The following is a 288358-nucleotide window of genomic DNA, read 5'->3' as shown; positions in this document are numbered from 1 at the left end:
GTCAACCCTGTAAGCCGTGTCCTCAGTCGCCCCTCCCTGCGTCAGAGCAACGGCAAATAATCGTGCATCTGAGTTGAGAGTGCTGTCCAGAGCAGTCACAATGGAGCACTCTGATTGGGCTAAAACATTCTTGCGGGTGGTTCTGGGTACATATTGTCCGGCTCCCGTTCCCTCCCTCCCTCCGTGAAGGCAAGGGCAGACAATCGTTTCGCGCCTTTTTTCCTGAGTTACCTGTGCGGACGCCATACCACAGCAAGCATGGAGCCCGCTCAGGTAACCGTCACCGTATGTCTCCTGGGTGCTGGAAGACACGGTACGGCATTGCTACACAGTAGCAGCAACCCATTGCCTTCTGGCAGCAGACGGTACAGTACGACTGGTAGCCGTCCTCGTCATGTCCGAGGTGCTCCTGGTTGCCTGTGTGAGGTCGATCAGGAGCGCCTAGGCAGACATGGGCGCAGGGACTAAATTTTTAGTGATTTGACCAGGTCATTCTCTTAAGTCCGGCAGTCAGTCCTATTGAACCGTCTTATGGTGAGCAGGCAGGCAATATGGATTGCTTAGCAGTCCTATTGTACCGTCTTCTGCCGAGCAGCCATGAGATGTCGATGGCATGCAGTCCTTCTGCACCGTCTGCTGCCAGCCAAAGATGTAAAAGATAGATGGAGTGGATCAAAACAAGAAATAAACCGGATTTGTTTTGTACTCATTTGCCTCTTCCCCTGTCTAGGGGACTCATTCCTCTAGGTCACACTGCAGTCACTCACAGAGAAGGTGCAGCGAGCTAAATCTAGCCATGTATCAATCAGAGGCCAGGCTAACCTCCTTGTTCCAATAAGAACAATAACTTAGGTGCACCATTTCTTATTGGAACCCTCCGTGAAGTCAACCCTGTAAGCCGTGTCCTCAGTCGCCCCTCCCTGCGTCAGAGCAACGGCAAACAATCGTGCATCTGAGTTGAGAGTGCTGTCCAGAGCAGTCACAATGGAGCACTCTGATTGGGCTAAAATATTGTCGCGGGTGGTTCTGGGTACATATTGTCCGGCCCCCGTTCCCTCCCTCCCTCCGTGAAGGCAAGGGCAGACAATCGTTTCGCGCCTTTTTTCCTGAGTTACCTGTGCGGACGCCATACCACCGCAAGCATGGAGCCCGCTCAGGTAACCGTCACCGTATGTCTCCTGGGTGCTGGAAGACGTGGTATGGCATTGCTACACAGTAGCAGCAACCCATTGCCTTCTGGCAGCAGACGGTGCAGTATGACTGTTACCCGTCCTCGTCGTGTCCGAGGTGCTCCTGGCCACGTCGGCTGGGAGCGCCTGGGCAGACATGGGCGCAGGGACTAAATTTTTGGTCACTTGACCAGGTCATTCTCTTTAGTCCTGCAGTCAGTCCTATTGAACCATCTTATGGTGATCAGGCAGGCAATACGGATTGCTAGCAGTCGTATTGTACCGTCTTCTGCCGGGCAGGCAAGAGATGAGGATGGCTAGCAATCGTATTGTACCATCTTCTGCCAGGCAGGCAAGAGATGAGGATGGCTAGCAGTCATATTGCACCATCTTCTGCCAGGCAGGCAAGAGATGAGGATGGCTAGCAGTCGTACTGTACCATCTTCTGCCGAGCAGCCATGAGATGTGGATGGCATGCAGTCCTTCTGCACCGTCTGCTGCCAGCCAAAGATGTAAAAGATAGATGGAGTGGATCAAAACAAGAAATAGACCAGATTTGTTTTGTACTCATTTGCCTCTTCCCCTGTCTAGGGGACTCATTCCTCTAGGTCACACTGCAGTCACTCACAGAGAAGGTGCAGCGAGCTAAATCTAGCCATGTATCAATCAGAGGCCAGGCTAACCTCCTTGTTCCAATAAGAACAGTAACTTAGGTGCACTATTTCTTATTGGAACCCTCCATGAACTCCTGCCTGAACTACTCCTTGATTTAAAGCCACCCCCTTTGTGGATTTTAGCTCCCTGAAGCCAACCCTGTAAGCCGTGTCGTCAGTCGCCCCTCCCTCCATCAGAGCAACGGCAGGCAATCATTCCGCGCCTTTTTTCTGTGCGGACGCCATACCAAGGCAAGCATGGAGTCCGCTCAGCTCACTTTGGCAATTAGGAGCACATTAAACACCACACGCATTATCCAGCAGTATATGCAGCACCAGAACCTGGCAAAGCGCTACCGGGCGAGGAGGCGACGTCAGCGCGGTCACGTGAGTGATCAGGACATGGACACAGATTTCTCTGAAAGCATGGGCCCTGCCAATGCATGCATCATGGTGCTAATGGGGCAGGTTCATGCTGTGGAACGCCGATTCTGGGCTCGGGAAACAAGCACAGACTGGTGGGACCGCATAGTGTTGCAGGTCTGGGACGATTCCCAGTGGCTGCGAAACTTTCGCATGTGTAAGGGCACTTTCATGGAACTCTGTGACTTGCTTTCCCCTGCCCTGAAGCGCATGAATACCAAGATGAGAGCAGCCCTCACAGTTGAGAAGCGAGTGGCGATAGCCCTGTGGAAGCTTGCAATGCCAGACAGCTACCGGTCAGTTGGGAATCAATTTGGAGTGGGCAAATCTACTGTTGGGGCTGCTGTGATGCAAGTAGCCCACGCAATCAAAGATCTGCTGATATCAAGGGTAGTGACCCTGGGGAATGTGCAGGTCATAGTGGATGGCTTTGCTGCAATGGGAGTCCCTAACTGTGGTGGGGCCATAGACGGAACCCATATCCCTATCTTGGCACCGGAGCACCAAGCCAGCGAGTACATAAACCGCAAGGGGTACTTTTCAATAGTGCTGCAAGCTCTGGTGGATCACAAGGGACGTTTCACCAACATCAACGTGGGATGGCTGGGAAAGGTACATGACGCTCGCATCTTCAGGAACTCTGGTCTGTTTCAAAAGCTGCAAGAAGGGACTTTATTCCCAGACCAGAAAATAACTGTTGGGGATGTTGAAATGCCTATATGTATCCTTGGGGACCCAGCCTACCCCTTAATGCCATGGCTCATGAAGCCATACACAGGCAGCCTGGACAGTAGTCAGGAGCTGTTCAACTACAGGCTGAGCAAGTGCAGAATGGTGGTAGAATGTGCATTTGGACGTTTAAAGGCGCGCTGGCGCAGTTTACTGACTCGCTTAGACCTCAGCGAAACCAATATTCCCACTGTTATTACTGCTTGCTGTGTGCTCCACAATATCTGTGAGAGTAAGGGGGAGACGTTTATGGCGGGGTGGGAGGTTGAGGCAAATCGCCTGGCTGCTGGTTACGCGCAGCCAGACACCAGGGTGGTTAGAAGAGCACAGGAGGGCGCGGTACGCATCAGAGAGGCTTTGAAAACCAGTTTCATGACTGGCCAGGCTACGGTGTGAAAGTTCTGTTTGTTTCTCCTTGATGAAACCCCCCGCCCCTTGGTTCACTCTACTTCCCTGTAAGCTAACCACCCTCTCCTCCTCCCTTTGATCACCGCTTGCAGAGGCAATAAAGTCATTGTTGCTTCACATTCATGCATTCTTCATTCATTCATCACACAAACAGGGGGATGACTACCCAGGTAGCCCAGGAGGGGTGGTGGAGGAGGGAAGGAAAATGCCACACAGCACTTTAAAAGTTTACAACTTTAAAATTTATTGAATGACAGCCTTCTTTTTTTTGGGCAACCCTCTGTGGTGGAGTGGCTGGTTGGCCGGAGGCCCCCCCACCGCGTTCTTGGGCGTCTGGATGTGGAGGCTATGGAACTTGGGGAGGAGGGCGGTTGGTTACACAGGGGCTGTAGTGGCAGTCTGTTCTCCAGCTGCCTTTGCTGCAGCTCAACCATACACGGGAGCATACTGGTTTGGTCCTCCAGCAGCCTCAGCATTGAATCCTGCCTCCTCTCATCACGCTGCCGCCACATTCGAGCTTCAGCCCTCTCTTCAGCCCGCCACTTACTCTCTTCAGCCCGCCACCTCTCCTCCCGGTCATTTTGTGCTTTCCTGCAGTCTGACATTATTTGCCTCCATGCATTCGTCTGTGCTCTGTCAGTGTGGGAGGACAGCATCAGCTCGGAGAACATTTCATCTCGAGTGCGTTTTTTTTTCTTTCTAATCTTCACTAGCCTCTGGGAAGGAGAAGATCCTGTGATCATTGAAACACATGCAGCTGGTGGAGAAAAAAAAAAGGGACAGCGGTATTTAAAAAGACACATTTTATAAAACACTGGCTACACTCTTTCAGGGTAAACCTTGCTGTTAACATTACATACATAGCACATGTGCTTTCGTTACAAGGTCGCATTTTGCCTCCCCCCACCGCGTGGCTACCCCCTCAACCCTCCCCCCTCCCTGTGGCTAACAGCGGGGAACATTTCTGTTCAGCCGCAGGCAAACAGCCCAGCAGGAATGGGCTCCTCTGAGTGTCCCCTGAAGAAAAGCACCCTATTTCAACCAGGTGACCATGGATTATATCTCACTCTCCTGAGGATAACACAGAGAGATAAAGAACGGATGTTGCTTGAACGCCAGCAAACATACACTGCAATGCTTTGTTGTACAATGATTCCCGAGTACGTGTTACTGGCCTGGAGTGGTAAAGTGTCCTACCATGAAGGACGCAATAAGTCTGCCCTCCCCAGAAACCTTTTGCAAAGGCTTTGGAGTATATCCAGGAGAGCCGCGAATGCCAGGGCAAAGTAATCCTTTCACATGCTTGCTTTTACACCATGTATAGTATTTTAAAAGGTACACTCACCGGAGGTCCCTTCTCCGCCTGCTGGGTCCAGGAGGCAGCCTTGGGTGGGTTCGGGGGGTACTGGCTCCAGGTCCAGGGTGAGAAACAGTTCCTGGCTGTCGGGAAAACTGGTTTCTCCGCTTGCTTGCTATGAGCTATCTACAACCTCCTCCTCATCATCATCTTCTTCGTCCCCAAAACCTGCTTCCGTATTGCCTCCATCTCCATTGAAGGAGTCAAACAACACGGCTGGGGTAGTGGGGGCTGAACCCCCTAAAATGGCATGCAGCTCATCATAGAAGCGGCATGTTTGGGGCTCTGACCCGGAGCGGCCGTTCGCCTCTCTGGTTTTCTGGTAGGCTTGCCTCAGCTCCTTCAGTTTCACGCGGCACTGCTTCGGGTCCCTGTTATGGCCTCTGTCCTTCATGCCCTGGGAGATTTTGACAAAGGTTTTGGCATTTCGAAAACTGGAACGGAGTTCTGATAGCACGGATTCCTCTCCCCATACAGCGATCAGATCCCGTACCTCCCGTTCAGTCCATGCTGGAGCTCTTTTGCGATTCTGAGACTCCATCATGGTCACCTCTGCTGATGAGCTCTGCATGGTCACCTGCAGCTTGCCACGCTGGCCAAACAGGAAATGAGATTCAAAAGTTCGCGGTTCTTTTCCTGTCTACCTGGCCAGTGCATCTGAGTTGAGAGGGCTGTCCAGAGCGGTCAAAATGGAGCACTCTGGGATAGCTCCCGGAGGCCAATACCGTCGAATTGTGTCCACAGTACCCCAAATTCGACCCGGCAAGGCCTATTTAAGCGCTAATCCACTTGTCAGGGGTGGAGTAAGGAAATCGATTTTAAGAGCCCTTTAAGTCGAAATAAATGGCTTCATCGTGTGGACAGGTACGGGTTTACATCGATTTAACGCTGCTAAATTCGACCTAAAGTCCTAGTGTAGACCAGGGCTAAGGTGCCACAAGTACTCCTTTTCTTTTTGTGAATACAGACTAACACGGTTGTTACTCTGAAAGACAGGAAGCTGGCTCTATGATGGCATGTCATGTGCCAGCAATGTTCATTGGCCAAACCGGACATGCCATCGTGTACCAGCAATTCCCCTCTGCCATATACATTGGCCAAACCGGACAGTCTCTACGTAAAAGAATAAATGGACACAAATCTGACATCAGGAATCATAATTCAAAAACCAGTAGGAGAACACTTCAACCTCTCTGGCCACTCAGTAAAAGATTTAAGGGTGGCAATTTTGCAACAGAAAAGCTTCCAAAACAGACTCCAACGAGAAACTGCTAAACTTGAATTAATATGCAAACTAGATACCGTTAACTTGGGTTTGAATAGAGACTGGGAGTGGCTGCATCATTACACATATTGAATCTATTTCCCTAAATTAAGTATCCTCACACCTTCTTGTCAACTGTCTAAATGGGCCATCCTGATTATCACTACAAAAGTTTTTTTTTCTCCTGCTGATAATAGCTCATCTTCACTAATTAGCCTCTCACAGTTTGTATGGTAACTTCCAATTTATCTGTATGTATGTATAGATAGATAGATAGATGTTCCATTCTATGTATCCGATGAAGTGAACTGTAGCTCAAGAAAGCTTATGCTCTGATAAATTTGTTAGTCTCTAAGGTGCCACAAGTATTCCTATTCTTAATGAGATTGATAATCTGGCAAAAGTATTTGCCATGAATATTAATGAGAATCAGAGGGCACCAGAACGAACTTGGTTTCTTGACTGAACCCACCCCAAAAAATTACCAGCAATAATAAAACCTTTTCACCTGAATGCTGAACAGACTACCATCAACAGAAGATATGACCAATATGCAATGGATTATGCTACCCCGAATAGTTCTACAAGCAAAGGACCACTTTTAATGGCAGTACAGTAAAGTTTGCATTTCCTAATTCATGTACGCACACACACACACACACACACACACACACACACACACACACACACACACACACACACACAAAATCTATATAAGGAGTCAGGTTTTAGCCCAGGACACTCCCGCAGATCCAAATTACAATAAAAAGCAGGAATGTGCCATGCAACCCCAGTTAGTTTCTTGGCCGGGCTCAGGGCTAAGGAAGACTGCAGTTAATCAGCTTTCTTCCGCCACTAACTGTCACTGCAAACAAAGGAATTAGCAGTGAGGTCTGCAGGGAACGCTGAGATAATTTGGCTCAAAAGCGAGGTGGGGGAAGAAAGCAAAACAAAATTACCAACAAATTTACTCACACTGACCGCGCCATAAATATTTAGATATAATCATCATTATCTTAGAGTAAATTAAGTTATAAACAGGCTTACATGACAAATGCCTGTCAGCACAGGAAAGCACTTTATTGCAAGTTAATGTGGAAATGGAGCACTTCAATCAATCAGGAGGCAGAAGTGCTGTCTGATGATATCAGCCCATAGAAACCTATTCCTATTGGACGGCATATGCTCATACCCACCCTGTACTTATTATACTGAACAGTGATAGATAGGAACAGGTATGGGTGTGTATGAAACTGAAATAATGAATCAAGTACTTACACCCCCTTAGGAGTTATTACTGTGTATTACACTAGCACCCACAGGCCCTGAGATCAGGGGCCCATTGTGCTAGGTGCTGTACAGACACACAGTCAGAGACAGTCACTCCCGAAAAGAGCTTACACTCGAAACAGAGACCAACAAATGGTGGTAGTAAGGAATAAGTATCATTCAACCCTGTTTTATAGATGGGGAGCCCTTCCAGCATGCCCCAAAGTAACCAAATTCAGGCTATTTCACACCAGGGGAGTGTGAAATTCTATGGCTCGTGCAATAAAGGAGGTCAGACTGGAGGATCTAATGATCCCTTTGACCTTAAAATATATGAAAGCCTTTGCCTTAGAATCAGCCCTCATTTAGCTCGCCATGCTGATAGGCCCCGATTCAACAAACTCCTTAAGCACATGTGCAGTCCCACTGAAGTCATTAGAATCACGGACAAGTTTCAGGGCCTTGCTGAATCAGGCCTTCATAAAGAGTTGAAAATGCTCCTTGCCAGAGATAGTCTCTGTTGTCATCGCTATTAGCCTCAAAATAAGGCAGACTCCCCTTGTCTTCAAGATGAGCCTTTGTTTGCCTTTGAGTATTTCGTATGTTGTGTCATAGTAGGTCTGTTCCACTGTTGCAGTAGCTGCTGTTACTTTCTCTGATTTGTGGGTGGGAGGGAAGGGAAGTTTATACTTTGCAATTGAAATTATTTAGCCAACTCCCAATGTCTGTCCTTACGCTGGCCACAGTGCTGTGGAGTTCACGGTGTAACCCATTCTGCCTGGGCCAGCAGCAGGGTTTGAATTGGTACCCGTGGAGCCGAAAGTTTGAGTCTCCTCAGTTTGGGCTAAAGGAGTAATTCTATTAGCTTGCAGCTGTAGCCGGCTCCTATTATTAGTAACTATTGCCTGCGGGACCCTGGTAGGAGTGGGGCTGGGGCTGCTGTTCAGTGGCTTTGTTCTTTTCAATCAGAGATCTTAATGGGTAGTCGTGGGACTTTGCTCCTCTTCCCAAAGCACTCCCCGGGGTGGGGTGCTGCAGGTTGCCATGGTGTCATCCTCTTTGTTCAACATCTATATGGGCCCTTATGAGGGTTAATAAGGAGCCGGGAGGTTCGGTGTTTCCAGCGTGCTGATGACACCCAGCTGTGTGTCTGATTTGGATGATGAGGTTCCATGCCTTACCCAGTGTAAGGTTGATACTGGGCCATGGATGAGAGTGGCTGAAGCTTATCCCAGACAAGACTGAGGTGGTGATGATGGGTTGGGGGAAGCAGCCAGAAGAGATGGTGGAGGTAATATCAAGGAGTATGTTTGCTATTAATTATTAGTATTCACAATTTTATGGTTGTTTTAGGCTCCCAGCTGCTGTTTGAGGATCATATTACAGCAGTGACCCAGTCAGCTTTCTATCATCTGCGCCTGGCCAGGCAGTTGCAACCTTTCCTTGTGGATGCAGACCTTGCCACTGTTATCCCTGCTTTTGTCCCCTCAAGACCAGACTATTGCAATGCTCTTCACATGGGGCCACACCTTAAAACCATGCGGAGACGAAAGCTGGCGCAGAATGAATGCAGCAGCTCCCTTACTGATCACATGACCCCAGTGCTCCAGGATCTGCATTGGCTGCCCATTGGTAGGTGTTGATCTTGACTTACAAAGCCCTAAATAGCCTGGGACCAGACTCCCTGAGGGATTGTCTCTCTCCCCACACCTTACTGCCACAGCTGTGGTCAGTGGGGCGCGTGAGCTGGATCCCTCTCATCAGAATGGAGAGAGGGGCTGGCAGAGCATTCTCCGTGAGGCGTCCAAGACTCTGGACCTTGCTCTGCCTCCTTCCCTTCCCCCAGTGTGAAATAGCCCTAATTTGTTTTGTTTTCCCCCTGTTTTGAACCCACTAACTTGTGCTTGGCTAAAGAATTTCTTCCAGAAAGGCACCCAGTCTTCATCTGAAGATTCAAGAGATGGAGAATCCACCACTTCCCTTGGTGGTTTGTTCCAATGCTTGATCACCCCCACTGTGAAAAATTTGTGTCTTATTTCTAATTTGAATTTGTCTGGTTTTAACTTCCAGCCATTGCTTCTTGTTACGTTTTTCTCTGCTAGTTTAAAGAGCCTTTTAGTACCTGGTATTTTTTTCCCCAGAAAGGGGAGAATTTCCATCCCCCAGGGACCATTGCAGCGTTTCCTCAGTCGCCCAGGATGGTAGATCTCCTAGCTGCCCATGAACATTAGTTCTGCTGCTAGATCTTCAATCTATTCTTTCATTTGGGTGAATATCACTCTCTCCTGTGGCTCGTATCTCCTCCCATATAAAACTCACAACATCAGTTTCTACAGAATAGCTGTAAATCTCTTCGTGAATTCGTCATTGGGAAGAAAAAAAAAGAATCAACAGATGAAGTGACAGAGAAAATAATTAAGATAAATAAGATTCTTCTCAGAAGCGTATGTTTATAGAGAGAGGTGGAACCTAGACAACACTGTGCTGTCTGCCCTTTGCCCCACTATGAAGTGAAAACTGAATACTCCTTTTCTTCTTTCTCCCCATGAGATGTCCTGCAACTGGCCTGCTAATCACTAGCCGAAGCAATGGAACCTTCTAAAAAGAAAGAGACATCTTTGGATGTTTTTTCATCTCTGAAATATTCCATGTGCCACATGAACTAGACAGTTTCTTTTAACAAAATGCTGTTTCTCCCCGCAACCCTATCCTTAGAGCAATAATGCACCCCGCACCACAGTAATCCAGCCCACTAAATTATTGCAATTAAACTCCAATTCCTGTCACACACCAAGGACAGAATCCCAACAGGGTTTGTAATGTATTCATGCGGATGGGCAAGCAGAAGGCCAAGGTACATTTTGTTAAATGGTGTCTCACTCCCACTGAGCTTCTGTGTGGCTGAGAGGGGAGGGAGGAAATAAATTCACTAAATCTTTTGACTCAAAATAAAGATTTCTATAGATACCAAAAATCTGTTGACTGGCTCAAATAGAGAGCTTTGTAATTGAGTGAACAATGTTAACTACTGACTTCTCCTAAATCCTGCAAGACCAAGAGGGTTTCAGATTTCAGGTATTTAGCTAAAATCCAGTCCTCAAAGTACGCCACCCTAAACAGCAAATATTCTAGCAGTTAGTTTGGGGTTATTAGACTGATGGGGCCAGTCAGGTGGCTTTATGGGAATCAGGCATTGCTCCTCTTTCTTTTAGGGAAATCCTAAGGGAATTATAAGTGGCTTTTTTATTTTTAAAGGTGTGGAAAGGTAAAAAAAGAAAAAGGTGTTTCTAGAAAATAAAAAGATCAAAGCAAAAGCGTTTGGATGGATAAAAGGTTGTAGAGATTATTACATTTTAACATATAAATTACTCAAATCGCCCCCATATGTCTGCACTCTGCTGCCGCATGAAAAAAGGAGACTGAGTGCTTAGTTCCCAATACATTAAATCCTAATAAATCCACCTCTGTTTTAAGTTATAATACATGAAACACTTTTCTCTGAAAATTCATCTGTGGTGCCATGGAAGTAGAGGCTGGAGTTGTAAAGCGTGTTTGTTATGGAATCAGAAAACAAGGGATAACACTGCAAGGCAAAGGAACATATCAACAGTGAGAGATTGCTACAAAGGCAGAAACTAAAAAAGTAATAATGGTGTGATATGAAGACAGGAGGAAGCAGTTTACCTAAGGGAGCAGCCTTGCTGGGGAAAATACAGCACAGACTACGGTCACGCAGTTTATTAGATGAGTAAGTTGGCGGAGTTTTCTGGGGAGAAAAAAAGGAGTTTGAGTCTTGTAATTGTTTTGAGCCAGATCCTCAGGTGACGTAAATTGTCACAGTCAATGGGAGTTATTGAAATCAATGGAGCTGCACTGATTTTCACTTGCTGAAGATCTGACCTTTATTTTTAATGTTCACTGATGTTTTTCTATTGGGAGATGCTAAATCTTTTCTGAAATGTTGATCACATTTCTCTTATGCCAAGCTGCATCCTACTATCCGACTAGCCAATGAGCATCGGTTGAGACGCCCTTCAGAGACATTCAGCAATGTTCCAGTCAGCCTCAGGTTTCATGGGTCCAACTCTCATTCATGTTAATGGGAACATCTTCACTGACGTTTGTGGGAGCTGGTTGGGACCTGAGATGAGCCACGAGAAACTCCCCGACAATTCATAGAAATCATAGAAATGTAGGACTGAAAGGGACCTTAATAGTCGCCTAGTCCAGTCCCCTGCACTGAGGCGGGACTAAGGATTATCCAGACCAACCCTGACAGGCATTTGTCGAAGCTGTTCTTAAAACCCACCAATGACAGAGATTCTACAACCTTCCTAGGTAATTTGTTCCAGTGCTGAACTACCCTGACATTTAGGAAGTTTTTCCTAATGTCTGACCTAAACCTCCTTTGCTGCAATTTAAGCCTGTTATTTCTTGTCCTGTCCTCCATGGTTAAGGAGAACAATTTATCACCCTCCTCTTTATAACAAACTTTTATGTACTTGAATACTGTTATCATGTCTCTCCTCGGTCTTCTCTTCTCCAAACTAAACAAAACCAGTTTTTTCAATCTTTCCAATAGGTCAGGTTTTCTAGACATTTAATCATTTCTGTTGCTCTTCTCTGAACTTTCTCCAATTTGTCCACATCTTTCCTGAAGTGTGATGCCCAGAACTGGACACAAAACTCCAGTTGATGCCTTACAAGTGCTGAGTACAGTGGAAGAATTACATCTCATGTCTTGCTTACAACACTCCTGCTAATACATCCCGGAATGATGTTTGGTTTTTTTGCAACAGTATTACATTGTTGACCCATATTTGGTTTGTGATCCACTATGCCCCCCCAGATCCTTTTCTGCAGTACTCCTTCCTAGGAAGTAATTTCTCATTTTGTATTTGTGCATTGGTTATTCCTTTCTGGGTGTAGTACTTTGCATTTGTCCTTATTTAATTTCATCCTATTTAATTCAGACCATTTTTCCAGTTTGTCAAGATCATTTTGAGTTCTAATCCTGTCTTCCAAAGTGCTTGCAACCCCTCCCAGCTTGGTATTCTCCCCAGATTTCATAAGTGTACTTTCTATGCCATTATCCAAATCATTTATGAAGATATTGAACACAACTGGACTCAGAACAGATCCCTGCTGGACCCCACTTGATATACCCTTCCAGCTCAACTGTGAACCATTGATAACTACTCTCTGGGAATGAAGAAAAGGAGTAGTTGTGGCACCTTAGAGACTAACCAATTTATTTGAGCATACTTGTACACTATAGGTACACTTATCTAGTACCTTTCATCCAAAGAATGCAAACTTTGGTCTGAATCATGGCTGTCCACATGTGGGCGCACTAGAAGGGAGAAAAAGTGCAGAGAGTCCTTCCCCACAGTTCACCTACTCAGGGGGCAACTGTAATTTGGCTCTCAGGAATCAGGTGTTCGAAGAGGGAGTTGGCCGGTAGCTCTGGTAACATGAGCAGCCCAGAGAAATTGTGTGTCTGGATGGAGGCCCGATTACACACACACACACACAGATGATTGCTCTGGGAGAAACATTGGCTACACCTTTGTATAGGTTACCAAACACATATAGACAAAGAAGGAAAAATAAAGCCTCACTCACCACTGCTAGGCAGCCACCTCGAGGGTGCAACATGGCAGCTAATTAACAGTACTCACAGCAACTCTGTGTAACAGTTAAGGATCGGAGAGGAAGGAGCGACGTAGGTGGGCAGAATGTCATGACCTCCATCAGACTCTGGCCAGGCTTAACACCCCTGCTACGTGAGAGATGGCTTAGTAGCGCTAATTACTTCCAACATTCAGTGCATCCATAGGACGACACATTACAGCAGCACAGCACCCCCTAATGGCACGCAGGGGAATTGATTTGGTACAGTCCTCAAGGATGCGCTCCACCAACTGATCAACTAATACAGTAATACAAGTGCAACACAAAGGTGGAGTAGAGCACTGGTAAGAAAATCAGCTTTATTTCCTGGCACTGGTACAAAAGCTAACACCCCTATCCCTAGGGGATCGATATTCACTAACTCCAGTGGCCACTCTTACAAACACCACTGTGATAAGTGCCTTAGATGTGCTTCTTGTAGCACTGGAAAAAGTCCCATCCAAGCACTAACCAGAGCCCATATATCAACTCTCACAAACAGTGTAAAGATCACAGCCTGAGATGGCATGGCTACATGCCATGGATACACAGAGCCTGCTTTATTGGAATCCTTCCTATTAATCTGCTTGTTATTCTTGACCATAACAAGAGAAAGCATTTATTCAGGGTCATCTGAATGTGACACACCAAAAGATCCTTGCTTGGCAGTCCAGCTTAACATAGAGTTAAAAATGCAAGGGCAGCATTCCCTACACTGGTTCTCAGTCTTGAATCTTACTTTACATCTTGAATGGTGTATGAGACATCTGCACAGCATGCTGGGAGAACAAATCCGCCAGTAAAATGACCACCCGGGGATAAATCCATCCCTGTTATAACAGCAATGGAGTTACACTCGGGCATGATTTTGGCCTGTTGCTTCCCAGAGGGAGAAAGTGGATTCAAAGCAGGTAAGCCTTGATCGTCTACCAAGGAGACAAGTGAATGACTAAAACAGTATAGTTGTTGTAACTGTATGGTTTCATCTCTCTCACCAATAGAAGTAGGCCCAATAAAAAATATTACCTCACCCACCTTGTCTTTAAAATAGTGTAAGTAGAAACAGAAGTGCCTATTCAGTATGCTAAGATGCATTGGCCAGACCACGGCGGTGGTCGTCACACCGTGTTTGGATTCAAATTACCACTGATCAGTTATGCCCTATACAAATCCTTCCCCCATAAAAAAAAAAAAATCTTAAAACCTATCTTGTGTTATGCCTTCTGGGCAAATTTGCTTTTATAAGCATGAATAATTCATGCATGTTCATTTATTATTAATTAATATGCCATGAACATGCATGGTTTATTCACCCAAACAAAAGCAGCGCACCCTTCACACTCTCTGGCAGCATTAGATTAACCATTAGTAGCCAGTCTGACCAAAGCACGTGGATCTATTTCATTTTTCACCCCTTTTTCTCTGTGTGTAAGTGAAATTGTTCTCTGTCCTTCTCCCTTGTCAATGGCTTTCTCCATTCCATAGTGATTCCTGGAGTGGGGCCATTTAACTTATCAGAGCTTAAGCCTTTAGGATCATTTGAAAATAATACATTGTTGTTGCTACAAGGAGGAAAGAATGGTAATTATTAATTTGCAATATACTGTACACTTAAATACCATGTTATGTACAATTTCACACGCAAGAATGATGAAGACAACTCTGGAAACAGCTGACTTGGCTACCTCATAAGTAGGCTTACTGTTCAGCAGCATTGCGGAGGGGGATTTATGCCTGAAACTGTATAAAAGCCACTATCACTTATGGCAGCATTTTCCAGATGAAACTATCTCCCGGCACTATTGAAATGCCCCCAAAAGCTTCTGCAAATCACAGCCTCACACTTATTATAATTACTGTAATAATTTGTACCATGGTAACCAATTGATATCAGGACCCCATTGTGCTAGGCACTGTACAAACACGCAGTAAGAGACAGTCCCTGCCCTGAGGAGCTTACAATCAAAACAGACAAGGAAGTATTCTTTCCTTCTTTTAGGTAGATAAAGAATAGAGGCAAGGAGAGATTCTGAGTTACACTAAACCCCTTAACACTGCAGTAAAGTGACCCTAGTCTTCAAGCCAAAGTGACTTGCCTAAGATCACACAGGAAGTCTGTGGCCAAGCCAAGATTTGAACCCAGACCTCCTGAGTCCCTGAGCCTTACCTGCAAGATCATCCTTCTTCCATTGCCAGATACCAGTGTCAGTCCATACCATGGACAAGATGTAGTAGTCTTCTCTTATCAGTATTGCCCAAGAAGTACAAACTTGGTGAATTTGTTTTCCCCCTATGTCTGTGGCTCTAGTACTACAAAATGGCATCTCAGTTTAGGAAATTATAAACTAATTCCAATTCAATAAAGCCACCTGGTTTGAGACCCGCGATCCCGAACTTACAGTACTAACTATCCTAGTTTAAGGGATAGCTCAGCAGCAAAGCTCCATTCATTATATGCTTAACTTGAATCCCTATAGGAAAGGCGAAGTCTGCCAATCAGCTACTCTATACCAGCGGTTCTCAACCTGTGGGCTGCATGCAGCCCAATGAGCACACAGTTGCAGTCCAGCTGTGTGCTAAAGGCTTTGCAGCAGGGTCCAGGTTCCCAGCTGCCCAGCCCAGCACGGCAGGGTCAGGGTCACCGGTCTGGGGCTGCTGGCTAGCCCCACAGGGTCAGGGTCTGGGCTGCTGCCTGGCTGCCCTGCCACTTGGCCCCATGTGACCAGGTCCAGGGTCATGCTGCTGCCCAGGCCACCCCCCGCTCAGGGCTCCATTCCTGACCCCACTCTGTGGAGGGGTCTCTGGGCAGGAGGTGCTAGGCTTAGGGCTCTGTGTGGGGGGAGGGCACTGTGGTTCTCAACCTGCGGCCCAGATAACACATTGTGGGCCGCACATGCTGCCCACAATGATAAATAGGTTGAGAACCACTGCTCTATGCTGTAATAGACACACACACAGGGTAACTGTCTTTGGTCATTCCCATTGCCAAGGACCAAGCAGACACAGACCCATGCTGAATCCCTGAATGAACCAACTCTGCTAGACTTCGGGGAAGTCTGGATCCAGACTGGTGCCCTGATATGACATGCACCAGCCTCACTTGGCTCTAGTGTCCATGCAAAACCCCATGCAAAACTGTGGTCAGGGTGGGATGGTGGCCTTAGAGACTAAATCTGCAGCCTGGCCCATCTCCAGCTCCGAGGAAATAAGCAACTGGTGAAGTACAAAGTGGTGAAACAAACTCATTTGGTTCAATTATTTTCAATGTCCCCAGCAATTCTGACTGTCATTTTAAATACTCCTTGCATTGTATAAATGGCCCACTGTTTTAGACAGAGCTTTGATCTTCACTTTTTAGGGGTGACCTGTTGCAAGACACTCAGGTCTGTGCCACTCACATACAGCATTATGATTTCCCTAACTCGCAGAGACAATCCCATATAAGACTGTAAGACACAGTGCAGAGATGTGGAGAGACCTATATATTTTAAGGTCATATTCCCATATACAACCCCTTATTTCAAGCATGAGGACAACAAAAAGGGATCATACAAAAATTCCAGTGACAAATACACTACAGCTGCAAATCAGGGTTCAGTAAAAGCAATTGGAGGAGGCGCAGAGCTGGTCACTGACCGAGGCCATGTCTATACAGAGTTAGGTCACAGCAAGCTGGAGTGTAAGTCTACAGTGCTCCAGCCTGCCATGCACTAGCTGGCCATGTGGACCCTGCTTTTGCACATTAAAAGTTCCATTGTGTGCTTTGACCTACTGCTAGTTCACAAACGTTTCAATAGCAGTATGTCAAAACACATTACAGAGCATTTAATGTGCAACAGCAGGGTCCACATGGCCAGCTAGTGCATGGCAGGCTAAAGCACTGTAGCTTTACACTCCAGCTTGCCATGTACTAATTCTCCATGTATACAATCCCTGAGAATGGACAAAAAAGGCTTTTGGAGAGAGAGAGTGTGCAAGCAAGGACTGTCCTTTAGGATATTTGTACAGCACCCAACACCACGTGGCCCCAGAAACCCCTGGACTTGGTTGAGGCTCTAGATGTTACCTACAGTAACATTAATGGAGACGAGTGAGTGAATGGAGAGGAAGAAGGAGTCAAAAAAATAACACAAGAACTAAACTGTTCAGTCCTCTTAAATAGTGATGTATCCAAAGCACAACTCAATATCCAAACCTCCCTCCCCTGTTGAAGAGGGAGGGCAGGGGGAAGGGAATGATTTGGAACCCTACTCAGATCCGGGCACAAATTGCACGGTTTCCTATGTAATGATCCAAACCAAGATAACAAGTCCATACTCCCCAGCCGTTGGTGTATTCCAAAACCATATCCAAAACAGAATGGCGTGTCTCCCACCTTAAATGCTTCAAACACCCTCCCATTAGGTCAGATTGCTTTACAAACAGAGAGATGTTCTGGAACATGAACACTTGGAGAGTTACAGCCAATTTAACACATAGGGACTGCTCTGGGAAAACTTAACACTGTCATAATTCATCCTTCCCCTCCCCCCAAGTCCAGAGATGAAAGATTAAACCTCAGAAGATTTATTAAACTGTCACTTTAATAGAATTTTTAGACTTTCTCTGTTAATAGTTTAAATGTAATTGAATTCCATCAAATGTGGGGGAGGGGGAAAGGTTGACGTTTCTCCCCAGCCGAAGAACGTTCTGAAACAGAAGCAGAGCTCCAATGCATCTTTTAGGCTTATTTGCATGGCATAGAACTGGATTGGACAAACAACACATATCTCACTAATAGTGACAGAAATGCCTCCACAACCAAACTTCAGCACTGGCTCAGCTACCATGCGACAAACTGCCCTGAGTTCCAAACACGAGACAGACGACGCAAAGGAGAAAGAATAAAACATGTCACCCCTCGCTTCTCAAGGAGAGGGAAAGAAAGAGAAACAGAAGGACTAGGATGAATAACTCTAGCACTTGACACGGCAACAATTAACTTGCTGAGGGCAGAATAATTCTTATGGTACGTCTCCGGCCTTGGCAAGTTCCCAACTTGGGTAAGGGAGAGATGTAATGAGCACAACGGACTGCCAAAGAGTTTTCATAAATCCCAGCTGACGTCAGTTTTGATTTATGAGATTTGTGTGAAAAAATGGAAAATCCAGGTTTCTCCAAATGCATATGTCATCAGCTGCCACAGCCCTGCTGGTCTCCAGAGGTAACTCATCACACAGACAGCAGTAATCTAGTGCTTCATAATCACACCGAGCTTCTGTACTGCATTCTTAAAGGTTAGACGTTCATTCCTAATCAATACCCGAAGTAGCAGACTCCCCCCACCCAACTACATTGTCTTACATTATTTACAACTCGTCAGCTTTGTCCAGTAATTACTTTCAATCCCATCATTTGGGGACACAAAGCAGAGTCTCTTCAGACATTGAAAAGAAGCGGGCACCAGGCTCGCACAGCCAGTCACTTTGTTCTTCACCTAAGGAACAGTCACAAGCCAGGCTGCAATATTCTGAGATTCAAATGTATCTTGTTTTCCCATTCAAAAGAAAGGTGCTATAAAAGGATTTAAAACCCAAGTTCCCACCCCAGTGAGCTCTATTTGGGAGCGTGGAGGAACAGGCATTAGGAACACAGAGGCGATCTGCAAGCTGCGCTGAAGGCTGAGTTAAGAGCTTTATGTTAATGTGAATGGGTGCAGTTTAATATCACAGCAGCTGGAGGACATTCTAGCGCCGAGCTTTCACCCTCCCTCGCGTTCTGATGCACACAGGGTGACCAGATGTTCCGATTTTATAGGGACAGTCCCTATATTCAGGGCTTTTTCTTATATAGGCGCCTATTACCTTCCACCCCCATCCCGACTTTTCACACTTGCTCTCTGGTCACCCTAAAGACACACCATGCTCAAAGGGGAAGCAGCAGCAGCTGGTATTACCCTGTTTATGATTTTAACACCACTGCTGCTGCAATACAGAACATGCAGGAGTCTGCCCCTGGAACACACCACTACAAACAAATGCACCCTCCATTTCCATGCACAATGGCACCATGGGTAACCCGTGCCTGCTTGATATGGCACCTTCTGTCCCCTTCGATGGGGCACCTAGACCAGCGTGATGAGTCTACCACAGCCTTAGTTAGGAGAGATGCATCTTTTAGCTCATGGAATAGAGGCTTATGCATTAAGCACCAGAGGTCCCAGGTTTGATCCTGGTTGACGATAATTGGGGTCTATCAGCATTATATATGCACTCTACCCGACTCCTGAGACTACCCCAGCACACGCACAGACCCAGCCTTTGTATTTTTTTGTTTTGTTTTAAGCTTTGCAGTGTGTCTTTAAATGAGGGCATGTACCCCCCCTTACCTACCTCACAGGGTTTTTGGGAGGCTTAATTAATTAGGGCTAGGCCAGAACAGGTGCTGCAGGTGGGGAAAAGGGCACCTGTGCCGTGCTCCTGTGCAAGAGGCAGCCCTAATACCGTTGCAAAGTGTTTGGGAGCTCAAGGGGGAGGCCAGCCTGTAGTGTTCAGTGATAACTCAGTACTTAAGGTGCATGCAAGAGCTGTGCTGTACTCTGTTCCCCTGGGCTGTGCACAACAGGAGCTTCACAGGGCCTCACTCAGCCTCTCCATCTGGGAAGCTTAGCCCTTAAAGGCAATCTAATTCCACCGCTTCCAAGCCAACCTTACTATAGCAGACATTTACAAACAGTGATAACCAGCCGAATAACCAGTGGTGAGCTGGAGCCAGTTCGCGCGAACCGGTTGTTAAATTTTGAAGCCGGTTTAGAACCAGTTGTTAAAGGAGTGGGCTTACTCCCCATGTGGGCCGCGGGACCCTCCCGTCCGTCCCAACTGAGCTCTCAGCTGGGGAAGCTCCCCTGAGAATTTTTACACACCCGGTGGCCCTTTGGGCCTTCTAAATGTTTATCCGTGTTCAGTTAGTCTCTGAGGTGCCCTGTGTGTTGCTTGGACCTGCAGGTCTCCCTGGAACATTAGCACTACTGCTAATCCTCTTCTTCTGGTTGTGCCCTATCCTGGGGCTCTGTTGTCTCAACCTGCTGTTGCCTGTCTGAGACCGTCCCAGGTAAACGGCAGAGTCAAGGCCCCTTATCTCCCTTCCATTTGGGATTTGGAGAAGGTGTCACTTATTCCTCTGTGGCATGTGTCCATCTGGTTGACAACCTCATACGATCATAGGGCAACTTCTTGTGATACAACAGCTGTTTGCGACCACTGTTTCCCATCATAGAGACACACGGCATCATTTTCATGGAGTGGTGGCAGCTCCCAGACCCCAAACCATATTGATTTTTTGTTTTGCCTTCTCTCTCTCTTTATATATCTTCAAGAGAACTCCTCCTTAAGGTGATAATCAGGGCGGGGAAGATGCTGTTTCAGCCACTTTGTGCTAAAAGGTTTAATTTCTTTCTGGAGGTGTCATCCTGAGCAGTAGCTCTGGCAATGACAGTCCACATTTCATCTAAGACTGGACAGATTTTTTTTAATCTTATTTACCTATTCAAAATCTAGCTCTAGACTTTGCTCCTCTGCACTTTTGTCAAATGCTCTAAAGAATGTGTTTGCAATCACCACATCTCTCCCAGGTTTTCATTCAATTTACAAATCACAAAGCTGAAACAATAATCTCTGTATTCTTGTGGGGGGGGGTATTGCAATGGCAATAAGTGTTTTATGATCAGTTTCAACTAATGCAGACCTCCCATAAATAAAGACATGAAACTCTGTACAAGCATGGACTAAGGCCAAAGCCTTTTCCTCTTCCATTTGAGCGTATTGACACTCAGTTTTTGTTAGTGCCCATGACACATAAGCCCCAGTCTCCAGTTTTGGCCATGCTGCTGTAAGAGAACTGTGCTAACACCATCCTTGGAGGTGTCCGAGGACAACTTAGTTTTGTATTACTGTCATAGTACCTTAGGACAGGGGCCTCTTCAACTCCTTTACTTTCTCAATTTGCATCCCATGTCCATTTGGACATCTGTGCACAGTAGTGCTCTCGGGTTCCTGGTTTGAACAGCTGGCATGGGCACAAATTTCTCTACATAGGAAATCTTTGTACTCCCTTCCTCTCCTGTCTTTTGGGGCAGGCATATTGGTGATGGCCTCAGCCTCATTGTGATCTGCTTCTACACCTTGCTGTGTTAACTCCTCTCCCGGGTCTGTTATTTCCATCACACAGAATTTACATTTTTGTTTGTTCAGTTTTAACCCAGCTGCTCTGGTTCTTTCCAGAGCCATCCATAGCCTCTGCTCATGCCCTTCTACTGGTTTTTCCCCAGATCAAAATATAATCTATGTGAATCTGAGTGGCCTGTAGACCATCAGACCTGTGCTGTATTTTCTGGTGGAACACCTCAGGAGCCAAACACAACCCAAATGGCAGCCTGAGGAAACTGTCTCCCCCAAAGAGGGCATTGAATGTGCATGTAACAGACTGTACCCTGCATTAACCGCTTGCACACTATTGTAATAATCTTTGTACAAAGTATGCCTTGTGAGAAATAATTTGAAAACTCATAATTTTCTGGTCATTATTGTCCTGGTAAAATATGTGTAGCAGCATTGTATGTAAAGTTATACCTTTCTACTCTATGGTCTTACTAAAATTTGTTCGAAGTCTGGGGATTGGACAAACCAGAGACAAAGGGCAAGCTGACACCGCATCCAGGTGTAAACCAGGCCAATGGTCACCATGATCCCAGCTGGAGATGTTTATCAAAGCGGGGAGAGGACTATAACAGGAAAGGGGAAACACCTCAAGGGACTCCTTCTTCCTCTCTCTCTGTCCATCTATTCACAGCACCAGAAGAACGAAGGAGGCAGCCATTATATAGAAAATGGGTCCTGGCCTAAGAAATCTGGCAGTAATAATGTTGTGAGCATGTGCTGAGAAAAACTTGACTTTGAATTTGACACAGTTTGTTAAATTAGGCATTAGTTGCATTTTTTTCTTTATTTTTCTTGTAACCACTTCTGACTTTTAGGCCTCATTACTTGCATTCACTTAAAATCCATCTCTTTGTAGTTATTACTGTTTCATCTAAACCAGTGTGTTTGAATTGAAGTGTTTAGGAAACTCCATTTGGGATAACAAGATTTGTACATATAATTTCTATTAATAAAATGACAGACTTTAAATGATCATGTATTGCCCAGGAAAGGGCTAGGCAGTATAAGACATACATTTCTGCGGGGGGGAAATCTGGAACTGGGAGTGGGCTGGCGTCACCCTGCATTATGCTTCGGGCTGGTTAAAGCCTGGGTGAGATTGGCAGGTTGTAAGTGCACACAGACATAGCTGGGAGTGACTTTCCCTAGGAGCTGTTTGTGAGCACTCCAGGACCAGTGGCAACAAGAGCAAAGCAGTGTAAAGGGCACCCCAGGTGCAGGGGTGATACAATTACTCACTAGCCTAGATTGTACCCTGGGTATGTCACCATGCACAAACATGTGCTCTGTTTGTCTAGGAACTCTGCTCAAGCATCCAACATAGAAAAATATTTGGCATCAGCCATCTTCCCAAAAAATTGCCCCCGGGTAGGAAGTGGAAAATTTTCCCTTTTTACATTTTTATTTAATTCTTTTGAGTCTACACACAAGTGAAGGGCGCCGTCTTTTTCTCCTCCAGTGACTAAGGAGTGTCTCCACTCTGTTGGTTCTTCTACTCACTCTGCGATTCCCAGAGCAATGAGACTATCTAGCTCCTCCTCTTGCCTCTGCTTTAGGGTGAGGGGAGCTTTCATAGGGGCATGAATTGTGGGGTGATTGGGCTCTTTCAGCTGTATGCTGTTGAGAGCTTCCCTGGAAGACATCCTCAAACCCTTCCTCAATTGTTTTGGTCACCTGCCCCTCCAACGAGTGCACTCTCTTCATGAGACCAAGGGTGTGACGCTTTTAACCCAATAAAGGGTTCATTTCCCTGGTACTATTACAAATTGTGTCTTTTCCAGGTTGTTATTTGCTCCATATATTTAATTTGAATATTGCGTTAGTGGGTGGATAAGCTCACCACTGTAAGCCCTGAGTTTACTTTTCACTATCTATGGCTTTTTAAAAAAATGTTCATACTATTATTTCTGGCAACATATTAGCTTGTGCACCAGTGTCCAACTTTAAATTAATAGATGTCCCATTTGCTTTCCATTGCTCCTACGACAAATTCATCTGAGCTAGTTGCGCTGTTGTAGTCCTCTTTGTTCATGCTGTGCACATGCACACTCTGCTGGTGCTTACAAACTCTTGCAAAGTGATGTGACTCATTGCATTTCTTGCAACTTTTCCCATGTGCTGGGCATTGTGCCAGTTGTCATGGCATGTGCAGCTCCATGTTCTTGCTTGATTTTGACTGTGATCTCCACATGCCTTTCTGCCTTAGGTCTTTTTTCTTGTGATATTTTGGATTCTCAATCATGTCTACAGTGTCAGAGCACTGTCCACCTTCCATAAACTTCATTACGGACTGAGTGACTTCTGTTGGTGGGCAAATTCTAATTGTTTTGACAAGGATTAGTTCTGGGTCTTCCACCACTCTCTCTCTCTGAGTTTTTGGTTCCAGATTCCAACCATGATCTGGTATTTTATCAGGGACTCAATTAGTCCCCTAAAACTGCAGGACTGACCTTGAGTCTCAGATCAGTCACAAACTCTTGTATAGTTTCATCTTGCTTGTACCTTGTGATTCTTCATATGTTCCATTTTTACCTGGAGTGCAGTACTCCTCAAATTTCTGTACCAGGTTCACAATTAGCCTCCTCTGCCTGAGTTAACTGAAAACTGTTGAACACAAAGTATTCCTGAATGAGCCACTGTCGAAAATAAAGCTACCTTCTGAATTCCTTCCTTTTTACTAGCACACATTGCTTGCAGATAAGCAGTGAAGCACTGTATAAACTTCCTCCAGTTGTTCTCCACATTTACAGAGAGTTTCAGCTTCGATGGAGCTGAATTACTCCATTCTTCCACCTAGGGCATTTTCTTAGGCTATGTCTACACTGAGCCTCCATGAGGACTATGGAGTGTGAATTGCAGATCACACCCCAAAGTGTTCTGTGCTAACTGCCCCAGTTGGATGCTGCTGGTGTGAACTAAAAGGTTCCTAGTCTACGTTAACACAGTCCTCTGTCAAACTGGACTATGTAAATGCCAACTAGGTACCTCTTAGGTCGCCCCAGCAGTGTCCACACCCAGGGGCAATGGCAGCATTACCAGTGCCCAACCACCTTTCACAGAGACAGTTACCTAATTACCTAGTTATCTAATTACACTGTAAGTTCTTTACCACCCTGATTTTACAGAGGTGATTCTTTTTACCTTTTGTTATATTAAAATTCTTCTTGTAAGAAACTGAATGCTTCTTTTCATTGTTCTTAAGATCCAAGGGTTTGGATCTGTGGTCACCTATGCAAATTGGTGAGGATTTTTATCAAACCTTCCCCAGGAAGGGGGGTGCAAGGTTTTGGTGAGGATTTTGGGGGGAAAGACGTTTCCAAACGGCTCTTTCCCAATAATAAACCCGGTTAGACGTTTGGTGGTGGCAGCGGAAGTCCAAGGGCAAAAGGTAAAATAGTTTGTACCTTAGGGAAGTTTTAACCTAAGCTGGTAAAAGTAAGCTTAGGAGGTTTTCATGCAGGTCACCACATCTGTACCCTAGAGTTCAGAGTGGGGAAGGAACCTTTCCCCATGTTTATTCCACACCCCCCCCCCCCCCCACTGTTCCTCAGACGTTCTTGTCAACTGCTGGAAATGGCCCACCTTGATTATCACTACAAAAGGTTTTCTCCCCCTCTCCCCCCCCACCCCGCTCTCCTGCTGGTATTAGCTCATCTTAAGTGATCACTCTCCTTACAGTGTGTATGATAACACCCATTGTTTCATGTTCTGTGTGTATATAAATCTCCCCACTGTATTTTCCACTGAATGCATCTGATGAAGTGAGCTGTAGCTCACGAAAGCTTATGCTCAAACAAATTTGTTAGTCTCTAAGGTGCCACAAGTCCTCCTTTTCTTTTTAGGGACAGTACAATTATTCAGCACAAGAGCATTACATAAAACAAAGCATCATAAAACTACAGTCTACACACATGCGAGCTTACCACCCTCTGCCTGGGAGCCTGCTATGTCCATACACAAGTTTGTCAGTTCGTTTTTCAAGAGTGCGTCACTCCTGGGTCAGCTCAGGCTGGCCCTTTGTACAGCTTGAGGTCTTTGTTTGGTAGCTGTCATGACCCTGTTCAAAACCAGTATGTGCATCCCCCTGCCCCCCTCAGAGGGTGGTACTTCGATAGCTACGAGTGAGCGCAATCAAGAAGTGCTGGGATGTAAGTACCAGAAGTGCCATGAGATGCTGTTCCAGCTGCTTCAAAAAATGCCAGAACAGCATCCCAGCAGGACTCCAGGAAGGTTCTACAGACCTGTTCACCAGCTAGGGATTTACAGTAATTTCCCCCTAGTGATTCCAGATTCCACAGGAAACCCACCCAGCAAGCCAGCAATACAAAGATAGATATACCACTTATTGATATAATCATTGAAGTTTCCACATTTCCAAGATCTCACGTCAATCACACTGCTTATCTCATCATCACCCTCACTGGCACTCAGCAGCCATTCTGCCTTACACAGCACTTGGGGATGGACTGTATAATGAAATGCTAAACTGTATTATACATTCAGCCACTAGGTGGCGTTGTGTATAATATACCTTATTTAAGCTAGTCTCAACCATACCTGGCAGTACACTAAAGGACCTTATAGTGAACACATCTGGTGTATCTCTCTGGGAAGGAAGCTCTGTAGACAGTCCATATTTGGTACAGGAGCTTGACCTGCTAGTAGCAGCCCTGCAACCTACCGTGTACAAGATGCACATGACATGGTGTCAGGAGTAAACTAGTGCCAGAGGAGAACAAAACTTAAGGAAAGCGCAACCAAGGTTGTAAACAGAAGGAACAAAGCTTGCAGGATTAATCTTATCATCATGCCATTCTTCAATGCCCCAGAGAACTTCATTTTTGATAGACCTACAGAATGGACAAACTGGAAACAACATTTTCCAAGTTTTTGCATTACAACCAAAGTCCACAAGGAAGCTAGAGACATTCAGATATGCTCTTTAATTTATGCTCTGGGGAAGCAGGCAGAGCATATCTTTAAATATTTTACCTTTACTGAAGAGAGTCACAAAGATTAAAGGGGTGTGGTGATGTTTGATGCATACTGTATACCTCAGAGAAATGTGGTTTATGAAATGTCATGTTTTCACCTGAGAATTCAAGGACAAGGGGGAAATGTTGAATTTTGTACAAGAGCTCTACATACGTTGGATAAAAACTGTGATTTTTGAGACTGCAAAACATTAAAATACCAGAGACAAGCTCGTTATTGGGATAACAGATAAAAATATTTCACAGCAGCTACAATTAAAAACAGACTTATCCCTAAACACAGCTATCCAGATAGCAAAATAGACAGAACTATTGAAAAAGCAAAACAAAAAAAGACAGGAAGCAGTAAAGAAACTCAGCATGACTGCTAGAAGTCATTATCATAAGACCCCTGAAGCTAAGAGGGACAAATTTCAAGCAAACACCAAAGCCTTTCAGCCTAAGTGTACAAGGTGCGGAAAATTTCACCTCTGTCCAGCTAAAGGTGAAAAATGTAATAAATGCACAAAATGTAGACATATTTCAGCTGTTTGCTGCACCAGAGCAGTCAGCGAGTTGACTAATATTTCAGACAATCAAGAGCTATCGTTTCTGGGCTCTATCACATGTGATGACACCGAGTCTCCCTGGAGAGCAAAACTGAATATTCATGAAAGGACTATTGACTTTAAAATTGACTCAGGAGCAGATGTCACAGTCATCTCAGAAAGGACTTACAATCACCTTCAACTCCTCCCTGAGCTGAAGTCAACAGACACAGCTCTGACTAGCCCTGTAGGTACTCTGAATTGCATGGGCCAGTTCACCACAGAAAACGACATACAAAGACAAAAGCTATGCATTCAGCATGCATGTGATCAGAGGATCAAAGACTGATAGCCTTCTTAGCTATAGCGGGGCAACCATGATGAGCCTTCTGAGAAAGGGAGGAAAACTCAGAGGCTTTGATAATATTGGACTTTTAAAAGGAGATCCAGTACAAATAACCTTATGAGACAATGCTCAGACTTTGGAAGAGTCTAGCTGCAGATTTATGCAAATTCAAAGGACATCATTACCTGGTCATATTCCATTTTCCAGGTATATAGAAATAATGTACTTGAAAGACATAACATAAGATGTCACAGAATTATCGAGAAACTGAAGTGCACTTTTGCTCACTTCGGTAATCCAGAACAAATAGTGACTGACAAAGGATCACATTTCACTGCAGCAGAATTTAAGTCATTCAGAACAAAATATGATTTTGATCATATTCCTAGTAGCCCACTTTACCCACAAGCGAATGGAGAGGCTGAGAGAGCTGGACAGACAGTCAAGAAAATCCTACCACAGAAAGATCCATTCCTTGCTCTTCTGTGTTACAGATCAACACCAACAGCAACTTCTGGATATAGTCCAGCACAGTTCCTGATGGGAAGACAACTCAGAACTACTGTTCTGACTTTGGAAAAGAATCTATCTCCAAAGTGGCCAGATGTGAACAGAGTAGCCAAATCAGATAAAAGGAGGGGGGAAAAAAGCTTACAACACTTGTATAACAGAGATCACAGAGTTAGAGAACTTCCAGGTCTAGAACCTGGTGACATGTTTGTGTCAAACTGAATGGAGAAATAAGATGGACAACTTCAGCTATCATAAAGAAAAAGAATTCAGTGCCCAGATCATATATGACCAAGACTGACAATGGAGAGTTTAACAGAAACAGTCGACATCTACAGTTTGTTCCTCAGAAAGAAAAAATCAACAGAGCAAATTCTATAGGTGGCAGATGCAGATCAAGAAGAAGAAGACCCAAAGATTGCAGACTGACCACAGCCATTTGTTGCAACTAATGGACAGCCAGATATCCAAGCTGTTACCTATTTGGGCTGTGTAATTAAAAAACCAGTATGATTCAGACACACTTAACAGACTGATATGTACTGAACTTCAAATATAGCATAATAGTGTAAATTTTGTAAATGGTAGGAATGTAAGAAACTTAAAAGGGGAGATGCAATGCAATACGAAACATCATTATACTGTTCAGCCACTAGGTGGCAATGTGTGTAACATACAGTACCTTATTTAAGCTATACCTGGCAGCACATTAAAGGCTCTTTCGGTGAATACATCCGGTGTATCTCTCTGGGAAGGATGTTCTGTGGTCAGTCCATATCTGATATGCTAGTAGCTGCGCTGCAACCTACCGTGTACAAGGTGTACATGACAGACTGTGCATCCTGCCCCAGGCTCTCTAGAACCAGAAATGTAGTGGGTATATGGTGCTTGACGATCCCCAGAGAGATGTATAAATGCTTATAGTATTGTTATCTTCCCCGTCTCCACTTGTGAAGGTTCTGTGCTACAGTCCTGCTTGCTCCTCACTGGTTGGAACTTTTGTCACCAATTCTCCATGACCGTTTGCTATAGGCCTTTCAGAGCTTTTCAGGCCATTTTTTAAAGTGCCTTTGTATTGGAATGCTTCAGTTTTGGAGTCCTCAGCTTTAGAGACACAGCATGTTCAGAGATGCTGAGCTGTGTGTTCCCCCTGACTTGGAGTTATAGGTACTCCAGACTGCTGGTAATCAGTCCTTAGCGAACCAGTTGGGTGCCCAGAAATAGAGGCCACGTGAATATTTGCCATCCAAAATCAGGTGCCACTTTTGAAAAATCTGTTTTTCTCCTCCCTGTGCAATGCAACATACCCTGAGTTCAGCTGACTATGCTGGGTCCACTGTGTATTGACATACCAGATTTCATCGATCTACAAATCAGGATTCTTCAGCCCTTAGAGTAAACTCATACAGCCCAAGAATAAAATCCTCCTCACCCAGGTAACCAGTCCTTTCAGGGATCCACTTTACCAGAGGATTCTCCAAAGGCTCCTCCAGAGATGAAGTAACTTGCTTCTCCAGTCCCCACCACTGGTAAAGCAAGACTTACACGCATTTGTGGTGTCATACCAATTCATTGGCAAAGGGAAGCTGATGAATATCCACTTCTGCTGAGTTAGAGGGTCCCCTGACAGTTATAGAGCATGAATAACATTTTATGCAAATGAGTGGCTGCGTAGGGAATTGTGGAACTCAACTAAAGTTGAATATGAAAGAGGTTATTCCTAAGGCACATTTGAAACATCTGTTGATTGTCTCTAGTTTAATGCTGATGGCGGGGGGGGGGGGGGAAGAGCTGTGTCAAAGCCCAATGAGCTCATCAGTCAGCATAGGGCGATGTGTCACTCTTCCGATCTCCAGTCTGATCTTGCTGTGATAAAAGGGAACGGGGGTTGGGGGGGAGGAGATAGATGTGTCTCTGCATACAATAAGGGCTGCAAGATTCACATCATAAGCTGCTCGGTCTGTCCAGCAGTTTCTTTTTGTTATGGTTCCTATGCAAGTAGATCTGGCTGGGGGTGGTTTCTCATAGAGGAATGCTTTCCCCACATATGGCCAGTCTGTTCAATAAGAATTTCTGTTATTGTTTACGGTAGCGCCCAAGGTGTGGTAGGTGCTTCCCAGACATTCAGGAAGGGATGGTCCCTGTCCTGAGGACCACATACTCTTAGCGAAGAGCAGACAAGTAGACACTGGTTAAAGGAAAGGCAGAAACAAATAGGAAACATTTATACAGACCAACTGATTTTCACTGTAAGCAGCATGAGAGAAGCAGGTCTTTAAGAGGACTTAAATGCAGGCCAGATATATATATATATATGCTTTGTCTGCTGCGTGCCTTATTCTACTTATGCATTTCTTATGGCACTGGGTGTTTCTTTGCAGCTACCAATAAGGAGTGGAATGTGCTCGTGGTTAGAGCAGAAGACTGGGACCCTGGAACTCATGGCTCTGATGCTTATGGATCTTGGCCACATCTTGTGACCTCGCTGCCTTGATTTCCCCATCTGTCAAATGGGGTGGGCTAGCAGTCAGTTTGCAGCCTCCCAAAAGTGGGGGTGAGGACTGGCTGACTAATGGTTTTTAAAGGGCTTTGAGAAGGAAGGTTATTGTTGTTTGAGAAGGTTATTGTTACAATGTAACATCGACTGTCAGGATAACCGGGACCAGCATCATATGAGAAACGAGCAATACTCAGATACACACAACTCTCACCGCAGAAGTTGTCCCACCAGGCCAGGGCTGAGACACATTGTCAGGTCAGCATGTAGGAGCGTTTGCCCAACTGTAGTCCATCCCGTGTCTGTTCTTGGGATAAATAGAAGGCATCAATCTCCAGCCGGGTTGCACAGCCAGCCTTTCATTCACTTTTAACAGTTATAAAAAACTAAAGCAAAGCAAGTGCCTTGGCAACAGGTCACATTAGATGGTACAAATGCCACATCAAGAGAGTGATGCTGGTTCTGTGCTTATCATCTCGATAGCGCTGAGTGTAGCCATGCATGTTTCGTTACCAAGGCTTGTTACAAATGCACCGGCGACAATGTACAACCTTCTGTTTGCCCAGGCAAAAAAACCAAAAGACAAATTAGTCACTATAGATGCTGATCATTTCAGGTAAAGGAAAATAAAGAGGGGAGAAACAGGGACTCAACCTGCAGCCTTCATCGAAACTGAAACAAAATGTCAGCTGCCTCACAGCAGCCAGGAAGCCGCTCTCACATTTACAGGTGCAATCAGAAGGAAACAGAATCACCTCTCATTTCAGTTACATGGCTACATACACCACAACCGGCCTCCTTAGCAGGTGTTTTCATTTTCCTCTTAAGGATCAGGGCTTAGCTCTCTGCCAGATGTAGGGTTCTAGACTCAGTGGGCTGGGCACAAGACGGATCTAGAGTGCCTTGTATCCTATATTCTTAAACTGACATGGATGACAAAACATACCACCTACCAAAGCCTGCCATGAGTATGACAGCGGGTGGGGGACAAGACTCAGGGAAATGCTGTAATAATGGAGATGGGCCCCGACAGTGGAGTTCAAAAATTCAGGGTCATGGTTTCAGAACCAATGTTCCATTTCAGATCCATCTCAATAAAAAAGAGACAAGAAGAGACGGTGAAGGGAGGGTTCCCAGTTAATCCCTGGGTAGTGTAAATGCTCTGGAGCTAAACTCTGTGCTGGCATGAGTGGGTGCAAGTCCATCAGTGTGGCCCTGTACTTTTATTCTTTCTATGTTTGTAAATTTTTGGAGAGACAAGGTGGGTGAGGTCTTTGGCTGACCTCTCTCAGCAGCCTTACTCTGATCAGCCAGACACTGAGCTGGGCTACTGTATGTTTATTTTCCCGCAACAATTAAACATCTCTGATCAGCTCAATTAATTAACTGTACACTAGCAGTTACTCACTGACAGCACCTTCTGCACCTTTACCACCTGTTACCAGACAATCAAACAAAACAACTGAGCAAACAATGGCTCCATGTCTAGTTGGCAGCCGGTATCAAGCGGAGTACCCCAGGGGTCTGTCCTGGGGCCGGTTTTGTTCAATATCTTCATTAACGATCTGGAGGCTGGCATGGATTGCACCCTCAGCAAGTTTGCAGATGACACTAAACTGGGGGGAGAGGTAGATATGCTGGAGGGTAGGGATAGGATACAGAGGGACCTAGACAAATTAGAGGATTGGGCCAAAGGAAATCTGATGAGGACAAGTGCAGAGTCCTGCACTTAGGATGGAAGAATCCCATGCACTGCTACAGACTAGGGACCAAGTGGCTAGGCAGCAGTTCTGCAGAAAAGGATGTAGGGGTTACAGTGGACGAGAAGCTGGATATGAGTCAACAGTGTGCCCTTGTTGCCAAGAAGGCTAACGGCATTTTGGGCTGTATAAGTAGGAGCATTGTCTGCAGATTGAGGGACGTGATCATTCCCCTCTATTTGGCATTGGTGAGGTCTCATCTGAAGTACTGTGTCCAGTTTTGGGACCCATGCTACAAGAAGGGTGTGGAAAAATTGGAAAGAGTCCAGCGAAGGGCAACAAAAATGATTAGGGGGCTGGAGCACATGGCTTAAGAGGAGAGGCTGAGGGAACTGGGATTATTTAGTCAGCAGAAGAGAAGAATGAGGGGAGATTTGATAGCTGCTTTCAACTACCTGAAAGGGGGTTCCAAAGAGGATGGAGCTAGGCTGTTCTCAGTGGTACCAGATGATAGAGCAAGGAGTAATGGTCTCAAGTTGCAGTGGGGGAGGTTTAAGTTGGATATTAGGAAACACTATTTCACTAGGAGGGTGGTGAAGCACTGGAATGGGTTACCTAGGGAGGTGGTGGAATCTCCATCCTTGGAGGTTTTTAAGGTCAGGCTTGACAAAGCCCTGGCTGGGATGATTTAGTTGGGGACTAGGACCTGCTTTGAGCAGGGGGTTGGACTAGATGACATCCTGAGGTCTCTTCGAACCCTAATATTCTATGATTCTATGAACTTTCTGGGAAAGATACAAAGAACTAAGAAATCCCACAACAGTTATACCCACCTTGAGGGCTAAAATGCACATAAAGAACTAAAAATTAGACAACCTACCTGGTTACCTTTGCCCCAGTCTATTCTACAAAAACTTAGCTAGAATCCTGCAGTCAGTGAGACATTCCCTGGTGTGCTATAGGAGAGCTTTAGCTTTTGCAGAGAGAGGAATTTAAAATACATTTAAATAACGTAGGGATGAGCCTGAAGGCAAACATCCTGGTTTAGCTAGAGAATAGTATAGTTCTGACTCCAGATCCAAACATAGCTAAACGTGGGATGAACTCAAGCCCTCAACCTTCCCCATCTCCTCCAACCCCCCCCCCCACACACACACACACACCAACAAGCTCCAGCACACCCAGGTTTGGGGAAAGTTTGGCTCCAGATCTCAACTTTTGGGCTCAGGTCCATCTCTAGAAAAAGAGAGAGAGAGAGAGAGAGAGAGAGAGAGAGAGAGAGAGGTGTGTAAAGCCTGACAGGTGCATAATTGCAAATATGGGCACTAAGACTTTCACTGGCACCTTTTCCAGCAATCCCTGCGAGGGGGCCCAGGACTGAAGGACCCCTGGACACCGAATTGTCTTCTCAGCCTTCCAGGCCCACGTTCACTCCTGTCAGCAAGGCAATGACGGGAAGCTCGCTCCCCGGCCTCTCATGCTGTACCAACCCTCTGGGTCAGGGAAGTGCTGCATTCTCCAGGGCACTCAATCCAGGAGCATCATGGCCAGGACTTTCAGACATGCCAGTTAGTTTGGGTGCCTCCATTCTCGAGGGCCCATACAACGTAAAGGCCTGTCTTTCAGAAAACGCTATGCACTCACTCTCTGAAAATCATCTCCTCTCATGGTGTCTCAAGTTGGGCTTCCAAAGTCAACAACCACTTCGGAAAATCTCAACCTAAACGTACACACACAAAAAACCAAATACTGCAGAGGGTATAAATTGCAGGTCACATACAAATCAACAAGCCAAACCAAAAATGCCCCCAGATATACAGGATGGAAGAAGGGATGGTATTCATTCCTCTGAAAGCAGGCTGAACAAAGAGGAGCTCCCAGTATGTGCGGGAGAGCCCTGAAGTGCTGATGTAAAGTATCATGCAGGTTCTTTCATTTTTGCAAGAAAAGAAAAAACCCTAAATTGTACCATAAAAACCTTGTGTTACAAAGAACTGATTAACATTTGACTCTGCTATAGAACCTGAACAATGGCCAAGGCTGTGAAGTGGCTGCCCAAAAAGGCTAAGCGAAACAATACAATAATACAAAGAGCCCTTGTGCATGGCAGGAAGCATGATATACCATCTACCCTCCTGGTCACTGAGAGTGCTTTAGTGTTCATCTTGACTAACCAAGCCACAAGAGTTCCCATGCTACATATTTTGTTAAAAAGTCCCTGGGTAAAGAGGGTGCACAACAAAGTCATATTGCACATCCTAAGTGTCATAAGTGTTTCCTTGGTTACAATAGACCGTTAGCACTGTGAAACCAAGCTGTTCCTATGTTCCTTCTTCCCATCTTCAAAGCACTTCACGTCCATCCACTAGTTCTCACAACGTTTCATGAAGTCAGCCAATAATATTATCCCCATGTTATTGGGAAACTGAGGCAGAGAAAAGACGGACTCAGAGGGACCACAATTTGAACTCAGGAGTTTTTGGTCCTTAGTCACTTTCTATGGTTAACAAAATGTTAGACAATTAGACCCAAATACTCAACTGATCTAAATCAGCCTAGCCTCGTTGACTTCTATAGAGATGTGCCAGTTTACAACGTCTGAGAATCTGGCCCTTGACCTGTCTCCTGGGGACAAACTGAAATTTTACTAATAGCTCCTTTTGTCCCCATTTATGCAGGTCTGCTTAAAATACTTCACGCCATCTACGCTAGAGTGTGATTTTTACTTTGATGTAGGCAGACCCGAGGAGGAGATGATCCTGTGAACTGGATGCAGTGAGATTTAGTTTTAACTCACGTACTTTTGTAAATAAATTCAAGGCTGAAATCCATCTGAGTACAAAGTAGTTGTATGTGATTTACTCCATCATCTGTATGTCCATCAAAAGCAAATTTTATATACAGACATTTTTGGAAGGGGGGTGTCATCTTCAAGCATCATCATCATCTTCCCTTTCATTTGCTTATTTTGAATATCAGAAATATCAGCTCCTCAATCCCCCCCTGGGTTTGCTGGAGTACTTTGACAAGTTTTTAGAAGACCTCAAGAGGAATGTCACATGAAACTGTAACCTCGGATGCACACCCCCTTCCCCTCCAGCTGAGCTCTTTGGTAGAAGCAGCAGAGTTGTAGACTACCTCTGGCAGCTGGGGTGGGAAAAGAAAGCTGCAGTTTAGGATGTAGCCTTGTCCACCATCACTATTCTAATCCTCCAAAAATATGGGTTAGGCCAAAGTAGAGCAAATTGCAATAATCATTCTCAAGGCAGCAAAGTTCCAACTTCAAGGAGCAGCCCTAGGCCCACATCTGACAGCAAGAAGAGAGGAGTCTTGGCCAGATGACGGTGGAAGAAGGCATTCTCGTAGCTGTTTCTGCCTGAAAATCCATGTGAGGTGAAGAGTCTGGCAGGCCTCAAAGTTTCAGGCCACCTTGACAATCAAAGGGTAAATACTGCCGATATCTGGGGAGACCTTCTTTGCCCATTAGGGTAATTTGTTTTACCTGGATTAATTAAACGTCTGTTTTGAATAGCTGGTCCAGCACCATCCTCTGCAATCAGTCGGCTAGGCGGTAGTGAAATCAGTTTAATGCATCCAGCATTAAACTGCAGCCTGCCACATTCGGTCCCACAAATGGATCAGCAGCAACCTGTAATCCACTGCTTTGACAGATCAAACAGCACTAGCATGGACATCCTCCATCATGGCTGGAGCAGACTGAAAGAGCTAACAAACAGGAGTGGTTAACAGAGGAGTTTTGTGAGGGAGTTTAGAGGGAGAGTGTGAATGGGAGCTAGATACACTTAACATTAAAACTTAAAGCCAAAAACACCCCCAATAAAAGCAAAACATCAATAAAGAAATGAGCTGCAGGAGTAATAAGAGAATGCAGGCAGAAGTCCAGTGACAGAGCGGGGGCTACCCAGTTTATTGCACACAATGCAGCATGTCTGATTACCTGCCCTATGGGCAGGTGGCATATGTGTGCATTTGGTGCAAGGAGCTCCTGGCCCTCAGAGACCATGCATGGGCTTTGGAGACCAGAGTGGCTGAACTGGAGGACCTAAGGGAGACAGAGAGGTACATAGATGAGATTTTCTGGGACACAGTAGAACAGTCCCACCCTTGGTCTGACAGCCTCTGTGCTGCTGAGGAGGATAAAAGTCTCAGGGAAGGAGACCATCCAACTGGAGCAGAGGGAAACCATCCCATAGTTGGGACCCTCCTTCCAGAAGATGTCGTGGTATCCTCTTGCACTGAGGAAAACTCTCTGGGGGAGGGAACTCCAGTTATTAGGAAGAGACAGGTAATAGTTATGGGGGATTGGATCATTAGAAACATAGATAGCTGGGTTTGCAATGACCGGGAGAACCGCATGGTGACTTGCCTGCCTGGTGTGAAGGTTGTGGATTTCTCGAGACATCTAGATAGACGTATGTGTAGTGCTGGGGAGGAGCCGATGGTTGTGGTACATGTAGGTACCAATGACATAGGGAAGGATAGGAGAGAGGTCCTGGAGGCCAAATTTAGGCTGCTAGGTAAGAGAGTGAAGTCCAGGACCTCCATGGTAGCATTCTCTGAAGGGCTTCCAGTTCCACACTCAGGGCCAGTTAGACAGGCAGAACTGCAGGGTCTCATTGTGCGGATGAGACGATGATGTAGGGAGGAGGGGGTTAGATTTATTAGGAACTGGGGAAACGTTTGGGAAAGGGGGAGCTATACAGGAAGGATGGGCTCCACCTAAACCAAAATGGAACCAGATTGCTGGCACTTAAAATTAAAAAGGTCGTAGAGCAGCTTTCAAATTAAGGGCTGGGGGAAAGCCAGCCGGTGCAGAGGAGCACGTGGTTCGGACAGAGGCATCCCTTAGGGGAGGATCTATTAATGGAAAGGAATAAAGAGGAGAGAATGGAAGATGATCAAATACAGGTAGTATCTGATGAGAAACAGTCAAGTGACAAGTTTTTAAAGTGCTTATATACAAATGCTATAAGTCTAAATAATAAGATGGGTGAACTAGAGTGCCTCGTATTAAATGAGGATATTGATATACTAGGCATCACAAAAACTTGGTAAAAATCTTAAATGAAGCAAACTGTACCATAGAATCTCTATGGATAGAAATTCCATGCTTGAATAATAAGAATACAGCAGTAGGGATGTATTACAGACCATCTGACCAGGATGGCGATAGTGACTGTGAAATGCTTAGGGAGATTAGAGAGGCTATAAAAATCTCAATAATAATGGGGGATTTCAACTATCCCCATATTGACTGGGTACATGTGACCTCAGGACGGGATGCAGAGATAAAGTTTCTTGACACCTTAAATGACTGCTTCTTGGAGCAGCTAGTCCTGGACTCACAAAAGGAAAGGGAGGCAATTCTTGATTTAGTCCTAAGTGGAGCACAGGATCTGGTCCAAGAGGTGAATATAGCTGAACCACTTGGTAATAGGGACCGTAATATAATTAAATGTAACATCCCTGTAGCAGGGAAAACACCACAGCAGCCCAACACTGTAGCATTTAATTTCAGAAAGGGGAACTATACAAAAATGAGTTACTTACACAGAAATTAAAAGGTACAGTACCAAAAGTGAAATCCCTGTAAGCTGCATGGAAACTTTTTAAAGACACCATAACAGAGGATCAACTTAAATGTATACCGCAAATTAAAAAACATAGTAAGAGAACCAAAAAAGTGCCACCGTGGCTAAACAAGAACGTAAAAGAAGCAGTGAAAGACAAACAGACATCCTTTAACAGGTGGAAGTTAAATCCTAGTAAGGAAAATAGAAAGGAGCATAAACTCTGGCAAATGAAATGTAAAAATATCATTACGAAGGCCAAAAAAGAATTTGAAGAACAGCTAGCCAAAGACTCAAAAAGTAATAGCAAAATTTGTTTTAACTACATCAGAAGCAGAAGCACTGCTAAACAACCAGTGGGGCCACTGGACTGTCAAGATGCTAAAGGAGCACTCAAGGACGATAAGGCCATTGCAGAGAAATTAAATGAATTCTTTACATCGGTCTTCGTGGCTGAGAATGTGAGGAAGATTTCCAAACCTGAGCCATTCTTTTTAGGTGACAAATCTGAGGAACTGTCCCAGATTGAGGTGTCATCAGAGGAAGTTTTGGAATAAACTGATCAACTAAATAGTAATAAGTCACCAGGACCAGATGGAATTCACCCAAGAGTTCTGAAGGAACTCAAATGTGAAATTGCAGAACTACTAACTGTAGTTTGTAACCTATGATTTAAATCAGCTTCTGTACCAAATGACTGGAGGATAGCTAATGTAATGCCAATTTTTAAAAAGGGCTCCAGAGGTGATCCCAGCAATTACAGGCTGGTTAACCTGACTTCAGTACCAGGCAAACTGGTTGAAACTATAGTAAAGAACATAATTGTCAGATACATAGATGAAAATACTTTGTTGCGGAAGAGTCAACATGTTTTTTGTAAAGGGAAATCATGCCTCACCGATCTGCTAGAATTCTTTGAGGAGGTCAGCAAGCATGTGGACAAGGGGGATCAAGTGGATATGGTGTACTTAGATTTTCAGAAAGCTTTTGACAAGGTCCCTCATCAAATGCTCTTAAGCAAAGTAAACTGTCACGGGATAAGAGGGAAGGTCCTCTCATGGATTGGTAAATGGTTAAAAGATAGGAAACAAAGAGTAGGAATAAATGGTCATTTTTCAGAATGGAGAGAGGTAAATAGTGGTGTCCCCCAGGGGCCTGTACTGGGACCAGTCCTATTTAACATCTTCAGAAATGATCTCAAAAAAGGGGTAAACAGTGAGGTGGCAAAATTTGCAGATGATACAAAACTACTCAAGGTTGTTAAGACCCAAGCAGACTGCAAAGATCTACAAAAGGATCTCACAAAACTGGATGACTGGGCAACAAAATGGCAGATGAAATTCAATGTTGATAAATGCAAAGTAATGTACATTGGAAAACATAATCCCAACTATACATATAAAATGATGGGGTCTAAAATAACTGTTACCACTCAAGAAAGATCTTGGAGTCATTGTGGGTAGTTCTCTGAAAACATCCACTTAATGTGCAGTGGCAGTCAAAAAAGAGAACAGAATGTTGGGAATCATTAAGAAAGGGATAGATAATAAGACATAAGATATCATATTGCCTTTATATAAATCCATGGTATGCCCATATCTTGAATACTGCATGCAGATGTGGTTGCCCCATCTCCGAAAGATATATTGGAATTGGAAAAGGTTCAGAAAAGGTCAACAAAAATTATTAGGGGTATAGAACGGTTTCCATATGAGGAGAGATTAATGAGACTGGGACTTTTCAGCTTGGAAAGGAGATGACTAAGGGATCTATAGAGGTCTATAAAATCATGACTGGTGTGAAGAAAGCAAATACAGAAATGTACTTACTCCTTCCCATAACACAAGAACTAGGGGTCACCAAATGAAATTAATAGACAGCAGGTTTAAAACAAACAAAAGGAAGTATTTTTTCACACAACGCACAGTCAACCTGTGGAACTCCTTGCCAGAAGATGTGATAAAGAACAACACTATAACAGGGTTCAAAAAAGAACTAGATAAGTTAATGAAGGATAGGTCCATCAATGGCTATTAGCCTGGATGGGAAGGGATGGTGTCCCTAGCCTCTGTTTTGCAGAAGCTGGGAATGGGCGACAGGGGATAGATCACTTGATGATTATCTGCTCTGTTCATTCTCTCTGAAGCATCTGGCATTGGCCACTGTCAGAAGACAGGATACTGGGCTAGGTGGATCTTTGGTCTGACCCAGTGTTGCCGTTCTTATCAGAATGTTGTAGTAGGAGAGGTGCTGCCTCCTGCCAGTGATCATATTCAGGAAGGAGAACTTCACGACTAGGCAGAAGCTGGTGAGACTGTTTCCAGGAAGTGCTGGCTTTTGAGCATAGGTTGTGAGTGTTCAAGGACTGTGTGTTCAAGGGCTGCTGGGAGTGCGCCTTGTCTGAGTGACACACTGGCAATCTCTGCCAACAGCAGTCCTTGGAATTCTGTGTTGGCTTCCACTAGCCACAAGCAACATGTGTCTGTTAGGACACTGCCGGGAGCTCAGCCAGGGAAGGTGGTAACACAAGGAAGGGAATGGAACAAACAGACATTAGCATATTTATTTTTCTGCACCAAGCTGAAATGGAGTTGAGGCCACTGGCCTTTGTGACTTCCATGCACCAGACCATAGCGTGGGCTGAAAATGTAACATGCTGTTTTGTCTCTGTGTGTGATATTTGGCTTTTCACTTCCTGAGTGTGTCTCCTGTGCAGTGTTTTTCTTTTGCTGATAAATATTTATGTTGTATGATTTTGATTTATATTTTGGGGGTTAAATACTGTAGAGCTGGAAACATCCAAAGTAAAACAACATAAAACAGAAAGAGAGTAAAAGGGACCGACTCTCTGCCAAGGGTTCTGCTTCCTCCAACGGCGGAATTTTTCCATAGAAATGACCCCCAAAAGAGGCACAAAACTCATCCCCCCTGGTCTATGCTTTATGATCATGACTCCAAAAACGTGTGCAGCAAATAGGAAAGGTGTTTGCAGAATCACCAAGGTTACTAGAGTGAAAACATCGCAAACAGCATTTGCATGATTGTCCTTCCAAATCTCAACTTGTAGCAACAGTGCATTTTAAATGAAGGTGATTTATAACTCAAACCAGCGTGCTAATCATATTCTGGATAATAGGATTTATGAGATAAAAAACAACAACCTATCTTTGGAGACAATGAGCTGTGTCTGTAGAAAGGGAGGCAGCTGAGCTTCAACCCCACCCCCACAAACATTTTGGAGGGATTCAGAAATATTCAGGAAGGTTATCCGTTTTCAGTATGATTCACAGTCTAGCAGGCATTAGCCCCTTCCCTGCTGAGGGACGAAGGGTATGTCTTTTCTGCAGTCATGGGGCAGCTCGAGTAGACATACCTGAGCTAGCTTTAATGGAGCTAGAGCGGGGCCCAGAGTGGTGAAGCCACAGCAGCGTGCGCTTAAGCGTCAGCTAGCCACTCAAGTAAATTACCCAGGGCTCCGGGCAGGCTTGTAAAGCCTTCACTGAAGCGAATGCTGCCGCACCTTCACTGCTCTGGGGCTGAGTTAGATTACAGCTAGCTCGAGTATGCCTACTTGAGCTGTAACCACACCCCATAAGTAGGGTTACCAGGCATCCAGTTTTCGACCAGAACGCCCAGTCAAAAAAGGACCCTGGTGGCTTGGGTCAGCACCACTGACCGGGCCGCTAAAAGTCCGATTGGCGGCGCAGCAGGGCTAAGGCAGGCTCCCTGCCCACCCTGGCTCTGCGTAGCTCCCAGAAGCAGCCAGCATGTCTAGCTCCTAGGCATAGGGGCAGCCACGGGGGCTCTGCACGTTGCCCTAGCCCCAAGCGCTGGCTCCACAGCTCCCATTGCCCGCTAACCACAGCATGGGCAGCGCACAGAGCCCCCTGGCCCCTCCGCCTAGGAGCCGGACATGCCAGCTGCTTTCCAGGAGCCGCCTGAAGTAAGGGCTGCCCAGCTGGAGCCTGCACCCCACACCCCCTCCTGCAACTCAATCCCCTCATGCACCCTAAACCCCTCATTTCTGGCCCAGAGCCCAGACCCCGCACGCCCAGTCGGAGCCCTCACCCCCTCCAACACCCCAGCCCCCTGCCCCAGACCAGAGCCCCCTCACACACCCTGAACCTCTCATTTCTGGCCCAGAGCCCGGAGCCCGCACCCCCAGCCAGAGCCCTCACCCCCTCCCACACCCCAGCCCTCTGTACTACCCCAGTGAAAGTGAGTGAGGGTGGGGGAGAGCGAGTGACAGAGGCAGGGGGCATGGAGTGAGCGGGGGCAGAGCCTCGGGGAAAGGGTTTCAGTTTTGTGCAGTTAGAAAGTTGGCAACCCTACCGATGACTGCAGTACAGACATACCTTAAATCGAACACCCCAGCCCACTGAGCGAGTTCAAACAACTGTCATTTTTTAAAAATTAACCTGTCACAAAAAAAGCCAATTGTAGATCTCTACAACCTGCCCTCTTTACAACAACTGTAGAATTCCCAGCCCCCAAATACGCTGCATGAGGTGTGAGACAGACAATGTTCATTCCTGCACCAAGGATAGGGTTTAAGGTCCAATATCTTGCACCGAAGCAGAACTGGAAATGAGAGCTTTATGCCATTTGAAAGCAGATGCCCATGTTCCCAATGAGCTCAATAGTCCTGGATGCTCCTAAGATAGCTAACTTTACAGCCACGACACATTTACGTGGTGAAAAGCTCATTGAGATCACACTTTTGAAGGTGTTTTGGCCCAAATCCTCAACAGGTATAACTTGAAATATGCTGATTTACATCAGCTGAAGATCTTGACCCTCAGTTTTAATTTCTCTCTATGAGCCTCATACAATTGGACTCATAATAACTAATCACCAGGCTTGACAGATGGAAGGATACAAGAAATTGTTCTGAGAACCAAACTCTCTAAAACATTTGTAAAATAGATTTTCTGTGCAAGATGCGGTTTACAAGGAGCACACGATGGAATGGAGTGGTAGAAATGTCCTAATCGACGCTTGTATGGGACGGTCAGGCTGATTCACTCAGGGTTGTGCCCAAACTCATCTCAACAAAATTATGTCACACCACCTTATATATTATATATATATACACACACACACACACATATACACACAATAAACATTCATATAAAATATGTCACCCTGTAATCTGTCAAATAAATCTGACATAATAAATATGTCAATTTATTTAACAACTGGTGCTGAAGAGAAATAGGCAGAGTGAAAGAAATAAAGACAGGGCTTAGTAAAAACACTGAGGAAGGCAGAAATTAAAGCAATCAATCAAATCCTCATGGAATGCCTACATCACTTGAAATAATATTTTATTGTCAGCTATTGATTGGCTCCCACTGAACGAAATTGCAAACAATGAATCTGGGGTTATAAACAAGAGTCACAATAAGAATAACTTATTTCAAAATCTTGGGCGCACATCAATTTGTGCTTTGCAGAATGAGATGTGCAGAGAGACTCACCGGTAGCCCTTGGGCATTTGGCTGCCTTGCCATTTTAACCTCGGAAGCCATCACCGTTCAGTAACAATGGAAATGTTTTTATGAAGCACCAGTAAAAATAAAAACCCACTCTCCCCCCTCCCAGGTTTAAACTTTAATTTGTCAAGTGTCCAAACGTCTCTAGGATTAGCGCTAAGGCATGGGATGAAAAAGAAAAGTAGCATTTGTTTCAGCTGATGAGATTCCCTTTCAGAGGAGGGCTGGGGGGGAGATCTTGACATTCAGTCTCATGGCACCACCAGTGGGATTGACAGTTTGCCCAAAGCAAAATAAAATAAATCAGAGGTGCAAAGAATGCTTTAGGAGCAATTTGAGCAGCTGGTGCACATTCCAGGCCCAGATCATTAATGATCTGGAGGATGGTGTGGATTGCACCTTCAGCAAGTTTGCAGATGACACTAAACTGGGAGGAGAGGTAGATACGTTGGAGGGTAGGGATAGGATACAGAGGGCCCTAGATAAATTAGAGGATTGGGCCAAAAGAAATCTGATGAGGTTCAACAAGGACAAGTGCAGAGTCCTGCACTTAGGACAGAAGAATCCCATACAATGCTACAGACTAGGGACCAAATGGCTAGGCAGCAGTTCTGCAGAAAAGGACTAGGGGTTACAGTGGACGAGAAGCTGGATATGAGTCAACAGTGTGCCCTTGTTGCCAAGAAGGCTAATAGCATTTTGGGCTGTATAAGTAGGGGCATTGCCAGCAGATTGAGAGACGTGATCGTTCCCCTCTATTCGACATTGGTGAGGCTTCATCTGGAGTACTGTGTCTAGTTTTGGGCCCCACACTACAAGAAGGGTGTGGAAAAATTGGAAAGCATCCAGCGAAGGGCAACAAAAATGATTAGGGGACTGGAACACATGACTTATGAGGAGAGGCTGAGGGAACTTGGATTATTTAGTCAGCAGAAGAGAAGAATGAGGGGGGATTTGATAGCTGCTTTCAACTACCTGAAAGTGGTAGCAGATGACAGAACAAGGAGTAATGGTCTCAAGTTGTAGTGGGGGAGGTTTAGGTTGGATATTAGGAAAACCTTTTTCACTAGGAGGGTGGTGAAGCACTGGAATTAATTACCTAGGGAGGTGGTAGAATCTCCTTCCTTTGAGTTTTTTAAGGTCAGGCTTGACAAAGCCCTGGCTGGGATAATTTAGTTGGGGATTGATCCTGCTTTGAGCAGGGGGTTGGACTAGATGACCTCCTGAGGTCCCTTCCAACCCTGATATTCTATGATTCTATAATCTTTGTACAGACAGGGGAAACAGTTTCCATTGCCCCTTGACAAGCCCCTTGGCCCCAACTCTCCTCTCTCTTGCATCATTCTTACCCGGGTGTAATTCCATTGACTGCTGGTTTACACCAGTGGAAGAGAGAGGAGAATCAGGCCCTGAATTTTCCCTACCCTGCTAGAAAATGATGTGTGCGATTAGCCTTAAGTTAAACTCTTTCTGACCTGGATTCTGTTATCCTTTGTCATTCCTTCCTTCCCAAGTCGCGCCACTGAAATGAATCTGGAGTAGTTGGGTCTTGTGAAGGAGCAGAGAGACTGCAGCTGGGCACTGCATGGGTTAAAGAAAACCTGTGGGCTTAGCTAGCACTGCCCCATTATACCTTCAGCCAATGCCAGGCCTGGAGGGAGTCGAAAAGAAAGGAGCCTGGCTTGGTCAGGGGCTGACTGGTGAAGAGGCAGGAGCTCTCTGTATGCCTGCCTGAAGGCACAGACCAGCAACCTGCCTACCAGCGCAGCCACTGGAGGCAAGTAAGTCTCCCCTTGCCAAGGGGAACCTGCAGACAAGTCCCAAATGCGGGGAAACTGGACTAGCAGGGCCATGCCCCAAATGAAAAGGTCTGGCATAGAGAGCAGCCCAGGAAAACAGGTCCTGAACCCCCTCTCACGGCTGGGAGAAAGGTCCACCTCCCCAGTTTAGGGGTGAGCGACAGGATCCTGGGTCCGGACCTGAGGGAGAAGGAGATGTCAGGTCCCCTTTCAGTCCCCCCTAACCACCGATCTAGCCACGAGGCTGCCCAGCCACTGAAGGCCCTATCACAGGTCTACTCAGAATGAGTGAGGGTAATCGAATCCGGCCCCATTGGATTGAACTGAAAAGAGGAGCATTTACTAATTATCACTTATTACCAGAATTGCAGTAGCGCTTACAGGCCATAACCACATAAGGGCTCCACTGGGCTAGGTAGTGAATGGCTGTTTTAAGGAGATATACATTTTTGGCAGGCTTTGGGAGAAAAAATCCACTTCTCTCGTTCTCCTTCGGCTTGCTGACTAGGAAGGTTTGACTCCAAGGGTGTTTATCAAGTTAAAATTAAAGGATTTAGAACCAACCACACTGGGTCCCTTTTCTAGCTCTCCCTCACACTTACTCATACTCCCCACCTCCAAGGAGAGCTCCAGGCATAGGCGCCCACTCCGTGGGTGCTCCAAAAATGGTGGGTGCTTAGCATCTCTCCCTCCCCCCACTGCCTCCTGCCCACTGGCTACATGATAGGTCTCAACATGTAATTGTAAATTGGGAATCATCATCGAGTGGGTGTGTTTCTAATGGGTACGCGCAAAGATCAGTTCTTGACCCCATGCTATTGAATATTTTATTAATGACTTGGATGAAAACATAAAATCATCACCAATAAAGTTTGCAGATGACACAAAAATTGGAGGACTGGTAAATAATGAAGAGGACAGGTAGCTGATAAAGAGCAAACTGGATTGCTTGGTAAGCTGGGTGCAAGCAAATATTGTGTGTTTGAATATGGCTAAATGTAAATACATACACCTAGGAACAAAGAATGTAGGCCATTTCTACAGGATGGGAGAACTCTGCCCTGGGAACCAGTGACTCTGAAAAAGATTTGGGGTCATGGTGGATAATCAGCTGAACATGAGCTCCCAGTACAATGCTGTGGCCAGAAGAGCTAATGTGAAACTTGGATGCATAAACAGCATAATCGCAAGTAAGAGCAGAAAGGATATTTTACCTTTGTATTTGGCACTGGCATGACTGCTGTTGGAATACTGTGTCTAGTTCTGGGGTCCTCAATTCAAGAAGAACGCTGAAAAAATGGAGAGGGTTCAAAGAAGAGCCATGAGAATGATTAACAATTAGAACACATGCCTTCTAGTAATAGACTGAGCTTGAGTCTATTTAGCCTAAGAAAGAGAAGGTTAAGGCCTGACTTAATTACAGTCTATAAGTTCCTGCATGGGTAACAAATGTTTGACAATGGTCTCTTTAGTCTAGCAGAGAAAGGTATAACATGATCCATAGGCTGGGAGTTGAAACTAGACAAATTCAGACTGGAAATAAGGTGTACATTTTTAACAGTGAGAGTAACCACCATTGTAACAATTTACCAAGGGTCATGCTGGATTCTTCATCACTGGAATTTTTAAAATCAAGATTGGATGTTGTTCTAAAAGATCTACACTAGGAATTATTTTTGGAAAGTTCTATGGCTTGTGTTTTTCAGGAGATAAGGCCAAATATATCCATAGTGTAAATTCATTGATTTCCAATGGAGCAGCATTAGGGGCTAATGTAGCTTTAACAAAGTTCTAATTTACATTTTTGACGGTGCTTAGCATCACTTCTAAGCTATCTATAAGTTACCTTGCAAGGGGAGAGAGCTAATGTACACACTAAGGTCTGGTGCAAGGACGATAGCAGTCACGTATTGCCCAAGAGTAAAAGTAGTTCCTGCACCTGTAGAATCTAGTCGATCTAGCCTGAAGCAAAGCTTCAAGCAATATTCCCCCCATCGAGGACATTTTCCCCCGCTACTGCTCTTGGAGTCAGTTAGTATTTGTTTTACCATCAGGTAGATCTCTCTCTCTTTGTCTTAGCATTTTATACTGCTACCTGTCATCACAGTATCTGAGCACCTTCCCCATAAAATCAATAGCATAGTCCCTAGTGAGTTTCATGGAGTCTCTGGCACTTCTCTGTCTGTGGGGTAAAATCCCTGCTTGGGGAAGTGGGCAGTTGGTTTTGATTTTTTTAGATCTGTATTCGCTAGATAAATGATCCCCTCTCCTACATTCCCCCATCGCCAAACCCCTTCACATGTTGTAAGGTCTCCTTCCCCGCACTAGGTTAGCAGTCATCAACCTTCAGGTCCTCTATTCAGCAAAACAGAAGCAATTTTTGGTGTAGTCATCAGCCCACAGAAACCAACCAATGCTGGTCTCTAACCAGGACATTTTGCACTACCTGCTGTACCTCCAGCCGTTGGGGCTTGCTTTTAATTCACTGCAAGTGCATCTGGAAGTAATATCGACATTACAACCCCTCATTCAGGGAAGATCAGTTTTCTCCAATGCCATGGTTGCAAGATTCCTAGAAAGGCTCCTTCATCTACATCCTATGGTCCAAGAGCTGGTTTCTCTGTGGGACCTTAATGGGACCTCCGTTCAAGCCCCTGGCATCTCATCCCTTTCCGCTTTTGTGTCACAAAAAACCTGCGTTCCTTGTAGCAATAACATGCACAAGGAGAGTGTGAGAGTTGCAGGCTTTGATGGCGGAGCCTCCTTAAACACAGTTCTCCAAAGACAACATGATTTTATGACTGCATTCAACATTTTTGTTGAAAGTGGTTGCTCGGTTTCATTTGAATCAGGCGGTATTTTTACCTGTGTGCTTTCCCAGGCCACATTCATCTCCGGAGAAGCAGCATCTCCATACATTAGATGTCAGGCGATGTCCAGCCTTTCAATCTGGACAGGATTAAATCATTTTGTGCTTCACCTCATTTATTTGTGTCATATGCGGATCGCAGGAAAGGTTAAGAGGTCTCTTTGCAGCCGATCGCCAACTGCATAACATCCTGCATCAGGACTGCATATGAAACATCTTCTGCTACGCCTTGTGAGAGAGCACGAGCTCATTCTACGAGGGTGCAAGCTACGGCCACAGCATTCTTTAGTGACATTTCCACATTTGCAGGGCTGCTACATGGTCGTCAATACGTACGTTCACAGACCATGACACCATAACTGCCTCTTCCAGGGTGGATGCAAACTTCGGGAGACTGGTCGTGCAGTCCTTGTTTGGGTAGACTGCGAGCCCCGCCTCCTGGGGTGGGTCCTGCTTGTGAGTCACCTAAGTGGAATACACAGCTGCATCTACCCGAAGAAAAAGAAACGGTGATTTACTATAACTGTGGTTCTTTGAGATGTGATGGAGACTTGTATTCCACGACCCACCCTCCATCCCCTCTGCACTGAAGTCTCATTTCCATGTGTTTGGGGTGAAGGAACTGAGGGAGGGTTGGGGCAGTGCCACCTCATATAGCCAGGGGAGGGGCTACGACCACTAGGCCTGAATGCTGCCCCTCTCTGGGTACTGCTAGTCAAATTGCTCCGGCTCCAGTGCACTAGGCACACGCACACCTCAGTGGAATACACAGCTGCATCTACTCAAAGACGAACTAACCGATCACAGGGCTCAAAACAGTTAAAAGTGACCTATTCTCGGGACAGCAGGGTGATCAAAAGGACCAAGCTGCTTTTAAAGGGGACTCTCCCTAAAGCAGGGGAAAAGAACTGGTTTGGGAGTTGAGGGAACGGACTCGGCCAACCAGACACTAGAGGTCTCATGGAGGGGTGGGGGTGATATGAAGGTTAGGGCCCCGAGGATTGCCATGGAGAAGATGTCTAGACACCTAGTAAGCCAGACATGTGTACAGACTGTTTTTTTGTTTTAAGACCCATTTTCATTCTAACAAATACTTTGCTTTAAAAAGACTGTTTAGTTACTGCTCCAAGAGGGAACAGACTTGCAGGTGCTGGATTAAAGTCAGCCCTGCTGAAGTAATCACAGCTGATACACAGGGGACTTCAGCCAGGGCCCAGTCGGAGTAGGAGACTCATATGATTCCCCCACAAGCCAGGTGACAGCTAGGGGCCTGATCCCGGAGAGGGGGTGCAGTTAGCTCAGTAACTCACAGCATCCGCCAGCATTTCTTCCCCTCCCACCACACTTGCCAAGGCCCCTCACATCAGCAGCGCATCCCTACTTCCGACCAGGAGGCTGCTATATTTGGAGTCCATCAATGCTTCTCTGAGTGCAAAGTCTGGGCTGGAGGGGTGCTTTCCTAAATGTATAATTTTTCTACTGATTTCTGCTTTGGCTAAGAAAACAAAGCACATCTCTGCTGCAAGAAGGAGCTCTTAGGGTGGATGTGTCATGGAGTTCTGGGCATTCACTGCCCTGCTGAAGACCAATTAGCAGTGGGTGATTAAACAGTAATGCAGCACACATAATGAACCATTCAGAGGAGAGCAGAATGAGTGATCAAGATGTACAGAGCAGATCCCTTCAAACACAGAAGTGAGCCCTGCAGAGAAAGGGGAACAGCAGCTGCTGCATGCTGAAGGGAAGAAAAGAATCCTTGGAACAAAGCAATTGGGTACCCTCTAGTGGCACAAGCTGGGAAGCAGTCTTCCCTCTGTCCTGACCCCTTCATTGTATCTCATCCGATTATATTTTACTATACAGTTACAAACTCGTAGGCTTTACGTGCCCCCAGGCTCTCTCTCTTTAACCCACTTTAATCACCATCTCCTCTATCAACACATCAGATCCATTAGCGTGAGCAGTAACGAGTCACCCTGAGCTTGTCAGATGTTTTTATCATGAGAGCATACCATATGCCAGGCCCAGAGCTTAGCAGACGCACAGGGAGGCATGGAGGGACCATGAGAACCTTAAAAAAATCACAGTAACTTTGGGGGATCATACACAGTGAAGACTAAACAAATGCTGAACCTCCTGGCACTGCTGCCTAGAAGCAGCAGGTTAATCTCTGTCACATGCAGTGACATTTATATTGAGGAAAAAAGAAACCAGAGGTGGTTAGGTGCCAGTTTAGGGGTGCAGGGTGAGCGATGGCAGGGCTGACGATAGTTTCTCTATTGAGCTTTGGTGATATTGCTGTCCTTTCTTACAGAAAATAATCTGACGGTATTAGCTGAGTTAGAATGCACGATGGCCACCATCTTGGTGGGCACACTGGGGACTGAACTGGGGGACTTCCAGAGCTAAAAGCACAAGCTGCTACAGCTTGAATTAAAGAGCCAAACATCCTTTGGACTCATATCCTCCATGGAAAAGGCACAGAGGGCTCCTATAACACGCTCATCAGCAGGTTACATAGGGCCTTCATGCCCCCACAAAATTGAGGCCTTGCTATAAGAGGCTGTGTATGAACAGTGAAGTCCCTGTTCTGAAGAGCTTATGGTGTAAATGGAGAAGACCAAGAAAAGGCTGGAGAAAAGCAGCATCACCATCTCTGTCTGACAGATGGGGAGCCGGAGGAAGGAGAAAAAGAGTGAAAATTTAGTCAAAACTCTTCTCTTTACTTTTTCCTCCATCTAAAAATAGAAATTTGGAAAATTTCAAGCAGCTCTAGCTTTAAAGCTGGTGTGGGTGAGATGGAGACTGGGTTCTCATTGACATTTTTAATATACAAAATCTTGTTTTCAAAGGTAAACCATTCAGAGCCCAGTACTGTGTTGGACTATTGGTCTGAGAACAGAGGGTCCCATGCTCTGCTTGGTTGTGCCCCTTCAGTATTTGTGTTCCCCTCTTTCAGGGATCTTGCTCCCCAGCAAATACACTGCATATAGCAAACGACAGGGGTCCCAGCAACAGCAGGAGGAGAGAGAACAACACAGGGCCAAAATTCTCTGCTGGTATTGCCCAAGCCCCTGTGGGAAATTTACTGCCGTGCCTTTCTCAACAGAGCTGGATGAAGACTGCCCTTCAGAGAAATCAGAACACAGCTGTAAAAGAATCTCTCTCCTTTTATTACTTGGCTCTCAATCTGTTCAAAGAAAAACAACTTTTTTTCCTTCTTAATCACCTTCATCAAACTCCACTGAACTTTGGGATAATGTATGCTGTGTCATTGGTGCAGCACTGCTCAGAGAATGGTAAATAGGCTCCCATGTATTTCTTAGGATGACAGTTCACATTATCATTGAGAGCAAGGAAGCACTGTGCCGCACTGAACAAAAGGAAATCAGAATACCTGCACCCCGAGTGTGCCTTTCCCTCCGAGCCTCACAACATGGCTGTGGGCTAAGGAAGGAAGATTATGTCCCTGTTTCAATTAGGGGTAAACTGAGGCACAGACTTACTCAAGGTCAGATGTGGTAGAGGCAGAAATAAAACCCTGGAGTACTGACTACGAGTCCCCTGCTCTAATGACTAGCCCCTTCTCCCTCCCTCTTACTTGCTGCTCTACTGCAGTTAAGGTGCTCACATGGTATGTGCCTCTGGCCTTTATAAGGAATGACAAAGGAGAACAGGCTCCAGCCCAAGAAAGCAAAGAATAAAAATTCTCATTGGAAGCAATGTTTTCACCTATACAAGGGAAATTAACAAAGCCACCAACGGGAGTTAGACACCTAAGGGAATTAGGCATCTAATTGTCATTTGCTTCTGAAAATCTCCCTTCTAATGGTTATTCCTTTGGTTCCTGAATCTTTAAAGCCCTGAGGGCTCTGCTGTTTGCAGAGAGAGGCAGCCATTTTGTGTTCAGTTAAGAACAGACTGTCACACAAAGACATGCTGCGCTCTTTCACGATGACTTCAGTTGTGTTCTTTCTTGTCACCTTAGTCTAAAATAAAGGTAATTGTGCGCAACTTCTTCAGGGAATCTACTTTCAATTTATCTCCTCGTCCCTTCTTGTGTCCCCAGTTAGCTCCCTTCTGAATGTGTTGCTGCAGCTTTCTTCATCTGACAGAAACTTTCAGTTAAAGGAAAAAGGTGTCAGTAATGTAAACCAAGACTCGTGTCCCTTCTCCAGTTCTGGTTAGATCTTCATTCTCTTTATAAAACCCATCTAGCAAGGAAGTTCACCATCCTTAGATAAATACAAGAGGCCATGACACTTTCCAGGTGTGTGAAAGGAGAGGAACTTAGTTACACAGATTCACTTGTTGCCTCAAGTTAGTGCTGATGACAGAGAGGAGCACAGAGGACTAGCTAGACCCTGGATGATGTAAGCAGGTGCTATGCAAGCTTCTCCCCACCCCCAGATCGGCCACTGGAACCCCTTTGTGACCTTTAAGCAGAGACTGCCTGTCGTAGTAAATTGCGTGGTCATTTTGTAATGTATATACATGTCCACAAGCGACTAGGACGAGACCATCACAGTGACAGATTATAGCTCACGTCTCCTAGAGACTTGAAGTTCAATAGGACATGCAATTTATACTTTCAAATACTGAAAATGGATAAACTGAATGTCTTGGGCTGACGTTTTTGGAAATGGCCAATCAATTTGTGCCTTGAATATTGTGTTTACAAATAAACGCCCCAGCTAGGCCAATTAGGGGAAATGTCTCATGCCCTTTGGGAAGTGAATGTCTAAACTGCGGAATTGCACACACACACACAGGCAGGGTTTTCTGATGCAGCTTCCAGCTTTCCTTGTGGGTACAAAATAGGAGTCTTTCTGAGCGAGCACATAATTGCAGTAATCTCTTATTTACCATCCAGATCATCACATAAGCAGCTCTTGTCAGGATGCAGCTTAAAAAGTGGTCTGAGCACATGATTGGCACCTAAATTAAGGACCAGGACCGTACTGTGCTAGGCTCTGTACGAACTCAGAACAGAGTCCCTGAAGCCCTCTCCTATTTTCCCTCTACTCCTTCTTAATTTTTCTCTATAACAAATGTGCAGCTAAAATTAATCACCCCAGAGTTGAACTGTCCAGAACCCCAGAGTTGAAATTGTTCTGTTTCTCATTGTCTAAGCTTTTCAGCAGGAAAAAATAAAAAGCAACCAATCATCATCCAGGGCCAGATTTCCAATTAGGCACAGTAAGCATGTGCCTTGGGGCACCAGCTTTCTAGGGGTGCGTTACCTCTCTAAAACTGTGTGCAACACGAAGGTCAGCTGTAGGCAGGGGGAGCGCTGAAGATGCTGGGCCTAAGAGCACGTAAGGTGTAAATCTGGCCCTGATATCATCATAAATGTAATAAAAAGTAAACTTTAAAATTAAATCATTTATTTTAAAATTTTATTAGTAACAGGCAAAGTTTTAAAAAATATTTTATATTTATGACGTGTTTTTACTAATTTGTTATTTAACCATCAATTAATTCAGGCTCTGAGCCAGAAAAGCACAGAAGACCATGCTTAGTTTTAAACATATGCTGAAGCCCATCTCTCTTCAGCAAAGCAATTAAGCACAGGCTTAACTTTACGCCTGTGCTTAAATCCCATTTAATGAGAACCGCCAGCTTAAGTGTTTTGCTGAATAGGGCCCCTCAATCATTTTGAATGTTGTAGCTCTTTTCAGTATAAGAAAACTGCAACAGCATAATTGAGCAACTATGGTAAATCAGTGGGTCTGTCTGGCACTCAGCAACCAGCAAGGAAAAAACCAACAGAAGTGCAAAAAAGCATTCTTCCCCCAACTGTGCCCCCCTCCTTTAAAAACAGCCAACAGGAAAAAGATGTATAATTTAGTGGAATGGTTTTATTTGTGCACTGGATTATTTTAAACATCAGCTGAAGTTATGTTCTCGTCTTCAGAGCTACTGGGTGTTGCTTCAAAGTCATTCTGAGTCACTGCGCTCAGTCTTCATCTGCTGATGGGCCCGCAGGTAGCGATGGAAATATAACTTCCCTTGACACAGATAACCTCCAACAAATGAGCAAGTTCCCTTTTGACAGGGTGATTATAATAAATGGGGTGGGGGTGGGGGAAAGAGATCACCCAGCTCTTTAAAAGGAAAGAAAATGGGCCATATTCTGCTCTCAGCTTCCATCGGGTCATATGGGTGTAACTCAAAGCAGGATTTACTCCGACATGTTTGCAAAGCAGCAGAAATCTCATTAGTCTGTTTCTAGGACCACTGATGGAAAAGCAGTTTTTTACCTGCAGTTGCTTATTCTACAGCAAATGGATAACACATTGGTACATGCCAGTAAACCTTAGGCCTTGGAGACCTATGGATCTAGGAGTCTGACTAACTGAGGTACCTGGCCTTTCTCAGAGCCCAGTCAAAAGCCAACGCTTCTGATAATCAGGAGATTAAATATTGGCCCCAATTCTGATCTCAAAGGTTTTACATTAGTGTGACTCCACTGACTTTAGTGGAGATACTACAGGTTTGCAGAGGTGAGAGATCAGAATCAGCCCCTAAGTTCACAAGATATCCTTCAACCTGCTTTGCACAAAAAAGGCTTTGTACACCCAAAAGTTGAAGTGAGTATAAAGGGCCTGATCCAAAGCCTGCTGAAGTGAATGGAAAGATTTAGTTACTTCAGTGAGTCAGAATGCAGCCTGGACTTCCAGAAAGTATTGTCTTTGCTTTCCAAAGGGTTCTTAATGCCAGCCAACCCCTACACTCTGAGCACTGCCCTCCTATGCCATTCTGGGGTGACTTGATTTACCGCAGTTCACCCTGCCCTGCTACACTGATGGTGCCTCTCCTTAGGGCATGTGGCCCTGGTCTTTCCTTTCCCACGAGAGAGCATTGATTAACCCTCTCTCTGCTAGCCCCTGCATGAAGTCTGTGCTCATCACGTGTATTTTTCAGATAGCACCAAACACTGTCATTAACACACACAAAAAGCTGAATTCAGCGCTCTTTCTGTAAAACGGATGGTGAATCCTTAACAATGCTAGTCTCTCCTGGGAATAATAGATTATGAGGACAAATGGCAGAATCATTATCAGTTTCAATAGCCAGTCATAAATAGTCTTATAAGAACACTGAAATGATGGGGTTTTATTGCACTAGGTATCACTTGCCATTAATTACAGCAAGAAACTTTTGTACTTTGATGAAAGGCATTTTAGCCAGCTGAGTTATAAATTCGAAATAATCTTAAAACAAAAGTCACCTCAAGTATTCCCCCCTCCCCCAGACCTGAATGCAAAATGGCATTTTAAGCCCATAATGACACAAAGTTTTATAAAAGCTTTCTTATTGCACTCTGCTTCGGTGCTTACAAGAGACATTGAGTACAGATGGCTTATTTTTTTTTTTCCTATTTACAGTGTTTTGTAGTTCTGCTTCAAGTATTTTATCTTTTGGCTTGGTCATTTATGCTACAGTAGCCCATAGCATCTAGAACAGAGAAACCCACCGCACTAATTTGAAGTCAATGGGAGCTGTGGGAGCTCAGCACCTGTGAAAGGTAAGGACACTAATTGAGCCGCACTCCAGCAACTTCGTACACATGTGCACTTAACCTGAGTCCAGCTGCCTTCAGTGGGAACGGACCATATGAGCATATGTGTGTCTGTAAGCAAACAAGTGTTTGCAGGATCAGGGCTTTGGATGCCAAAGGCTCTGATCCTTCACACACTTCTGCACCTGAGTGGCTTTATGCCTGGGAAGCACTATTGAGTCCAATGGAATTACTCTGATATGTATTGGCGGGACAGGGGCTGAATAGTTAACTTCTGGCACCCAGGTTTGAAGATGTTGACCTTTGTCTTTATATTTGACTGCAAAGCACATCTATTATTCTCATCATCATTGTTATTTATTATTATGTGTATTACAGAGCCTAGGAACCGCACTCATGCACTAGAGGCTCAGGCCTGCAAGATGCAGCATGCTCTTGGCTCCTGTTGAGGTCAGTGGGAGCTGAGGGCAAGTGACATCATAGGACTGCTCAGCACCTTGCAGGATCAAGCCCTAGATAAACAATAGAAGAATGGTCCTGTGGTATTACCATTTGCTTCTTGTTGCCTTAAATGACCTGTTTATATTTTTCCTTGTGCAGGCATCATGGTTTTTTCCTACTGCCTATCCAGTTAAGACCTTATTTGGCAATCTGAGAGTTTAGCTCCCCAGTGCACTTGCTTAAAATTTAACAGATGGCTTCTAATAAGTAAATTGAAAAGTGCAAATAAGGTTAAAACAATTTTTCTTTATTGAATATCATTAACTTCACGGCTGCCCACTCCAAAATGCTAATTAAACTTCAATTCCTTTTGTAGGGTCCTAGTGAAGAAAAATTGCTGTGGGGTAAATTAATCTTGGTTGCAGAGGCCTGGACCAGAAGGTCTGATGCACAGATGTTTTGTATTGCATAACCTTGCAGAGACTATTTGAAACTTTCCACTGATCACACTTTGTCAGACTAGATCCTTTCCCAAAATAATATAATCAAGAGGGGAGTTCTGGAGGATCTGATAAGAAACTTTGGTCCTTTCCACAGTATAGTAAGGAATTGGACAAAACGACAGGGTCTATAAACAATGGTGCTGCTAGGTCGCCTCTAACAGTTTGTTTGACTAGTGTGGATGAGGATTTCTAAGAACCATGTTATAACCTTGTAAAAATTGTGCTTCAAACCAAAGGTACTTGGCTGCTGTCTCTAGAACCACATACAGCTCTTGACAAGAAGAATGCCTTAACCACAACAGCAGTAGACTCATGAGCTGTGGGTTCAGTTCTCTCTCTTTCAATACTTACATGGTTCTCATAACCGGAGTATCTGAGCACCTCACAATCATTAAAGGGCTTTATCCTCACAACACCCCTAATATGTCAGTAGGTCTTACTCCATTTTACAGAAAGGGACGTGAGACACAAGGGGTTAAGAGACTTGCCTAAGGTCACAGGAAATCTGTGGCAGAGCAGGGAACGGAGCCGCAGTCTCCTGACCCTCACTCCAGTCCCTGTTCACTTAGGCCAAACTTCCTATGCCCCTTGTCACAGACTGGTCCCCTGAGAATCCTTTCAGGACTTAATCACAGACCACAACCGCTCCAGGTCTCCTTCACCACCACCACCACCATGTTTTATTGTATTCTTCCAGCAGGCCGCAGCCTGTAGTGTTGTTTACATGTATTTACAGCCCCTCGCCAGCTTCCCCACTTGTGTCTGGAGAAGGGAACAGTACTAGGCAGCATCTAGTCCTGCCTACTTCAGCCTTCCTTCAGGCTCCCAACTCTTCCAACACTTCCTTCCTATCAATGTATATACCCCCAACAGGCTGGGGTTGCTTCTCCCTCAACCTGTAGCTCTTCTCAGTTAATTGAAGCCCTCCCTCAACTACCTATTTTCCAATTAGGTCCCAATGACTATATACTGGTGGGTACTAAAGTGAGACGGTGCTGAATTAGCTCCGACCCAGCACACCCTGCTACACTCCCTGGGCAAGTCACTTAATCTCAGTGTGCTTCAGTTTCCCAACTGTAAAATGGGAATAGCATGACATTCTCAGACTGTCATATCTATTTAAAGCTGTTTAGGGCAGGGATTTCTCTTATTATATTTGCGTAGTGCCTAGTCCAAATGGGGCTCTGATCCCGAATGAGACCCGCAGTTGCAGCTGTAATGCAATAATGATAATAGTGATATCTATGGTCCTGAATCAAGTTCCACACACTCTGCTTCGTTTCTAACGGGGTGAGCTGAGTGCTGCCCCCAGGCACACTGCCAGATTGACACAATGAGGCCAGAGCTAGAGCAACGAGCACGAGTCACCAAGGTCCCATCCCATTCCTGGATGCAAAGGGTAGAGAAGAGAGAATCTCTTGCTCTCAGCAGCCAGGAAAGGTGGGATTGTGATGAGGGAGAGAGAAAATATACAGAAAGCCAACAGGAATCATGGCAGGGCATTCTCAGGAGTATTAAGGCTTTTAGAATGGCACCTCAATACCACAGAGAATGGTGCCTGTACTTAAAACTGTTAGAAGCAATTGCAGCCAGAGTTAGTTGGAGACTAAACCAAAGAATGAAGTGGACTGGCTGCAATTTATAACAAGGACCTGTTTCATTGTTGCTGTCATTTTCATCCACTCAACATCATTGTGGTTCGAAGGCAGGAGTGGTTTATTTGGCTCTGAAGCCGTAACAGTATAGTGTCAACTACAATAGGGACAGAGCCTCAGACTTTCCATACTGCAAAGATATTGCAGAGGAGCTCTCTTCTCCATTAAATATGCGATTCCCACTAATCTGAAAAGTTGGATTTGCTTCTACACTTAAAGATTCGGAGTATAAATTGTAAACTTTAAAAAATGGGGAATTTGACGTCAATTATCTGGCCAGTCTCACCATAGTCATTTCTAGTCTAGACAACCAGAATGAATATCAACATCTTGGCATCTGCCTCTCAGCCCAGAATATTCATTGCAGGGAACACCCACTGTCCAACACACCGATTGCAAAATCATTCTAACTCCCAGACCAGCCATTGCATCCATGATGGTTAGAGAGAGTGGAAGTTGTGTTGTGACTTTCATTCCAGTCTTTAGATGAAGTAATCAGAACAGTAGCAGATTTCTTTCTTTTAACTATGGCAGCTACTGAATCAAATTCCTGTGCCAGCTTGTAGCCATCCCTATCCCCACCCCTGTTGGGTTCAAGCTGGCTGAGGAAGTTGTTAGCAATAGTTGTTTTAAGAATAACTGGTCCACTTATAAGTGGACCTAAAATGCCCACAAAACAGATCAAAGTGAGACTCTATTCACTGGGCAAATGGCAAAATGGATCTAGTCAGAAAGCAATTCTGTTTGTGACTCAAGTGTGTTGTTAAGGCAGTGAGATGGAATCAAGAGAAACAGTGTACCATGTTTCCTGAGTCAGCCATTCCCAGAAGAAATTGGTTAAACATCAAAGAGGGGTCTTGAAGTGCAGCATATTTGCTAATTCGTTTGGCTGAACTGTCTGACTAAATTGCATATTGTATTAAGTACCACTGATGGCAGGAATCATAATAATTAGGTCAAGAAAGGGAAAACATATTGTCGTCTTTCAAGGATATCTTTCTTGATCAAAGGGGCATTTCTGCTATAAGCTACTCTCCTCAGACTGAGTCAGTTAGGGCGGGAATCTAATGAAAGGAATGAAACCATGAGTGACATGGGGAATGTCCCACTCTGACCTAACAAGCTACAGCAGCAGTATCAAGAGATGCTCTCAGGAGACATAAGCAGTGACATCAAGGTTTTGCCAGAACTCTTTGCTTATTTGTTTTCTGTAACTTGTATTTCATTCTAAGATAAAAGCCTAAGGTAGGAAGTCATCTTGCGGTGACTGTAGAAGCCCTTTCATAGCATGGTTTATATTTTTAAGAGTATTCCATCTGCAAATAAAGCAACATTTACCAGCTATAGAATGTCTGGAGTTCCAGACTGCCTCTCACTCCCTGTCCATATGAGGAAGTGTTAGGAGAGTCCCCAACAGCTGGTAAAGCGGTGCACATTATATTATGCAACACCTGTCAAAATCTCAAGGGAGTCTTGTTTTACCTAACCCCAGGAACTGGGCTTGCAGGCACAATATGAATGTCTGGAAGAGTACAGCTGAGCTGCAGTGGTAAGCACAGACAAGGGCACACAGCAGAGAAAGAGAGAGGGCAAGATGATGTAAGTAACAAAGTAACCTGTCTGTATCTGCAGGATATCCCTGTACAAATGGATTAAGAGGATTTTCTGATGGGAGTTTGTGACATGCCAGGTGAGCCTGAGGCAGGTAGGAAGCAAATCCCATCTAGTTAGGAGGAAAAATAAAGGAGTATTGGACCAACCAGGAATTAAATGAAGTCTTCTGGAGCTTCTGTACAGCTAGCTACAGAAGAATATCCAAGTACCTCACGGGTGGCTTCCTTCAGCCCAAGGCCCTCCTCTTCCTGAAACACATGATCAAACATAAACCAGGCAGGAGGTTTCTGCTAGCCAGGGCATTGGTATTCGCCAGTTATTATTAACAACATTACAGAAGTACCTAGAAGCCCCAGCCAAGATCAGAGCCCTTTGAACAGCACCTAGCACCAAAACACAGTAAAACAGACCCTGCCCTGAGGAGCTTGCAATCTAAACAAATAAGACAGACAAGGGAATCATCATCATCTCCATTTCACATGGGGAAGCAAAGCACAGAGAGATTAAGTAACTTGCCCAAGGTCACTCAGGGAGTCCTGGGAAGTAAACCCATAGTTCCTGAATCCTAGTCCAACATTTAAGCCACAAGACTTTCCTTTCTCTCTAAAGAGATGCTCTGACTTCTAGGACAACCTCACATGCTTGGGGTCTAACGGACTGGCATATTTGGGGTCAGGAAGGAATCTCCCTCCAGGTCAGACTGGCAATAACCAAGCGGGGGAGGGGCTTCTATCTTCATGTGGGTGTGGGTCACTTGCCAGGATTATCTAGGTGTATCTCATATCATCATCTCCCTACCATTGCAGGGGCCTCAAGCACTGGTGCACCTGGGTCTTCCCTATTCTCTTGCCCGGTGCACTGGTCTCCTGTGGGCTGTAATTCTTTGGTCTAAGTTTGTTTGTTGGGCTTAGTGTGCGGGTGCTTGGTGGTGTTGGTGGCCTTTGGTAGATGGGAGGTCAGACGAGATGATCTAATGGTCCCTTCTGGCCTCAAGCTCTGACTCTCAAGTTATAGCCAATTCCCCAGATCATACAGCTCCTGTGGTTTTCTGGAGAATTTTTTAATTCACCCCCAGTTGGGCCCAGCTAAACTTTCCTCATGACCCAGAAGCTGGTGTTAACCTATACACCCTGTAATAGAGCTGTATGCAGGAATAAGGTGGTCAAGCCAGTTATAACATTTTTACCCAGAGTTAAAGTGAATTCAGTCGGAATTTTTCACTTGCCCCCAACAAACAAGAGAGCATGTGCTGCAAGGGAAAGGCAACAACGATAAAGCTTTGAGATACTCAAGCAAGAAATAGTTGATAATAATGACTGAATAATAAGGATAATGTACTTCAAATAATACCAGTCAACCGAGGATCTAAAAGCGATATGCAAACATTAAACAAGCTTCATAATTGGTATGTAATTGGCATTATCTCCATTGTACTAATGTGTAACTGAGGCACACAGAGGGTAAGGCACTTGGTCAAAGGTCACAACGAACCAATAGCAGAAAACAAACAAACAATCTAGACAGAATGACACTTTATCCCCCGTCCTAACCTCTGAGCCACAGGCTTCACGGGCCCTGAACAAAATGAACTAGCATGCACAGTGGTCAAGAAAGAGCCAGCATTTCTTAAAGAACAATTGCCAAAGTTTCATTATATTTGTCAAGGACTTGTTTAAGACACTCCAGAATGGCAGAAAGACAAGGCAAGTAAAAGTAATATCAAGAATGGGTCTTAACCAGAGGAAGGTTCACTCAATGAAACATCAAACAGGAAGAGGCGTCTTCGTGCCTATGAAGAAGTGGGGGCAACAGCCCATTTCCAGCAAACTCCAAAGGTGAAAGCAGCAGCAGAACATGCTTAAGTCCCGGTCAGACTGCGAAGAGCTACAAGCGTCTCTCAAAACTGGGTGACTGGGCAACAAAATGGCCGATGAAATTCAATGTTGATAAATGCAAAGTAATGCACATTGGAAAGCATCATCCCAACTCTACATATAAAATGATGGGGTCTAAAGTAGCTGTTACCACTCAAGAGAGAGATCTTTGAGTCATTGTGGCTAGTTCTCTGAAAACATCCATTCAGTGTGCAGCGTCAGTCAAAAAAGCAAACGGGATGTTGGGAATCATTAAAAAAGGGATAAATAATAAGACAGAAAATGTCATATTGCCTCTGTATAAATCCATGGTACGCCCACATCTTGAATACTGCGTGCAGATGTGGTTGCCCCACCTCAAAAAAGATATATTGGAATTGGAAAAGATTCAGAAAAGGGCAACAAAAATTATTACGGGTATGGAACGTCTTCCATATGAGGAGAGATTAAGACTGGGACTTTTCAGCTTGGAAAAGAGACTACTAAAGGGGATATGATTGAGGTCTATAAAGTCAGGACTGGTGTGGAGAAAGTAAATAAGGAAGTATTATTTATTCCTTCTCATAACACAAGAACTAGGGGCCACCAAATGAAATTAATAGGCAGCAGGTTTAAAACAAATAAAAGGAAGTATTTTTTCACACAATGCTCAGTCAACCTGTGGAACTCCTTGTCAGAGGATGTTGTGAAGGCCAAGACTATAACAGCGTTCAAAAAAGAACTAGATAAATTCATGGAGGATAGGTCCATTAATGGCTATTAGCTAGGTTGGACAGGGATGGTGTCCCTAGCCTTTGTTTGCCAGAAGCTGGGATTGAACAAGAGGGAATGGATCACTTGATTACCTGTTCTGTTCATTCCCTCTGGGGCACCTGGCATTGGCCACTGTCAGAAGACAGGATACTGGCCTAGATGGTCTGGTCTGTCCCAGTATGGACATGCTTATGTAACATATTGACTCTCAGAGGCAGAAGTTGTGGAACTCTTGATAGACAAAAGAGATCAAGTCTCTGGAAAGAAATCTTAAATTCTGATAGGATCGCTCAAAGCGAAACCACTGTGGACTACATGGGTCAAAAAGCCCTGATTTAAGGAGTGCTGAAAGCATGCAGAGTGGATAGAGGCTGTAATTATTACTATCCTAAGCCAAGAGAGGTACATTACATAGATGCATCAGAAAAGATGTGTTTAGCTATAAGCTTATTACAGAAATACTTGGCCCGATTCTCCACTGCCTGGCACATTGTGTTGTCATTTATGCTTATGCAATACAAAGCAATAGGGACTACCATTCGGATTTTATAGCATTTTATGCCCACTTTACACAGGTGTAAATCACTATGCTAGGGGCCAGGCTGTGCAAAAATCAGGCCCACTGTCTATGGGTATCTTTGTTTAAATGGATTTTGGCCCTTCATAATGTGGATGTAAAATCTTAACCACAGTTTCTGTTAAGAACTTTTCATATAGGCCCAGAGTCCACAGCTTGGCCTGGGGCATGAGGGCTAGCTAACAAAGAACAATACATGGCTAAAAGAAAGCTGGGGTAGACAGACAACCCTGTGTGTTTCAAGTCGATGAGCGGAGTCAGCATAACTCCAGATGGTGAGCCGTAATTGGGTGTCCTATCGCGTGTTACAGATACACGAAGCGCTGAGAAGGTCCTCCAAGTGAACTCCCTGGTGCAGGAAGAAGATAGTGGTACAATACCCCTCAGATGCCAGACAGAGTTCAGGCAGAGGCACAACATGATTGACATGAGTTATGACATCCTCCCCTCACAGATGTATGCCAATCCTAGTTCACAGAAATGCAAGGGTAAAACTATAAACAATTGTTATTGTTAAATACTAATTACTGCTTCTTTGCTTTAAATCTCCAGGAATGTACCTGTTGGTCAACCAGGAGAGCTGCCACCTCATTCCCCGGGACCCCAAAATTTGGATTTAACCTATACACTTTAATAGGAATCGTTTGAGGGTAATTCCCTGTGTATTAGCAATATGTTAACCTGAGTCAGGGGTGGAGCCATTATGTAATCTTTTAGACTATTGGCTTCTTGTGCTTATCTTGTCTTGCTGCTAGAACCTATCCAGGGGCTCGGGAACTCCCACCCTGTCACTTCTCTCCGCCCAAGGAGCACCCTATATAATCTATTGTAATTAATTGTGCTGCAGTGTCTCTGAGCCTAATAAGCAAAGTGACACTCCAGCAGCGCTGTGCATAATAAACCCTTGTGCTTGACTCTACACCAGGGATTGGCAACCTTTGGCATGCAGCATGCCAGTGTAAGCCCCCTGGCGGGCCGGGCCGGTTTGTTTACCTGCCGCATCCGCAGGTTCGGCCGATTGCAGCTCCCACTGGCCGCGGTTCGCTGCTCCAGGCCAATGGGGGCTGCGGGAAGGGCAGCCAGCACATCCCTCAGCCCGTGCCGCTTCCCGCAGCCCCCATTGGCCTGGAGTGGTGAGCCATGATCGGCTGCACCTGCGGACGTGGCCGGGCCAGGGGGCTTACCCTGGCGGGCCGAACGTTACCGATCCCGGCTCTACATGATGTCCATTTCTGTTCCTTCAGTTTATATATCATATCATTATTGTGAGACTTTACTGCCTGGTTTCTTTATTTGTATTTTGAATCTTTCAAATGTTATACATTGCTTCCATTCCCCAGCCAACTGGGGCGCAAATGGAAATAAGGCAAAGCATGTGCGTGAAGTGCACTTTGGGCTTTTCTGCTGCTTTAGACACGTATCCTGCACTGTGTTACTGTTTAATTTGGTGAATTTGCCACAATTAAAAATGAAAAGTAAAAAGGATTTCACAGGGGTCAAAAAAGGTGGTATTTGGGTCAACTACTACTTAAACCATGGACAGAAAGTAGATGTTTTCAGTGTGTTATTTATTCAGTCAGAGCTCTACCTCTTTGAAACTGAACCTTTCAGCAAACCCAAACATCTTTTCTTGTTCTTTTCCACGTGCGCCATAAAGTGCTTTTTTCATTGGATCACTTTATTGGAGAGTCATACCTTTCTCAGATGGATTGAGACTACAGTTAGGGGGCCATTCCATTAAAGGGCATGGCTGCAGCCTGGGTCTTTCCTTGTACTCCATGACCCATAAGGCTCCAACCTAGAGGGTCTTTGGCATGGGAGTGAGAAGTAATGCAAGTCAAAGCAGCAAACCCGTTCCCCACAGCTAGCAAACTTCACTGCTGTTCCAATGGCTGGGATCAGTCTTCTGTGCAGTCTCACTGGGTTTGTCTAGATTAATAAAAAGGTTGTGGATTGGTCAGGGTTATTTAATACAATAGCTAACCCTGACCTTTCCTTAGTTTAGCTGCAGTTTAACATTTTGCCTGTTTTTAGCTAGTCAAGGTCACTGTAGCGAAGAAACCTAGGGTCAACCTCAACCAAATAAATCCAGGTAGAAGGTGTCAACCTGCAGCTAAACTAGGGGAAAGATTGTGAGTCGGCTGGGATTAGCTAGTGTGTTAACTAACTCTGACCTCTTTCCTAATCTGGACAAATCCACTGTGATAAACAAGGAGCCTGAACAATGTGAAATAGGAAATCTGGTTGGAAATTCAAATGCAAGACACATTAAATTTGAAGCAAAGGGCCCCACATTCCTGCATCAGTGGGTTTGTGGGAAGGGATGTGTACGTATGAGACCTGCGAGTCCTTGCCAGACTAGCCTGTATGCCTGGAAAAGAGAAAACAAAAGGGCGGACTGAGTCTTACAACAGCATTTCTTTACCGGACTTTCTTGATTTACTGAGTCTTATTCCATCTGACACTAGTCAGTGAATAGTTGTGACTTTGGTGAGTTGGAAAAAAAAGAGCTTGTCTATAAATTCTTATACACCAGACACCAATCCCTAGAGGTCACCCCTAATAAACCCATCACCACAGCAATACTATAACTCAGTGGTGCTCAATCTGCAGGCCCTCACAGCCTTACATGTTTCTCTCATCTCAGGGTTGTGTAAGGCTTCCTGCAGCAACCTGACAATGCAACAGTCGCCTTGAGGAAAATGACAATTTGAAACAAACACCAAACGGCAGACATACACACGCATGTTGGAGCCAGGATTGGTACAACCAGGCTTTTTATCGCAGGTGACATACATCAAATGCATCAAATACATCAAAGGTCTCTCACTCACCCAAAGGGATATTGCACAAAATGTTCCCTTTCATTACCGACTTTGAGTTATTAATGTACAAGAAATTTTCTCCATACACTTCTGAATTCCAAACATACTAATACTTTGCAGTTCCCAGCACTTTCCATCACAGAACCTCAAAGCACCATCTCATAAATGAACTGAACTTCACAGCACCAGTGTGAGATAAAGCAAATATTACCCATACACACAGAAAAGGAGGCACAGGGTGGTTAAGTGACTTGCCCCATGTGACACAGCATGTCTAAGGACAGGTTTCAGAGTAACAGCCGTGTTAGTCTGTATTCTCAAAAAGAAAAGGAGGACTTGTGGCACCTTAGAGACTAACCAATTTATTTGCGCATAAGCTTTCATGAGCTACTGATGCATCCGATGAAGTGAGCTGTAGCTCACGAAAGCTTATGCTCAAATAAATTGGTTAGTCTCTAAGGTGCCACAAGTACTCCTTTTCTTTTTGAGAATGTCTAAGGTAGAGCTGGGAATAAAACTAAGGATTCCTGATTCCAAGTTCTGTGTTTTAACTACAAGACATTGCTTCCCCTCATGTGTAATTAATATTTTTAATTCTTCTGCAGCTCTGTTGGATAACAAGATGGCTGTTAAAGGTGGAGGGCTATTGCTATAATAAGTGGTTCATGTTATAGCATTGTACTTGGGGACACAGACTAATGAGCACATAAAAAGAGAGGAAGGAATGCACAGAGATAAACGTGTACTTATGCCACTTTTGAAAGCAATTGCTCAAAACCCCCCCTTTTAAAAACATGAACATGTAATCCCGAGCTTGTTTATATCAAGAACAGTTCTAATGGTTCAATCATGAACAAAAATGGCATTGTTCATATTCACAAAGTATTTAAAACACAAAATGAATAAAACAAACGTTCCTTTATAATGCACAATGGACAACATTTCGTTGAAGCTGCTCTTTACACAAAGTCATATGCTTGCGTCATCTTCTAGTAACGTTCTTGTATTGAAATTTACTAATATGAGGCCCAAGTCAGGAAAACATCCTGAATTCACTTAGGCATGTGCTGAACAAAATGGGATGTAAATACATGCTAAAGAAATGTCATAATATGGATGGTGTCATGGGATTGCTGGCCCCGCTAAGGGGAGTCCAAGCCAATGCCACCTGTGAAGAGCTATCTTAATCATAGAATCATAGAATATCTGGGTTGGAAGGGACCTCAGCAGGTCATCTAGTCCAATCCCCCTGCTCAAAGCAGGACCAATCCCCAACTAAATCATCCCAGCCAGGGCTTTGTCAAGCCTGACCTTAAAAATATCTAAGGAAGGAGATTCCACCACCTCCCTAGGTAACGCATTCCAGTGTTTCACCACCCTCCTAGTGAAAAAGTTTTTCCTAATATCCAACCTAAACCTCCCCCACTGCAACTTGAGACCATTACTCCTTGTTCTGTCAACAGCTACCACTGAGAACAGTCTAGAGCCATCCTCTTTGGAACCCTCTTTCAGGTAGTTGAAAGCAGCTATCAAATCCCCGCTCATTCTTCTCTTCCGCAGACTAAACAATCCCAGTTCCCTCAGCCTCTCCTCATAAGTCATGTGTTCCAGCCCCTAATCATTTTTGTTGCTCTCCGCTGGACTCTTTCCAATTTTTCCACATCCTTCTTGTAGTGTGGGGCCCAAAACTGGACACAGTACTCCAGATGAGGCCTCACCAATGTCGAATAGGGGGGAAAGATCATGTCCCTCGATCTGCTGGCAATGCCCTTATGTATACATCCCAAAATGCCATTGGCCTTTTTGGCAACAAGGGCACACTGTTGACGCATATCCAGCTTCTCGTCCACTGTAACCCCTAGGTCCTTTTCTGCAGAACTGCTGCCGAGCCATTCGGTCCCTAGTCTGTAGTGGTGCATGGGATTCTTCCGTCCTAAGTGCAGGACTCTAAGGAGCCACCTAGGCAGTTAATTGTATAACAAGCACCAGGGCCTGATGAAAGGCTTCCAGGGCTCACTTACTTGGGGTGCTCATCTTGAAAGAATCTCTCCCAAGGGAGAGGAGCTCCCAGGATTGAGACCCATAGGCCCCAAGGATGAGGGCTGTGCAACCTCTGAGCCAAAGGGAGAGTTAATTCAAGCGTATTTTGAATTTAATAGAGTAGAATCCCAGCAAGGATATTATGTCTTGCATCGCTTTGGAGTGTGGAGTTCTTAAAGGGCCCTGAGAAAAGGGAAACAGAGGCGGGGGGTGCCTGCGGCACCGCACCAGCTCAGCAGGGTCGCTACCGGCAGGCATTCCTATGATAGATGGATTTAAGCATGTGCGTAAGTGCTTTCCTGACTCACACATGGCCTTAGATACTAGGAATGGCTTTGAAGCACAATGTTTGGAAAGGTTCCAGTTCTGGGTCTGAAGTACAATGTGTTCAGTTTAACTGGTCCACGGCAAGGATCTGTTTCAGAGTAACAGCCGTGTTAGTCTGTATTCGTAAAAAGAAAAGGAGTACTTGTGGCACCTTAGAGACTAACCAGTTTATTTGAGCATGAGCTTTCGTGAGCTACAGCTCACTTCATCGGATGCATAGCATATCGTGGAAACTGCAGAAGACATTATATACACACAGAGACCATGAAACAAAACTTCCTCCCACCCCACTCTCCTGCTGATAATAGCTTATCTAAAGTGATCATCGAGTAGGGCCATTTCCAGCACAAATCCAGGTTTTCTCACCCTTCCCCCCCCCCCCCCCACACACATACAAACTCACTCTCCTGCTGGTAATAGCCCATCCCTCTTTGAAACCTCTCTTTATAATGCGCATGATAATCAAGGTGGGTCATTTCCAGCACTAATCCAGGTTTTCTAACACCCCCCCAACACCCCCCTCCAAAAACCACACACACAAACTCACTCTCCTGCTGGCAATAGCTCATCCACACTGACCACTCTCCTTACAATGTGCACAGCAATCAAGGTGGGCCATTTCCAGCATAAATCCAAGTTTAACCAGAACTTCTTGGGGGGGGTTTAGTTATAGGCGCGATTGGTAGCACTACCTTTTATTAAACTTGCCTGACACTTCCCTTTTTAAGTTAGGCCTATATAAATCTCAGGGTGTTTTTAAAAAAAAAAACAACAAAAAATCCCACCACATCATAGCCAGAGCCCAGGCATTGGACTTTCACAGGATAGCCACAGCCACCAAGACCCCACTCCCACCCCCTAACTACTGCAACCTTTTCCAGTAGCTGGGAGGTGAAACCAGGCATATCAGCTCGCGCCTCCCTGCTGAGGCCATGGCTGCTTGTGGGGGGTTAGTGGGCTGCTCCGATCTCAGAGGGGACCAGGTAGATAGCAGGCCAGTCCTGTCCCAGGGAGAGGGCGGGGCAAGCGGGGTGCATCTCACCTTCAGCCAGGCTGCTGCAGCTTCCTGGTCCGACCAGCCAGTGGGGAAAGGGGGTTGGTGCTGACAACACGCAGCCATTAGGAGCCCAGGCCTGGACCACTGCACAGTGGCCCCCGAGGGCCCTGCAGGAAAATCGGGGTTTTCCAGGTTCCATCCCCCAACCCTAATCCCCCCACCAGGGCAGGGCCCCTCTCACCCATGCTCATGCTCCAAGCCACAGATCCTCATCTCAGCTCCTGCAATGTCTCCCCTGGGCCTCCTGTGGGGTGGGGTGGGCCTCCCAATTGCAGCACATTGTCAGCACTGCCCCCCTCTCCTTGCCAGTTGGCTGGACAGAAAGCAGCAGTGGCAGCAGCCTGGGCTAGATGGTTGGTGCCATGTGGTGAGACATCCTCACCCCCCAGAGCAGCAGAATTAGCCCAATACTGTGATTTTTCCAACAGCGGGGAGGCAGAAACAGACATTCCTACTTCCACCTCTCCACTATTGCAAACATCACAGTATTGGACCAATTTCACAACTCCTGCACAGTCTGTGAAATCATTATTTACACAGGGCCTTATTTATAAGATCCTGTTTTCAGTTGCTGCTAACTTTGCCAAACTTTAACCACTTGGGCTGAAATTTTCCATGCTGGCGTCTGCCTAAGTGTAACGGGGTTCACTCACCATTCTGGCACCTCCTGCTGGCTGTCTTGGGGATTAGCTCTGCATGTTAGTGCGCCCTCTTCATGTGGTGCCTCGCCCCTGCTCTAGGACCCACATCTCTCCAAGGACCGTGGTGTCCTCTTCAGCGACACAGCCTTCTGGCCGGGCCACACACTGTGCTCCCCCATTGTCAGGGACCTGCAGTCTGCTCTTCAGCCACTTCCCCTAGTGCCAACTACAGCAAATTGTCTGGCCACTTCCTTGTGGCCCCAGCATCCTCTTTACCCTTGCCTCAGGCCCTCAGCCTGCAAACCCCAGCAGCCAGCCAGGATGGTCTCTTGCTCCCCCGGTCACAGCACTGCTCTGTCCAGGATGCGGGCACTTCTCTTAACCCTCTAGAGACACAGTCCTTCCTCCCTCGGCTCCCAGCAGAAAACTGCCCTCCCCTGCCCTGCAGCTCCCTTTTTATATGGGCCTGCTTGGCTGCTGCCCTCATCCCTTCTCTGATTGGCTGCCTCCTGCGCAGCCTCCCTAGGGCTCTATTAACCGCTTAGAGCCCAGGGTGGGGCAGGCACCCCAGCACACGTTTTTGGAAATATGTCACCAAGATGGTTTGGCCATTTCCAAGAAAAAGGCTAGGGAAAAATGTTTTCCCCCCCATTAAAAAATTCTCCTCACCTTTTCTTTGAAGAGTTCTAATGCCAACATGCTTTGGAGCAGGGACTTTAAGTTTGGGAAGGGAATGGGCCTTTGTGTTGGGGATGTGTCTCTTGCCCCACAAGTCGTCATAAAAATCCATCCAAATTTGGCCAAGTTATAAGCCTTTGAAAAATTACAGTTGCACGTGCTGAGTAGAAACAGCTTATATTTTAGCAGCTATATTCCCTGAAGATTCTGTCCACACTGGATATGCTCCAGTCTGGGATTGAACAGGACTTTCCCTGCAGTTACATCTCTGGGCTTCTGTGGGCCATGCTGGACCCAGGTCCAGGAACCTGAACTGTGTGCAGAGAGACTGTCTCTAGAATACTTTCAATGATAACCCTGCTGACCCCAGGCAGTGTGGAGGAGGAAGCTGATGGATTAAAATGCAGAGTTGGACTTGCAAGGGGCAGGGGAGTAGATTGGGACAAGGAGTCTGTGGGAGGGGAGATTCTGGGACTGCCTGGACAAGGAGACTGGGTCTGGTAGCCAGGGGTAGAAACTGGAACTGAGATGGTAAGAAGACTGGAGCCAGGGGACTATGCGATGGTCTGAGCAAGGGGACTGGGACATAGTCCGGGACAGGAACACGGGGGATGGGGAGCCGGTTAGAGCTGGCACTAGGCATAAGCAGACTAAGTAATTGCTTAGGGGCCCAAGCAGCTCAAGAGGGCCCCCTATTAATTATTAGTATGTGTTGTGTGTGTGTGGGAGGGGAAATATTCTTGCCTAGAGCCCCCAGTATGCTAGCACCAGCACTGGAGCCAGTAGCTGGGGGAGAGACTAAGGTCAGATGGGATGACAGGAGGAGACTGGGACTGGCTGCGTAAGGAGATTGCGACTGAGAAACAGCGGGATGTGGGGAAGATGAGGGCAGGAGGGGACACCAATCTAATGAGGAGCTGGGTCATGGGGAGGAGAACCAGCACTGGCTAGGTAAAGAGCCAGGAGGTGGGGACTGATTGGATGAGGAGACTGGAGAGGGAGATTGGGACTGAGAGCCAGTGGGGCTAGGGAACGAGGGGAAGATGACTGGAGGCCAGGGTGGGGAAGGAAAAGAAAGAGATCAGATGAGGAGCAGGGACTGGCTGTGCAGAAACAGGATGGGAAGACAGGGAGCCCCAAGGGATGAGACCAGGACTTGCAGGGACTGGAAGGAGAAGCCTGAAGAGTGCAGACTGAACTAGGGGAAGAATATAGGACTGGGCCAAAGGGATCACGCTTGGGGAAAATGGCAGAAGAATCTACTCACCAGAGCACAAAGCCCTCCACAGCCTGGAATGGAACACAAGATTCCTGAGTCTTGCCCTTCCTTTGCTACCAGCAAACGCCTGTTAATATACCACACAAGTGTCTCGTTCCCCTCTAGTGCTGGTCCGCGTAGAGGATGACAACCTACTGCTGTTATCGGCTACTCAATGAGTCCAAGCAACAGAGGTCTGTGCAGTGGATCTAAAGGTTTCAACTCTGATAGCCAATGGGGTGTCAAAATAATGTCACATAATGGAGGTTGGTTTAAGTGGCATGGCTAACATCACACAGGGACACAGGCAGGGATAGAATCCAATTCTCTAGGGTGGCATTCAACTGCCTTAACTTTTCGCTTCCTTCATTCTCCTGCCTCATTCCCTACACTGTCACAACAAACAAAGCAGGGGTCCTACAGACTACAGTTTCTTTCCCTATACAACCCTTGATTCATCTCCAGACCAAGTCCATCCTATGCACTGAATGAGGCAGGGATCCTATGTGATGATGTAACTGCAGACTGTTTATAACACATATGCACAAAAATGACGAATGAAGGTTCCACAGGGAGCCTGAGTTCTGGCATTTCCCAACTCTGGAGTGCTTGATTTTGCAATCTTAATGCTCTTTTAATAGTTTTTTGTTTGTAATATGTATATATTACAGTTGCTGTGCACTGTACAAACACATGCCCTCAAAGGATACAGAGGTTCAGATCCAATGCTCTGACTTTTGCTTTTCTCTGATAGGAAGATCTAGTGGTTTGTATTTATCTGAGAAGATTCTCTCAGCTAAGTTTATTGGGTTTGGTATAAAAATATTGGAGGTGGAAGAATCGTAGTTCAAATAAGACAGTGCTGGAACAATATAACCCAGAAATATTCATGGGTGTCATCAAAATGGGAAAAGCTGGTTGAATCAAGTATGTGGGAGACAGGAACTGCGAGGGTAGGGGTGAGGCTGAGCTGCACTGTTGAGCCTCACTCTCTGACTGGGAGTCTCGAGCAATCCCTCCAACTCCTGCCCAAACACTCATAACGGTGAGCGGAGCTGAGTGCAGCCAGAACAGCCAGTGCAGTGGTGGGCATGAGGGAAACAACATTCCCCAAAGCCAGCGAGCTGGGGGAACTATCCCTCCACTTTTAGCAAAGGTTCCACTTTAGCCCCCTTTCTTTCTCGTTTTGGAAGCTCTACTGTCAAACACAATACAGTACAGAGGTGATAAGTGTACCTCACAGGTCAAGTTCAGCCTGGGGAACTGCAAAGCAGCCTGCACGTACCCTGCTCTATACTATACGGCAGGCTTCGCTGACGTGGAGAGGCCCAAGTTAAGACAAAACACGCCTGAACAAGTAACTGCTGAACAAGCTGCTCATGGAGTTCACTCACTCCTGTGAGTGCCTCCTCCTGGCAGTTCTGGGGATTAGCTCAGTCAGGCTGACACTCCTTCCAGCAGGTTACACCCTGAAAGTTTCTCCTCTGCAGCCCCTCTCTTGCTCCTGGAACCATAGAATCCCCTTTGTGACTCACCCTCCAGCCAGGTCACTCTTGTGGTTTTTCCCCCTGTGAGGGAGGGAGAGCGAGAGCGTGTGTGTGTGTGTATAGCAGGGAGAGACAACAATCAAAGCTCCTGCTCTCCAGCAGTCTTCCACTTCACTGCCTCACAGTACCACTCCCACAGCAGCTGGCAGGGGAACCTGCGCCCCCTCCAGGTTCTGGCTCAGGGACCCTACACAGCAGCCAAGGTCCATTCCCTGCACCTGGCTGCTTTTCCCTGAGCCACTTCCATGTCTCCTAGCTCTCACTACTCCTCTGGGTTTGCCAGTCTCTTCACTGATCTCAGCAACATCCCCATGACATGACTACAAACTTTTCCCTACCACCCCTCTGCTTCCAATTTCCTGTCTTTTTTTCACCTGTCCCTCACTGGTGAGCTTCTCTCTAATTAGGTTCACCAGCTTAAAGCTCCCGCACCACCATTTGCAGCCAAATTTAGCTGACTGAGTCCAGCTGGCCCAATTCAGCTCTTGCAGGGCCAATGTGGGGAGCACTCCCTATCAAAGTCTGAGCAAGTAATTGCTGAAACAACTAACTGTTGTGACAATGTTTATATACAATAAGGAAGCAGAAACTAACTAAACTAATTATTGTGGGTATGTTTATAGTAAACTAAATAGGCAGAAATACCCTGAAATGATAAGTTTGCCTTACACAATCTCCAAAGCAATTGGTCTGTATGCAATCTGCAAAGTGATTGGTCTTTACATGCAAGAAGTACAGAGGTTAGTAGCTAGGCAAGATGTATATAAACTATATGGTGTGTGACATGAATTGGAATTGTGGTATCACCCTGTACCTAAACCACTTGTGTCTGGACCTGGACAGAATGGGCAAAGAGCTGTTGCAAGCCTAATAAGTAACCTGAGTGACAAGCTAGAGTCAAATTGAGTTTTTTGGATCCCATAGAACTGGATGAAGTGTTCTCCCCGAACTGGACAAGGTGTTCTGGAGGATGGGTCCATCAATGGCTATTAGCCAAGATGGTCAGCGATGCAACCCTATGCTCTGAGTGTCCCTAGCTTATCATAGAATAATAGAATATCAGCGTTGGAAAGGACCTCAGGAGGTCATCTAGTCCAACCCCCTGCTCAAAGCAGGACCAATCCCCAACTAAATCATCCCAGCCAGGGCTTTGTCAAGCCTGACCTTAAAAACCTCAAAGGAAGGAGATTCTACCACCTCCCTAACTGATTCCAGTGCTTCATCACCCTCCTAGTGAAAAAGTTTTTCCTAATATCCAACCTAAACCTCCCCCACTGCAACTTGAGACCATTACTCCTTGTTCTGTCAACAGCTACCACTGAGAACAGTCTAGAGCCATCCTCTTTGGAACCCCCTTTCAGGTAGTTGAAAGCAGCTATCAAATCTTCTCTTCCACAGACTAAACAATCCCAGTTCCCTCAGCCTCTCCTCATAAGTCATGTGTTCCAGTCCCCTAATCATTTTTGTTGCCCTCCGCTGGACTCTTTCCAATTTTTCCACATCCTTCTTGTAGTGTGGGGCCCAAAACTGGACACAGTACTCCAGATGAGGCCTCACCAATGTCGAATAGAGGGGAACGATCACGTCCCTCGATCTGCTGGCAATGCCCCTACATATACATCCCAAAATGCCATGATGCTCCAATTGGATACAAATGGACTTCCAGTAACAGCACCTAATAAGAATGTACTTCCTCCAAGGATCTCAAAGAGCTTCTACAATCATTCATCAGCTTTTATAAATATCTAAATGGCATTAGACCCATGTTAAAGATGGGTATGATGAGGTACAGAAAGGTGAAGTGATTCAGATCAAGACCTGTATTCCCTACCCATAGGATGCATCCCCATACCAACGATATGAGCAGTTCCAATCTGCCCCATTTTCTGTAAATTAGATCAGACTTTCAGACCTTTAATAAGCAGACTATATAGCACTCAGCTAGACATCGTTTGGGCACCCCCGGATGTAACACACTGTAAGCACATACAGGCACTTTCTACAAGAAGACTCATTTCCAACAGATCCTTTATTTGTTTTAACACTCTTTATTGTCTGTAGCACATTTAGCCAGAGGCCACAGCCATTACTTACAGATAAATTGCAAAAGCACTGAGTTCACATTTCAGACACTGGGCCAAACTGCCCTCTTAGTCATACCCAGGCAACCCTTCAGTGTGCTTGCACAGGCATAAGTTATGGCGGGATTTGATCCAATGCAGCCAACACAGTACTTTGTAATAGCAGATAATACTCACTAAGGCATTTCCACAAATGGAAACAGAACATCACCGGGACTGAAGAAGGGAAAATTAAAAAGTACTGTCTTTAATATTAATAACTGCTTTCAGAGGAACATAATTCCCTGGATATTCATACACCACCTTCTGTTTTAGAATAATCTAGCAGCTTCATAAAATACCTATATGTTAAGGAAAGAGAATCCAAAATCAATGGTGCTTAGATTTTTGTGGACTTTACGTAATTTCTGTAAGGCAGCACCATAATAAACATGGTATAACATGGTATAAAAAAACAGATTAGAGACTTATAGAAAGATAGTTATGACAGATAAATGGATATAACAGACAGATAAAATAGATACGATACAGACAGACAGATATGGTAGACATATAGCTAGAGACAGACATGTAGACAGAGAAAGACATGGGTAAATGGATAGATAGAATTAACCTGACTATTGTTACCCAGCTATTACAAAATACCAATTACAATGCTGAAAAGGATCTGAGAAAAAAAAATGATGCTGTGGACACAAAAAAACACTTGAATGGTTTAAGTAAGATTTCAATCTTTCAGCAACTTTTCCAGAAACACCTTTTTAAAAAAACATTTTAATATGTATTAGACCTTGTTTTGGCCACAAAATACGAAGAATGCCTTAAACAACTGCAGTAAATTCTGTCAACTTTCTTCTGATCTTCACCCTGGCAGTCAATTCCTTGGGCTAGTGTTAGATTTTTCTTTTTCTTGCTATTTAGCCAGATGAGAGGAGACTGGACTGTAGAGAACCTTTTGTTCAAGCTCTGCATATCTTTTCAGAAGGGGCTGGTAGAGCTAAAAGAAAGAGAAAGTTACATGTGTATGTTTAAAACATGGATTTTAAAATTTTGCATTTCAAACCACCCCCAGAACCAACCAGAGTGTTAGGAGTCTTTTAGAAATGTCCTCAAGAACATGCACTGCTATTCTTCATTCTGCTTTTAATAGCCCTTGCTAACAGTTCTTTTACAGCTTTAATTTTGACACTCTCAGACAGTTTCTATTGTAGTGGTGTGATAAGATGTGTACATGTTAGTTCAGTGTTCTTGTGATGAGCATAATTCATTACGTCAAGGTGAAGTAAGCAGTCATCTCTATTAAAATCACTGTTTTCTCGCAATTTGACACATCCTTCTCTGTAACATTTCTAAAACCCAGCCTGGTCTTCCTAGCCACACAGCCAAAACTCTTGTCCCGGCCTTCCTCATCTCCCCCAGTATTAATAATAACTGCATCATCCTCAACCTCTCCGGCCTACATGCTCCCTGCACTGATGCTATTCACCGGCAGGGCGGTGTTATGCCTGCCTGCTGGCACTAAGGGGCCATAAAGCCATAATAAATCAGGCCCAATAACTGGAAACGCTTATCCGTAGTAACCAGTAAGTAAGACCCAGTATTTAAGTGAATGTCACGTTTTCCCAAATAAGGACTCCAGTCTGCAATCCTTACTCAGACAAAATTCTAAATGGCTTCACCCTGAGTTTTTCATGAGTAGAAGTATAGGCTTTGTGAGAATACAGAAAAGCAGAACTGCCCTTTATTCAGTTAAAAGTACAGTACCTCATGGCATCAGTGTTTAATACACACTCAACTGGAATAAAATAAAATCTCCCAATATGATCACATCTTCTCAGAAGAGAACACATTTATAGTTTTTGTAGGATTTTATCACCTAACGTCCTACAAAAAAAAGTGATGGTGTTTTGACCTTGTGTTTCCATTCATTTCAAAATCTTCAGTTTCTGAATCCCCTTCTCCCTGAATAATTGTTTCAAATTGAAATTCTCTCTTTGTTCCTGGAATGTAGTCAAGAATTGTTGACTAAAGAATTGAATTATTGGACAAATTCAGCAACAGAGGAGTATGCTTTGATTAATTCTACCCATCACTAATAAGCTGTTAACAGCAGTTAAAACAAATTTCTATACTAAATTAAAAATATCAGGTGGAAGTCTAAGGAATATACAAGGTAAGTATACAATATATCTATGGTATGTGAGAATATACATTGTACACTTCACTGAAGTCCTGTCAAGTAAATGAAAATAGGTGTTTTAATACATGGTAGCTAATAAATTTTAACGTTTTTAAACACTCTCTTCCAGTGATAGAGCTCAGACTAGGTGACAGGAGACCTAAGTTATACTCCTACCTCTACTGCTGACTGACTGTATGACCTTGGGCATCTTGTTTAATCTTTGTGCCTCAATTTCTCCTGGCTGTAAAATGGAGATAGAGATCTATTGACAAAAAGGACATGAAACTGCAGAGTACTGTTATGATGAGAGTCATTCAGAAAGCGTCCAGCCTGACCTATTTAATTATACAGTAGGGCCCAATATATTTCCCAGACCAAAGTACTGATATTTTGTGTTTCTTTGTTAGCAGCCATTTTTCCCCATGCAGAACTTGTACAAGGATGTGTTGAAGTGAGTAAAGACCGAAGATTTGAAAAATGGAGAAGAATGAAGTCATAGAGGTGATCAAGTACCTCTATAAGGCTTGACTCCAAAGGAAATCCATGAGGACATGGTTGCAACACTGGGGAATGATGCCCATATGCCACAGTAAAAACGCTGGGCTGATGAATTGTTGAATTTAAGCAAGAGAGAATCAGCACTGAGGATGAGCCAAGGTCAGGATACCCTAGAGAGGCCAGAATACCAGAAAAAGTTGATGCGGTCCACAGGATGATGATGAATGACATAAGATGAACAGTCAGGCACATAGCTGAGACACTGGGCATCTGCAGTGGGTCAGTGCATGCCAGCCACCGTGAAGACTTGGGCCTGAGAAAGGTTTCAGTAAAATGGGTGCCCAGAATATTCAGCACTGATCAGAAAAGAGTGTGATAACATTTCCAGGAAACTTTTTGCTTCTCCAGGACAGTGCATCATCGCACACATCCCAGACTGTAATGACCATAGCAGCCAAATGTGGCTTTCAGCTGCTTCCCCATCCAGCCTATTCAACATATTTGGCTCCTTCAGATTTCTGCCTGTTCCCCAAGTTGAAGGAAGACCTTTGGAGAAAGAGTTGCAGTGATAATAATGAGGTGATCACAGAAACTGAGGAGTTTCTGGGCATGCAAGACAAGGACTTCTATTAGACAAGCATAGCCAAACTGCAGCTGTCTATTCTGCAGCTGCACTGGACCAAGTGCATTGATGTCATGGGGGACTATACTGAAAAATAAACAAATGCAAATTATGACTCTCTTTGCCAGGCTAGAAATTTTCTAAACACTCCTCATAGCACATCACAGAGCATATGATTTTAACTAACTACATGAATGCCTTAGGTGTGTTGTGTGCCAAAGTGCTGTCAGTACCTGTGGAATACCGGAATTGCCATTACACATCCTGAAGAATGCTATTGCTCCTATTTTTCTTAAATATATATATAGAAGAGTAAACAAAATACCGAGCAAACACTCATGGGCTGTATTAGGAGCATCAATATGTCAGACAAAAATAGATCCTTCATTTACTGAAACATCTATAGTTATGCCTCACTAATTCTTGCTTTGCTAACCTGTAAACTTGATAAACCCTGGCTGCTTTACCAGACTCCTCGGCAAAGATTTAATAGCAGAGCGCTATATTGCTAAGAGCGCTGTATTTCTAAGATAGCGTTCTCATATTACTACACGACATTTTTACAATATATACTACTGCACATTTACTAGCACAATATGAAGAGTACTGTGAATACATCACTCTAAATTAAAAAGCGTCAAAATCAATGAACAGCCACGTCAACCGATACAGTGTCCTTGACTATTTTATTGACCTTGAACACTTAACTTGCCAATTTGCAAAATCCAGGCATCTGCAGTGGGTCTCCCAGCCATCAGTGTGAATGAGTGCTGTAATATATACTGCATGCACATGGGAAAAATCAAGACCATCCCCCCTACTTTATTTCCTTACAACGTGGGTGAAATTCACCCCCCTGTGCAGAGGCCCAGCACAAAGTCTGTGAACTATGTATGTTCTTCTTACCCCCTTTTTTGACTTCATTGGGGAGTTCTGTTTAAATACTCGTGGCACAGCATGGCCCCCTATTACTGCAGGCTGTAGTGATTGGTATTTTATATGCAAACACACACACGGTGAGTCAGAACTTCAAATGGTGTAAGAAACAGTTACTTATTGTAACTGTGGTTCTTCAAGATGTGATGCAGATGGGTATTCCACTTGGGTGTGTGTGTGCCCAGCACACCAGAGCCAGAGAATTTTGCTTAGCAGTATCCGTAGGAGGCGGAAATAGCACTTTGTTCTCATGGCCCCTCTCCAGCAATACGAGGCAGCACCACCACAACACCCCTCAGCTCCTTCACCCAGAACACCTGGAAACAAGACTCCAATGCAGAGGGGACGGAGGGTGGGTTGTGGAATACACAGCTGCAACTCAAAGAACCACAGTGACAATAAGTAACCATTTCTTCTTCTTCAAGTAGACGCAGCCATGTATTCCACTTAGGTGACTCACAAGCAGTACCCACCCCAGGAGGCGGGGCTTGGAGTCTATCTAAACAAAGATTGCAGGACTGCACTACCGACGTTTGCATCCGCTCTGGAAAATGCAGCAATGGCATCATGGTTCGTAAACATATATATCAACAACCAGGTGGCAGGCCTGCAAATGTCCAATATTGAGATGACACTGAGGAATCCTATTGACATAGCTTGCACTCTTGTAGAATGAGTTCGCACCCACTGAGGAGGCATGGTTGAAGCTATTTCATATGCAGTCTTGATACAAGATGTTATCCACCCAGGGAACAGACTGCTTGTCCCTTCATACATCTGCATATAACACAAACAGACAAGTCGATGCATGAAAAGATTCAGTTCTATCCAGCTAGAAGGTTAGACAATGTCTCACATCTAAAATATGGAGATGCTGCTCCTCCAGAGATGAATGTGATTTAGGAAAGAACACAGCTAAATATATTGCCTGGTTCAAATGAAAACTGAAAAACCACTACAGACAAAAATTCATAGTAGCTGGTTTCCATTGACATTACCTTGGATAACTCCTCCTAAGAGATTTCAGGAGTATTTTTCCAGAGGCAATTATATGGATTTATTTTTATAATTGATGTCCACAGGGAATAAAGAACACTCAGTGATGCACAAAAGCTCAGGAACATAAATTCCCTCTTTGTAATACCCTCAAAAAGTAACGTATCAAAGAGTGATATTTTTAAAAAGTAATTATGTGTGTTATAATATGAAGCTTGTAATTGCCTATAACGTAACGGTCATCAATATATTACTGACCAATCTCACACATTACCAGGGCTCAGCACGTAAATAAGAAAACAAAAGATAACAAATTGTTAAAACAAAATACAATATAACCTAGACTGAGACTACTACCTTCCATGCAAGAAGTGCTCACATCAGTGTTACCTTGTCCTCCGTTCCCATCCGTCTGTTGCATCCTGTTACAAACCTAGATTGTGAACTCTCTAGGGCAGGGACTATCGTCTTACCAATTGTTTGTACAGTCGAGCCCTGACCCAGTCCCTGGGTACTACTTAGGGTGACCAGTTGTCCCGATTTTATAGGGACAGTCCTGATATTTGGGGCTTTTTCTTATATGGGCACCTATTACCCCCCACACTCTGCCCCAATTTTTCATACTTGCGGTCTGAATACTACTAACTAGACTACTACTAACATTAATAAAGTCAACAATACAAACAGCCCCCTTGTCACACACCTATCATGTATTATATAAGCCAATGCTGACTATATCAATGCAAAATTTATGAATTAAATAGAAGTAATTAAAACCTATGCACTTAAGTGAAGTGGACTTCCCTGCACCTTCCCTACACAAAATCCTATATAACAGCACTAAACCAAATCTTATACCATTGCATAGGTACATGCCTTGTAACACGAGAGATGGGATTATCTCCAGATAATCATATTCTTTCTCATGCCTTTTTGCTTAATTAGCCAATAAGCCAAGCATCTCCGTTTTTAATAGACTTCTAAAACTGAGCTGCATTTTAATGCTGTAATAATGGTTTCTTACTGTCAGTTAGCATATACATATTGTTATAAGGTCTCCCAGTTATTTCTGTCATGCCTAGTGGTTCTGTCAGGCTGCAATCTAGGAAACTTCAGTGTCCAGAGCTCTATTGTGCCTTTCCTGCACAATCCCAGTTCCTTGCCCCAACAGGAACTATGGAAGGCATCATGTTCCCCAATGTGAAGGGGGGCACAGCTATTGCTCTCAGTATGGCTGCAAGTCATTGCTGAGGGATAGGCAAGTTGAGGGCCCATGCTCGTCCCTGCCCCTCCCCCTCTTTGGGATGGCTGGCAAGTGAGTGCAAGGACTGGTGATGGTCCTAAGCCCCTGCATGGAAGCACAAAAGGAAAGTGGTTCCATGCACCCTCCCCACATCCTTCACATCCACATGGGGCACTAGGCCAAATCTGACCCTACAATAATACAGAACACATTAGGATAAAAGTTGTACTTTTGATTCTTGAAATTCTATTGTACTCATAGACCTTCACATTCAGGATTCAAATACAGCAAGCTGTAATGTTTTATTGCAGTCAGAAACAGGCTTTCCTCCCTCTAGTGATCTGGTCCTTGTTGCTTCCAACCTATACTGGCAAAAGAAGGAAACCAGACTAGATTCCCTAGCTATGACCCGCTTTCCCTACACTGCGAAGATCTGGCTCTTGCAGTCCAAAAGTGATATGGGCAACTTCACATTGGTTAGCAAAGCTGCTCTACAAGAGCTCCTCAGCAAGACAGAGCTTAACCTCAGGATGACTTTGAAGTTTATAAAAAGAACCATCATTTAAGCGAAAGCCACTAAACACAACAGAATGAAACTGGATGAACAGGGAGATGCAGCCCTGTAAAAAACAGAACCAAACTGACTCATCACATTATGAATTTTCACTGCACTGTTCATGCTCACTGTATTACTGACAGGCCCTCTGGCTTTCTGCAGTTTCACAGCCATGAAACTAGCCAAGGAATCCACTATCAACTGTAGAAGTATAGAACAGGAGATAAAAAATTGAGTGGAATTTATAATGGAAAGAAACTGCTTTTAATGGGATGCAGCTGGCATGCTAAATGGGGGTGCAGAAATAGTCATTCCTCAGCTTGTTGTTTAGCTGCTATGGTCTCTTTAATGACTCCGTTTCAAAGGGAGCAATAATTCACTGCCTCGATATCATTTAAGACCAATAAAAAGATGTGCAATGATAGCCAGGTCTAACCAAGTGAGAAAGGAGGAGAAAAGTATGGAGACAGAGACAATTATTCTTTTAGTTGTCAGGACATTGTATGCCAGTAAAATGTAAAAGACAAAAGAATTCACTGTTGATACTTTGAGCCAGGCACTGCCTACCCCTGCACGGAAACAAGGATCTCACCCTCCCTTGCACATCTTTGCAAGCGGAAACTAGAAGAGCACTAGACAGCCCAAAAGAAGTGAACTGGTGGTTCACCATTCCACAGAAGCCAGCAGAGACAAACTGCACAGGGAGCACATATTACACACTTTCAAAGGGTATCGCAACTCCCACTGGTATCATGTCCCTCACTCCTTCCAGAGACATTGCGGCTGAGTCAGATGTCACTGTGGACTGCTACTGGGGCAGAGTGTTTCTCCACCCTTCCCATATCTCCTGGCAGCTCGGATTATAAAAACCAGAACACAGATCTTTTAAAACAAGGGGAAACAGGTATCACAAAGTTGAGCAAATGAGATCAGATCATCTGATTTTAAATTGACTGGCTTAATATTTCTGATCAGGACTTGTTTGATCACTAAGATTTTCCAGTTCTGTAATAATTAAATAATATGCTGGTATGTACTATGCCACTATGTAGCATAATCATTTCCATTATTACTGTTGCTGATGTCTGGTCCTCCAATACCCTTTTAGCTGGAACCTAGTAATTTTGGTAGTTTCCAAGAGTTTAAATAAAAGCTTAAAAGCCTTGATGTCTGCAGTTATGGTGTGTGATGTTCTATCACTGAAGTATGACCATTCATAACCTTGATATTGCCACTGCAACAAATCTTGTACACAGTATGTCATGTAAGGTGTCAATGGAAAAGTTATGATTTGCTAAGTCTGATTATCCAATTGTATGCATGTATCTTTTTTTCTGAAGTTATAAATATTGACTATGTACTGGCATCATACATATATGCTGTATTCCTGGGTAAAACCCACCAGGTAAAATCTACAATGAAGCCAGACAGCTTTGCATTGATGACCCATTAAAGACACTTAACTGTTGCAATGGGCCACAGAAAAAACTCATTCCACCAAGATATCTCTTCCTACAGAAGCCTCAGCCTCAGCTACCATCTGTAAATCAACAAGCCATGAAAGGACATGAGATCTGCTCATGTGAACCTTGACTCCATCTTGTGCCAGTAACTTTCCACAAATTGGGCTATGAACTTTGATTGAAATAGAAAATTTTCAGGCCCATGGTCAAGGGTATAAAACATCCATTTTGTCTCTTTCCTGCTCTGATTCTCTGGACTGTGCATTTACAACTAAAAGGAGCATACTGAACTATGGATTGAGGACCTTCCAATACTTTGGAAGTTACCAGGGAGACTTTACAAGCCAGCAGTCTGTAATATCACTGCTACAAACCAGATATAAGAACATTGCCACTATTGTATGTATATGATCTATTCACCATTATAACGCTCTTCTTTTTTTTAATTAATAAACCTTTATATTTTAGTTACTAGAAGACTGGCAGCAGCATGATGATTATTGGATAAAATCTGAGTTATGTAATGACCTCGCTAAGTGGCTGATCTCTTGAGATTAGAAGGACCTTATATGTGATGAAATTGGTTTTCAATAACCACTCCTCAGAGTCCAGTGTCTGGGAGGTGAGATAAGGGCTGGGATGCCGAAGGAGACTGCATTTCTTACTTCCTGTTAACCAGTGTGGTGAGACAGAAGTTTACTTTTGTTACTGGCTTGGTATAATCTGATGATAGAATAACCATCAGTTTGGAGTGAGTCTGCCCTATTTCTCAACAGCTTGTCCTGAATATGGCATTCTCAGCTGTGACCCACTGAGGTAGAGACATGCTGCATCCAACGTATTATGCAACATGCCAACAGACTAAATTAATGTAGAAGAAATCTGTACATAATTAAAGTTAGTGGAAGTAGAAGGTATTTAGATCCTACAACTAAGTTACTATTGTACAGTATTCTTGCTGCATTACACTGTTCATTTATTGCATGATATTAAGTTATATGTAAAAAGCTGTAATAGAGCTACAGTCTTATGGAACTCCAGATGGGAACAAATTGCCTTTAATGGGAAATTGGAAGTCCCAAGACAAGTTCTTTCCTTGGTTTACATGAACTATGTGGGTCTGTTGCCTACTTGGTTGCCTAGCCACGTGGTCCCACAAAACACAAGTTTCTTGTTTTGAGAGAATTGTAGAACTTTAGAGGATGTGTATGTATGTAGTGAAAACTGGTTCTAGTAAGCATTATTTCTAATTAGTGACCATTTGGCTGTTCAGACTGGAAGTTATCAGTGAAGATGTGTGTGCCTTTCATAAATGATTGCTGATCAATATTAAGAATCAGGCAGGCAGGGATATTTCTGATGTTTTCTAAACAGAGAAAATAACTTCATTAACATTTTTCCAACTAGCACTTTGCTGGAAGTAAAGACTACTTTGTCAATATTACCAGTCAGAACCCAAATGACCATTAAACCCAAGTTATAATACTTTCTATCCTTGAAAGATGACAGTTTTTCCTCTCTGCATGTATCTGATTGGGGAAATTTACTCTTTTATGGGTCTGAATATTGTGATCACTCAGATATTGTATCATTACAAGAACAGAGATTTCCTCAATTCAATCCTAGTGCCTCCCAAGTTACAAACACATCCATTTTATTGGCAAAAAACAAACAAACAAACAAACCAAACAAACAAACCATTTTTAAAACATACAGAAAATAAAATGAAATGAAATTGAAAATGCTGAAATTCCAAAGCTACTCACCTGGTCTGCCCCAGTGGTTGGTGTAACAACTAATCTAGGTTCTGGTGCTAATTTCACTACATCTACCAAGGACACACTTGTTTCTGCCACAAGCCCTGCAGAGAGAATCACAATACTGATCAATGCTCAAAAACAAGATGAGGGATGTGCCTCGACTCACTGGCAAATTAATACATTATATTGATCCTCCATCACCAGGTCAGCATTCAAAAGTGAAGGATAAATGGCAAAGGTCTTAGATTCCAATGCACTAATCTGGAAAGTGGGGACTCTGAGATTGAGTTTTTGTCAATCATTCAATTTGTACCTTATGGTGGAATAGCAGCAGAGATGCAGTTTCAAAAAATATCAGTAATCATGTATAGACACCAATAATACAGTAAGCTGCAATGAAAATATGCAGAAGCAAGGAATCCAAGGACAAAGTGTAACCAAAATAAAAAGCACAGCTAGAAAGATAGGGATGAGATGTGAAAACCGTATTAAGAAAATGTGTACTACAAATACTCATTAAACTATGATGATATACAAGGCAGCTGAACAGTCAGAGGGAATCCCATTACTACAGCATTCTCCCTTGCAGAATAAGCTACAGCATTTCAGGTATTCTTTGTTATTCCTGCCAAACAACCTAGACTAACCATGGAATACTGTATTTGTAGATTATAAATTGTAATGTTGTTAAGGGGCCCTTATCATCAATATTTCATTTATATTAGCAAGTCTTCATTTTTACACAATTCCTCTGCTCAGCCAGAGGAGTGAGCCAGCTGAACAGCATCAATCAAAAATGCCACTGAAAAAAAAAACCACAGCATGCCCGGGGGGGGTTAGGCAGCAGCATACCTGAGCAAAGATTTCATATACCATACTGACAGAGGGAATCCCCATCTTCTGGCCATATGAAATATCTGCATAAATCTTAATGGAAGCTGTCACCTCAAGCTATATTCAAGGGCAGAGAATCCAGCATGTACGGGAAAAGTTCAGGATGATTTTGAAGTATAAGGCACATTCTGAGTAAAACAGAGGAAGGATTTGGTCCCTAAAAAGTGTAAAAATGTCCTCAGCATACTTCACTCCTACTGATAGTCTGGTGCTGCTATTTCCACTCTCCTAAATGCTGTGCTGATGGCACCATTGTGTCTTCTTTGGAAACAAAGTGGAAGCATATTTTGTGTGTTAAAATTACTGACTCCGGTTCTCTGCTGCACAGAGTTTCTGCTTTGTCTTCAGACCTGTGAGTGCAGTCAATGTAGGTGTACCATGTAGCTGAAGGCAGAATTTTCTTCTGAAAATGAAACCTGGATGCTTTTGTGATGATCTGCACTGTCTTCACCATGCTTCTGTCTCAATGTTATGACCCTGCATGAACCTGGACACAGGCTGTCCATTGCTAAAATGTCGAATTGAGGCCTATGGGAATTTTGCCTAAGTACTTGGCCCACAGCTTTGAACTTCTTTAACAGTAAAATAGCCAGGAAATGATGCTATTAAGGCATTCCAAAATACGTGAAGACCACCTTCCTGGGATTCAACATCATTTAACCTCTGAGAACCTGTCATTAACATACAAGTTTTTGCATCAATACGCAAATTAATTGACAGCTTTACTTCTGGGACTTTGGCTGTTGCATTACAACTGGTGATGTACTGCAATAAATGAAATGACTGAGCAAGAGATTTATGCATTCACAACATGAAGAGTACACAGCTTGAACGTGGAGCACAGCACAGCTTGTATATGCTGATAGATGGTTTGTCATTTAAAAATGCCAAGATTTACACAGAAGATTTATTTTAATGTCACCCGTTTGGGCAATATTTATTACTAGGCTGGTTTTCTCTAACTACTTCTCTCTTCCTCTGTGGGTTCAGTCAGGAGAGGGGAGCTTTAATTAACAAATGGGTATCTGTTGGTGGAGGATCAGCGCATCAAAGCTGCACACCCTTCCCAGCAAACCTCATCCACTTCTAGAGATGTACTTGCCATCTGTCCAGGTCCCACTCCTGTCTGAGAGGAGGTTGCTGTAGTTTGTGCTGCTGTACCCTACATTACCCTCTAGGCAGACAATCTGCCACTGGGAGCCCAAGCCGAAATTCTGCTGCAAGAAGTGAGAGTGAGTGAAACCCTAAAAATTCACTTTTATTCTTATTGGGCATGATCCAAAACCCACTGATGTCAGTGGAAATACTCCCTTTGACTTCAGTGGGCTATAGACCTGGTCCACTGTGCTTTATATACCCTGCACTTTTTTTCAGAAACTTTAATCATGGGTATTGGGTGCATGAAAATTAAATGTTCAGGTAGACCAAAGGACTTTGCTTTACAGCCTTACCATGAATTGCTCTGTAAGCACATCCTAAACAAGCAGAGTTGGCGGTGTCAATAGTATACACTGGTGCGCTAAACACATCAGACAGGACCTGGGAAGTATAAAAGCATCTGTTACATATGACTGTGAAACACAGGCAATAAGTAATTCCTTATAATTGCTGAGGCAAGCAAATGGTTCCTGCACGTGATAGCCAAATGTTTGTGCAGGCTTTGTACCAGTTACCTCTGGGGTCAATGTGTACTGACCCTTTTCATGTGACACAGTACTAACCTTTGGCAAACTTGACCCAGGTCAGGTGACTGGAGCCAGGAAATAAAGATACATTTCTTACAGTGTTGTCACTCCTTTATTACAAAGGTTCTGTATGCGGTTATTATCTCTCCAGCAAGTTCTCAGAGTTATCCCCCAAGACTTGTAAGGGGCAGATCTGTTCACTCCTGAACCAAGAAATGGGGGGCCAGATTCTCTGCTTCACCAAGTTTATGCTCAGCAAAGTAGAAGGAAGGAGGGGAGAAGTGAGGGAGTCAGCTGCAACTCCCCAATTCTCTGCTCAGACATGACCATGGTTAGAGCAGCCTGGAGGCCCAGAGCATTCCAGCTATTCCTCCTCTCTCTCCCCAACATAGCCCTTGTTCTTGGGTCTACAGGGAGGGTGGTATAGGAGTCGTGCAATCCTAACAGTATCCCAATGCAAGAGGACAGAGGGCTAAGTGATATCTCGTAGTGAGTTTCAGCTGGCCAGATCACTTCAGTGAACAAGAGGCTGCTCGGCAGCTCTCCAACACCACTTTCTACAAGCCATTACCCTCTGATCCCACTGAGAGTTACCAAAAGCATCTACAGCATTTGCTCAAGAAACTTCCTGAAAAAGCACAAGATCAAATCCGCACAGACACACCCCTGGAACCCCGACCTGGGATATTCTATCTACTACCCAAGATCCATAAACCTGGAAATCCTGGGCGCCCCATCATCTCAGGCATTGGCACCCTGACAGCAGGATTGTCCGGCTATGTAGACTCACTCCTCAGGCCCTACGCTACCAGCACTCCCAGCTACCTTCGAGACACCACTGACTTCCTGAGGAAACTACAATCCATTGGTGATCTTCCTGATAACACCATCCTGGCCACTATGGATGTAGAAGCCCTCTACACCAACATTCCACACAAAGATGGACTACAAGCCATCAAGAACACTATCCCCGATAATGTCACGGCTAACCTGGTGGCTGAACTTTGTGACTTTGTCCTTACCCATAACTATTTTACATTTGGGGACAATGTATACCTTCAGATCAGCGGCACTGCTATGGGTACCCGCATGGCCCCACAGTATGCCAACATTTTTATGGCTGATTTAGAACAACGCTTCCTCAGCTCTCGTCCCCTAACGCCCCTACTTTACTTGCGCTATATTGATGACATCTTCATCATCTGGACCCATGGAAAAGAAGCCCTTGAGGAATTCCACCATGATTTCAACAATTTCCATCCCACCATCAACCTCAGCCTGGTCCAGTCCACACAAGAGATCCACTTCCTGGACACTACAGTGCTAATAAACGATGGTCACATCAACACCACCCTATACCGGAAACCTACTGACCGCTATTCCTACCTACATGCCTCCAGCTTTCACCCTGACCACACCACACGATCCATCGTCTACAGCCAAGCTCTGCGATACAACCGCATTTGCTCCAACCCCTCAGACAGAGACAAACACCTACAAGATCTCTATCAAGCATTCTTACAACTACAATACCCACCTGCGGAAGTGAAGAAACAGATTGATAGAGCCAGAAGAGTTCCCAGAAGTCACCTACTACAGGACAGGCCTAACAAAGAAAATAACAGAACGCCACTAGCCGTCACCTTCAGCCCCCAACTAAAACCCCTCCAACGCATTATTAAGGATCTACAACCTATCCTGAAGGATGACCCAACACTCTCACAAATCTTGGGAGAAAGGCCAGTCCTTGCCTACAGACAGCCCCCCAACCTGAAGCAAATACTCACCAACAACCACATACCACACAACAGAACCACTAGCCCAGGAACCTATCCTTGCAACAAAGCCCGTTGCCAACTGTGCCCACATATCTATTCAGGGGACACCATCACAGGGCCTAACAACATCAGCCACACTATCAGAGGCTCGTTCACCTGCACATCCACCAATGTGATATATGCCATCATGTGCCAGCAATGCCCCTCTGCCATGTACATTGGTCAAATCTTAAAGCAAAAAAACTTCAAATCCAGACTCCAGCGAGAAACTGCTGAATTGGAATTCATTTGCAAATTGGATACTATTAATTTGGGCTTGAATAGAGACTGGGAGTGGCTAAGTCATTATGCAAGGTAGCCTGTCTCCCCTTGTTTTTTTTCCTGCAAAACCCCCCCCAAGACGCTCTGGTTAAACTTGGATTATTGCTGTGCACATTGTAAGATGAGCTGTTGCCAGCAGGAGAATGAGTTTGTGTGTGTGGTTTTTGGAAAAGGGAGGGGTATGGGGGGGTGAGAAAACCTGGATTAGTGCTGGAAATGACCCACCTTGATTATCATGCGCATTATAAAGAGGGGTTTCAAAGGGGGATGGGCTGTTGCCAGCAGGAGAGTGAATTTGTATGTGTGTGTTGGGGGGGGTGGGGGGAAAGGGTGAGAAAACCTGGATTTGTGCTGGAAATGGCTCTACTTGAGGATCACTTTAGATAAGCTGTTGCCAGCGGGGGAGTGAGGTGGGAGGAAGTTTTGTTTCATGGTCTCTGTGTGTATATAATGTCTTCTGCAGTTTCCACGATATGCTATGCATCCGATGAAGTGAGCTGTAGCTCACGAAAGCTCATGCTCAAATAAACTGGTTAGTCTCTAAGGTGCCACAAGTACTCCTTTTCTTTTTAAAAAGGTATAATGTAAGACATCAATAGTAAGCTAATAACATACTGATCATTAATAGTATTGTGTGGTGACAGATGACAAATTCAAAATTACAAACATATTGTGAATTATGTTCTTAAAGTGTGTCTGCTGGGCAGGGCTGAAGTTACCCCACTCTAGACAAAGGAATGTGGTTCTGCCACCTTGAAGGTACTTCCAAGGTGCATTAAGAGACAATGGAAATGCAATTTACAAAAAAGATAAACAGAACTATCAAGGCAACAAGGGGAGGAGATAATCACTCAGCATCACGGCACGGGGAGGAGACTGCAGAAAAACAGATTAATTGGCATTTTAGCAGATGATACTAAATTACTCAAGATAGTTTAAATCCAAAGCACACTGTGAAGAGCTAGCAAATCTAAGGGGAAAAACAACTGAAGACAGTTGGCAGTTTTTCAAAAAGACATTATTAAGTGCAGAAGAGTAAACTATCCCACTGTGTAGAAAAGATAGGAAGTATGGAAAGAGACCATCCTGGCTTAACCAGGAGATCTTCAATGATCTAAAAATCAAAAAAGAGTCCTACAAAGAGTGGAAACTAGGTCAAATTACAAAGGATGAATATAAACAAATAACACAAGTATGTAGGGACAAAATTAGAAAGGCCAAGGCACAAAACAAGATCAAACTAGCTAGAGATATAAAGGGTAACAAGAAAACATTCAAATATATTAGAAGCAAGAAGACGACAAAGGACAAGGTAGGCCTGTTACTCAATGAGGAGGGAAAAACAATAACAGAAAATGTGGAAATGGCAGAGGTGCTTAATGACTTCTTTATTTCAGTTTTCACCAAGAAGGTTGATGGTGATTGGACGTCTAACATAGTGAATGCCAGTGAAAATGAGATAGGATTAGAGGATAAAATAGGGAAAGAACAAGTTAAAAACTACTTAGACAAGTTAGATGTCTTCAAGTCACCAGGGCCTGATGAAATGCATCCTAGAACACTCAAGGAGCTGATTGAGAAGATTTCAAAGATAATCATGAATGGCTCAGATAAGTCATGGAAGACAGGAGAGAGTCCAGAAGACTGGAAAAGGGCAAATATAGTGCCAATCTATAAAAAGGGAAATAAGGACAACCCAGGAAATTACAGACGAGTCAGCTTAACTTCTGTACCTGGAAAGATAATGGAACAAATTAAGCAATCAATTTGCAAACATCTAGAAGACAAAGTGGTAAGTAACAGTCAGCATGGATTTGTCAAGAACAAATCATGTCAAACCCACCTGATAGCTTTCTTTGACAGGGTAACAAGCAGTGTGGATGGGGGTTCGGGGGGCAGCAGACGTGGTGAATCTTGACTTTAGTAAGGATTTTGATACTGTCTCACATGACCTTCTCATAACAAACTAGGGAAATGCAACCTAGATGAAGCTACTATAAGGTGGGTGCATAACTGGGTGGAAAACCGTTCCCAGAGAGTAGTTATCTGTGGTTCACAGTCATGCTGGAAGGGCATAATGAATGGGATCCCTCAATAAGGGCAAATGCAAAGTACCCCACTTAAGAAGGAACAATCAGCTGCACACATATACAATGAAAAATGACTGCCTAGGAAGGAGTACTGCGGAAAGTGATCTGGGGTCATAATGGATCACAAGCTGAATGTGAGTCAGAGTAACACTGTTGCAAAAACAAAAAAAGTTACAGAAAAAGAGCAACAGAAATTATTAGGGGTATGGAACAGCTTCCATATGAAGAGAGATTAAAAAACTAAGACTATTCAGTTTGTAAAAGAGATAACAAAGGGGGGATATGATAGAGGTCTATTATACCATGAATGGTGTGCAGAAAGTGAATAAGGAAATGTTAATTTATTCCTTCACATAACACAAGAACCAGGGGGTCACCTAATGAAATTAATAGGCAGCAGGCTTAAAACAAAATGAACAGTCAACCTGTGGAAGGTGACCAGATGTTCCTATTTTATAGGGACAGTCCCGATATTTGGGGCTTTTTCTTATATAGGTGCCTATTACCCCCACCCCCTGTCCTGATTTTTCACACTTGCTGTCTGGTCACCCTACATGGATCTCATTGCCAGGGGATGTTGTGAAGCCCAAAATTGTTACTGAATTCAAAAAAGAATTAGATAAATTCATGGAGGATAGGTCCATCAATGGCTATTAGCCAAGATGGTCAGGGATGCAATCCCATGCTCTGTCCCTAGGCCTCTAACTTCCAGATGGTGGGACTGGACAACAAGGGATGGATCACTTGAGGATTGCCTGGTTCTGTTCATTCTCTTTGAAGCATCTGGCATTGGCCACTGCCAGAAGACAGGATACTGGGATAGATAAACCCCTTGTGTGACCCAGTATGGCCATTCTGATGTTCTTCACAGATATTCCTGAGTGTTTAAAATAACCTTTGGTATGTACAAAATGAGGGATTGTGAATACAGTTTATTAAGTGGCAGCTTTCTATAGCCCCAGAATGAATTATCCAAAAGCGATGACAATAACTTGAAAACACTTTGTTTCCCGAGGTTTTGATTAAATTTTAAAGAATCCAATTAACCAGTGATTAAATTAAAGGAATGGCACTATATTGATCATATTATTTTAAGACACTTCTAAAAAGTTTTAACAGCAGCTTTATTATACTTAAACAGCAAGTTCTGTAACTTTATTACCCCCTCTCTAAGTTTGTTTCACTGTGTATAAATGTATTGTGAAAAACATCCAGTTCCTTGCCTAGATATAACAGTGAGGAGGTTCTACAAATGTCTCTAGGGTGTATATATAGCTTTAGAAATTAAGGTTTCACTCCCACTAAATGTACTGGCCCAAGTTCAACCCTGGTGTTGCCTTAGTGGAATTACACAAGCAAGGATCAATCTGGCCTAGTTTTTAATCTTCCTTATGTCAAGTTATTGACTAGAATAACCAGAGCAGATACAACAGACAAAGAGAAATAACAGCAACAAGCAACATGTGTCAATTTTTTCTCTTGTCCCAATCCACTTTAAACACTATTGTCATACAAAACTGAGAAAAGGGATTCTGGATGACTTGGGAAATATGGAGCCTTTCACTTCTAAGTCATGAGCTCAAATCTGGATCAATTCCGTAATGACCAAGTCTGTGATGGGGTGTACAAACCCCACATCAGGCAAAACTGCCTATACAACAACTTTGGGCTCAGGCAGCCTTGCCTCACCACCCCTGAGAGGCATGCTCATCTTGCAGGAGCCCAGTTCAGAAGGTCCCAGCCCTGGGAGGTAGAGAGACCTCTCTTCACTGGCTCCCAGGAAGGGAGGAACAAGCTGGCAGAGGCTTCCTGCAAACACTGTGCAATAGCTCTGAGGACACTGAAAAGAGGGAGGCCAGGGACACGTTTGGACTGTTGCTGTATTGTGCTTTTCCTTTGTTACCTTTCCTCTGAGGCCTGGAAGGGGTTGGGGAAGAAGGCCTAGAGGCAGACTGCAGTAGGTAGAAGCCCAGGGAAGAAGCAGGAGGTCTGAAGAAGCAGATCTCAATAGCCTGGTACAGGGGCCCTAGGCTGAAACCCAGGATAGAAGGATGGACTTGGTTGTCCTATAGGCCACCAGTGAAAGGACTGGTGACCAGACAAGGGTCAAAAGGTCTAGTGGGCCTAGAGTGAGGCTGGAGCCTTGGCACAAGGTTGCCAGACTATATCTGGACAGGACTCTCACTTACCTCGAAAGTGGTGAGACTCAACCATGGCCTGGCCAGAGAGTTGAGTCACAAGACAAAAGTGGCACCCAGCAGATCCCAATGGTGTGTCACCGAGACGACAGTGAGGAAAACCCTAACCACTGTCGCACCAAACCACAAGGCGGCACATTGGCTGGTAAGTCATTTTGTCTAAGACCTTTGTACTCTCAAAGCTGTTCTGGTGCTAGTGTGAAATAAATTAGCAAGATCAGTCCACTTTCTACTGGACAACTGTCCTTGTCACAAATACTACCACCACAACTAGCACTAATGATCAGTCTCAGGAGAGAGGTTGATGACTAAATGGGCCAGGGAGACTAAACTACTTTATCACCTAGAGGTTGTCCCTTCACAATGCGACTGAGGTGCATTGGTGGGGCAGTATGCTGTAGATTGCACTGATACTGCCTATGCTGTATGTGTCCTGTGGGTGAATAGAGGACTTCCGCCTCCAGCGCTCCCATAGGCATTACGGCTGAGATTTTCAAAAGTGTTCAGCATTGGCCTAACTTTGCTCTCATTGACATAAATGGTCCAACGTTGAACATTTTTTAAAATCTCACTTTAAATGCACTCTTACCAACAACTCTTTGGTTTGGTTGCTGAAATGATGTGACTTAAGTTATGAGACTTGGAGGTCATCACCATTTCAGATACTTTCACAAAACTAGTAAGTTGTAAATACTCTTCAGAGAACTCAACTTGAAATTAGCATTGGATTAACCTGTAAAACATGTGGAGAAATTATTATAATTTTGTTAATATGCTCCACACAATATCTCAAAATTTGAACAACTCTTAAAATCTCAAAAACTCTCAATCTTATGTGCAGCTATAGAGGCGGCAGACTCAGCACACGGATATAAAACTCTACTGCCAAAGCTGTTAATATCCAGTGCAATGTAATTTTCTTAACAAACTCAGCAGTCTGCACTTACCTGTAAGATCTCTTTATTATATGATGCTCCACCAGTGGCCAAAATCCTTGTTCTTGGCACTACAACACAAAGGAAAGGTCAGTTAAATAAGTATCATCAAGATATATGCTATTTAATTGGGCAATTAGAGCATGCAAGTGGGAATAAGACTACATGGTTCCTATCACTGACTTTATCACTGGCTTACTGTGTGACTCTGGGCAAATCCATAAGCTACCTCTCCCTCAATTTTGCAAGCAGTAAAACGGAGGATAGCGCTGCTTAGCCACTGTTATAAAGCATGTTACTATCCATGGATAAAAAAGGCAACATAAGTAATGTAACTCTAATATTTTGGTACCAAAATCAGAAAGCTCTATTGAAGAGGGATACAGTAACAAAGGCAAGATGATGATATGCTATAGTTCCGATTTGAGGTCAGCCTCAGTTTGGATCTCAGTTATGTACGTGCAAACTGACAGACAGCTTACAAAATCAGCAAAATTCTCAAAACACATCTCTTTGTGATGTTCACAATCACTAATCAGAGAAATTAGTGGCAAACTCCATCTGCCTGAATGATAAGAATGTGTTTCAAAGAATAATAATTAGGGAGTTACTAACAGATTCTGATAAAATAGTCTTTTTGAACCTTCACCCAAAACAGGAAAGAATGGTTACTTTCCTTGCAATAACTGTGACTCTCCATACATATTTCACTTTTGGTGCACATGTGCCCCATGCATTCAACACAGCAGTGTCTGTGGAGGCCATGTCTGCACTGAGTTCCCTCTCACTTCCCATAGATGAGAGCATAAAGGGCAGGGCAGCCAGAACCTGCACTCAGGTTCTTTGCTAATAAGAATCCCCCACAAGCAGGACACCAATCAGTGGGGATGAAAGGCAAGATTCAGAATCTTTGTGGAAAACCCATCTGGAAGAATCATAGTTACTGCAAGGTAAATAATTCTTTCTTCTTTGATAGGATTGTCCACACAGTTTCTACTCTTGGTGACTAACAAGCTGTTAAACCAGTGCTAGGAGGCTGGTATGCAGAGGCCCGTTTCAAGAGTGACTATAGGATACCTAACTGAACTAGCAACTGCTCTGAGAATAATGAGTAGTACCAGAGAATAATGAGTAGTAAAGGCCTGGATAAAACTTCACATTGCTGATCTACATATCTCTGCTGTGGGGATGCTACCCAAGCAGGCTGTGGAGGCCAGTCACCTGAACTCTGGTGGAATGAATTCTAATCTGTCCAGGTGGCTCTTTCCTAGCCAAAACAGAGCAACTCCTGACACAGTCCAAGACCCACTTCATCTCTGTGAAGACACAGGCTGCCCCTTATCCCTTCCAGCAAATATAATGAAGTGTCCAGGTGTACACCTGAATGGATTGGCCTATTCAAGTAAAAGGATAATGCTCTCACAGCATCCAACATGTGAAGTCTCATTTCACTTGCTGTGGAATGTGGTTAAGGGCTTCAGGGCTCCACCTTGCAGCCATGGGAGGTAAGAAGGAACTGAGTGAAGATTATGGCTGCCCTGTTCTTTATGCGCACTGTTATGTGGAGCAAGACGACACTGAGAGCACAGGCATAGCCCCCAACAGACACTGCTGTTGAAAATAATCCAATCTTATGCTCATGTGCACCAAGAGCAGAATCTGTGTGGACAATATCTTGAAGAACTGAGCCCATACCTTTTGGGATATTAAAAATAGCACCCTATTCATCTTTGAATCAACATTTCAAGAAATGCCTCCTTCTCTTCATTAATAATTCCCTCACTGTCCTGTGTCTTGTCATTTGTTTTAATGCTTGTCAGAGCACAAAATCTGTCTTTATGTCCATAACCCCAATTCAGCAAAGTACTTAAGTATATTAGTAGTAGAGCTGGTTGCAAATTTCACAATGAAATTGTGTTTCATTGAAAAATGCAAATTTCTCTAAACCAAAACTTTTTTTGGTCCGTTTCAACAAAAGTATTGTTGGGAAGCTTTCTCAGGTTTAGGATGAGATTTCTGGGCAAAATGAGAGCAAGAGACTAGCCCACCTCAGACAGCCTTATGGTCAGGGCACTCACCTGGAATGTGGGAGACCCAGGTTTAAGTCCCTTGTCCTCAACACGCAGAGCAAGGACTCAAATCCAGGTCTCCCACTTCTACGTGAGCACCCTGCCCATGGGGCTATTCTGGGCATGCTCTATGGTTTTTCACATAAAATTTCATAAGGTCTTAGTTTCATCCCAATGCGGAATGGGAACATTTTTGAAACCTTGAAAATTTTCAATGGATAGGAAAACCATTTCCTGCCCAGATGTTGTGGGTAGTCCCATTGACTTCAAAAAGACTATTCATATGCTTAAAGCAAGCAAATATTTAAATACCATTGCTGAAGTGGGGTTCATGTTTGTAATGTGCAGCATGAATTTATGGAATTAGATGTTTTGTAATAATCAATAGTAACTACTATAGTGTTTGGTACTGTTAAATGCTATAATGCTGAAGATCCCTCCCAAAGAGATATTTCACTGATTACATCTATATATCAGCCTCAATTTGGCCTGAGCTGAAGACAAAACACAATGGAAAAGGTGGTCAAACAGCTCTGGAGGCTACAAACCACTCTTTATATTCTACCTTTTAGAGAATCTGTAGTCAAAGCCCTGAACATAAAAAACAACAACAAAATGAAGATGTAGATTGCATAGGGTTCTCATACAATTCCTGAGCCTACAGTGACTTGCTCAGGTAGAGACTTTATGACACAGCCAAAGCACTGCAAAGAGAACCTCACTTTACCAATACATTAATCTTATTTTCCTTTTTGGTGCATATTCAGTGATGCACAAATTGAGTTTTAAAAGACATTAAGATCTCCGTCAATGTCAGTAAACAAATCAACCAAATGGCAGAGTGATTCCTCAGGGGAAACAAGTTTCAATTATACCTACATAGAGTGACAGATCCCTGCCAAGATTATCAAAACAATGTAATGCTGAAACAAGTGAAAAATAACCAATAAATCACTGTGCCTGGAAACAAATCTGAACTCTTTATGGTTTGCCTATTAGTTAAATTTCTCTTTTGCTACACCTTCGGCATGATATTCTCAAAAAAACATCACATCCAAGATAAAAGCACCGCATTTGAAAGTCATCCTGCAAAACAGACAGAAGTGAAAAACAGAAATAAGTTTACCTCACTTTGCCGCATGACAGCGACCAATTCAAAGAATGAGGCTGGCTTCTGCCTCCAGCCACATGGGGAATGCATCATACAATGCCACTATACCAAGGTCATGGAAGAACAACGTAGAAAATAAAGGTGATAAGGGCAAATAGGAGTCCAAATGAAAATTGCAACCACTTCTTGGGTAAATTGCTTCTTTCAGCTACTTCTACCCATGCACACTCCAGCCCTTTGTCCTTTTCTATGCTTTTGTTATGCAAGCATCCAGCTTTGGATCACTGTAATAATATAAGAATATGTTGCTGTATATTTTAATTGACCAAGGTAAACATTGGACTACAAATTGCTTGTTTTGTGCATTATCCAGATTTGTATTAAGTGACGTCAGTGTCTATACAGAAGACAATTCTTCTGTGTTGGCTCAGGGTCTCATGGCCATCATGACTCATCGCTGAGTTACCTCTGAGCCTTCTCAAATGCAATGAGTCATCAATTACGCGCAGGGTTCAGCCAATCCACAGGTGAGGTTCCATCCTTGTGATCCCAAGGCAGGTATATAGGCTCCTGAGGGAAACAGTCTCTCCAGTATGCTCGTCACTAACTGGCCAGGAACACTCCTCCTGCCAGTAGTTTCAACAGACTATCTTTGCTCCTGCTCCTGCCCATGTCTGTTCCCACTCCAGCCAGACCCTGTTCCAGCTTTCATCTGCTTCTGCCTCACCTGGCCACTCTGACCATTTCACCAAACTGCCCTTTTTCCATCATGCTTGCAGAGATGGAAACCTCTGTCACACCTGCTACTGAAATGTTGGAGTTAATTCAGTGCCTCCAGAGTCAACACCCTCTCTGCTCACAGATCCCGACAACCTCAGTACCCCCAGTGCAGCCAGATGCAGTACCTTTAGAACAAGGCCTGAAGGTCCTGCCACCAGGGAAGTTGGATGGGAACCACCAGAAGTTCTGCAGGTTCCTCAACCAATGCCATCTATTTTTCCTGATGTGCACTGAGATGTAACCCACTGATCAGGCCAAAGTGGGGCTTGTTATCAGTTTATTGACTGGTGAATGTGGGGGGAGGGATAGCTCAGTGGTTTGAGCATTGGCCTGCTAAACCCAGGGTTGTGAGTTCAATCCTTGATGGGGCCATTTAGGGATCTGGGGCAAAAATTGGGGATTGGTCCTGCTTTGAGCAGGGGGTTGGACTAGATGACCTCCTGAGGTCCATTCCAACCCTGATATTCTATGATTCTATGAAGCTCTAGACTGCACCTTGCCTCTCCTAGAACAGTCAAGCCAGGTACTTGGCAAGTTTGACAAGTTCCTCCATGCCTTCTCACTCATATTCGATGGCCCAAATCATGCTCATACGACCAAAGCTGCCTTGCAGTTTCTTAAACAAGGTGTTGCTCCATCTTGGCATATGCCACCCATATTCAACGTTTGCTCACTGACATGCAATAAACAAGGAGGCACAGATCTATCATTCTCGTCAGGGTCTAATAGATGACATAAAAATGAGTTGGGCTGAGTAGACCCCCCCCTCAGACCCCTATGGTGCTGAACTCAGATACTGAACTATGCATACAGATTGAGAACCAACTGTTCAAATAGTGCCAAAGGAAAAAAATAATGCCATGTTCTACCCCAGTCTAGTCTGGTCCCATTCCAGCCACTACCACAGCCAGTCCCAGTGTGACAGCCTGTGAAGATCAAAGTGATGCAAAGACACCTCATGGACTGGGAAAAGGAGTATTGGCAACATAACAGCCTTTACCTATACTGTGGTGAGCAAGGCTATTTTGCCACCAAATGCTCCCTCAAATCCAGACCTGCGGCAGATCAGAGTAACAACCACATACAGCCCCTTTAGAAGGGTCACAGCTGGACATAATCACCAGATTGAGTCCCCCAAGCCAACCCCCTCTTCTATCAAAATGTATTTTAACAGCTGTGGACTGCTGACATCCCCACCTGCAAGTCTTGCTCCATCTCTATGTCCTGTCTACAAATGAGGTGAACTGCTCCCAATTTGTACTTGTGGATTCTGAAGTCTCCAGTAATTTTATAGATGCTGGATTTGATAAGACTAACCAACTTCTGGTACAAAGAAAGCACACCTCAGATCTGGTGGAATTGATTGATACTGTTCTCTGGTCCTGTTACCAATGAATCTATGCCCCTTTTGTTTGAAATCCAAAACCTCCAAGAAACCCTGTAATGTAACTTGATCAATTCACTCTACTTCCACATAATACTTGGCATCCCCTGGCTCATGATCCAAATATCTTTTGGAAGATTTGAGGTACAGTGTGAGTCGGGCTATTGCCAGCAGTGATGTTTAGCCAAGTCAGGCACCAAGGAAACAAGAAACAGCATGGGGAAGACCACTTCCTTCTGTGTCCAGCAAATTCAAGGAGGTAACAATTTACCAATCCCTGCAAAATATTGAGATTTTGCCAATGTGTTTGACAAAAGAAATGCTGATATCCTACCCCCACATCACTCCTGCATCTGCCCCAATGATTTACAGCCCAGGGCCAAAATTCCATTTGAATGGATTTATCCCTTGTCAAACCAGAATTCCGAGCCCTACAGGAATACCTTGATGAGAACCTGGCAAAAAACTTTACCTGTCTTTTGTCAATGTATAGGTGAACAATGATTTATTGTCTCTTGTGAAGTCTTTCCTGCCTCAATCCATTTGCGGTATTACTGTTGTTGACCACTATACACCTGGCCCCCAACTCAAACTTCACAGTCAAGAATGGGGTTCTCCCATTAAAAGATCGGATCCATGTCCCCAGTGGCCAAGCACATCTAGCTCTACTCCAGCTATGTCACTACTCATCCCTGGCTGGCCATTTCAGTCACTGGAAAATGATGAAGTTAGCCTCTTGTAATTTCTGATGGCCAAAAGTACATCAGTCTATGAAGTCTTACATTAACTCCTGCAACATGTGTGCTTTGACAAAAACCTGGGCACTTTGGTTTCACTGATGGCTCTATCCCAGTGCTGGTCATCTCTGTGGACTTTATTATTGATCACTCCAATTTCCAAGGCCACGTGGCCACAATAGTTATCATTGACCTCCTCATAATGATGTCTTTTTTTATGCCCTGCAGGAAAATCTCTACTGCAGAGGTGACAGCCCAACTATTTTTAATCACATCTTCAAGCTCCATGGTTTACCATTGGACATTACATCTAACCAAGAATCGCAGTTCATTTCCCATTGTTGGCAGGAACTGTTCAAGCTCTTGGATGTTAATTTGTGAGCCTCCTCAGCCTATGGGAAGACAGAACAAGTAAACCAAATTCTGGAGCATCATCTCTGCTGTTTTATCAGTTACCATCAGAATGATTAGGTGCCACTTCTTCACTTTGCCAAGTTTACATACACTAGTTCTGACCACAAATCAATCCACCAGAGTCCTTTTTACACCAACTATGGTTTCCAGCCTTGGTTTCACCAGTTTCTCACATTCTGACAGCCTCTAAGCACCCACACCACAACCATGAAGAATTAAAAACCCACTCAGACTCCTCCATGACTCCACCAATGTACAAACAATACACAGACCTCAGTTGTCAGAATACTCCTCACATTGTGGTCTGGGATAAGGCATGGCTCTCAAAACAAAAACACCTTGTACCCAGCCCTCAAGGAAGTTAGGACACCAATATCTCAGCCCATTCCAGGTCATCCAATAGATTAAGCTGGTGGCTTTCAAATTCCAGCTACCCAAGATGACAAAGGCTCATATAAGTTCCATATTCCCATGCTGAAAAAGTGCAACTCCTTTTCTGGATGGATGAAGTCACCTCCTCCCCCTCTCATGGTCCAGTGGCAAGAAGAATGCCTGGTGAATCAGATCCTGAACTCCAATATTCTCCAAGGGAAACTCCTATTGCTCACTGATTGGGAGGTCTGTGATTCAGTTGATCGCTCCAGAAAGCCAGCCAACAACATACATGCTCAACCTACTTTTGGAATTCCATTGGTCACACCCCAACAAACCAGGCCCCACAATGCCTGGTATGTATCTTTTGAGGGTGTGTGATGGGATGGCTCATCCCTAAGTTATCTCTGAGCCTGCTTAAGTGCAATGAGTCATCAATTACCTGCAGGCTTCAATTAATACACAGGGAAGGTCCCACTCAGGTGTTCCCAAGTCACCTATATAGGCTCCTAAGTGAAGCAGCCTCTCCAGATGACTCAGGATCACCAACTGGCCAGGAACAATCCCCATGACAGTAGTTTCAACAGACTACCCTTGCTTCTGTTCCAGCCTGCTCCTGCTCTAGCCTTTGACTGTTTCCATTCCAGCCAGCCCCTGTTGCAGCCTGCATCTGCTCCTGCCTTAGCCAGCCACCCAGTGACTCTGACACTCTGTATAGAGAGCTGGTGACTGAGAGTGAAGATTACACCTTTGCAATTACCTCTTGCAATATGAAGTTAACGGAAACTTCTACTCCTTTTGGATCAGAGGACGTATTTCATTTGTAGAGACTATTAGATCTGATTGGGATTCAGCCATTAAAGGAAAATACACTTCCAATGGTAATCCATTCTATCAGTGACTTGGTAGAACATAAGGACCTTTGGTTCTTGAATAATTCAGTAGTTCAGAAGTAAAAGCAGGTTGACATATTTCCAATTAAATGTTTTTAAAATAAAAAATGGTCTTTCAAAAATATTTTTAAGTGGATGTTAATTATTTTTCTTTTTCACTTAATATTTCATACCTTTTATGCCTTTTCATATTTTTGTGATTCCCCCCCCCCCCACACACACACATTATTAATATTTTTGGCTTATCTAAAACCTTCTGTGAAAACGGTTGATATCTAAATGGTTTTCAACAATTTTTGATAAGCCAAAATGTAATTGTTTTTGAAGAAAATGTCAATAAAATATTGTGAAATTTTGAAAAAGTAAGAAAGAAAAAAAAATGGTTGTTTCGAATACTTCAAAATAAAAACCGAACCAACATTTTGAAATTTTTGCAGAAACAATTTTTGGATTTTTCGACCTCTCTATTTCAAAGAGTTCTCTCAGGTCTCCTTGCTCTATAGTTGATCTATAGACTAAACCAATGTAATGTATGGAGTGAAGTTTAGAGAGCATGTGGCACTTATCAGAAAGTTTCTAGTAGTTGACAGCCTGGTAAATTCTAGGTGTCTCCAACAAAGTCTGATCTACTTGTCTATCTATATTGCAGTAAGATGGATCAAAGTAAAATCTGCTTGGCTGCTTTTGTGGAGGCAGATCTGTATATGGAGGCAAAGACTACCCTTCTTGGGTTTCAGCAAGTTATGCTCATTGAGGAGGTAAAGGTTTCAAGAGAATGGGTCTGAAAAAGCCTGAGTTTTGATGACTTTTAGGTTATGACAGGTTTCAGAGTAACAGCCGTGTTAGTCTGTATTTGTAAAAAGAAAAGGAGTACTTGTGGCACCTTAGAGACTAACCAATTTAACCAATCATCTGGACCCATGGAAAAGAAGCCCTTGAGGAATTCCACCATGATTTCAACAATTTCCATCCCACCATCAACCTCAGCCTGGTCCAGTCCACACAAGAGATCCACTTCCTGGACACTACAGTGCTAATAAACGATGGTCACATAAACACCACCCTATACCGGAAACCTACTGACCACTATTCCTACTTACGTGCCTCCAGCTTTCACCCTGACCACACCACACGATCCATTGTCTACAGCCAAGCTCTGCGATACAACCGCATTTGCTCCAACCCCTCAGACAGAGACAAACACCTACAAGATCTCTATCAAGCATTCTTACAACTACAATACCCACCTGCGGAAGTGAAGAAACAGATTGATAGAGCCAGAAGAGTACCCAGAAGTCACCTACTACAGGACAGGCCTAACAAAGAAAATAACAGAACACCACTAGCATCACCTTCAGCCCCCAACTAAAACCCCTCCAACGCATTATCAAGGATCTACAACCTATCCTGAAGGATGACCCAACACTCTCACAAATCTTGGGAGACAGGCCAGTCCTTGCTTACAGACAGCCCCCCAACCTGAAGCAAATACTCACAAGCAACCACATACCACACAACAGACCCACTAACCCAGGAACCTATCCTTGCAACAAAGCCTGTTGCTAACTGTGCCCACATATCTATTCAGGGGACACCATCACAGGGCCTAATAACATCAGCCACACTATCAAAGGCTCGTTCACCTGCACATCCACCTATGTGATATATGCCATCATGTGCCAGCAATGCCCCTCTGCCATGTACATTGGTCAAACTGGACAGTCTCTATGTAAAAGAATAAATGGACACAAATCAGATGTCAAGAATTATAACATTCAAAAACCAGTTGGAGAACACTTCAATCTCTCTGGTCACTCGATTTCTGATCTCAAAGTGACTATCCTTCAACAAAAAAACTTCAAAAACAGTCTCCAAGGAGAGACTGCTGAATTGGAATTAATTTGCAAATTGGATACAATTAATTTAGGCTTGAATAGAGACTGGGAATGGTTGAGTCATTATAAAAAGTAACCTATTTCCCCTTGTTTATTCCTCCCCCCCCCCCCCAGTTCCTCAGACGTTCCTGTTAAACCCTGGATTTGTGCTGGAATAGCCCACCTTGATTATCATACACATTGTAAGGAGAGTGATCACTTTAGATAAGCTATTACCAACAGGAGAGTGGGTTTGTTGCGGGGCGGGGGGAGAAAACCTGGATTTGTGCTGGAAATGGCCCACCTTGATTATCATACACATTGTAAGGAGAGTGATCACTTTAGATAATCTTTTATCAGCAGGAGAGTAGGGTGGGGGGAGAGAAAACCTTTTGTAGTGATAAACACCCATTTTTTCATGGTTTGTGTGTATAAAAACATCTTCCGTATTTTCCACAGTATGCATCCGATGAAGTGAGCTGTAGCTCACGAAAGCTTATGCTCAAATAAATTGGTTAGTCTCTAAGGTGCCACAAGTACTCCTTTTCTTTTCAGGTTATGGTCCATCTCTTCTCTCAGTCTCTCTTCTGAAGGTGAGGTGGCTGGGTTGTTATTCATTTTAAAGATTGTCCTTTTTTTATTTGTACAAATTGTGTATTTTAGTGAATGATATGCATGTAATTGGGTACATGTTATAAACAACCACCCAATCATTTATGTACAAAGAGACCCAAAGACATCATTCATCCATCATTATCAACTGTTTTCAGCTGACTGTGGTTGAACTTGTCAGGGGCTGCCATCCGTCCCTTATGGCAGTGCACAAAAGGTACTTAAATGAGTGCTGCTGAAATAACCTAACAACTGTAACAAACATAATTCATGGATTAAATCTTTTGACAGTTCATGGAATTGGTTTAAACATCTTTTTAATTAAGGCCCCATCTACAGTACACAAACACTGATGTGAAGAATTGTAGCTTTTTAGAGGGTTGATACACAATATTTTCTCCTACTGTGTGCGTGCTAGCACTGCTAGGTGTAATGTAAGATCTATGAAAAGAAGGACTCCTGCAGGGTACACATCTGCTACACATATCTTATCTGCTGTAAGAAACATATTGGCTTTGTTTTAATATTGGTTAAAACAGTAATGCCTGTAGAAAAAAGAAAGAAGCAAAGATAGCATCAGTTTACCGGTGCAATAGGTAGGAGTGACACACATTTTCCTATACAAGTTCTGTCTGTGTCTATCTACTTTGAATGGAATCCTACTCTGCCTAAGGAATGCCCTCTCGGACCTCAGACCTCTAGCCGTCATCTCTGAGGGCAAGGACCTATGTCCCTTCTCTCTGCAGACTGTGGTTTTAGGCCGCAGTCCCCTTATAGTCACTGTGATGCTCTCCAAGCAGGTCTGACTAAGCATCTAGCCTCTACACTTTGCTTTGTGTCCAAGGGCTATGACCAGGGAATGCCAGTGACTACAAGTAACCCAAACAGGTTTTTCAAAGCAGAGTACATTTAAGGACAAAAGCATACAGCGAAAAAAACATAGAACAAAACAAATGTCAAGACACATACTAAATGTGCCAGAAGTCACCCATTTTCCACAGCGGGGAGTCTGGCAGGCTGAAGTCCTTCCAGCCCTCCAGCAGATTTGGGGTCCTTTTATTCAATCAAAAGAAGGCTTCTCTGTCAGGATAAACTCAGCCTTTTAAAATAGAACTCTTGCTTTGTCACCCAGCTTCCTGACAACAGGTAAACCCAGTCACAGCCCCTTCCTCCCCAGAGGTCAAGCCTCAAAAGGCTGGGTATCTGCATACCCAGCTTTGGGATTTTGCATTAATTATCTTCTAGTGATTCCAGATTCCACAGGAAATCCTCCAGTGAGCCAGAAACATATAAATACATACAACATGTATTGATACAAAAGACCGTGAATATTCTAAAGGCTCACATTTTTCTGGCCCATTTGAATAGAATAGTCTTTGAAGTGCTCATGCTTTCAAAGCTGGCTCAAACATTCAGATAACATTCCAAATATTAAATACAATAAATAGTCTCAAGATAGGCCTGTGTTCATTATATCTGTCACAGTGAGCAGATCATTGAATTAACTATTACGAATATGTACTATGGGCCTAATCCAAAGACCACTGAAGTCTATGGAAAGACTCCTGTTGACTTCAGTAGTCTTTGGATATCAGGTCTTATTTCAATCATGGCACAATAATGTGTCCAAATCTGTCCTCATTGAGATCTTATGAGCATAATTAAGTCAGAGGGCAGAATTTGATCCAACATTTTTAAGTTTAAAACCAATTTCAATCCCTGAATATAAATGTCACAGTTAGGCTTAGATTCAGTTTGCGCCCCAAATTCCACACCCACGGTGTCATTTGAAACTCTGGAGAAGACAGTTTCCTTTCCTTAGTCCAAGTAGCTCAGCAGTATCTACACGTTCTAAAAAGTTTTATGGAGTTGGAACTTTCTTCTCATTCATAGCTTGGCCCCTAAATAAAATAGCATGATGAAAAAAGCATTCAAGATGCAACATCACCTCATTCCAGCAATAAATGTGATTGCAAATAACTGCAATTTATGATTTACAAGTAAAGGCAAAAATCAATCCCTTCTTTATTTTCCTGATTAAACCCCAAACTCTGCAATTTAATGAAAAACAAAAACCGTGAGTTTATATTTGTATTATTTTGTCTGATTTACAAAACAAACCCTTGAGAATTGTTCCTACTTATAAATCCACATACACCTCCTCCAAAAATCATGTTAGTCTTTCTTATTATTACAAAGTTGGCAAAATTAATCTCATGCTCTTTAGTGAACAGTTCAAGGATTCCCCTTGCCATGTACCTTAAAGCCTGATCACACACACAAAATACCAATTGCCCCTTTGTGCCCCTCCAAAAGGTACTCAGCAGCTTGCAGAACCAGACCCTTAGTCACAAGCATGTCTGCCAGACTGTGGTATAGCACAGCTTCACACATTCCATTCAGTTGTGAATACTTTAACTCACAATAAAGACAAAATACTGCTGCAAAACAGGTTTCACTGCAGTTTAGATCTAGCTGAAGAGGGCATGGATGGCACTATCTGGAATAGCCAAGTTCTGGATCTGGTAAACCAGTACGAACGATCTGCCTAAAATGATTCTGAACCCTGGTTTAAAGACAAATGGATAGAATTCCGTCATCCCTGCTATACTAAAAAGCGAAAATTGAAAAGCTAGGTCAAGTGTTATTTATTTTTATTTCAAAACGATAGCCAAACTGGAGAAAACATGGGAGGAACGAACAAGTGCATCTACTTCAAAAATTTGCAAACCGGTCACTTGGTCTACAGTTAACCTCTTCATTAAGCACTACAAGGTTGATCTTTTATCTTCTCCTTTGGCAGGAAGCTGCTGCAGGAGGTGGCCCAGAAATAATAGACATTTGAGCAAGCTCACAAAAAGGGGTTACTTCTTTCCTACGAAACTTTTATTTCTGATGTAAGTAATTTGAAATAATATAAAAAAAAGATAACCTGCAGGGCCTAATCCTGATGAGCTCACCAAGACAAACTGCCACTGACTGAAAGAGAAACATTTGCTTGCTGAAAGCAAGGGTACGGAAACAAGGGAATCTATTCATGTGTTTTCCCATTTAAACAAAAAAGTTCCATGTGAAGCACCAAAGATGGAGGCAACACTACTGGGCAAGCAAACATATTAAGCTCAAAACATTCATTCTCTGCTTCTGGACAACGTAGGGAATATATTGATCGTATAGAACAGCATTCAACTCTTCGCTAACCTGCTATGTGACCATGGGCAAGTCACTCCACTTCTCTGTGCCCCTTACTATGTGTACATACAGCACCTAGTATAGTGGCGTCCCGATCTCAGTTGGGCCCATGAGACACTGTTATACACACACACACACACACACACACACACACACCCTCTCTTTGAAAGTGAATTTTTAACAAGGGTCTCTTGTGGGCCCCAGGAACTCCCTCCATCCCATTACTGGTAAAATTAAGACCTGTTGATGAGTATGATGTTTTTAATTTAACTGAAAAATAATCACAGACAAACTAATAGGCAGAATGATATTTTTTTTTTAAGAATTGCCCTAAATCAGGATTAAACTGTTCTGACTCTCAGTGTATCTTAACAGACAAGTTCTAGGTAGCTAGCCATTCACTGGGCTGGGCTCTTATAAATTGGATGCTGTTGCCAAGCAACAGTAGGTGCTAAGGAATGAAATACAGTCTGTAGAAACCTAATAGCCTGAAGAAAAACAGAATCACAATCCAAGATTTATGGCGTATTTAAAAAGGAGACAGAGAATGTCACAAACACACATACACACTATTAATTTATTTTGTAAATATAATTAGTATGTTTTCATAATGCATAATTAACTAGCAAAACAAAAGAAAACTGTTAGGTGAACTGCTTTATATTTTTCTTTATTAAGCTTAAGTAGACGGTCAAAAGATTCTTAAGAAATTAATCCATTAAGACTGAGCCCTGACATCTACCATGAAGACATTTCAGAAAAAGAATTCTGTGTTGATAAAGAACACTGCAATTGCCAGTGGTTTATCCAGGATATCTACATATCTGTGTTTTTCTGCCATGCTCATTGACATGGCATCTGATCATCAGAAAATTCTGTGTAAACCTATTAAGATTTAAAAATATTTTTAGCAAGTAAATTAGAATACATTAACACAACTCATCTGTGTTCACCCATCATGCATATTTTATACTACTCAGGCAAACTGCCTTTAAATGATATACCAGAGCTATGCAGGATACACTGTAGCATAGTGAACAATGTAATCCTGTGATAAAGGTAACTGTTTCCATAGATGTAATAGTTTATTTGGGGATCCTGATGGACTGTGTATTTTAATCTGCAAATACACGAGGAAGATTGGGCCAAAAGTTTTGGTTGTAACCAAGAGAAGGGACTAGCTGAAAGCCTAACAAGATCAAGCTGACCCAACAGAAACAAAAGAAGCTGCATCAGCAGTAGCAGGATTGCAACTTTGTTGTGACCTCCTTCCAAGTCTCAATTCCATGGGCCAAATTCTTCCCTGAGTTAAGGCTACTCTGGTCCCTTTCACTTTTGCAGAGTGGCCTTAAATGCTGCATAGTTGTGCACAGAAAAAATATAGGGGGATCTCTGGTAGCACAGAACTGTCTTAGTGGCTGTTATATCACCGTCTGTTTCTGCAGCTATATTGGGGGTGAAGGAAAGTGGGCATGACTGGATCTTCCCTGCACCTCAGTAACCTCTGAAATACCATAATTGCCCCTTTGAGTCACTGGCAGTCAGAGCATTCTAATGAGCTGCCATAAATTATACTAAGTTAAGACAGGGGACCAAATTGGTGCACAGCCAGACATGAATAACTGTGGCTTAAAGACACCTTCCTCTGCACCTCTGGTACAAATATAATACAACAGCTTTTCAATTTTAATGACCCTGGATCTAACATGTCTTATATTGACATAGTCTCTAATAATATCTTTCCATGTTATGAAATCACTCCAAGTAGCAATCTCTTTTCAACAGAAGCTCAGGATTGACATAACAAGGGTTTATTTCAGGTCTGGATTCAGGTACATTAGACAGAACTAAGTGTGAAAGCATACAAGGAACAAGCCTGAAATAACCTTGGCTTTAACTAGGGTTATAAATTGCTTGTTCTAATGTGCAATAAATGTCCAAATTCAATCACACAGAATTAAACAAGGGTTTATGGGGGAAAGGGAGACAGTGAAGCTGACTTTGTATATCTTGGATCTATATTGTACCATTTATAGAACAGTCACAAAAGGGCTCAACTCTAGTAAGACTAAGTCCATCATGGGGCACCGGTAATTGATGGCAATAAACAAAAGGGAACCCAGGGCTCTTCGGAACCCTGTCTTTCATTCACTGAGTCCAATCAAATCATTTATGTTGTATTTAAAACTGTTTCAGTCCCCTTTTGAGCCCACCCAATTTTCCTATCAAAGGAATATTGGAGATTCACACTAAGTTTATCAATAGACCTTCATGTTAAGCAATGTTAGTTTTAAAGAGTTCCATAAATTAAAAAAAAAAAAAAAAAAAACGACAAGAAATCTGCCACTCTTCCTGGTTGAATCAAATTTTGCAATCTATAATAAGCTGCCCCTACCTCATTCCACTCTAATTAACATCTTACAGGTTTCAGAGCTGATGTATTTGAGTCACACGGTAAAAAAAAACACAAAACGAAACAAAACTAAAAACTTTAAAAATCAGGTTCTATTCTTAAAAACCCACAATTTCGATTTTATGGCACAAAGCGCATCAAAACATAGGTGCTCTACAGTTCGGTCATCTGTCATACATTTTGATGGTGTGTGTCATATGCATTAGTGCGTTTGAAGGCTGAGAGGTATGGTCCTTGTTATAAATCCTTCTACAATGCTAAATAATTCCTCTCAATCCTTGGTAGTTACACCTTTCCAATACTAAGCACTATTAACCCATGTTCTAGATATTTGCTCTTGTAATCTCTTCATCCCCTTAATCATTTTTGCTACTCTGCTATGAATTTCTTCTATTTTTGCTACATCATTCTCAAGTAGGGGTGCCCAGAACTGAATGTATTTAGCTTCAGTGTACACAGCACAGTAAAAAATTAAAACAGATGGACAATTCACAGGCTATTCCAAATGCCAAAATAAAAGAGAACTCCTGAAACAGCTGAAAAATGCATGCAAACAGATAGAACGCCAAACCTTCTCTGAGTAAAATCCACATAAATTGCAACAAAAGTATAAACACCAGTCTAAGCTTTAACCCAAAGCTTGACTGTTCCTACTGTTTCCCTGCACGGACCTCTTTGTTTCTGCCCAAAGAGAGGATTCCATCTCCTTATATCCAGGATCGAGTTAACAAGCTACCTCTGCCACATAGTGTTAGCCAGCATCTTCCTACAGTGTTCCAACACATGCTAACAGGATAAGTCAGCTAAGGAGACCTGACACCCTGTTATATGCTATTAAAGAAGAGAAGATGTATTCGTTTATTTTGTTACATTTAGACAGAAATGTGACTTCTTATGAAAGAAACCTATCGAGCTAACTCTGTAGAGTTCTAGTAATATCTATTAGGCAACTAACAGAGCTTAGATGAGCAGTAAAAGAGAAAATTAACATTTCTTAGAGACATGGTGTAGTGACCAGAAACCCTACACTACATCTCTCAACTAAGAATGTCTACCACCAAAGGAGGGAGAAGGAGGGTATCAGTCAAGACAGCAATAATGAAACAAAAGGATATTTAACAAAAAGCTTATTTTGTTACAGTATTAAACTACCACAGTGAATCCAGATTATTCCTCAAATGGAAATGGTGACTGGATTATCCATTCCAGTTACTACCCATTACCAGGTATCAAGCATCAGTATTCAACATGAGACTCCCAGAGTGTTACAGCTACAGCTGTAAAACTCACCTTGCTTGGAATTTCAATGAGAACCTGAAACTCTCTGAAGTTCAAACCAGCTTCAGGCCAGCTTGGAATCCTTTTACCTCTCAACAATTCCTCTCCTCTCAAAATGTCTCTGAATTCTGTTTCCCCAAACAGACTCCACTTGTCCTTAATGAAAAGCTACATGCTTCATACATAGCTGTTGGAGATTTTTCTTTCAGCAGTACCCGTCAGGGCAGCGCAAGCATGCTCTGGTGCCTCGTGTCATTGCACACAGGCATGAAGAGCCATTTTGTCCCGATCTCCCTCAGTTCCTTCCTACCACAAAGACTCTGACAGAGGCGAAGGAAGGTAGTTGTGGAATGGACTCATGCAACACATCTTCAAGAACAACAGTAACAGAAGGTAGGTAACCATTTTTTCTTCGAGTGATGACACATGTCCATTCCTCTATAGGTGACTCACAAGCTGTTGGAGCTGGACATGGTTTCAGAGTCTATTTGAACAGGGATTGTAGGACCACCCACCCAAATCTGGCATTGTCTCTAGACTGAGAGGTAAACATGTGGATTGAACGACTGCTGCCCTACAATCCACATGTTGTGCAGGATGAGTGCGTGAGCCAGAAAGTCCATGGAAGCTACCTGTGATTTAGCTGAATGAGCCACCACTTCAGTTAGAGCTTCCATATTTGCTGGACAATAGCATAAACAAATATAGCTGGAAATCTAGGAGGACATTCTCTGAGTGCACACTGGGTGGACCTTTACACTGTCTGAAATTGTGACAAATAGCTGCAGAGATTACCTGAAAGGCCTAGTCCAATCCAGATAAAAAGCCAACACCCTTCTAATATCTGGACAATGGAGATTCTCTTCCCACCTACCTGAATGAGGCTTTGGAAGGAAGAAGGTTGGTAAGTAAATGTCTTAATTAATGTGAAAATCAGGAACCACCTTAGTCAGAAGCTTTGGATGAGGTTACAGGAAAACCTGGTCCTTGAAAAATATTGTATAGGAAGGTTCTGACACTCAAGCTCATATTTCTCCTGCTCTCCTAGTCGAGGTAATAGCAACCAAGAAAGCCACTTTCATAGATAGGTGTAGTAGGTAACAAGTCGCTAGTAGATCAAAGGGGGAAACCATCAACATTGCTAGAACTAAATATGATGGGATAACGTGATTTTGGTAATTAATTGATCTTTAAATATTCATGGTAAATAGGCCCAATGGCCTGTGATGGGATGTTAGATGGGGTGGAATCTGAGTTACTATAGAAAATTCTTTCCTGGGTATCTGGCTGGTGAATCTTGCCCATATGCTCAGGGTTTAGCTGATCGCCATATTTGGGGTCGGGAAGGAATTTTCCTCCAGGGCAGATTGGAAGAGGCCCTGAAGGTTTTTCACCTTCCTCTGTAGCATGGGGCACGGGTCACTTGCTGGAGGATTCTCTGCTCCTTGAAGTCTTTAAACCATGATTTGAGGACTTCAATAGCTCAGACATAGGTGAGAGGTTTTTCGCAGGAGTGAGTGGGTGAGATTCTGTGGCCTGCGTTGTGCAGGAGGTCGGACTAGATGATCATAATGGTCCCTTCTGACCTTAGTATCTATAAATTCAAGCTCCACTTTGGAATCAGGCTGTGGATATAACCTGTCCAAATCCTTTAGAAATCTGATGGGCATTGATTGACCTTTTCATACCCTGTTGTCCACTGGAGGGTGGAAAGCTGAGACAGCCACCAGGTGAACTCTGATGGAACTGTGGGCTAGTCCTTATTGTTTCAGGAACAGAAGATAGACCAAGATATGGGGAATTGAAGCTTGCAAAGAGGCATCCACCCAGCCCATAGATCAAATCGAGAATCTCTTCCATCTAGCAAGGTAAGTAAACCCACTTGAAGGCTTCCTACTGTTAGGAGAATTTCTTGTACTCCTTTAGAGCAATCTCATTCCAAGTGTGTCAGCCAAGAAGCATCCACACTGTCAGGTGGTTTGAGCATTGGCCTGCTAAACCCAGGGTAGTGAATTCAATCCTTGAGGGGGATCATTTAGGGATCTGGGGCAAAAATTGGGGATTGGTCCTGCTTTGAGCAGGGGGTTGGACTAGATGACCTCCTGAGGTCCCTTCCAACCCTGATATTCTAAGACTGGAGCTCTCCTCCCCATAAGACTGTTACTTGCAGTCTGCCAGTAGTGAGGGACCACTACACCCTCTTTCTCAACAGGTACTGATTACGAGGCATGAAAGGGTGGAACCACTGGGACTGCTGTGGGTGGAATGGTTTTCTCTTTGTCATCAGTATATAAATTTCCAATGAATTAAGGGTTGCCTTGAATCCTTAACGCTATAAATCCTCTTGTCCATCTTTTAAGAGAAGAGTGAGGGGCCTTTGAATAGGAGGTCTTCTACAGTTTGTTGCACCTCCAGGGGAAGACTCAATGACTGCAGCCAAGATGAATGCCACATAGTAACTGCAGAAGCCATAGCTCGAGCCTCAGAGTCTGCCACATCTAGGCTTACTTGTAAAGCTGATCTGGCAATTAATTTGCCCTCATCCATCAGAGCAGTGAACTCCTGCTTAGCTTCATCCAGAAGCCCGTCCTTAAATTTTAGGACATTATCCTACAGGCTAAAATTGTACCAACCCAACAGAGCCTGCTGGTTTACAATTCTCAGTTGTAAACTTCCTGTGGAATACATCTTCCAGCTGAAGAGGTCCAGATTCCTTATTTCTTTCCCTTTTGAGGCTGATGCCTGATGTCCCTGTCTCTCCTTTTCATTTGCAGCAAACACTATCAGGGAACCCAGAGGCAGGTGGTTGTAAAAATATTCATACCCCTTGGAAGGGATGTATTATCTCCTTTCCACCCTTTTAGAAGTCAGAGGAAGGGAGAATGGAGTCTGCCATAAACTCTTAATTGGATCTAGGATAGCGTTGTTAACAGGGAGAGCTATCCTAGAAAGGCCCATAGTGATCAAAATGTCCACCAATCTGTGAGACTTTTCTTGCACCTCCTCTGGCTGGATATCCAGAGCTGTAGCCACCCCTTTTAGTAAGTCTTGATAGGCCTTGAAGTCATCTTGCAAGGGTGAGGTAGACTCCATGACTACCGCCTCATCTAATCATGAAGAGGCTAGTAGCTGTTGAGGAGGTCCCTTGTCCAACTCCTGCACAGGAGAGTCCTGAGTAAATAACTCCTCTTGTGAAGTCCCAGTCCCAGGAGAGGGGGAGTGGTGACCCTGGTGCACATGTTCCCAATACCTACTCGATATGGGAGGGCTGGAAGGGAATGGGGATGTCTGAGACCCTGGGGGGAAGGTAAGAAACACTGATACAGAGGTGGGACCCAGCTATATGCCAGCCATTGGTCCTTGGGGTGAGATCTAAACCATAGTGGGTAAGAACCCCACCGGGGCTGCTCAAGTCTGAAAGCATAGGATCCAACCTCAGTCTAATGAGGAAGATAAGCCTGTTTTCTTTGACCGTGGGGAAATGACCCCATTGGTACTGGGGAGAACGATTGTGAGTCTAGTGATGGAGGCACTGGTGAGACCATCACAGGCTTCCCCCTTGATGGAAGCCACCAAGATGCAGCAATGTATCCACCAGCAGTACTGAACAGTGCACTGGTGATTGAGCTGGCAGGAAGGATCTAACACATCCGATCCTGGTATAGGGCAGGAATCTTGCACTGCAGGTGAAACTGGTACCAAGAAGATCAATAGTTCGCAAGCCGTCTTGAATGCTTCGGGTGTAGATGGCGCCATCAAAGGCCCCGACCCTGAGGTACAATGAGCTGCACCAGTCCTGGGATCAGTCTCAACAGGTCCTTCCTGAGCTCCAAAGTCATTAATCCCTCTTTGCATGCAGGCTGTATCTGGGGGTCTCTCTTCTTCGACTTCCCCGCAGTGTCCTTGCCTCCACTCAGTACCTTACCTGCAGATTTTGAGGGCATCAAGGACTTATGAAGTCTTTTCTTCAGTATGGTAAGGAGGGTCTGCCTATAGAGTCAGCTAGAATGGGCAGAGCACTCCTGATAAACTCGGTACCCGTTCCAAGTGTGAAGGTTCTGATGGAGGGTGACAAGCAAACTCCACGAGTAAGTATTTGAGACTGCCAGCCCTCTCCTTTTTGGAACAAGGACTGAACCCTCTACAACTGTGACATATGTCACCTATGCATGCTTTCCCCAGACATTTAAGGCAGCTGGGGCAAGGATCACTCACTGGCGTCAGTTTGCCACAAGAGTGACAGGCCTTGAAGTAGAGAGAATGTGGCACCAGTCCAGTACTGGACCTGGTGCCCAAACAGGCACTGGAGACCAAGATTCACTAAGAATAAAACTAAACTTACACTAGTCAGTAACTATGTACAAAATACACTACTCTACACTAAACTAACACGACAGGCACTATAAACGCATGAAGGGAGGAAAGACTTGCAAATACAAAGATCACAGTTCCAACAACCGACACGGGGGAATTGAGTGGGGCAGGGATAGCATGGCCCTTTATACCCGCATGCAGTGGCACAAGGCACCAAAGGGCACTTACGCTGCCCTGGCAAATATTCCTGAGGGGAAAAACCAACAACTGTGTATGACGCATGCACACTTACATGTGCAATCACTCGAAGAATTTTGTGTTTTTCTGGAGAGTCCAACATCTTCAATCAACTGGCCTGCTCCCCCATCTGGTGTCTTTGGAAGGTTGCTGATAAGCCACTGACTCCACCAATCCATGTTTAAATCTTTACAAAGAAGGAAACTGCTTACCTGCAGGACATTCAGCAGCGGGACGACCAGGAAATGCTTTCCCTGTCTTATTTCTGCCCCTTTAAAAAGGCTTCCCCTTTTTCTTGGGTCTGGTGCACCCCAGAGTACACAGCATGTTACATTCCAGGTTTTCTGCTTTGCCGTATATCTAATTGTGTATAAGTGAACAAAAATGCACATCTTTTGTAATTCCTCACACTTAACACATTTAGCAGTAATAAAGGACACAGTGACTTTCCAAGGGCATGTACCTGCTTAATTATTCAAAAGAAAATGACTCAGGCACTGTGGTATGAAACACTAAAATATGCAAACAAGGTAAATTATGGGGGAAAGCAACAAAAGAAAAAATACAGTTCATGGTGGAAACACCACACAGGACCATATCCTGATCACCTTACCCACTCATGCAGCTCCATTCACTTCAATATAAGGTGAAACAAATGTGCCACTTCAGGTGAATTATTCTGTATAGCACTTAGCTACTAGCCAGTGTCCTAAAATAATCTGACCAACAACTGGCCACCTCTAGAGCATCTGCAGTATTTTGACTTAATGAAGAAGGATGTTTAAGAAAGGACAACAGGGAACTGTACTTTATTTAATGGGGTCAAATCCCAATGCAGGCAAAACACCCTTGACTTCAATGGAAGCTTTGCATGAGTAAGGACTCAGTGAGATAGGAATTCAGGATTTCACCCTTGTGTGACTCTGGGCTATCCCAAATGAAGGATCCGAACTGATGGAAAAAGAGATTAGTACAGAGACATTGCAACATTGAATTTTATCTACTTCTCATAACACACACAAAGTCCACTCAAACAATGAGCATCTGATTTTAGCTTGGACCAAAAGAAATGTCTTTCCAATCAAGACATCTATTAAACTGAATGTCTCTTGTAAGCAGGTACTGTGTTATATATATTTTCATCAAAACTGCTGAGAATAAGCAAGAGGAAAATGACTAAGTGAACTGAACAAGAAAGTGTCTGATCTTGATGAATAATTCAAGGATGAAATGCAACAAATGCTGATTTGTTTTTAAAGGCAGAAGGCAGGATACAACTGTCCTTGGGTTTGAAAAATGACCTTTTCTATGTAATGATGCTCTTGTCTTTAGGCATTGAAGCACAAGCTCAGCATTTGTAATTCCAGTTCACAGCTCTGTTGTTTATCTCAAAGCTTATCAGTCCTTGTAATATAATTTAACCTTTACTTAACAGGGTACTCCAATTATTGCAGGGGACTAGACTAGATGATCTATCAAAGTCCATCCAGTCCTACATTTCTATAATTCTATGCTTACCTGCTTCACAGTACTGTTGTGATGCTCAGATACAATTTTTAGATGTAAGCACAAACTTTTTATTATTACCACAGTATATCTATAAGTCAATAAATAACTGCAAAAAAAAATCTTGTGGTTATCTATATCAGTGGTTCTCAACCTTTCCAGACTACTGTATCCCTTTCAGGAGTTGGATTTGTCTTGCATACCTCCAAGTTTCACCTCACTTAAAAACTACTTGCATACAAAATCAGACATAAAAGTACAAAAGTGTCAGCACAATATTACTGAAAAATTGCTTACTTTTTCATTTTGTCTGTATGAAATTTTAGTTTGTACTGACTTCGCTAGTGCTTTTTATGGAGCCTGTTGTAAAACTAGACAAATATCTAGATGAGTAGATGAACCCTCTGGAAGACCTCTGCATATCCCAGACGTACATGTACCCCTCATTGAGAACCACTGATCTATATGCTTCAGTTCTGTACATAAACGCCACCACTGTGGTCAGATGCACTTCTAGGTTATGCTAACTACTGTAGTGGTGGAGAGGTGGCAGCGGTACAATGCAGCATGTAACTTCTTCTCTATTGGGGTTGCAATAGGAGCTTAGTACAGCTCTGTAAATGGCTGTAAATGGCTAGTCATGGCCTGTTCAGTGCATCCTTGCTGCTCTCACTAGCACCCCCTCCAATTCATGTCTTCTTTGTGGTTCTCTGTGTCCTTTATGTTCACCTGACCACAGCCTGTTATGAAACAGCTGATAGGACAGGACACCTTTGTCAGTGCCCTTCCGACCAAAACCTCCAATTGAGTGTAAAGTTCCACAAACCCTTCACCACCTCTTATTAGAGATTAGGGGATTTTTGGTCTCTGGGGTAGACTGCAAGAAATTACAGTAACTCCTCACTTAACGTTGTAATTATGTTCCTGAAAAATGTGACTTTAAGAGAAACGATGTTAAGCAAATCCAATTTCCCCATAAGAATTAATGTAAATGGGGGGGGGGGGGAGGGGTTAGGTTCCAGAGAAATTTTTTTCACCAGACAAAAGACTATATACACATACATACATACATACATACACACACACACACACACACACACACACACTGTTTTAAACAATTTAATACGGTACACAGCAATGATGATTGTGAAGCTTGCTTGAGGTGACGGAGTCAGAGGGTGGGATATTTCCCAGGGAATGCCTTACTGCTAAATGATGAACTAGCAATTGGCTGAGCCCTCCAGGGTTAACTCATTGTTGTTCATGTAGCCTCACACTCTACAAGGCAGCAGGAATGGAGGGCGGGGAGACAGCATGGCAGACAGAGACACACACCGTGTGAGTGAGTGAGTGTGAGAGAGAGAGAGATGCACATTGCCCCTTTAAGTATACTGACCCCACTCTAAGTACACTGCCTTGTTAAGTGGATCAGCAAGCTGAGACCGCAGCTGCTGCCAGAAAGCTCCCTCCGTCCTAAGCCCTGTCCCTGTCACGTGTCCCCCCTGCTCTATGGAAGATGGGGTAAAGCGGGGTGCAGGAACAGGGGGGAGGGGGACACCCTGACATTAGGCCCCCCCTTCCCCCTTGCACAGCAAGCAGGAGTCTCAGGGAGCATCTCCAAGGCAGAGGGCAGGAGCAGCACATGGCAGTGAGGGGAGGGACAGCTGAACTGCTGGCAACTGATAGCCTGATATGCTGAGCGAATATATCAGCATTTCCACAAAGTATTGTTTGGGGGAATACAATCTCCATTTTCCATACAATGATTATTGTCCCTTCTCTCTGCTAACATCCCCTCAGCTAGGTCTGGATGAGTAGGCAATTTTCCTGATTCCAAATTCATTAGTTTGTATTTCAAAAGCCACTTTGATCTTCAAAAGTCAAGGTGACTGAATTCTGATTTGCACGCCCATGTCCATCTGTATTATTCTGTATGTTGGTCCCTCAACAATGCAGAATGTATTTTCCTCATTATAAATACATTTAAATTATAAATTTTGCTTGCTATGGAACATCATGAAAGATACCAAATTCTGTCACATCTTTGCTTGTGGGTTTCCTGTGGAGCCCCAAGAGGCAATTCAGCTGCCATCTCCCAGGGCAATATTTAAGAAAGGGTAGTAGATGTGATTCCATTTATCATTGCAAGAGGCCAGGCTGGAGTAAGGAGGTGCAGTTTCAAGCTCCCTGCAACAACTGACAACCAGGGTTAATCTGGCTCGATATTCCTTAAATTTTTAGCATAATAATTCACACACAGTATCCAGGACTCTGTGTGACTCATGCCTGAGATACCAATATTGGTGGAGGGGAAAATAAGTGCTTGTTTTACTAGAAAGTCATGATTTTAAAATTGCTCAGTTTTCCCAGTCTCGGCTTCTCCATAAATTGTGTTCTAAGCCCTTTTCCTGGACTGATAACTTGATTAAACCAAAATTGTGCTGGAATGAATCCACTTGAGAGCAGATGATCACTCAAGACAGATAAAAAAAATGGAAAGAAAAACAACCTACCCAACTCTGATACTAGGCAAACAAACAGTAAGACTGGCTTAAGCACAGACAGAGGCAAAGCACTAAGATGCATACTTTCTGTCTCCTGAAAATCCACCAGCACCCCTTGCTCATGAATACTCAGATTACATTTGGCTAGTTGGCAGCACCATTTAGCAGTCTAAAAAAAAAAAAAAAGTGCTTTTTCTCTGTGGTAGACAAATCTTCCCATCTTCATGCCCACCTTGTCATCTACAAAACTTACAATTTATTCAACTATTTTATTTATAGTATAATTAACCTTTTCAATATCTGAAACCTTCTGTGCCTTTTAAAGTATTAATGAACAAAGAATACTTTTCTGAGCCAATGTTTAATACTATTTCTGGGAATACAGAGTATGATACTAAAAGAGAAATATATATACTATACTTAATACAGGATGTGGCTAGAAAGAGAGACTTCTCTACTGAAGGTTTTTAATTTCATAGCATGATGATTGGTTTGCATGGAATTGCATTTTGGGCACATTCTGATCTCTGTATACCAGGGAAAATACACTCAAGTTAATGGTTACTTTAGATTTACACTCATAAACAACAGATCAGAATCTGGCCCAGACACTCATGAGAAAAAAAGTCCCACTTGCCTTGGTCCCTTGGAGACCCCAGGATGGCTCACAAGAGTAAGGGAAACAGGATGTGGTCTCATGAGTTTCAGATAAAAATGCAAAAAAACTTCAAGCTTATACATAAAAGCAAGTTGTGGGAATGATTCTGATCTCACCCTCACTGGTGCAACTCCATGGATGTCAATGGAGTTACTTTCTGGCTTACACTGGTGTGAGATCAGAATCAGACCCTCTAGGCTTGATTTACCATTGCCAGGCACTTTCTGTCATCATTTACAGCAATGCAAAGTGAATACAAAATGCTACCAAATCAGAACAATAGCATTTTACATTCACTTTGCCCTGCACCTTGTGTAGTGATTTATACCACTGCAAAAGGCAGAATGGACCCTATATGTTTAGGTCCAGTTAAGTGAAAGAATACATCCAATTCCTCAATAATATGGCTGTTGATTAGTCTCCTGAAAGGTAACTGAAGTCTTCTACGTGTCAGATATTTAGCTTTAGTTACAACAAAAACTATCTTCAGGGAGTACAAACATTTCCCCTCTGGCAACCTGTCTGTCACAGCAAATCTGTAAATAAACTGTCAAACTATTGTAATCATTCTTGAATCTGCAAGGGAAAAAGTAGTAAAAATGGTGCAGCTGGCTCTAGTCCCTGTAGAACTGGACTGATTTCACAGCTTTAACATGGTTCACTTCTTCACAGTAAATCCAATCTGATATACTGTGTGCAGAAATGAGTGACAACTTTGCTAATCATTTTCTTTAACTTATCATATTCGAAGGTAATAAAGGATGCAATGACTTTTCAAGGGCATGGACTGGTTAATTTTTCATAAGTAAATTGACTGCAGCTCTGCAAAAATCTACTAAGACATACTGTAAAGCCATCTAAAGTATGAAGACTCACATGTAAAAGGGAAAACAAAGGAACTGGTACTGGGAGAGATGATTTTAGAATGCTTCCTTATATTGACAAATGGAAAGTAAGAGTAACAAAGCTGCAAACAACCCAAGGAGCTAGCCAGGGGCGCTGACTGTAAGACTAATTAGATATAATTGCAAACTGGACAAACTGTTAAACAGAAAGAACTAACATATTTGTTTTTATAATTTAATGGTGCAGATTAAGGCTTGGGATTCACCTCCCTCCCTCACCTTATGTACTTAACAGAAAGCCAGCTAATCAGTCCAGCAGGGTCTGAGGATGCAACCTAATTGGATAGGCACTAACCAAACATCTGGACCCATGAATATGGGGATGTGAGAAAGGCCTATCTGAAAAAGACAGTGAGTTTCATAACAGTTTTGGCAATCTGTAAAAAAAATCTTTAACTGAGGGCTCTGCGCAGTGCAACTGGTCACTCCAGGAGGCTGTGCTGAGGAAGTAGTGTCCAGGAGATAAGTCTTGGTGGTTTTAGCTGGAAAAGTGACAAAGAGACCTGGAAGAAGAGCAGCAACTGGAGATGAGGGCTGCCCCCAAAATGCTGTCTGTAGAGAGTAAAGCCTCCATCCTGGTGGCCCTGAAGGGGAAGAACAGAACAGGGGAAGGAGGATCACCTGGACCGCTCTTGCTCCTCCAGAGTGGGCAAAGCATAGGAAATAAAAGGACGTACTAACAGCTTATGCACTGAGCTTCATCAGGATAGCCTTGGAGGGCTACAATGAAGTGGGACTTCCACACTGTTCCCTGGTCAGGTCCTCCCCAGTGGCAACCTGGTTTCCTGGAGATCCATGCTTCCATGGTCTCCCTGCTGGCAGCTCTACAAACCCACCTGAGAATGGTTGAATATACATCAAGGAAGCAATTTAAATAAAGCTGAGGTCAGCATGATCACACTCTTGTGTATCCCAATGGATTTGAAGGGGGAGGAAATTATACCATCCCCCTGACACTTCCCCTTCCCAGCCCATGGAGCTCAAACCCCAACTACAGAAAGGGTTTTGCAGGAGAGATGATTGCAAGTCTTTCCACTGACTTCAACGGGTTTTGGTCAGGCCCCTGTGGAGGAGGGATATAGGGTCCTTAGCTAGGAGACCCCGCATCAGAATATTAACCACATAATAAATTGAGTTATTTGTTCAGCCATTTTGAGTTACTGGCATGTGTGTGGGGGAACCCCCATATGGACCTGAATCTGATCTCTCTTACATTGGCGGTGTGTGTTTATAGGTCTCTTTATGGCCCCAAACAATTAATTTATTCTCAACACTCTTATGAGATACAGAAATATTATTGTCCCTATTTCACAGATGAGGAATTGAGGCACAATAGAGAGATAAATGTTCATCCAGGAAGCCTGTATTAGAATGAGGAACAGAAACCAAATCTCCGGAATCCCAAGGCAATGTATTATCATAAGACCATCATACCTCACTGGTGTGATTCAGGAGTTAGTGCATTTATACTGGAATAAAAACATTGTGAAATCAAAATAAAGCCTGTGCATTTCTTTTCATCTGAAAAAATGACTTTTTTCCCCCCAATCTCCCCATAACAAAGAAATAGCTAATGGGATTTTCCTCCCACTATAAAGAAAACAATATCACCTCTGGGCTGAAAGTGTCAGCCCCACAAGTGATTATTTTTTTTAAAGCTGTGGGCATGTGAAGGCAAGATATTATAACAGAAGTCTGAAAATGAAATCAGCCTCCTCTTGCATGCAAGACAACAGAGCAACAAACATTAGGACAGGATATGAAGACTAAGGCTTTGTCCAATTGAAAGTACTGGGGTATTTTAGGTAGAGAAAGTAATTACCCCAACTAGAGTTGCTCCAGGTCAGCAGTGTTAACTCCCTGACTCTTGCCAAAAGCGCTGTGAGCTCTTTAAAAGGTACAAGTAATCAGGTCAACAGGCTAAAGCCTGCAAAGTAAAGTGTTTTTCCGGAAAGTGTTTAGCGTGTAAGATAAGGAGAGATACAAGAACAATTAACAACTGAAGAAAACTGTGTACTACTACCTTTGTTTTCATCCAGGCTGAATTTCCCCTGAAACTGAATCACTGGGTGGGGAGGAGGGGTGGAGGGAAGGATTTGCTAACATCCTGAACCACAGGAAGAGCCTGCCTGGGAAACCTAAACAAAAAAACTCACAACTGTGTTTTTTCAGTGAAAAAACACACACGCACAATAAAGCTTGTTACATATACCATGAAAGAGCATATTCCTACAATAATTACTATCTAACCCAGCTCAGAAAAGGCAAGTATGTTTAAACAATGACAAAAAATCTTAAAAGATCACATCCCTGTTTGCTGAACCAGCCTATACAGTATAAAGATTTCCCCCACCCCTTTCTCCCACCTCCAGGCACCCGGATTCTGTACAGTCAAATAAATAATTGAATCAGAACACAATATAAAAAACTCCAATAAAATATCCAAACCAAACAGTTATGAAGTGGACAGTCACACATAGGGGGTCACAAATACTGTATTCAAGCGGCCACCACAGTGGAGGCTTGATCATATGCTGATTGTAGGTATAATAGTGGAACCCCTAACAACAAGCAGCTACCCACTGAATTAGGCTCAGTAGTTTGTGGAAATGCTGAAATCGCCTGACCCGGATAGAACAATGAACTCTTAATGTTTGAGATTAATCTAATCCCTGACTAGGTTCTTGGGTCAAAAAAGGAGAGGAGATCATTGGGGATACAAAGGAAAGTGTGTCTCATGCTATTTGACCAAGAGGGTCATGGGGAAAAGTTAGATAACATTTTTCCTTTATCATATGAATACAGCCAACTGTTTGTTCACGGAGACTAATTCGACTCCCATTGATTTCAGTGGGCACTAGGCTGGGCCCTAAGGGTGAAACTGCAGTTTTACAACCAGCCTTGAGTAAGGGGTTGCATGTAGCAGTGCTGCCCCAGGAGTGGAACAGAGACCTAATTGTGATTCAGTCCCTCCCCTGCTCTCGTCTTACAGTGGCGGAGTAATTTACTTTACCTCTTCCCCTGGGGCAGCTTACTTCCCAGAGCCAGCAAGCAGGAAAGGGTGTAGCTATGGCTCCTTCCACACTCAGCCCTTCTATAACCACTTCCTTACAAGAAGAGTATCTGGTAAGTAACTCCTGCTCTCCCAACCCTGGCAAGAGTAACAATCTGCACAGAGAAGTAAATGGGTATTATTCTCTCTCACTCTCTCTGTAGGCAAGTAAGGGACATGAAAAGTAAGGGACATGACAATCTAGCACTAAGGCCTTTAGCTCAACCAACAGTACCTAAAGGTAAATTATTTACACCAACCTGGTTGAGATCAACTCTCTATCTATCCCCCACTATAACCACAAGAGGCTTTTCAACCTTTTATAATTTCTCCCAAAACATTAACACAGCTAAATTGCACATCTTACATGTATTATGATATAGATTAATATTATAAACAACTATATGTTCAACAAGGAAAAAGAAGAATAAAATACATATTTGCAATATGGTCAAGTTAATTTTTGGAATCTCCTGACTTTTGAGTGTCTGACACTGAATGTTGCACTAATACTAGGGGATGGTATGGGCATCATATTTAATTGCACTTATTATTTCACAGGGGAACAAGAGGAGGAAACACTCAAATGCTAGAGAGAGAGAAATCCAGAGTTATTTGACATGCACACCTTACAAGCTCTGCAGGTTTCATCAATGATGCTTGTAAGTTCTTTGAAGTGTAGCTATTGCACAGCTTGTAAGTTTCCTTGCTCTGGAGCTAATGGGCTTGTGGAACTATAAGCTCCTTAAGCTCCTTAGTCTAGATCTAAGCGAACAGCTTGCTACAGTTACAAAGCTTCACTACCCCTTGCTCTGAAGTTGTTAAGCTTCTTAGTTTACACTCTTCTCCTGCGTCATCTTGTAAATTCCTGTAATCTGTACCTGTACTGAACTGTACTATACAACTAAACTACCATCCCATGCACATGCATTGCATCTACCTTTAGCACCTCGCAAGATGTGCTTAGCACCTCACAAAAATCAGGCCCAAGTCAGTAGCTACAAGTTAAATGGAAATTGCTTTGGTTCATGATCCACCTACATTTTCCAGTGTCATAATTTTATTGTAAACCCAAGTTTTTTCTATCCTAACAAATCTTGACTTCTCAATAAAAACCTATTTCATACCAGTTTTGAAGTTTCAGGGTGGGATTTTCAAAAATGTTCAGCATCAGCTTAACACTGATACCACTAAAGTCAAAGGGAGTTTTACTATTGACTTTAGTGGGAGCAATGTTCAGCCAATACTAAACACTCTTGAAAATCTCACCCTCAAAGTTCTGAATTACACCCATGAAAATAATGTTGGTCAGAATTTCCCCCCTCCTTTCCTATTCCAAAAAAAGTAAAGAAAAAATTCATTCACAAAGTGAACAGGAACCAATTCTGGACCTCGGGCAATGTGTAAAGCCAGTGACTTTGTACCCACTTACACCAAATTTGGCTTCAAGTATGGACATTTTCATCCCTGAGTACAACTATTCTGAGAAGTTATGATTTGACAGTGGAAACTGTCTTGGCAACTTTAATTATAATTATCATGACTAATGTTACAAAAACATTGTACCTTTTTCATGTGCAAATGCTATCTCAAATTAATCTACTAATTGCATCATTGTTGCTTTTTGGCATGCAAGCTACCAGTTTGATTGCTGAAAAAACAACTCTTTCAAGGAGAGCACTTAAGCATGTCCTTAAGTCCCATTGACTTCAGTAAGACCTACGCAGATGCTTAAGGGCTTTCCTGAATAAGGGCCTTAATCCTGCCTTCACTTACCATTAATGTGAGTTGCATCCCTGCATTTGAGAGCTGTACCTGAAACCCAAGATCTTGTAACACAGCATCCTAATCAAAGGGTTGCTGGCCAGGCCACTATTCTACACTTCTGCTATCATGAACGACATAATGCAATACAGCTAAAAGACTTAAGCATTCTTCATTTGTCAAAAGTAATTAAACATATCACTGACTTTCCGCACAACTCCAAAGCCAGCTGGGAAAAGAGAAGTATGTCTCTAGATCCATTTGAGTGACAAGGTCACATCATCCCTCTCTCCTTTAGTTACATCTCCATCACTGAGGGTGTGCTTCATGCTGTAAGTTAATCTGTAAAACTCTGGACAGTCTATCTAATGTAATTAGGCCTAGCTGTCCAAACAAGACAAAATAATATGGGATGGCATCTGAGGGTTCAGATTGGCTTGTAACCACCAACTGACAGAAATAGGTTAATATACAAATGTAATTCAAGAGGAGAACATAATAGTAGGCTTCTGTATAGTTACATTTTAAGAGAGAAAAGATTGGAGAAAAGGTTTCAAGACCTTCAAATTGCAGGTTAAAGAAATGCTACATGCACTCATTAAGAGCCTGATGCGGAAACAACATATCTGCTTAAGGCTGGGTTGTTGTTTTTTCTCCTGTGACATAAAAAGCTCATAAAATGTAATTTTCCTGATGTAGCTTACAAGAAATTGCTATTCAGTTCATCAACACAAACTACTCATCACAAGGGGACACTCAGATGATTGTGAAAAGAATTAAGCATGTAAAAAATGAGGACTAATTGGCTGAAACAGAATTTAGTAATGGGATACAGAGCCTATCACCGATAGATATTTCCCCCCACCCCCGCCGCCTTTGTCTGTCATAGCTATTTATATTGGAAGCTCTTCAGGGCAGAGACATTCTCTGACCACACAAACACACACACACACCCTGCATCTAGGCACAATTTTGGGTGGGACTCCTAGGCAATACACTAATAGATCACTGGTATGAAGAACTTGGCTCAGGACAGTAGTGGCCAAAATTTGTTAGTATCCAATAATAGCTGTCCAGTGAGGTGTCAAAGAAGTTGGTGGACAATGTCTAGGTCACCTTGCTGACTCTCAGCAGAAAGGCCAACAACTAAGATTGCAAATTCAGCACAGCTAATAACTTGGAAGTATATGAATAATGCCACTAACATTAGAGAGTCAATGGGACTACTCATGTCCTTAAAGTTAAGCATGTTCTTAAAAGCTTTGCTGAAATTGGGTCTAAACTGGCAGAGAGAATGAACCAAGCTCATTTCTACAGGAGGTTCCTCAAGGTCAGGACTGAGCCATAATGGTAAAGCAGCTTTCACTGCTGTTGCCTATGCAATACCTCTTCTCCAGATAAGCAGAGGATTTCAGTTTCTGTCGCCATCGATCCTGCAATAAATATGCTTTGTCTTGCTTTTGTTTTTTTTCTAACCTCCTGTGAGCTCTTGAAGAAGCACAGAAACCATTCCCACCACTGGTTGAATCAAATGACAATGCTATATTAAGCAACAAAGCAAGCCCTTTTTTAAAATTAAAAAAGCCCAAAAGTATGAGTGTGAGAGGGGGAAAGAGACAGATCTGGTGTGAAAGGATATGAGAGAAATTCATAAATTTATTTTTTATTAAACTGGATATATAAGTAAGTTAAATATCTCCCAAGATAAAATAAGTTTTACCCCTAAGACCAGTTCTCCAAGGCACCAATGGCCTCACAAGCTTTAAGGGGAATGTTTTTATTCCAACAAACTGTTTGAAACAACTTCTTCAATGTACTACATTAGGCACACATACTCCACATCAGACATAAGTTTCTCCTCCCACCCTCGGCCTTTTTAAAAAAAATTTTATTATAGATATGCCAAGGGTAACCCCATTTTTAAAGTTATGTTTGAATTCCACTTGTTCTTGGAAGATCCCAAACTATTTATTGAGTAGTTAAAGATATTCTTCCATAAACATGCATTTCTTTTTATTCGCTTTCAAGGCCACAGAACAACTGAACTGAGACCTCGAAATGCCCATGGGTTTTTCAGGCATAGGATGCACTACAAAAGATAAGCAAGGGGCTAAGGAACATAGATATTGTAGTCTGACGGATAAGGTACAGTAACTCCCCACTTAACGTCCTCTCGCTTAACGTTGTTTCGATCTTACGTCCCTGCTCAATTACAGAACATGCTCCATTGAAAGTTGTGCAATGCTTCGCTAGAACGTCGTTTGGCTGCCTGCTTTGTCCACAGCTGGCAGCCCCCTCGCCCTGCCATCAACTCTCCTAAGCCCCCCCGACAGCGCCTCCCGTCCGCTGGCAGACCCCAGGGATCAGCGCCTTATCCCTCCTCCCGCGGCAATCAGCTGGCTTGCGGCGCTCCGGATGGAGTGGGGAGAAGCAAGGACTCGGTGTGCAGGCTCCCCCTCCCCCCCGCCTCTTGAACTCTGCAAACCAGCTGATTGCCACAGGCAGGAGGGAAGCTGCGCGCCGAGTCCTCACTCCTCCCCCCTGAAAGTCGCAAGCTAGCTGATTGCCGCTGGCAGGAGGGAGGAGCAAGGACGTGGCGGTGCGGCTTAAAGGAGAAGGATGGGGGGGAAGAAGAGGTGAATTAAGGCTGGACTTGGGGGAAGGGGCAGAGTGGGTGGGCTGAGGGTTGAGCCCCCCGCCCCTGGTGCTTGCAGAGTAGGGGAAGCTGCCGCTGCTGCACAACATGGTTCTCCTAGCCTACAGCACCTTCAGCCTCCTTGCCTGCCTCATTGTCTCCTCATTGCTGTGCCTGTGTGGGGTAAGGCAGGGGCACAGTACAGTACTATAGTTGGGAGGTATGTACAGTATGTTTGTGAAAACACAACACGTGCACACTCCCCCCCCCCCCACAGCAATTCACTGTTGCTTTATGGCCCAGTGGTCCTGCTTGGGAATAGGGCTCTACACCAAGTGCTTGCGAGGCCACCAGCTGCCTGCAAAGCAGCTGTGGGTGGTGCACAGCAGAGGCCCTGCCTTGCTGTCTTGCTACAATGATGATTGTAGTATTAAATTGCTTGTTTAAAATGTATATAATGCCTTTTGTTTGGCAAAAAAAAAATTTCCCTGGAACCTAATTGCCGCCCCCCCCCCCCCTTTACATTAATTCTTATGGGGAAATTGGATTTGCTTAACATCGTTTCACTTAAAGCCGCATTTTTCAGGAACATAACTACAACGTTAAGTGAGGAGTTACTGTGGACCGTGATGGTGGCCAAGAGACTCACTACCTTCTACATGTGGCAAGGAAAGTAGCTTACTGCATGTTCCCTAGCTTAGCAAATTGACTAAATTTTATGATCTTCAAATGTGAGGAACCCTAAGAGGGAGCAATTCTCAGTGTGTGTGGGTTTGTGGAGGATGAGTGTCTTCAAAAGATCTGAAAAAGCCCTTCTTATGCTTCAAGAAATGCAGCAAAACAATTTCAAACATGGTCGTAAGGGAATATTTATGCCAAGCCTGCCCTGAAGCTTATTCCTATGTTAATCAAGATCCGAAATGTAAATTTACCTCTCAAGCATCTTTCACTTCAGTCCCAAATTTACCTCCCTTGCACATAATGTTGATGTCATCTCACTGTTTATTACTGAAAATTATTGACACTTCAAGTGCTGAATCATGAAATTGGGGTTGTACACTAGTTTGTTCACTTTAAAGCAATTGATCCCACATCATTTCCAGATTCCTCTTCTGCTGTTTTTCATTGTGCTCTTCATCCTGTCCCTTTGTCACACTGTGGCAGGGATGTGCTCCGCTCCTGCCTCTTTCCAGACAAATTTGGAGACACTTCTTCAGGGAAAATACCCAGTGATTTATTTACATTTTTCATTCCCACCACCTTGACAGATTGTGCAGCAGCTTTAGCTGTATTCTGGGGTTCTAAAGCTCCTGAGCCAGGCAGAGGGGAGACCTCCTGTGGCCTTGACTTAGAGTGACCATATTTCCCAAAGAGAAAAATGCAACACCACACAGGACTTGCCCAACCCTGCCTCTCCCTCCCCCCACATAGGATCCGTCCCAACTATCTGGCATCACTGCTCACCTGAGCCCCTCCCACCCCACACGGGGCTGGCCCAAGCCCTCTGCCCCCCAGTACAGTGCTGGACCAATTCACCTGGCATCACCACTCGCCCAACTCCTGCTGCCTGGGGGCTGACTGCCTGAGCCCCGCACCTGGCACCACTTCTTCCACCCCCTCAAATGTTCCCCTGTGCCCACCTAGGGGGGCATGCCCCAATTTTTTGGCAAAACTGGGCATTTAGCATTTGCTCTTGCCAGCTGATGATCAGTTGGCAAGAGCAAATGGGACAAATACCCAGATTTGCCCAAAAAATTGAGACATCCAGGACAAGGCTTAAAAAGGGGACTGTCCTGGCCAAAATAGGATGTATGGTCACCCTACCTTAACTCTACCGGTCTGTAGCTTTTCACCTTTTTGCTTCCCCCTTTGCACTTCCTTCCTGTGCCCTTGTACCTAATGAGGTAATTAGCTTTTAACTCTCTCCAGCATATCCTCAGTCTGGCACAGTTCTCATATTCAGGTGTACATGAGGCAACTAATTGAAGTTGCAGTGATCAGAGTGCTTGATCAGCTGCTGTTGCCCACCATTCTGTCAAACACACACTTAGACAGGTTGAAAGCTATCAATGAATCCTAACAATGTAAGGCCAGACCCTGCACACCTCTCTCAAAATATTCTCAGGCAACTGGATCTGATTTCAATGGAAATTTTATCTGAGTACAGTATATAGGATTTGCCCCAAAATGATATTATGAAAAGTGGATACAAATACTAACAGACTGAGTCACATGTGGGTTATCTGTAAGATTCTGGAATCTGGACACCTACTCTGTTCCTATTTACACAGACTGTGAGCCACATTCTTCTCTTAGTTACACTGTTCCTCTCCATTAAAACAAACAAAATATTACTTGTGTAACTAATAGCAGTTGGGCCTAGTTGTTTTCTATCACCATTCTGGTACTGTTTTAAGAAAACTATATTAGCTTCCAAAAGAAACAGGGGCTTCTGAAATAATGAGTCCCCTAACCATTTTGTTCAAGGTACAAAATGGTATCACCCGTGATTGGCACATTTATTATGTTCTTCTTAAGGCTCAGATCCTCTGAGATGTTGTGCCTTCAACCCCTATGTATTTCAGGCAGAGTTTAGAACACCTGGCACCCTGCAGGAGGTGCTCAGCACCTCACAGGACTGCATCTTAAAAATGTAAACTAAGGCATTACTATCAATTTGGTATAAAATCCATTTCTGATACTAGAGTGCAGGCATTATTTTTCGGTGTTTTGATCAACTATAGATTTATATCACTTCAAATTGGCATTTCTTTTTTACTACCTACTAGTATTTAAAGTTGGCATAGCAGACCACATTGGACATCTAGTCAGGTAAACCGATATACATAATGGAGTTGCTCTGGCAATTCTCCTTACCTCACAAAGTCTCCTGTGATTGTTCCCCCTACAGTTCAAATTTATCTTCCTCTGATGATCCCAGCTAGGTAAATCTCCAAACCTAAAGTCTCAAAGCCTGCATAATTACATAGTGCTAATAATCCAAACTTCTATTGTGACTAAAAAACAGAAGAGGCAAGAGGCTTCTAGTAGTGGTACTTTCTCCAATTCTCTCATTGAGCAAAGCATTTAAGCTAATGTATTACATTTAATGAGGAGTCAGGAACTTGTACTGCAAATAACAGATCAGATATAATTGGAACTTGTTCCACCCCACTAACCTACAGTATATCAATAAAAACAATATTCACATTGGATTTTGGGTTCACTTCATTTGCATTTCTTAATTTAGTGTTTAACTAATTTAACAATAGTAACGACTTAATTCAAATTAAAATCTAGGGCAAAAATAAAACAATTTTAAAAAGCCATTAAAGATTTTTTTACATTCCATCTAAATTAATATTAGCCTTAATATTTTCAGTAAATGCTTTTTTATCCTCTTCCCACTGAAACAAACATGAAGTTTTCTCTGTGCAGCCAAGCTTTAGACGAACCTTGTTAGAGCTATTGGCATTATTTCAGGCAATTAATTAATACACATTTTTTTAGGAAAAAGTGCAAAGAGTGGCAGTAAAATGGATGAAGCTGTTTTTTAAAACACTGCATTCAATTGAGATAATTGCTCTTATTCAAACACATTCAAGAATGTGAGCTGGCTAGGGATATCCTATCCATTAGTTCACATTTCCTAGCCATTCTTGGCACTGCTCTTAAGTATCAGAAACTCAAATCGCACAAACTGCAACAATAAAGCAAGACATATCTTCCTATATCTCAAACTGTAGTGGTAGATTGATAATTAACATATGTTCCCATAAAAAGAACTTAATTAAATTAAGGTTGTAAATATGTATGTATTAATTTAGAACAGTATTATCAAAACACTATTAAAATGTTTGAAAGCCACAACATTTGGAATTAAGGTTCTGCAAACTACCTCAGCTCTGACCTTGTTTTCACTCCCGTTATTGACAACCCAGTGAGGGCCAAATTTCAGACCTAGTATAAGTAGGCACAACTCTATTGCCTCAGTGGAGTTATACCAACTTACTCCACATCTCAGTTTAGTGCATCATTTTTTAGTCCATTGATAGAAAGTGAATAAAGTTCCCTGAGGAGGAGCTGTCTAGTAAATTTTTCAAGACTGCTCAAGGGTTTGGAAATTAAGACACAATCCTACTGTGACACATGACCAGAAAGGATTAAGCATCCTGCAGGATAAATCACTCAAATTCAACCCTTAAAAACATATGGGGAGATAATATTGGTGTTTTTGTGTTTACACATATACACTGGTAGAGGTCAACAATGTAATCAAACGGTCCCTGTCTATGCTGCATTCTGTTAATTCAGAGATCAAAACAACATCTTAACATTTAAATGAACTGTAAACATAGGATATTGCTGCATTCATCTATCTTTGAAATGTATAGCAAATCGGCAAATGGTGGAAAAAAACAGGCAATTGCCTTATGTTAATTCGTATAGCTCAGTACCGGTGATGCTTAGGAAATAGGCGAAACAATATGCAATCAGGGTGACTTTGAAGTAGGTCTAAGGACTCTGACCTGTCAAAGAAGGCCTGGACCTGTATAAGACCCTTGGGTCCTGATCCTGTTATCTCAGATCTGCTTGAGGTTTCATGCAAGGGAAGCCTAAGCCATAAGGACTGAGATCCCAGTTCTGACTGGACCGCCCTGAATATAAACATGGAATTATAACCTATGGACTATTTCTGAATGAACTCTTTGCATTTACAACGCTCTCCCTCTCTGCTATGAAACTGAATCTCACGGTTGACTCATGCCTGTATGTATACTGCTCTTTTAACCAATTCTCGCTCTCTTTTCTTTAATAAATGTTAGTTTAGTTAATAAGAATTGGCTGTAAGTGTGTATTTGGGAAAGGTCTGGAATATTCATTAACCTGGGAGGTAATGTGTCCAATACTTTGGGATTGGTAGAACCCTTTTTAATATGAGGAGTAAGATTTTCAGAAATCCTCATCATACCTGACTTTGGTGTCCAGGTGGAGGCCTGAGGCTGGGTTACTTTAAGGGAACTGTGTTGTTGACTTCTGAGTAACCAGTGAGGTATAATAGAAGCTGCTTTGTGCTGGCTTGATAAGTATTGGAATACCCACCAGCTTTGGGGATTGCCTGCCCCATTCTTTGCAGTTCACCCTAATTGAGTGACCTCAGCTGGCTCCTCTGGGATTCCAGTCACACCTACACACTGGTATTCAGATGAGAAAGTGGTCAAATCAGTGGGAAAACTCTTGTAATAATTACTCTTGTGATTACTCTTGTGGCAGAAGTTTGTAATTTATAGTGTGTTTGAGTTTGCATCAGAACTTGTAGCTGAAAGAACTTCAAAATACTTAATTATGAATCAAAGGGGTCTAAAAGAGAAAAACAAAGACAAAAACCCACCATGTACTGAGAAAAGAAGATTACTTACATGTAACTGGAGTTCTTTGAGAGGAGCCTCTGCATATTCCCACCTGTGGGATCAAGGCACCTGCACCACGAGCTTCCAGAATCTTCTGGAAAGTAATGTCCATCAGATCCACTCAACCTTCCCTTCCCCAGATCCCAGAGGATTCAGAAGGTATAAAGGAGGGGGTGGCCCCAACAGCCCCTTAGTTCTTTCCACTAATTTGGACATTCCTAACCTGATAGTTTAAGGAAGCGGGGAAGGTGGGCAGGGAGCGTGAGTATGCAGAGGCTTATGTCAAAGAACTCATGTTACAGAAAAGTAACCTTCATTTCTTCTTCAAGCAGGTTCTGCACATTTCCACTTGTGCAAGTTTAGTGAGCAGTACAATACCCAGGAAGATGGGCTGAAGGGTTCTCAGTAAACATGGACAGCAGAACTGCCAAAAGAAACATCAACTCTGGAAGCCACACCAGAGTGAATAGAGGTGACTCAACTTCTTGCACTCCAAAAATAAAAAAAAAGTATTAATGATGGTAATTTGTTTGGGAATGCTTGCATACTGCTTCAGTATCAGTCATGCAACATGCTGTGGTGAAGAAAGCATGAGGGTATGCCATGGATAAGGACCAACAATTCCAGGAGGTTGAAGTCCTGTCAGGTGGTAATAATTGTGAAACAGTGCATTTTACATGATGGACTGACTCCTCCATTGTCAGCTCCATCTCTCCAAGGGTTTTGGAAACTTGTAGATAAGTTTGGGGGCCATATAAAAAATGAAATATGCAAAGTATGATATGACTCTGCATATGTAAAGTATGATACCTGCGTCCCTGAATGTAAGTGAGACTCAGGGACAGATAGACATTTCATCTCTTTCCGACTACTACTAGAAAGCCCAAGCATCTTAGACAGTTAGGATGGAGCTGTAGGAAGGACCACCTAGTCATTAGGCTTGTATCTCGTAACCATAAGCTAACAAGAACGGTATCTTCATAGTGATATAGTACAGAGACTAGTATGACCAATGCTTAAATGGGAGCCTATGAGCTTTATGAAGATACACACTACAGAATAGTAGACACTGTGTATGTCATGTATACGGTAGGTTGCAGGGCTGCTGCTAGCAGGTCAGGCTTCTATACCAGATATGGATTGGCTACAGAGTTTCCTTCTCAAAGAGATACACCAGCTGTATCTTTCATTATATCCTTCAATGACTACCAGGTATATCTGTTGTATGCTCAGATAAGGTATGTTACACACATTAGCAACTCGTGGCTGAACAGTATAATAGTTTAGCATTATTTTACAGTGTACTCCATGGTGCAGGTGGAAGTGGATGTAAAAAGTCTCCTTCCTGGCTTAGAACCAAAAGCTAGTTATAATTGGATGTAGGTAGCCAGGAGCCCAGTAATGTTATAATAAAATTTCCTCCCAAGAGAGGAATCCATCAGCATATTTAGGGAATATCAGAGTAGTTATCACAGCCCCTCATAGAGCTCTAAATCTAAATAGGACCTACAGTACTCTGTATCTTCTCTGCAGAACCTTCACAACGTGTCTTTTAATTTCCTGAAGATGAAGAAAAAGGATTCCATGCATCTCTTTTTTTGCCTTTGTATTTGCAGGTTACAAAGAGGGTCGGAAGCCAATAAGCAGTCCTTTCTGAAGCATCAGATGTATCCTGTAACACCTTAATCTGTTTCTCTTACAAAGGTTGCATAGGAGAGAAATCTTCAGATCAATGAGATCTCAGAATCAATAGGACTGAGGTGGGTACAGTAGCACATTGTAAGGGAGCTTCTAATCCAAACATCAGTTCTTGGTCTGTCAAATCTTCATATATATTCTCATAAATTTGGTCCTGGGCAGCTGAATTTCTGTTAGAGCAGTGCTTCCCAGCCTGTGAACCATGGCTCCCTGGGGGAGCCACAAAGTGTTCATGAGAGAGCCTCAAGTATCTGGCAAAAATATTTAATCAATATGCCCATTTTTTCTAATTAAGAGACTATTAAACAAGGCTTAAAAATCATCTGTGTCTTATATTATGCTGTTGCTGCTGCCAGGGATGGGTGCCTCTCTGTGCCCTCCGCTCCAGCAGGGGCCTCCAGCAGAGGGACTTCCTTCTGGGGGAAGCATTCAGCAGGAAGCTTCCTGGAGCACAGGGCAGAAAGAAGTTCCCAATACTGGTAGCAGCAGCAGTACCAGTAGACAGGAGCAGAGGACTAAGGGAGAGACAGAAGCATGTTATCTTTATAATGGAATGATTTTTATGAAGTGCTAAGCCTACATGTAGAAAACATTAGGCTAAAAATGATTATTTTAATAAAGTCAAACAGAAAAGGAAGAAAAGTAGACAATATGGTAATTACATTTTGTCTGGATTTTCCTGTTTTGGTATTACTAGGGAAAGTCCACAGCCCACATTGTGTCTCCTGTTTTCAAGTGTTACTAAATTAAAGTACGAGGCCAGGGAAACTACGGAGACACTTAGAAACCCAACAAATTGAATGTACTGAACCTAACACTTCTAGGTAGGAATACTAATATACTAGATATGAAAGAAAAAAAATCAGGAAATTCATGAAGTAGCCTTGTCTTTGGAGATGCCACATTGAAAGGGGAAAGGAGGACTTGTGGCACCTTAGAGACTAACAAATTTATTTGAGCATAAGCTTTCGTGAGCTACAGCTCACTTCATCGGATGCATGTAGTGGAAAATAGAGTGGGGAGATTTTATATACACAGAGACCATGAAACAATGGTTGTTACCATACACACTGTAGTTACTAAGATATTTCCAGTGTTATCAGACATCTTAAAACAAGAGAATGAAAAAGATCAAACTGCTATTAAAGACCTACTACTAAATTCATGTATCTGTATTGTATTCCCATTTTGATGAACTTTTTCCTGGAGTTGAACGTGAGTTTCCATGAACATCCATCTCTGTCTGGTTTCAAAACCTGTTCTCAGGAACAGCTGACGCCATTCCAACTTTGAATATCTCACCTCAAGAAAATCTCTAGAATCATCAAGTACTTATACGCTAAGGATCAAGTTTTCAAATCTAACAAACAAAGAATTCCAGTGTCCAACTTGAATCTAGTGTCCTGAATCAGTATTTAAAAAAAAAAAAAAAAAAGGGTACTTGGTTGTGGGGAGCCACCAAGTTTTAAAATATTTGTAAGGGAGCCATAGCACTAAAGTTTGGGAACCACAGTCTTAGACAACTTAGTCCTTACAGAAACCTCAACAGTCCCTACCCAGAACCAAGGGAAATGACAGTTCCAGAACCAAGTAAACTGGATTCTAAGAATTCTGACAGTAGAAGAGTCTAAGAATGGACGGTCCTTCTGTCCCCACATAAAGGGCAAGGGTCTCATAGATGGAGCAATAGAAGGGGGGAAACACTCTCAGACTAGCAGGGCATTGAGTGTGTGAAAATGCCAAACAGGAAGCACAATGTAAAAATACTATCCACTGTCCAGATCTGATCTGATCAAAAACTTGTAATGCATTTCCCATTTCAACTGTTGTAAGGACCTCCACACTGGCCCTCCTTGCTCACACTACTATATTGAGCACAGAATCAATAAGGCAAGCAGTTCTGCAAAGATTATGGTGTTGGAACTGCAGTACCATATTCCACTGACCTGACTGAACCACGAGAAAAGTGACAGAACAATCGAAGGCGTCAGATCCTCACGTTTGCTAGATCCTAGGCAACCTGATCCCTTCTTGACAATGAAGCTTGACTCTGCATCCAGGTTCTCACCCTGGATCCATGGTTGGCTAGCTAGCTAGATCCAGACTGGTTAGAGGATCTGGATCTATACTTGTCAACAAGAGATCCATGCTAAGCTTTTAAAAAAAAAAAACAAAAAAAGCTCTTGATCCTTGCTCTGTTGTGGATCCAGGTTCTGCAGCTCCCGGATCCATGCTTGGCTGCCAGACCCAGATCTTGCAACTCTGGAACCATGTGTGGCTGCTGGATCCAGATCTGGGTATTGCAGCCACAAATCCATGCTTGTCTGAAGGTTCTAGGATCTGTGGATCCAGATCCTTTGGAAACTGGATCCAATAGCTAGAGAGCCATGTTAGGCACATAGCTAGGTCTCCTAGGTCAACCTGGAGAGGAACATTGATGACGAACAGCATGAGGAGCTTCCCCTGTCAGTAGGGGTGTATGAGGCAGCCTTCCCATTCCTGTGGGTCCAGACAAAGCCTGTGACAGACAGGCATCTCCTCTTTTCTTTTAAAAAACAAACTGGACAGACTAAATGACAAACTATAAGCAAAATTTGATCTGAAAGGACAGAGAATAGGAATAAACCAGGAGGAAAGCACTGAAGGCATTGTGTGAGATCCCAGCTCACTGCACTCTTGACGGTTAGAAGGAATTAAGACCACTTCCCCTTTTATACCCTCAGAACCTCCAAGATGAGTGGGGAGGGAAGGGTGAGTGATCCCAATGGACACTGCTTTTCAGAAGGTTTCAGAAGCTTGTTGTGCAGGCACCTTGATCAAACAAATGGGAATATGTAGAGGCCACTTGAAGAAGAAAGTACAATTTGTCTAAAATACAATTCATTCTCTTCAATAAACATTCCAGAAGTACTTCATTCTAGCTTTCCACTTTAAGGGCCAAATTCTGGACTTCTGTGGGTACCCAATATCCACATCCAAGGGCAAAATTCAACATTTAGTAATTAGCTTTGATGTCACACTGTCTGGAGCACAAGTGTTCAGTCCTTGGTAAATGTAAGTTATTTAACTAGAAACACTTAATTGGACAAGCTCCTCTGGCCTTCCCCCGGCCCTGCTCCACCTTAGGTACTCAGGTATGCTCCCCAGCAGCCAGGTCCTTCTCCCTCTAAAGGCAGAGAGAGACTCTCTGCTCCTGGCCCACTGCCCTCTTATAAGGGCCAGCTGAGCCCTGATTGGGGCATGGCCACAGCTGATGCTGCTTCCCCAATCAGCCTAGGAGCTGCTTGCCCCCAGCCACAGCCCTCTCCTGGGCTGTTTTAAGCCCCTCAGGGCAGGCGTGGGGTGACCACCCCGCTACAGTGATTATCATCTTCTCTCACATACTGTTCACAGAGTTCCCATTACGTAGGTTGATTCTGGGCATTAAACTACAGTACTATTTTGTATGTTCCAAGATGACCACTGAATAGACCACAATAAGTTACCTGATTTTCAGAATTTCTGTGCGTCCAGCAGCTCCAACTGGAGATCACTTATTTAGGTGCCTAAATAAGGGTTCCTACATAAGGTATAAAGACTCACCTCTACTTCAGCCCCTGTACATTGGATAAAGGGGCTGGAGTAGCGAAAAGGAGCTCTAGCAGCCCTGGTTCTGACTGGGGGAGAATCTCCACCCTACAGGTAGAGGAACACAGCCACAGGTTGTCTTCCAAACACCCCAGTCCCTGCAAAACCTGACATATAGGGAGTATTGGGAGAGAATACAGGAGAGGGTGGGGCTGGAGTACAGCCCCCAAAGCCTGCATGAGCTACAGGGATTCTCATTTGTTGCAAATATACTGAGCAGCCTGTTAGCTGCCCACAGGGGAATGCTGTAAATTAGACCAGCTCTCAGAACTGGTGGTGTCTTTCCTTTTACAAATTAATATTGAACATAATTAGAGATTCTAAATAATAAGCATTCATTATAAATATAAACAGAAAACACTATTATATGCTGGGTAACAGATTAATTTATTTGAACATAACTTGGGTATCTCTAGAATCTAAAATTATGGTCAATTGATTTATCATTTAGTAAAGCTCCAGGATATTTATATATGTGCCTTATCACTGGTAGAAGCTTTCTGCAGTGTTATTGTTCCGATATGTTGTGTTCAGTAAGTTCATATAGGGTTAGGGAAAGATTTCTAATCATTTTATAGTTGATAGTTTGTCAGGGATAAATCAAATTTTTAGGACCACCACTCTGCCACTGACATAAGATTACAGAACACAATAATTGGCATGGCAAAAAACATCCTACCGTGTTAACCTACTGAACGCAACATATCAAAACAATAACACTGCAGAAAGCTTCTATCAGTGATAAGGCACATATTTAAATATCCTGGGGCTTTACTAAATGATAAATCAATTGACCATAATTTTAGATTCTAGAGATACCCAAGTCATGTTCAAATCAGTTAATCTGTTACCCAACAAATGCTGCTATTTGCTATTTATGTTTATAATGAATGTTTATTTTTTAGAATCTTTAATTATGTTTAATATCAATTTGTAAAAAGAAAGACACCACCAAGTATCCATGTGTAAGACAACACAGATTTTCTGATAGACTATTCAGTACACTATGATCCCCATACAACTGTTCCTCTTTTAGTTTATCTCAAATGCAATAAAGTAAATAAGTAAAACTATATATAGTGTGATAAACCCAAGCCAGTTGGGTACAGCAAAGTAGCCCTATTGGGATCCAGGAAGTGCTAAAGGATCACCCCCAAGACTAAGAGGGGGGTCCACAGGACCTGGAAACCAAATAATTACAGGGGACAACTAATGAAATAACAGTGACAGGAGTGCGGTCAAAGGGTCAAACGAAGGGAACCAGATGGGGACACCGAGCAGAGAACCCCGGACAGCACCCACTGCTCCTCAAAGGCGTCAAGGGAGTCAGTGGACGCCGCCCAGAGGAACTCTGCCCAGATACGTGAATGGACGGAGGATCAGAAATAGGCCCCACAGTCACAGGAGACTCCATCGGCCAACCTCCTCACCCTGGTTTTATAGATGGCCACTTTAGCCAGGGCTAGGAGGAGGTTGACCAGGAGGTCCCGTGACTTTATGGGGCCACGAATAGGGAGTGCACAGATAAGGAGGTGAGAGGAAAAGTGCAACCAAAAACGTAACAAAATATTCGTGAGGAGCCGGAACAGGGGCTGCAACCTGGCGCACTCCAGGTAAACATACGCCAGGGTCTCCCTCATGCCACAAAAGGGGCAGGTGTCTGGGATAGGGGTGAACCGTGCCAAGTACAAGCCCATGCTCACGGCTCCGTGAAGGAGCTGCCAACTGATATCCCTAGCGGACCTAGGGACCAGAGTGGAGTATAGGCTGGCCCACTGGGGCTCCTCACCCTCCAGAGGTGGGAGGAGGTCCCGCCACTTTGTATCGGGGCGGGACACGAGGGTGAGGACGTGAAGGGTGTGGAGCACGAGCATGTATAGAAGTTTCCTCGACGTGGTCTGGAAGCGGACCGGCTGCAGATCTTGCAGCCGGCTCACGGTGAAGGGGCGGGGGGGGCCTTCAGGTCCATGGGGAAGGGGCCTGATGAAAAGGTCCGGAGGGTCTGGGGTGGAGGGTGGGTGGGGCGTGCCCTCTCTTAGGACCTGGTCGAGGTAAACCCGAGCAGCAGGCGGCAAAGCAGCCCTCACCTCCTGAAGTACACGCCGGGGAGTACGAGGCCTGGAGAGCCCCGTGCGTGAGCGAGCATCAGGGGATCCAGCCAGTCTCCCCGGTCGTAGTCCAGGAGGTCTCCGACTCTCGTGACTTCTGCCAGGACCAACCTCTGGCGCACCGAGGGGGACTCCGCCACCTGCACACGAAGCTGGGGGTTGTGTAGCAGGGGCTCCGCGAGGAGATCTGCCCCCATGGTGGCCGCCACGGACCTGGTCACTGAGAACAGTTTCCAGGTCTGGAGGAGATCCTGGTAGAAGACCAGCAGCCCAGAGAGGTCTCGCAGAAGACCTCTCGGATGGAGATAAAGGAGCTGCCAGTCATATTGGAGCCCTCAGAAGCGGCGCAGGAAGGCGTGCACCAATACGCTCCACGCCGGACTACCTGCACCAAAAAGGAGCCTCTGCAGGGCCTGGAGGTGGAAGACATGGACCTGAGTGTGTAGATACTTCAGGCCCTGTCCTCTCTCCTCCAGGGGTAGATGGAGAACCCCTGCAGAGACCCAGTGCAGTCCTGACCAGAAGAACTCCAGAATCGATGTCCGGAGGTGGGTCAGGAAACCCGGGGCTGGGACCAGGGTGTTGAGCCGGTACCAGAGCATGGACAGGACTAGTTGATTAAGCACCAGTCCTCTCCCTCGAAGGGAGAGGCACCAGAGTAGTCCTGTCCATTTCCGGAGCTGCTCTATCACCCTGCCCTCTAAACCATGCCAGTTCTCCGGCGGAGACGGATGCGTGGCAGAAAGGTAAACCCCGAGATAGAGCAGCGGACCCGCGCTCCACTGGATGGCCTGAAGCGTGGGTGGGAGGGAGCTCGCCTGCCACCCATCCCCTACCACCAGGCCAGAGCTCTTGACCCAGTTGACCCGGGCAGAGGAGGCTGCCGAATAGATGGTCTGGCAAACCTCCACCCATGCCAAGTCACCCGGGTCCTGGACCACAAGGAGCACATCGTCAGCATACGTCGACAAGACCAGCCACAGCTCCAGCTCTCGCAGCACCAACCCCATAAACCTCCTACAGAGGAGACAGAGGAAGGGCTCGATCGCCAGAGTGTACAGCTGGCCTGAGAGGGGGCACCCCTGCCGTATTCCTTGCCCGAAGCTGACCAGTTCGGTCAGGGTCCAGTTGAGCCTGACCAGACACTCTGCAGAGGTGTACAGCACCTGTAGAAAACCCACAAACTGGGGTCCGAAGCCAAACACTCGCAGAGTGCTCAGGAGATACCCATGGTCCACCCTGTCAAATGCCTTCTCCTGATCCAAGGACAGGAGGGCGAACGACAGACCATCCCTACATCCGAGCTCCAAGAGGTCCCAGACCAGATACAGGTTATCAAAGATGGTGCGGCCTGCGACAGTGTAGGTCTGGTCTGGGTGGACCACATCCACCAGCACGGACCCTAGCTGCAGTGAGATGGCTTTCGCTACAACTTTGTAGTCCGTGCTGAGGAGCGAGATGGGATGCCAATTTAGTAAATGTGGAGGTCCCCCTTCTTTGGCAATAAGGCTCGCCTGCACAAAAGAGGGAGGACCCCGCCCTGCAAAGACTTGGCCCAGACGGTGACTAGGTCTGGGCCGAGGACATCCCAGAACACGTGGTAGAACTCCACGGTTAGCCCGTCCATGCCCTGAGATTTATTGGTGGGCATGCGGCGGAGGGCTTCCGAGAACTCAGCCAGAGTGAGAGGCAGTTCTAGCTGGTCTCGGTTGCCCGCGCTGACCGTAGGGAGGTCGTCCCAGAGCACTCTGCAAGCGTTAGAATCGGTCAGATCCAGGGAGAAAGGGCCTGCGTAGGAGGCCCTGGCCCTCCCACACATCTCCGCCGGATCAGTGAGGGGGGTGCCATCCTCTACGAGGAGGCAGGTGACATGCTTCTTGGGCCCCCTCTTTTTCTCCAGGGCATAGAAGAAGCGGGAGCCGCGATCCATCTCCTGAAGGAGGCAGATGCGGATGTGGGATCGAACAAAGGCACCCCGGGCCCGATTGTGCTCGAGGTCCTGGAGCTCCTCCTGCTTCTCCCGGCACGCCCCGCAGAGGGATAGATCCTCGGGGCTGGCAGCCAGATACCTCTCCAGCTCTAAGACCTCCCATTCCAACTGCTCTATCGCCGCATCCCTTCGTCGGCTGGCGCCCTGGGTGTAGTCACGGCAGAAGAGCCGGGCGTGCACCTTCCCCAGGTCCCAACACTGCTGCGCCGAGGGAAAGGCACACCGCTGCTCTCGCCAGGCCAGCCGGAACTCCCAGAAGGACTCCACGAAGCCCACATCCTCCAACAAGCTGTTGTTGAAATGCCAATAGGCCGGCCCTGGCCTCTCTGCGCAGAGAGAGGTCATCACGGTGGCTAAATAATGATCAGAGAATGGGGACAGCCGGATGCTGGAGGAATGGGCCCATGAAAGGTGGAACTTTGATAAATAGATGCGGTCCAACCGGGAGTGGTGCGACCGATGGGCCTCCACCCGGACAAAGGTGAATGTCGAGATGTCGTCCAGGTGGTGGTCGCACCAGACGTCCACGAGGGAGTGATGTTCGACTATCTCCCGGAGGATGTCTGCAGCAGCCAGGCACTGCTCGGTCTCCGAGCAATCCCGCTCCTGGAGCGTGTTATTAAAGTCCCTGCCCAGGACCAGGCACTCGTGAGGATCCAAGGTGCCGAGGAAGGCGGACGCCTGCTGATAGAAACGCAGCTGCTCTGGGCCCAATGTCGGGGCATAGACATTGATGAGATTGACCACGAGCCCCTCCATGAGGACCCGGAGATGCAGCAGGCGACCCGGCACAACCTCAGCGACCACCAGCACCTCGGGCCATAGGTCGGGGGAGAACAGGGCTGGCACTCCAACCATACGAACTGTGAGATGGCTAAAGTAGACCCTGTCCCCCGATTCCAGCCGCCAGCTGTCTTCAGCAGCGGGATCCGTATGGGTCTCCTGCAGGAAAACCACAGAGTACCCCCCCTCCCAAAGGAAGAAGAGCACCTGGCACCTGCGGAGACCCATCCTACAGCCCCAGGTGTTCAATGTTGCGATGATGATAGGTGCCATGAGGACGGCTGGAGTGGATCCTCGCCGGCAGGGTCACTCGCGGTTCCCGTCGGGCCGCGCAACAAACCGTGACCTACCCCGTAGGTGAGTAAGGAGTCACGGAAGAGGTGGACCTGCTGATAGGCCGTGGCGGCCTGCTTCTCGGTCCTTTTACCCTCCCCAGTGAGGGCCCTCGTGGCCCGGAGGATTTGATGGAAGTCCCCCCATCGCTGGAGAGCGAGCTTCACCTTATTATGGGAGCCACAGACATCTTCAAGGAACTCCCGCAGCTCTTCTTGCAGCGTATGGGGGGCTAGGGTCACTGGCCCCCGGCTATTCTCTGGAGGGGCCTCTGACACAGCCCCGTGGCCTACCAAGACAGGCAGGCAAGGGGCAGACCCCCGACGTGGCGCCCGATGGGCCAGCGCCACGCGGCCCGCCTCAAACCCCAGCTCAATTGCGGGCGGCGGAGGGAAGATAGCAGCCCCTGGTGGGTCGGGACAGGGAGATACAGAGGCCGCTCCCTGGGGGCTATCCTCTGGGAATGAGGAGGTGACAGCCCCAGGGGCAGCAATGGCATCACGAGAGGTGGAAGGGATAAGGACGGGGTTGGCATTAGGGGCAGGACAAGGATCAAGAGCAGGGGCCGGGTAGGGGTCAGGAATAGGGGCAGGGGTCAGGAGCAAAGTCGGGGAGAGGGACAGACGCAGGATCCTGGGCCCCAGTAGTTGGGCCACTGGGAGGTGGCCCCTCTCGGTTGGGCTCAGGGATCTGGGGGATGGGAAGGGGACCCCCAATGAGGCCGGGCTCTGGCTCCATGGCTGGTGTGGAAGCCACGGCATCGGGAGGTGGACAGTCTGCAGTGGGGTCCCCGCCCAGGAAGGAGGTCGGTTGCCCCACACCTACGAGGGATACCCCATGGGACTCGGGTCCCAGCCGCAAGGCACCGGCCGTCGCCTCAGTAGGCTCGGCGGCTGTCAGCAGGGTGCCACCTGCAGCCGGGCCGATGGAGGAGCCCAGGGGACCCTCGGGGGCTGGAGCAGAAGCAGCGGTTAGCGGGAGGGAACATGGGGAAAGGGGGGTGGGGGTGAGGTCATCCAGATCGAGGCCCGCTGGCAGAGGGTCATCCTCCCCCTGGATGACTGGGTTCAGACCCAGGGCCTCGATCTCCTCATAAATGGAGGGGAGATCACCTTCCACCACTCCGGGGTTTTCCCCGCCGGCACACGAAGCGACAGTCACCTCGGGGCTCACACGGGCTTCAGATGGTAACGGGGCATGAGGGGCTGCAGCTGCACTAGGGGAGGAGGGAATACAACAGCATGGGGGGTGTAGTTAAAAGGGGTTCAAACTAAAATGGGGAGGGGCACAAGCCCATGGGAGGGGGCATGGGCACACTGAGCAAGGGGCTAATCAGGGCAGGGGAACCGCATGGGGAGCGGGGAGAACCAGGGTGGAAGTAGGACAGGGAACCAAGGAGCTAGCTTCAGAGGCTGGGGCGGGGCAAACAAACAAAAGCTGCAGAGGGAAAAGGGCGGGGCAGGCAAACAAACTGAAGCTAGTATGGGAGGCTGGGGAAAAGGGGAGGGGCAAAAAGCTGCAAGGGGCAAATGGGGCAGGTAGCAAGGCGCAAAGCTGTGGGGGGTACGTGCGCCTGCACAAAAAGTCAGTGTGGGCTGGCTGCTGCTTCTGGCCCAAATGGTGGTGAAAGGGCATGGCAAGCCAGGTGAGCAGCTGAATCCCAGAGGCAGGAGCTGAAGGCAGATGGTAAGTGTCCAATGATGGTGGTGGTGGGGGGGGGGGCAAAGGGGGACACACGGATGGACTAGGGGGCAGGCTCCACACCACACCCCATGTCCCCACAAACTCAGTCAAAACCCCCACCACAAGAGCACAGTTCAAAAGTTAATCAGTCTAGAGAGAGAAGGGCTACGAGGAGGGTTGCAGTGAGCCTCTGAGAGTAGCATAAACCACCTGGCAGCACGGGACCCAAGGGGACAAGGTTGGAGCTCTGCCACAATAGTTATATCTTGTGGGAAAGCTAGTTAATTTGTGCAAATAGGCTCTATTTAGAAGCTGATCCAACATAATAAGGCACCTTCCACATACAGTTTGCATTTTACAGGAACCAACACAGTTGATAAGCATATATCAAGATGGAACAGGAAGAAGAGCTAAAGCATGATTTAGTGACATACTCAGTGTGACAAAGTTCCTCCTCTACCTTGGTGGGTCTTGTGTTTATTGGCGGATTTGCTCACCTTGGAGCTTCACGACAGCCCTTAGTTTGGCCGTTTTTGTGAACCCACAGTCCAGGTAAACTCCTCCTGTGTCTGACCAGGAGTTGGGAGGATTTGGGGGGAACCCAGGCCCGCCCTCTACTCTGGGTTCCAGCCCAGGGCCCTGTGGAATGCAGCTGTCTAGAGTGCCTCCTGGAACAGCTGCGCGACAGCTACAACTCCCTGGCCTACTTCCCCATGGCCTCCTCCCAACACCTTCTTTATCCTCACCATAGGACCTTCCTCCTGTTGTCTGATAACGCTTGTACTCCTCAGTCCTCCAACAGTATGCTTTCTCACTCTTAGCTCCTAGCACCTCTTGCTCCCAGCTCCTTACACGTGCACCGCAAACTGAAGTGAGCTCCTTTTTAAACCCAGGTGCCCTGATTAGCCTGCCTTAATTGATTCTAGCAGCTTCTTGATTGCCTGCAGGTGTTCTCATCAGCCTGTCTGTCTTAATTGTCTCCAGAAGGTTCCAGATTGTTCTGGAACCTTCCCTGTTACCTTACCCAGGGAAAAGGGACCTACTTAACCTGGGGCTAATATATCTGCCTTCTATTACTCTTCTGTAGCCATCTGGCCCGACCCTGTCACATCAGCTAAAGATTGACAAATGCATTTATCAGTTTATTTGCACCATATGTATCCTCTAAAAACTGATTTATCCCTGACACACTATCAACTATAAAAAAAATAGAAATCTTTTGTGTGTGTGTGTGTGTGTGTGTGTATGTGCATGCGTGCATGCGCACATGCACACACACACACACACTTCTCTTCTTCAACTTAACTGCAGCCTTCAAAATTTCTTGAAATGATTTTATTAAGCACAATGTTTTTTACATGGATGCACTAACTGCTTGGACAGTACCAGATGTATGAAGTTCTGTAGGGGCTCCTAAGTTTCCTAGAATGATCTATTCTTTTCCACTTCCTTTTGGGTCCCTGGGCTGGAACCCAGAGTAGTCAGTGGGCACAGGTACCCCTACCAGCCATTGGGGAGGTAGCACAGACCAGCCAATGGAGCAGAAGACTGCTTAGGACAGTCATCCAATGGGACTTTAGTACCCCTGTAAGGGGAGGACTGTGGTGACCTGGCCGAAGGGCCAAGACACGAAGATGGAGTGTGCTGAGTCCCAGAGAGCAAGAGGACAGAAAAGGGCACGAGACCTGGTGACAGCTGATCCCCACAGGAGCCACAAGGAGATGCCACCTCCCGTGAGTGGACCCCATTACACAAATGCAACATACTTACACTTAGAAAATAAAAATTAAATGCACAACTAGGAAATGAGGAATAACTGGCTAGGCAGGGGTACTGCTGAAAAGGATTTGGGGGTTTTAGTGGATCACAAGTTAAATATGAATCAACAGTGTGATGCAGTTGTGGAAATGGCTAATATCATTCTGTGACGTTACTGTCAGGAACTGTGACCATATAGATCAGGGGTTCTCAAACTGGAGGTCAGGACCCCTAAGGGGGTCACAAGGTTATTACATAGGGGGTCGCAAGCAGTCAGCCTCCACTCCAAACCCCGCTTTGCCTCCAGCATTTATAATGGTGTTAAATATATAAACAAGTGTTTTTAATTTATAAGGGGGGTCGCACTCAGAGGCTTGCTGTGTGAAAAGGTCACCAGTACAATAGTTTGAGAACCACTGTATAGATCATTGTTGCAACCAGGGTCCTACGGCTGAACCAGATCTTGTACAGAAGAGGCCAAGTGAGGTGTCTATGGAAAGGTTGTAGTTTGCTGGTTATGATTATGCTGTCTGTATGTGTATCATTTTTATATTTGAAGTTATGAATATTGGCTATGTACCTCTTTGATTCTAAGTAGCCTCAGTGAAGCATTTTGTCAGCTTCTTGAGAAAGGACTATTCTAAGTGAGTGCCCAATCAAGAAACACTTCACTGACAATGGACTTTGGGAGATGCCAATCCACATCTGAGCTTTCTGGGAATGTTTAAACTAACATGTAAACAATGGCATCGGCCTGCAAAAAGCTGAATCATCCATAGAGATGTGACTTGCCCATGTGGCTACAGACTCCATCTTGCTGTGATTTTGCACAGGAGAATACACGGGTTTCTGCCCACAAGAGAGAGAATATAAAAGGCCCAGGAAACCCTTCCACTTTATCTTCAGCTGGCTCAAAAGATAGCCTCTCCACCCCAAAGAGATGCCTGAAAGAAACTGGAACAAAGAACAGTAACTATGGGGGTGTGAGTGATTGCTGGACCCAGACTAGGAAGGAGTCTAGTCTGTGAAAGAAGCTTATTGGAACATCTGAGGGTGAGATTTACCTGCATTTAGTTTCCTACTGTATTAGGCTTAGACTTGTGTGTTTTTGTTTTATTTTGCTTGGTAATTTACTTTGTCTGTCATTACCTGGAACCACTTAAATCCTACTTTTTATACTTGATAAAAGCACTTTTTGCTTATTAATTGACCCAGAGTAAGTAAGTAATTCCTGGGGGAGCAAACAGCTGTGCATATCTCTCTCTCAGTGTTATCGAGGGCACAAAATGTATGAGTTTACCCTGTATAAGCTTTATACAGAGTAAAACGGATTTATTTGGGGTTTGGATCCCATTGGGAACTGGGTGTCTGGGTGCTAGAGACAGGAGCACTTCGTAAGCTGTTTTCAGTTAAGTCTGCGGCTTGTGGGGGACGTGGTTCAGGCCTGGGTCTGCGTTTGTAGCAGGCTAGTGTGTCTGGCTCAACAAGACAGGGTACTGAAGTGCCAAGCTGCCAGGGGAAACAGGCTCAGAGGTAGTCTCAGCACATCAGGTGGCAGTCCCAAGGGGGGTCTCTGTGACTGAACCCATCACGCATTCTGTGGTGTATTTACATGAGTATCGAATGTAAGATATGGGAGGTAATTGTTCTATTATACATGGCATTGGTGAGGCCTCAGCTGCAGTACTGTGTCCAGTTCTGGACAACACACTTTAAGACAGATGTGGACAAATTGGATGGAGTCCACAGGAAAGCGACAAAAACAATAAAAGGCTTAGAAAACTTGATCTACAAAGAAGGGTTTTAAAAAAACTGGGCAAAGTTACCCTTGAGAAAAAAGACTGGGGCAGGGGGATACGTGATAATAGTCTTCATATATGTTAAGAGCTGTTACAAAGAGGACGGTGATCAGTTGTTCTCCATGTCCACTGAAAGTAGGACAAGTAGTAATGAGCTTAATCTACAGCAAGGGAGATTTAGGTTAGATATTAGGAAAAGCTTTCTAAGTGTAACAGTTAAGTATTAGAACAGGTTCTCAGGAAAGGCTGTGTAATCCCCATCTTTAGAGGTTTTTAAGAACAGGCTAAACTAAGGCCTCTCAAGGATGGTCTAGGTTTACTTGGTTCTACATCAGCATAGGGGGCTGAACTAGATGACCTCTCAAGGTCCCTTCTAGCCCCACATTTCTATGATTCCATAAACCACATCCCAATCTCAGGGAACAAAACCTCAAATTCATCTAAATTCCAGTGTATACGTGAGGAAATACAGCATATGGAGGGAGGGGTATGATTCCCTGTCATTCTAGAAAGACATTCTATTGGGCCAAACCTGGGCTGATGCAGTTGTAAAGCACTTTGAGATCCATAAATGAAAAGTGACATATAATGACAAGTGTATAAGAAAAGCCAGGACACCTAAGACAAGTAAATGGAGAATTAACTCCGACCTGTTTGTGACAATTGGAACAACAGGAGAATCTCTGTGGGAGCTGACTGGAGTCCAATCTCTTCGTTCACATGTGAACAACCAAAATAGAAAAATGGAGGGACATAGGAGGAAAGTTTAAAGCAGTAAATATGTACAGCTTAGCCAAGTAACAACAATAATAACTGTAGTATTTTGATAATGCTACAAGCACTAAAAAAGGGGAGGAATTTACAGTGATATGGAGAGGTTTAACTAGAAATAACGGATTTAAACCGAAGACAAGAAAATACAGGGATATCAGGGAAAGCTTCCTAAGAGTGAAATATTTTATGCTGTGGAATAGCTTCGCAAAACAAGGAATAGGAGCCACATCACCAGAGTCAGTTAAAACTTGACTGGAAAAAGCACTAGAAACTATACTAGAGGAAATAGTCCCTAACTGGATGACCTAATACATTTTTAACATTTTTAATTTCTATGATTATATGCAGCTTCCTAGTAGACCTAGTACAGAGATAGCCTGATCATTTTTTAGGAGGCCATGTGAATAGTATCTCCACCGAAAAAGAATAAAAAATCATCTGGGCACAAGAATCACATTTAAATACTTGGCATTATGCGGACTAAACATTAAAGCCATTGTTCGGACAATGACAGCATCTTATCAATTTTCAAAAGAAAGGCAGATAATGCAATTTCCAATCTCTTTAAGTGTTCAGATTTTCTGTCTTAGCTGTGTTTCCTTTCTGATGATAACGAGAGAACAACAACAAAATTCCAAGCAAGACAATGCATGTAAAAAATTCTAGTGCACGTAGGCTGCTTCCTTATAACACATTAGGTCACTTCCTTTGGAGGCATTTTATCTGTAAGTGCCTAAAAAATATTAAACTGATTCTGTTACTTCCCTCTGCCAGATGAAAAAGCAGCTCTTTGTGTGGACTAGATGGCTCAGCTAACAAACCTTTCACCTCCTGGTCACTGGTTCAAATCCAAGCTCTGGTCAATCATGACTGGAAGTCATTGCTATCTGATAGATGTTTGCTGGTTTGTGTGATATAAGATGAGGTATGCTGAAAAGCTGGTCCCCACATCAGAACTGGGACCCTTGTAAACAGTTTCATCTATAAGGATTTGGGACCCTCTGGAGTTTTGACATTGACTTTGATCATGGCTTTAATTAATATGAAGGTAAAACTAACCTCTCTCACCTCTAGAGCTAACAATCCTCTCCCCACAGAGAAAGGTTGAGGTGTATTGGTAAGGGGCATTGTAGGAAGCTTGCACTGCCCATGTGGTGGTTAAATAGAGGCCTTGATTGCTGTCAAGAGCACTACATTATTTTAAGCTGTTTTCATATGCTTCATGAAGCAATGGGCCTCAAAACAGAGAGCCGCCTGCACTCATGCTGCTGAAACAACATCAGAACTCTGAGCAACAGCTAGAAACCAGCAAGCAGCCAACACAACATTTTAGTATTGATTTTTCTTTGAGAAATTTAAATCCTTCAGGGCAAAAATGTCAATTTAATCTGTATGCAGCTACACCATGGCTCCTTCAAAGGTTCCTTTTTTCAGCTAGGAAGGAAGGTGTAACGTAATTACAGCTCAAGTAGCCAGATTCTTGAGCAATGAATGTAAAGAAGTTGATAGAATAAGCTTTCAATACAGTACCTTTAGGAATTAAGGTTTCCCAAAAGCTTGTAATAATTTATCAAGTAGGAAGTTAGATACTGGTTACTATAAGCAAGACAAGTGACGGTGACTATAGGCAAACACAGAAGCCATTGAAAGTTTTACCAATAATTCACACTGAACCATTAGCAAGATATTCTGTTTTATGGGCTGAAGGGGAAATTGTGAGATGAATGCCCCTAGGACTAGTGGTCTCTAGCTTTGCAGAGCCAGGGAGTTACCCCATCATCAAATGGACTGACATTGCATCATAATGTCTGCACCATAATGTCACACTGTTGGGACTTAATGAGATAGCATCGTGACACAAACAATGATATGCCTAAATGTCAAATCTCCACCAGGAATATTTTGTGAACCTCTCTGACTCCAATATAATATCTTTTCCCTCCATTTCCCAGCTAGCTTCTGGGAGGGAAGATGGATCCATTTGGTTTGCTTAGCATTTTTTCAGCAATTTTACACCAAGGAAAACCAAGGAGAGAGTAAAATAGTATCTGAAGGAAGGAGGGAGATTCCACTAGATACACTGGAGTTTGCTCTCACACTGATCTATGCTTTGGTTTCTTTTTAAATATAGGATCTCAATCTCATTGCTGCGACAACAATGACGAGGTTAAACCCTAGAAAGGGCCTAGACTGGCACTCTCTCATTTTTTATAACTAGTATCTTGGGGTTGCAGTTTTTAAAAAGATGTGGCTAACCTCTTAACTCAATCAGAAGAAATGCACTTTCACACACTTGAAATACTATTAACACATGGCACTTTAGAAAACAATACCTACCGTATTCTTAGCAAGAGAGCAAAAAGGTGGGCATGCCTGGTACTACAGCCATTAATATTTAAGCATGCATGTGTACTGTCCACACAGTTAGTAGGGTAACATAAGCAATGGATTTCCACATGTAGGGGACAATGCAATATGTAATAAATACAGACAAAGGGTTTTAACATAAATGTTTTAGCCTATAAAGCTCAGAACATTATATCCATCTCCATTACCCTTTGGATGACAGTTAGATGGTGAGAATCAGACTCCTAAAAACCTAAACTAATAATCACACTAGCACAATATCAGAAAGCTACAGCATTATATAGTCACCTATGGGCACTTTTGAATACACAGAAGTTATTATACTGATTGGGTCTGTCAACATCACAGTAACTCCCCCACCCTCCCCGCCACATGTACAGTTTTCCTTCAATGTCCAAAATATACTTGACTCAGCTGAAGGCAAGCATACGGTTCACTCCCTCGATTACTTATTTTGGGGCTAGTGACACTGTCATTAACACTGGATTCCCCCAAACCAGGATAAAAACCCTGATTGGGATTCCCTAACATGTAAGATCCCCAGCCAAAGTAAAGGTCTTATTCTGCTTCTATTGACATTAATGTAAGTTTTATAATTGACTTCCACGGGAACAGGATAAGCTTCTAAGCAGCTGGGATTATCTGTGTCAGGAGGCTACTTACACCATAATTTTCACTATAAAGGTGTCATGGTTTTGGTTTCAGAGGACATATAAGAGGTGCAGGGCTTTATCACAACAGGTTCCCAATCTATACATCAGACAGGTCTAGGATCTGATCTCTGAACTCTTAATTGTTGAGCAGAAATTAAATTTCAGAGAGGCTGGCCATAAAAATAGAGAAGTGACAATACAGAAGACGTTTATAGTACAATCAAAACCCAGAGAAAAAGGGAACACAAAGCCTTCACCTTGTCTCTGCAGATCACTGAATCAGACGATATAAAGAACAGGAGCAGAGCAAGCTTCATTTGTTTGTTCCGGGTTGGCAACACTCTACCTACCCATCAAGTAAATAATCATAACAGGATATAGGGTGTTGCTCAATCATTTCCCTTGAAATCTGATTGAGAAAGATTGGAACAACTGCAACACAATGACAAACACATTAAAGCCTTTAAATCATGATTTATACAAGGTCTAACTTTTCTCACAAGTACCATCTGTTGACTTTGCCAGTTTTAAAAACAGGGTTGAGACACAAAAAATATATATTTTGGTTTCAGTAAAAAAAAAAAAATCATGAGATGGAATCTACCGCCCTCTCCTGGTAAATAAGCAAATTGTTTTCAGGAATGTGTACATGTGCACACATGAACATATACACATGGCAAGTACAGGGTTGTTTTAAGATTTTTGCAATTAGACTTTTGCCAAAGATTTTTTTTAAGTATGAAATGCACCTAGAGTTTTCGATAGCTGCAACTGGAAACAACTAAATAAACAAACTATGATTTCTCAGTGTCACTATGGTTTTTCTACTACAGAACCAGTTTCTATAAATAAAAGCGATTTTTAGTTTTTCTATAAAGTTGACAAATTAATTCATAAACATTAAGTTACAGTAGATTATCCAATGTTTATATTGTTTGTTACTCATCCAGGCACTCTAGCAGACAGGAAATATCCTTAAACAAGTTCCCTTCAAACTCTGAGGCTTTCTGGCTTATCCATCTTCCATTGCATTTAAGATTACAGCCCAGACTCTTGGGTCCAACCAAGCTGCACTTGGCACAGGATCTGAGGGGCAGGGAAGGTCGGGGTACAAAAATGGTTTTACATACCCTTTGTGACTCCCATATTCTGGGGCTGGATGGAGAAATTATCAGGTAGCCAGCTAAACCAGTTTTCTGGTTCATTTGTACCACCAAGAATTGGTCCCTATAAATTTCAAAACACCATATAGAGGTGTAAATTGTGGTAGATCATGTCTACCCCATCTCCTACTAAGGCCTTGTTTAAATTGAGGAATTTTTCCCAATTCCAGGAATTAGCAGGAATTACCATTGTAGCTGCACCTGTGCAAAAGTGTCAATTAAGGAAAGCTGCAGTTTGCACTGATACAACTACAGCAGTGGATGTAAATCAACTCAATTCCTGGAATCTGGGCAAATCCGCCGTGTATACAAGGCCTAAATGTGCTATATTTAATGAACACAAGTGACTATAGTTATATACTTCTTCCAAAAGATAAACAGACTTTTAAACATCTCATCAAGAATCACTAAAAATAAAAACTGACAGCTACCAAAACAAACAAGAGAAGGAGTATCTTGTGTGCAGGGGAACTAAACATATTTATAGTACGATGGGAGGGATAGCTCAGTGGTTTGAGCACTGGCCTGCTAAACCCAGGGTTGTGAGTTCAATCCTTGAGGGGGCCATTTAGGGATCTGGGGCAAAAATTGGGGATTGGTCCTGCTTTGAGCAGGGGGTTGGACTAGATGACCTCCTGAGGTCCCTTCCAACCCTGATATTCTGTGATTCTATGATCATATCAGTACCCTAAAACACACTGTATTTTTCCCCATTTCAGAACTGTTTTACAAAAAAAAAAAAAAAAAAAAGTTGAGACAGTGCCATCACTACCGAAATAGAGCATCAGATTTAAATAAATAACAGCACTGAGGAAAAAAGCAGGAAATGCATAAAATTAGCAATAAGGGCCAGCAGTTCTTTTTAAACTCATCTTTTAGTTATTACATAGTTGAAAGTTTATCTTGATGCAACAAAACAAGAATCAAAATGTTCCATAGCATCTGTTGGGAAGATACAGTTTAAGGGACAGTGTCACACTCAGATATTATAAATAGTCATCTCAAGAATGAGGTATAAATGGACATTTAAAATACAATGTATTTTAATGTTGCCACAAATAAGCAGGTGTGTTGTCTCCACGACACAGCATCTTTTTTGTGTGTTTACAAAGCAGTATTGTCAAATCTTCTGATTTTTTTCATGAGTCTCATGATATTTGATGTTTTTCTTGAAGCCCCAGTTCCTAGAGTCACATGCTAACATAAAAATCTCAGCTTTCATTTTTAGAAAAAGGTACGAGTCCTCATGGCTGTGGAGAACAGCTTGAAAACATGACCCAAGTGGATCCTAAAGGTAAACCAGAAGGCAAAGAAAAAGATCCCAAAATATATTCTTTTTTAAAAAAAAATCTTATTATTTTTAAGCCAATCTGATGACTTTTGGGGACCTGACTTATAATTTTGGAATGTTTGGGTTGACAACACTGACACGGTGCCAAGCACAATGGAGTCCTGATCCCTGACTGAGGCATATAGGTGCTGCCACAACACAGGTGATAACAGAGTATAACATGTATGTTGGGGTATATTCAGCTGGAGGGAGCGGGGGAGTTATGTTGTAATAAGCTAAAGTATTGCTTTAAAACAGAAGTCATGGGATGTTAAATCATAAAAAAAAGGCCAGACTAATGGACAAGCAGTACTGCAGTGCAGAAGACCCAGGTTTTATTTCCAGATCCAGCCTTTCAATTCAGTGTTGCCAAAGGGCACCCTGTAAGACGGGGATGCTTTCTGTAGCTCAGCAGCTACCCCTCTAGTTAATTGAAGAGTAGCATTTGTAGGGTCTGACCAGGTCCAATCCAGTCTGCCTCAGCAGGAGGACTGTGATTGCAATCCAAGGTTCAATGGCAAGGGTGAGACAGATCTAAATTCATAACAGCTGATATCAGCCGAGACAAGGTGAGTGAGGTAATATATTTTATTGGACTGACTTCTGTTGATGAGAGACAGACAAGACGACCAACAGAAGTTGGTCCAATAAAAGATATTATCTCACCCACCTTGTCTATGTAATATCCTGGGATCAACAGGGCTACAACTACACCGAATACAACAATGGAAGATATCAGCTGAGATGTTCTTGTGAAAAGTTCTTAGATTTGAAAGTCAGATCTGGTGGGGAGGGCTTGGAGGCAGGTGTTCTTGGTACATCATATTTCCCCCACATAGGTAAGATAGCCCATAGTCTATTCATAGAATCATAGAATATCAGGGTTGGAAGGGACCCCAGAAGGTCATCTAGTCCAACCCCCTGCTCGAAGCAGGACCAATTCCCAGTTAAATCATCCCAGCCAGGGCTTTGTCAAGCCTGACCTTAAAAACCTCTAAGGAAGGAGATTCTACCATCTCCCTAGGTAACGCATTCCAGTGTTTCACCACCCTCTTAGTGAAAAAGTTTTTCCTAATATCCAATCTAAACCTCCCCCATTGCAACTTGAGACCATTACTCCTCGTTCTGTCATCTGCTACCATTGAGAACAGTCTAGAGCCATCCTCTTTGGAACCCCCTTTCAGGTAGTTGAAAGCAGCTATCAAATCCCCCCTCATTCTTCTCTTCTGCAGACTAAACAATCCCAGCTCCCTCAGCCTCTCCTCATAAGTCATGTGCTCTAGACTCCTAATCATTTTTGTTGCCCTTCGCTGGACTCTCTCCAATTTATCCACGTCCTTCTTGTAGTGTGGGGCCCAAAACTGGAAACAGTACTCCAGATGAGGCCTCACCAGTGTCGAATAGAGGGGAACGATCACGTCCCTCGATCTGCTCGCTATGCCCCTACTTATACATCCCAAAATGCCATTGGCCTTCTTGGCAACAAGGGCATACTGCTGACTCATATCCAGCTTCTCGTCCACTGTCACCCCTAGGTCCTTTTCCGCAGAACTGCTGCCTAGCCATTCGGTCCCTAGTCTGTAGCGGTGCATTGGATTCTTCCGTCCTAAGTGTAGGACCCTGCACTTATCCTTATTGAACCTCATCAGATTTCTTTTGGCCCAAACCTCCAATTTGTCTAGGTCCTTCTGTATCCTATCCCTCCCCTCCAGCGTATCTACCACTCCTCCCAGTTTAGTATCATCCGCAAATTTGCTCAGAGTGCAATCCACACCATCCTCCAGATCATTTATGAAGATATTGAACAAAACCGGCCCCAGGACCGACCCCTGGGGCACTCCACTTGACACCGGCTGCCAACTAGACATGGAGCCATTGATCACTACCCGTTGAGCCCGACAATCTAGCCAGCTTTCTACCCACCTTATAGTGCATTCATCCAGCCCATACTTCCTTAACTTGCTGACAAGAATACTGTGGGAGACCGTGTCAAAAGCTTTGCTAAAGTCAAGAAACAATACATCCACTGCTTTCCCTTCATCCACAGAACCAGTAATCTCATCATAAAAGGCGATTAGATTAGTCAGGCATGACCTTCCCTTGGTGAATCCATGCTGACTGTTCCTGATCACTTTCCTCTCATGTAAGTGCTTCAGGATTGATTCTTTGAGGACCTGCTCCATGATTTTTCCGGGGACTGAGGTGAGGCTGACTGGCCTATAGTTCCCAGGATCCTCCTTCTTCCCTTTTTTAAAGATTGGCACTACATTAGCCTTTTTCCAGTCATCCGGGACTTCCCCCGTTCGCCACAAGTTTTCAAAGATAATGGCCAAGGGCTCTGCAATCACAGCCGCCAATTCCTTCAGCACTCTCGGATGCAACTCGTCCGGCCCCACGGACTTGTGCACGTCCAGCTTTTCTAAATAGTCCCTAACCACCTCTATCTCCACAGAGGGCTGGCCATCTCTTCCCCATTTTGTGATGCCCAGCGCAGCAGTCTGGGAGCTGACCTTGTTAGTGAAAACAGAGGCAAAAAAAGCATTGAGTACATTACTTTTTCCACATCCTCTGTCACTAGGTTGCCTCCCTCATTCAGTAAGGGGCCCACACTTTCCTTGGCTTTCTTCTTGTTGCCAACATACCTGAAGAAACCCTTCTTGTTACTCTTGACATCTCTTGCTAGCTGCAGCTCCAGGTGCGATTTGGCCCTCCTGATATCTTTCCTACATGCCCGAGCAATATTTTTATACTCTTCCCTGGTCATATGTCCAACCTTCCACTTCTTGTAAGCTTCTTTTTTATGTTTAAGATCCGCTAGGATTTCACCATTAAGCCAAGCTGGTCGCCTGCCATATTTACTATTCTTTCGACTCATCGGGATGGTTTGTCCCTGTAACCTCAACAGGGATTCCTTGAAATACAGCCAGCTCTCCTGGACTCCCTTCCCCTTCATGTTAGTCCCCCAGGGGATCCTGGCCATCTGTTCCCTGAGGGAGTCGAAGTCTGCTTTCCTGAAGTCCAGGGTCCGTATCCTGCTGCTTACCTTTCTTCCCTGCGTCAGGATCCTGAACTCAACCAACTCATGGTCACTGCCTCCCAGATTCCCATCCACTTTTGCTTCCCCCACTAATTCTACCCGGTTTGAGAGCAGCAGGTCAAGAAAAGCGCCCCCCCTAGTTGGCTCCCCTAGCACTTGCGCCAGGAAATTGTCCCCTACGCTTTCCAAAAACTTCCTGGATTGTCTATGCACCGCTGTATTGCTCTCCCAGCAGATATCAGGAAAATTAAAGTCACCCATGAGAATCAGGGCATGCGATCTAGTAGCTTCCGTGAGTTGCCGGAAGAAAGCCTCATCCACCTCATCCCCCTGGTCCGGTGGTCTATAGCAGACTCCCACCACGACATCACTCTTGTTGCACACACTTCTAAACTTAATCCAGAGACACTCAGGTTTTTCCACAGTTTCGTACCGGAGCTCTGAGCAGTCATACTGCTCCCTTACATACAGTGCTACTCCCCCACCTTTTCTGCCCTGCCTGTCCTTCCTGAACAGTTTATAACCATCCATGACTGTACTCCAGTCATGTGAGTTATCCCACCAAGTCTCTGTTATTCCAATCACGAATAACAGAGACTTGGTGGGATAACTCACATGACTGGAGTACAGATTCCATTGCCTCTGCTGTTATTGACGGTTAGAGAATGGTAAAGGCCCATTTTTGCCTGACAGGAGCGATGGTGACTTATGTTTACACTTTAATTTATGGAGACAGTCTATTATGTTAATATTGAAGCTGGTGGCATCAGACATGCCTCCCCATCACCCACTGAAATATCCTCCCTTTAAAAGTGGATCTACCACTAGCTTCTTCACCTGTCTCCTATGTGGCCTTTGTTTTTATATAAATCTTTAACTGTACCCTGCTAAGCAAAAATATAGGCCATCCTGAGCCAGTCTGTTCTCAATTGTACTGATACCTGGGGATAACTGTGAGGGATGGATTTTAATTATTTAGTTTTAAATTAATAGAGTACTGTTGAAAGAGGCATGTGTCTCCAAGATAAACATGACGGAGAACAACAGGCAAAAACTTAAGCCCATGGTTTTTTAATGTAGTTACCTTTTCCTAAAATTTACCATTTATTATTTACATTACAATACTTACCAAGATTGGTGCTTCATTGTGCTAAATGCTGTACAAACATAAAGTAAGAGAATGTTCCTGCCCCAAAGAGTTTACAGTTGAAATAGACAAGACAGACAAAGGGTGAAAGAAAGGAACTATCATTATCTCCACTTTGCAGATGGGGAACTGAGGCACAGACAGATTAAGTAACTTGCTCAAAGTCACACAGAAATTCCTATGACAAAGCCAGGAACTGAACACAGATGTATTAATCTCAAGTCTAGTGTCTTAACCACAAGACCATCCTTCCTCTCATTTAACAAAAATTCTAGTTTAAAAGTTATTAGTGAAGCCTAATACATTGAATTAGCCAGGATACCTCAAGAAATAATCTACAGCCTGATTCTGAGAGACTTTCATCACCCCCAATTAAATCAGCATCTGCTAGAATCAGGCTCCTTTTTGCATAGTCAAGAATGGCATTTAACAAGAGCCTAAGTCAAAACTCACAACAGTTTCAGTACCTGTCAGGCAAGATAACAACCTTACCATCTGCGTTACAGTCAGAACCACTCTTGTTAGTGCTTGATCTTAGATTCCATTGCCTCTGCTGTTTTTGTTTTTTTTTTCAGATCACACTCACTGATTTTATATCCCAGCTTTTCAGCATGAATCCTCTTGGCCATGAACTGTCCTTCGATCAGTGCTCGTATCTCCACCTCCTTTGGAAAGTCTGGAACCTGTATCACAGGAATAAATTAAATTAACACACACCTTATGTAGTATACAACACAAGATTGGAGTCTGGTTTTTTAAAAAAAAAAACAGATTTATAGTTCATTATCCTTGTCTTCACCCTGATGCTTGCACTCACAACTATTCTTCAATCACATACACACCACTTCTAGAAGCTCATGACAGACAGAATATAGCCCATAACCTTGGCGCTTTTGGCAAATCCTTTAATCCTGAAATCAGTGCATGATGGGTAGTGTTTCTAATGCCAGTTGTAAATTCTTCTACATTTATCCCACAACACCAACAAACTGCTTATGAAATTGGCCTCAAGTACATTATCTCCTCTGGGGTACATTAGAGAAAATTCACTAAGTACTAAGTAATGTCATACACGGAAGAGTTTAAATTTGTCCTTTTGTCTACAAAAAAAGGAAACAAAAACTAATCCTTTTCACTGATTTTCATTCACTGTGGTAAAGAGAGATTACTCCCTTGTAAAAACCGGTTATTTACCTTACAGTAACCATTGTTCTTTGAGATGTACTGTGCATGTGGATCTCACTCATGGTGCATATGTACCCTCTGCACAGGAGTTTGGCAGTTTTATCAGTTCTGTCCACTATGGATCACATATGCGTCTTTCACACCCTTGGACTCCCTCCTCAGGGTATAAAGCAGAGGTGGTCAAACTATGGCCCACAGTCACATCCGGCCCGCGGAACCATCCTGCCCGGCCTGTGAACTCCCGGCCAGGGAGGCTAGCCCCCGGCCCCTCCCCTGCAGCCTCAACTTGCCTGTCAGGGGGTCGGATAGGGGTCAGGGTAGTCAGGGGACAGGGAACGGGGGGTTGGATAGAGGGTGGGGTCCTGGGGGGGCGGTTAGGGTCAGGGGGTCCTGGGAGGGGGAGGTCAGGGGACAAAGAGCAGGGGGGGTTGGATGGGTTGGGGGTTCTGAGGGGGGCAATCAGGAGGTGGAAAGTTGGAGGGGGCGAATAGGAGGTGGGGGGCAGGCTGTCCGGGGAGAGACAGCCTTCCCTACCCAGCCTTCCATACAGTTTCGAAACCCTGAGGTGACCCTCAGGCCAAAAAGTTTGCCCACCCCTGGTATAAAGGATAGACCCTACCATTCAGTTCCTTCACCCCCCAGAATACAGATTAAGATTCTCTGAGGGGCAGGGATGGAGGGAATTGCGGGGAGAATAGGGAGTCATGGGATCCACATGCAGAGAACATCTCAAAGAATGAGTTACTATAAGGTAAGTAATTGTGGTTTTTGCCTTCGAGTCTGTGTCTGTGAGGATCTCGGTCATGGTGTTTAGCTAACAATTTGGTTCCAAGTGGTGGGAGCTGGGAACTCATCTGAATAAAAATTCCAGAACTGCTTTCCCGACATGTGCATCAGCTCCTGATGCTGACACCAGAGAATGATGACTGGTAAATATATTCATTGAGAACCATGTGACTGCTCTAGAGAGCTCCACAATTAGTTTTCTACTGAAACATGCCACCAATGTAGCCTAGGCTCTCATGGAATGAACAATAACATGAACTAGAAATAGTATTTTTTTAATATCATGCGATATTCTAATACTGTCCACAATCCATTTGAAAGCCTTTGAGCAGAGATCAGGTTGGTCTACCTCTAGATGTACTGCCACATGTGATGAATAGTCTAAGAGATCTTCTGAATGGTGCTATAATACAACAGCCTCTTCTTAACATCCAATGTATGAAGTTTAGATTCACTGGAAGATTAGTGACGTCTTGGAAAATTACAGATAAACTGAATATATCAATTAACATGAAAGTCTGAAACCACTGTTGGAATAAATGTAGGGTGAGGGCTCAGTCACTATGTCTGCATGTAAAACCATGGGGGATGGAGGGTGATATATGTGCCTGAAATTCACTTACTCTTTATGCAGAAGAATAGCCACCAAAAATATAGCTTAAATAGATAAATGATGAAGGGAACAAGAGGACAGAGGCTCAAAGGGAGGTTCCATTAGAGAGGTAAGGATTAGGTTCAAATCCCATGAAGCTAGTATCTTTCTTACTGGTGGAAACATCTGCAATAGATTCTTATGGAAGAGACGTGAACAGGCAAATGACAGGCCAAAAATCACTGCCAAGTAAATTATAATGAAGCTGAAAGATAAACCAGAGAGTCCAGAATTACTGGAATGGATGATTGAAGAGTGTCACATTGTCTTGCCCTCACCCCTAAGGAAAAACACTTCCACCGTATATGATTTTCTAGTTGAGGGTTTTCTACTTTCCAAAAGGATTCTCTGGGTCTCTGCTGAACGCTCCCTACCTGCTGACATTAACCAGAGACTCTCCATGCCATCAGATGGAGAGATGTTTAGTCTGGATAAAGCATGAGTGATGGTCTATACTATTACGTTCACCACTTTTACAAGACTATGATAAATTTTGTACAAAGTATGCTTTGTGAAGTATCATTTGAAAACTTATAATCTGCAGAACATTACTGTCCTGGTAAAATATGTGTTATCAGCACCGTATGTGAAGTTAGAAGATTCTATTATGTATCCTTGCTGTAACATGCTCAGTTTAAAAAAAGCAGGCCCAAACCAGTTTTTCAGAACAAAGAACAGACTAACACCCAGCCAGGTGTTAAAGAGCTATCACTTACTTAAGCAGTCATTCTCCAGTAATGGGAAGGTGTGGACAAGAAATCTACATTTCCTCTCAATGACAGTTCAACCTTTACCTCCACCCAGCCGGGGATAATCCTCAAAGTGGGGAGAGTGGTATAAGAATGAGAGACAGTGGCCTCCACTTCATCTCTCTCCTCCTTCATCCCTGCTCATGTCATGAACGACGCAAAGAACTGAACTGCGGGGAGGGGTCCCCGGCTGAAAGGAGACCCACCCTGTGAAATTTACCGCAGTGTATGGTGAGACAAAAACTGTTTTTAAGTTCACTTGGCTTGTTAAGTTAAGTACTAGCTTGTGTTTTATGTTTTTATTTTCTTTTGTCACCAATCCTGACTTTTATGCATCATCACTTGTAATCATTTAAATTTTATCCTTCTGTAGCTAGTAAACTTATTTTTTGCTTTATCTTAACCAATGTGTTTTGATTACTGTGTGTTGGAAAAACCATTTTGGATAACAAGGCTGGTTCATTATCATTTTCCTTTGATGAAATGATGGACTTTCTGTGAGCTTGCATTATTCAACAGATTGCTGGACAGTACAAGACTCAAATTTCTGGGAGACAAGGCTGGGACTAAGAATGTGCAGGCATTGCCCTGTATGTAATTAAAGAATGACTGGTCAGGGCGCTCATGTATTTAGCTGGGAATGAATTTGCATGCTGAAGGCTGTCTGAGTAGGCCAGGAAGAGCAGGTTACTCACTTTGTGCAGTAACTGAGGTTCTTCGAGATATGTGTCCATGTGGGTGCTCCACTTCAGGTGCTGGTGCGTCCTGGCACTGTCGATCGGAGATTTATGGTCGCAATGTCCGCGTGGGTCATGCGTGCTCAGTAGGCGTCTTGCGGTGCCATTGGTGCCGCATCTAGTGCGAGTATAATCCAAGCCCTCCAGTTCATTCTCTACCATAGAGTCCTAGCAGCAAACTTCGAAGTAGAGAGGAGGAGGATGGGTAGTGGAGCACCCACAGGGACACACATCTCAAAGAACCTCAGTTACTGCACAAGGTGAGTAACCTCTTTTTCTTCGAGTGCTGTCCCTGTGCATGCTCCACTTCAGGTGACACCAGAGCAGTGCTCCTCAGAAGGCAGGAGGGTCTCTGGGTTCATGTGAGTCACAGAGGTAAGTATGGTTAGGCCAACTATGGTGTCAGCTCTGGAGTCTTGAATGATTGCATAGTGCCCAGGGAATGTGTGGACAGAGGCCCAAGTGGCTACCCTACAAATCTCTAATATCGGAAAATTGTTGAGGAACGCTATTGAGGTAGAAACATCGTGTGGAATGCTCTTTGAGGTGCGTAGGAGGATCCATGTTCTGAATACAATAGCACTGTTAAATGCATATGGAGATTCATTTAGACAATCACTGAGTGGATACTGAGCAGTCTTTCAAATACTTGACAGTAGAAACAAAAAGTCTAGGAGATTTTCAGAACAGTTTGATCTTTCCAGATAAAACGCTAATGCCTGCCTAATGTCCAATGTATGTAAAACAGCCTCTGCTGGAGTGCCGTGAGACTTGGGATAGAAAGTGGGAAGATGGATTGGTTGATTCATATGGAAGGCTGATGTTACTTTCGGTAGGTATTTTGGGTGCGGACGTAGCGTGACCGGTAGCATGAAGAATACTGTGTAAGGAGGATCAGCCATGAGTGCCCTGATCTCATTCAGCCCCTCTGGCAGAAGTAACGGCAATGATGTGATTGGAATAACAGAGACTTGGTGGGTAACTCACATGACTGGAGTACTGTCATGGATGGACATAAACTGTTCAGGAAGGACAGGCCGAGCAGAAAAGGTGGGGGAGTTGCATTGTATGTAAAGAGCACTATGACTGCTCAGAGCGCAAGTATGAAACTGCAGAAAAACCTGAGTGTCTCTGGATTAAGTTTAGAAGTGTGAGCAACGAGGGTGATGTCGTGGTGGGAGTCTGCTATAGACCACCGGACCAGGGGGATGGGGTGGACGAGGCTTTCTTCCAGCAACTCATGGAAGTTACTAGATCGCAGGCCCTGGTTCTCATGGGAGACTTCAATCACCCTGATATCTGCTGGGAGAGCAATACAGCGGTGCACAGACAATCCAGGAAGTTTTTGGAAAGGGTAGGGGACAATTTCCTGGTGCAAGTGCTGGAGGAACCAACTAGGGGCAGAGCTCTTCTTGACCTGCTGCTCACAAACAGGGAAGAATTAGTAGGGGAAGCTAAAGTGGATGGGAACCTGGGAGGCAGTGACCATGAGATGGTCAAGTTCAGGATCCTGACACAGGGAAGAAAGGAGAGCAGCAGAATACGGACCCTGGACTTCAGAAAAGCAGACTTTGACTCCCTCAGTGAACTGATGGGCAGGATCCCCTGGGAGAATAACATGAGAGGGAAAGGAGTCCAGGAGAGCTGGCTGTATTTTAAAGAATCTTTATTGAGGTTACAGGGACAAACCATCCCAATGTGTAGAAAGAATAGTAAATATGGCAGGCGACCAGCTTGGCTTCACAGTGAAACCCTTGCTGATTTTAAACACAAAAAAGAAGCTTACAAGAAGTGGAAGATTGGACAAATGACCGGGAAGAGTATAAAAATATTGCTCGGGCATGCAGGAGTGAAATCAAGAAGGCCAAATCACACCTGGAGTTGCAGCTAGCAAGAAATGTTAAGAGTAACAAGAAGGGTTTCTTCAGGTATGTTAGCAACAAGAAAAAAGTCAAGGAAAGTGTGGGCCCCTTACTGAATGAGGGAGGCAACCTAGTGACAGAGGATGTGGAAAAAGCTAATATACTCAATGCTTTTTTTGCCTCTGTCTTCACGAACAAGGTCATCTCCCAGACTACTCCACTGAGCAGCACAGCATGGGGAGGAGGTGACCAGCCCTCTGTGGAGAAAGAAGTGGTTTGGGACTATTTAGAAAAGCTGGACGAGCACAAGTCCATGGGGCCAGATGCGCTGCATCCGAGAGTGCTGAAGGAGTTGGCGGATGTGATTGCAGAGCCATTGGCCATTATCTTTGAAAACTCATGGCGATTGGGGGAAGTCCCGGACGACTGGAAAAAGGCAAATGTAGTGCCCATCTTTAAAAAAAGGAAGAAGGAGGATTCTGGGAACTACAGGCCAGTCAGCCTCACCTCAGTCCCTGGAAAAATCATGGAGCAGGTCCTCAAGGAATCAATTCTGAAGCACTTAGAGGAGGGGAAAGTGATCAGGAACAGTCAGCATGGATTCACCAAGGGCAAGTCATGCCTGACTAATCTAATTGCCTTCTATGACGAGATAACTGGCTCTGTGGATGAGAGGAAAGCAGTGGACGTGTTGTTCCTTGACTTTAGCAAAGCTTTTGACACGGTCTCCCACAGTATTCTTGCCAGCAAGTTAAAGAAGTATGGGCTGGATGAATGGACTATAAGGTGGATAGAAAGTTGGCTAGAGTGTCGGGCTCAACAGGTAGTGATCAATGGCTCCATGTCTAGTTGGCAGCCGGTATCAAGTGGAGTGCCCCAAGGCTCAGTCCTCCGGCCGGTTTTGTTCAATATCTTCATTAATGATCTGGAGGATGGTGTGGATTGCACCTTCAGCAAGTTTGCAGATGACACTAAACTGGGAGGAGAGGTAGATACGCTGGAGGGTAGGGATACGATACAGAGGGCCCTAGATAAATTAGAGGATTGGGCCAAAAGAAATCTGATGAGGTTCAACAAGGACAAGTGCAGAGTCCTGCACTTAGGACGGAAGAATCCCATGCACCGCTACAGACTAGGGACCGAATGGCTCGGCAGCAGTTCTGCAGAAAAGGACCTAGGGGTTACAGTGGACGAGAAGCTGGATATGAGTCAACAGTGTGCCCTTGTTGTCAAGAAGGCCAATGGCATTTTGGGATGTATAAGTACGGACATTGCCAGCAGACTGAGGGACGTGATCGTTCCCCTCTATTCGACATTGGTGAGGCCTCATCTGGAGTACTGTGTCCACTTTTGGGCCTCACACTACAAGAAGGATGTGGAAAAACTGGAAAACATCGAGCGGTGGGCAACAAAAACGATTAGGGGACTGGAACACTTATGACTTATGAGGAGAGGCTGAGGGAACTGGGATTGTTTAGTCTGTGGAAGAGAAGAATGAGGGGGGGATTTGATAGCTGCTTTCAACTACCTGAAAGGGGGTTCCAAAGAGGATGGATCTAGACTGTTCTCAGTGGCAGCAGATGACAGAACAAGGAGTAATGGTCTCAAGTTGCAGTGGGGGAGGTTTAGGTTGGATATTAGGAAAAACTTTTTCACTAGGAGGGTGGTGAAACACTGGAATGCATTACCTAGGGAGATGGCGGAATCTCCTTCCTTAGAAGTTTTTAAGGTCAGGCTTGACAAAGCCCTGGCTGGGATGATTTAATTGGGGAATGGTCCTGCTTTGAGCAGGGGGGTTGACTAGATGACCTCCTGAGGTCCCTTCCAAGCCTTATATTCTATGAAAGGACACTTTCATGGATAAAAGCAGCAGGGAACAGGTGGCTAAGGGTTCAAATGGCAATCTGGTGAGGCATTTCAACACGAGATTGAGGTCCCAGGTTGGCAAACTTCTGAGTAAATGTTCTGGAGACCCATGAGGAAGCGTTTAGTAATTGGGTGGTCAAAGAGCAAGTTCCCGTCAATCTCATGATGAAACGCAGTAATGGCCACAAGATGGACTTTGATCGAGCTCATTGCTAAACCTGATCGATTCTGCTCCAGTAGGTATTCCAACACTAATGTTAGTGGTGCTGTTGAAGCTGTCATGTGTTTTTCTTAACACCAGGAGGAGAATCACTTCCATTTTTGAAGGTAAGTATTATGCATGGTCACTTTTCTGCTGTTTAGTAACATGTTTAACTTGTTCCGAGCAGGCTAGTTTGCCATGATGGAACCATGTAGGAGCCACGCTTGCAGGTGGAGTTTCTCTGGGTTCAGGTGAAGAGAGTGTGACTGTTGTTCTGAGACAGCAGGTCCAGATGACGAGGGAGAGTTAGAGGGGCACATATCACCATGCACATCAAGTAAGGGTACCATGCTTGTCTGGGCCATGTCAGGACTATGAAGATAACCTTGGCCTTGTCTGTTCGTATCTTGTGTATCACCACTGGCAGAAAATGGAGAGCAAGGCTCTCCCATTCATTTCCCATGTGTGGTCTTGAGAGAATTACCCACTTAGCGTGTCCGCCATCACTTTCTGACAGCCGGCAAGGTAGGAGGCCGAAATGTTTATGTTGTGGCGTATGCACCAGTTCCATGACTTCGGTGCACAGTGAGTGAGATCGAGCGCAACCTTGTTGATTGATGTAAAACATGCAGGCAATGTTGTCGGTCATAATGCGAATGGATTCATTCGTTATGTGCGGTAGGAATGTCTGCAGGCATTGTGGATCGCACGTAGTTCTGGTAGATTGATGTGTAACTGAGTCTCTGAAAGAGACCATTTGCCTTGAACTGTGTGCAGGTGCATAAGAGCGCCCCAGCCTATCAGCGAAGCATCAGTCATGATTATTATTGATGGGGGTTCCTGTTGGAACGGGATGCCCCTGCATACATTGTCTGGTCTTGTCCACCAATGTAAAGAGCTCCGAACATGGGGTGGTACTGTAAGTCGTTTGTGCAAGCTGTGCTTGCTGGGTATGTATACCGAGCTCAGCACATATGTAGTCTTGTGTGTCATACCATGATTGTTGTGGCTGTCATGTGTCCTAGCAGTTACAGGACAGGACGAGCCAGTATTTGGGGGCTGACTCTTACCTGTGAGATAAGGTTGGTTAGAATTGTGAATCTGTTCAGGGGCAGGGATGCCTTGGTTTCTATGGCATTGAGATGTGCCCCAATGAAGTCCAGTTGTTGAACAGGGATTAGAGTGGATTTTCATTCATTTATCTGTAGCCCTAGATCCCTGAATTGTGTGATTGTTGTCTGGACTGAGTCCAGTGCTTCTTGTTGAGTTGGGCCTTTGAGAAGGCAATCATTCAGGTAAGGGAAAATCATTATTCCTGTTTGTGTAGATGTGCCGCTACTATCACTAGGGTTTTGAAGAAAACTCTTGGTGCAGTGGATAGGCCAAAAGGTAATACTATGTACTGGAAGTGATCATGTTCTACTGTGAAATGCAGGAATTTCCTGTGAGTGAGGTATATAGTAATATGAAAATAAGCATCTTGAAGGTTGAGTCCTGAAAACCAGTCCCCCTTTTGCAGCGCTGGAAGTATCGTGCCCAGTGTCACCATTTTGAACTTCTGACTGTGTATGAACTTGTTGAGTTTCCTGAGATCCAAAACAGGTCTCCATCCCCCCTTCTTGTTCTGGGTCAAGAAGTAGTGGGAGTAGAACCCCTTCCCTGTGTATTCTGAAGGTACTTATTCCACGGCACCTAGTTGTAGAAGATGATCGACTTCTTGTCGTAACAGGTGCGTGAGAAGGGTCCCTGAAGAGGGACAGGGAGGGGGAGAGGGTAGGTGGTCGGGAGGTAAAGGGAATGGTATATCCCGATCTTACAATCTCTAACACCCATTGGTCAGTTGTTGTTGACATCCAGATGTGGTAGAATGGGCAAAAGCAGTGTCCAAAGCATGAGGATGGATTAGGTGAAAGAGCTGCCTGGTGAGGGAGATTGACCACACCCTCGACCAAAACTTCAAAATTGTGGCTTGGGCAGAGCCGATTGAGAAGTCAATGGTTGAGCTTGAGGTGTTCTCCATCGCTGCAACCATTGGTGATGTGTTTCGTTCTCGTATTGTCACTGTTGTTGTCAGTTGGAAGAGGAATCCCCGTTCCCCTGATAAGGCTGGTATCATCTTCTCTTCACAGGTGGAGTGTACATCCGCGAAGTGCGAAGGGTGGCTCAGCAATCCTTCACTGAGTGGAACCCCTCGTCTGTCTTGTTCAAAAAGAGCTTCTCTTGGTCAAGAGGTAGGTCCTCGACCTTGTTTTGGAGTTCTTTAGCTATGCCAGAGGATTGCAACCAGGATGGCCAGGGAATGACTACGGCCGTGGCCGTGGTTCTGGCTGCCATGTCTGCAACATCCAAAGACGCTTGGAGGGCTGTTTTGGCAAGTAAGAGTTGACCCTCATTTACAATGGCATGGAATTGTGATAGTTTCTCCTCGGGAAGCTCCGCTGTGAATGAGCTGAGTTTCCCATAATTATCACAATTGTATTTGGCCAGCAAGGCCAAATAGTTGGCGACTCAGAATTGTAACGTCGCCGAGGAGTAAATTTTTCATCCAAAGAGGTCGAGCCTCCGGCGTTCTTTGTCTTGTGTAGTTGATCGAAACTGTAGTTGTTTGCCAAGTTGGTTAGCGGCATCGACCACCAAGGAGTTGGGAGGCAGATGTGAGAAGAGGAAGTCCACCCCTTTGGTGGGGATGTAATACTTTCTATCTGCCCTTTTGCATGTTGGCAGAATTGAGGCCGGTGTCTGCCCGACTGTCTCTGCTGGTTCTAAGATCACATCATTGATTGGCAGAGCAATTTTGGACGTGAATGCAGGTTGTAAGATTTGTACCAGCTTGTGTTGGTTTGTCTGCACTTCCTCCAATGGGATGTCCTGGCTTTGGGCTACCCACTTAAACAGTTCCTGGAACTGTCTGAAGTCATCTGCCGAGGTAGGCGGCAGTGGCATAATTGCCTCATCCGGGGAGGAGGAAGAATAGTGAGCAGGAGATGTCGTTTCCTGATCAGCGGCTGTTACTGTGTTGTCCCCAGCATCCTGAGCCTCTGTTGGTTGCGGGGTGGGAGACATGGGATTAGACCTCAGCTCGCCTCTGAGCCATGGGTGGCCTGGATTGGGGGCCCCGGTAAGTTGCCCAGGGTTCCCAATGTGCCCATTACATTGGTAAGGCCATCTGTGTATACATCCATAGTGGTCCGTTACCACGGTTGGGCCAGCTGGTTATAAAGGTATTTAGGACCCATCTGGCTCCAGGTTGGTTGTCGGTCTTTTAGTGATGAGTGGTGAGGCAAGACAGTGCATGGTTCCTGCACATCATCATCGTCATCACTGGACAAGTGTACCGCGCCATGAGAAGTACGGGGATCTCTTCTATAACTTAAGGGAGAGCCCTTGGTACCAAGTAGTGAAGACTGCTGTGTTGATGACACAGCCAAGACTCTGTGTTGCACTAATTTCTGTGGCAGTTCTGATGTCAGTGCTGTCAGCGCCAATGGGGGTGCTCTAATCGGTACCTTCAGATGGGATGTTGAGTTAGTCGGCGCTGACTTGGTTTTCTCAGCTACTGCCGACGGCAATGTCAGTGCCGGGGGGCGGAGACATGGTGCCTGAGGAGACGCTCAGCACCAGTCCCTTACGGGTGAATTTGGTGCTGTGGAAGAGGCATGTTATCATCTTTGCCTCGACTCCATCTCCTTCGCTCGGGACTCGGCAGTGCCAGAGGTGCCCAGAGCGTCATAGGTGCTCATCCAAGCATGTGTCGGCATCAGGGGTAGTGACCTGGCAGGAGACCACCTATGTTTCTGCGGTGTTCTCTGCGGAGACGTCTGCGCCCTCTTCTTTGCTCTTTTAGAGGAAGGCATGTCTCCTGTCCCTGCAGGGGGGGTGCCTGGAGAGGAGGTCCATTGGCCTGGCTCTGTTTGGAGAGATTTCTCCATCAATATCATTTTCAAGTGGAGATCATACCAGGCTCTCACTTTCAGATTCCTGCAGTGGGTGCACATAAAGAGTGTCCATCCGAAACGGGCATTGCTTCACAGCAAGAGCTGCATCGCTTAAAGCCTGGGGAGCCAGGCATCTCTGACAGGTAACTGACCCCGGTGCAGGGAGGGTAAATAAACTGGAAAAGTAAACTTTTTAATTCTTAAAACTATCACTAACACTAACTATAACTTTTAAAAGACTAAATAACTATTTAAAACCGCTATCTTTTTTAAAGGTTTGGCAAGAGTAATAAACACCGCCCCTAAACTCCATCTTCAGCCAAGGACGGCTGAGAAGGAACTGGAGGGCTAGGGTCGTGCACACGCTAGACGCAGCACGAATGGCACTGCAAGATGCCTACTGCACACGCGCGACCTGTGCAGACATTGCTACCATTAATCTCCGATCAACGGTGCCAGGACGCACCGACAAATGAAGTGGAGCACCCACAGGGACAGCAGTTGAAGAAGAATGGATGTTCTGACAGCAAAGCTGTGTAAAAGGTACCCCAGGCTAGAGAGTAAAGGGGGACAGAGCTGTTAAACAGTCCAGATAGTACCCTGGGAAACATCACAGTATGCAACTGGAATTCTGAGAAATTATATCCATCGGAAGTAGAAGAGCTATGAGCTGATGACTGAAGAGATGCAGCAGGTCTGAACACCAAAACTGACAAGGTCATGCTGAAGCCACCAGGATCATCTGAGCTTTGTCTTGTCTCACTTTCCTTAACAGTATGGAAACGTAAGGAACAAGAAGAGCAGTTGATCTGACCATGGAATCAGAAAAGCAGCCACTATTGACACCTAGCTGTGACCTCAGGGCTAGATTACCCAATAGGCAGACTAAGCACGTGCTTAGGGCACCAGCAAAGCAGAGGGCACCAAAAAAAATATATTTTTTTAAAAAAAATTAATATTTGATATTTCCAAAAAAGCATCCAAGTAGTCATCATGGGAAAAATCAGAACTTTGTTAGACTTCCTTACACTCCACTACACACTCTTCCCCCGTTTTTCTGTTTTTTTTTATTACTTATCCCCACCTAAATCAGGGGGGCGCCCTACTAACGTAGATCAAAAAATGCGAGGAAATCAGATCCTGTCATGTATTGCAATACATTTGTTTTATTATTGATATATTCTTCTGAGTTATATGTACTTGATTTCATATATATATATAATATATATATACACACACATAAAAATAGTGTACATTGTGTAATTTGTTTTTTTTTTAGTTCAGATAACTGAGATGGGGGCAGGATGAAACATAACCAACTGAGTGGAGCACAGAAACGTAAACTGGTGGAAGAAAAGAAACAAAAAACTAGTGAAATTTTTCAAAATCTTCCAAAGTTGACATCATTTTTCGAAGTGAATCCATCAGAAGCATCATCTTCTCTCAGTAGCACAGACATCGTTCCAAACCCTGTAGGTGTTTCAGAGACTGACCCTTCTTCTGTTGGTGAAACAAACACCATTCCAGAACATGTGGATGTGTCAGAAACTGTAACTGATCATCCTACTCCTGGTGGTAAAACAGACATTGTTCTAGAAGGTGTGGATGTGTCAGAGACTGAACCTGCTTGTGCTGTAAATAATGGGAGAAAAGATCCTGGTATGTGGGTTGATTTCAGTACCTATGATTTAGCTTACTGGATAGATCGTGTACCAAATGACTGTCAACACCATACTGGGTCATTTGAGAAATCACGCTGGACTTTTACCAATGGCAAACGAACAAGATATTGTCCACAAAAAATATTTTTCAGCATGAAAGCGAATGGTGAGAAATACACTCGAGAATGGCTACTGTATTCACCATCAACAGGATCTGTGTACTGTTTTGTTTGCAAACTTTTTGCATATAAACCTTCAACATCCCGGTTTCCTGCCGATGGATTTAGTGACTGGCGGAATACTGTTTTAATTGAACAACATGAAAATAGCACTATTCACATAGATTCAATGTTGACATGTTTAAATCGAAGACAGGGCTTTGGATTGACACAAAAATTGGAAGAACAAATTAAAGGGGAGCATGAATACTGGCAACATGTCTTGCAGCGTGTTATAGCTGTTATTCAAACATCAGCTGAACGTGGTCTGCCTTTCCGGGGATCAGATGACACATTTGGATCATTGCAGAATGGAAATTTCTTGGGATTGTTGGAGCTTATGGCTCAGTTTGACCCATTTTTAGCAGGCCATATCTCAAAATATGGGAATGCTGGCAAAGGTAACCCATCATACTTATCCAAGACAATATGTGATGAACTCATTGGTCTAATGAGTGACAAAGTTCATTCAGCTATTGTGGATGAAATAAGTACTACTGGGTACTTCAGTTTATCTGTCGACTCTACACCTGATCTTTCACATATTGATCAACTGAGCATTGTACTAAGATATGTGTCTCCCACAGATGGAAAACCAGCTGAACGATTTACAACGTTCCTCAATTTGAAAAGCCACACTGGTGAAGAAATGGCAAATCAAGTACTGCATTATCTGTGCCAAGTTTGCAAAACAGATTTCTCAAAGTGCAGAGGTCAATCTTATGACAATGCTGACAACGCCAGGGCATTATCAAGGAATGCAGAAGCTTTTAGAACAGAACAAATATGCCATATTCATACCATGTGCTGTACACTCTCTCAATCTTGTTGGCCACAGTGCTGTTGATTGTTGTCCGGTGGCAGTAAGTTTTTTCTCAACAGTCCAATTACTTTATACATTTTTCTCTGCCTCAACACACCTATGGGCAGTTCTTAAAACATATTTGGGCAATGATCATGTGTTGAAATCTCTTTCTAATACTCGCTCAGAGGCACATGCAGTGGCAACAAGTGCAATTCTGGAGTCCTACTCAAAGATTGTGGATGCATTAGAAAGTATAGCTGAAGACCAATCACAAAAGGGAGAAACTATACAAGAGGCAGAAAACATTGCAAACAAGATGCAAGAACCAGAGTTTGTATTCATGTGGAATGAAATTTTACAACACTTCTACCACACAAGTCAAGCTTTCCAAGAAAAAGAATTGATTTGAAAACATGTGCAGACCTCTGTCAATCATTAGCAGACCACTTACACACTTTGAGGAATTATTTTGAAAGATTTGAAGACACATCAAAAGATATCTTGCCTGATACTAACTACAAAGAAGTCCAGTCCCGCAAACGAATCAGGAAAAAACATGCAGATGATAGCAGTGCAACAGAAACAGCATTGAATCCTAGAGACACATTTCGCGTATCTACTTACTACATTATAATTGATACACTTGAAGCTCATATGAAGAGGAGAGGTGAAGCGTACAAAGAAGTATCAAGCAGATTTTCTTTTCTAAACGATATGTACTTATCTGACGAACAACATTCACAAGGTTCCCAAAAGCTAGTTGACTCATACCCTGTTGACTTGAACATGAACCTCTGTGGGTTTCTTCAGTGCTGAGGCCAAGGGCACCAGTATGGCCAAAGTTGAAAACTGCATGGACAGGGCATATTACACCAAAGTGGTGGACCCCAAGGACCAAAAGATAGTTCCTGAGATGGAGTCCTAAAAGCAGTGGTCCAAGAGGAACTTCCTCTGTCATGTTTTCTATCCATTGATGGAACCACTGAGAGTGATCAAGGCTCCAAGGACTCTTCTCTACTGGATGCCTACAAAGATGAAAAATCTTCCAAAATTGGTACTGAAGGAGCCTACCACTCACCACTCATTAAAGAGTAGAACGCATTTCCTTTTCCTTAACCTGAGGTCACAATGATATCTTCATGACAGATACTCTGGGTTGCACTGGTGGAGATTCTGACCTGCCCAATAAAGGAGAAAAGTACATATCTGAAGACAGGAACTCCAAACCTTCTCGCTGGAGGTTGATAGACACTAAGAGATCTGGCCATTGATCTAGGGCATCACAAGATCTTCTACACATACACTAGTTTCAGGTGGTAGACCAGAAGACCTGAATTATGCAGGTCTCTTTATGGTAATGGCAGATGCCACTGCCCTTGAAACGGAGTCTGAAATATCATATGCGGCTCTTAACGACTGTTTGGCAACAAACTGTCTCTCTGTAATTAACAGCTTCACTAATTTTCTTTTCTATTCAGGAAGGTCCTTAGCAAAAACAGCCATCTTTTCCCAATGACAGAACTGATATTGACACATCAGAGCTTGATAGTTGATGAGAAGATGATCTTCCTCCCTAAAGTGTCTAATTTTTCACCTTCCCTATCAAACAGAGCAGAATGCACCTCACTATCTTTTTGCTTGTTGAACTGCTGCAGCCACCACCAGTGAGCTTGGGAGCAAGGTGAGTGTGAAACAGCAAGAACTCTTCATAGGGCAGCTGCTTTTTTCAACATGACCAGACTCATAACTGGATTAAATCAAATTATTTTAGGTGGCTTCAAAAGTACTTCCAATACTGTTAGAGTGATCTTTGAATTAGAAGGAGCCCCCAAGTTATAAAAAATTAGATGAGAGATCTCTTTTATAGAGACTGATGGTATATTCAAAGTTGAAGTCCTTCTAGAGACCAAGCCATGGAACTATACTGTGTCTTCAGACAGTGAAGATGCTATGCAATTCCTACATTATCACCTGGAAAGGTTTGGTCTCCAGTCTTTAAATCAGTGCCCTAGAACTCTACATTGGTTCTTCTTCTGAAAGAGTATCTGGGACCACCACTGGAGATTGCTGTCTATACCTGCTGATGTAGACAGATTTGGGGGCACCCAGAGGTCTCAGAGGGGACAACTCCCCGTATGACTACATATGTTCAGCTTCCTCATAATATCTAGGAGACGGCCAATAGGACCATCCAGCTCAAGAAGGACACTGACAGTCTTGGTAGTACTCAGAATCAGCTTCTGTATCATGGAACCCACCTGGATGTAGGTGTGTTCTGTGTGAGTATGGGTCATTGAGAGTATATGTTTTGTAAGCAAAACAGAACCAAGGTAGAAAGTAACCTGTCTGTCTGATGCCACACTGGAGTGTGGATCCAACCTTAGATCTCAGGTAGTTGGAGACAGTGACACTAGAGGTCTAGGCAAACTTAAAAACTAAAAAAGGGGAAGATAATTTTCCCAGAGAGCCTGTACGAGATGTAGGAGAGGGAAGAGACAGTTCAGGGAAGATTTGGCTATGCTCCATAACCTTTTGTCTTTTCCCCACAGGGGAAAGCAGAGAAGGTGCCTCTATTGTTTCCCTTTTATCTTGTAATTGTTAGTGTCTTCTAGATCTGAGGCTATTTGAGGATCTGAGTGATGTATTGGGCTATAATTAATAACTTTGGCACAGGTGGCTCCTCAGCCCTGGAGATGATTTTTGGATTGGTAACACTCAGATCACCTGCCTTCATTTTAGGATTTGAGGCTGACATTGGAATTAATCCCAAAGAATATGAAAGGGATTCCAGACGGTGCTTGGACATAAAAATGGAGGCAGCATCACGCAATACCAGTCTGCTCCGAACCAGGAGAGTCCGGGCTCTTTTGAGAGGGCTGGCTCTGCTAACAGAGGCCTACACATGCACCATTCTGCTACTCTTGGAACTAGGATCTGACAACTTAAAATCTCTCAGTATCAAGAGTTTTACTCTTTTCCATGGATTGGAGGACAATTCATTTTGTAGAACCTTAGGCTGCTGGTTCTTAGTTCTCAAAGGATCCAGACCTAACTTTACTCACAGAACCAAATTGATTAGCACCGGAGGGTCTGGCCACTAGGTCCTCCTGTAACAGAAGAATTGGTAGCCAGTTTTGCTGCTCCTTTTGGGCTCTTGAAGTAAAGGTGCTATAAACTTTGCACTAAGAAAGAATGTGTCCTTCTCCTAAGAATGATAGACACCTCGTACGGGTGCTGGAGGCAAGGAAGACAGCAGGAAAAAAAGGATTACTCTTAAAACCTGGCTGCTTTCCCTTTGGATCCACCACAGAATCCATGAGACTGCACTGAGGCGCAGACCCTAAAGGGAGTCTCAACATATAAATAAATAAAATACTTTTATAAAATAAAATACTGTACTCTTAACTAACTATGGCACTATTTGATTAAAGAAGTGGATCCAAGTCAGATCTGGAAGGTTCCAATCCATCTGCAACTGCACATGGAAGGAATTGAGGTGGCCAGTGTGCTACATTCCCTGTCATAGCCTCACCTTCAGAATATTCAGAACAGTGGGGGGGGGGGGGGAGGTCAGAAGAGGACATGAGAGCACTCCAAGAGGACCTGCTGTGAAGCATTCTATTATCAGAGCTGCAACAGCAACATATACCAAGAACGGGAATATGTAAAGGCCACTCAAAGAAAATTTTTTTTTCTTCCTTTAGTTATGTTCAATATGAGAAAGGCAACTGAAATAAGAAACCAGCCAGATACAAACCTGAGGCAAGCTACATTTCACAAATAATTATTTATTATCTGTAGCATTTTCCCATGCAATGTAATAACTGCCTATGATTTGGATAACAGTAAGAGAAAACTTTGCAAACACTTAATCAGTAAGAGTTTAAGATATTGGTGAGGTTATAAAGATAGACTGTACCAATTTCTGTTCACTCATCAATGATTAATCACAATTTCCAGTCATATTGTTTGAGTCTCATTAGCTTCTTTACTGATAGACCTGATAAGCCAGTTAACATCCATTGCCCAAAAGAGAAAGAGAAAAGGAGTACATAAATCCAGGGGTGAAAGTAAGCCGGTGCAGGCTGGTACGGCATACCGGTAAAAAGTGGCCACCAGTACCAGCCCATACCAGCTGACTTTAAATCACTGCTGTGGCAGCGCTTTAATGTCATTGCCTCTTTTGCCCCCCCACAGCTGCCGCCGACAGGGGGAGGCAAAAGGAGCAGCTGCCTCGGGGATATAAAAGGGCCCAGGGCTCCAGCCGCCGCTGCTGCTACCATGACAACGGCCGGAGCCCCAAGCCCTTTAAATCGCAGCTGGAGCCCCGGGAGGAGGTGTGGGCCAGGCAGCGTGGAAGGGCTGGCTGGGGGACTCTGACCCCCCCAGCCACACCCCTTCTGCCCAAGGCTCTGCCCCTTCCGGGGGCCAGAGCTGGCCCCCGTACCAGTAAGTCTTCGTCTTTACTGTCATCCCTGCATAAATCTTTTCTTTCCATAAAATGTATTCTATTTTCATTCCAGTTTAATTTGGTCCAGTGTTTCATTACAGCCCACCACATGGCTCTCAGATCATTTGGTTAGAGACACAGAGAGGCAGGGAAAGTTCTTTACTTTATATATTTAGGAGGAGCTGGACAAAAAAAAGTAACTTTAAGGCCAAAATTTCAGTTCATCCTTAAACAAGCAATTATTTGTGCCCATAATTTGTTCCACTAAGATACGTGCACCTCTGCCTGTGTATGCAAATCAGGGACTTTGGCCTGGTCTACACTTAAAATTTAGGTCAACATAGCTCTGGCACTTAGGGTTGTGAAAATCCATACCCCTGAGTGCCGTAGCTATACTTACCTAACCCCCAATGTAGATGTAGCTAGCTCAACAGCAGATAGCTTCTGTCACCCTAGCTAACTTTGTTCAGGGACGTGGTGTTCTTACAGTGACAGAAAAACATGTTCCATTGGTGTAGGCTGTGTCTGCACTATAAGGTTATGCTGGCATAGTTACAGCACCATAGCTGTTCCGCAACAGTCCCCGTAGTGTAGACACTGCCTCAGACAAGTGATTTATTTGTGCCCACAGAAAATGGATGCCAGTGTACAAAAATGAAACCTTTAGTCTCAGCTTGGCAACAGCCTATGTTAACCTAGCACTATTTGGTTTGCACTGCACTCTTCAGAGCACATCAAGCCCCCTAACCCAGGAGCACAATAAATAGGCATTGGCCAGTTTATAATGAGCTAGCTGGGGTCAGAGTCAGTACTGTGGATATCTCCAAGCCTGGGACACAGACCAGAAAATGCCTTCAGAAAATCACTCAAAGGATCACATTAGTATATGAAATCCAGAAGGAATAACCGCAGATGCAGAAGAGAGCAAAGTTCTCAGGCCTTGATGGGATGAGCCTCCTTTAAGTCATGAACACAACATGATTTACTACAATGTGTTAAATAGGTTATTACTACCTTGTTGTTGTCTCCGTTGAATCTGTGAATCCCAACAGCTTCAGGAGTAATCTCTATCACATCAAAATAGAAACCTTAAATCAAAGCAAATTAAAGATAGTCATGTTTTCTTCTGGCACAAAAAAGTATTAGTTTCAGCAAATGGCTAGAAAAACAACAAGTGTATATAATGCCCACAAGAGTACAGAATGGTAACAGAGTGGAGCAAGACAAAGTAATTTGATTTATTAGACAATAAATTTAAATTTTGTATAGCATCTTACATGCACAAAATAAAATCACGGAATGTTTCCTGACCAATTCCAGTCCACACATTTATTGAATTTATTCTATTTCCATTGATTTATAAGAATGTGTTTTTTAAAAGCATCTCTGACCCCAGGCACCTTTAATACTTCAATAGAAACACAAACCATATAATAAAAAAAGATAAATCCAGCAACTCAGCCTCACTATATAACAGAAATTACCAACCAAATACATACGTATACAAATAGTGTATGTAGGTTACAATAAATCTTAGCGGTAGCATGAGTAGATACAGGGCAAGTGGGAAAGGGAGAGAAGAAAGAAACAAGTGATAGGAAGCTACTACCTATGAAATAATGATTGTATCCAAGCAAACCCTGGAGTTCCCAACTTTGTCAAGGTTCATACCTAGGTTTCCATTGTTTCCAACAACAGTATATTTTAGGGCTTTGGAGAATTCGTCCCAGGAGCCTGAAGCACAGTCATCTCTGATCCTCTCTCTTATTAGAGAGCCATTCTTAAAACTAAAAACAAACAACAATACTAACTATATATTCAAAAGCGGCATTTTCCAAATCATTTGGACCCCCCAGATTATTAAAGAGGATTTTGAACACTAGAGGATTTAGACACACAACGGTCACTAACGTTAACGGAACACATATCTAAATTCCTTAGACTGCTTCGAAAGTCTCAATCCAAAGTACTATAACTCAGTGCAACTGAGGTGGGAGAGACAAAGGTGGCTCCAAACATTCTCTCCTACTTTGACCCTGGTGGTGCTTAGGGGACAAACTATCTCCTTGGGCAAATTAGAGCAGCCACATGGCTATCCTAGAGACCACCCCAGGAGCTGAATATCAGAGGATGACGTGTTCCAGCTACACACCCAGCATGTCCCAGAACAGCAGCAGTTCTTCCCCTCTATGAAAGAGGAATCTCCAGATGCCTCTTTAAAGGTACCTTTAAATCCCTTTTGTACTACTAATGCAAAGGTTATATATTTTAGGTCAAGGATCTAGCCCCCAAACCATTACCATTCACGTGATTTCTATTCCTCTAAATTTAATACACTGCCTTAGATTCATGCTCACCAGCCTCAAATTATACAAAAATGAACCCCATCCCTTCTATTGGCACCAGAGCTTATTCCTCGCAATTTTGCAGCTCCTGCTCCCCAAATTAAATAATGGGGATGTCATAATGTTGATGCCATATACTGTACATAATATTGAATTTTTTATTCATTATCATTTTGCAAAGGAAACAAGAAAAATATCTTGTTGACTCCAAATGTAAGAGAAAAATCATGTAAAAGGATGTTACCATAAAAGTGCCATATAGGCTCGAGAGTCAACAGGATTGCAGAAAATATGACCTTCTAATGCAGGCGCTGGTTCTTTAATCCAAAGAAACAATGTGTCGCTTGTGCCAAGGCTAATCTGGAGAAGAAAATAATTATAATAATAATAATTGTATCACATGGAAGGCAATACAGAAATTAAATTAAACCGATTTATTATTACTGCTAATTGTTTTTAAATCACACATTTAGTGAACTGGATTCTTATTATAGCAAGCGGTGATTCAGGTTGTCACCCCAATTAAATATGTTCCAGAGATAGAGATCCAGCGACTTATAAATTTGGGGCATTATCTTAAAAATAGCCCATGAGTTTGATTAAAATCCTACATCCAGCTCCAGGAGGAACTGAAATGAGAATCAGTCTGACTCCAGGACACAGAAAATCAACAGATTCTCTATTTTGGTTTAGTTGAGGACCAAAGGTTATTGTCCAGGTTCCTATTTTACATTCTGTAGTAGCTCTAATTTTATCACAGTGATGTGAACATTTTTCATGAATGTGTATTGACTTACCGCAATGTCCCCTTCTTCAAGTTTCATTCCTGCAAGCGAAGCTGAAAACATACATCAGATAGTTCAATTAATAACTAGGCATTCAAGGTAATTATGCTGCACTGGAGATGACATTCTATTCTGTGCAGAAAGCCAGCACAAGGCCCAAACATAACCTCAAAGTGGATTTAAGTGGTGAGTAGGCCTTGTTTACTTTGGAGAAGTTCACCCTAAATACTGAAGTTAGTCATTATAGGGCATCATAGAATCAAAGGAGTTGGAGATTAAAAATTCTATCATGTCGCCTCTTTCAGAGTAGCAGCCGTATTAGTCTGTATCCACAAAAAGAACAGGAGTACTTATGGCACCTTAGACACTAACAAATTTATTTGAGCATAAGCTTTCGTGGGTTACAGCCCGCTTCATCACATGCATAGAATGGAACATATAGAAGATATATATATACATACAGAGAACATGAAAAGGCGAAAGTTGCCATACCAACTCTAAGAGGCTAATTAATTAAGATGAGCTATTATCAGCAGGAGAAAAAAAAAACTTTTGTACTGATAATCAAGATGGCCCATTTTAGACAGTTGACAAGAAGGTGTGAGGATACTTAACATGGGGAAATAGATTCAATTTGTTTAATGACCCAGCCACTCCCAGTCTCTATTCAAGCCCAAGTTAATGGTATCTAGTTTGAAAATTAATTCCAGTTCAGCAGTTTCTCGTTGGAGTCTGTTTTTGAAGCTTTTCTGTTGCAAAATTAAAAGGAGTACTAGTGGCACCTTAGAGACTAACCAATAAATTCGTTAGTCTCTAAGGTGCCACTAGTACTCCTTTTCTTTTTGCGAATACAGACTAACATGGCTGCTACTCTGAAACCTGTTGCAAAATTGCCACCTTTAAGTCTGTTACTGAGTGACCAGGGAGGTTGAAGTGTTCTCCTACTGGTCTTTCAATGTTATGATTCCTGATGTCAGATTTGTGTCCATTTATCCTTTTACATAGAGACTGTCCGGTTTGGCCAATGTACATGGCAGAGGGGCCTTGCTGGCACATGATGGCATATACCACATTGGTAGATATGCAGGTGAACGAGTCCCTGATGGCGTGGCTTATGTGATTAGGTCCTATGATGGTGTCACTTGAATAGATGTGTGGACAGAGTTGGCATCAGGCTTTGTTGCAAGGATAGGTTCCTGGGTTAGTGTTTTTGTTGTGTGGTTGCTGGTGAGTATTTGCTTCAGGTTGGGGGGCTGTCTGTAAGTGAGGACTGGTCTGTCTCCCAAGATCTGTGAGAGTGAGGGATCATCTTTCAGGATAGGGTGTAGATCTTTGATGATGCGCTGGAGAGGTTTGGGGCTGAAGGTGACGGCTAGTGGCATTCTGTTATTTTCTTTGTTGGGTCTGTCCTGTAGTAGGTGACTTCTGGGTACTCTTCTGTCTCTGTCAATCTGTTTTTTCACTTCAGCAGGTGGGTATTGTAGTTTTAAGAATGCTTGATAGAGATCTTGTCGGTGTTTGTCTCTGTCTGAGGGATTGGAGCAAATGCGGTTGTATCTTAAAGCTTGGCTGTAGACAATGGATTGTGTGGTGTCCCCTGGATGGAAGCTGAAGGCATGTAGGTAAGTATAGCGGTCAGTAGGTTTCCTGTACAGGGTGGTATTTATGTGACCATCGCTTATTAACACTGTAGTGTCTAGGAAATGGACCGCTTGTGTGGACTGGTCCAGGCTGAGGTTGATGGTGGGACGGAAATTGTTGAAATCATGGTGGAATTCCTCAAGGGCTTCTTTTCCATGGGTCCAGATGATGAAGAGGTCATCAATGTAGCACGAGTAGGGGTATTTGGGGACGAGAGCTAAGGAAGCGTTGTTCTAAGTCAGCCATAAAAATGTTGGCATACTGTGGGGCCATGCGGGTACCTATAGCAGTGCCGCTGACTTGTAGGTATACACTGTCCCCAAATGTGAAATAGTTGTGGGTGAGGACAAAGTCACAAAGTTCAGCCACCAGGTTTGCCGTGACATTATCGGGGATACTGTTCCTGATAGCTTGTAGTCCATCTTTGTGTGGAATGTTGGTGTAGAGGGCTTCTACATCCATAGTGGCCAGGATGGTGTTTTCTGGAAGATCACCGATGTCACCTGTTAGCCCACGCACTCCTACTTTCCACCAGTACAGGATTGTTCTCTATGATATATTTTCAAGTGTTTTGTTCTCTCAAGTTTTAAATATCTTAGGCCCTGTTTTGGTAAAGTACTTAAACAGACAAGGTGTCCTACTGACATCAGTGGGACTATTCACATGCCTAAGTCCTTTGCTGAATTTGAACCTTACAGAAGGATAGTCTTGTAGTTGAAGTACCCATCTGGGATCTAGGCTGTCTTGGTTCAATTCCTGGCTCTGCAACAGACTTCCTGTGTTCCTCTGGGCAAATCACTTAATCTCCCTCAGTTCCCCATATATAAAGTGGGGCCAATGACAGTCCCTTTTGCTGGTCTGGTCCATTTTGACCATAACTCTATCTTTTACTATACATATGTACAGTGCCTAGCATAATGAAGTCCCTATCTTGGTTCAGACATGTAAGCGCTACTGTAATACAGATAAATAATAATTTAAAAATCTCAAGAAATGGTGCTTCTGCACTCTTGTCCATAGGAGTTTTCAGAACTTCCACAAACATCCCTAAATTTAGCACATCTTGGATATCTGGGAATTTTGAAGCCCCTTCAATTATCTCTTAATAGAATTTTAGTAAAGGGCATCATTAAAATTTCGGCACCCACAAGATTAATGAGGGTGGGAGATTAAAAGAATAAAAACAAACTTTCAAGCACTTTGATGCCTGACTTCCCACTGTCTCTTTCAAGTAAGGCTTACACTGTATCTTGTAGTGATGAAGTTTGTCTTCTGTCACTGTGTTATTCCTTTTTAAAAAACTATGGTATTTATTCTACACAAGTAACTGTCTAAAGCACTGCAGTATCATTAATGCAAGTGCTAGTGTTTTGGATTATTAATGTGAAATTGTGCACTACTTTTTTAAGGGTTTGTTTCCTGTTTATAGAATTTTTCTTTTAAACCTTTTTTCAGGTTTTAACGGGTGATTTCTTTTTAAAGGTTTGGGAATTGGTTTATATTAATTTAAATATATGTTTGTTTGAACTAGGTTTTATCTTCTTCGTACCCAGGACTAACAGCCTGATTGAAGAAAAGTTCTAGTAGTTAGAGTGAATCTCTGATCTCAGTTTCCACCTTCAGGCTTGGAGGAGAAAATGCAAGTTCTTTAAACAATAGATTTTTCTCAAGCTAAAATGGAAGTGTTCCTTGGCAAAGGAAGTTTCTCAGGTGTGGACAAACCAAAACCTAAATTGTCAAGGTGCAATTTAGGTGCACTGTGATTATGAGATGCATTTGGAGTCCATATGCAGTATATATCCCATACAAAGTATGTATCTCAGAAGAATCAGTGACAAAGGCTGCTGGAAAAAGGTGCCTGTGCGATATTCTTTCACCATACATAGATCATCTAAGAATTAATGAGATTTATTCAGTGAATATGATAATACACAAACACAGAACTATGGAAGCATATTCGTTTATTATCTCACCTGGATTGTCCCCGGTAAATGTCACTACTTTACAGTCTGGACTAAACCCATAGCGCTGAATATAATATGGAGAAACAGAGCCCTAGGGAGTAAACAACACATGAAGAAAGCTGAAAAGTGCAAATTAATCCCAGAGTGTCAGAATACATCTATAATACAGATATCCAGCTGATTCTATAGTACTTCTACAGTAGCTGCAATAATTATTTATATTTGCTTTACATTTACATTGCAGCGCTTTAGAAATTTTTGAGTTAACGTTTTTGTAAGATACAAACAAGAAAACCTCCTGAAAACATCCCTCAGATCAGATTCTGAAACGGTAAAGACAACAGCAGCATTCTGACTTCAGATCTGCCTCCAGTTATTCACAAAATATACATACACTTGTGTTCCACACCCACATACATATATATTAATATTCAAAATTAGATAGGAATACAGATTGATATGCAAACAAAAAAAACACATACAGCTAGTATGCATCACTATGTCAAATGTGATATGAATGTTCATCATCGATTATCTTTTATTTCAGGGGTCGAAGATTCCATTCTTTTATGTCTCACCAACAACAAATGGTAGCAAGAGGAGATTACTCTTTAAAATAAGAGGACACTTAAAATGACTTCTAAAACGCTGCTCCTGTTTTCACTGCCAATACCAGAAGACCAGCACTTGGCACTGGAATCACAGCAAACTCCCAGATGGGTCAACCATGTTCACTAGTGCTTATACAGTGGCTGGGTGCCTGCTATCCCCATTCCCACGCATGCACATCTCTCATTTTGTGGTGCTGCTCAGACCACAATCTATTTCAAAAGGTATTCAACCTGATTTGTTTTGACAATATAACAAAGATACGCTAGGCGAACTGAGGGGCTTTTAATAAACCTGATAACTGATTGAAGTTATTGCATGAGCCCTACAAACTTTATAACTACCACACAGTACTGCACTTGAGAAGCTTAAATGTCAGGCTCTATTTCTTCAGTGTTACTGACTGATGATAAAAGGAATACAGTAAACATTGTTCTCTCATCTAAAGTCAAACAAGTGTTTGTGGGTATGCAAGGAGAGAAAAGAGACTTCTATCATTTGAAGACTGCCAACAGGGTCACCATAATCTTAGTCTTTGTATCCCCAGCATGCAAAAACCAGAGGAATCTAGTGATGAAAGTAGTGACAGCCACCAAAGTAGGGCTTGTGCATCCTTTCAAAGATGTCAGCACTCCTGCTCTGGACTTACACAGCACTCCTGGACATATTAGTCAGCCAGAACAGCTCTGGAGACTACCCCTAGAGCACAGTATCTCTGTGCAAACATACACCAAGAGGGGCCCTATCTGTTACACACAGAGCATAGCCCCAAAATCAGCAGTTATCCTCCACTGGCACATACCAATACTGAACTGGATGGCACAACAGGTCCCAGCTTTTCTTCTAATCCAGGCGCACAAGCATTGAGGCAGGCGGTGGACCATATTTTATCATGAATCTGCAGTAAATTCATTCCAGAACCTATGAGACAACAGTATTCAAACACAAAATGTAGATCTTGGAACATAAGAATAGATTAATGAAAAGAAAACAAAAGATACTGCATTAGAGGATTTCACCTGCCTAAAGGCAGAAAAGAAACTACAAATAAAAGTGGACATTTAATACTGAAATGGAATGGTCTCAGCTCAGCAGAGCACAGGGATGCTGCACAGTTACTGACTCACAGCTCTGTGGTAGCTTTCATTTTGGAAAGGGGATGGGGGCAAGGAATCTTCCCCACTGCATAGGAACTGGATATAGTCAAAGTCCTTGCACTCCAACCAGTGATGCTAGACTCCCAAAATAAATGGGGAGGTACAGATAGATCCTGCAACCCCTCAACATTGGCGAGCAGAAAATGAAGCCTATGCTGCACCCAATCAAACTGCAGTCCCTCTGCATTTGAGGGAATTGTGCTTTAGGCACAATAGTGCAGGAATTCCTACTAAGGTGGTATGCACCTTTGCACTGCACCCTAGTTGGGCTGTGGTTTTAGGCCATCATTTGGCTGTAACTAATCCTCCTAAGATGCCTGTGAGGTTATGTTTGTATTATCGCCCTCCTTTACAAATGGGGAAATTGACCAAGAAAGGTCATGGCCCAAATTTTAAAAAGTAACCTCTAATTTTGGGTGATACAAGTTTTGGGTGTCCAGTTTTATACATTTAAGACATGATTTTCAGACTGGTTGAATACCTTCAAGTCCAGCTGAAGTCAATGAGAGTTGTGGGTGCTCAACACCTCTAAAAATAAGGTTCAATGTGTGTATTACTGGACACATTTTAAAATTTGGTCTTAATGATTGGCCAAGGCCACATAGGTGAGTCAGTGTCAGAGCCAGGATTAGAGCTGAGGGGACTCTAAATCTGAACCCTGCAGTTAGCACACTAGATTAATCAGGCCTTCTGAATGAACAGGGCTGCCTCAACAGCTCATTGCATTCCCCTCTATGTTTACACTGCTCCAGCTTCTCCTCTAGTTAAAAAGAACAAACGTTTTTAAAACCCATGATCGACTGAGCACTAACTGTGGAGATGTTGAATACCATCAACTCTCATTCCCTGTACTGGTCTAAGATATATTTAATTAGACATTTCACTGTACTTTTAATAACCCAAGGTGAATTCTCTTAACTTAGTAATAATATTATCCTGGGCTAAAAACACTTTTGATTTTATATCTAATTAGCCCAGGACCTGTTTATCTCACTGACAGAAACTCAGTCATTGTCCAAACTGACTGGGAAGTCTGAAACCAATGGAATTTTGTTCATTGCTACTGACCTTTAGACACTTCAACATATGTAGGGAGAGCGAAACTCACCCTTGGCACAGGGACTGTGAGATCAGGCTGTCCATGGAGTTTTGTGGGGCATGGGGGGGAGGAAATGTAGTCCATCCCTCAACATACTGGCAGACCACAAAGCTGCAACATGGCCCCTAATCTAAACAATGGGATAGCCCTTCTGCACCCCTAAACAAGTATTTGAAAACACTGGATATGCAAGCACTGAGCTACATGCCACACCCTGGGTTAATTCCTAACAGCCTCCTCTGCTCCAAGCTATTTCAGGCTACTGAAGAGCCCCCATCCTGAGTGCACATAGGGTACAGAAACAACACCCATTCCCACTGCAGCCTCTCTTTCAAAAGCACTCTCTCACACACACTCACAGAGGGATTAAGTGGCACGGTGGGACTTGTGCTAGACCTCTGCACTTTGGTAGCTTAACGTTTTATAGAGAGGTCCAACAATGAGTATGTATGGGATATTTACACCAAAAAACACACAGTCCAGTGTTAAGACATAACAGAGCCAGGGCTCCAAGAGTGAATGCAGCTTTACAGAATGTATTATACACCTCTGAGACACTAACTCAGGCCACATAGTAGGAAATTTAGATTACACCTTACCTGAGTTAATGATGTATAAATGAAATTAAATGTATTAAATTCAATCAATCTCATTTCATGCAAATTAAATACACTTAATACATTATATGCTGGTTAATTTGCCCTATGATTCAGCAGTAGGAATTCGACATAGCACAGCACACTTCCCATGGACAAGAGATATATTGCTCTTTCCCACTGTCAATCACACCCACCACCACCAAATGCAATAAATACAACAGGATTTAATCTGATACAGGGACATTCCAGCTTTTCCACGTTCTTGAAGGGACCATTTTTAAAAAAAATCAGCCACCACACTCTTCAGGACAAACTACATGCAACACCAGTAGAAGTTCACAAGAGAGACAGAGGGTGCAAGGAACCCCTTCCTACCACTTAACGCCCCTGTACATGGTCTAGGCATAATGGGAGTCCTTGCACAAGGACTCTGCAGGGATAGCACAGTGTCTGGACAAACCTATACAAAAGAGCCAAAGAGGAATGTTTTGCGGAAAAGCTCTATCACACATCTAGCTTCCTAGAGTAAAATGCCAAGTGTCTAAAGGTTTAATTATTCAGTGAGCAATAAAACTTTTAAAGAAACATATGGTGATTTTGTGGGTAGATTCCTTATCTGAACCTAGAGACACATTGAATCAGACTTCTCTTATACCATTTTGAAAAATGTCATGACAGTTCCAGTCTTTAAACTCTATCATCATTTGTTTGTATGTAATTTTCTAGTCCCTTCTATGCAAAATGCAACTGGCAGAGCATTAAAACCTCCCACTTTAATCCTGTTCTATGGACACAGGGTGCATAAAACTGATTTTTTTTTAAATAAAATTTAATTTAAAAAAAATTAAATCATATATAGGTTTCTTTTTAAAAGTAAACCTTTTTAAAATTAAATTTGAAAATTGACAACCCAGGTTAAGGCCTAAAATTACTATAATCTATTAAAATAATTTAAACTAAATATAAAAAGTAATATTAATCAGCACAGGTCTGCTGTCAAGTTTCAAAGAAAGTCAAACCACAAAACTGGTGGAACCAGAGTCTGTTGAAGTGCTAAACAGGCTTTTGACTGTTTGTTTGCAGGTGCAGAGAGAATATCTTCTTCATATCAATTTATTCAACTAGTTCAGTTCAATGACTAGCTTGTTCAAAGTTAAGAAACCAATTGCAAGTTGACAAAAGCAGGAAAGTTTGTTTTCCCCTTCCAGTCTACAAATAAAAACTAGGTGTGAAAGGATGAAATCTACTGATTCTAAAATCTTGAAGGACATGGTAACTAAAAAAAAATCAGTTCAGTTAATTCATTACAGATAATACTTCCTTTGTATAATAAATCGGATACTTTTAAATATAAAACATATTCTGATAAACTTTTTGATCATTTTTTACTTTGTATCCAGCACATTTAAGGTAGTTTTATTTAATAACAAATTAAAATGCTGCTTTTGAGCATTTTAATTTAATTGCATTTCCATCCAAATAAAAGCTTGATACAAATCACAAATAAACAAATTAATTGACTAGTAAATAAGAAATGCATCATTCACCATATTCTACCATAAACAAAAAGAAACAATTAAGAATCTGAATAAATGTGTTAACTTATATAGTTTAAATAAATTTGTATAGATATAGTGTATCCTCCTTGTTAGCAAAAAGAAGCAACAAATGTAGTATAAAGGCTATATATAGTTGCAAATCAACACACTAAAAATCAACATGCTTTCATAAAAATCACACTTTCTTTAGGCAAATAACTAAAGTAAAAATGCAAAACACAATTAAAATTGAGTATTTATAACAAGGTTTTCTGCTTGCTGATTAAAATCATGATTAAAATGAGTTATTTAAAGTGCTTTGATTTTAATCAATCCACTCTGTACGGACATAATATTATTTATTGAATGTCAAATAGCTTTCATATATATATTATATGCTTCTGACAGCGTTCACAACACCACACAGCCAGTTAGATGGGCAAAACACCAACCTTTGCAATTCAGTCTGAGCTCCTACAATGAAAAGATGATGGTTCAATTCCCCCAGGCCATCAATTGCTAATAAATGTTCAGATAAGTCTATACTACTCAAGGATGAAAGGATCGTTTCATTTACCTTCCGATTTAAGACCTCAGTTGAGAAATGGAAAAAATATTTTAAATGAACTATTAACCTATTGGAGCCTATAGGGAGAAATTAATATTTTACTTATATCTATCTTTACATATGAAAGACAGGTAGAATACACATACCTTCCTACATATTCATCTAGATGGCAGTGTAAAGATTGCCAGTACTCCAAGGGTTAAAATCTAAGTGAGTCAAGCCATACAAAGCAAAGGCAGATCTTTGAACTATCACTTCATATGGACACTCACTCAACAATAAATGAATTCAATATCGCAGGTCATGGTCCAATGGTGATTGAGAAGAGGATCCATATGTGGATGGAAGGGATTCAGTATCTCATTCCAAGTACCATTGATTGATAGTTCAAGATCACCATCAAGTGCAGTAAGGATCACCAAATGTTAATTACTGATGCAAAAAAGCCTAAATGATTCAACACTGGGGGAAAAAAAACAAAATTCTATTACAAAGGACCAAAAGACATTGCCTAATTGGATTTATTAATGGACTAAAAGTGAAAAAAATATCCAGAGATCAATACTGGAAAACATATATATAACATCTAGTGCAGGGGTGGGCAAACTTTTTGGCTAGAGGGCCACATCGGGATTGCGAAATGTATGGAGGGCCGGGTAGGGAAGTCTGTGCCTCCCCAAAAAGCCTGGCGCCCGCCCCCATCCACCCCCTCCCACTTCCTACCCCCGACTGCGCCCCTCAGAACTCCCGGCCGATCCAAACCCCACTGCTCCTTGTCCCCTGACCGGCCCCTCCCTGGACCCCCTGACCCTAACCCCCCCCCGGACCCCACCCCCTATCCAACCCCCCCTGCTCCCTGTCCCCTGACTGCCCCAACCCCTATCCATACCCCCTGCCCCTGAAAGCCCCCTTGGGACTCCCACACCTATCCAACCCCCCCCGTTCCCAGTCCCCTGACTGTCCCCCGCCCCAGAACCTCCGCCCCATCCAACCACCCCCTGCTCCCTGTCCCCCAACTGCCCCCCAGGACTCCCTGCCCCTAACCGCCCCCCACGGTACCCCACCCCCTATCCAACCCCCCCGCTCCCTTACCATGCCCCTTAGAGCAGCAGGAGCTCGCAGCCCCACCGCCCGGCCAGAGCCAGCCACGCCAACGCACTGCCTGGCAGGAGCAGTGGGCCAGAGCCCTGGTGACATGGCGAGCTGAGTCTGCTGGGGAGAGGGCTAGCCTCCCTGGCCAGGAGCTCAGGGGCCAGGCAGGACGGTACCGCGGGCTGGATGTGGTCCGTGGGCCGCAGTTTGCTCACCTCTGACTTAGTGTATTTGTGTCAAAGCTCTCTTCTCGGTTTCTTGGTGAGTCAAATTCATAGCTAGTATATCGCCATTGGCACCAACAGAGCTACATCAGGATGAATTTAGGCCAATATGCTTCCTCTTGACAAAGGCCTTAATTTAGTATGTTCTTCTTTGATAGAACATAAAGAAGTATGCTAAGCTATGGTGTGCCTAGGGTACTTACAAAACATTTCAAAACATAAAAGTCTCTCCATGTCAAGAGCTGAGTAGCTGTTCTTTAAGGTGTTTTATAAAAAAAAAAAGTAACAATGCCTCAAGGTGACACACTCAAGTATTTTAGTCCCAAATGTACAGGAACTCCTCACTTAAAGTCGTCCCAGTTAATGTTGTTTTGTTGTTATGTTGCTGATCAATTAGGGAACATGCTCGTTTAAAGTTGTGCAATGCTCCCTTCTAATGCCATTTGGCAGCCGCCTGCTTTGCCCACTGCTTGCAGGAAGAGCAGCCCGGTGGAGCTAGCTGGTGGGGACTGGACCTAGGGTGGACCCACAGCCCCCTAGCAGCTCCCCGCTTCCCCTAAGTTCCCTGTGCAGCAGCTGCCCAGCAGGCTATCAATTGTGGCAGTTCAGCTGTCCCTCCCCCACTGCCATGCGCTACTCCTGCCGTCTGCCTAGGAGCTGCTCTCTGAGCCTCCTGCTTGCTGCGCGGAGGGGAAGAGAGGGGCTAATGTCAGGGTGTCTCCCTCCCCCCTGCTCCTGCACCCCGCTTACCCCATCTTCCATAGAGCGGGGCGGGGGACACAACAGTCCCGGAGGCAACAGCTGAGGTGGATCTCAGCTTGCTGATCTAATTAACAAGGCAGTGTACTTAAGACAGAGATCAGCATACTTAAAGGGGAAATGCACATCTCTCTCTCACTCACACACACACACAGTGTGTGTCTCTGTCTGCTATGCTGTCTCCCCTCCCTTCATTCCTTCTGCCTTGTAGAGTGTGAGGCTACATTAACAACCAGTTAACCCTTGAGGGCTAGTTCATCATTTAGCAGTAAGGCATTCCCTGGGAAATATCCCACCCTCTGACTTCACCACCTCAACCAAGCTTCACAATCATCATTGCTGTGTACCAAAGTCTTTTGTCTGGTGAAAAAAATTTCCCTGGAACCAAACACTCCCAATTTACATGAATTCTTACTGGGAAATTGGATTCGCTTAACGTCGTTTTGCTTGAAGTCGCATTTTTCAAGAACATAACTACAATGTTAAGTGAGGAGTTCCTGTATCTTACTTTTAACATCTGCACAGTATACATGGAAATCGTTCCTCTTTCCCCACATTGTAGTTAATTTTTTTTAATAAATCAAACGAGGTTGTTCTGCTGCTTATGGATAGCGAGTCATGCCTTATAAGACTGGGCCTTAAAAAGGAAACATTTTAATTGGAGTAAGTAACATTTCCTTGTGTAATCTACAACTTTAAAGACATAAGTTGTTTAGTCCTCTAGTGTAACTTGACAGGGTCTTTTAAAGCCTGTGTGCCCTGAAGTTAAACCTACAGAAATGAAGAATAGAAGTCTATTATATGAACATTATTTTGAGAGATGTATTTCCAAATGCGATATACAGGATTCATGGAAAGAGATCAGGTGAACTGCAGGAAATTGTAGAAGATGAGAAAATAACAGGCTTTTGTAATCAGCAGCAAAATAACTATTGCATAATAATTATTTTTTATTACTAGAATTAGAATGATCTCCCATTATGTTAATGGAAGACAAGGGAATGGAAGACAGAATGTAACTTAAATAATACATGATCTTCAGTCTAGTAAAGACTGGCACTGTAATGTCTTACTTCACTCTCTCATCTTTTTCACATAAATATTTAATAATTGTATATCCTCAGGACTGAATATTTACTCTACGTATTTAAATGTCCAGAGGAGCAACAGAATTAGAAGGGCACCGTATGTGTAAGTTAGAGCTGGTTAGAATGCTATATGTTATCTGTGAAAAATTTCAAATGAAACAAAAAATTTCCCATTTTGTTCAAAGTTTTTCACAAAATGTTTTGGTTTTTTTTGACTAAGCCAAAAAACATTTCCATTTCAAAAACTGAAAAAGTTGTTTTTCCTTGAAGCAGGGTGGTCACCCCACTCTGGCCCTGAAGGGGTTGAAAGCAGCCCTGGAGAGGGCTGCAGCAGGGAAAGGGATTAAGAACACCCGGGGGAAGCTGACTGCAGCTGACCACAGGTGTAGCTGGCTTAATCAGGGCCCAGCTGGCCCTTATAAGAGGGCTGTGGGCCAGAAGCAGAGGAGCCTCACTCTAGCCCTGGAGTGGGAAGGGCTAGCTGTCTGGGAGCAAGGTACCTAGAGCAGAGCAGTGCTGGGGAAGGGCAAAGGGAGCTGGGGAGCTCCAGCCTGATAAACCTGCAGGCCTTGGTAAAGGCCCAGAAAGGTACTGGGGCTGCAGAGGGGCAGCCTGGGAATAAGCAGAGGCACCTGGTCCTAACCCCTTGCCAATGATGAGTGGCCATTACATTGCAGTCTGCCCCAGTGAGCAAGGGTTAGATGATGACTGGCAGTATGGGCCACACTGCCCAGATACTTGGGGCAAGTTACATGGACTCTGGCAGATAGGCTGCACTCCTGGCTGGCGAGGTAGTGATTGTGTGGAAGGAGGCCATTAGGCCGCAACCGGCCGCCCACAGAGAGACGGGCACGGGAACTTGGGAGTGGTGAGGTTCCGACTCCCTATCCCACCCCTGCCACAAAGGGGCGGTGCAGTGCCAGACCCGCTACATTCCTCCCTATCTTCTCTCTCTGAAAATAGTTTTCAAAAACAAAACCATTTTAATTTTTCATTGAAAAACAAATGGAAAATTTCAACCAAAATGAAATTTTTCTTTTCATTTGAAAAGTCATTTTTTCCACACACACAAAAAATCCAAAAGAGTTTTGACCAGCTTTAGTTTAGTATGTTGGGGTTAATCCTCCAAAGTGCTGAGGCACCCTGTGAGGGACTAAGCACCCTCAACTCCAAATAAAGTCAATGGGTTGCACTTGCTGACTATCCATAACCTGCACTAATGATCATTGGAGTGATAGGTGCTCAGCATCTTTCAGGATATGGCCCACTGGGAAATATGGTGCAGACCCGCAAAAATTATTACTGAAGCTTACTGAAACTTAAAGGTAACCTGCAAAGAAAAAAGTAATTGGGCTAGTCACCTTTTTGCCTGTGTTATGATGCAAAAGAAAGCCTGTTTTGGGTTGGTTTTGGGGGGGGGTGAGGGCGGGGGGAGGGATGGTTTTTCTCTTTAAATTAGCAATTAAGACCCTGTCTTGGATCACTTTGATGACTGAAAAAATACCAAGACAATGTCATCACAAGAAAGTGATGACATCAAGCAATTGAAAAGGGAATGGATTTTTTACTTAGATCGTTTAAAACCCCTTCATTTTTTTTTTTTTTAGTTAACATCTATTTAACAACATCAGCTAACAAACATTTTGGAGAAAGGATGTTTTTGTTATAAATTTGTCCACCAATTAAGGTGAGAAAGCTCATTTACATGCTGTGAGACCCAACCCAAACGACGGAAGAATAGAAATAACAGGAATGTCAAGTCTAAGGCAACAAAAAGCAAAATTATAACTGACAGACATTTCAGATGTGCACATGTGGACAAAGGGCTGACAGAATTAAGATGAACACTAAAATGGGAATAATTAATTCAGTGCAGAGCCACAAGTTCAAATACACTCATCATCAGAGCAATAAGACTTAAACATGTAGGAAACATCATGCCCCTCTCCTACTCATGATGGGGAGACAAGGGGAACTCCCATGCTAGACTGTCCCCCCCGAAGAAGAAGAGACACAACACTTACCATCACAATAATCGATGGGTGCATAAGCACTTAGAAAAAGAGATGCTGCAAAGCTACTAACCAGAGAGATTCTCTGAAACAAAAAGATAACATGAGATAGTAACTCCCCTCAACATTCATGCCCAAGCAAATGCAATTTGAGTAAACAAAAGCAACAAAATATTAATAAAATCTCAGCAATGGGTACTGCCTACCAGAAAAAGAATACTACAAGGATTATCCAGTAAAATTTTCCTGCCTGGGCTTTTAGAAGACATCCATATAAAAAGGAACCTGATAATAAAAGCTTTTAATAGCTTTTAGCTCTGAAACATACAAAATACACACACTATATTAGTGTACTCTGCCTTAGCATGAATTACTGCACAGCCATGATGTACCCAAGGGCCACAATTTAATAAAAAGAAGTCTGCATACAAAAAAACAGGGAGACGGAAAAATCAAAGCATGGATGACAGCACAGAAACCATATCAACACCATCCATCAGTGAATCCAAAAGGAAACCAAAGCTAAACAAGGAATAGATCTTACAAATTTCTCCTGCCTCTTCCGAGAGACTCTTCCATCACCCCTACATGGGCTCTTGTCTTCCTGAGTCCATTAACTTCTTCCTAAGTCAGGCAACATAGACCATCCTTACAACCCTGCCCTCCGATACCAATCAGCTATGCATTGCAATGCTACCTGCTACTATGCTGCAAACTAACTGCTCAGAGATAGATTGTAGATGGAATCATGAGGATAGTAGGGTTTAATGACCCTCTATCTCTTTTTGAGACTCTACCCAGGAACACATCTCAACATGGCTGAGGAACACAGGCCATGCCCTTCCTCGTGCTCCAATGGACACTAGCTGCCTGAAAGACAATGAGGAGTGTTGGGCTAAAGGTTGGTTCTGGCTCAACTCTAAATCAGCAAGCAAAACAGGCTGGCACAGTGGAAGGAACGCACTGCATCCTCTATAAAGTAGTGAGCTGCCAAGCTAGTGTGTGCTGCCTGAGGGTCCTCAAGCGGAATTCTTACCAAGACAGAATTCCTCCTGGGGGCTCCGGTTGTAATATGGCACTGCCACATCCCTTTCAGCACAACTGGGGATCCCAGTTTAATTCACTTCTGTATTTGGTCTTAATTTGTGACCAGAATATATAGTCTGTCTTCCATCCATTCCACTCCATCCCACACTAGAATAAGAGGTGTCACAATGACATTCATGCAAATACAGACAGAACAATATTAAAGAAAACATTTCTTTACAAAGGGTATATTGAACCTGTGAGACTTATTGCTGCAGGAAGTCAACTGGTCCATATTGATAATGGATTTTAAAAGCCCTGGAAATTTTATCAAGTGCAGTAATAAATTCCAAAACGGGAGTCTCAGACAGATCTCATGCTTCAGGATGTAGGTCCTTCCCTCACGTACAGCACTGCCAACATGCATTACAGGGGTTTATCACCTTGCTCTGAAGCATGGAGTATCAATCACTGCTTTAGGCAGAACATCAGATTTTCAGCTTTGAGCAGTTAAAATAATAATTGTTATTGTTGATTCCTGAAATGTCAATAAAAAAGGAAACTTTTGTTTGAAATGTGTAATTCATTTTATAATTATAGAGATCAAAATAACCTTCAAGGGCCAATCTGTTAAAAAGGGCCCAACTCAACCTCCAGTTTTTCCTGGGTAACACTGCCTGGCACCTGATTTGCATCAGCAAACATTGCACTGATGCATGCAAATAGCTGTTCTGTGTGTGTATCAACTGTGTATAATCACTGGTTTCTGTGAGCAAATGTGGCAATACCTGCACAAACTGTGCAAATGCAATTTTGTGCAGGTAAAATTAAGGCCTACTTTCCTACTTTTTTAAAACTTCGATTCAAAATGTTGTGACCCACAAGTATTCACAATGTTAAATGCATCATTCTAAAAGGATCTGATATTTGATTTTCATCTGCCAAATAACTGACCATTTCAAAAAAGTAGACCCACTTTATAAAATCATCACCTCTATATTACCTATTTTGCATTATGAAAACTAATTCAATAAACAAAATGTACTTCTTTTTAGCAAAAACGTTTTTATATTTTCTTAAAAAAATTAAAAAGATTTTCAACTGTGATTTCCAGTAAGTGGACTGAAGTTGAGCCAACCTCAGTTTGTACGTAGACCTCAGGATTCTGGCTGTAAATCTTTGCGATCTGGTTTCCTGTAAAACGCTGAGAAAGAAATGCAAATGCTTAGGAATACAAACACTAAATGGAGTCAATAATCATTAACTCTGTGTAATGAGTTCAGTACATTGCACTTTGGATATTTAATTTGCCAGATGCATGATGAAAGTCAGTGCACAGCAGGCAATCTGCACTAAACAGGCTATAATGCATAGTCTCATTATGAGAATTTTGCTCACCTTTTGGGAAAAGGCTGTGAAAAAGCATTACTATCCATAATTTATGTTTCAGAAATGACAGTTCAATGGAATGAATCATACTAATTACATACAGAGGAACCCAATACAATGCAAACATTGGCCTCCAGAGCCTTAAAAGGTTCCCAACTTATACAACTTTGTATGGGTGGGGTACATGGGGGACAGGGTATTTCAAGCCAGAAATAACTAATGGCTAAGGAATAATTATTTCTCATATATGTATTAAATTATATAAAAGAAAAATGCTTAAGAGTCACTGAATTTTTTAAGTTAATTCATTGCCTGTTATAAGTTAAAAGAAACATTTTTGCACTGTTTAAAGTTTCATTTCAACTCAAATGAGCATACACTCTGCACAATGAATCAAAAAGAGCTATGCATATGGATAGGACCATATTTTGATGAACTCACCATCACTAACAAACTGACAACCAGGTGCTATTTACATATGCTACTTGTCTAAAACAGTGGTACACAAACTGGAGGGGTGCAAGAGGTTCTCTGGCGGGGCGGGGGGGCGCGAAGAAGCTGGGATCCTGCAGGCTCCAAAGGACCCACGGCCATAATAGCAGGAGTGGGATAAAAATAGAGTGGGTATTGGGGGTGGGACAGGACTAGGAATAAAAAAATTATCCTCCCGCACCACAAAAAACATCAATGCCCCAGCCGCCCAGCTCTGAAGGCAGCACTGCCGCCAGCAGCAGTGCAGAAGTAAGGGATTCCTTCAGATTACAAGTGATGAGTGGGGGAGATATAACAAATTCCGTGAATGGGAACGGGGGGCAGGACTGGAAAAGTTTGCACACCACTGGTCTAAAACACTCCTCTCACTCCATGACATATTGTCACAATTGTGGTAGGAAGAGGTGCCTGATCTGAAGCCCCACTGCAATAAAAAGGGTGGGGTGATGGGGCATTCTCTGTTATGGCCTCTGGAACTTACTTATCCCCCAGGTCCACAACCGTCTGAGTTTGTTTGCCTCCACAGAGCACTTGAAAGGCCCATTTTTTCTCCCTTACCTATGAAGAGATGGGTGTTGCAGGGCTCCGGATGTCTTGTTTAGAGACATTTATTAATTTAACTAAAATTAAATTTAGAAACACTCTGTAATATATTTTATTGCTATGGGCATCTGCATGAAAGCAAAAATTGAAATTAATCCGTTCCTGCATCTTTTTCCTCACTTGAACTCAGAGACAGGTCCTCAACTTGTGCAAATTAGCATAGCTCCACCAGCTGAGGATCTGACCCACAGAATTACAGAAGTAACTTACAGTAATAATTCATCCAGTCACTCTTTCTGCCAATGCAGGTTTGCTTCATACAGTGCATTTTCTAGTGCTTTGACTAGTCTAATTTTACAACTCCCAAGCAATAGGACATCACCCCTTCCTTGGTGACGCTATTCCAAAGCCCAATACATTTCACTGCCAGACAGTTTTTGTCAATATTCAGACTAAACTTACCTTTTCACGAGTTTCAGCCTCATACAGATATCACACTTAGTGGCTGTGGACAGAATTATTTTCTAAGTTTGCCATGAGGCACCAGTGCCTCTATAAGAACTTTCATTCTTTCCTCCTCCAGTTCTCACCTCGCATGCTCGTGAACCGGTTATATTAGCTAGGTTTTGTGCCCCTCCAACAGCTTTCTCAAGCGATAAGCACTGGGTAGTAGTACTGGAATCCATCCAAACAGGGCTGTCACTGACAGAAAAACAAGCCTGGGGAAAAAAATAAATCATCAAAAAGATTATCACTCCAGGAGGGACTTTCATACTAATGACCAAATCCTGAGAAGGTATCTGTGCCTGTATTAGGCCTAAATACAACAGAACATAAGAACGGCCATAGTGGGTTACACCAAGGGTAATTCTAGCCCAGTATCCCTGTCTTCTGACAAAACTACTGTAATTTTCACTCCATACATCTGAAGAGGGTCATAGCCCACGAAAGCTTATGCTCTAATAAATTTGTTAGTCTTTAAGGTGCCACAAGACTCCTCGTTGTTTTTGCTGAAACAGACTAACAAGGCTACCCCTCTGAAACTTGTCTTCTCACAGTGGCCAATGCCAGATGCTTCAAAGGGAATGAACAGAACAGGGCAATTATCAAATGATCCATCCCCTGAGGCTGTCATCCAGTACTAGCATCTGGCAGTTAGAGGCTTAGAGCACGTTAGAGGACACCAAGAACATGTGCATGGAAATGTCACATTGTTGCACTGAAGATCCCCCACTGTCAGACGCTACACCCATCTACAATCCATATAAGCCAGCATGTTGGAGACATAGCCAGTGGATTTGCAAACAGTGTGAAAACCCCAGGCCAAACCTCACATTAGAGAGGAGAAACAAGCTGTGTCTGCCACTCTTTTACGTATCTTGCAGTAGCTAGCCATGGGCCAGCTATGAAGGTTACCAGGCCCTGAAGCAGATGCTGGGGCTAAGGATTCCGTTCCTGAGCTCTGCTTTACTTCAGCACAGTTCTCTCACAGCACAGTCCTTTTGTTCCAGTTTTCAGGATTTATCCCTATGGATAACTACTGTTGTTCTTATTGGGGTTGTACTGACATTGTTGTCTCCAATGACTAGTTATGGTCTTTTGGGAATTCTTCATTTGACACTCAGAACACCACTTTGCAGTATTTTAACCCAGTCCCCAGAAGTTCTTCACATGTTCATTGCAGACAATATTTTTATTTGGGAATCTGGATATACACATTTAAGATTTGAATAGACCAGTTGTACAGATGTCTTCGTCAAATGTTTAAAAGTTCTTTCCGATCTCAAGGTGGGAAAGGCTGGTTTCAAGATTAAAAGGAGGACTTGTGGCACTTTAGAGACTAACAAATTTATTTGAACATAAGCTTTCGTGAGCTACAGCTCACTTCATCGGATGCATGCAGTGGAAAATACAGTAGGGGGATTTTATATACACAGAGAACATGAAACAATGGGTGTTACCATACAGACTGTAACAAGAGTGATCAGGTAAGGTGAGTTATTAGCAGCAGGAGACGGGGGAAAAAAAAAAAAAAAAACCTTTTGTAGTGATAATCAAGGTGGGCCATTTCCAGCAGTTGACAAGAACGTGTGAGGAACAGTAGGGGGGAAAATAAACATGGGGAAATAGTTTTACTTTGTGTAATGACACATCCACTCCCAGTCTTTATTCAAGTCTAATTTAATGGTGTCCAGTTTGCAAATTAATTCCAATTCAGCAGTCTCTCGTTGGAGTCTGGTTTTGAAGTTTTTTTGTTGAAGAATTGCCATTTTTAGGTCTGTAAATGGCAATGGCAAGTGACCAGAGAGATTGAAGTGTTCTCCAACTGGTTTTTGAATGTTCTAACTCTTGACGTCTGATTTGTGTCCATTTATTCTTTTGCGTAGAGACTGTCCAGATTGGCCAACGTACATGGCAGAGCGGCATTGCTGGCACATATCACATTGGTAGATGTGCAGGTGAATGAGCCTCCTTTGCTTATACCTTCAAAGGAGAAGGCTTTTCAAATCTATGTCCACAAGCCACAAAACAACCCCAAGCAGCCACCCTGTGCACAGGAACTCCTTGGACCATAGTTTGAACCTTCAGAGATAAGTCTATCACGTTTCACGTAAGTATTCTTGCTAATAAAATCTTGTGAGTTGAATGGGAAATCAGATCTAAACATATTATCCATAATGGCAAAGATGTTAAAATAATATTAAGCTTTATAAAACAATAAATAGATCGCTTGTCATACATTGTGGTGCTCACTGGGCGCTGCATGTTTTAACAAAATTGTATGCTGTCATGCCAGGGGAAGATGAAATACTGAAACCCCTGGGATATAGGAGAAAAAAAAAGTATACTGCAGTGGCTTCTAACACAAACAAGCAAAGGGAATATTTTGGAAGGAAAAAGCAACTGTTAAGTGTCAGAAAGAGGAGTGTGTGTGCTCACTCTCCCTTCAGAGCTCCTCATTGCACGTATTACCTTTAGTAGCTGATGTAAAGGAAGATCAGGTGATAAATTCTTTAAAATTTGGCTGGCTCCTTCTTTCCAATACACGCTCCCATGTTGCTGTAAAGGATATACATTTTTAAATTAAAGATGGCCCCCAGGATGTCAAATACAGATTCCAATCTGGATTTCGAACATTAAATGGAGGAGAACCATGTCCAAAGTGAGACACAAATTTATTGATTAATTAATTCATTAAACAGTTCACCTGTTTTGGAGACATCCAGGCCAATTAGATCATTTAATAACACTTCAAGAATGAGCAATGTATGTGCCAAATCATCAAATACAGGAGTTTGTCTGGCAAAAATGTAGACCATTAATTAAAGCAGCATCTAGTGGGCGCTTCTATAATATTGCTAGTTGCAGCTATTACCTTACCCAATGATTCTACCACAGAAGGGCAGCTATAAAGTGCAGCCAGGGCTCCAAAGAATGACTTTCTGTCATTTTGGACCCGGCACACAGGGTTAGACTCTTTGTCTACTGATTAAAGCAGAGAAGTGGGAATCAAAATGCCTGGGTTCTTTAATCATATTTAAGGTACTTTGTCTGTCACTAATTCACTGTGTAACCCAGAGCAAGTCCCTAAGGCACCACTAATTTGGGGTATTCAACTTGAAACATATAGCCCCTAATTCTCTGAGCATCCAAACCTTTAGCTGAAGTCCATGGAAACTGCAAGGGTTCAGCACCTCTGATTAACCAGTCCTAGGAGTTTGAAGCTGAGCAACTGACAACTGATACACCAAAAATTAGTGGGCACTTTTGATAATGCCTGCCTTAATCTCTCTGCACTTCACTTTACACAACTACAAAATGGGTCTAAGGCTTGCTTACCTTACAGGCATGGTGTGAGGCTTAATTGATGAATGAATGTCTGAGCACTTTGACATCTTCAGAAGAAAGGCACTATGCAATATAGGCTAAATTAGGGAAGCCCTACACAAGTGCCTAAGCAAGAGGCACAGGGGGAGACATCCCCAGCACATTTACACATAAGGCAGCCATCATTTGGTTTCCATTATTCCTGAATATGGTTTCCATTATGCCTGAGGATGCACCACCCAGCAAATGAAGAGCTCTGATTAGAGGGATGCTTGCCACACCTTGAATACATTTTACATGTTCAGCTCTTCACTACATTCCCCTCTCCTTGAGTGCCTGTGGAACAATCTTGCAGACACAGCTGTTCAAACTCCTCCATCATCTCCAAGCATGGCTCAAATTTGCAAAACCATAATAGAGCCCCGTAAGTGTGAAGAATTTAAATGACTTGAAACCATCTAGTTGTACACACAGCTAGTCTATGTAACCATACTGTTATCCTTGTCCTCTCTGTCCTATCTCTTCGCGCAGTTGTATACAAGTTGCATCTTGTATTAAATTAGCTTTTAAGCTCTTCAGGCAGAGTCTGTCTCTTATGATGTATTTGTAAGGTGTCTGGTACAATGAAACTTTGATCCTAATTGAGGCCTTTAGATGCTATTGTAATACTCCTAAATAATAAGTATCATTATTCCTTAATACTCTGTTGAGGACATACAATATGACTAATTTTTCCCTTTAAAAACTAACCTGTCCAGCCCCAGAAAAAGCTCTCACATGAGAGAACTTAAAGCCAGAAGACTTCATCTTTTCCAAGATCATATCCAGAGCCTACAAGAACAAACAGAATCAAGAGTGATTGTAATGAGCTACCAAATTATGCACACTCACAATCCTCAGAATTAAATTGTAAGTATCTGTCATCACTGATAAGGGTTCAGTAACAGATAATGAAAAATTAGCTAATGACTAGGGATTTTTTGAGAAATTGAATGCATTAGTTTATTAAGCAGGAGCCATTTTAAAAAAGGGAACTACAGAAAACAATTCTTCAAACAGGTTGAATCACAAAGGACAAATCATTACATCTTGGCTCTTGTTTGGTCTTCAGTGGGTTCAAATATATGAAAGAGACATTGTTGAGGTTGATAGATGAAAAAATGGGACAATTTATTTTGTTCTTACATTTGGAAAACCCATGCAATTCTTTGTGGGGAAAGGTCCAATCTTGGAAGATGCTGAGCATCCTCAACTCCCACTGATTTCAGTGGGAACTATGGAGGTTCAGCACCTCTGAAATTCAGATGATTTATTCAGAAACCTAAATATGGATTTAAATGCTTAACTTTTAGACACTCAAGTCTGAAAATTTTGCCCTTGCCATGAGATTTTCAAAGGACACTCTGGAGTAATTTAGGACCAAAAATTAATCTACCTTTACACTTTCATTGCTGTGACCTAGATTTTGCCACCCTTACTCATGACGTCACTAGACAAGTTGCCTTACTGGACTACTTACATAGTAAGATTCTACTCAATGTGAGTACAGGTTACAGAATCTGGACCTACATGAGTAATTTTTTTCTGGATCATGAATATATGTTTTTAGAATACAAAAAGAAATCATCAGTATTTTAAGCTAAATATTTTCTACCATTATCATAAAGGGCCTGCACTACAAAGTTTTATGATCAGCTGCTGCAGAACCAGCCAGCCAACCAGCAGAAGGAAACAAAAACTGGCTAATAAATCTTATTCTCAGAGGATGAAATTAACTCTGATGTTGCACAAACGAAGAAGTAAACAAAGCAAAGCCAAACTGGCTCCTCTTCCATATGAAACAAAGACAGCAAACAAAGAATGTTTTCCTAATTAAAAAAGAAGGAAAATTGGCCAAATTCTATCCAGCAGATGCAATATTTATTTATGGCTGGGCTGAAATGGGTTCAAAATCAATGATGAAAGAACTTCCATTTTTCATGTATCTAGTATTAAAAACAATGGAGAATGAAGAAACAAAAGCATAACAATTTAAGAACTCCAGCTTCGTTTATTCATGATGTGAAAATTTGCATTTCAAAGAGATAGATCTGCATGCAAAAGAAATAGAAAACAAGCAAACGAAACACCTTAGCTTGAATGACAATCTTAATTGCTGCTCATAATTATAATCCTGAGTTAAGAAGATGAATCATATAAGAACACAAATATACTCAGGCAACCAAAATTAAAACATGTTCTTACCTTGACCCACATTAACACAGGAGAAGTCACTGTCAGCTTATCACTGTGGACATGGACACCGCAATGAGTCCTGCAGAAAGACAGTATTTTCTCTTGAGATGGGAGGAGAACCTGTCTTTTTTCACATTTGATTCATTTTTCACCCTCCAAGCAGTTTTTTCAAATGATCATTTATGATCAAAGAGCACACAGTACTATTTAGTACACAGCAAGGATAAAAACAAAGTTAGAAAATTCAGCCTGCTCTCTGGAACTAACATTTTGATATTTTGACTAGTCACAGAGAAAAAAAATAAAAAAGCCCCTGATCCTGCAGTGAGATCTAAGAGGGTAGACTCCTACATTTGCTCAGAACTTTGAAGTCACTGAGGCTCTGCATAGTTGTAAGGGTCCGCCTGCACAGATCTCATGCAGCAGTAAACTCTTGGTCTTTTATATTCATGCTGGTGTCCTACAAGGCAAATTTGACACTAAAAGCCAAATATCACACAAAGACGATCCAAAGTGAGCCCTTTTCTACACTATAAATTACTTCGGTACATCTTACATCACTCAGGGGTGTGAATAATCCACATCCCTGAGCGACATAAGTTATACCGACCTAAGAGCTGGTGTAGACAGTGCTATGTTGGGGGGGGGGGGGGGGGGCGGCACGGGGAGCTGCCCACCAATTTTTCCCAGTTGGTGCTCCAGCCCCGGAGCACCCATGGAGTCGGTGCCTATGATGGCTGGCGCCGGAATGCTGCCCCTAGAAATGTGCCGTCCCAAGCAAGTGCTTGCTTTGCTGGTGCCTAGAGCCGGCCCTGATAGCTGGATCAGTGCAGCTGCACCAACGTAAATGATGTAGTGTAGACAAAGCCTTAGTGTGCAAAATGTGTGTGTGCATGATACTTTATGTCACAGTTCAGGGCAACTGCACCTGTATCTCCCCTCGATGGTTCAGCAAAGGCACCAACTCTCAGGCTTCCAGCTCCCCACTTGTCTTGGATGCAGACATCTGTCTCTCTCCCTTCTGACCTACAGTTCCCTGCCTTCACTGCATAGTTCCCAGCCTAAACATTCTTCCCAAACAAACCTGCTTGCTTTCTCCTTAGAGAATGATAAGAGTGATTGCTACAGATATAAGTGCCACACAGAGTTTTCTAAGCAGGCCTACTTTATTCTTAAGGTACAAAGCATTAGAGAGAAAACATACAAAAAACAATAAAAGAATCTACATGCATGCTAATTAGCCTACCAGAGTACATCCCAACTCTAACATGGGTTCTGGCAGGATAAGTCTTTCAACACCCCCACCCACCGTAAGGGAGTCCTTTTGGTTACAAGTTTCAGAGTAGCAGCCGTGTTAGTCTGTATCCTTAAAAAGAAAAGGAGTACTTGTGGCACCTTAGAGACTAACAAATTTATTAGAGCATAAGGTTTCGTGAGCTACAGCTCACTTCATCGGATGCATGAAATGGAAAATACAGTAGGGAAATTTTATATACACAGAGAACATGAAACAATGGGTGTTACCATACAGACTGTAACAAGAGTGATCAGGAAAGGTGAGCTATTACCAGCAGGACAGCGGGGGCAGGGGGGGGGATTGTAGTTGTAAGTATGCTTGATAGAGATCTTGTAGGTGTTTGTCTCTGTCTGAGGGGTTGGAGCAAATGTGGTTGTATCGTAGACCTTGGCTGTAGACAATGGATCATGTGGTGTGGTCTGGATGAAAGCTGGAGGCATGAAGATAAGTATAGTGGTCAGTAGGTTTCTGGTATAGGGTGGTGGTTATGTGACCATCACTTATTAGCACCATAGTGTCCAGGAAGTGGATCTCTTGTGTGGACTGGTCCAAGCTGAGGTTGATGGTGGGATGGAAATTGCTGAAATCATGGTGGAATTCCTCAAGGGCTTCTCTTCCATGGGTCCAGATGATGAAGATGTCATCAATGTAGCGGAAGTAGAGCAGGGACATTAGAGGACAAGAGCTGAGGAAGCGTTGTTCTAAGTCAACCATAAAAATGTTGGCATACTGTGGGGCCATGCGGGTACCCACAGCAGTGCCGCTGATTTGAAGGTATACATTGTCCCCAAATGTGAAATAGTTATGGGTGAGGACAAAGTCACAAAGTTCAGCCAACAGGTTTGCCGTGACATTATCGGGGATACTGTTCCTGACGGCTTGTAGTCCATCTTTGTGTGGAATGTTGGTGTAGAGGGCTTCTACATCCATAGTGGCTAGGGTTGTGTTTTCAGGAAGATCACCGATGGATTGTAGTTTCCTCAGGAAGTCAGTGGTGTCTCAAAGATAGCTGGGAGTGCTGGTAGCGTAGGGCCTGAAGAGGGAGTCTACATAGCCAGACAATCTTGCTGTCAGGATGCCAATGCCTGAGATGATGGGGCATTCAGGATTTCCAGGTTTATGGATCTTGGGTAGCAGATAGAATATCCCTGGTCGGGGTTCTAGGGGTGTGTCTGTGCGGATTTGTTCTTGTGCTTTTTCAGGGAGTTTCTTGAGCAGATGGTGTAGTTTCTTTGCGTAACCCTCAGTGGGATCAGAGGGTAATGGCTCAGACAGAGACAAACACCTACAAGATCTCTATCAAGCGTTCTTACAACTAAAATACCCACCTGCTGAAGTGAAGAAACAGATTGATAGAGCCAGAAGAGTACCCAGAAGTCACCTACTACAGGTCAGGCCCAACAAAGAAAATAACAGAACACCATTAGCCATCACCTTCAGCCCCCAACTAAAACCTCTCCAATGCACCATCAAGGATCTACAACCTATCCTGAAGGACGACCCATCACTCTCACAGATCTTGGGAGACAGGCCAGTCCATGCTTACAGACAGCCCCCCAACCTGAAGCAAATACTCACCAGCAACCACACACCACACACCAAAAACACTAACCCAGGAACCTATCCTTGCAATAAAGCCCGTTGCCAACTGTGTCCACATATCTATTCAGGGAACACCATCATAGGGCCTAATCACATCAGCCACAATATCAGAGGCTCGTTCACCTGCACATCCACCAATGTGATATATGCCATCATGTGCCAGCAATGCCCCTCTGCCATGTACATTGGTCAAACTGGACAGTCTCTAAGCAAAAAAAATAAATGGAAACAAATCAGACGTCAAGAATTATAACATTCAAAAACCAGTCGGAGAACACTTCAATCTCTTTGGTCACTCGATTACAGGCCTAATAGTGGCAATTCTTCAACAAAAAAACTTCAAAAACAGACTCCAACGAGAGACTGCTGAATTGGAATTCATTTGAAAACTGGATACAATTAACTTAGGCTTGAATAAAGACTGGGAGTGGATGTGTCTCAAATAAATTGGTTAGTCTCTAAGGTGCCACAAGTACTCCTTTTCTCATTACACAAAGTAAAACTATTTCCCCTTGTTTATTTCCCCTCCTACTGTTCTTGTAAACTGCTGCAAATGGCCCACCTTGATTATCACTACAAAAGGTGTCGTCCTGGTCCCCCCCCCCCCAGCCCATCCCCATCCCTGTGCTCTCCTGCTGGTAATAGCTCACCTTTCCTGATCACTCTTGTTACAGTCTGTATGTAACACCCATTGTTTCATGTTCTCTGTGTATATAAAATCTCCCTACTATATTTTCCACTGTATGCATCCGATGAAGTCAGCTGTAGCTCACGAAAGCTTGTGTTCTAATAAATTTGTTAATCGCTAAGGTGCCACAAGTACTCCTTTTCTTTTGGTTACAAGCTCATCACAACTACAGCTGAGAACAAGCACGCTCATACAATGTTCAGTTCCCTTTTAGTTCAGGGGTCTCTGAACTGGAGTTTCCAGAAGCAGGTAATTAGTACACAATAGGTCTCTCCCTCTAGGGCATATCTTCAAAAGGTTGGCTTCAGAGTATGAATTTGCATTCCCATCACCCCAAGCAATTTCCTAGGGAATCCACATTTTGTTCCAAAAAGACTTTCTGAAGTTCCTAATATCTTCTAGATATTGCATTAATCTTGTCTTCCTGATAAAGAAGTCCCATACAATCTCACAATAGTACATAAACATTTGCATTCTAATACAATGTACCCCAAAGTTATTAACATTAATTCAATAAGGTTTAACTTAATTCAATAAAGTTCACTCAAGATATTATAGGATATTGTCAGTCTGCCACACTGTATACCTACTGCAGCTATTTGTGATTATTAAGTTTACTCATATAAATTGAGTAAGTGCATATGCAAACAGCTAATCCGGCACCTAAATCCTGTTCTTAAATAAAGGACATGGAGTTTTTGATGCACCAATTAAACTTGGTCTGTCAGTCATAACACCTTTTTAACTTCCTAATGTTTACTATCAAAGGTTTCACATCACAGCATGGGTGAAATCCGCTTCTTGTTATATAAAATTTGAGCAAACAGGTTTTGTGCGAAAAGTCTGTGAGCTTGCAAGATGGAATGTATACACTCCAGACTACAGATTGGAGTAGCAGGCACTACCCTCCTACATCCCGAGAGCATTTTTGGTCAATGGATCTACTCCAGCATATTCCCAAAGGTCCTTTCCAAACCTTATTTGGTGTTGGCATGGCATCCCCTTCCCAAACACAAAGGCAGTATTGCCAACCCTCAATTTTCAAAATTCATGAGTCATCCCCAAAAAACTCATGAGATTGACTTAAAAATCAGGAGCTTTTAAAAAAAGGATAAATTAGGGGGTACTTGGTATTTGCTTTTCAGTTTCTGGTCTTTTAGAATTCACTCATTTCATGTTTTCAAGTTTTTTGCCACAACCATGAAAGCTAACATCTTTCTTTCTTAAATGAAAGCTGAGATTCTCCTGCAATCAGAGGATTCCAGGAGCTGAGGCTTTAAGAAAAGCACTAAACGTCACAAGCGTTTACATCACCTTTGCAGTGTTGCCAAATACCACACACAGAGACAAGCTGGAAATTCTGTTCATGCCTCTACACTCAGTAGATCCATGGGGTGTAACTGGGGTGAAGGCCCTTCAAAGGTACACCACATTGGACTGAACATCACACTAACTGAATAAAATTCAAAAACATACCCAAATTCCGGAAGGTCTTTGTCGAAATGAATGTTATCCTCATAGATGACTCTCAGCTGCTCATCAATGGCAATAACTTTAAGCTGAAAGAAATCAAAAGTGAACAAAAATGTAGGCCTATATTTTCAAAAGGAGGATCGTTTGTAAAGAGTGGGTTCTCAGCAATTTCTGAAAACCAGGCTCCTTCAAGGTGTCTCAAACTGGGTACCCAAAATTACTATAAGCACTAGCGAAGCACTGCAGCTGGCTAGCTTCAAAATCAGGAAGGCAATGCTACGTCAGTAATATCTGGTTCACATTTAGATGTTCATCTTAGCAACTGTATAAATGAGAAACTTTTTTAAAACGACAGCTTAAATTATGCAGACGTGAACAACTTAGGCCCCACATACATAAGGAAGAGCTTTCCAGTCACTGATGGGAAGAATTCTTTTTTCTGGACAATTGTCATTTGTATAATACCAGCAAGGTTCAGAAACAGCCAATGTGTGTCCATGCACCATATCAGCACTTCTCTGAAGTGCTACCTTGCTCTCCAAAATCTCAGATTTCACTTAAAAACAAAAATGTAAGGCCTTGTCTGCACAACAAAGTCAATGTAAGGCAGCTTACATCGACCTAACTATGGAGGTGTACACACTACAATGCTCCTCCCACCGCTGCAACTCACCCGCTACACTGACCTAATAAAACCACCTCAGCAAGAGGCGTAGCGCTTAGGTTAACATAGTTAAGGTGATGCATTGTCAATGTAGACACTGCGTTGCTTACGTTGACCCAAGTGGCCTCCAGGAGGTGTCCCACAATGCCCACCATGACCACTCAGGTCACTGTTTTGAACTCCGCTGCCCTGCAGCCAGGTAAACAGGTATACACCCCTCCTCTTTTAAAGCCTTGGGAATTTTTGAAATTGCTCTTCCTGTTTGCTCGGGGTGGAGAGCTAACATAGCTACTGCCCAGTGGACTGTGCTGGCTCCATGCAGAAAACATGGTTCTGCCTGGTGTATGCTGGAGGTGGCGGATCTCCAAGGTCTGTGGGGAGAGGAGGCTGTGCAGTTACAGCTGTGCTCCAACTGCAGGAACTTTGACATCTACTGCCAGATCACTCGGGACACGAAGGAGAAGAGCTACAATAAGGACACACAGCAGTGCCGCATAAAAACCAAAGAGCTGAAGCAGGCATACCAGAAGGCAAGGGAGGCAAATAGTTATTCTGGTGCAGAGCTTCAGTCATGCCACTTCTACAAGGAGCTGCATGCCATCCTCAGAGGAAAACCCTCCTCCACCGCCAAGCTCCCGTGAGTACTTTGGGGGCTGAAGTCACAGGCCACCAGAATGAACCCCAAGGATGAAGTGCTGGAGGAGGAGAAGGATGGGGGACAAGCAACAGAGAGATCCAATAGCGTGGCAAGCCAGGACTAGCCACTCTCAGCACTCCAGCTATGATGAGCCTGATGCAGGGGAGGAAACCTCTGGTAAGTATTCGTTTTGCTTCAACACTGCATGGACACATCTCCTCATGTACTTTTTTAATCAAGCTAGAAGAGGTAGTGAAATAGCAACTGTACCGGTATTGGTTAGCTGCTTCTCATTCCCTTGTACAGCTAGGCAGAGGGGGCCCTACAGAACAGTTTGTTTATGCACACCAGGATGTCCTGAGAATCCTCCAGAAAGATCTCTAGGAAACTTTCCTGGAGGTAATCTGCAATCCTTTGTCAACGGTATCTTGGGATGGCTGCCTTGTTTCTCCCCCAGCAGTAGGACACTTTGCCATGCCACTTGGCAATTACTTCAGCAAGCACCATTGCAGCACACAGGTTAGCAGCATACGGACCTGGTCTGCAGCCAGACACATGCAGAAGCTGCTCCCTTGCAGCCTTGGTTACCCTCAGGAGTGAGGTATCAACTACAATCACCACCGCCTGTGGAAAACGGTGCCACATGTATCTTCTGGGGCTGCAGCAATACCCAAGGTACTCCACTCCATGGGAGATTAAACATAATGACAGCCCCACATATACCCAGCTATGATAGCGTCATTGATGTATGTGCTTGTGAATTCCCTGTTCCTTCCTGTAGCAGGGTCGTATTGGAAACACCTGGGAGGTGGGCGGGCGCAAGCCCACCCACTGCTAAAGGCCCCTCCCCCAGCCTAGCGGGAGGGACCACTGGACCCAGGGACCAACTGATTGCAGGGGACAACTAATGAAAAACAGGGATCGGAGTGAAGGTCAGAGGTTCAAAATGAGGATACCGGATGGGGACACCGAGCAGAGAACCCCGGACAGCGCCCACTGCTCCTCAAAGCTGTCGAGGGAGCCAGCAGATGCTGCCCAGTGGAACTCTGCCCGGATGCGTGAAACTAGGGAGGAATGGAAATAGGCCCCGCAGCTACAGAGCACCCCCTCGTCCAACATCCTCCTCCTGGTATTATAGATGAAGACTTTGGTCAGAGCCAGGAGGAGGTTGATGAGGAGGTCTCGCGACTTCATGGGGCCATGGATAGGGTGTGCAAAGAGGAACAAGTGTGGTGAGAAGTGCAGCCAGAACCTCAACAAGAGGTTCTGGAGGAGCCGGAATAGGGGCTGCAACCTGGCGCATCTGAGACAGGCATGCGCCAGGTTCTCCCTCATGCTGCAAAAGGGGCAGGCCTCAGGTGTAGGGGTGAGCTGCGCCAGGTGCATGCCTGTGCTCACGGCTCCATGAAGGAGCCGCCAACTAACGTCCCCGGCGGGCTGTGGGACCCAGGTGGAATAAAGGCTGGCCCACCGGGGCTCCTCACCCTCTTTAGGTGGAAGATAGTCCCACCATTTGGTGTCTGGGCGGGACACGAGGGTGAGGAAATGCAATGTATGGAGCACGAGCGTGTACAGATGGTTTCTGGGCGCGGTTTGAAACCGGACCGGCTGCAGGGTATGCAGCCGGCCTGGAGTGTGGGAGCGGGGAGGCCGAGGGGGCTCGCGGAACAGGGGCCCAAGAAAAATGTCCGGAGGGCCAGGGGTGAGGAGTGGGTGGGGAATGCCCTCTTGCAGGGCTCGCTGCAGGAAAGCGAGAGAATTGGGTGACAAGGAGGCCTTCACCTCTTGGAGTACACGCCTAGGGGTCGGAAGGGTGGAAAGCCCCACGCACCGTCCAAGCGTGCGGGGCTCCACCCAATCCCCCCTGTCGTAGTCCAGGAGGTCTCCGACTCTGGTGGTTTCTGCCAGGACCACCTTGCCTGTGATGATTGGCTTATACACTGCAGTCTGCCCCAGTATGCGGGGACTCAGTGGTGACTGGCAGTAGCCAAGGACTGAGGCGAGGTGGGGAGAGTGGGTGGGGGTTCCCCGGGGAGGGGAGACCCAGTGACTGTGAGGGTACTGCCAGGGGGCAGCACCCTTGGTAAAAGGGGCACCGGGGTCCGGGAGGACCTGGGGGCCAGTGGTACACCAGCCTGCAGAGGGCACTCTGGAGGCTGGAATGCTAATTCCCTGGAAGACCAGCAGGAGTGCTGCAGGGGTGAGTCTCACACCGTGACACTTCCCTTTTAAAGATACTTTACCATGTATGTATGAAGTTTACCTCAGCATTACATAGGTATGCTTGCATGGCTGTGGAATAAAAATCTACTTATGGAATCTATTATTCTCCAAAATATGGTGACCGATCCTGTCATTCACAGACAACAGCAATGGGTGCATTTGCCTTGTTACAGTAGTGCATACACAGCAATCATTACAGGGTTCATAGCATGGTGCCAAAAAACAATGCCAGGCTCAACACATTACAGCAACACACTACTATGACTCAGTGTTAAAATGCTTCTTCAAAACCTCCCTGAGCCGAATAGGTCCCCATTGAGCCTGTCTTATAGCCCTGATATCTGGCTACTCAAATTCAGCAGACAGTGCACAGCAGGCAGCTATGACCACAGGGATATTATCCTCCCTGAGGTTTAACCTCCTGAGACAGCACCAGCGACCTTTCAAACAGCCAAAGGCACACTCAACAGTCATTCTGTACCTGCTGAGCCTGTCGTTGAAGTGCTCCTTACTGATGTCAAAATGGCTGGTCATGAGCCACGCAAGCAAGGGATAGGCTGGGTCTCCCAGGATCACTATTAGCATTTCCACATCCCCAATGATAATCCTCTGGTCTGGAAAGAAAGTCCCTGCTTGCAGCTTCCTGTACAGACCTAAAGAAGCGTGTGTCATGCACCTTCCCTGACCAGCCTATGTTGATGTCAGTGAAATGACCCTGGTGATCCACCAGTGCTTGCAATACCATAGAAAAGTAGTTCTTTCTGTTGATGTACTCTGGGGCAAAGTGGTTTGGGGCCAAAATAGGAATGTGTGTGCCATCTATCGCCCCACCACAGTTAGGGAACCCCATTGCTGAAAAACCATCCACTATTTCACGCACATTGCCCAGAGTCACAGTCCTTCTTAGTAGGAGGCAATTAATGGCCCTGCATACTTGCATCAGAGCAAACCTCACGGTGGATTTCCCAACTCCAAAATGATTTGCGACTGATCGGTAGCAGTCAGGCACTGTCAGTTTCCACATAGCAATTGCCACTCACTTCTCCATCATGAGTGCATATCTCATTTTAGTGTCTCTACACCAGAGGACTGGGGCAAGTTCCGCACACAGTTCCAGGAAGTGGCCTTGAGCACCTTAAAGTTCTGCAACCACTGCCCAGACCTGTATAATGATACAACCCCACCATTCAGTGCTTGTTTCTCGAGCCCCGAACCAACAGTCCAAAGTGTGCAGCCACTCTGTGAATGTCAACAGCAATCTTGAATAGTTTCTTTCAAAGGCACACAGCAAGGCAGACACCAAGGCATCATCATCAGAGTCACAGCTCATTAAATAATACAGGATCAAGTGTTTTGTGTTCATAACACTCATAACAATACTGGAGAGCAGTCCAGGACCCATGCTTTCTGACAAATATGGCAGGCATGCAGGTTACAGGGGCTGTTTAAAAGTGGCATGAAACGTAGTAGGATGCACATTGAATGACAGGATGGAGAAAACTACATAACGGGACGCTGAACCTGACTCCAGGACGCATTTCACAACCTTCCCAAAATACCCTTCGGTAGATGGTAGCGAGTTGGGTAGCTACCCATGGTGCACTGCTCTCTGTGTTGATGCAAGAGCTGCTACTGTGGATGCACTTCACTGACAAAAGGAGCGCAGCGTGGACATGCAACAGTGATTTTATTACAGCAGTAGCTGAATGTCGACATAAGTTAAGTCAACTTAACTTTGTAGTGTAGACAAGGCCTCCGTCTCTAGCTGTTACAGCTTCAAAGAAAAGCTCAAAAATGTAAACACAGTGTACATGATGCTGGGATGAGTCTGTAGAGAGCCTGGAATAATAGCACTAATAGGTGTTAATTATCCCATTCATCTGAGTAAGATGTTAACTCAGATGCTCAGTGATGACATTTTAAACACCAACATTGTTAAGTTTCAGAGTAGCAGCCATGTTAGTCTGTATTCGCAAAAAGAAAAGGAGTACTTGTGGCACCTTAGAGACTAACAAATTTATTTGAGCATAAACTTTCGTGAGCTACAGCTGACTTCATCGGATGCTCAAATAAATTTGTTAGTCTCTAAGGTGCAACAAGTACTCCTTTTTCTTTTTGCAACATTAACTATTTTCTCACAAGAGAGTGAGAGGGAGGATCACAGATCCAGAGTTTACAGTATGATGTCTCAAGTTTCTGACTTTCTTTCTCCAATCACAGAGCCTAGATCATATTGAAGCCCAACCAACAGGAAGTCAAACTTAAGTAGCCTAGTGGAGCACACATGATCATACTTTTAACATACTTTGTACAATGTCCAGAGAGCGGCATATTATTCTGGCAATTCACATGGACTGAGCTTATTTTGAGGGTGGAGAGATGAAGCATGTCACCATCGATGTCACTCCACTGCTGTTGCACTAACGCAAATCATTATTGTGTTGCATCCGATGAAGTGAGCTGTAGCTCACGAAAGCTTATGCTCAAATAAATTGGTTAGTCTCTAAGGTGCCACAAGTACTCCTTTTCTTTTTGCGAATACAGACTAACATGGCTGTTACTCTGAAACCTGTGTAGATACACTGCATCAGTGGAAAAAGTGACTCGCACTGGTATAGCTTACCCTGATTTGGTAAACTGTGCTGGTACAAGTCACTTTTTACACAGCTGCAGCACATCCACAGTGATAGTTTGCACCAGTGCAGCAACATCTGTGCTTAAATCTCCAGTGCAGACAAATGTTAAATATCTTCATTAAATTAGTTCCCCAGATTTCTCAACTAGGCATGACCCAAATAAGTAAACTCTGCATACTTCCAAGCAAAGAGAGACCCTACATTCTGTGGCATTTCTCTGTTCGTTAGTAACACAATAATGTTGGAATGTCATATCCAATCAATTCCAAAAATTCAAAGAATATTCTATGAATCCATGGGCACAACCCCATTGATTTTGGTGCAAATCAGAACACCAAAAAAGCCTGATTCAGATGAAAATTAGAATCCCCAGACTCCTTGGTGCTAAGGAAGAGAAAGTTCTCTGCCATCACCTACTGCTGCCTACACATATCAAAGGCAGAAGCTTAATTTTCTGCATGGGGAAACTGTAGCCTGGATTCTAACACAAATGAGAGAAGCGGGCAATGGGGGGAACACAAGGAGCCACTGCCATGGCAGAGGGGGATATGAGGGGGACACAACCTCTGGCACAAGGGAGGAAAGTGGCGGGAGTAATAGAAGGGCATAGAAAAGTGACACACAGGGAGTTTGGGGGAGAGAGAGAATGGAGGAATACAAGAAGCCCCTAGTGCGTGCAATGAGCTCAGCCTACAGAAGCTAGGAAGTGTACAACCTTCAAGTGTGTATGCATGTTGCTGCACACATTAAAGCACAGGAGACATAAAACACCTGTGACCAGACAGAAATTTAACGAGTAGTTTCTACCCCTTCTTCCCTTTATTTCCCTCTCTTCAGTTTGAAGGGGGGCAGGATAATGTAAAATCAGTAGGCCAGATTTGGACATTAGTACTATTGACCTTTGATTTGTAATTCCAGGAACCCAGTGAGCCGAGAATCCAGTCAGAATTTCTACTGGCTTGCAGTTTTCTGGAGATCAGCAGTTTCTATTTAGTTACTGTTACTGCATATCAGTGAAAATATTTTGCTTATTATCAAAAATATATTGCTAAAAACAAAGCAAGGAAAATACAGATGAGAAAAGCAGATATTACTCTAACCACTGAAGCACCGGGTTTCACAGGCGCCTGGTCTGGAAACATTGGATACAAGAGCCAAAGTCATCTACCAACAGCACTATGGGATGAAGTGCAAGAAACGTGGACAAACTTTGTGCCTGCCCCCACTAGGGTGACCAGACAGCAACTGTGAAAAATCGGGACATGGGGCGGAAGGTAATAGGCACCTATATAAGACGACGCCCCAAATATCGGGACTGTCCCTATAAAATCGGGACAGCTGGTCACCCTAGCCCCCACCCTCCATGAACCAAATCAAAATCCTGGCTCCAGCCTAACCCCAAATCTTGCACAGGTCCAGCTATGAACTCTGCACTTCGCCCAGGCACGCAGTCGGAGTCTCCGCCTCACCTGCCCCCACCCACGTCTCTGATCCTACTCCTCCAGCAGCGCGGGCTTTTTTCCACCCGCCAGCAGGGCCCACCTCCTAGCCCAGGGGGCGACTACGGTAGTCAGACTGTTGCGGCGGGATCCCCATCCGGCTGCCAGACGGACCCCACCCCCTAACGGCTCATAGACGGGCCCCTTCTACAGAACGGCCCCTGCTCCCGGACGAACCCCCTTCCCCACACGCAGAGGGCCGGGGGGGGGGCTTATGACACTGACTGGGGAGTACCCCAGGCTCTGCCTCCCCCCGGCCGGGCGCCCTCCGGAGCGGCTGCTCCGTCAGGTCACTGGGAAGGGGGCGGAAACCGGGGGCTGGGCTCGGGCTCTTCCTCTCACAGCCGAAGCGGGTTGTGCACAGGCGCCAGCTCCTCCCTATCCAGCCGCCGGGGGCTCGGGCCTGGCCGCTCCGCCCGGGGAGCGGCGAGAGCCTCGGGGAAGCGGAGCCGCCCGCCGCCCCCGTACCTGCTGGGTGCTGAAGTCCCATCCCAAGTAGCAGGGAGCTTCGGAGGCGGCCATGCTGCAGCAGCACCGGGCTGGGCGCTGGGGGCCGGCCCCTGGCTGCGCGCGGGCGGCCAGGCGGAGAGGCCCCGGGATTTCCAAGAAGGCCAGGCGAAGAGGCTGCAGTAACCGGCAGCCAGCCTCCCACGACCCGGCCCCTCCGCGCGCGCGCGCGTGTGTGTGTGTGTGTGGTGGGGGGAAACTGCCCGAACAGCCCACGCGGAGCCCGGCCCCTCCGCCCGTCACACTCAACAGGCTGGGGGGCGGAACCGTCCTAACGGCCGGTCAGCGTGTGACACAGATGGGGGGGGGGGGACCTGCCCTAACGACCCCTCAGCATTTGGCACTGACGAGGGGTGGGAGGGGAACTGCCCTAGCAGCCCCTCAGCATGTGACATTGACGGGGGGACTTGCCTTAATGACCTCTCAGTATGTGTGACACTGATGGGGGGAACTGCCCTAATGGACCCTCAGCACGTGACCCCTCAGGAGGGAGACCTGCCTTAATGACCCCTCAGTATGTGTGACACTGAAGGGGGACTTGCCTTAATGACCCCTCAGCATGTGTGACACTGATGGGGGGAACTGCCCTAATGGACCCTCAGCATGTGACCCCTCAGGAGGGAGACCTGCCTTAATGACCCCTCAGTATGTGTGACACTGAAGGGGGACTTGCCTTAATGACCCCTCAGCATGTGTGACACTGATGGGGGGAACTGCCCTAATGGACCCTCAGCACGTGACATTGACTTGCCTTAATGACCCCTCAGTATGTGTGACACTGATGGGGGGAACTGCCCTAATGGACCCTCAGCACGTGACATTGACTTGCCTTAATGACCCCTCAGCATGTGTGACACTGATGGGGGGAACTGCCCTAATGGACCCTCAGCACGTGACACTGACTTGCCTTAATGACCCCTCAGCATGTGACACTGTGAGGGACTGCCCTAATGCACCCTCAGCATGTGACACTGATGTGGGAGAGAGAACAGCTGAGATAGAGGGAAAGAAATTTTACACTAAAAATTTTCAATTTTAAAAATCTAAAGCTGTGATCCTGCAATCAAAACTGCATCTAAGCAGAGTTACCGTGTAGTGGTTGGGTCTCTGCACAGATACAGAGGTCTCATATACAACACAAGTAGGGACATTTTTTTTAAAAAAGCATTAATTTTAACAATAATTATACAGTGTTGCCAATACTTTTGATTTTGTCATTACTTGGAATAAACGGTATTTTCTTAAAGCCCCATCTCAGTAAGTAAAATGATCTCAGTTAGCATAAGAATCTGAAAAAAGAAAAGGAGGACTTGTGGCACCTTAGAGACTAACAAATTGATTTGAGCATAAGCTTTTGTGAGCTACAGCTCACTTCATCGGATGCATGCAGTGGAAAATACAGTAGGGGGATTTATATACACAGAGAACATGAAACAATGGGTGTTACCATACAGACTGTAAGGAAAGTGATCAGGTAAGGTGAGCTATTACCAGCAAAGGGGGGCGGGGGGGACCTTTTGTAGTCATAATCAAGGTGGACCATTTCCAGCAGTTGACAAGAATGTCTGAGGAACAGCAGGTGAGGGAGAAACATGGGGAAATAGTTTTACTTTGTGTAATGACACATCCACTCCCAGTCTTTATTCAAGCCTAAGTTAATGGTGTCCAGTTTGCAAATTAATTCCAATTCAGCAGTCTCTGGTTGGAGTCTGGTTTTGAAGTTTTTTTGTTGAAGAATTTCCACTTTTAGGTCTGTAATCAAGTGACCAAAGAGATTGAAGTGTTCTCCAACTGGTTTTTGAATGTTATAATTCTTGACGTCTGATTTGTGTCCATTTATTCTTTTACGTAGAGACTGTCCAGTTTGGCCAATGTACATGGCAGAGGGGCATTGCTGGCACATGATGGCATATATCACATTGGTGGATGTGCAGGTGAACGAGCCTCTGATAGTGCGGCTGATGTGATTAGGCCCTATGATGGTGTCCCCTGAATAGATATGTGGACACTGTTGGCAATGGGTTTTGTTGCAAGGATAGGTTCCTGGGTAAGTGGTTCTGTTGTGTGGTGTGTGGTTGCTGGTGAATATTCGCTTCAGAATCTGAGTTATCATTTTTAAGTAACTTTGAAGCCCTCATGATTTCAGAAAAGAGCTTGAAAACCTGAACCCTAAATACTCAATGCCCAGAAGATTAAAAAAACCTCAAATTTAATTTTAAAAAATCTCATGACTTTTATCCAATCTAGTGATTTTTGGAGACCTGATGCATGTTTTTTTTTTAATGCCTTGGGTTGACAGTACAATTATTAAAATCTCAACTAAATGCACCCAAAAAATCTTTAAACAAAAAAGAGTAACATTTAAAAGCTACCTGAAATTGTACCTAAAATGAGGGATCCTCTCTCCAGATGAATGAGAGAATTGGCAACCTGTGCCTTAGGACCTGATTCTGCAAACTTTTATTTGCATAGTCCTGGGAAGTTAGGAGTTAAATACCTTTGAGGATCTGGGTCATAGTGTTTACTACCTGCAGAAGTCCCACTGAAGTGAATGGGACTATCACAGTTTAAAGAGACAACAAGCATGATCATAAGTAAGGCTGCGTGTCTGTCACAGAGGTCATGGATTCCTTGATTTTCCATGACTTCTACAGAGGCCGGTGCAGGCTCAGGGGCCCCAACTCTGCCTCCCCTCCCCACACACACACCGGCAGGGGTCCCAGGCTGCACGCTGCCACACCCCCAGCACAGGTCCCAGGCCATCCCGCAGTGGACCCGCTGTCCCCCGTCCCAAGTTTTAGTTAGGGGTATATAGTAAAAGTCATGGAGAGGTCACGGGCTGTGAATTTTTGTCTCACTACTGCCCGTGACCTGTCTATGACTTTTACTAAAAACATCCATGACTAAAATGTAGCTTTATTCATAAGCATAAGATCATGAGCAAAGCACCCTCCTCAGAGTGCGCTGGGTGGGCTTTTGTCTCAAGTTCTCCCCTTGTGCAGGGGCTACTTAGGCACCTGAAAACTAGGTGGGTTTTTTTTCAGATAATAATTTAGCAATTAGCTGATAGGAATACTGTATCTAATTCCTATATAAAAAAAGAATTAAATAAATATTAGACCCACTCAGCTCTAATACTAATATATTCACATCTTGTGTCAAGTCACCTAAGGTACATTGGTTAGGTTTAAAATTTTAATGTATATTCTTAGTTTGTTACTAACTCTTGAATACAACAATTGAAACAACTGTAGAAAAATCTAGATTATTTTCTATCACTTTTTTTGCAGTTCACCAAGCGTGGAATAGATCATTTAACTTTAGAAACATCCTACTAGGGCAAGGCCCCGTGAGTTTATACTGCACCTGCCTGGGGCTCTAGGGATGTTACCTCACTACAAACAATAGACTAGAAACTGACCTTAAACAGGAGTGAAACTGACACTTTCAAGTCACTTTCATAGTATTGCGAATCCCAAATGTTCAAAAATCATGAATCAGGCTCACCAAAATCATGAGATTTAAAGCCAATCATGAGATTAAGTAAAAATAATAGATTTGGTGTTCTTTTTATTTGCCATCTGCTTGTTGAGCCTCTAGGGTGCACAGGGGTCACATTTCAAAGCTTCTTCTACAGCTACGAGGGCTAGAAACTTCATTTTTCTTTAAGAATGAAAGCTGAAATCATCACATATCCACTTGACTCCAGGAGCTGGGGCTTTAAGGAAAACAATAATTATCATGAGACTCATGACAAAATAATGAGAGTTGGCAACACTACTTTTGCTTCTATATAAAGGCTGGTTACTTTCCAGAAGGCTCTTAAGCACAACACCACAGTGATTAAGTTGCAGTTCTCACAGGCGAATATTTAAAACCAAACACCAAGAAAATTCCACATTTTAAAATTGAGGAAAAAATTGAGACTGTGAGGTATATCGGGGCACTGCAGGTAGGAAAGGAAAATAAACAGGCACAGGAGCTCTGGGCAGCTCTTCTTCTTGAAAAAAAGTTGGAGGGTCAAATCTTCCAGTCCTTAATCCAGTAAAATTTCTATTACCATCAGCTCCTCCACTCATAGATATTAACATGTGTTCAATAACTACATACTTCATTCTTAAATATTTGAGCCATCTTATCTAGGGTTACACATTGTATACACATTGGCTTAGGGACTACATTTTCTGGCATATTCTGAACAGTGCTGTACACATAGATGGTGCCCAGTGAATAATACAAATAATGACAATAATCGATGACTTTATGGACTCTGAGTAACAGCCGTGTTAGTCTGTATTCGCAAAAAGAAAAGGAGTACTTGTGGCACCTTAGAGACTAACCAATTTATTTGAGCATAAGCTTTCGTGAGCTACAGCTCACTTCATCAGATGCATACTGTGGAAAATAAGAAGATGTTTTTATGCACACAGACCATGAAAAAATGGGTGTTTATCACTACAAAAGGTTTTCTCTCCCCCCACCCCATTCTCCTGCTGGTAATAGCTTATCTAAAGTGATCACTGTCCTTACAATGTGTATGATAATCAAGGTGGGCCATTTCCAGCCCAAAGTGACTATCCTTCAACAAAAAAACTTCAAAAACAGATTCCAACGAGAGACTGCTGAATTGGAATTAATTTGCAAATTGGATACAATTAATTTAGGCTTGAATAGAGACTGGGAATGGTTGATTCATTATAAAAAGTAACCTATTTTCCCTTGTTTATTCCTTCCTCCCACCCCCCCCCCCACCCCCCATTGTTCCTCAGACGTTCTTGTTAAACCCTGGATTTGTGCTGGAAATGGCCCACCTTGATTATCATACATATTGTAAGGAGAGTGATCACTTTAGATAAGCTATTACCAGCAGGAGAATGAGGTGGGGGGAGAGAAAACCTTTTGTAGTGATTGACACCCATTTTTTCATGGTCTGTGTGTATAAAAACATCCTCTGTATTTTCCACAGTATGCATCCGATGAAGTGAGCTGTAGCTCACGAAAGCTTATGCTCAAATAAATTGGTTAGTCTCTAAGGTACCACAAGTACTCCTTTTCTTTTTATGGACTCTGTGGATGCAGTTTCTGTTCTTTGTTCTGGACTTGGCCTAGATACAGCTGAAACCCTAAGAATTTGAGACATAGACACATCCGGATACTTATATGACACTTTCTGATTCTTTCCTTCTCTGGAACTCAGAACAAAAAAATGACAAAATGAAATGGTTTTCCATTAAAATGTAAAATTTCACAGCAGCCATTGCTCTACAAACAGCATGGGGAAGAACCTGCCACCCCTTGGGAGTTAAGTGATCTCTTCTCATCTGACTCTCATTTTCCATCCTTACTGACCTCTGTGCTGCTTTTCATGCTGTCAACCATGATATTCATCCCAACCTCCTGGGACTGTTTGGAGTCTCAAAGAACTAGCCGCCTAGGTTTTGTTCCCATGTATCAGAGTCCTCCTTTTTTGCAGCATGCAGCAGAGAGATAGGCTGTTCTGCTAGATAGGGAGTGAGCTCTGAAAGGTCTGGGTTTTACTCCACCCTCGCATGGACTTCCTGTATAGCCTCAGGCCAGTGCCTTAAGGACAGGGTTTCAAACCCTTTTAGGCACCCAAAGATGCAGCTAGGTATCTAGTGGGGTTTACAAAGCACCTAACCTTCTAGGCACTTTTGAAAATCCCACTAGGTGCCTAAATATCTTTGAAAATCTGGCCTTTAGTCTGTGTGCCTCAGTGCCCCATCTGTACACTGGGGATAACAGCACTACTTTACTTCAGAGGGGCTGTGAAGAAAAAAAAGGTTAGACCTTGTGAGGCGCTCAGATACTACGGTGATGGGGCCTTGTAAGTACCACAGGTAGAGTGGGAACTTTTCTATACCACTGCTACCCCTTCCTTTGGTTTTGGCCTCTTCTTTTCACCTACACTCCCAAATCTCCCCCTTTTCTGAATATAACCTTGGCTCTGAGGGCTTGGCTGTATTTTTTCCTGAGTCCCCTGTGTTATCTCTAAAACAATCCCTCCTCCTTACCCCTGCCCAGGAATTCCTGTTTTAGAGGCTAGACTTTCAGATCCTTAACTTAATCACCAGCCCTTTCTTATCTTAATCACCCTGCCTCTGTTTGTAAACAAAATACTGACTCCCTGCCCCAGGGGGACACATCCTCTGCAGAACTTACATTTCACATTAATGCCTTGCTGTACTTAAAAAGAAAAGGAGTACTTGTGGCACCTTAGAGACTAACCAATTTATTTGAGCATAAGCTTTCGTGAGCTACAGCTCACTTCATCGGTTGCATCTTAAGAGCTCCACATGGGAGCTTGCATACCTCCTGTATGAAATTCAGGGGGGGGACTCCAGCCCTCCAAATGGCATCCCTGTCCTGTTGGTGAGAACGTTCAAACAAAAGTTCCTTTAACATGCCCGTCCATCCCTCTCTCCCTCCCCCTCACCCCACTCACAACTGTTGTCTTTGGTCAGTGAAGACCTAGAGTTCAGAGGTACAGTCATGTGAGTTCACCTCCCACCAGGAGTGGGGTGGGGGATGTAAGGCACCGTGGTCGCTCCACTATCCGGCTGCTTGCTTCACCATCCATTTGGCAGCTTGCTTTGTTTACTCCATTTACTGCCCTGCCTGTTACCCCTAAAATCAGACGCAAGGCTCCCCCACAACAGCCTGCCTATATCAGTAATTTGTCTGTTTTTGGTAGATGAAAGGGGTGGCCCACCCTAGAGGAATTGACAGGATTTTACCAGGGAGTTTCCCTCCAACCTATGGAGAACTCCCCAGAACAGATTAATTATGTTAACCCCTGGGAGGACATGGATACAGCCCTCCGCTCAAAGGATTGACACTTAGGAAGCAATTCTTTGAAATCAAAAATAACTTTTATTTAACACAACATGTCCTAATACAGTAAATCTAAAGTATATATTTAGAATAAAAAATAAGTTCTTACAGTTTATAAGACACATAAGATAACAAACTAATCGCAGATACATGTTAAAGTATTTAACATGATATTATATGACTAGAAAGGCCTTTCAGTGGTTACATTCTATATGCAATGGCCACTCACATATAGAATGCTGGCAACAAGTTACTTATTTGAAACATTTAAAAACATAATAACAAACATACACAGACATCCAACTTTATTATCTCAAACACACCCATTCATTCAATTCATTATCAAAATCACTGTGCTTACTTTTCCCATAGTCTTCTTTTCCTCTGAAAAAGTCCTTCCGTTTTATTTATATTCTGCTGTCCATTGTTCTGTTCCTTTCTTCTTTAGTGATTTTGCTCTTTTAGATGTTTTCTTCCCTCCTGCATCTGCTCCCTCTCACTCACACCAGGACTGACTAAAGCAATGGTGGGCAACCTGCGGCCGCTAATCCACTGGCAGGCCGCAAGACAGTTTTTACATTGACTGTCCACAGCACGGCCGCCTGCAGGTCCCAGTGGCCGTGGTTCGCCATTCCCGGCCAATAGGAGCTACAGAAAACGGCAGCCAGCACGTCCCTGCGGCCCGCGCTGCTTCTCGCAACTGCCATGGGCCAGGAATGGCGAACCGTGGCCACTGGGAGCTGCAGGCGGCCGTGCCTGTGGACAGTCAATGAGACCTGCGGCACCTGGGCTGCAGGTTGCCCACCACTGGACTAAAGCCTGTCAGCTCTCTGCCTTATATATAGATTTCGGCATATTCTGATTGATTATTTTTACAATCCTGAGCATTCCCACCAATCAGATTTAAGCCCCCTGTCAATCAAAGCTGGATCTGACTGAAGACCTGTGCCTTAGGAGCCAGACCTGATTGAAGACCTGTGTTATGCTTCACTGACCCTCCCTTCAGGGTTTTGGAGTGACCTCTATTTCACCTCAGCTTGCTTACTTACTATTGGCCAAATCTCTCACAGACCTCGATTTTGGATTTCTCTGACTCTGACTGCTTGCCACCGCCATCTTCTTATCGGCCATAACCATCTAAAAGCATCTAAAAATATATTAATTATTAAACCTCTATAATTATAAACAACTATCCATATCTAAGTATACCCTAACACTATGATTCACTATCACCACTCTATTTTTTAACTATTTTAAACAAGTTTAATTTCAATCTCTCCCTGCTTCAGCTAGTGATGGCAGTGCAGCATTCTTATTCCTTGCACAGAAGAGAGCAGCTGAAAAATCTCTTGTACCATGCCATCCACTCACCACTCCACTGCTGTCTGCTCAGCGATGTCCTGAGGTCCCACCACTTAACACAGCTTTCAGCTCTCAGTGACTGCAGCTGTTAGTGGGGGAAGCCTCACTGCTAGCACAGGCTGGGCAGTCTCTTTCATCAGAGATACTGTCCCATAGTAGGTCTAATACTAAGACCTACTTATCAGTGATTTCAGCTCTATTGATCTGCACCAAACGACTGTCAACTGAGTCTTAATCAGCTCTTCCATTACACACTGCAGAGGGGGAGGATCAAATGATGTCTCGGACCCTTAGGCAGAGCCCACACCACCAGGTAAAAACACGGATCCCAACCCTCTCATCTCCCCGGCCTTTGGCACTCCTGCCCTCAGTCTAGTGAGTGCAGTTCAGTTGAGGGTGAGTCCCTCAATCATGGCATGACAAATACCATTCTGCTGCCCATTATTCACACAACAAAGGTAACAACACTTTTTTACCCCTGCCCCCCAGTAACAAAGTGACTTGCAATCCAACACCAGTCAAAAGTGATCATTTGGGCAAAGCAGCTCCACCATGTTGTGCAACTAGGCATGTCTTATGCAAATGGTGTCGGTTCCTGAAGTCTTCTCCTGCAGCTCATCACTAGATGTCAGGGAAGAGCTCATTCAGACCCTGCTTACATTCTTTTGGCAACAAGGTCTGGTTAAAAGGTAATGGAATGAAGCTGCTGTAGGGAGTATTAAAGAAAGTTATGTGGGCCAGATTCACCAGTAGTGAAACAGGAGATTCATGCAGCCTTGTTCTACCAAGCCCTGTTGAGTGAGAGGGGAATTTGCCCTAAAGGACAGTACAAAATGTTACTGCTGCTGCTCTGGGGCCAATCTCCATGTCAAGAATTATAACATCCAAAAACCAGTTGGAGAACACTTCAATCTCTTTGGTCACTCGATTACAGACCTAAAAGTGTCAATTCTTCAACAAAAAAACTTCAAAAACACACTCCAACGAGAGACTGCTGAATTGGAATTAATTTGCAAACTGGATACAATTAATTTAGGCTTGAATAGAGACTGGGAGTGGATGTGTCATTACACAAAGTAAAACTATTTCCCCATGTTTATTCCCCTGCCCCACCCTGCACTGTTCCTCAGACATTCTTGTCAACTGCTGGAAATGGCCCACCTTGATTATCACTACAAAAGATTTCCCCCCCGGCCCCCCGCTCTCCTGCTGGTAATAGCTCACCTTAAGTGATCACTCTCTTGTTACAGTGTGTATGGTAACACCCATTGTTTCGTGTTCTCTATGCATATAAATCTCCCCATTGTATTTTCCACGGAATGCATCCGATGAAGTGAGCTGTAGCTCACGAAAGCTTATGCTCAAATCAATTTGTTAGTCTCTAAGGTGCCACAAGTACTCCTTTTTTTATTTCAGTATATGTGAACCTTTCATCTATGATCATTATTATCATCATGGCAAATCCCAAAGAGACATATCATCCTTGCAGATTGAGCACTGCCATGTTCAGTGTCTAGCTAGGTCATTAAGGTGGTCTGGCTGGATATTCCGTGTATGTTCATCATTGATGATATTACCACACCACCAAAGCTTTTTGTGACACTTTAATTGCTGGCCTTGTAATAGCAGTCCATGGCAAATATGCTTCATAGTCCATTGGTTTTCCATCCTCATAATATGTCCATATCAAAAAGCTGCCAAAACCAAACTAGTGCTGATGACCACACTGTTGTTGAGTAACCCAACTGAAGTCAATGGAACAGAGAGTGTAAAATTAGCATATGCGAACACAGAAAAAATCCCAGCCGGTCTCATCCAACTCCCGCTTAAGTCAATGGGAAATTTTCTGTTGACTTCAGTGGAAGTTAAATTGGGACCCTAGTGTGTTATATTCAATGTCTTTTTTTATTTAGAAAAATAGGGTTTCAACTGATTAACACATTGAAATACACACAGATGGCTATATAATTAAGATCATGCAATGAAGAAGCCATTTAGCTTTTTGTCAAAACAACACTTTTTTCTCATTTTAATCATGTTAGTTTAATCCATAGGCAAAAGGGTCAATGGTATCAGAAATGATACAAGAATTTCTATTGATGTTTTTTGTTATTTTATTTTTATTATTATGTGTATTACTGTGGCACTTAAGAGGCCTAGTCATAGACCAGGACTCCATGAACTTCTTTTTTTAACCTTCAATTTTATAAATCCCAACACTTTTATATGAACTCCTGTGCAAATTCCTTATGAGGTTTCTGTGCAAAAGGGAAAGGAAGGATGGGTATTTGAGACTGGTGAATTTTTCCAACCCTTTAAGAGTTTTTTTGGAACACCTCCACAGGCACTTTCTCTGCCCACATTGACTTTACCCATTATCACCACCTTGGCACTTAGCAAGATCTTGGGAGAAGAGTGCCCTAACTGGTTTCAGACAGCAAGTTTTTTTAAGGCTGCTTTCTACATCTGACACATTTGTCCTTGTAGTAAAAACTGACCTAATTTGCGTCCTTATGCTCAGAGGACAATAGCTCAGCAACATAAAGCTGTGATCTAGATAAAAATAGAACTAAGATTAACTATTGTTAACAACAGATTAACCAGATCTCTCACTCTACACTTTATTTTTATCAAACTCCACTTGTAGATAAATGTATTTGTATTGATTAAAAGCTATCAAAGACAAACTCATTCCTACAACCATCTGATATGAATAATAGCAAAGCTTTGCACTTCCATACCACATTTCATGCAACGATCTCAAAGCATTTTACAAACAATACATTAAACTCAACATCTCTGAGCAGTATGTGTTATCCTCACTATTTTGCAGATGGGGAAACTGCGGCAGATAAGTGCATCTGGCCCCAGTCCCACCCCTTCCGCCTGAGGGCCCGCTCCTTCCAGGGGCCCAGAGCCATCCCCCACACCTTGCCCAGGAGCCCGGCCACCCTGAGTACTGGTAAGTCCATTTAAGTTACTTTCACCCCTGGTATGAAGTCATCAGATTTTGTCACTAAAATATGTTGTAAGTTTGATAGTCTCTACTGCTAGTTCACCAGTGACAACAAAGGAGGTAATCCACTCCCAGGACCCAGGAAGGTATTAAGCAACCATTAATCAGCAGGGGAGTTGTAAACAAGGGATTTACAATGCTGTAAGAGGGATGGACAAGCAAAACACAGTGGGGGATTGCTCAGCTATGTGACACAGCAAAGCCCATCAGGACATGTCTGGGTTAGTGTTTTCCAGGCACATGGACTGAGGATATAAAATAGGGGACAGTGGCATCATTCTTTTACCTTTCTCCTCCCGTCATCTACGCTGGAAGCAACAATAACCGTGGGAAGACAAAGACTTGAACTGAGGAAACTGGTCCCAGGCTTAAAGGGAAAGCCAGTGTATTAAGAGCAATAACATACCTGCAACATCCAGTGGGGTGAAAAAAACTGCTAAATCCAAATATTGCCTAGTCTAATAAGGTTTACGATTTAGACTCTGTGCTTACCTTTTATTTTCTTTAACAACTACCTCTGACCTTTTCTGCCTACCACTTATAATCACTTAAAATCTATCTTTCTATAGTTAATAAATCTGTTTTATTTACAGTAACTCCTTGCTTAACATTGTAGTTATGTTCCTGAAAAATGCTACTTTAAGTGAAACGATGTTAAGCTAATCCAATTTCCCCATAAGAATTAATGTAAATAGGGGCCGGGGAGGGGTTAGGTTCAGACAAAAGCCTTTTTAAAAATTATGTATATGTACATTTCAGTATAAGTTTTAAACAAACAATTTAATACTGTACACAGCAATGATGATTGTGAAGCCTGGTTGAGGTGATGGAGTAAAAGCGTGGGATATTTCCCAGGGAATGCCTACTGCTAAATGATGAATTAGCACTTGGCTGAGCCCTGAAGGGTTAACACAGTGTTGTTAATGTAGCCTCACACTCTACAAAACAGCACGAATGGAGGGAGGAGACACAGCATGGCAGAGAGTGAGAGACAGACACAGACACACGGTGTGTGTGTGTGAGATGCGCATTGCCCCTTTAAGTACGCTGACCTCACTCTAAGTGCATTGCCTTTTTAAGTAGATCAGCAAATTGAGACAGCAGCTGCTGCCAGCAAGCTCCCTCTGTCCTGAGCCCTGTCCTGTCCCCCCTACTGCTCTGTGGAGATAAGGTACAGAAGCGGGGGGAGGGGGACACCCTGACATCAGCACCCCTCTTCCCTCTGCATAGTAAGCAGGAGACTCCCAGCAGCAGCTCCAAGGCAGAGGACAGGAACAGCACACGGCAGTGGAGGGAGGAACAGCTGAACTGCCCTGCAATTGATAGCCTGCTTGGCAGCTGCCACACAAGGAATTTGGGGGAGCGGGGAGTTGAATGGGGGTTGCCAGTCTACCCTAGTTCCAATCCCCCACCAGCTAGCTCCAACGGGCTGTTCTTCCTGCAAGCACTGGACAAAGCAAGGGGCTGACAAACAACATTATAAGGGAGCATTGCACAACTTTAAACAAGCATGTTCTCTAATTGATCAGCAAGGTAACAACATTAACCGGGACGATGTTAAGGGAGGAGTTACTGCACCTAAAATGGTGTAGTTTTAGTTGAAGTGCTTGTGGGATCTCAGCTCAGATTACAAAGGCTGCTGTGTGTTCACTTTCCTTTGAAGAAGTGGCAAACTAATTAATGAGCTTCCACTGTCCAAGGGAGTCTTGAGCAGTGTAAGACGGTATATTTCTGGGGTGAAAGGCTGGGAGCTAGGATGACTGGCTGGTGCCTCTCTCTCCCTGTGATACATGAGAGGCTCAGGGAGCATTCATGCAATTTAGCTGGGTGTGGGGCTCCACATGCGAATGGCTGAGTGATCACAACGCCTGGTGGGGTTTTGCTGTTTGTCACTGGCACGATATTGTGCAAGACAACGCAGGCTGAAGAGTTAAGGGAGCACAGTGGTCCTACAGTTCCAGGTTGTACCCCGGGGACCCCATCACACCTTCACACTTAGAAGGAACTGAAGGATGGTTGAGGTCACCTCCCCTTACATATCCTCAAATCCTTTATGAGAGGAGGTGGGGGAAGGTATGAGTGGCCCCGTTGGAAGATTCTGGAAACTCGCAGCACAGATGCTGTGATCCCCAAGTGGGGCCAGCTGAAGTAGAATCAGGAGTCCTGAAGGCCAGCCTTGTGTTCTAACCATTGCTAAATCCCTAGTAACTATCATGCCTTAACTAGGACTCAGAGTTAAAGATGTATTTGTAAGCCACAGAAATCTGCATACTCTTATCAAATATCTCATGAAAAAGGAAGTAAGCAATTACTATTGACTGCCAATATTTTCTGGAACCCAAAATGTGTACAATTAATCAGACTATAGTAGACATCCTGTTTCTTTCTTCTCTTTGTGTGTTTTACCTTTATTTGAGTCCTCTAGCATGTGTTTATCTTTTGATGTAATAGTCTGCTTTTAACCTTTCAAGGTTGTATAAAAAGGAAAATTATAGGAAGGCAGAGGATTATGATAATACCCTTGATTTTGCTTCCTAATGCTAATTAAAAAATTGCAAGATATTTGGAACCTATCTCTGTACCCCAATCGAACTATGTGGAGTATACGTCCAACACTACCCATATAAACAATGCAAATAACCATGTACGCCACTGTACAATCATGCGTATCATTGAGTCTAAACATCATTTTGTGCCAGATCTGCAGACAAACATAATGATACAGGTGACACACACAGATGTAATTAACCATTAGGAACATTGTTTTTTTCTTCTATTAAATCAACTATAATTTTGCCTAGAGATTCCCAGAAAAATTCAATTAATCAAGAATGGACTTTTAGATAGCAAATTATTTTTACTAGATAAAATTACGTAGATTCTCCTGATGAGAGGCTCTGCAAACAAGGTCAAGGAAAGTAAATGTCTACCTCTAGCAAAAGCCAGTGCCTTTGCATTTTGAAGCACCCCACAATTTTTTACCTCTAGAAAATGAAAAATTGCTTCTGCCGTGTGATGTAAAACAGACTTTAAAGAGAATATTGCACTTCAGATTTCAATCCATAATCAAATAGTCACTCAGATCAGACATTTTGACAGTTTGTTAATTGAGACAAGCTTGCACAGATACTCTACTAAGTAATAATGTCTCAAAGCCTACATATGTGCAAAAATATGTGTACCAGTGCAAAGAAATGGTTTTTGTGCTTGTTATTAATATTATTTATTACTATTTATTATTTGTATTACCACAGGACCTTGGACCAGGATTCCATTATGCTAGGTCAGGGGTGGGCAAACTACGGCCCAGGGGCCGCATCCAGCCCTCCAGGCATTTTAATCCGGCCCTCAAGCTCCTGCCAGGGAGTGGAGTCGGGAACTTGCCCCACACTGCGCAGCTCCCAGAAGCAAAGGCATGTCCCCCCTTCAGCTCCTACGCATGGGGCAGCCAGGGAGCTCCGCATGCTGCCCCCGCCCCAAGCACCACTCCTGCATCTCCCATTGGCTGGGAACCACGGTGCCTACACCATGCCGCCGTGTAGGAGCCACTGCTTGTGGGAGCTGCTTGACCCAGAGCTTGCACCCCTGACCCCCCTCCCATGCTCCAACCCCCTGCCCCAGCCCTGATCCTCTTCCTGCCCTCCGAACCCCTCAGTCCCAGACCGGAGCACCCTCTTGCACCCCCAACCCTATCCCAGAGCCCGCACTCCCAGCCGGAGCCCTCACCCCCCCTGCATCCCAACCCCCAATTTCATGAGCATTCATGGCCCGCCATAAAATTTCCATACCCAGATGTGGCCCTTGGGCCAAAAGCTTTGCCCCTGTGCTAGGTGCTGTACAAACACAGAACAAAAAGATGGTCCTTGCAATATATGGGCCAAATCCTGGGCCTGTAAGTTTCTAACATTAAGACAAAAAAACTCCAAACCAGCCACACCAGTCCCATAGTGCCACCTCCTGCATTCTTCAGGGAGAACACAATGATGGGAATTCAAAGTGGATCTAAAGAAATTATCAGAATTAGACCTACAAGGAGGGTATTAGCTGCTCTTCTCTCAGAAGTGTCACCTGCTAGCTGATTTACAAAGCACAAATGGTGACAATGCCAGAAAGGAGCATGTATCCTGCCTTTCTGACCAAAGATAAGCAATTCCAGTAGTGTCTGTATGTGGGTGAGAAAACAGATTTTTCTTTTTACCATTAATACATAAGTGAGGCATGAGTACAAAGCAGATCCTTCTATTGTTACTCGCTCATATTGAACTTTGGTGGGAACAGAAGCTGCAGGTGTTCCATTTCAAAGGATTAATTGTATCAGTTTACTGAACATCAGAAGCACAATTAAATCCATTTGCTGTATTAACTTCTCTAGGTTAGACCTGTAGCTTGTTTCATGGATCACACTCTAGTTGCATATTAGTGTTTCCAAAAATAATCTATATTCCTACCTCTGGAATTTTAATCAGACCTCCTAGTCATTAGTTTACTTTAGAGCAGCATGTTCCAGTGGATAGCACACAAGACTGAAAGTCAGGAAAGTTGGTTTCTGTTCCCAATTCGGCTACTGACCTACTGTGTGACTTTGAGCACTAAGTCACTGTGCCTCTATTTCTCTTCCTTATTTGTGTTTTTCTATTTAGACTGTAAAGTTACTGCTACCAGACATTATTGCCTCATATAGACTTTAATATACTTTAAATGCCTTTTTATTTAACAGATAGATGCACATCTGTTAGAGTAGAACCTAAATTTAACTTTCAAGGGATGCTGTCAAGGCTATTGTTTATGCAGCATATAGTCAAGTTTTGCAATACACGTTCACAGGTGGTCAATGAGTCAAATACTGGTGTTTGGATTTTAGAAAGGGCTGGGTAACTTTATGACCATTAATAATGTTTGTATCTAATGCCAGCTAAAACTATTAGGTCAATCAAATCTCATGCTTCATTGTATAAACGGATAGCCTGAGGGTGTGGAGAATGACACCGGTTTCCCGCACAACTCAGAGCAGCATTACAAAATTGGCCAAGTGCATTATGGGAGGAGGAGCTCACTTTCCTCCAAAGCATCAAGTACCAGTCATTCTTGGAGACAGATTATCAAATTAGTGTACCAAAAGTGTGATCCATGTGGCAACTCTTATGAGTCATATGCTCTCTTCCAGTGTCAGTAGCAGGGAGCTTACCTACAGGAAGGATCCACATCTCCTGATCAGCAGCTGTTTTGTCTTATCATCCTCTTGGTAATGTAAGATAGACAGTATGGCAGATTAGGCAGGGAGCAGGCCTGCATGTCACAAGTGTGCTGAGGATCCCTAGAGAATGATGAGGCTTGGCAGAATTCGATTTTTTTTAAATATAATTTTGACAGATAATATTGATATTTATTTTTAATTTTTATTTATTTTAATTTTCCCAGTTGAGCAAAATTATGAGTTTTAAACATTTTTTATATTTATCAATTTAAATTTTCACAACTGTGGGAAATTATGGGGGAAACTGACTATAGGGGGTCAGACAATAATTATTTAATCACAGTAGACATAGAGATTCAAAAAATTAAAGCTTTATAACAGTTGGAACACAAACTGTCAACGTCACGTGTGTGATGCAGTGTACAAACCCCACACTGATTAAGAAAGGGTTAAGAAGCAACTTTGTGCCCAGAAAGGCCCACCCAGACACCTGTGCTGGGCATGCTCACAGTGCAGACTGAGATCAAACAGAAGCAGCTCAGCTTAGTCTGGTTGGATGGAGCAGGGGAGCAGTTTTGTGTTGTAGGCTCCGCCGAGAAGCCGCTGAAGCACCAAGCTGCCCCAGGCCTTGTTGTCACAGAGGTCAACAAGACGCTGACAAGACGTTCCCATCCCTGAAGCACTAGACTACACCCAGGTAAAAAAGCCATACTCGACTACCTAGATATCAACCCCAAGACGTTCCGCCAGAGGTTTTGCAAAGACAGTAACTGCCTGGAACCCTGCCCCAGGTGGTGGGCCAACAATTGAAGAACCAGTGTTGGCGCTGGTTAGATCCAAAAAAAACAGACGTGACACAGATGGTGGAAATGATCATGCTAGAACAATTCACCCAGATTCTCCCAACCAAGGTGAAGGAGTGGGTAAAGCACCATTGGCCGTCAACACTGGCAGAGACCATGATCCTAATTGAAAATTATGTGTCCACAGAGGGTCCAGCCTCACTAATGCCAAGGGCAGGGACCCCTGGAAACAAGACTCTGACCCCTAATGGGGGCCGGGCAAGGAGGGAAGACCAAGGACAGCTAAACTGGCTGTTACCCTTTGGGGTGCCCCCGGATGCAGGGAGCATCCTCACCACAAAGGTGGAATGGGGGTGGGATCGGGGCCCTTGAAGAGGGGGATACACCCCACAAGGAGGACCCACTGCCCCAGAGGTGGACCAAATAATACTGACCCCAAAGGGCAATTTCTTTGAGTGTGGACAGGAGGGGCATTTCAGGCAGGAGCACCCCTTTATGAACTGCACTTATGGGCAAGCATGGACAGCAGATACCCAAGCCCAGAAATGGGGCACAACTAATATGCTGCTGCCAGTACATGTCAATGGCATCACAGTGACGGGCCTGGTGGACTCTGGATGTAGCCAGACCATCATCCAGAAAAGCCTGGTGGAGTTCCCTGACAAGCCAGGGGCCCCTATCTAACTAACACAAGGATATGCATATGGCAAAAGTGCAACTTAAAGTAGAGGGCCACACAGATTTGCTGAGTCAGCTTGGTGACCACCCTGCCCTACCCAGTAATATTGGGATGAGATTGGAGATAGTTTGGAGAACTCCTACAGCAGTGGAGCAAAGAACCCCGGCAGAGGTCGACCCAAACCCAAGAACGAGGTGGCTTATGGGACAGGACAAGGTGAAAGGTCCTGGCAGGGGTCGCTCAGGCCAGCCAGGAACACTGGCCCAACAGCCCACTAGTCCGAGGACATCCAAGGAAGCAACCCATGATTGGCTACCGTTAGAGGAAGACTTCATGCAGGAACAAAGGGAGGAAAAGACTCTGAGCTGCACTTGGGAGCAGGTAGCTGTCCTGGAGGGCGAAGAGGATAAAACCCAACAGGCAAAGCAGTGGCCGCACTTCAAGCTCTGCAATGAATGGCTATACTGAGTGATGAGAGACACCCAAACCCAGGAAAAATGGCACCAACTGCAGGTACCAAAAAAGTTCTGCCAGAGGCTACTACACCTAGCCCACTCGGTGCTGTGTGCCAGGCACTTGGGGAGAGAAAAGCTGCTGGAGAGGGTGGCATGTAGGTTCTTCTGGCTGGACATCCACCGAGAAGTGCACAATTTCTATGCCTCGTGTCCTGAATGCCAGTTGGCAGGACCCAAAGGGATGTCTAAGGCCCCTCTGATTCCACTCCCGGTGGTGGGTGTACCCTTCAAATGGGTAGGGGTGTATTTATTGGGACCTTTGAGAAGAATGCATTGGGATTCTGTTATATACTGGTGATAGTAGAGTAAGCCACATGGTATTCTGAAGCCGTCCCACTGTGCACCTACGGTAGTAAACAAGCTCATGAAGGTCTTTGGGAGGGCTGGGATACGAAAGGAAATAACTTTTTATAAGACTCACAATAACAGAAAACATAAAATCATAGAAATGTAGTGCTGGAAGGGACCTCGAGAAGTGATCGAGTCCAGACCCCTGTGCTCAGGTAGGACCAAGTAAACTTAACCATCCCTGACAGGTGTTTCTCCAACCCATTCTTAAAAACCTCCAATGATGGTGTCATAAATATAAAGGGAAGGGTAACCACCTTTCTGTATACAGAACTATAATATCCCTCCTGGCCAGAGGCAAAACCCTTTCACCTGTAAAGGGTTAAGAAGCTAGGATAACCTCGCTGGCACCTGACCAGAATGACCAATGAGGAGACAAGTTACTTTCAAAGCTGGAGCAGGGGGAACAAAGGGTCTGTCTGTCTGTGTGATGCTTTTGCTGGGAGCAGATCAGGAATGCTCTTCAGAACTCCTATAAAAAGTTAGTAAGCAATCTAGCTAGAAATGTGTTAGATTTTCTTTTGTTTAAATGGCTGGTAAATAAGCTGTGCTGAATGGAATGTATATTCCTGTTTTTGTGTCTTTTTGTAACTTAAGGTTTTGCCTAGAGGGATTCTCTATGTTTTCAATCTGATTACCCTGTAAGGTATTTACCATCCTGATTTATAGAGGTGATTCTTTTACTTTTTCTTTAATTAAAATTCTTCTTTTAAGACCCTGATTGCTTTTTCATTATTCTTAAGATCCAAGGGTTTGGGTCTGTGTTCAACTATGCAAATTGGTGAGGATTTTTATCAACCCTTCCCCAGGAAAGGGGGTGTAGGGCTTGGGGGGGGATATTTGGGGGGGGGGGGGAAGACGTCTCCAAGTGGCTCTTTCCCTGTTCTTTGTTTAATATGCTTGGTGGTGACAGCATAGGGTTCAAGGACAAGGCAAAGTCTGTACCTTGAGGAAGTTTTTAACCTAAGCTGGTAAGAATAAGCTTAGGGGGTCTTTCATTCAGGTCCCCTCATCTGTACCCTAGAGTTCAGAGTGGGGAAGGAACCTTGACAGATGGGTATTCCACAGCTTCCCTTGGAATCCTTTCCCAAAACTTAAGTACCCTAACAGAAAGTTTTTCTTAATATCTAACCTAAATCTACATTCCTGCAGATAAGCCCATTGCTTTTTGACCTCTCTTCAGTGGACATGGAGAACAATTGTTCACTGTCCTCTTTATAACAGCCCTTAACATATTTGAAGACTGTTATCATGTCCCCAATCAGTCTTCTTTTCTTAAGACTAGATACGCCCAGTTTTTTTAACCTTTCCTCATAGGTCAGGTTTTCTAAACCTTTTATTATTTTTGTTGCTCTTCTCTTGACTCTCTGCAATTTGTCCACATCTTTCCTAAAGTGTGTTGCCCAGAACTCAACACATTACTCCAGCAGAGGCCTCACCAGCACTGAGGAGAGTGGGACAGTTACCTCCCGTGTCTTACATACAACATTCCTGTTAAGACACACTAAAATATTAGGATTTCTGCAACTGCATCACATTGCTGGCTCATGTTCAATTTGCGATCCACTATAAATCCCACACCCTTTTCAGCAGTACTACCACTTAGCCAATTATTCCCCATTTTGTATTTGTGCTTCCTGAGTGAAGTACTTTGCACTTATCTTTACTGAACTTCATTTGTTGAATTCAGACCAAATCTCTAATGTTTCACAGTCATTTTGAATTTTAATCCTGTCCTATAAAGTGATTGCAAACCCTCCCAACTTGGTATCATCCACAGATTTTAGAAGGATACTCTCCATTCCATAATCCAAGTCATTAATGAAAATAGTACTAGCCCTAGAAAGGACCGTAGGTATAGTATCAGCCCTTGGAAGGACCCATGTGGGACCCCACAAGATATGTCCTCCCTGTTTGACAGTGAACCTTTAATAACTACTCTTTCAGTATAGTCTTTCAACCAATTGTGCACCCACTTTATAGTAATTTCATCTAGACCACATTTTCCTAGTTTGCTTATAAGAATGTCATGTGGGAACTGTGCAAAAGCCTTACTAATACTTCACACTTCTAACACATTTCATCAATAGACTCATAAACTTTAAGGTCAGAAGGGACCATCATGATCATCTAGTCTGACCTCCTGCACATTGCAGGCCACAGAAGCTCACCCACCCACTCCTGTAATAGACTCCTAACCTCTGGCTGAGTTACTGAAGTCCTCAAATCATGATTTAAAGACTTCAAGTTACAGAGAATCCACCATTTACACTAGTTTAAACCTGCAAGTGAGCCAGGCCCCATGCTGCAGAGGAAGGTGAAAAAACCCCAGTCTCTCCCAATCTGACCCAAGGGAAAATTCCTTCCTAACCCGAAATATGGCAATCAGTTAGATCCTGAGAATGTGGGCAAGACCCACCAGCCAGATACCTGGGAAAAAATTCTCTGTAGTAACTCAGAGCCCTCCCCATCTAGGGTCCCATCACCGGATATTTGCTGCTAGCAGCTGCACATCAGCTACATGCCCTTGTAGGCAGTCTCATCGTACCATCCCCTCCATAAACTTATCAAGCTCAGTCTTGAAGCCAGTTAGGTGTTTTGCCCCCACTGCTCCCCTGGAAAGGCTGTTTCATAGGTCTCAGAATGTTTTACAAAGGAGAGCAGGTAAAATTTCTCCCCATTTTACACACAGAATAACTGAAAGGCAGGAAAATTAAATGAGGTAGAGCCAAGACCAGATTCCAGAATTTCCAACTCTTGACTCCCAAGTCTATACCTTATCTACTGGAGCATGCAGCCCCTATGGTTCACAGTCCCAGGTGCACACACACTGAAAGGAGATTGATGTGCACAAGTTTCTTCATTGTGAATCTTTCCTACTTTTTAAAGATATTTGGCAAAGATGCAACAATTAGATTGGGAGGGCTGAGTGGAAAATGCATAGAATAATCCTGAATGTAAAGTCTGGATGGAATTATTTTCATGACCGATCAGCATGATGGCGTTCCTTTAAAATTTAAGATTACTACATAAACCAATATCATCCAATCCTTTGTTCACCTGACTGTTTTGTTCAATGGTGTTTTGTACTTCACTGTGTTTTTTGGCAAAGATTCAATTGCTCAACCTTAAGTAAACATTACCTTCAATTGAACAGTTCTTGTCATTAAATGTTTTCTGAAGTTCAGTACACACTGAATGTATCTTAAAACAAGTTGATCGAAATCTACAACTCTGAATGCACCAAGCAGTGAAAGGGGCTGCTATATGTACCAAAAAGTTATTACTTCACTTAGGAACATTTTAAATGTTGCGAACTTGATTTTCTTCTTTGCAAACATAATGAAGGACGTCTCTTGCTTCTGCTTATTGTCTTCCTTGTGGAAACAGATGGTGCAAACTTACAAATATATCTGTGGTATTTTCTCACTGACTCATACAGCAGAGCAACAGGATTCAGACTGTGACAGGCAGCCAACCAAGATGGACGTAAGCTTACTTGAGGAGCAGTATGACTGTATAAAACAGAAGCAAAAGCTGCAAACACACATTATTGTGTTTAAAACAGGTATGCTTCAGATTCATAGGCCAAACCTGACAAATGTAGAGGGGTAAAGGGAACTCCTTTAAGTCTTCATTAACTTAAGATACTTTTGAATGCTTATGCACAGCTTGCAAGGAAAGCACAAAGTGGACTGCTTTCATGTTGGGGATGTCTTTGTTTCTTTGTTAATTCCACTGAAAAGTAGTCTGATGGTTAACAAATATATTATAAGAGGAAGCAGTGAAACACTTTTTAATGTTTGTTTGAGGTGATTTTATGTATTTTAAGATAGAGTGTTATGTAAGTTGCATGCAATTCTTGATATCACAAATGTTAATTTTCACAGGTACTAATTACTTAGTGTTAATTGACGATAATATTTGCAGCATATAGCTCTTGTCAGATTTCTGCTTTCCTTAATGCTTCCTTATGGTTAACCTAACAATACCGTCTTGCACCTTTTGTTCTTCCTGTTTTAACCTGTTCCATGAAGCCTGTCCTAAAAGACTAACCAAGGCAGCAGCAAAAATCAAATGCCTAGCAGAAGTTAGGCTTTAGTTTAAAATGAGCTAAATTATACTTGGAATCACCGGCATAACTTTAATGTGCTAGCTTCAGACAGAGATGTGCCTGATGGAAGTGGTTTCACTGTATATTATTTTGAATATGAGCCCACAGGAAAACAAAAGACATGTGACACTTAGCTGCCACATCAGACAGGTTTTGGTATAACCAGTATTAGCAACATTTTTAAAGTTTATATTAGAATACTGTTTACAAATATTATATTGCTTTGCTTCTCTTTTCTTTCTAAGCTGATCTGAAGAGCCATGAAACTAAACAAAGTAATTTAAGTTTCTTTAGTTAAATAGTTGCAACATGAATAGAATTAATGTGATTTAACAGAGTTTGGTGTTTATTTCAGAGGTGAGTAAAATAAATCTGATAAACTCAGAAGCCCCAAACCTGTGTCCAAACCAAATTTGGTGTGTGTCAAAATAATTTAGCCTATTTCTTACTTTACATTTTCCTGTGCATTTTTCTGCAGTTCTGGATTCTGGCTGGATGTAGAAGTGCTGAAAAAATTACAAATTAAATAATAATATGTAATAGATGCAGTTCTATATCTCCTTTCATCCAAGGGCATTGAAACATACATATTAATTAACCCCATGAAGAGGAAAAGTATATACATACAGAAGAACCAGTTTATCCAACAATACAAAACAGTTTAGGAGAGGAAGTGAAATGCACTGTATCCAAATGAAATTCCAGAAAGACTGCAAATAAATTGACTGTAATTATATGAGTTAAAATTTGGCCAGCACACCAAAACACAATCATTCAGACACAGGAAACTGTTGATGGAATAACTTTTGGGAGGGCAGCAAATTTATATTACAGAGGATGGCTACACAGGTGGCTCTGTTCCTTTTTCTCCGAGAGATCCCAGGCGGTAACATTGGGTAACTGTTCTTCTGTCTAAGAGCACTGTCCAGCAGGGTACTAAGCTTTTATTTAATATTTATGTTACAGTAGTTCCTAGATGCACCAATCAGGTACTAGACACTATACAGAGGCACACACCCTTACTAAGCTTTCTTGTTTGACATATATATAGGGCTATTAGGAGGGTTAGTGTTACTGCTTGAGGCACCTTTAAAGTTCCTTTGCTGCATAGATTTTGGCAGGGCTGAGGTTCTGGTTCCATGCTTTTAAGGTTAACAAACTGGGGAGCTTATTGAATACCCAACTGCTTATGAGTATTCAGGTTATTCAGGTAGCAGTAATTTCCATCCGTGCATGGAAAGATTGCTGCATTCTTTTTCAAATGTGGACCTTGCCACAATTATCCACACCTTTGCTACCTTGAGGATGGGTTCTGCTACTCTCCATAAGGTTACATATTCCAGCCACCAAAACACTGCTGCTAGAGCAAAAGGAGGCAACCTACTTAGCAAGCAATGTTTTGCACTGACAGCAAAGTATACCTACAGGCAATCTCCATGGCAATCAGATGATTTCCAGGTGAAGTTTAAGTGTGGGATTTTCAAAGGAGCATACAAGAGTTAGGCTCCCAAATCCCACTGTAGTTCAGTGGAAGTTGGGCACTTAACTCCCTTATGACACTTTGAAAATCCCAAAATAAACAACATTTATTGTGTTGCCCAATAAATCCCTAAATTGTATGGATCCTGCCTATTTGTTCCACGACACACTCATAAGAAAATTAGGGAAATGTCTAGCTGAGATTACTATCATGTAGGTACACAACTGGTTGAAAAACCGCACTCAGAGAATAGTTATCAATGGTATTCTGTCAAAGCAGGAGGGCATATCTAGAGGGGTCCCAGAGGGGTCTGTCTGTCTATCAAGTACTATTCAATATTTTCATTGATGACTTTGATAATGGAGCAGAGTATGCTTATAAAATTTGCAGATGACACCAAGCTGTGAGAAATTACTAGCCCTTTGGAGGGCAGGATTAAAATTCATAAGGACTTTGAATAATTGGAAAATTGATCTGAAATCAACAAGATAAAATTCAATACAGATAAGTGTGAAGTACTTCACTTAAAAAGGAAGGACAAATCAAATGCAGAACCACAAAATGGAGAATAACTGGCTTGGCAGTAGGATTGCTCCAAAGGATCTGGGGGCTATAGTGGATCACAAATAGAATATAAACCAATGATGTATTGCTGTAGCAAAAAGGCTAATATCCTTCTGGAGTGTATTAACAAGAGTGTTGTATGTAAGACATGAGAGATAATTGTCTCATAGACTTTAAGGCCAGAAGGGACCATTGTGATCATCTATCCTAATCTCTGCACATCACAGGCCACAGAACCTCACCCACCCACTCCTATAACAGACCCAACTGTCCCGCTCTACTCAGCACCGGAGAGGTCTCAACTGGACTACTATGTCCAGTTTTGGGCAACACATTTTAGGAAAGATGTGGACAAATGGGAGAGAGTCCAGAGAAGAGCAACAAAAATAATAAAAGGTTTAGAAAACCTGACCTGTGAGGAAAGGTTAAAAAAACTGGGCATATCTAGTCTTAAGAAAAGAAGACTGATTGGGGACTTGATAACAGTCTTCAAATATGTTAAGGGCTGTTATAAAGAGGACAGTGATCAGTTGTTCTCCATGTCCACTGAAAAGAGGTCAAGAAGAAATGGGCCTAATCTGCAAGAAGGTAGATTTAAGTTAGATATTAGGAAAAACTTTCTAGCTATAAGGGCAATTAAGTACTGGAATAGGTTACCAAGGGAGGTTGTGCAATCCCCATCATTTGAGGTTTTTAAGAACAAGTTGGACAAACACATGTCAGGGATGATCTTGGTTTACTTGGTCCTGCCTCAGCATGGGGTATGGACTAGATGACCTCTCAAGGTCTCTTCCAGCCTTTTATTTCAATGATTATATTTGAGACTGCCTCTCCTCCCATGGTAACAAAGTAATTGTGATCATCCAAAACTTCCTCCTGGTTTAGTCGGGATGGGACTGGCAGAAAGACATTCTGTGATGAGTCTTGGCTCTAGATGGTCACTTCCCACCTCTGTTGGCCCAAGCCATGATCTGGTGACTTTTAGAACACTTTCTAGATTTACTGGTTCTCCCAGGTTTTCAACTGGTGAGTAAGTGGGGGAGTCATCTGATAATGTAACTTCCTTCTGTTCCTTCCCGTGACACACACAGTGACACTTCAGTCTCCTTCTGATATTCAGGAACAAGAGGTGGCAGGCTTTGAAAATCTTCACTCAGGGGAAGAATAGGCCAATAAATTCATTATTTATCATAGACTGGGAAATGAAAGTGTTGCTTACTCTGGGAATTAGACTGAGAGTGGCACCCAAAGTATACAGTAGGAGACAGTCACATACAGTAAGCATATGCCTATAGAAAGCTTCTTCAGAGAGTTTCTAAAGCTCCTGTGAAACGTGATTAACCTGTGTCACTCAGAAACCTTGAAAAATGTAAAGACCCTGCAATCATAGTTCCTTTATTATGAAAGTGCAAGTGAAAAGGCCTAAACAATAAATACACTTGCAATAAAACCATTATATGCACTTGTTAAATAGAAAAAAAGTTCTATTCAGTGCAAGAAGATTTAAATAAAGAACTTACCTTGGAACTTTGGAGAGTATGTAATAAACTGCTAATATAACTTACTGCATAACCTCCACAGTTCTGATCACTACCGAGTTCTATGGACTACTGCAGATCCTGAATGTGGGAAAGTGATATGGTATGTGTATCTTCAAAGCAAAAACTTTACACCCTCTCTCTGTTTATGTTCAGAGAGAAGAACTTTTAAAAGAAGTATCTTGAAAAAAATAGAGTGTTTTGTTGTTTTGAGTACTACCAGTGAAACAGGTGGATCTGACATACCTTCAAGTATTTCATTGTAAAGACCATTACACCAAAGGAAAACCAATTACAATATTTGTAAAAACACAATCCTGTTCTCTTTCAACAACACTACTTTGATTTCAAATCCAAGGCTGAAAGGTCTCATTGCACTATCTAGTGCTGTGATCTATTTTAAATGACTGTTTGGATGCTTTTTTGACAAAATATAATCTACACTCTTCTGTCCCCAAAATTTCCATTTGAATAACCTTCAGACTCCTTACTTCAGCAGACACACCTACTGCTAATCATTACAGTAATAAAAGACAAGCACACTGCACAACTCCTACATTAAACAACATTTACACCAACTGAAAATACATTTAATGAGAACTTGTAGAGATGTCAGTAGGAGCCATATGTTTTTACGGGCTCAACTCCTAGGTCATTTTAAATGTATAGCAGACCATGGGTTTTCAGTAGTTTGATTACTGTATGCTAATAATGCCTTTGCTTTTGCAGTAATTCTGTTCCTTATATCTTGTATGTTACTAACAGTAGTACTTACATGATGCTTTACAAATATTTATTAATGGATCCTCACAACACCTCTCCATGAGATTAGCTAATAAATATTATTCTCTATTTTATAAATGAGAAAACGGAGGCACTGAGGTTCAATGACTGGCCCATGGCCTCAGTCAGTGGCAGACACGTTAGGAGAACTCATTCCCAGTCCCTGGTTCAGAAGCTACACCCTGTCATTTTGCTTTAAATAAACACTGTCAAGTTCTTCCCTGACTTTGTCCCCTGTGCAATCTCATTAAATTTGATGGTGTGCAGGAGGAAAGTCAGGGCAGAAAATGGCTCTAGCTGTCTCATTAACTTGAGGCCACAATATATGTAATGCTGCTTTCTTGCCACCTACCTGATTTAAAACAAACAATGTTTCTGTATTAGGTGACTGTGGAAGGCATTTATTTTCAGCTCCCCTTCTTTGGGTCCAGGAACAGCAAAAAAGGAAATCCATAGATGAGAGAAAAAAACAAGATGGCAGATTCTTTCCATTTCAGACATTTTGTGCCACTCAGATGACACAAAGTGGCCAGAATTTGGCCCTAAATGGACAGGTGGGAATTTCCTTGGCAGAGGTAAACTGTTTATCTTGACCAGCTAACACATGTTAAAACTACAACTGCCTTGTCTACACTAGAAGTTTACCATGTGATAGTTATGACCTGTCAGGTAACATATGGTCAAAATATATTTTTTCCTAATGTAGATGAATGCACTGTTGGTAATATAAAGCCTATGACACAGTTGTTTAGTTCCAATTCAATCCGGAAGCGGGCAGCAAAGCACATACACACTAGTCCGTTTGTTATGGTATTTTTAATTTGTATGAATAGTTACATCAAAATCATCAAACAAATAGAACTTTTGTATCTTTGTGACTACAGATCTATCTTCAGCTGAAGAGATTCCATGTTCATCATAGGAATTCTTGCTCACTGATGATTAAAAATTGAAGATCATCTAGTTTATTATTGGGTTTTATGCTAATGTCAATATTTCCTTTATAAGTCTCCATTATTATTTCATTGACTGATGGAGCACCACTTGGGTACTCAGGACTTTGCAACAACATTTCCCTTCTGCACCCACATACTAAAGGAACTTGCACTCTAATTAGACACAGAGAAAAAGTGCAGACACATTGACCCCTTAGAGCTCCTAAGGTTGAGTTTATGGCATGGAAGTTGGATCTTTAATTTTTGCCAATGTAATAATGTAGAAATATGCGTTTTCTTCACAGGTGAGAATCAGCCTGTTCCTGGGGAATCAATGGTCAATGCCATTTTAATAAATAAGAAAATAAGAAAACCAAAAGAATTTAAAGAACACATTCCTGTCAGAAAGGTCACACTGGAGTTAACTTCCAATGGCAATGTACAAGACAGTTCACCATGGCGTACACACCTGGGAATCCACCGTCTACTACAAGCTGATTGTCAGACGGATCCAAGTGATCTTGCCCATTGCAAGAATGAACAGATTAGTTTCGACAATGAGAGACTGACTGTGAAGGAAAATGTCATGCTGCCATATGAAAAACCACTAACTGCAAGTGAACGTTCCACAGTATCACTCAATGAACTGGGAAATTCAAGTATGTTAAACAGTCCCACTGAAGAGAATAGCAACTCCATTTCAGGCATCTGCCAGAAGCCTCCTTTGAAGTCAGTCTCTTCAGCAATTTGGACACACCAACAGATTTCATCCACAAAATGTACACCCATATCCAGCAAACAAAGCTATTACCCTTTCCCTCGGAAAAAAACACCCAGGATCTCAGAAGCTGCAAAAAGACTTGGATTATATGTCTCACCATAAAGAAATTTCAGTAATGTGTAAAGTTTAGATAAAATTTAAAATAAAATTTCAGTAAACTAATTTTTCAATTCAACTTTTGACTTACTAACTAAGGGATTACTACTTTATATCGTAAGAATTTGCATGGGCCAATCAACATGTTTTAGAAGTTCACAGAGTGAAAAGTCTGTTAAATGAGTTGCAATGTCATAAAGGGTATTGGACAATAAAGAATTTTTATACCTAGAGCATCATCAGGATTATCCATACCCATTTTTGTACCTTCAAATATAGGAACACCTAATGTTAACTCATTTTGCATTGATTCCTTTTTTTTCTTCTAAATCCAAACTACTGATTTTTGAGGGACAAGAATTCTATCATAGTGAGATCACAAATCATTTGAAAAAGCTGTAGCAAAGAGTAGGATTTACAAAAACTGCTGATGAAGCAACTGGACTGGATTTCAGTACTGCATAATTCGATTAGCTGTCTGAACAAGCAACAAATGAAGCAGGTTTTAGAACAACAGTAGCAAGGGTGATTAACACGTTCTAGTCAACATGAGGTTTTATTATTCATTTACTTCCACAAATTATTTATGATTGATTTTCCTGTGTGTATCCTAAAACAGTGAATAAAACCATCATAGCATATTTCTGTTGCTGTCCTTAATGGCATTAAATACAGTAAATATCCAAATGCTTTTCCTATTCATAAATCCCACATGCTGTTAATTGTTTCTTCCAGCTGTGAATTAGAAACACACCTGTGCCTTGTGTTGTTGCTGCCATAGTAAGATGAATTATTCAAGTTGTGATATGGTTTTCAGTGAAAGAATTGGTGCTAGCTAACATAAACATACAAGATAAATCAGATGTACAGTATGTACTTCCAAGGGACATGGTGAAGAAACAATTTTTTGGGTCATTCCGAGATGGAACGAGCAAAGCCCTAGAAAATACTGAACACTATGGGGAATTATTTTACAGTGGCCAGGGGATGGACTAGAAAACTTAGAACATCTTTCCGTTTCTCACTTCTCATTCTTTGGTACTCTGTGCTAGTAAAAACGTTCTTCACCTTCCAAAATAAGCTATTATGTGCTTCAGTATTAGATTTGGTACTGAGATGTAAACTTTCCATTTGACTTGTTACACAGCCAAAGCTACTAAAGGACTTATCTGTACAGGGAAATTGATTGGCACTTATTTAGTAGACTTAATTTCATATATCTTAGAGCTTTTATAGCTATGCCAATATAAATCCCACATGTGGGCACCCTATTCTGGAATAAAAGTAACTTTATTCCATAATTATTCTAGAATAAAGTCACACTGATTCTGGAATGGAGTGTCCACACACAGACTGACATAGCTATAGGGGAATACCAGTTGCCTGTCAACTTTCCCTCTAGACAAGTCTTAAAATGAGTTCTGAGTAAGTGGGGCCCCTGCTTTATGAGACAAACTTCAAGGAAATATAGTTTCCTAATAACCAAAATAATATGATAGCACTTTTATATTAAAACTGGTCTATAAATATTAATGAACACTACACAGAATTAGTTGCTCCAAACTTTTAACAGAATCATCTTAACTACGCAATATGCTTTGGGATGATTTTTGGCCTAGTTCCCCAATCAGTTTACAGTTAGGGATGATAAACACAGACGTTAAAGCCGAGGGCAAAAACCTCACACAGTTATCAGTGTTTAAGAGCCTGATCCAGCTAAATTAAATTCAAAGGTGGGATAACCAATGACTTCAATGGTAGTTGGACTGGGCAATAAATTAGCCAGCCTCACACAATAGAAGCCAAGAAATCTCCAGTAATTTATTATTTATTAATGTTTTGATTTTTTAAACAATGATCAATTGAAGACAATCTATTTTTATTAGGTAATAATTAAAAGGCACAGAAAATATAGACGCAGCAAACTCTGAGAGGAGGACATAGCTATGCCAGCATACATTTTAAATGTAGAGCAAGACTTACTCTTTTTAAATTTAAATCTTTGTAGACTTCCTTGCAATTTAGGAAAGGGCAAATTACTACTAGAGACTTTAATATTGTACTTAATATCCTTTTGAGCTGAATGGACAGTTCATTTGTCTTGGAGCTTTTAAATTAAGTTGTATTCATCTCAATAAGGTATTCTCTTTGAGTTGCAAACACTCCATTGAGATAAACTGGTGGCTCATACCTTAGAGCTATTGAATCAGGCTGTTGGCAGAGATCATGGGTTAATTTCTAAGGCCTGGTCTACACTTAATCTTAGGTTGACACAGCTACTGCTCTCAAAGGGTTGAAAAATCCACACATCTGTCTGATATAGTTTTGCCAACCGACCTACAGCGATCCTGGAGTTTGTACAGCGATGGAAAAAATCTGTTCCATTGCTCTAGCCTGTATCTACACTACTAAGGCACCATACGCACAGAACCGCATAGCTATGCTGGCATAACCACAGAGCATAGATAGCACAGAGCAGCCTACACCAACGGAAGATGCACCCAAGGTGCCTTCATCCTCTACCCCGGGTTGACTATGCAGAGGACCTGGAACAAGACTTTACATTGTGGGAAGTAATGACCAGATTTACGAAAGACCAAAAACACAGACCCAGAAAAAGATGGCATTTGCTATAACTTCCTGAAAAAACAAGACCCCAGTTGCCTGGTATTAACTGCCATTTTCAACAAATGCAAATACTTCTACCGTCCTTCCAGCTTCTGAAAGAAGTCCATGACGGTGTTTGTCTACAAGAAAGGCAAGTGAGACAACTCCAGTAACTGGAGACCCATCTCTCTCTATTCCACCATGTACAAACTGTATGCCAGCTGCTTTGGGGCTAGGATCACAGACTGGTCAGTGAATGGAGGAGCCATCAGCTCCATCCAGAAGGGCTTCAAGTCATGCGAAGGCTGCTATAAACACAACTTTGTCCTTCAGACTGCCAAACACCTGTCAGGGATGGCTCAAGTACAGTTGGTCCTGCCTCAGCACAGGGGGCTGGGATTTGATCACCTCACAATGTCTCTTCCAACCCTGCATTTCTATGATACAGTATACCTCTATTATATCTTTATACTGATATAACTGTGTCCACACTCAGGTTTTACCAGCATAGCTAAAGTCATACAATTGCAATTGTAGACAAGGCCTAAGGTTTTCCTACAGTGCATATATGCAGCTGCAATTCTGCTGAGGTCTTTCTGAAAGGGGAAGGTATTCTGATGCCTGGTCTACACTTGAAAACCTAGCTACATCACTCAAGACTGTGAAAAATGTCATGCCCTGGGCACAGTAGGTAGCTTTACCTATCTTCCAGTGTAGACATGGCTAGGCAACAGAAGGATTCTTCTGTTAACCTAGCTAACTCCTCTTGAAGAGATGAATTAACACCACCAGAAAAAACCCTTCTGAGGATATAGGAAGCATCTACACTATGGTTCTACAACAGAAGAGCACAGCTGCTGTAGCACAGACATACCCTGAGGCTATGTCTACACTACAGAGCTTATACTGCCATAGCTATAATGACATAGCCCCCTAGTGAAGATGCAGCATACGCTGATAGGAGTTTTTCAGTATGGGCTGGTCTACACTATGCGGGTGTGTGGGGATTGATCTAAGTTACGCAAATTCAGCTACATAAATAACGTAGCTGAATTCAATGTACTTAGATCTACTTACCGCGGTGTCTTCACTGCGGTGTGTCGCACTTCTCGTTGAGGTGGAGTACGGAGTTGACACTAGAGCGATCGATGGTCGATTTATCGCGTCTATGCTAGACATGATAAATCAACCCACGCTGGATCGATCGCTGCACGTAGATCCAGCTGGTAGTGTAGACAAGCCCTATAGGAACACCACCTCCCTAAAGGAAATTAGCTATGTCAACAGAAGCACTCTTCTGTTAGCATAGTTGTGCCTACACTGGAGGAGGGGGGTTGTCAGCATAGCTATGTCACCAGGGGTTGGGGGGTGTTTTTTCTTGTCCCTGAATGACACAGCTATGCCAGTCTATGTTTTAAGTGTAGACTAGGCCTACCTTCCATTCTCTCTGTGCCCACCACAACTTCAAATCACTACTCATTCATGAACTTCCACTGAGCCTTCCTATGCTTGATGGAGCAGTGTTGAGCCTGGGAACGTTTGCAGCTGGTTGTCAGAGCTCATGCTGCCACCTCAGGAGACTCATAGCTGCAGCTGTGCACCACAGGCTGCTCACATGCCCATGAAGATAACAAAAACAGCTGGGAACATCATAGTATTTTACCCCATCCTAACAACTCCAGCCATTTTCTCTGTATCTCTCCACAATCCCACATCTGCACTCATAATTACACACTACCATGACCATCACTGTTCTCTTTACTATACCATTGACCTGGGCAGGACTTGTAGTGGGCTGGCAGACACTGCTGTCTCAGCAAGGGGTAATGCAATCTCCCTGAGAAACACCTTAGGAGAACAATGAGTTTTAAAACTGCTAAACTTCTTAACAGTTGCCCCAGCACTGCACTTCTCCCTCCCTGCTGAACTCCATTTCTATCTGTAAAATGGGGATAATGATGTTTGCCTCTTTTGTAAGCACTTCTGAGATCTACTGATGGAAAGCACTATAGAAAAACTAGGGATGGATATGGGACTACACTGCAATTTCTGAGGTATTCATTAGATCTACAACCCAAAAGAATGGTGTGAAGTCTGTGTAGCTTTGCCAGCATAGCTGTGTCCACACTAGGAATTCTTTGCTAGTACAGTATGCCAGTATTCCTATAACAGTGAAGCACTCCTAGTGTATTCATAGCCTTCGCTCTTGCATAGAGCCATAGACCTATTTCTTAAAAAACAGGTAAATATCCTACAGGTCAGGAGACTGAGGCAATTTGCCCAAGGTCACAAGGCAGGTCAGTGGCACAGCCAGAGCTCCTGAATCCCAGTTCAGTGTCCTCTTCACTGCACTGTGCTACCTGTGGGATTCACATTTAAAAGGTTGCAGGGCCCAGCATCAGCTATCCTGGTTACATTCACAATGTTGCCTAAACAGGGTTTGTCTACACAGGGAAATTGACCAGCCTCGCTCTTCTGGAGTAGCTCAATTACACCATAATAAGGATGTTGGAATAGCTAATGCTGGTGCCACCTTCCCCCATGCAGACAAGGCCAGAGAGAATTTTCACGGGGAGAGGATCCCCCAGGGCTCCTACACGCGCAGATGGGGCCTATGAGAGGAAGCTGTAATGGCCTCCCCTCCTCGCAAGAGAGGAGACACGAGCAGCGGGAGGAAACCTCGGCAAAGCAGGGCACGTCAGAAGAAGGGAAATGGCTCTTTCCTGGGGTCTGTCCCGATCCCGCCCCCGCCCCACCTCTTTTTTACCACGGCGGGGGCTGGGCCTCACCAGACCCCCACCCTCGGCCCTAGCCAGATGGCGCCCCCTAGGGGAGCGCAGGGATATGAGGCTAAGAGAGGTCACGTTCCCTGCACACGTGAGATTCGTTCCCCGCACCCTTCGCCGCTTCCGGGCTTCCGTAGGGAGCCGGCTGCCCCGCCCCCCCGCTGACCGTGCGAACGCAGCGTAAACAAACGGCCGGGAGCCCGCCGCGCAGCGACAGGTGCACAGGTGAGCGATCCCCGGCGGGTGGGGGCGGGGCCTTCCCGCCCCTGGGAGAGACTCAGCCACGCGCTGGCGCAGCCGGGCCCCGCCCCCGCCCCCTCCTCAACTGTCCCCGCCCCCTACTGCCTCTGCGGCCGCGGGGGGAAGCAGGTGCTGTGTTGCCCGGTGCCCCCTCCACACACACACACACGGCTCCTCCCCCTCCCCCAGGACCCCGCCCCGTGTCCCACGGACCCTGCAAGGGGATCGCGGCACCGGCCACTGAGAAGCAGCCACCGCTGGGGCCCAAGACGGCAGCTGGGCTGGGGGCTCGTCTGCACTAGTGGAGGCCGGGCCCATCGCTCGCTCCCCGCGAGTGGCTTTACCGCTGTGACACCGTGTTAGACAGGCAGGCGTGGTTAGGTTAGAGGTGGGGAGAGGCTTAGATGAGTAGGTAACCCTCCCCCGGCTCGGGGAGTGAGCTGCAGACCTGAGCTCTAGATGATGCTTAAAAATTAGATCGACACTTAATGTGGCTCAGGGCTGTGACAAATTTCTTGCTCTGAGCGCCGCCGTTAGGTCGACCTAGGGCCCAGTGAATTCTTTCATCGATGTAGGTACTGCCTCTTGGCCCATGTCTACGCTGCCTATAACTACGTGGCTCGGGGTGTGGAGCATTCACACCCATAAACGACACAGTTACACCGACCTAATTCCCCCTGTGAGCAGCGCTGGGTCGATGGGAGAGCTCCTCCGTCTACATAGCTACCGCCTCTCCGGGAGCTGGAGGGCCTATGCTGACGGGAGAAGCCCTCCCGTTGGCCTAGGTAGCATCTTCACTGAACGCTAACAGCGCTACTGGGGCAGTGTAAGTGTAGGCGAGCCCTTGGAAAGATGGATTGACCACATCAACGGAAATGCGCTTCGCATCATTTTTGGAAGCGTCTGCACTGTGGCACTGTAGTGGTGCCCATATGGTGACTGTAGTGTAGACATAGTCTGAGCATTTTACTAGTGTATACAGGTCCTTACAGAGCATTTACTCTTACTATATTTGGATACTTTTTATTTAAAAATACACCCAACTTCTGGAACTGGTAGTACTTTTTATCACGATAGCTGCATATCCTAAAGACAATGACAGTGCCATTCTCCCCCCTCCACCCCACTAATAACTAATCTCTCATTTCCATTAGGCTTGACTCCTTGGCATGGTTAAGTAGATCAGTGCCACAAAGATCAAGTTGCATTTGATTATCTGCAAATGGTTACAGGCAGGATTAGCCACTGCCACAGAAAAGGAAAATGTAGAGCTATAATTATTTTAGTACTTACATACCTGTCTGCACTTATGAAATACCCATCACTGCTGTATCATTCTTTCACTGAAGCGGGGATGCTAGATTTGAAGGAGCAGTGGCTGTACAGGCCAGGCTTCTCTGGGAAAGTCCAGGTCTGCATGCCTAGTAGAGAATCTGCAGTGTATGAGTCCAAGTCCTTCCATGGAACTTCTAACATTAACCACCATGACACTACTGTGGTCTCTTGGTCCCAGGAGACCATGCCACATCAGCTTCCCCCTTGAGCTGGCCATGCCGCCTCACTTTGAGCAAAGCCCAAGTTATTGTGTTTTGCTCAGCCAGCTTTCACCACGTAGCCCCTGCTCCCCCCCCTCTATGTGGCTGCCAAATCTCATTTCTTTACCTATTTGCTCTTGTGTGTCATCTAGAAGAGGGGAGCAACTGATTCTGTGACTGCTTTTTATTCATAAACATCTGATGTTACATTCAAAACATCCATTGGGAAATACCCCCACAATTTTATTGAAAACAGCTTTGGGAAATACCCCATAGCTTTTAGTGACGCATCACGAAAGTGAAAGTTGAATCATTCCAGGAACATTAATGTCGGAGGATGGAGAGGTATGTCTAAATATTTTATGAAGGATTCTGTTTTGAGTACTGCAGTTTACTAGTCATGAATGAAATTAATAGTAAGATCAGAAAATGGCTCTCAACTTTCTGTTTAATAAACATGGATTATTTTTATAGGTTAAAAAGTTTGTTTGAACCTTTGCCTTTACAAAAGTGAAACTACTTTGTTTTTTATAGAGATATTCTTAAGATAATTTGTTAGAACAGGAGTAAAATACATTTAACTTAGGATTTTTCAGTCCCTTTTTTCTGTTTTAATAGTTTAATAAAAATCACAACTAAGCTTGATTTACAAAACTATACCAAAAATTGTTGATAGTATAGCCACTGTATGTATGATCAGTTTTCAGATTCAGTTTGTATTTAAAATTCTGCACATTGATGTTAGTATATGCTCCAATGTGACAAGTATATTTTGAAGACTTAGGGAAATGGAAGCTGTTACAAAAAGAACAGATCTGGAGTTTTAGTAAAACATCTAAAGGAGGTTTGCATGTAGATACAGTGTAACAATTTGAGATTTTTAATCTGGTCTCAACAAACATCATAGTTTCTGTTACTTGGATAATTTATTGTTTAAGGCAATATGTGTTAAGTAAATATCTGCTATAAAATGATTTCCAGAATTCAAAAAAGATAAAAATAGTAAATAATAATGGGGTAAATGAATTAAAAGCTGCCTAAAAAAGAATTGCTTGTGTGCGGATGAAAACATAGGGAGAAGACTGTATTAGTAATACCCCCAGTGCTTTATTCTTATGTGACTGTGTTAGGCCCTTTACTCTTAAGCCTGGAGAAGGGCTATTACAAAATAATAGAAACAAAACGGACAGGGCAGCTTACGTCAATTTCTGCACAATTTACTTTTCTATTTAAAAACAAAACAGTTTCTTGTCTTTGTGGTTGCAAAGAAGCTTCCAAATGTCATCCAAGTGTAAATTGATTTAGTGTCGATCAGATTACGGGGAGACTGTCTCCTGGCAAGGGTAGCCTTTGCCTACAAGTTAGGTTTTTGTTTTTAGGAAGGGAGGACCTTTTCAAAACCAAATATTAATAGAAACGTTTCTAATTTTTTCCCCATTTCCCATGAACTGTTTCTAGCACTGTCTTAATATACAAGATCGGAAAGTGAAGCTATCTACAAGCAAAAGAGAAACTGATCAATCTATTTTTACCATCCAGTTTTAGAGGAATGAATGTGTAAATGCCAGCATTTAAAAAAACTTTCCATGTAAGCTGAGGAATACTTTTTCTAAATAAGTTTGGGTGTCTAGGGTCCAAAAGTCACCCACCAGAAGCCTTCATGTGCATTCAGGTTTTTCCCTTGTATCTCCTCCATTTCTACCTCCTCCCTCTCTCCACTACCTTGGTTTCCTATTTTACCAGGATGTGACTCCTCTAACTTGGTAGGTCAATATTAGCTGTTCAAGAGTTTTACTCCCCCACCCCGCCCCCGGGCCTGCTTTCACTCTGCCTGTTCTGGCTGAGGCAGAGATAGAGTGTTAGAGTCACAAAGCAATTTATTAACACAAAGTAAAGGTTGCCTGGCAGTATCTCATGCCTTTTCATAACATCAAATTCAGCAAAACATAACTCTTTATTTGCTGGTATTCAGAGGCTAAGGTACACACTAGTGCAACCTTAACTCTGCCCCTCCTGCGGAATTATCTGCATGCGCTTCAGCTGTCTTTGTTTTTTTTACGTGTAGCTGTGTTGAATGGTGGAGGGATTAGTGGGATAAATTTGTCAGAGCTGTGATTGTGATATGAGGTGATCTGCGGGGCCCTGCCCTTTGGGAGCAGAGTCTCTGAGTGCCTCTGCCTGCCCCTCACCTTGAGTGTGTACACTGAGGGATGCAGTTTGCCTCATTTAAGGGCTGAGTTGTGTAGAGTATCAGTAGCTGTGCCCAGGATTGTCACCAGTGAAGTAGGATGCATGAGTGGTATGTGAGTGTTATGGTGGATAAATGAAAGCATAGTAGTGGTAGATGAAATCCTGTTTGTTAGGGTGAAGCGGGGGGTGTAAAATGGATTAGGCATTTGAGTAGCAACATGCCCAGCAGTCATTCTCACGTATCAGCATAGAGCATGTGTAATTCATTATCTTTCAGAAAATACTTGGAGCCCTTTCTAAATTATCTGTACAAATTAGCAGGACACATTTCCCAAAAGTAGAAAAATCCCTCAACAGAGTCAGTTGCAGCATGACTAAAGGTCATTCTCAGGCTTCTGCCAAGGGTAGGGTTTGAATTTATAGTGTACGTGTGAAGCTCAGCTTCAATGATATCTGCACTATGTCCCCTGGAGCCACCAAATTACTGTGACAATGGATTGCCTACACACCGTCATGCATAGACTTGCTGCACATGTGCGTTTCAATCTCTGGCTTGTGAGTTTTATCACATACTGTTCTAGACAGCTGAACTCTTCCATATTAACTTTGTCAGTATTGCTTTGCCAAAGGGACAGTGGGTGCCATGCACCAGCTGAGATAAAATGTCAAGTGAATGAGATCCGGGGAGGGGACAAGTAGAGCCATGGTTTGAACTCCGGGTATGTGGAAAAAAGAAATAAAAAGAACCTGTTGATTTTGTAAAATGCTGGCTTTTTTGGAGGACTGTATCTCAGGAACCCCTTGCTGAAATGACCCCAAATTTGGACCACTAACGCTACCCAGCACCCTCATGAGGCACAGAAATTTTCAAGACAAGCTGAGTAAGCGTGCCGATTTTAGAGTTGATCTTTACAAAGAAAGTGCTGCTCGACCTTCAGTATAGCAGAGTTGGTACTTCGATACAATGAGTGTTCTGATTTGGTTCAGTGGGGGCGGGAGCTTAGCTGAGGTAATAGCCTCCTGCTTATCCAACCAGTGAGAGAGTGAACTCCAGCAGAGAGCAGGAATTGAAACTATTCTTTAGCTTCCCGCTGTTGCTACAAGCTGCCAACATTCCAGAATGGTAGCTAGATAGGTTAGTAAAGACAGAGCAGTCATGGCCAAAACCAGGACTGTTGGCAGTTAAGAAAATGGAGAAAAAATAGAACATGTATGGTTAAAAAAGTGATTTAAAAATTCTTTTAGTTTTTATAATCTAAGATGTCACTGGTACCCTAGAAAACATTGGGCCCTGGTCCTCCAGCTAGCTCTGTGGAGACCCAGGGGTTAACCTGCATGGAGCCAGCGGCAGGAGCAGGGTCTTTGGTTTTTTTAATATATTATTTTTAACCTATGACTTTTCCTTATAAACAGTGAAATTACAATAAAGAGAAGTATATAAAAGCAAACTAAAGAAAATACTGTACAATTGTTAGTAAATTTCCATCTCCAAGTTTAAATGAAATTTGCAGAGTTAGTTCATTTATTGGTTTGATATTGTACTTCACTTGTTTGGTTATTTATATTTAAAAACTGCATTACTGATGTTTTGCTGGCAGCCATTATCTTGCTGAAATCAACACTTGTCAACAAAGTTCCATCCTCCTGTGCAACTGGTGTAATAAAAAGAAAAAATGCTAATGTTTAAATAGAAAAGTTTTCCCAATTATTCCATAATTATCAGAGCACAGTAAAAATTGAATTAGAATCTTTGTAAATTTGCTTTTAGTGTATTTTTAAAATACTATATTAAATGCAGTCTTCCTACAGAACTTTGAATAATACAGTGCATGTTCCCTGAGGCCCAAATCCTCAAAGATATTTAGGTGATTTAAGTAAAAATAGTGGGAGGTAGATGTCAAAATATCTTTGAGGATCTGGGCCTGAGTTAAACAAGGTCTTTTGATTCATCAGAGAAACAACCATACAAACAGATTAATTAGTTTTTTTCATTTTTCCTATTGTGTTTTGTATTAAAGAATGGCGCAAAAGAAATACCTTGCAGCAAAACTTAAAAACTGTTTAAGAGAAGACAAAATTCAGCTTTGGAAACCTCCATACACAAATGAAAATAAAGAAGCTGGTCTGGAGCTGAAGGTACGCATTCTGCCTCACTGTTCTGTGGTCATTTTTTTCACTTTTATTTCATACATGGCACATTTTACTATTTTATGTTTTACTAATGTATGTTCTTTTATTTTTCTGTTAGGAGCTTGCACAGAAATATTCAGCCAAGGTGAATCTCAGTGAAAATGAAACGGAGTGCATTCTTGAAGAAATAAGATGTGAAGCAATTGAGCGTGGAACAGGAAATGAAGCTTATAAGACAACAGGGATTGCAAAACTTGAAGTGGTTTTGCCTCCTAAGATGAAAAAAGTAAGTCTGTATACATTAAAGTTATGAAAAGAAGCATAACTAAAATCTATAGTAAAGTCCATACAACTTTAATTCCGTATCTGGTGCAAAACATTTCATTGGTGCAAAAAAGCTAAATCGGTTGGAGGAGGGGGGAATTCAGTTCAGTCATAAAACTATCTAGAAAAAAAATAAAGAAAACACATTGCAGCTTTTCCCTCTTTAGGGTCATTCAGGAACAAATTCTGAATGGAGAAAAATGAACCAAATTTAACTTGATCTTTTCTGATCTCACCATCCAAGTTAAAAGTGAATGTATGGTGCTCATTCAGTTTTACAACTTATATAAAACATCTAAAACTGTCAGTATATGGATATTGTTCTTTGTTTAATCACAGTTTTAATTATAAACAAAATCCTTATTTAGGCACAGTAAGTAACCCCAAAACAACACCATCTTTTGTCATGTAAAGGACACTTATGACAACTGTCTTCACTAGGGCTGTCAATTAATCGCAGTTAACTCAAGCGATTAACGCAAAAGAAATTAACTAGATTAAAAAAAAGTTACGATTAAACAATAATAGAATGCCAATTTAAATATAAATATTTTGGATGTTTTCTGCATTTTCAAATATATTTATTTCAATTACAATACAGAATACAAGGTGTACAGTGCTCGTTCTATATTTTTGTTTAAAATATTTGCACTGTAAAAAAGATAAACAAATAGTATTTTTCAATTCCTCATACAAGTACCATAGTGCAATCTCTTTATCGTGAAAGTGCAACTTACAGATGTTTACGTCATCACCTGAAAGTGAGAACAGGCGTTCACATGGCATTGTTGTAGCTGGTGTTGCAAGGTATTTACGTGCCGGATATGCTGAACGTTCATATGTCCCTTCATGCTTCGACCGCCATTCCAGAGGACATGCTTCCATGCTAAATTTAAATTTTGTATTCTCTTATTGTTTAACGTTGTGATGATCACAACTATTTTTTTTAATGTTGTGATTAATTGAATTTTTTTTTAATTTAACTATGATATACCTATATACGTGGGTAATACTGTAAATTATAAACTTAGCTACTTTAAATGGTAGGTGTCCGGCTTTTAATGATGCAACCTGCAGATATGCTTGCATTGGTTAAACTATGGGTCAGCTAACTACTTTCCCAAACTAGCCATCTGAAGCAACTTAGGTTGAACTGGCTAAGTCCATTGCTTGAACTTGACACAGAGTGGAAAAAATAATTTGTCTAGTGTGTCTTGTACACTTGGCCATGTTACAAAACCACCAGATAGATGACTCAGCATATTTGAGAACTTTTCTTCAAGAAATATCAGGTCAGAACTCTATTACTGTATATGACTATATAGCTGGATAGATGAGTACATCCATGGACACCATGCTCATGTGCCTGCCTGAAGTCAGCACTGTTAGTCCCTGGTTTTCACGGTTCCTGACAAAAATGACTAAATTTTCCTCAACATTTAAAAAAAAAATCATCTTATTTTATAGACACACCAGTTGCAGCTCCAGAGTTAAGGCTGAGTTCCACACTTTAAAGCAGGGATTTAAGCTCTTGTTTTATGTACAAAGAACAATTGCAACCTCTGTTTAAAAGAAAATTTACTCTGTTTTCTGAATGAATTTACTTTTGCAAGTAAATCTGTTGATATTTACTAAAAAAGGAGTATTTTTAAAAAACATTTAGCACCCTCTGTCAGACCTTTTCTTGTTCCAAATGATCTCAGCTCAGGTATTATCTACACAAAAATTGTTTCTTGACTAGATCTAGTACAATGGATAGCTTTTTTTATTAAAGAAGTTAGAATTAGTCTTCATGACTGAAAGTTTATCATTCAGCAGAGGCTGCACAATAATCTTCATAGAAATTAACAACAAACTCTTTCAAAGTGGCTGCAGTTTCCTATTTTTAATGTGATTGAGGCCACGGATTGCTCTTAGTGGGGCTTGCCTGCATGGGGAAATTTACTGATCTATTTATGCAGCTATAAAATTGTACCACTGTCATTATATTGGTATAATTCCTTTTATTAGTCCCTAGACACTTTTATTCTGTAACATATAGTGATATAATTTCCCAGATAGACAGACCCTTAGCAAAGATGACCACCACCTCCATTCAGCAACTTTCTGTTTCCTGACTGCATCGTGGAATGGGTCAAGATCACTTCACTCCCATTGATAACAATAGAAGGCAGTTTCCATCACTGCTGAGGGCAGTCTGTGCTCTTATTCGTATTGACAACAATGGCGTCCGTTTTGAAAGATGCAGTACTTAGTGTTTCTGGAGGAGATTTTATGTGCCAGCCTCTGCTGAAAGATAAACTTTTATGAAAAATGTTGGGGGGGGGGGGAGGAGAAATCTTACTGGTAAAACTTTATTTGAAAAAACTGCATTGGAATAGCTCTACTCAATGGCGAGTGCGGTATGGGTGCAGGGTATGCACCCTAAACAACCTTAACTCTGCTCTGTAGCATCACTGTGAGGAAAAACAATCTAATATGTCTCTGTCTAATCTGGGTCCACGAACGTTAATAGGCTTTAATTATAATCTGACTATTCTGTGGCATGACAAAAAAAGCAGAGTTAAGGTTGAGTGCCTTAATTGTGCATTTCAATAACTTAACTTGTTTGGATTTGACTTAACCATAACTCTGAATTTCCTGGCTTTATAATGATTTTTTGGGGATAATTACAGCATCCCTGTAAATCATTACTATGTGTACTCTCAACCTTTCTGCTATTTTAACATAGTTTTTGTCTGGAAATAAAGAGAGAAATTGTGGCTGCTCTAAAGTAGTTAATTAAGAAAATGCCCAAAGTACCTGTATACCATAACTTTTAAAAAATATTTACATTAGACCAGAAAAAACATGCTGGAGACTAAATTGATCATCACTGGCGAGGAACTGAGATCCCAGTAAGTATTATAACCTTTGTCTTTTTTCCCTTTTAAATGGTTAGTGTCCTCTTTTGGTTTTGGCTCATCATGCTTTATTACAGTATGTCCTAGTTCGGGGATCTCAAACTTTCATAGGGTGGAGCACATCTTGATAGTGTGTGTCTCATGAACACATCTTGTTTATGACAATATAACATCTCTGTAGTTACTATGGCAATTGCTTACTTGGAAAAGTCTTGATTTAACATGAAGAAACAAGGTGAAAGGTTAGCACCACATGACAAGCTAGTTCGCCATGGACCACTATAGGCCATTAGTGGTCCATGGACATAGTTTGAGAATTGCCATTCTAAATCAATAACTACTAGAGCTTCTGAGATTACAAAGTGTTTTCCCTTACAATATATGCCACGTATGGATGCCTTCCAACTACTTGGTCTATCCTGTCCACTTTCCTGGCTGCTCTGCTCTCCCCTTCTCAATACTTTGGGCTTCTGTTTTTCTGGGTTCATTGATTTCATTTTTCAGGGTTTATTTTTAGCAATTTTTGAGTTTCATGTAAATGCCCCCAAATCAGTTTTTTTTGAGGAATTTCTCTTTGTATATACTGCAATGAGTAATGTATATTATTTACATTACTCATTACATAAGATATACTGTAGTAAATACTCTTTGCAATGTTCCCTATTGCAGTTTAACACAGTACTGTTTAAAGCACACTATGGAACCTTTAGTGCACACCAGCAGGGTCTATGTGGACCAATTAATGAGCAACACATTAGTGCCCTTTAGAAATCACATCCCTGTAGTTTGCATTACTGTTTAATGTAGACAAGCCCTTAGATACAAGGAATGATTTCTACTGTTTTTCCATTGTTTATTGGATAAACATGTTTTTTTTTTCTTTTTATTGGGGGTGTTCTATTGCTGTTTATTGATTCAAATCTAAAATCAGAAACCATATCAATAACCTCTCTTCTCCTCACTTGCTATGGTGAGTTTGTGTCCAGTTACTAGTAATGTTATTTTATCTTCAAGCAGACTTATAGTAAAAGTTTGAAGACAGTTACAAATATATAACATTTTAATTTTTATTGCAATATGTTGCCAAAATATTTCATATCAAAATGAGACAAGAAGGTATTTATACTTTGGAATTAACTACTTTATTTCACAGGATTGCACAGATGAATGGATTTCAAGAAAAATGTATCAAAATAATTATAAATAAGAAGCAGCTTGACCTTGGTATGTATCACCAATTGAATATATGTTTTATTTATTTTGTAATTATGTCTTTCTTAGAAATCATCTTTCTTGTAATTTTGTCAGTCGCAGAAACAATATTAATAGCAGGGAAATAAGAGCTAGAGCGGTTCTCAAACTGTGGGTTGGGACCCCAAAGTGGGTCTCGACCCTGTTTTAATGGGGTCACCAGGTCTGGCGTAGACTTGTTGGGGCCCACCGCCTGGGGCTGAGTGAGGCGCAGGCTTTGGCCTCAGCCCTAGGTGGTGGGTCCAGGTTACAGGCCCCCCACCCAGGACTGAAGCCCTTGGGCTTCAACTTTGGCCTCCCCAAGGCCAGGACAGTGGGGCTCAGGCTTTGACCCACCTCCACCCAAGGCAGCGAGGCTTCGGTCCCTTCCCCCCGCCCCCGTCATGTAGTAATTTTTGTTGTCAGAAGGGGGTTGCAGTGCAATGAAGTTTGAGAACCCCTGAGCTAGCCAATAACAGCAGTCATGCTTGTTAAGTTCTACTCTAAAGGAAGGCTGAGATATTGTGATGGTCAAAATCAAAGGAGAGAATTATGGAAGAGGACAGCTTTGTGTGTTTTAGAAGCTCAATGTGCCACATTCTCAGATTTAAATCACATAATTTACCAAAACCTCATGCAGTAAAGTGACATGTTCTAAACTTTTCTTTGTTATCTTTACCATCTTTCTTGATTTGCGAGACATTTGTGTGAACAGAAGCTTTGTCTTTACAAATTAACGTTCTTCTGTTCATTCATTCATTGATGTCCTAAATTCAGTGTCTAAGACACATTTAGCTACCTTGGAAGAAATCATGGTGTAAATGGAAAGAAAGGGTGGACCAATGGTTAGGGCAGTAGCTTGGGCCATCAGGAACCTGGGTGCAGTTTCCTGCCCCCTTTTATCACAGAATTCCTGTGTGACCCTGGGCCTTAGTCTCTCTGTGCCTCAGTTCCCCCATCTGTGAAACAGGGATAAAAGCTCTTTCCTACCTCACGGGAGTGTTGTGAGGGTAAATACATTTAAAAAGATTGTCAGATGTCTGATGTGTTTTCCCCCGGGGTGCCACTTGGAACTGGGGTACTACTGAGTATGCTTGACCCACGAGCCTGGGCTCTCTTTACACTACTGATGAGGCAGGCCAGCCAAGCCCTCCCTCAGGCTTCAGACTGCACTTAAGCAGCACACATACAGGTAGGGACACACCAGCTGCAGCTTTACACACAGATGCTGAGATCAGCTCTGCCTGGGAAGGCTCAGCTAAAGAACTGCCCAGTATTCCAGTGACCCCTCTGGAGTGAAAACCCAAAATTAGAGAACTGTACAGCATAAGCATGTGAAATTTGCCTCCTCCCCCAAGGTGGAGAGAGATGCAATAGCGTTTTTGCCCCCCAGTTATGAATTCCACACTCTGGATTTTACACAAAACAAAAACAAGTTTATTAACTACAAAAGATAGATTTTTAAGTGATTATAAGGGATAGCAAACAGATCAAAACAGATTACCTCACAAATAACACCAACAGACAATCTAAGCTTAATATACTATAGAAACTGGTTATAAACAGCAAATTCTCACCCTAAATATTGTTCTAGGCAGATTGCAGAGATTCTTGAAGACCCTTGCTTGCAGCTTAAAACTCCAGATATTCCTTTCACAGGTCAGAAACCCTCTAGTCTGGACTCAGCCCTCTACCCCCCCCCCAGCTCAGTCTCTGTTTCTCAGTTGTTTTCAGCAGCCATCTTTCTTGGGCAGGGAGTTAGTGAAGAACAAACCACAATGATAAGGAGTACTTGTGGCACCTTAGAGACTAACCAATTTATTTGAGCATAAGCTTTCGTGAGCTACAGCTCACTTCATCGGATGCATACTGTGGAAAGTGTAGAAGATCTTTTTATACACACAAAGCATGAAAAAATACCTCCTCCCACACCACTCTCCTGCTGGTAATAGCTTATCTAAAGTGATCACTCTCCTTACAATGTGTATGATAATCAAGGTGAGCCATTTCCAGCACAAATCCAGGGTTTAACAAGAACGTCTGGGGGAGGGGGTGGGTTGGAAAAAACAAGGGGAAATAGGTTACCTTGCATAATGACTTAGCCACTCCCAGTCTCTATTCAAGCCTAAGTTAATTGTATCCAATTTGCAAATGAATTCCAATTCAACAGTTTCTCACTGGAGTCTGGATTTGAAGGTTTTTTTGTTGTAATATAGCAACTTTCATGTCTGTAATCGCATGACCAGAGAGGTTGAAGTGTTCTCCGACTGGTTTATGAATGTTATAATTCTTGACATCTGATTTATGTCCATTTAGTCTTTTACGTAGAGACTGTCCAGTTTGACCAATATACATGGCAGAGGGGCATTGCTGGCACATGATGGCATATAGGAGGAGAGTGGGTTTGTGTGGGGGGGGCCGGTGGTGAGAAAACCTGGATTTTTGCTGGAAATGGCCCAACTTGATTATCATACACATTGTAAGGAGAGTGATCGCTTTAGATAAGCTATTACCAGCAGGAGAGTGGTGTGGGAGGAGGTATTTTTTCATGCTTTGTGTGTATAAAAAGATCTTCTACACTTTCCACAGTATGCATCCGATGAAGTGAGCTGTAGCTCACGAAAGCTTATGCTCAAATAAATTGGTTAGTCTCTAAGGTGCCACAAGTACTCCTTTTCTTTTTGCGAATACAGACTAACATGGCTGTTACTCTGAAACCACAATGATGTCACTCCCCTGCCTTAAATAGTTTTTGCATATGACTGGAATCCTTTGTCTCCCAGTGTGGTTCCCACTCCCAGTTAGTGGAAAAATACTAGTATTATCATGGAGTCCAGTACCAGGTGACCTGGTCACATGACCCTCCAGCCATAACTCAGAGGCTGTTTGTAGCATCCTCAGGAAGACTTTTCAGTGGGTGATTAGCATCTTCAAAGACCTATTGTTTTCCCTAATGGCCCTTCCCAATGGGCCATTCAGACTGATTACATTCTGTCCAGTGGGCATTCCCCAGGTGTAAACACATTTGTAATAGATGCATAGACAATATTCTTAACTTCAGGTACAAAAATGATACATGCATACAAATAGGATAATCATGTTCAGTAAATCATAACCTTTTCAATGATACCTCACATGACCTATCTGGTATAAAATATCAAAGTTATGCCATAATCATATCATATATATATAATATCTCTATGAAGAATATGGGGGTGTAGTGTGACAAGATGCTCAGATGCTACAGTAATGGGAGCTATATGAATATCTTAGATACATAGATAGACAAACACAGAACTGTCTCATCACTTTGGTTCCAATTTTTTTCCCTCGTTGAAATTGTTAACTGTTAACTTCATTGGGAGCAGGAATTAGCTCTGCATGTTTTGAGTAAAAGGACTAGGGTGTTTTAAAATATGGAAGCTTTGGGGGATACAGACCTGATCCTGAAAGATTCTGAATGCCTTTAATTCCCACTGAAGATTTTGGTAACTGAGGTTACTTAGTTGCACGTTGCATTAGTCAGTACTTGAGCCTTTCAGTTTAATATTTGAACAGTAGAGCATGAAATGTAAGAAATTTCTGTGAATAATAAACATATCCACACTTAGGCTAGCTAGAATAAATGTATAAGGGGTATCACCCATCACATTAGAGGACATAAGCCAACCACCACATTTTGGCTTAGCAAGAAGTACCAGATCATGCAAGTGTTAATATGGAGGAGCTGTATTTAGAGGGATGAGTTACCCCTGTATGCTTGTGAGGTGGAAGAAAACCACTTTGAAGTGCTAGTACATTGGCAAATAGTTCTACAGTAATGGAGGGTGTTTAGGAAAACGCATTGTCTTAGGGCTTGTCTACACTGGCAATTAACAGCGTTGCAACTTTCTCACTCAGGGGTGTGAAAAAACACCCCCCTGAGCGCAGCGCTGGGTGCTACGCCTCTCGTGGAGGCGACCACACAAGGCACATTAAAGCGCTGCCACGGCAGCGCTTTAGCATTGCCAGTGTAGACTAGCCCTTAGGTTGTTGCTCCTTTTTGAAATCTTCCTAGCAGGAATAGCTGTTTTTAAAATGTAGTTATCTGGCAGTACAACATGAAATATACTGTCTTCATAAATGTAATTTGTTTTGCCTATTAATCATGCTCTGTTTTTCAGGAAAAACACTTGAAGAGCAAGGTATAACGCACAATGTAAAGGTCATGGTGCTTGAGCTAAGACAGAGTGAAGAGGATACCAAAAAAAAGGTTCAGGAAGAAGAAATGCAACATGAAGAAGAGACCATGAAGGAGAAAGAAAGAAGGGAAAGGATGAAAAGAACTAAGAAAGGTTTAGAAATACTGGCAACGAGAGGTATGGGATTTTTACACTTATGTGCAGTAGAAGACAGCAGTATGAGTTTAAAAAAAAACCCACTTCTATTTAAAAAAAACAAGGCAAAGTGGAAAGATTAGTATAACTTTGGGTTGTGATCTAATCACATCTAAACAAGGTCAAGCCTTGTCAGTACTTGGATGGGAAACCTCCAAGCAAAACCCAAGTGCTGCAGGAAGTGGACTTGGTTATTCATTCATTCCTAAATTGCTGCGGAACAAATCCATTGTCATGATCCTAGGAGGCACCATGCTACTTGAAGGTGCCATCTTGCAGATGAAATGTGTAAAACCAGTTTGACCTCTTCTATTTGATCTTGTGAATCTAAGGGTGTTAAAGCCAGTGAACTGGCCAGATTCCATTTTGTGCTATTACATTCTGCCCACTTGAAAATTGGTTTCTCCAGTTGGTTATAGTACTCTTCTTCACTTCTTAAAAGACCTTGTTTGTATAATGCTTGTGTTTCCATAAGAGAGACAAGGTGGGTAAGGTAATATCTTTTATTGGATTAACTTCTGTTGGTGAGAGAGACGAGCTTCTGTGCTTACAGCGAAATTTTCTTCAGTCTGGGAAATGTACTAAGTGAGTCACAGCTGAATATAAGGTGGAACAGATTGTTTAGCCTAAGTTGTTAACACATATTTCAAGGGACCATTCAAGATGAAGTGATTCCTTAGAACATTTTGAGTTTTGAGAAAGGTACTGTATGAATCTGTTGTTAAATGGGGCACTTGAGAGTTAAGATACTGACAGCTCTGAAAACGTGTTTTGTATTTATTGCAGAAATAGCTAGGCCAGAATGATAAATTGTGAGTTGTTATGCCCTTCTCTGTCAGTTACCTCTGTTATGACCATAGATGGCCATGATTTCATTATGCAAGGTAGTTCACGTGTCATTCTGGTCCACAGTGAGGCCATTCTCTTCTCCATGAATTTTGATGGAGACTGCTGGCAACTGTGGACCAAGTTAAAGAACCAGTCAATTTCAAAATAGTCATTTTCAAAATGTGAGTTAAGAGTAGTTTCAGGCACTACACCTGCCCAGGATGCCCTTTTGTTAGTTTGAAGTTTTAAATCATTACTATTTTAAAAATGCTTTTATTTCCTTAGTTTCTGCTTGAAAGACCCACAAATAGAAAACTTAACTGGACTATTCACTAAAGTCCTGTCAAATGTAAAAGTATACAAACGAGTTTTCTCTAATCTTCTCTTACAATGTGTTGCTTACAACAGTATTAGGTTGTAACAAAAAATGTAAGTAGGTGGAAATTCCCCTCTGTATTGGGCCTGTTAGGCAACTTAGATTTCAGTTCTTCAGTAAGCTCTTTGCAGGTAGATCTCTGCACCTGCATAGACCCCCATAAGCTTAGTTCCAGAAATACTGAGCAAGTATTGGAGAACGATAACAAACTGTCATTGTACAGTTACTCCTGGGGGAATTCTGTGCTACTGCGCAATGCAGAATTTTCCAGAAATTAATGTTGAGCACGCAGAATTTCCTTTCCCCCACAGAAATGGGCTGCAGTGCTGCTAGTGGCCACTGGACTCAGCAGAGCCCAGTTTGCACATAGAAGACACTGCTGGACGAGGTGGGAGAGGGACCTAGAGGGTTCCTGTCAGCTGCAGTTCCCAGCATGCCCTGAGGGAAACGGAGGGTGGCATACAGCACTGGTTCTCAACCAGGGGTCCGAGGCCCCTTGGAAGGCTGCAAGCAAGTTTCAGGGGGTCCACCAAGTATGGCTGGCATCAGACTTTCTAGGGCCTAGGGCAGAAAGCCAAATCCCCGCCACATGAGACTGCAGCCGGAGCCCCCGAGCTCCACCACCAGGGGCTGAAGCTGAAGCCTGAGCAGCTTAGCTTTGTGGTGCCCTCAGTGTCATGGTGCCCTAGGCAATTGCCCTCCTTGCTACCCTCTGACAGCAGCCCTGGCTTTTATATGCAGAAGACAGTTGTTGTGGCACAGGTGGGCCGTGGAGTTTTTATAGCATGTTGTGGGGGACCTCAGAAAGAAAAAGGTTGAGAACCCCTGGCATGCAGAAAACTGTGCAAGCCTGGGACCAAGCATCAGGCTGTTTCTCCCTCTAGATCTCTGGGCTCTGCGGGGGAAGGGTACGGGTGTCTGGGCAAGGGAGTCCCCGCAGCTGGACTGTGGGAGGGAACAGGGACAGGTATCTGTGCTGGGGAGGCCCGGCAGCTGGACTCTGTGGGGGACAGGGTGCGGGTATCTGGGATGGGGGGGGGCGCTGTTGGACTCTGGGGAGGAGGGGGTTTGGGTGTATTGGCTGGGGGGGGCCTGCAGATGGGCTCTGGGAAGAGGAGTTGTGGGTGTCTGGCCCCCTGGCTGGGATGGGGGTGTTGGGATGGGGCCAGAGAAATAGGAACTGGGTTGTCATAGGGGTTTCTTTAACTCTATTCCCAAGGGAGTTTTTGTGTGTCTGTATTGTTACAGACGTACTTGCTGACAGGTATTTTAAAATAAATTAGCAAAATAATTGAAACTGGCATGATTATGTAGTGTTATTTTGACAAATAAAATTTGCAGAATTTTAAAACCCTGTGCACAGAATTAATTTTTTGGTGCAGAATGCCCCCAGGAATATACAGTGCAGCACTAGAGTATCGAGGATCCATGGGAAGACTTCACTGGGTCCATTGGCAGGCTCAAGGATCAACCCACACAGCTCATTGCTGGATTGGGGCAAGTCAGTGAATATGAGAGAATAGGAGGGAGTTGAGAACTCGGTTGCCCGGGTTGAAGAAAGTTACAAGACAGAAACTTTGCGTATCCGGAGATTGCAGAGCTTTCCCTGAATGGCATTGGTATATTGGCAAAACATCTTTTCATGTTAAGTCAAACCACAGCAAATAAGAAACAGATCACTGCGTTGCAAGCACCAAAGGGAAACTGATGAAAACGAATATATTTAGTTTTAGTTGATAAAACCATAGAGAATAAAGCTCATTATTTTGTATTTCACTGTTACCAGTCTATTAAGTGAACTGCATTATGCACCATTGTATATGCAGATGCTTTCCTCTCCTGAATAAGTTCTTTACAGCACACACAATTTAGAATTTCATTCAAAAATTCAGGTTTGAGCTAGGGAGAGGCTCAGATCCTGCAAACAGCTCCATAAAGGCTATTAATGGATCAGATTTCTCATTACACAATTGGTGCCATAATAGAGAACTCTCTCTGGAAGCCACATACACTATTCTACTTCATTTTATTTACAGTTTTTCTTAACAAGATGCGTATTGATATGGTTTTAAGACCACAATCTTACTTTGTTCTTACTGTTGAAGGCGTTGATGATGAATTAGTGGACACTCTTTTTTTGTTGCAGATGATTATTTAGATCCAGATACCACTCCATATCTAGATATAGCTAACCAAACTGGAAGATCTATCAAGATTCCTCAGCAAGCCAAAAAAGTAAGTATAACATTTAAGGAAGATATTTAGTGACCTTTTAAATAATCTTCACATATGGTACTTTAAGTATTATATTGAAATGGTCAAAACTGTTTCTTAAACAACCTCTGTAGATGCCAGCAAAAATGGATTGCTTAATAGAAGTGGTCTTCTGATAAAGGTGAAGCAGAACTGTGCTCCAGTACATTTGGGAATACTTTGATGGTCTCAGGACAGGCAGTTGTCTAACGTCTGTGATTTCTTGTAGAATCTTTTGTAAAATGTGTTTGCATTTTGTCTTCTTGCCTAGAGCTATACATTAATTTATGTATTTTACGCAGCGCCTATTGTTGTAGCTTCTGGGTGTCTTAGTTAGAACAATATAAAACAATTTCTTCATTAGATCTCAGTCAGTTTAAATCACAAGCTACAGGAAATGTGTTAATAGTTAACTCGAAGTATTATTAAACAAATATGACTTCTTTTGTGCCTGGAAAATCAGCAAGCCTAGGTTCTGGTAAACCATTAGAATGAGAGAATTCCACATCTGGGAGCCTTCAAGTGAGAATGCCTTGCGAGTGGTCCTGGACAATGAAATTCCAGTAACCAACAGCAAGAGCAACTCGCTAGATCTTGACCACTACGACAGAACAACAGAGGAAGAGACAATCTCTTAGATTACTAGATCATTCAGAGTTTTAAGAATCATAACAAACACTTAGAATCACACCCAGAAGCAAAGAAGTAGTTAGAATGGAGCACCAATGCAATGTGTTAATTGTGACCTGATTTCCTCACATGGTGCACAACGTTATTCTGCCCCAGCTGATATTCCTGTATACTTTACAAAGGGAACCCCAAATAGCATATGTACTGCCTGTTCTGATGCAACAGTGCACGAAATGGAAAATCACCGTAAGGATTTTATTCAGTGCTGAGCACAAGACATTAAAGGTACATGGAGAAATCTTGTAGAATGTTTAGATAAAATAATGTTATTTATGATGCCGTTCATTGTCATAGTGCAAGAACCAGAAAGTTTTCAGCAACATTCACTACTTCTGTCATTTAGTAGAATTGAAAAAAATGAGATTAGATTTTTGGCAAGTGATTCATGGGATTTTATCATCTATTTGGAAATAGTAGGGTTAGTTGGTTATTTGTGAACACTGGCTGGATGCTGTTCTGTACAGTTATGCTCAGTAAGAGACTTATCCTGTTTATGAGTAAATTCTTGAAAACATATTTAGGGTTGCGCTTTAAAAGTAAGGCAGGTGAAATATGTCATGTATCAGTAGCAATCATTGTTTTCAATAAATTGGACAACACAAATGACAAATACATGGGTAGATGGGTGAGAAGAAGCATTAAATGATGGGAGATAATATGGCTTGATGAAGTGTTTTTCCATGGACAACAAATAATGTAAGTTATTTTCTATGACATTTCTTTTTAATTGTGAACATAATAAGGGTTTAATATATTCTTAATCCATTTTCATAGTCCCTTCTATTAGCTATGGGCTATCATGAAAAAGGCAGAGCGTTCATGAAGAAAAAAGAATATGCTGTAGCACTGCCATTCTTGCTGGATGCTGATAAACACTTCCGGTAAGAACCTTTCTGAATTGTCATGTGGCTTTTTAGAGTACCAGCCAGTTGTGGGAACAGCATAAGTCATACCACACAGCGTACATTTTACATCAGTGGTTTTCAACCTTTTTTCATTTGTGGACCTCTAAAAAAAAAATCAAATGGAGGTGCGGACCCCTTTGAAAATCTTAGACAGTCTGCAGAGCCCAGGTTGAAAATCACTGTTCTATAGTAACAACCACTATTTTACATGGTCTTCTTCCACAAGCATGCCACTAGTGGGCAGCGTCTGATAAAATTGCTTTAGTCTAGTCTAATGCAGCCCCCTTTGGTGTCCAAAAAAGTGGTGGTCTCCCCATGTGTTTCTGATATGCCAGCACATTCTGAGGGACTTCCCAAGGAGCACAATTTGGATCTTTACATGCCTCCAATGAGGATAATTGGTTTCTATGCCCTCCCAAAAGGTTGGAGTGTTGTAACTCCACTATACTTTTAAAACTGCAGTATCATATGTAGAAACAAGATAGAGTAAAGATAGTGTAGATTTAAGTCAAATGTAATATACCATAATATGATATACCTGGGACTCTCATGACATGAGAGCAGAGCATATTATTTTGATAAATTAAAAAGTAATTTTGTATGATACATTTATATCAGTGTGATGGTCAGACTGTAGAAATTTTCGGAATGCACATGATATATATGTACACGTGCACACACGTTTTCCTTTTCATGTTTTCCTGTCCCAGTTCTTCAACGCAGTAGGGAATGAAGAAGCAACTTAGTTAATATTTTATTGCTGTTTTGCAGTGATTGTGGTAATGAACTTCTGAATACAGTTGATAATTATGCAGTGTTGCAGTTGGATATAGTATGGTGCTACTTCCGTCTAGGACAGTTGGAATGCCTTGATGATGCAGAGAAAAAGCTCGCCACAGCCCACAAATGCTTCAAGAGGTGTTATGGGGAAAACCACGAAAGACTTCTCACAATAAAAGTATGCTGGCATGATTTTACTGAAGGTGGTTTTGTTTTAGCAAATATTAATTCTTTGTTCCAGTATTTCAAAACTTTTTTAGGAATATAAAGTTCTCATATGTCCCCTTTAACCTTTACTTTTCACTCTTTCCAGATGTATAATTGTCAATACTGTAAAAGCATTGGACATGCATTGTGAGAATTCAACATAACTGCTTTTCCCACATCTCTGTATTATTAATGACATTTTCTTCAAACTGCATCACATTTCTGTCTGATGGGGAACTAATGTTAACTGGCTAATTCAGTATATATATATCACCTACGTTGGAATTCCTTCTTAAGTATTACATATTTAGGGTGACCAGGTGTCCCAATATTATCAAGATCATTCTGATATTAGGGGCTTTGTCTTATATAGGCAACTATTCCCACCCCCTACCCCATCCCAATATTTCACAGTTGTTATATATCTTTTCACTGAGTTACATTTTGAACATGCACACTGACAGCTGTCTAGGGGATAGGTCATTGGACTGGGACTCAGGAGAACTAGGTTTTGGTTCTGCCATTGGCCTGCTAGGTGACTTTGGACCAGTCATTTCATCTCTTTGTACCGCGGTTTCCCTGTCTGGAAAATGGGAATTTCCCTGTCTGGAAATTAAACTTCCCTCCTTTGTAATGAGCCTTGAGATCTATTGACATAAAAGAAAGGTGATGGTGGTGGTGGTGGTGGTGGTAACATGTTGCCCTAGTTCTTGATCAGAATTTGAAGACTGTTCATATAAATTGGTTAGAGGCTTCTGAAATACTGCTTGAAGTAGTGTTAAACAAAGGAAAGTATTTAAAAAATGTAATTGTTACCCTAAAATTGGTCTCACATTTTGTAGCTTTCTTCTTCTACTCCAGTCTTGAATTATTTGAGGCCTGGCATCATAAAATCATAGAATATCAGGGTTGGAAGGGACCTCAGGAGGTCATCTAGTCAAACCCCCTGCTCAAAGTAGGACCAATCCCCAACTAAATCATCCCAGCCAGGGCTTTGTCAAGCCTGACCTTAAAAACTTCTAAGGAAGGAGATTCCACCACCTCCCTAGGTAATGCATTCCAGTGTTTCACCACCCTCCTAGTGAAAAAGTTTTTCCTAATATCCAACCTAAACCTCCCCCACTGCAACTTGAGACCATTACTCCTCATTCTGTCATCTGCTACCACTGAGAACAGTCTAGAGCCATCCTCTTTGGAACCCCCTTTCAGGTAGTTGAAAGCAGCTATCAAATCCCCCCTCATTCTTCTCTTCCGCAGACTAAACTATCCCAGTTCCCTCAGCCTCTCCTCATAAGTCATGTGTTCCAGTCCCCTAATCATTTTTGTTGCCCTCCGTTGGACGTTTTCCAGTTTTTCCACATCCTTCTTGTAGTGTGGGGCCCAAAACTAGACACAGTACTCCAGATGAGGCCTCACCAATGTCGAATAGAGGGGAACGATCACGTCCCTTGATCTGCTGGCAATGCCCCTACTTATACATCCCAAAATGCCATTGGCCTTCTTGGCAACAAGTGCACATTATTGACTCATATCCAGCTTCTTGTCCACTGTAACCCCTAGGTCCTTTTCTGCAAAACTGCTGCCTAGCCATTCGGTCCCTAGTCTGTAGCGGTGCATGGGATTCTTCCGTTCTAAGTGCAGGACTCTGCACTTGTCCTTGTTGAACCTCATCAGATTTCTTTTGGCCCAATCCTCTAATTTGTCTAGGTCCCTCTGTATCCTATCCCTACCCTCCAGTGTATCTAACTCTCCTCCCAGTTTAGTGTCATCTGCAAACTTGCTGAAGGTGCAATCCACACCATCCTCCAGATCATTAATGAAGATATTGAACAAAACCGGCCCGAGAACCGACCCTTGGGGCACTCCACTTGATAGCGGCTGCCAACTACCAGTTGAGCCCGACAATCTAGCCAGCTTTCTATCCACCTTATAGTCCATTCATCCAGCCCATACTTCTTTAACTTGCTGGCAAGAATACTGTGGGAGACCATGTCAAAAGCTTTGCTAAAGTCAAGGAACAACACGCCCACTGCTTTCCCCTCATCCACAGAGCCAGTTATCTTGTCATAGAAGGCAATTAGATTAGTCAGGCATGACTTTACCTTGGTGAATCCATGCTGACTGTTCCTGATCACTTTCCTCTCCTCTAAGTGCTTCAGAATTCATTCCTTGAGGACCTGCTCCATGATTTTTCCAGGGACTGAGGTGAGGCTGACTGGCCTGTAGTTCCCAGGATCCTCCTTCTTCCCTTTTTTTTAAAGATGGGCACTACATTAGCCTTTTTCCGGTCGTCCGGGACCTCCCCCGATCGCCATGAGTTTTCAAAGATAATGGCCAGTGGCTCTGCAATCACATCCGCCAACTCCTTTAGCACTCGGATACAGCGCATCTGGCCCCATGGACTTGTGCTTGTCCAGCTTTTCTAAATAGTCCCGAACCACTTCTTTCTCCACAGAGGGCTGGTCAGCTCCTCCCCATGCTGTGCTGCCCAGTGCCCATGAGTTTAAGAATAAAGGAGTAGTCTTTCACTGCAGCACCACAATTAGCCACACAGTTCTCATTAACAAAGGAAACAAGGCTGAATCTTCTCTTAAAAACACAAACCCCAATACACAGGCATTTAGCAACAGGAGAATGATTCTGCAGGCTTCAAGGGGGTTCATGCAGGCATGAGGCAGGGATGACCAGATGAACCAATAGACATTAAACATCTGTTAAAGTGAACTCTTCCAGCAGGAGGATAGACCAGGGGAATCTTTCACATCACATTATGATGTGAGAAGGTATTCATGTTTATAAATAAATATATATTTAAAAAAACAAGAGTTGTGTGTGTATGTGCGTATGTAATGGATCCAAAAGAGACTCAAATTTGAAACTTTTTAAAAAGTTTCTTCAGTTTTGATTTTAATTTTATATAAAATGTTTTTCTGAATGCCTGATTAAGAGGTTTTCTTTGCTTCTCAGTTTGTTTTCCATAGCATAGTGCAATACATAACAGGATTTAAATAGCTTTTCAGACTTTGATCCCATTATTGGATCCCTGCACCTGCGTGGAACCCCGCTGACTTCAGTGGGGCACCACCCATGTGGATCTGACTGCAAGAACGGGGCTAGCGTCTGTAAATTTCACATGCACAAATCTGTAATCCTTTTAGAATGTAAGATTTTTCACCTGCTTGTTGAGTGCCATGACAGTTAGCATCTAATGGACTGGTGCTCTGTTATACACTAACTTTTTTCTTTATTGAAAATTTCTTTAGGGAAGTTCTGGGAGTGAAAAGGTTTTATTTCTAAGGCTTTACCTCCTTCAGGGAATAGGAAACTATCATAATGGCAAAGAAAAAGAGGCTGTTGAACATCTTCAGAAGGTAAGGCATTGCACTAAGCAGCACATCACATTATAGGAACTCATTTGGAAACAGAGCTCACATGTTTTGCCTGATCTTGCATTCTCTACCCCCTCTTCTTGCCACCTCCCTCCCCCCAATGCACAGGGAATTTGGGAAGGGACCTTTAATATATATGCCAGTGGTGGCGTTGATTTGATTGTTCTGTTCTTTCTACATCTAGGCAAATGCTTTGTATCAAGAGCTCTCCATAGATCCTGAAAAAATCAATAATTTGTTACTCCTGGGATTCTCTGCTCAGGAAGCTCGTCTTGGTCTACGAGCTTGTTATGGGAACCTGGAGGAGGCTGCCAGTCTTATTACCAGCAGAAGAGAGGTACGGTGCTGGGAAAGTATTAAACAGGCCCTTGAACAGTATTCAACAGGTCTGAGTACTTATGTTCCAGAATGTACATCTTACATATGTATTGAGACATGAGACAAAGCCAAGGGCTTTCATCAACTCTACATTGGTATTCACGGTGAAACTGAACAGTTTGCCATATGTTGTTGCAAGTATGAAATAGAAATTTAAAATTCTAAGGGGCAAATTCTCTCCCACCTGGCACAAGTGTGCAAGGCCTGAAAAAGTAGAGCTGCCATGATATTGAAGAGGTACATGAGGATACTTTGCATCAGTTTTTACCACTTTACTGTGCTCTTTGGGAGCACAGATGGGGAATCCAAACTACGTAGATTTACCAGCCAAAACTCCCATTTCAGGGTTGGCTGGTGTGACACCTCAGAGGCTGCAGTTGTGGCCACAGAGTAGCTACTCAGAGTGCTGCACATTCTGGCTTTGGATTGGGAATGCGGGGGAGAAGAATATTTGCTTTGTAAGGGAAGGGGGAGGATGAGAATTTGGCACAATATGTTTCTAATTTTAGACCGTTATTTAAACTATGATACAGGAGTAGTCAAGTGGAAAGGGACTGAGCTGAACTCCTTGGTTAATTTGCTGGCTCTGATACTGATTGTCCAACCTTGGGCAAGTCATTTTACTTACCTATGTACCCATCTGTAAAACTAATAAAATATCTACCTCACAGGGATCTTAATATGCTTAATAAACTCTGGCCTGATCCTGAGAGAATCCAAAGCATAAAAAAATGTAACATCATTCTGGGATGTATTAGCAGGAGTGTTGTTAGCAAGACACGAGAAGTAATTCTTCAGCTCTACTCAGCGCTGATTAGACCTCAACTGGTGTATTGTTTCCAGTTCTTGGCACCATATTTCCTTAAAGATGTGAACAAATTGGAGAAAGTCCAGAGAAGAGCAACAAAAATGATTAAAGGTCAAGAGCGCATGACCCATGAGGGAAGATTGAAAAAATTGGGTTTGTTTAGTCTGGATAAGAGAAGACTGAGAGGGGACATAACAGTTTTGAAGTACATAAAAGATTGTTACAAGGAGGAGGGAGATAAATTGTCCTCTTTATTCTCTGAGGATGGGATAAAAAGCAAAGGGCTTAAATTGCAGCAAAGGCAGTTTAGATTGGCCATTAAGAAAAACTTATTGTCTGGGTTGTTAAGGACTGGAATAAAATGCCTAGGGAGGTTTTGGAATCTCTGTTGTTGGAGATTTTTAAGAGCAGGTTAGACAAACACTAATCAGTGATGGTCTAGATAATATTTAGTCCTGCCAGGGGACTGGACTAGTACAGTATGGCTACAAAATGGTGAATTAGGATTACAAAGTTTGCTAGTGTATATACAACCTTTTATTGGAGGAGGGAATGTCTCTTAAAGATCATTGAGCAGCACAAATTTGTTTAAAAAAAAGTTTCCTTTCTCCCTGGAAGATTTGTAAAGATTGAAAAAGTATACAGAAGAAACCACATACACATCTATCAAAGAAGTAATGGATCCATCTTCTAGTAGAAAGCTGACAGTATTCTTTTACAATACTTAGCTTTGTAATGACCCTGCTTTTATAGGAAAAGGCACAAATAAGGAGAGAGGAAAGAGCAAAGAGGAGGAGGAGATTGGACGATATAAATACCTTGAAAGCTATGGGCTACTCAGAGCGAGCCGCTAAAAAAGCACTTCACCAGGCACAAGGAAACTTGGACAACGCCTTTAAGGTAAATCACTTTCAAGAATGGTACTCTCATACTGTAGACCTTTTCCACTGGAAGCCATAGAAATACAGCTACCAAAAATGCATGTTTTCTAGACATTTTCTTTTTCTATTACTGACTCACTATGTGATTAAACTTTCACTCTCTAAACTGGTGAATCAGGCTGTCATACTGTCTGCAGTGGCCAATGAGCAAGAATGCCACCCTTCAAGCAGTTTGATTAAAAAGCAGGGCACAAACCCCAAACTGGTTTTGAGTTCTATATTTAGATTTCACCAACAAGTAACAAGTGTAAACTCCTCAGGCACTCTACAGCCTTAACGTGGAGTCACAGACAGTCCCCTTGGGCATGCTGATCCATTTTGCCATCCAGGCAAGCTTGACTTTGTGATAGATGGTCACTTTACACAAAAGATCACAAAATATTCAGGTTACTTCTCATCCCAAAGGACCAGTCACTTACCCCAAATCAATTTGCACCTTAGATCTCACACCAAAGACAACACCTGTAACCAGCCCTGTAACAAACTAACTAAAGGTTTATTAACTGGGGAAAAGAAATATTTACAGGGTTAAAGCAGGTAAGCATTCACACACAAAAAAGGTTCAATCTTAAGTTCAAAAGGTAATAGAAGCTTCTATAATAAACAAGCTTTTATTCCTTTAGGGCTAATCCAAGCCAAGCAGCTTGGGGAATCTCTTGTTTATGTTTAGGAGTCTTTGCCCCTCAGAGTCCATAAAGAGACCCTAATTCCTTAGGGTCACGAATTTTTATCCTCACCTCCCTAGCGTCCGAGCTGATGGGGCAAGCGCTTCTGCGTATGACCTCTTCATGAGTAGGTGTGGGGAACAATTGACAAAATCATTGTTCTACAAGGGCCCATTTGGATTCAGTAGTCCTTCCTGATGGGCAGGAGATAACACCTTGGGTAGAAATCCAGCATTTTGCATTAGGTGAAGTTTTTTTTTCCTGTTTGGTGAGTTACATAGTTTCAGAACAGATATTTTACAGTTACAGAGGAAATACTTAAGTAGCATCTTATAGAGGTGAATACAGATAGTATAAGTAGGATTAATACATGCAGCATCCTACAGGCATTCCATAAAGTCTAGATACATCCTATAACAATTAGATTTGTTTGACTGTAGTAACCCACAGATAAGCCAGACTGGTTTCCAGCTGTGCATTGGTCAGGGTTCAGTGGTGCCTGGGGCCCTGGCATCAGCTGGCACCTGGTCTGCCAGCATCACATAGGCTCATCCGTTTTTTAAACACAAGTATTTTTTTTATATATTTACGAAGATAAACGCCTGTCCCAACTTCTAGACACTTGACAAAACTTCTAGAACACAAAGGAATGCAAAAGTAAATTCAGCAGGCTAGTCTCACTCACATATCAAAAATTAACCTGCTAACCGACTAAAACTTACAAACGCACTCCTGCCCACAACATACCAGCCCCCATCCATTTCCCCTTCCAAGAAAGCCCTGAAAGCCAATAAATTATGGCTACTGTGGACCAAGGGGAAAATGAAAAACAAAGTCAAAGGCCCTTTAGATGGGGTTCCAGTTTGAGTGTTGCTGTGGTAGTGTTGTACTAGGAGAGGAAGGCCCAGCTAGGTAAGTCACAGCCAACATCTTAAACAACCTGAAAACTAATAGGCAGCCCATGCAGATTCATAGAGCTTAAGACCAGAAGAGGCCAGTTTGATCGTCTAATCTGATCACACTGGTGTCATTTTCTCTCTCAAAAGAAAGGATGACTAGTAGCATTTTTATTTAGACAAAGGCTAATACCTATGGGTACCCTGTTTCCTACATGTAAATTACTATATGAGACTAACTTTCAGTTTATGGACATTCCCATATCAGAAAGAGTAGACATACTAGGACAGAGGTCAGACAAAATCAACAAAACAAGATTTTGGGGCAGGGCAGATTCATTTATGTGGAAAGAACACAACAAAATACTGAAACTTAGCATCTACTGCTCTTAATTTGTTTAACCAATTGTCTTTTAGTATGTGAAGGATATAAACTAGATTCCACTCTCATAGTACAAGTGGGCAGGTACTAGGAATTCAGGCTGATGATCTGCCTAAATTTTCAACAGTGAGATCTGTTAAACACTGAAACAATCTTACAAGGCAAGGGGTGGAAGATGCAAGATACAACATGAGGTATCACAAGATAGGTAAGATAAATTTACTCTAAGGAACAATATGGTGAGGTATTAACTACATGAGCTAATGAGTCTTTTCCAGGTTCTGTAATTGTGTGTACATCTCTTTTGAGGAATACTACAACCTTTTAACTTATACTAATCGCTGTCTCTTTCTGCTTTAGATTCTTCTTGATGAACCTCAGTTACTCTTACTAAATGATGATGATAACGCTGATCCTATGGCCCCACACCAGTTTCAAGTTCCGAAGGAAAGTGTTGACCAAGTAAGTTACATGTTTTTCTTAAAGATGGAGTGTAGGGTAGTTTTTTTTAAAAAATCAAACCAGTGTAATTCTGAGGGCTCATTTCGTCCCCTTAGCTGTTTAAATATACCATGTTAGATCTTCCTTTGCAAAGCCACAGTCGTGTTCTACCCCCGCCCCGCCTCTGGCACTCATCGAATCCCCACTGATCTTCACCTACCACTTGGTGCAAAGTCATGCATGCTACTGCGTAATCCTGGGATGTGAATGCAGATTCTAGAGGACTTGGGTTCTTCTCTGATATGGCATGTTTTAAAGTGGAGATAAAATTCTCTTTTAATGTTCTGGCTCAGGGATAGGAAATAAGACTTTAAAAAAAAAAAAAAAACCCTAAACATCTTGCAGTATTTGGAGGGGTCAGGGAGAAAACCCTGATCTTTCTTGTGTAGGCAGCTGCCCTGCTCTGGAGCTGTTCAGTACTCAGTGTGATGTCACCAACTGAGAGCATGCTGGGGCATCTCCGTCAGTACATGCCAAAGAGGAGGACAGCACTTCAAAGAATCCGTAATAAGAGGAAATAAACAGGCACATTCAGATTGCTGATGTGGAATACTCTAGACTGTACAAACAAGTCAGTCTCTCAGACTTAGGGGTTTTTTGTTTTTGTCTAGTTGATGTACATGGGTTTTAATCGTGAGTCAGTGGAGGAAGCTCTGAAAGTCTTTCAGGGGAACATTCAGTTAGCTGCACAAACACTTGCTCATTATGGAGGAGTTCTTCCTGCTGAGTTGCAGCTGTCAACCGAACAGACCACTCCATCGGACGAATCCATTTCATCAAAAGATTCTCCTACAGAGTCTGCAGGTAAGGCTTGCGGCATATGACAAATATGGAGGGGGAAATGATTGCTGAATATTGAATAGATTGGATGATTACCTCAAATATCTCAAGAATCGCTCAAGCTTTTAGTGGCATAGTATCTACTAGATAGATGTTATTAGGAGCAGGCTTTGGGCTGTGACAGTGTGCTGTCTGCCCAGCAAAAATAAGGAAAATCAGAGGAAAACAGAACACTTACTAACCAGCTGAGTGAGAGAGAGCGAGAAATGCAATCCATAGCTGCTAGGAATGAAATGACTGCTTTAAAACGAACGAGGAGGACTTGTGGCACCTTAGAGACTAACAAATGTATTTGAGCCTAAGCTTTCGTGGGCTAAAACCCACTTCATTGGATGCATGCAGTGGAAAATACAGTAGGTAGGTAGATAGATACACAGAGAACATGAAAAAATGGGTATTGCCATTCCCACTACTATGAGAGTGATCAGTTAAGGTGAGCTATTATCAGCAGGAGAAAAAAAACCTTTTGTAGTGGTAATCAGGATGTCCCGTTTCCAACAGTTGACAAGAAGGTGTGAGTAACAGCAGGGGGAGAAAATAAGCATGGGGAAATAGTTTTACTTTGTTTAATGACCCATCCATTCCCAGTCTCTATTCAAGCCTAATTTAATTAAACTATTTCCCCGTGCTTATTTTGAATCCCAATGCTAAAGAATCTCTTGCCCCCTACACTCCACCAAAAATATCAGCTTCCACCATCCATTTGTACCGTCAAAGGAGAGATGTGGAAGACCACCCTTCCCAAACTAGTCCATAAAACAATTATCCTTTCCTCCTTCAAATCCTTCCTTGAGACCTTTCTTCTGTGGAGCCTACAAGAAACTGCCAACTGTTAATGGCTACATGGGTGGCCCATGGGACTTGCCAATGTCTAGTTACCAAACTTTTATTTTTTGTAAAAAGTCTCAGAACCATCAGTCTGAGCCTATAGCTGGCCATTTTAAACCTCTGGTTCAACTGTAGGCTTTGTCCTCCTTCCCCCCTTCCATAGTAGTGTTTGTTACACCCGCCTGATGTGTCTTGTCCTAAATTAGATCGTAAGTTCTTCAGGGCAGAAACCATGGCATCTTATGTGTTTGTACAGCACCTACCACTATGGGAACCCCAATCCTGAATGGGGGCCTTTGGGTACTACCATCATAGAAGATATAGTATGCTATGGACTTAATGTGAGTTATGGTCAGAACAGTGATGAAAATGGCACATCCTAATTAAGAGTATGTCTATGCTTAAAACACTACAGCGGCACAGCCGCAATGTGTCAATGTAGACACTCGCTACAGTGACGGTAAAGGTTCTTCAGTTGCTGTAGGTAATCCATCTCCCCAAAAAGCGGGAGTTGGGTCAATGGAAGAATTCTTCCATGCACTGTCTACCGTGGGGGTTAGGTCAGCCTAGCTACATGTCTAGGGGTGTTAAAAATCCACACCCCTCAGAGAAGTAGCTATGCAGATGTAAGTTTTTCAGTGTAGACCAGCCCTAAGAGCTGCTCCTTGCTGAGGCCTATCTCAGGGAGTACAAGGACTAGAAATGTTATTAGGCCCTGTGCAAAGGAGGGGAGAGAGCTTACATCATCTGTTCTTTTTCTCCCCTCCACCATCTCCCTAAGTAGTCACAGTTTAACCCCAACTTATTACAATGCTACCTAATGTACAATTAAGGCTTTTCTTACTGTTTAGAAGAATTAGTGCATCTCTCCCCAGACATCCTTTGATGCAAGATAATTTTAAACTAGTTCTCCAGTGAAAGGTTTATAAAATTAGTGGTGTTGGCAAAAGAGAGTTTCATGGGAAGTTGACTTTTTCAAAGAAAAGATTATTTTTATTTTTTTGTTTTGTTTGTTTAGGTACTTCTAGTTCATCAACGGATGAAGACATGGAAACAGATGTAGTCAATGAAATCTTAGAGGATATTCCAGAACACGAGGAAGATTATCTGGATTTAACTCTGGAAGAGGAAGAACAGGTTATTAAAGAATACTTAACCTATATGCATGAGGAACAACCCTGAAAACTCATTACCCACCATTCAGTTACATGAAATTACTTTGGCTATATATCACATTTTGGACTCTTGAGTTTGGATTTAGATACCTATATCCTCAAGCTTATCTTTTGCCAAATGCCTTACATTCAGTTAAATTATAGATTAATTATTTAATTATCAATTAATTCTAACAGTGCTCAACATCTGCTTTTTTTTGGTTTATTATAATTTGTCATAATCAGCATAATGATGAAGCAGAAACAAATATTTTTCTGAAAAACACTGTTTAGTAGAGAGTTGAATATATATTTATATGGGTGTGAAATTAGCCCATTTAATTAATATAGCAAATAAAAGCATTTTACAGCATTTTGCATCATCTGTTTTAAAACAAAATCTACGTTTGTAAATCAGAAACCTAGTTAATACATTTATAGAGCTGTCAGTTTACAAAACCAATTTCCTTCTCTTTGAAGTACTGTTCTCCAAAAGTCACTTACAGATCTGTTGTGTATGAACTGATGATATCTTTTCTTGTCTCTGTTCATGTCAGATGTTGCAACAGCAACTAATAAAAATAAACATATGGCACACCTTGCTTTTATTGAGATGTTTTCCATACTTTATACATAACAATATTTTAAAAAGGGGGGGGGCAGTTGGAAGCAGCTGGGGAGGTCCTGCTCCCATCCTTGCCTCGTGCTGATGGGGCTGATTTAAACACTTTTCTGTAAAAAAAAAAAATTGGTGGGTATGACGTAGGGACACATTTTGCAATTCATAATCACACACATTCTCAACAAAATCACCCGTGAGAGCCAAACATGACCCATGGACCATAGATTTGACCCTCCTGTCTCTATCTCAATTTTTAGATAATTTAAACATAAGGAGGAGGAAACAAAACACTGGCCAGCTAATAAAGACAGAAATTGGGCCAGGCTCATTTCACCTGTCACTTTGTTGCCTTCAGAAATTTAGCTGAATGTTCCTTCCTAATGCTCTTTATCTTCCTTTTGATTCTAACACTTAGCCCTCTTCTTTTTGGTGTCCCTCCAAATGCAACTGCTGAACAGAGATGTTCCATTTTTGAGATCTGTGGTGGTGCTGTAGCCCTGTTGGTCCCATGAGACTAGAGAGACAACATGGGGGAGGTAATATCTTTTACTGGACCGACTTCTGTTGGTGAGAGAGACAAGCTTTCAGGCTTAAACAGACCGACCTCTTCTTAAGGTCTGGGAAACTGAAGAAGAGCTCTGTGCAAACTGAAAAGCTTGTCTCTCTCACCAACAGAAGTTGGTCCAGTAAAAGATATTATCTCACCTACCTCTTGTGTCCGTTTTTGAGAGGCTGTTTTGGAACAGAGAATGTGGTGTAATATTTTTATTAACTTTATTCAAGCAGTAGAGGGACTCAAAGTCCCATCCATTGTGTCGGTC

General features: G+C 43.3%; 3 protein-coding genes across 10 annotated transcripts; 2 read left to right on the top strand and 1 right to left on the bottom strand.

Annotated features, from left to right (window-relative positions):
- Positions 1 to 74815: 74815 nt before the first annotated feature.
- XYLB (xylulokinase) lies at positions 74816 to 220953 on the bottom strand. 5 transcript variants are annotated; one of them, XM_043541601.1, is made up of 20 exons: positions 220788 to 220946; positions 220675 to 220750; positions 212551 to 212633; positions 207497 to 207566; positions 206003 to 206083; positions 204398 to 204484; positions 202015 to 202143; positions 200139 to 200204; positions 197987 to 198059; positions 188641 to 188759; positions 187239 to 187320; positions 183637 to 183677; positions 183084 to 183199; positions 182166 to 182281; positions 181509 to 181582; positions 161973 to 162069; positions 95034 to 95092; positions 87466 to 87553; positions 85127 to 85221; positions 74816 to 75861 (listed from the first exon to the last, which is right to left on the bottom strand). In XM_043541601.1, exons 2-20 carry the CDS (start codon positions 220726 to 220728, stop codon positions 75778 to 75780), a joined length of 1614 nt encoding a protein of 537 aa, XP_043397536.1. In that variant the 5' UTR covers positions 220729 to 220750; positions 220788 to 220946; the 3' UTR covers positions 74816 to 75777. The 5 variants fall into 5 exon arrangements, 4 of the variants coding, with proteins under 4 accessions (XP_043397536.1, XP_037747070.1, XP_037747071.1 ...); XM_037891142.2 differs by lacking the exon at positions 200139 to 200204 and having other exon boundaries at positions 220675 to 220946; XM_037891143.2 differs by lacking the exon at positions 204398 to 204484 and having other exon boundaries at positions 220675 to 220944.
- A 10406-nt stretch (positions 220954 to 231359) lies between these two features.
- Positions 231360 to 249839, top strand: C2H9orf152 (chromosome 2 C9orf152 homolog). Its single transcript, XM_007059429.4, has 3 exons — positions 231360 to 231889; positions 242925 to 243050; positions 249202 to 249839. The coding sequence occupies exons 1-3, from the start codon at positions 231637 to 231639 to the stop codon at positions 249777 to 249779; spliced, it is 957 nt and encodes a 318-aa protein (XP_007059491.4). The 5' UTR covers positions 231360 to 231636; the 3' UTR covers positions 249780 to 249839.
- Positions 249840 to 255254: 5415 nt separating this feature from the next.
- Positions 255255 to 287517, top strand: NUB1 (negative regulator of ubiquitin like proteins 1). Of its 4 annotated transcripts, XM_037891136.2 has the most exons (17): positions 255258 to 255391; positions 257094 to 257286; positions 258400 to 258529; positions 261150 to 261267; positions 261380 to 261547; positions 264424 to 264482; positions 265642 to 265712; positions 269882 to 270076; positions 273445 to 273533; positions 275016 to 275122; positions 275918 to 276104; positions 279397 to 279504; positions 279707 to 279859; positions 281462 to 281608; positions 283953 to 284054; positions 284705 to 284897; positions 286780 to 287517. In XM_037891136.2, exons 3-17 carry the CDS (start codon positions 258495 to 258497, stop codon positions 286941 to 286943), a joined length of 1896 nt encoding a protein of 631 aa, XP_037747064.1. In that variant the 5' UTR covers positions 255258 to 255391; positions 257094 to 257286; positions 258400 to 258494; the 3' UTR covers positions 286944 to 287517. The 4 variants fall into 4 exon arrangements, with proteins under 4 accessions (XP_037747066.1, XP_037747064.1, XP_037747065.1 ...); XM_037891137.2 differs by lacking the exon at positions 258400 to 258529; XM_037891138.2 differs by lacking the exons at positions 257094 to 257286; positions 258400 to 258529 and having other exon boundaries at positions 255255 to 255391.
- The last annotated feature ends 841 nt before the right edge of the window (positions 287518 to 288358 follow it).

Source organism: Chelonia mydas, chromosome 2, assembly GCF_015237465.2.
Source record: "Chelonia mydas isolate rCheMyd1 chromosome 2, rCheMyd1.pri.v2, whole genome shotgun sequence".
Taxonomy (NCBI): domain Eukaryota; kingdom Metazoa; phylum Chordata; order Testudines; family Cheloniidae; genus Chelonia; species Chelonia mydas.
This window is presented reverse-complemented; position numbering and strand designations above follow the sequence as displayed.

Excerpts from the sequence above, each read along its gene's own strand:
- NUB1 (XM_037891136.2), top strand. The coding sequence starts at position 258,495 with ATGTGTAAATGCCAGCATTTAAAAAAACTTTCCAT. Across the intron at positions 270,077-273,444 it reads AGAAATACTGGCAACGAGAG|ATGATTATTTAGATCCAGAT; the intron begins GTATGGGATTTT and ends TTTTTGTTGCAG. Across the intron at positions 275,123-275,917 it reads GATGCTGATAAACACTTCCG|TGATTGTGGTAATGAACTTC; the intron begins GTAAGAACCTTT and ends GCTGTTTTGCAG.
- XYLB (XM_043541601.1), bottom strand. The coding sequence starts at position 220,728 with ATGGCCGCCTCCGAAGCTCCCTGCTACTTGGGATGGGACTTCAGCACC. Across the intron at positions 202,144-204,397 it reads CTTTACATCAGCTACTAAAG|GCTTGTTTTTCTGTCAGTGA; the intron begins GTAATACGTGCA and ends TTTTTTCCCCAG. Across the intron at positions 181,583-182,165 it reads TGGAAACAATGGAAACCTAG|GTTTCTATTTTGATGTGATA; the intron begins GTATGAACCTTG and ends CTTTGATTTAAG.
- C2H9orf152 (XM_007059429.4), top strand. The coding sequence starts at position 231,637 with ATGAATAATAGCAAAGCTTTGCACTTCCATACCACATTTCATGCAACG. Across the intron at positions 231,890-242,924 it reads CCCGGCCACCCTGAGTACTG|CAGAGCAACAGGATTCAGAC; the intron begins GTAAGTCCATTT and ends TGACTCATACAG. Across the intron at positions 243,051-249,201 it reads CATTATTGTGTTTAAAACAG|GTGAGAATCAGCCTGTTCCT; the intron begins GTATGCTTCAGA and ends TTTTCTTCACAG.